Raw genomic sequence first — 288358 nt, 5'->3', positions numbered from 1 at the left:
TGTATGTGGGATGCCTCCACAGCATGGCTGACGAGTGGAGTAGGTTCACACAGGGATCCGAACCCACGAACCCTGGGCTGCCAAAGCGGAGCACATGGAAATTGAACCACTTGGCCATGGGGCTGGCCCTCTGTTGTTTTAAGCTGCCAAGTTTGTGGTAATTTCTTACAGCAGCCATAGGAAGCTAATACTGTAGATTTATTTCTTTTTCCAAATTTGAGAAGTTCTCAGACCTTAGTTTTTTGAATACTTTTCAGTCTCACTCTCTCTCCTCTTCTTCTGGGACTTTGATAATTTGAATGTTAGCTCTTTTTATTATTGCCTCACAATTCCCTGGGTGTCCGTTCTTTCTTTCTTTTTCTTCCAATCTATTTTCTTTCTTTTGTTCAGATTGGGTTAATTCTACTGATCTGTCCTCCAGTTCATTGATTCTATACTTTGTTGTCTCCACTGTACTATTAAGCTTATCCAGTTAGTTTTCATTTCAGTTGTTATATTTTTCAGTTCTGTAATTTGCATCTGGTTCTTTTTTCATTTGTTCTGAGGAAGTCAGTAACTGCCTGTTGAAGCATCTTTATGATGCCTGCTTTAAAATCCTTGTCAGATTATTCCAACAGTTCTTGGTTTGGAGGCCTGTATCCTAGCCTTTTTGGATATTATATTAAGAAACTCTGGATTCTATTTAATCATCCTTTTGTAGCAGGCATCCCCCTGTGGACGTGCAGCACAAGGGCCTAGTGGGTGTGTGTATCTGTCTTCCCACTGAGCCCCGCCAACACCACACCACGAAGTGTAGCACACTGACTCACCTGCCTCCTTGTGGAGGGGTGGGTGAAGGTTCAGCTTTCCCCTTGGCCATTGACCGCTTCTGGGTGAAAATCAGATACTAACTCATACCACCTTATTACCTCCAAGTTGTGGAGTGTAAGCTCATCTCCCGGCTATGCCCTGCTGACCCCAGGGAGGGGAAGCAGAGGGCTGACTCACACCGTTGGGGTGGAGACTCAGTTTGTCCTGATGAGACTATGACGGGGGAAATTGGTGTCCCAGCAGCACCCATGGGCAAGGGGTGGACGATGAGCTCACCGCTCAGCCCCATGACAGAAGGGCCACGATCTGCTCCCTGGTGCAAGGGGTTGGCGGAAAATCAACTCCCCACTAGGCCACTGAAACTGGGTGAGAGCATTTTTTTTCTTTGGCATTTGGGTGGAGTAGGGTGGACACTACCAAAAGGTTTTCTGTCCTTAGCTCAGCCTTCCTGGCCCTTGGCTTGAGAGCCGGGGGTATCTGCATCTGTGCCTGCAGCATTTTGGATGGAGGCTTTGTGGCCCCACTGGGGTTCTGAGAGGTGACACCACATGTGGGTCCCAGGTGCCTAGTCAGGCCAAGCTCCTTCTCCCTCCTGCCAGTTCTCCCAGGTGCATTTGTTGGGTTATATTCAGAGATTTTCAGCTGCGAGGGGAAGGACCTGGGAGGAACGGGCCTGCTCTGTCTTGGTGGGATCAGAAGTAATCACGTACTGACATTTTTGTATATTTTACTGGGGGGAGGGTCCTATAAAAAGTTGAAAACTGTTCTAAAAGTCCTCCTGGGGCTAAAATTCTCAGTTTTTGACATTTCAACTAGGTTGGAAACAAACCCTTCTCTTTGTTCATTGCATCTCAGGGCTGTTGGTGTTCACTATGCTATCCCAGACAGGGACACAGTGGGTGGTTTAGATTAGAACACCTGGCTTTACCTCCCGACCCGTCCACTGACCTGCTCATGACTTTAGCAAGTTATTTCACCTGTCTTGACCTCAGTCTCTTCATCTGTAAGAAGGGGATAGTAATAGTATTACAAAGTGCCTGGCCTCAACTGCTATTATTATTATTGTTTCTTGACCTCCTTGCAAATTTTACACCCGTGAATACCCTCCTCCTTTGGAATTCTCTTCTTTTAATTCCATGACCCTCTAGTCTCTCATTCTGCTATCGCTCTGACTCTTTTCTATCTAAATTAACACAAATTCTGAAGTGGGAAGGATCAGGCATGGAAAAGGCATGGAATTAGGGACACTTTTCTGTGTGGCAGGAGCAGGAGACACTCAAGGACAGCCTGGAAGAGGTATGTTGATGGTGAGTCTCCACCTTTTCCCACTTGGATGTTTCTAGAGAACTCTAATGAGGAACCTCATGAAGACATTTGATATAAACAAATAAGTTTTACGTCTTTATAGTGAGTCTTGGTTCAAGTAATAGTCTCTCAACAGATCTTCAAAAACGTCTTTCAACTTTCTTGTGCACTCAGCAAAACCCAGCCTTCGGGAAATAAGCAGCTGGCTGAGAATTCATCATTTTCCACGAAACTTCCTACATGACTGCTCAGAGGAAGGAATGGGTGTTCAGAAGGTCTAGTGACTTCCCTCCATCTGCTCTATCAGGAGTGATCTACAGGAGGCTTTTAGCCCAAAGGATTTTTGCTTAGTTATTTTAAAGGTATTAAAAGTAAACCATTTACATAATTCTTTCATATGCTTATTATAAGAGCCAGTATTTGCTGAAGGATTATTCTTAAACCAAATTCTCATTCTTGTGTTTTTGATTATGAGAAAAGCAATGGTCCAGGCACTTTTTAAAGCAAAATAGCTTTCTGTATATTATTGAAGAAAACTGTAGGAAGAAAATGTCCAAAGCAAAGCATGTGTGAAGTCTTGGGGCTTTTTGTATCAGTATAAACAAAATGCAGCAGGGTATTTCAGAGTCCATTTTTGACCTATTGGGTGAAAGACTAGAGACTATACAGCAAGTTATGTTGTTCTTTTCAGGGGTAAGCATCAGAATATCCCAGTGTGAATGCACCCATGTTATCTCCTACTATCAACTTATTGAAAAATTGCTACCATCAGAACAACCAGTTTGGAGGTAGAAGAAAGTCACTTCCGGAAACTTCGAGGTAGGAGTGAGGTTATGAGGAAGGCCACACCCCAGGCTTCCTTGCTTCCACTCATATTGACGGTTTTATCTCTCTATTCTTGCCACCTTCTTATAATAGCTATAAACAATTCATGCTTCACCCACTGTGAAAGATGACATGAGAGGAGCCATATTAAAGTAGGACTGACACATCCATCTCAAAGGAATTGCCTTGCACATCTTGTTTTCTTTGTCTTCCAAACTGGACCAAACCACCAACATTCCAAGAAGTCAGAAAGGACAAGAATATCTTGTTGTTAAGGACTGATGTAACTGGACTTTGCTGATGATGACTGCTAACCAATCAATGAAGTACAAGTCTAGCCTTTTGCCTGATGACCAAATCTCAAGCCAATCTATGAAGTACAAACATAGTCTTACCTCATCTAGTACAAATGAACTGTTCTTTAATACAATTTATCTCTTCCTCCCTTTTTCCCATAAAAACCCTGAGCCCCTCTTCTGTAATTGGGACACTATTTGGGTTTCCACCTGAATCTGTGCTCCCCTAATTGCAATTCTGTGATCCAAATAAACACTTTGCCTCTTAAACTGGTTTCTGTTTTGCTAGGTTGATACCACTGTATTACCGGATAGAAACTGACCAAGGGCTAGAGGTAGAAGGACATTATCCCAGAGCACGGGCTTATTGTCAACCTGTCCTTTTTGGGTGGATGCATCCCCCAAAAGGACTAGTCTACCTAGAGCTACTAGGTAGGAAGACAGCTGATGTTGCCCTACACGGACATCTCAGCAGAACCACATTTACCTGATGAACATACTTTGAGACAAACTTTCTTACTTTCCTTGTTCCCCTCTGCAGCTGCTAGAATATTCCCTGAATAGAATTGCTTCCTGCTACCTGTTATGGCACTCAGCACACACTCTGGTGTACTCCACAGCTTAACAAGCTGACTTCACAGGCTGTGACCTGGGCACAGGACCCCTCCCCTTGGTTTCAGGCTTTGCTGTCGCCATCTTGAAATTCTTAATAATTTTTGATAGAGAGGTCTTGCATTTTGCACTTGGCCCCACAAATTATGTAGCCAGGCTTGGGTGAATGCTTTACAGTCTGTTTTTTTCATCCATAAATGTCCGTCTCTCATTAACAGAACACTGCCCATGCACTCCCGGCACCCACCCCTCTGGGTAACACTGATCCCTCACTCAGTCTTTCCTTTTACTCCTTAAACTTCTGGAGAACAGAAGATGGGGCTGGTTTACCATTTTATCTTCAAATTCTGGCCAGAGCCTTTCACACAGCCTGGCCTCAGTGAATAGGTGAATGTATGAATAAGTTTCCTTGGCATCTTCATCTGTAAACTCTTACCCAGCTTGGATTCCATAACTGCTTACACACACACACACACACGCACGCGCGCACACACACACGCACACACACATATTCCTCTGCCTTCTAGGTCCTTAGATCTATTGATTGAAAGTAAAAGCTAACTTGTTGGAAATACAATATAAAACCCTTCAATTGGTAGACCATCTCAATCTACGCCCCCAAAGAATCACAGGTTAGATAATGCAAAATGGTAACAAATTCACTAAACATTTCCAAGTGACTTTAGAGTACATTACACAACTTGGTTTCATTTGCCTAATTATATTTGACTTGGATTGCTAATAAACTTGAGTTTCGACAGCAGAGCCTATCCCCAAAGGTGGTGTGTGGCAGAACCACGGTTGTACTGGGGCAGAGGGTGCCTGCTGATCTGAGTCATGGGAGGTTGCCCCACAGAGAGTGGAGCTGGAGCACCAGGCAGGTAGGGGGTGCTGTTCCCAACACATCAAGAGACTCAAGGGCGCCTCCAGGTGAGTCTAAGTAACCCCCATTTTATGAATGATGCTGGTAGAATCCTGGAAAAAATGCTGTCCCCTATCTGGGGAGGGAGAGCCCCCCAGAGCTGAGCCTTGTGGAAATGCCTGGCCCTGGCGAACTGCAGAGCAGGGTGGACATGACCCGGACTCCCACCGGGGGAGCCCTTCCTCTCCCTGGCACCCCTCCCTCTTATTCTAATAAAACCACTTTAAGGTAGAATGACGATACTGTTGACTTTCTTAGGCACACTTGCATTTTCACAAGGGCCCAAAGATTGCCTCAAGTGCGGTTTCAGGAGGGCAAGACGGGACAGCGGGAAGAACGTTCCCCGCGCAGGGACAGGTCCCTGTGGGGTTGGCGGGATGCCCCCGGAGATAGGCTCTGCGTCACGGGCGCATCTGCCCTCACTGGGCACAGGCAGCACCGCGGCTCCCGCGCGCCACGGAGGCTAAAAATAGCAGCACGGCGGGGGCGGAGCTGCAGAGGCTGCGCCTGGCCAGCTGGCTCCGCGCCTGAGAGGATCACGCGGCCGCCAGCCCAGGATGCAGGGACCCAGCCGCCAAGGAGGGGTACAGGGCATTAGGTCCTGAGCCCGCTGGTGCACGGCGAGGAGGGCTGTGGGCGGTGCACGCGTCCCACTCTTTGTTTCTGGGCTCTTAGTTGAGGAACAAGCCTGGTCAGTTAACAGAATCCGGAGCCGTGTACCACATTAGTGATTCCAAACCGAGAGACTGAATATACACAGGGACAGTGACCTATAAAAATAAAACTTGGGCCCACAACCTGCACCAACCTACCTAACCAGACCCCTTATCTACAATCAACAGCCAGGAAGCCAGCCTGCTGTGGTTCAGACTTGCAGAAAGCCAGACTGCGATCGGTAGTGCCTATGACAATCCAGGAAGCTAAACAATAACTTCTGTAACAATCAGCTAAAATTGACCAGAACTTGATTAATAACTGACAGCTTCTCTAATTTTTGGCCCTGCTTCCAATTTAGAACCAACCAGAGAAAAATAAAATATGCACCCCCTAACCAATCATGTAAGACACTCCACTTCTAGTTAGCTCACCTCCAGCCTCCCCAGGCCAACTGCCTCCAATCAGGGCACCCCTGAAGCTGTCCCTTTTTTCCATTATAAACCTCTCCCACTCCTCTGCCTGCCTTTGAGTCTCTGCCAAACTCAAGTGATGCTGGCTGACTCCCTTGCTTTAGCAAGCTCTGAAAAAAAAGCCTTTGTTTTTCATATTTGGTTGATCTTATTTATTTCCACAAAGCCCATAGCTGAAAGGCTGGGACACAGCCATCACCCGATGTTCTGGCCCACGGCCCATGAAGTCAATCCTTGTGCACCTCCATCCTGCTTTTTGGAGCTGGAGGGCTCTCATCTCAGCCCAAGATGTTCAGTGAGAAAGGATCTTCTCCCAATATGTAATTGCTTAGAAAGCTTGTGTCTATTTTCCGGTTTTACTTGGCATAACCTGTGGGTGTGTGTGGTATGAAACCACATATTTCCCTTATTGATTTGTCCTGAAGGACATAATTCTGATGGGGACTTAAAAGGCAACAAAAATTTACTTCTCCACCAACATTATTTAGAGCCTCCTGCTGTATGCCAAACACAAGAATGAAAACAAAGATGAATGACACTGCTCTACCCCACCACTGCATTTAGGGTGTTCGCAGTCTTGAGGGGCTGCAGCCATGTGAACAAAGTGTTATATCTCAGCCTCAAGCTGTCCCAGCAATGTGGACAGAGGGCGTGGAGGAATCTGGGGGAGTCACTGAAGGCCTCTCTAAGGAAGTGACATTTGTGTGAGATCTCAGAGGATGTGTGGGAATGTGCCAGGTGGAGAAAGACGAGTAGGCTGTCAGGAATGAAATCTGGCATTCATAAAACCCAGTGCCTTTTTCGATTTGTCTTGACTTTAAATAAGATTACAAGTAAATACTCCAAACTTGAGGGGCTCAGGGAGACAGGGGTAATGATCTGTGGCCTAGGGAAGCCCAGGGCAGAGGACCTTTCTCTACCAGGACAGATCCTCTTCTGGAGACCCTTGATGGAAAGGCAGCGGTGGGCTCAGAGATTCCAGGAGATTTGACTGCTTCCCTGGATGAAGAGTCTTCATGGAGGTGAGAAGATCAGTGATGGGCTTCCTGGGCTTCCCCGTGTGTCAGTTTCAGATAGAGCAGATAAGGGAGAGATTTGGAAGACTGAGGAAGCAGAGTCCAGCTGCAAGGTAGGACCCAGGATCCAAAGGAAAGAGACGTGAAAACAGTGGTGGTGGCAGGCCTGCAGATATCCACCACCTCAGGCCCCCCGAGAACCCCACAAACACGGTCCGTGTTGTTGTCAGGTGCAGCAGTTTCTGGTCTTTTATTTCTTGGGCTGTGCAAGTGTGGGGTGCCTCCTTCAATATTTTATTCTCATACTGGAACCTCCCAATTTCTCTAGGCAATTTAGCTCTTAGTCTGGGTGATCCTCAAGGCCTTGGAGAAGTGGAGCAACTTGGCATGAGCAGGCAAAGATGGCCAAGAACCAGAAGACTATGCAGTACTGGATACTTGGGGAGGGGATCATGGTTCCCTTAGAGATGTCTATGCCCCAGCCCACAGCTGTTTGGAGGCACCTGGTGCCTCGAAAGCTGGGTAGATTGCCCTTGGATTGCATCTAAAATTTTATATTTATTCATCCATCAATTTATTGGATAACTGTTTTGCTCATCTATCACTTAAATCAATTCAGCAAACATTTATTGAGCACCTACTGTGTATACAATACTGTGTGCTAAGCGCTGGGCATACCAATGAGACACATGTTCTAGTATTGTTCGGATTAGGGATTTGTGAATTGAATAAAACGTGCTCAGATTAGTGATTTTCAGTAGCAGTTAGGGGAAGGGATAGGTGTGCAAATCACAGATGAGGCATTTCCACTGGCTGTCCCCACCAGGTAGGACTTTCTGCTATTGACTATGGGAATATATCACATTCTTCAAGCAGATTGGAGCAGAAAAAGAGTTGAGAACCACCGATTTAGGTGACAAGGCCAAGAAAATAAATATCTATCAGGAGCCATAAGGACAAGAAACACGTCCAGTGACATGTTACAAGGAGGCTGAGGCAGAACTTCCCAAAGTCCTGGAAAACAAGGATCTTTCCAAGGACTGCTTGTACAGGGGTGGGCTCAGAGATCTGGGCAAGGACCGTGTGAATCAGGGGCATGAGGCTTAGTCAGGGGACATCACTTCTGCTTAGAGTTCAAGAACGATTTCACCAAAGAGCTGGAGTGAGCGGGTCCCAAAGTGAGGCAGCTTGGAGAGGGCCTAGACTCAGGACTGGGATGGAGTCTGACCTGCCCAACACTGGCTGGCGTGGGTCCCTTGGGCTGTTTCTGTGCCCTCCTGGGCTCAGCCTCCTCAACTATAAATGAAGGGCTTGAGGAAGTGATACCAAGGCCCCTTCCAGCTCCACGAGCCAATGATCCCAGCTGCCTGGGTCCTGGAATTGCCAGCTGTCCCCCTCACAAGCCCACATCCCTCTACTGTTGCTACCAACGCTCCTGTGAATCACATGGGTGCTGGCTGGATCCCCACTGTCCTGGCTGAGTCCAGCCTCTACCACGGGGTCAGATCCACCCTCCCACTGCCACTTCATGTTTTTGGTCATGGTCAGCAGTTTGGGCTTCCTATTCTTCCCTGTCCTCTCCTTATGGGCTGGGCAGGCTGGTGGAAAACCAGCCATGCTTTGAAGAAAGAATACTAATGGCAGAGGGACTTGAGAACAGAGCGTCTTCCCATCTAACCATCACTGGCACCCTTTCCCTGAATCATTTCAGATTTCCTTCCAACTGGAAGTGTGTGCTGCCAAAGGCAGTGGCGGGTTCTGCTTCACACCCGCAAGAAGGATGCTGGGAACACAATGATCCTGCTGTCTTAGGAGTTGCTGTGCGAGCACTGGGAGGCTGCCCAGTCTGCAGAAAAGGCTCTGTCTAACTGCTGCATTTGCACGTCTAGGTAAGAATGTGCCTCTATGGCACAGGAACATAGAGGTGTGTGGTGCTGCCACCCAAGTATGTATTAGAGACACAGCATACTCCACAGTGGGCATGCAAAATGTACGGTGTATACAGTAGTGTGCTGAGGTCCAGGACACTGCCAATAGATAGAATTTGGCATGAGCAAGGAAACCTACTTTTGATCCTTGGTCCTTTTACTGTCACCTGACCTGAAGATAGCTGTTTACATTTTTTTTATTTTAAAAAATCTCCAAAGCAATAGTCTCCAGGTGCCAGTCCCTGCACGGTAAAGTTTTCACTGGCCTCCAGCAAAACAGAGGAAGCAGGACAATGAGTTTTCAGAAAACAAAAATATAAGCAGTTTGAGATTATGTTCTTACTTTTTTCATGTTAAAATATCCCTCCTCTAATCAAATGACTGTGACAATAAATGGTATTTTTTGAAAATTTTAAGTTTTTATTGGCAAAATCAAAAGGTCCTCCCTCCCTTTAATTTGCTGCTTTGTGAAAGTCTGGGAACCACTAATCTAATGGGTAAAATTCAATTTGGGGTAATGTATTTGGGTTTTCTTTTGTATAGTTATTGAGACCAGGGAAGTTTTGATAATGTTTTATCAGCATAGAGAGGCAGCTTTTTCACAGAAACCCACCTATGTGCCCCACTAGACCTTTCTTTGTCAACCTGTGATCCTTTTATTTTGTTGTTGGCAAGATGTTGTCTAATTTCATATATGTATGTATGTATTTTTGCTACATCAGCCTGCCACTTCCTCCCCCTCAGATACACCCGTGTCTCAAATTACACAAATTTTCAGTGGCTGGGAAGACAGTAACCTAGTAACTGAGACTAGGGTCTATGGCACAGGTGCATTCCCCAGAGCAAGGCCAAAGACAGGAAGGGGAGAGATGGAGGGAGGGGCCACTCACTCATGCTGCCTGAGAACGTCCTCCTCCTCGAGCATTTACAAGAAAAGCCCCGGGGTCTGGCCGCGAAGCGGCCCAGGGACATGGGGGCCCCACCAGCATCTAGCACACTAGGTTTTGCTTAGATGAGTCTCAGAGGCTCAGGGAGGGCCCACCCTCACTGAACAGAAGAGTGTCAAAGGAAATCGAGGTTCTATAAACCAAGGAGGAAGAGGGCAAAGATGTCTGCCCCGGGTACTGGGGAAGCAGTGGCTTCAAGCACTCTGTCCTGCAAGGGTTGTTCAGATATGAGATTCTGACACTAGTCCCTTCAGGTACCACAGGAGGCCAGGGGAAGTCAGAGCTGTGGGCTGGCCAACCCACCTTGTGCAGAACTCAGAAAACCACAGTGATCCTGATAAGCAGCTCCTGAAAAGAATTGGAAACAATATTTGCTATTCCTAAGAAGCCAAACGTCTTGAAAAGACGGGCTTTTGCCTGAGAGGTGGTGTGAGGGTGTAAGAACCCAGTCCGCGACAGTGGATGACCCGTCGCTTCTCCTGGGTGGCCTCTGGCGTGGGGACTGATGTGTGCACTCCGTGGACAGCAGTACACAGGATGGTTAAGGTGAAACAGAATATTTTCAATTTGCCAAACAATCACATTGAAGAAGAGAAGAATTTCGTCTGGGGAACCTTGACATGCTATTAACTTTTAAAAAAAGAAAAACAAAATACTACCATTTTAGTTGATAGTAACTTGTCTTTTGCATTTTGGATTTTGTTGCAGTGTTATCTTTAGATTCTAGTCAAATTAGGATACTAATTCTTTATATTTGTAGGGAGTCTTACGTTGTAACTTACCCTAAGCTGTCCAACTTGATTCTCCGAGGGCCAGCCCCTCTCTGTCTATGCAGCCTTGGGCCAATCTTCCTGCCACTCGGAGCTCCTGTTTTCCAGCTACACAAATGGGCTAATAGTACTCATCTGATGACTTTATTTTGATGATTGGATGAAACAATATATCTGAGAAATCTTTATGCGTTAAAAATGCTAATAAATGGGCATGCAAAGTGGTACAATCACTTTGGACGGCTGTTTGACAGTTTTTTGCAAAACTAAACATACTCTTACCATACGATCCAACAATCCTGCTCCTTGGTATTTACCCAAAGGAATTGAAAACTTACGTCCGCAGAAAAACCCACATCTGGACGTTTATAGCAGCTTTATTCGTAATTTGCCAAAACTTGGAAGCAACCAAAATGTCCTTCAGTAGGTGAATGGATAAACAAACTGTGGTACATCCAGACAAGGGAACATTACTCAGCACTAAAAAGAAATGAGCTATCAAGCAATGAAAAGACATGGAGGAAACTTAAATGCATATTACTAAGTGAAAGAAGCCAATCTGAAAAGGCTACGTACTGTATGATTCCAAATATATGACATTCTGGAAAAGGCAAAACTATGGAGACAGTAAAAAGATCAATGGTTGCTAGGGGTTAGGGGGAGGGAGAGATGAATAGGTGAAGCACAGAGGATTATTAGGGCAGTGAAACTACTCTGTATGATACTATAATGGTGGATATATGTCATTGTATATTTGTCAAACCCATAGAATGTACAACACCAAGAGTGAACCCTAATGTAAATCAGGAACTTTGGGTGATAATAGTGTGTCAATGTAGGTTCATGGATTGTAACAAATGTACACTCTGGTGGGGGATGTTGATAGTGGGGGACATCATGCATGTGTGGAGGCAGGGGGTATACGGGAAATCTCTGTACCTTCCACTCTGTTATACTGTGAACCTAAAACCTCTCTAAAAAATTAAATCTATGGGCCGGCCCCGTGGCGTAGTGGTTGAGTTTGGCATGCTCCACTTTGGCAGCCCTAGTTTGCAGGTTCAGATCTTGGGCAGGGACCTATACCACTCATCGGCCATGCTGTGGTGGCAATCCACATACAAAGTAGAGGAAGATTGGCACAGATCTTAGCTCAGAAATAATGTTCCTCAGCCAAAAAATAAATAAATAAAGTCTATTAATTTAAAAAGTGCTCATAACGTATTGTATTGATTGATTATTGCTGTTTCATTTCTGAGGTGAGGGAATGGACTCAGGGACATGGAGTGACTGCATGTTGCCAGAAAGGCGTCCATCATGGGGGTGTGCTCTTTGCCTGTGTGGCCTCATGTGACCCCAACCCTAGTCCTGGGGAGCCGCTGGCATTAGAGACATTTAATCAGGTTCAGCCTCGGATCTAATAAGTAATAAAACTAGATGGCCTGCCTGACTCCAGAGTAGCCCTGGAACCATTATGCTGTGCTCCTTGAATGGATCCTTCGCATTCCTGGGATCGTGGCTCTGCCCACACCAGGACCCAGGCAAACGCTCCTGCATACCCCTCCTGCCCTGGGGACAGCAGCACCCTGGCAGGAGGCTGCCCATCAGGTTTCCCACGTTACTTTTAGGCTGGCGCTGTCGTTCCTTTAGGCACCCTCCCCCTAACCCAGTAGGACCCCACTAGTTTGGCACAGGTAACAATCCCATTGGAGCTTTTACCAGGAACAAAGAGCTGCATGTTTTCTAGGCAACACCAGCTGGCTCAGCTTAATGTCTCCGGTCTGTAGTTTATCCACAATAAATTGGATTATTAATCACAGAACCAATTTAATTTTTAAAAGGCCTTTTAAAAATCTCTTTTAAAAAGATTAATATGAAGGCAGGTAAGAAGCAGACATCAGAAACTCCATATCTATAATACTAAGATATAACCAAATTGACCCACGTGGATTGAGCAAGGAAATCATGGAGGCAGGAAAGTCCGTTTACTGAATACTCACCCTCTGCCCTATGACTCTATACTTAGCAGTAAAATAAAAAAGGAGGAAAAAAAAGTGCCTCTCCTGAAAGGTTTCTTTTAATGTCATTTTCTAGTGTTTAAGGGAATTTTTGAGAATTGCAACTAAGACAACTGGTTTGCTGGTAATCCAGAATAACAGATATTTATTGTGATTTTTTTTCCTTGATTTACTTTTCTTTTGCTGACGTTAAAATTTATTGTGAATTCTTGAACTACAACCTGTGATGGCATAGAAGATATTGTGTGTGAATAAACCACTACATGTCTCTTTTAAAAGCTGTATGTGCTTTGTTTAAGATATTTAAATAAAAACAAAATGTGCAATACACCCTTTAGGAAATATTCTGTGTGCAATACAGTAGACTAAATATCAGAACCAATGAGATGTAGCTGAAGTAGCACTCAGAGGAAAAAGTCTGCCCCTAAATAGTTATATCAACATAAAGAGAGAATAACAATTAATAAATTAAGCAAGCAACTCAAGAAAATAATGTAGCACCGTGAAATATCTGTATGTCAATTCAAAGACAGTGTCGTGTTTAGCAGGGAACCTGGAAAGCAACTAGGAATATTAAAGTCAGGAATAGAACAAGTGCATCTCTTATCATCACTATTAACTTTGTTCTAGGAATAGTAAGCCAAGCAATTACACAAAAGGGAAAAAAAAAGGAGGCAAGAGTTATAAAAATTGGAAATAAGAGGTTATACATATTATTTGCACGTGATATGATTCTTTACTTAAAAAACTCAAGAGAATTAAATAAAAACAATTTTTCAAATAATATGAGCATTGAGTTGGGTGTCTGGGCAAAAGAATTAACATGCAGAAATTTAAATATTTCATATATAACAGGAATAAGTTAGATGATACAAAAAATAAAAATATCCCATTTACAATAGTTTTAAAAAGAATAAGACAAGTGGGAATAATATTAACCAGAAAACTGAAGCAAATGTACAAAGGAAACTTTCAAATGTTGCTATGAAAGAATAAGGAAGCCTTTAAATGTGGAAAGATATAACATTTCACTGCATGGGAGCACACAACAGTATAAAAAGAGCCAATTTTTCTACGTTATCATCCTAATTTAGTTATTCCTGAGTTAATATCAGTAGGGTCTTTTTGGGAATTAGGATAAATGTGGTTCTATAGTTTATATGGCAAAACAGGGAAGAATAGTGAGGAAAATATGTAAAAGAAAAATAATGAAGAAGGAATGACCTTACTCAACAGTCATTTTAACAAAGTTTAACTTAAAGCTACAGTAATTAACATTGTGGCCTGTTGGAACATGAATAAATAAGCAGATCAATGGAATCAAGTGGAACATCCTGAGTATATAATTAAGACGATGTTAATGGAGGAGAAATATGAATTTTTTATAAATAAAGTTGGAATTACTGGGGAGAAATCTGGAAAAAAAGTTTGGATTGTTACTTTACACTTTACAGCAAAAGAAACTGAAGCTTTACAAATAAAAAGGCAAACCATAAATGTACCGAAAGAAAACATAAGTGAACTTATTTACCGTCTCAACTCAGAGAATACCTTTCTGAGAATAACTCAAAACCAAGATGCCGAAACGCACACACACACACACACACACACCTGACATGTATCACTCACATACCACAAACGCACAGGAGAGAAGAGAGGAAGGAAGGAAGGGAGGGAGGAAGCAATATTGGCAGATAAATACAAACAAGTAGTAAAAGCCCACATAGCACGCCTTTTTGAATCCTCCTCTTTGGAACGCTTTTCAGTAACCCTCTCCTCTCCTTCCTTCAGTGAACATTATATTATTTTTGAGGTTTGCTCTGCAGCTAAAAGCAAGGAAAAATCCCTCAGATGCTGCAGTCCCTTGTTTGGGATTCCACAGATATTGTGCACGTGTCTTGTTGCATGAGGTACCTGCTGGTGTCAGGCAAGGACACCGTTGTCTGTTCTGTGACTAAAGACAGATGTTTCTGCCCCAGGAATCACTGCTCATGTTTTCCTTGAGGAAGGGCCATGGAAAATCATGTCCTGTGGCTGACAGGAGGCTCCATTAATGAGCTTTAAAGCCACTGTGAAAATAATAGCCCCAACCAGGACATTGAGTTATTGGTGACAGTGGGAGTGAGAAGAAAAATCCTGGGGTCTGTGGTGAATGCTGGTCTGAAATCTGTTTAGATTGGTCTACAGAGCAAGGCTTTAGAACTCAGTATCAATTCACTTAAAAAGCATTCCCCTTTGACTGCCTGCTGACTACCAGATACTGAAATAAGGTCTTGATGAAACAGCAGAGATTACGACAGATTGAGTTTTGTTCTTATGGAACTTTTAATCCAGTGGGAAGACAGACATGAAACAGGTGTGCTGAGTTCAAATCGAGCATATAACTCTACTTTTTGAAAACTCAGTTTCTGCTTCAAGCTCCTCCTCCCTGCTAAGGCCCCACACAGTGCAATGTCTCAGGGTACAGGTGGTCAGATGTCCGCATGGCCCTCTGCCGAGATGCTCTCATGCCTGAGGACCTGCCAATGGCTCCTGTGGGCGCTGCTGGTTGTCCAGGTCTTCCAGGGCCCCTCAGGGTGAGGCACATCCCTCGATCATGTCAGTGCTTTTCTCAGGGGCGCTGCAGGCACGGGTCATTTCCCACGTGGTTATTGTTGCCTCTGGGAAGGTGAGAGGGTGGCATCTATCTGGAGGCCTTTCTCCACCACAGTCATTCCCACACAGAAAATAGTTCTGGCCCTGTGAAGGACATTCCCCTCCAGCCCTCCACAATTGGGTATTTGAGCCAGTTATGAGGTCAAAGTGTCAGCTCCATCAACCAGGATTGCTCAGTGTTCTCCAAAAGGCTCTTCCTGAGCCCCAATAAGCTCCTGATGGCCCCACATACCAGAAGCTTTGCCTACAGGAGCAGCAGTGTGGGCTGGCACCCCTCCTGCAGCTCCAGGGCACTTTCTTCTCCTACTTTTCACCCTGTCTTCGCCTGCTGCCACACAGCCACTGGCCTCTGCATTGCCATAGGAGCTCACTGTAGAGTCTGCGGGAGTTCCTGTGAGTTCTTTCAGTGGTAGTCTATGGAGCAATAACTGGTCCTCCTACAACAAAGCAAAAAGGAGGCGGCTTGTAGGACCTTCAATACGAAGGAGCCCTTTTTGCAACGCCCCTCTCTGGGGCTCTGCTTTTCCCATTCTAGCCTGGCTCTGAGTGCCTGGAGCAGGTGGTGTCCTCTTGTGGCATGCTTCCTTGCATATTTTCCCACTGTCGTAATAGTCATGATATTTCAATGAAGTCAAGCGTCCAGGGAAGATATCCGAGGAACAAGCAGGAATCTGAGAGAGAGAGAGGAATCTGGTAGCTAGAGTATGCAAAGGAGGGGGCATGTTCCGGGTAGAGTAGCAGGTCCTGCAGAACATGTGTCATTATCTGACAATATTTTACATAATTATTTGTTAAAGGGTTTGTTGTCTGACTCTCCCAGCTAAACCGTTGGCCCATGAGGAGAAAGACCTAGTTTTGTTCACTGTTGACTCTGCAGTGCCTACAACTGTGCCCAGCACAGCTCAGATGTGTCAATAAATATGCACGGGAAGGTTACTCACCCAGATCAAATTGACAGGCATTTTCTCAGCTGTGTTGCCTAAGAACACCTGCAGGTACCAATTGTCCTAGACAGAGGCAGCACCTCCAGGGTATGGGGTGGCTTGTCACTACACTCAGGGCTGCACTTTCCCCTCTCTCACTTTGGGCCGGGCTGTGACAGCAACTGACAGCCTTCTGGCTCCAGGAGTCTGGAGAGGGGAGTTCTGACCTCTGCTCCTGTCGTGGTCTTGGGTCTTGGGAAATCCCTGCCTGGACAAGCAGCCCGGGATTCTCATTAGGAAAGGAGCTTTGCTGGACTGCAGGCTGGTGGGAATTATTCACTCATTTTGTGTGTTTGTATGAAGATGCAAGTTTATTTTTTAAAATCTTTACTTTCCTGGGCTTCATTTTATTTTATTTTCTTAAGAAAGAGTTAGAAATCTTTTGCAGCTAAAAGATCTTCCCTTTCCATTTTAGGATAATTACGGCAAGGAACTCTGACTGTGCTTCATCAGTTTGTGTTTTCTGCATCCTCACTTTAGGCTTGCGATTTCCTTGTTTTTCATTGTATTTTCTCCTTGAAATCACTGAAAAGTGGATGAATAGACTGTCTGTGATGAATCCCAAGTCAATGAAGGTACTCTACTACCTATTGAGAATTCACATGTTCGGGACATCAAAGACTGCCCCAAATTCTGTTTTTGTTTTTTTGCTAATAGCAACCAACGGAATTTTTAAAAATTGAAGTTAAAACTTATAGAGTCAGTTACAATTTACAGGAAGTTTCTGAGATGGTATTGGGGTGGGGACATTGGCAATGGACAACCTGAAATTTGGTCATCCCTTCCCCAGTGGGTGTTAAGAGAGGCACTGTCATCTGTTGGAGGTCTAGGTATCTCAATAGAGACTTGAACTTGAACCTGAGGAGATAGAAGGCAGACCGATGCTTTTTGATGTGGAAATGGATCCATTTGATCTAATGGGGGTTTCAACTTGTAATGATGTATAGGAATTAAGAGGCATCAGAGGTGAACTGAGGAGGACCAGCAGAAGCCCCTACGGGTAATGTCCTGTGTGTTCCTGCGTGGTGTGTCAGCTCCACGGAGAAAGCTGGACCTTGCAGGCTCATCCCCCAATCAGTGTCCTGGAGAGCTGTCCAGATTACAGGGAGCAGGAGGGTATTCAACATGCCTCCTGCATGAGAAAGCGCCGACGACAGCCAGTGTGGGGACAGCTGAGCTTGTAGGGGAATTAAATGGGCAGTGTTGGAGATATGGGAATCATTTTCATGGTCCTAAATTCCATACAAACCCACTACTTCATATGCCATCTGGAGAGCATGTCACAGAATCTCGCTCCTTTTAAGCCAGGTTTGCAAGTATGTACATATATTTCTGAAGCTAGATGGGAAGAAAAGACATATTGGAGAATTCTAAAAGGCACTTTTGTGTGCTTCCTGTTGCATATTCCCTTGGCAGCATTGTGAAGACAGTGTCCCAGTTGGAACCAAAGTCATTGCTAGGAAGGCAGCGCCTGGACTCTTGGGCCCTTGGACAGAACTGAACACCGGCATGCACATGTAGAAGGTGGACAAGGTGTCCAGGTGCCTTTTAGGACAGCAGAGACACTCAACCTAGCCAGCAGACGTTTCACCTTTACCTGGAGGGGCACCTTTTAAATCTTTATTTAGAAAGTTAAATTCCTTGGCTGCTCACACAAGGGATAATTTGAAGAATTGAACTGCTGAGAACACCCGGATGTGACAGCATTCAGAGAGATGGGTGAGTGACTGATTGGAGGAGCCAGCATATATTTCTGAAGCTCAGGGGCCTGCTGCCAGGACTCTTATTTAAAACATGCCTCAGAATAGGCCAATGTGGGCGCCAGCAAGACCCATCTCAGATTACTTTGGAATAACCCCATACTTCTATAGCCAAAGCTATACATTTCTGATGCCAGGTTTCTGCTCGAAGCTTGTTACTGCGACATGCAGAATGAGCTGGCTTGTGGCCACTACAAATCCCACAGTAGCTAAGTTTTTCTCTCTGCTTGAAAATCCAGAAATGCATGCCCAGCTGAGCTCTCAGCATATTGAAAAATTTCCTCACCCCTTGAATGAAAATGTTAGCAACTGCTTCAGTTCAGATGTAAGATATTTTTGGTTGAAAGTAACAACACAAATCCAAATTCTAGCTACCTAAACCATGAAGGGGAATATTGGCTTGAGAAATAGTCTGGAGGTAAAGTTGAGTGATAGACATTGCTAGCACTTATCAAAATCTCCTTTCCAGGGATGTGCCCTTTTACAGTTAGACACGTCACATGAGTGACAGCAAAAATAATATGTGTCACTTCTGGGAACATTTAAGAACCAGTGTGTGAGTCTCCATGCTCTCTTCACGTGCCAGCGTGATTATGGGATCACGTGTTGATATGGGAGTGCCACGAGATCTATGCAGCCTGGAATACTGACCCACCACTGGAGAACCACTGTCCTGGAGCATCACCTAGGCCCACAGCCAACTGTGTAAGTGAGAAATAAACTTCTGCAAATTGACACTGGGGTCATGGTTTAGGATGACCACATATTCTTGCCCAGCCTGGTGAGTACAGACAGTTTTGAGGGGGAATTTGATTTAGTGACTCAACATTGTCATCACGGCAAAATTCCTACTGTAGTCCCAGATTTTAAATCCCACCATCCAAAAGGTCCCCAACAACTCTCTTTCCACCACATTGGCCCAAATTGGGTTATACGCTCATTCCTGAACCAAACTTGTTGTCCAGGGAATGCCATGGACTGGATAAAGGGCCAACCACTGGGAAAGACTGGAGCATGGTCTCACACCAATTGTGTTAGACTAATCAAAGCCAGCCCCTGAAACTGGGGATGGGTATGCCCTGAAGCATATGGGAGAGGGGAGAGGGGAGGTGAGGAGGATTAGTGGTGAGTCCGAGTCACCTGTCCAGTCAGTAAATGCCTAGTTAGGATTTATCCTGAGGTCTTCCTGACTCCCCTGTAGCATGGTGGAGGTTTCATCCTGTCAATATCACTGAAGCAGAGAACTTCTGAGTTCACAGAAAAGAATGGAAGCTCTCCTGAGTCCATTAAGAAAATGAGAAAAAAATTTGGGCTATGCATATTTTTGAAGGGGTAGCATATTTAAATCAGGTGTACTATTATAAAGTCTTATCAATGATACCTGCTTTTGTGAGACTGGGGGTATAAATATGGGAGGTATGGGGAGTAGCGTAAAGGTGGCAAACATGAATGATTCATGTAAAAATATTAAACTCACTTGACTGCCTCGGCGTAAAATGGAAGATACTTGCTTTTAGAATATTACCATGGATACCTAAATACCAATAGTAATTTCTCAGCTTTAGTCCTTCCTTAGGTTCTCTCTCTTTAACTATGCCCTTCCTCTGTGTATATTTCATATAATGAGTTGCAAAGTTTTCTTTTACCCAAAATTTACTATCCACTTTGAAATTCCTATAAAATGAATCCTATAAAATGAGTTTAGTTTGAGAACAGGTGTGAGAAAGTGGAGTGCTCTGCTGGGTGTCTCAGCTGTTCTTCCGCCAGGATGGTGTCTCGAGCTTGTTTAAACGTGCTGTGCATTACTGCTATCACCTTCCCCACATTATGAAGTGAAAATGTCTTCTATGTTATTGAAAGAGTTTATGAAGAAAGTAAGTGAGCCTAAGAAGCCTCAGAAGGCCCAAGCATTAGAAGAAAAGTAGGAAGTGATAAGGAAGAGAAAAAAAGAGGAAGAGAAGTCACAAACACTGGTATCAAATCTTTAAAAGAAATATCGAATCATGCAGACAAAATGACTATTGTGGCAAATGAGCGTGATCATTATATTGAAGAAGTGTCACATGCACAGTAAAGTTACATTACATCTCATGGTACCAGCAGCTGTGCAATACAAGCAAAAGGAACGCAAGCATGTACTAGTTGAGGGTTGGTTTTTTGCACCCAGTGCTGTGTCTCTGACTTCAGACAGGGGATCAAGGCCATCTTTTGGAGTCTCAAGAAGTGAGAGCCAAGAAGTGGAGGCAGCTCACCAATTCCTTGTATTCAAATGTGTAAACCTCAGGCCTTTACTCTCTCATGCCCTCCTTCAAACCCACTCCCCCCACTGCCTTCACCTGCCAGTTCATCAGACACCACAGCTCTTTCCCCTTCTCTTGCCATCAAACCTTACTCAGGGAAGTTTTCAATTAAGAAAGAGTGTGGTTGGCAAAATAATGGTCGCTCAAAGATGCCCATGCCCTAATTTCCAGAACCTGTATATATGTTACCTTCAGTGTTGAAAGGGATTTTGCAGATGTGATTAATGTTTGGACTTTGAGATGGGGAGATTATCATGTTGTCCAGGTGGGTCCACTCTCGTTACATGTGTCCTTACAAGTGGAGACACCTTCCTGTCTGTGGTTAGAGATATGCCTTTGGAAGGCAGGGTCAGAGAAGGTGGTGTGCCTGGCTTTGAAGATGAAGGAAGGAGGCCATGAGCCAAGGAATGCAGGTGGCCATGGGAAGATGGAAAAGGCAAGGAAATGAACTTTCCTCAGAACCTCCAAAAGGGATGAGGTACCATGTACCTCATGGTACATCTTTGGTACCATGAGATGTAATGTACTCTGATTTTAGTCCAGTGAAACCCCTGTTAGACTTCTAACCTATAGAACTGCAAGATAAAAGTTCTATTGTTTTAAGCCCCAATTTTGTGGTAATTTTTTACAGCAGCAACAGAAAACTAATACTGAAAGCAGTTTAATTTTTACTTTCTATTAAGGTATAAATTATCTACAGTAAATTGCACATATCTTAAATGTACAGCTGGGTGAACTTTTATGTATGCATACACCTGTGTAACCACTGCATGGATCAAGAGATAGAAGCTCCCATCACTCCAGAAGCTTCTTTCCTTCTCCTTCCCAGTCAATACCATCCAACTGCTATTCTGACTACTGTAACAATAGATTAGTTTTGCCTGTCCTTGAACTTCACATAAATGGAATTATACAGATATATTCATTTTTGTGTTTGGCTTCTTTTACTCAATGTTATATTTTTGAGATTCTTCCACCTTGTTCTACGTATCAGCAATGCGTTCTTCTTTAGTGCTGTGTAGTTTTCCACTGTATGAATATATCTCTATTTATTCATCCATTATGCTTTAATGAACATTTGGGTTACTTCTAGCTTTTGGCTATTATGAATAAAGGTACTATAGACATTCTTGGACACATCTTTTCTCTTAGACATAAATTTAGAGGTGCATTCGTATCTCTTGGGCATATATCTAGAGGTGGAATTTCTGGGTTTCAGAGTAGGCAATATCAAATTTAAGTAGTACTTGCAAAGTTTTCCAAAGTGATTGAGCCAATTTACACATCTCCATCAAAATATGAACGTGTAAGTTGCCTCAAATTCTCACCAATACTTGATATTGCCAGATTTTGCATTTCACTGGTGAGTAATGATGGTGAACATCAATTTATATGATTATTTGCCATTTGGATGTTTTCTTTTGTGAATTGTATGCTCAAGTCTTTTGCCTATTTTTACTCGGATTATTTATAATTTTATTATTTATTTGTAGGCATTCTGTATCTATTCTAGATATAAGTCTTCTGTCATATTTATGTATTGTGAATATATTCTCCCATTTTGTTTCTTAACTATTCACTTTCTTAAGATGTCTTTTGTTGAACAGAAGGTCTTAATTTTAACAGAGTCCAAATTATCAATATTTTTTTGCTATTAGTGCTTTCTATATTCTGTTTTTAAAGAGTCTTATTCTATCACAAGATCAGGAAGACATTCTACTAGGTTTTCTTCTAGAATCTTGATTTTTTTAGCTTTCACATTTAGATGTGTGATCACCTTAAATTAATTTTTGTTTGTAGTGTGATATAGGAGTTAAGGTTTCTTTCTCTCTCAGATAGATATCCAAATTGCTCCATTTATTAGAAAGACCATCTGTTCCTGAGTGGGTAGCAGCAGCACCTTTGACATAAATCATGTAGGGTTCTATTTTTAGACCCTCTGTTTTGTTTCACTGTTCTTTTTTTTTGTGTGTGTGTGTGAGGAAGATCAGCCCTGAGCTAACATCTGCCAATCCTCCTCTTTTTGCCGAGGAAGACTGGCCCTGGGCTAACATCCGTGCCCATCTTCCTCCACTTTATATGGGATGCAGCCACAGCATGGCTTGCCAAGTGGTGCGTCGGTGTGCGCCCGGGATCCAAGCCGGTGAACCCCGGGCCGCCGCAGTGGAGCGCGCACACCTAACCACTTGTGCCAGGGGGCCGGCCCCCTGTTTCACTGTTCTTTTTGTTCATCCTTCCTCCAATACTACTCCATTAAAATTACTGTAGCTTTAAAATAAGTCTTGAAATCTTTGAACTTTGCTTTCTTTCTTTAAGTGTTCTGTCTCTTTTAGATCCTTTGCATTACCGTATACATTTGAGAATAGGCTTGCCAACTTCCTCCCTCCAAAAAAAAATATATATATCTACCTGCTAGTATTTATTTGAATTTTTCAAGCAATACAGAGAGAATTAACATCATAACAACATGAGGTTTTCTATCCATGCACTTGGACTATCTCTCCGTTTATTTTCACCTTCTTTCGTTTCTTTCAGTAAGATTTTCTAGTGTATTAGTCAGGGTTCTCCAGAGAAACAGAACCAACAAGATGTGTAAATGTATATAAAGAAAAAAACCTATTTTAAGGAATTGGCTCATGCAATGATGAAGCTTGGTGAGTCCAAAATCTGTATGGTAGGCCAGCAGGCTGGAGACCCAGGGAAGAGTTGCAGATCTAGTTTGAAGGCAGTCAGCTGGCAGAATTCCTTCTTGCTCCAGGGAGCAGTCTTTGTTCCGTGAAGGTCTTCATCAATTGGATGAGGCCCACCCACATTATAGAGGATAATCTGCTTTACTCAAAGTCCACCAATTTAAATGTTAATCTCATCCAAAAACACTTTCACAGAAACGTCCAGAATAATATTTGACCAAATATCTGGGCACTGTGGCCCAGCCAAGTTGATACATAAAATCATCATCACAAGTCCACCCCTTGTCAACTTGGCACCCATATACATCTCCTTAAACCACACTTAAACTCCAAATAAAGACAGTAACAAGATCGCACTTCCACCTAACATGATGCTACTATTTTGCATCCAACGAAAAATGCACTAACCCTTTCCCCAAAAAGCGACGCAAAGTCCTTGGGCAATGTTTACTCTTCTCCTTGATATCCTGTAGCCGAATCCTATGATGTAAAGTTAACAATACTTAAAAACTATGATATAAAGTCAATACATCTTGTATTAAATGATAAGAGAATAAGAGAGGTACTAAAACAAAGATATTTGCTATATATACACACATGAACATATTCATAACAAAATAAGGAAGAAATACTCATGACAATTACAGTCCTCATTTTGATAGCTAGTCACATGGCTGTAGCTAGTATTTATAACTACCTTCTCTCGCTATCCCTTCTATATTCCCTCTGCCCTTAGCAACTACCTCAGCTAGTCATGGTTCTTTAGCAGAAGTGACCTGAACCTTCATTCCTGAAGTGTCTGAGCCATTAGTAGTCCTACCTGAATTGGATTGTTGTAGTTTTCCATAGGCTTTAATCACAGTCCATGGTAATACTAAGAGATATCCTAAGGGATCTCCTGTGTTTCAGACATACTTTTTCTTACCTTCCTTGTAGAGTAGTGGTCCAATTTCCCCTTGGTGCTCAGGACCAATCACCCTAGCCAGCACAGTAACTCTATTCTTTGTCTGTTGATTCAGAGGCATGAGGAACCTAAAGTGGCCAGTGGTAGTTCTAACTTCCAGTTTAATGGAATCATTGTTGTGTCTCTTGGCAGAAGCATTCCTCCATCTGGAACTAAGACCTCTAGGCCAGCAGAGTGTAAAGTCATGGGAACAGGAAGCAAAAATTTTGCTAGTGGGTCACTAGGGGTAATAGTGAGTGGTGCCAACCCTATTTCCACCCTTTGATGTCTGGACCTGTGAATCCTGACTATGGGAGAAACAGCACCATGTATGGAACACTGATTCAGAGCATATACAGCCTCCTGGAAAACCTTACCACAGCTCTGCAAGGTACTGCCACCTAGCTAACACTGTAACTGAGTCTTTGAAAGGCCATTCCATCATTCTTTCAAGCCAGCTGCTTCAAGATGGTGGGGATCATGGTAAGACCAGTGAATTCCATGAGCATGAGCCCATTGCCACACTTCTTTTGATTGGAAGCAATGCTGTGTGAAATACCATGATGATGGATAAGGCATTCTGTAAGTCCACAGATGGTAGTTTTGCATGCAGGTAAGGGAATCTGTATCCAGAATGTCTATTCCAGTAAGAACAAAATAATGCCTCTTTGAGGATGGAAGCAGTCCAATGTAATCAACCTGCCACTGTAGCTGGCTTAACATCATGGAAATGGTGCCATATCAGGGACTCAGTGTTGCTGTGTGCTGCTGGTCGGTTGGGTTCTCAGCAGTGGCTGTAGCCAAGTCAGCCTTGGTGAGTGGAAGTCCACGTTGCTGAGCCCACATACAACCTCCATCCTTGGCACTATGGCCACTATATCCGTGAGCCCAGTGGGCAATGACAGGGGTGGCTTAAAAAAAGAAGCTAACTGCTTTTATTTTATGTTTGTTTCATTAGATACTGAGGGATGGGAGTTAATACATCAACTATGATGTGGATTCATCTATCTCTCTCTTTAGTTTTGTCAACTTTTGCTTCATACTTTGAAACTATGATATTAGGTGCATAAAATTTGAGATTGTTATGACTTCCTTTTGAATTGACCCCTTTACCATTATGAAATGTCACTGTTTATCTCTTAGAATGTCTCTTACGTTAAAGTTTAATTAATATTAATTTCATCAAGGCAGGTTTCTTTTGATTCACATGTCTTATCATCCTTTTACTTTCATCCTACCTGTAAACTTATAATACATTTATTGTAAATAGAATATAGTTTTAGCTTTTCACAAAAAACAATCTGATTCAATTTGTATTTTAATTAGTCTATTTAGTCCATTCATATATAATATAATATTATGACTAATATGTTAGGTTTAAGTTTATCATTTGCTATTTGTTTTTTATTTGTGCTGATATTTCTTTTCTTTGTCCTCCTTTTCTGCTTTCCATTATATTAATCAAGCATTTTTAAAACATTCCATTTTATATCATCTATGAGCATTTTTTTAAAATTTTATTATCAGTATCTTGGTGGTTACACTAGAAACTACAAAATGCATTCTTAACTTATTACAGTCTACCTTAAATTAGTATTTTAACACTTCCCAAATGATGTAACAACCATGCAACAATTTAACTCTGTTTACCATCCCTTCCTTTTTTGCTACTATTGTCATGTATTTTACCTCTACATAAATTATGAACTTCACAAAACATGCTTATTATTCTTTTTAAACATATAAGTCTTTTATATTTATATATATATTTACCTTTTCTAGTGCTGCTCACTTCTATATTTCCATCTGAGATCACTTTTCTTCAGCACGAAAAATTTCCTTTAGTATTTCTTAAAGTGTGGGTCTGCTGGAGATGAATTCTCATAGCTTTTGTTTGTAAGTGGCATCTTTAATTCATCTTTATTTTTTAAGAGTATTTACACTGGTATGGAATTCTAGGTTGATATTTTTTTCTTATAACACTTTAAAGATGTTCTAAGAAATTGAAGAGGCGTGGAAGCTTCCTAACTCATTCTGTGAGGCCAACATTACCCTGATACCAAAAGCAGACAAGGACAACACAAAAGAAGAAAATTACAGGCCAATATCACTGATGAACATCGATGCAAAAATCCTCAACAAAATACTAACAAATCAAATACAACAATACATTAAAAAGATCATACACCGTGATCAAGTGGGATTTATTCCAGGGATGTAGGGATAGATTAACATCTGCAAATCAATCAACATGGTACACCACATTAACAAAATGAAGAATAAAAATCACACGATCATCTCAATAGATGCAGAGAAAGCATTTGACAAGATACAGCATCCATTTATGATAAAAACTTTGAATAAAACAGGCATAGAAGGAAAGTGCCTCAACATAATAAAGGCCATATATGATAAACTCAGAGCTAATGTCATGCTCAGTGGAGAAAAACTGCAACCTGTCCCTTTAAAAACAGGAAATAGGCAAGGATGCCCACTTTCACCACTCCTGTTTACTGACAGGCAGGTGGTGTGGCTCTGCGCCGGAAACCAAACCCGGGCTGCCGAAGCAGTAAGAGTGCCAAACTTTAACCACTAGGCCATCAGGGCTGGCTCACATATATCTTTTTGAATTAGTGCTTTCATGTTCTTAGATAAATACCCAGCTGTGGAATACCTGGATCATATGGTAGTTTTATTTTTATTCTTTTGAAGAATCTCCATACCGTTTTCTATAGTGGCTGCACCAATTTACATTCCCATGAGCAGTGTATGAGGGTTTTCTTTTCTCCACATCCTCTCCAACACTTGCTATTTTAATAATAGCCATTCTGATGGATGTGAGGTGATATCTCATTGTAGTTTTGATTTGCATTTCCCTAATAATTAGTGATGTTGTACATATTTTCATGTGCCTGTTGGCCATCTGTATATCTTCTTTGGAAAAATGTCTGTTCAGATCCTCTGTACATTTTTTGATCAGGTTTTTTGTTGTTGTTGTTGTTGTTGTTGTGAGGAAGATTAGCCCTGAGCTAACATTCATGCCCATCTTCCTCTACTTTATATATGGGACGCCTGCCACAGCATGGCTTGATAAGCGGTGTGCATGTCCACGCCCCAGCTCCAAACTTATGAACCCTGAGCCACTGAAGTGGAGTGCATGAACTTAACCACTACGCCACCGGGCCTGCCTGGGTTATTTGTTTTTTTGTTGTCAAGTTGTACAATATGGTGATATTCTAATGTCTCTTGCTTCCATTGTTATTGTTTCTCTCCAATGATGTCTTTTTTTTTATGGTGTTTTAAGATTTTCTTTTTGTTTTTCAGCATTTTTGACTATAGTATGCCTAGGGATGTGTGCAAATGTGTGTGTTTGTGTTTTGTGTTAATCCTGCTTGGGGTCGTCTGTGATTCTTAAATTTGTGAGTTGCATTTCACCAAATTTGAAAAATTCCCAACCATTGTTTCTTCCAATTTCTCTTCTGTCTCCTCTCTTCTCTTTCTGGAACCCTGATTACTCCTATTTTAGACCTACATCTCTCATTCTGAGTTTTTGTTTTGTTTTGTTTTCTGTTTTTATCTTTTTTTCTTTGAACTTCAGTTTGGGTATTTTTTGCTAATATATCTTTGTATTTACTAATGCTGTCTTCTTCCATGTCCAGTATGCTATTAAAGCTATTTAATGAGTTCTTAATTTCAGATATTGTACTTTGAAGTCCTAGAATGACCATTTAATTTTTCTTAGATTCTAATTCTCTTTTGAAATACATCTTTTCATCAATTCTCTATCTTTTCTTCTATTTTTTAATTTAATTAATTTATTTTTATTGTAGTATAATTTACATCAACATTATATTAGTTTCAGGTGTACAATATAATGATTCAATATTTGTATACTGTCACATGCCACATAATGACATTTTGGTCAATGACAAACAGCATATACAATGGTAGTCCTAGAAGATTATAATGGAGCTAAAGAATTACTATAGCCTAGTGATATTGTAGCTGTCATAACATCAGGGTGTAACACATTACTCATATGTTTGTAGTGATGCTAGTTTAAGCAAACCTACCATGCTGCCAGTTGTATAAAAGTATAGCATCTACAATTATGTACAGTACATAATACTTTATAATGATGATAAATGACTATGTGACTGGTTTATGTATTTATAATACTATGCTTTTTGTCATTATTTTAAAGTGTACTCTTTCTATTTATAAAAAAAGTTTCTTGTAAAACGGTTTGCCATGTCACGCTGGCCTCAGTCTCCTACATCTCATGTTTACCGCATCTCTTGATTGCACCATTTTCTCTTGTGCTTGATTTAATCTTGTGTTGTTTTGTCCATCATGGCCCCTAAGCATACAAAATCCACTGCTAATGTTGCCAGTAAGAGGCCATGTCAATAAAATTAAAAGTGATTAAGAACTATGAGGGTGTAAAATCAGTGAAGGTTATTGCTCATCCGTCAGGCATGTCCCCTTCTGCCGTAGCTCCGATTTCAAAGAACAAGAACAAAGTGACAGAAGCTGTTAAAAGATCTACACCATTGAAGGAAATGAGACAACAAAAATTTGAGAGGGCTTATATCACATGGAGAATATTCTTATAACCTGAATTGAAGACCGGACACAAAAGCATATCCCTCTCAGTAGCATGACAATCACAGCCAAAGCAAAAAATTTGTTTGCCATGTTGAAAGAAAAGACTGGACTCAACTACAATGTTGGATTTACTGCTAGCTTTGGTTGGTTTAAAAGATTCAAGAACCATTATTCATTACATAAAGTGAAGGTGAGTGGTGAGTCTGTGATGTGAAGGCAGCTGAAGAATTTTTGGAAACCCTAGATAAGCTGATTGTGGAGAAAAATTACTTGCCAGAGCAAATATTTAATATAGGTGAAACCTCTATTCTGGAAATGGATGCCTAAAAGAACTTTCATCCATAAGGAGCTCAAGTAAATGCCCGATTTCAAAGCTTTTAAGCATAGAAACAGTCTTGTTTGGGGGCAATGTTGAAGGTTACCAACTGAAACCTTTTGTGATCTGGCACAGTGAGAACACTAGTGCCTTCTAGTACACCAATAAGCACACACTGCCAGTGTACTGTAGTAGCAATAAGATGTCATAGATGACCCAGCTCCTCTTCCAAGATACCCTCCTGAATTGCTCTGCCAGTGAAATGGAGAAATACTGTTTGGAGAATAACTTGCTTTTCAAGATTTTGCTTATTGTTGGTAATGCTCCCAGACATTCTCCTTTCATTGATTATATTTATCATAATATCAAAGCAGAGTTTCTCCCTACAAACACCACCTCCTTGATCCAACCAATGAATCAAGGAGTTATAGCAGCTTTTAAGGCCTACTACCTGAGGAGGACTTTTGCCCAGGCTATTGCTGCAACTGAGGAAGACACTGATGCAATTCTAGAAGGATTATAACATCTACGACTGTATAAAGAACCTTGCTTGGGCTTGGGGTGATGTCACCAAGGAGTGTATGAATGGCATCTGGAAGAAGACACTCAAGAGGTTCGTCCATGACTTCAAAGGATTTACCAAGGATGAGGAGGTTGCAAAAATCAACAAATCAAATTGATTTCAAACTTCTTAAATTTGTTAAGACTTGTTTTTTGGCCTAACATATGATCTATCCTGGGGAATGTTCCATGTGTAGTTGAGAAGAATGTGTATTCTGTTGCTTTTGAATAGAATTCTCTGTATATATCTGTACAGACCATCTGGTCTAACATAAGGCTGATGTTTCCTTATTGATTTTCTGTCTGAATGATGTATCCATTGATGTAAGTGGGATATTAAAGTCCCCTACTATTATTATGTTGCTGGCTATTCCTCCGTTTAGGTCTGTTAAAATTTGCTTTATATATTTAGATGCTCCTATGTTGAGTACATAAATATTCAAATGTTGTATCTTCTTGTTGGATTGACCCCTTTATCGTTATGTAATGCCCTTCTTTGTCTCCTGTTACAGTCTTTGTTTTAAAGTCTATTTTTTCTGATATAAGTATAGCTACTCCAGCTTTCTTTTGGTTTTCATTTGCATGAAATATCTTTTTCCATCCCTTCCTGTGTCCTTATGTTTGAAGTGAGTCTTTTGTGGGCAACATACAGATCGGTCTTGTTTTTTTATCCATTCAGCCATTTTATGTCCTTTGAGTGAAGAATTTAGTTCATTTACATTTAAAGTAATTATTGATAAGCAGGTACTTATTGCCATTTTGTTAATTGTTTTCTGGCTGTTTTGTAGTTCCTCTGTTCCTTTCTTCCTCTCTTGCTCTCTTCCTTTGTGGTTTGATGACTTTATTTTGTGGTATGCTTAGATTCCTTTCTCATTATGTTTTGTGTATCTACTATAGGTTTTTGCTTTGTGATTACCATGAAGCTTACATATTACAATTTATATTTATAACAGTCTATTTTAAGTTGATAACTTAAGTTTGAATGCATTCTAAAGCTCTACATTTTTACCCCCCCACATTTTATGTTTTTGATGTCATATTTTATATATTTTTATCTTGTATATTCCTTAACTAACTATTGTAGTTATAGTTATTTTTACTACTTTTGTCTTTTAAGCTTCATACTAGCTTTATAATTGATTAATCCACTACCTTTACTGTATATTTACCTTTACCAGTGAGATCTATACTTTCATATGTTTTCTTGTTACTAATTATTACTCTTTCTTTTCAGCTTAAAGAATTTCCTTTAACGTTTCTCATAAGGCTGGTTTAGTGCTGATGAACTCCTTTAGCTTCTGCTCGTCTAGAAAACTCTTTGTCTCTCTTTCAACTCTGAATGATAACTTTACCAGGTAGAGTATTCTTGTTTGGAGGTTTTTTTCTTTAGCACTTTGAATATATTATGCCACTCCCTTCTGCCCTGTAAAGTTTCTGCTGAAAAATCTGCTTATAGTCTTATGGTGGTTCCCCTGTACATAACAAGTTGTTTTTCTCTTGCTACTTTTGTGATTTTCTTCTTGTGTTTATCTTTTCACATTTTAATTATAATGCGTCTTGGCATTGGTCTCTTTGGGTTTATCTTGTTTGGAACTCTCTGGGCTTCCTGGATCTGGATGTCTTTTTCCTTCCCTAGCTTAGGGAAGTTTTCAGCCCTTATTTCTTCAAAAATTTTTTCTGCCCCTTTCTTGCTTTCTTCTCCTTCTGGAACTCCTATAACATGAATGTTAGTCTGCTTGATGTCATCCCCTAAGTCTCTTAAGCTATATTCACTTTTCTTCATTCTTTTTTATTTTTGCTGTTCTGATTGGGTAAGTTCCACTGCTCTGTCTTCGAATTCACTGATCTTTTCTTCTGCTTCATCTAGTCTGCTGTTGAACCCCTCTAGTGTATTTTTCAATTCAGTTATTGTATTCTTCAGCTCTGTAGCTTCTGCTTGGCATTTTCTTATATTTTCTGTCTCTTTGTTGAAGTTCTCAGTGTATTCACTCATTCTTCTCCTGAGTTTGGTGAGCATCTTTATGAACATTACTTTGAACTCTTTCTTATGTAAATTACTTATATCTGTTTCATTAGGTTTGTTTCCTTAAGTTTTATCTTATTCTTTTGTTTGGAACATATTTCTCTATTTTTTCATTTAGCTTGACTCTCTGTGTTGGTTTCTATGCATTAGATGAAACAGCCACCCTTCCCAATCTTGAAGTGTTGGCCTTGTGTAGGAGATGAAATTTATCATTTAACCCTGCCCTAGCTCTTGGTTGTCTCTCAAGCCTTTGGGATTCTCCAAGCAGCTTATTTTATTTTTAATAACTCCCAGTATTTGAAGGTGTGCCAAGACCTCTCAGTGTCCCAAAGGGGAGGATTTCAGTAGATTTAGGCTTATCAGAAGCCACACCCTCAGACAGCAGTTTTTAATGAATGCAAAAATACACAGTTCTGTGGGATTACAGGTGTAAGCCCCACTGGCCACCAGAGCCAGGCAATCTAGGGGTGTCCCTTGAGTGGCAGTTGCAAAGATCAGGGCTCTAGATGAGTATATAAGCTCCTTTATGGGAGATACCAGAGAGCTATAGCTATGCAGAGGGAGAGCACAAAGATGGCATCCCCGGGCCTACATTCCTAGAGAGCACCTCATAACCCCTATATGTGTGCCAAATATGAAGCCTTCACCTAAGGCCAAAGCTCCAGGACAGGCAAGTAGGCCTCTTTCCCAGAAAGGGTGGAGATGTGTTTCAGTGTGCTGTCTGTGCAGTCTCCTGGGGATGGTAGCCTGCCAAGAACTGTCTCTACAGTTGTTGCAGTCCCGTGGTTCCCAGGAATGCAAGCACCTTTGGTAACCACAGTCAGGTAATATAAGGTTATTTCCTGGGCGGCAGCCGCAAAAACCGGGGCACCCGATTTAAAAACTGGGGCCCCAGACATGTATAAGAGCTCCCTTCTAATGGGTGCCATTGCTCTGGAGCATAGCAGAGGGAGAGTGTGAAGATAGCACCTGCCCTACGAGGTCTCAGGAAAGGTTTACCGTCAGCCTTTAGATGTGTGTTTAATTAGAAGCCTGCCCTTCAGCCTTTCCGAGAAAGACTGAGCTCCTGGGTCTATTGCCTCTTGCTGTGCCCTGGGGGTGGTAGCTGTTTAAGAACTCTTTCCCCATTGGTTATAGTCCTGAGGGACCCAAGAACATAAGCTCCACTGGCAACCAGAGCCAGGTGATGTAGAGGTGCACCCTGGCAGCAGCTGCAAAAAATCAGGGCACCAGATAAAGGTAAAAGCTCCTTTCTGGAAGATACCAGAAAGCTGGAGAGAGGCAGAGGGAGAGCACAAAGATCATGTCCACCAGCCTCCATTCCCTGAGAACACCTCCATAGCCCCTAGATATGTGCCAAACCAGAAGACTGTCCCTCAGGCCAAAGCTCCTGGATAAGCAAATTGGCCTCTTTCTCAGAAAGACTGGGAGTATGTTTCAATCTGCTATCTGTGCAGTGTCCTCCTGGACATGATGCTCTGCCAAGAACTGTCCCAATTGTTACAGTCCCAAGGGATCCAGTAATGCAAGCCCTTCTATCCTTTATAACCAGGTGATCAACTGTCATCCCTTGGTGGCAACCACAAAAACTGCGTCACCAGATGTAAATACCGGGGCACCAGGCTTTTGTAGAAACTCCCCTCCAGGAGATACTGGCACTCTGGAGTGCAACAGAGGGAAAGCACAAAGGTGACACCCACTGGCTGGAGTGAAGCAGAGAGAGAGCACATAGATGGCGCCCTTCAAAAAAAGGAAAAGAAATAAAAAGAATAAAAAATGATGGCAGCCTCTGGCTTTGGCAAGGCAGAGGGAGAGCATAAAGATGGTGCCCACCAGCGTCTGTCCCCAAAGAGTATCCCAGCAGGCCCCAGCCCCTCAGACCAAGGCTTTAGAATTAGCAAATAAGTCTCTTTCACATAAAGTCTGGGCACCTTTCAAAGGGCTGCTTCTGCACTGGGCCTTGAGGCAGGTGAGTCTATGTGTAAGCCCTTGAAGAGCCATTTCTCGTTCACCACAGCCCCGCAGGTCTTGTGGGCATGAGCCTCATTGGTCTTCAAAGCTAGATATTTGGGGGGCTCATCTCTCAGATGCTGGTCTTAATACCTGGGGTGCCTGATGTGGGGTACAAACCCTTCGCTCCTCAGGGAAGGGGTTCCCTTCTAATTGTGGGTCACCATGATGGGGTAGGCTTTATGGCAAGATTGTGTTTTGAGTTCCCTCCTAATTGTGGGTCACCATGATGGGGTAGGCTTTATGGCAAGATTGTGTCTCAGCCTTTTCTACCTGCTTTGATGTGTTTTCCCTCTCATTTGCCTTATGTGAAGGAGTCGCTCTAGCAGATAATGTTTTTCTCAGAGGAAATTTTTTTTCTATATATAGCTATAGATTTGGTGTGTCCATGGGATGAGGTGAGTTCAGGATCTTCCCACGTCACCGTCTTGAACCGGAACCCTCTTCTAATTTTTTTTTACATATTAATCATGGTTATTTTGACATCCTTGTCTGTTAATTTAAATATGAATGAGTCCTGTCTGTGAAGACCCAATATGAATGTGTCTCTTCATTCACTTTATAATTTTATTTATTTATTTTTTCCCCCAAAGCCCCAGTAGATAGTTGTATGTCATAGCTGCACATCCTTCTAGTTGCTGTATGTGGGACACGGCCTCAACATGGCCGGAGAAGTGATGTGTCGGTGCGCGCCTGGGATCCGAACCCGGGCCGCCAGCAGCGGAACAAGCACACTTAACCGCTAAGCCACTGGGCCGGCCCCATTCACTTTATATTTATTGATGCACTGGTCCTGTAAGGCTTAGTTTTAGGCTTTGTTAGGTTGATCTATTTCAGTTTTGTTTTTAGTCCTCGAATGTAGCCCTTATTCCTAGGATATGGTCCTCACTCCTAAGCATGGCCGTTCTGAAGTCCCCACTGAATGCTCAGTATTTTCACCAAAGTATCTCAACTCTGGCTGAGTTGGAATTCCCATGTCTCTCCAGCAGTCTAGGATCTCTGAAATCTCTGCCTCACATTCTTTTTCCAGCAGCTGGTCTCCGCCAGGTCTCCTGGAATCTCACCCTGCACCTGTGCTGCTTCAGATTAGGACAAGGACCCAAAAATATATTGATCCAGACTTTTGGATATTCTTTCTCAGAGGGTCCTTCCTCTCCAGTACTCTTTCTTATCATCCTAGCTGCCTTAGAAGCTCAAGTTTTGGTTTCTGTTTCCTCCACCCACTGAGATTCTTGCTCTCTGCTTCAGTTCTATTTCTCTGTGCCTCCAATGGAAAATGAACCCAGGGTAAAACAGGTGAATGTAGGCTCATCTCATGTGCTCCCCTTCTTTCAAAGATTATAGCTTTGCATTGGCTGATGCCCAAGGCTACCATCCGATGTCTAATTGTTTTATATATTTCTTCCAGCTTTTATAGTTATTTAAAACAGGAGGATATTGACTATCAGCTATTTTGGAAGTGGATTAAGAGATCAGAAAGTAAATGACTTTTAAAAATTGCCTTGTTTGTTATTTTATTCTGCCAGGTGTTATTGCATTCACTGTGTATATTTAATATATTACTTCATTATTTATTTACATTAAGTGCATGTGTAGGAAGCAAATGTAATATATACTTTATACGGACAGGATTAATGCACAGTGTTCACAAACATACTCGTTAGTGAGTCTATAAGTGTTAAATTATTTACTACTTGGTCTTTTAAATGCCACACATTATGCAGAAATACATAATGAGTTACTATGTATGTGTTAAAAGGTGTTGTAGTAATATTTGGGGAAATAAGTTGGAGTTTTGGGATAGGGTTAGGAATGCATTATTATTTTTTACATTTAAAATAATGTTTTCTACTTTCTGAAAAGTCCTGTCAAAAATATTTTTAGGAGTGGATTGGATTTAGATAACAACAACAACTACAATTTCTGTCTACCACTGTTTTCTTGATTTTTTACTTTATAAATTCATTACCAGCCCATTACCAGCCTAACTATAAGAATCCACAAAGTTCTGCAATTCATGGAATAGAAATTGCACGTGTTTCCTGTCTGCCCTGCATGCACGCCTTACGGGCTCCTGAACCCTTAGCACTTGCTCCTTCTTCATCTTCTTCGGTTCCAGATCACACATTGTCCCCTTGATGACATATATATCTCTCTTACAAGTCTAAGAAAACAAAGGCTATTCTTTCAGAATGCTGTTGTCTCATTTCTGTCTTGCACATCCAGATATTGCTGGTTTACCTCCTTCAGGTTTATTACCTGGCTTAGCAGAAGGGTTGGTCTGATTAGCCAGGTCACTCTTTCTTCAGGGCAGAACTTTATTCTCTTCCTCTCATACTACTCCTGCTGACTTTTCTTCCTTTGCCTTCAACTGTGTGTCATCCTCCTTTTCCCTGAAAAAGTCTATACTTGTCATTTCTCCAATTAGCCTCTTCTTTCCCCATATTTATTCACTGTTCAAAATTCTGATATCTAGGCTATATTTAATGCATTCTGTCATAAACACTCATGCCCTCCACAGTCCTCTGCAATCAGATTTCCCCTCACCGCAAAGCTAAGCTTTGCTCTTGAAGGTGGATGGTGACTTCCTGATATGAGCGCTAACATCTTTCTTGTAGCACTTGACACCATTTACTGCCTGTACTTCAAAATCCTCTTGAGGCCTCCATTTCAATACACTATACTGGTTGTCTGCCTTCTTCCCTGCCTCCTCTGCTGATTACCCTTTCTTCACAATCTCTTTACAACTTTGGCTCTGTTGTTTCCTCTTTCATTTTTCCCCATTGGGTTCACCTTCTCTTTTCCTCAGATGCCTGCCAAATATGCAGCCCTAGTGTGGATTTTTTTTTGAAGAAGAAGATCAGCCCTGAGCTAACATCCACGCCAATCCTCCCCTTTTTGCTGAGGAAGACTGGCCCTGGGCTAACATCCATGCCTATATTCCTCCACTTTATATGGGACGTCAACAGAGCATGGCCTGACAAGCAGTTCGTTGGTGCGTTCCCCGGGATCTGAACCCGGGCCGCCAGCAGCGGAGCGCACGCACTTAACCACTACGCCATGGGGCCAGCCCCCTTAGTATGGATTTTAATTAGAACTCTCATGAATTCCCTCAGGTAATTTTTCTTGGGTACTAGTCTTCCCACTCTTCAGAAGAATTGACCATTTCAACTGCCTAATGAGCACTCTCTCTTAACTGCCGTGTTTCTCCCTCTCTTCCTTGCTAACAAAAGCCCAGTTTTGTTCTGGCAGCATCTACCCTGCTTCACTGGATGGACAGTGATTAGTGTTTGCCAGAATGGCAGTCTTGGAAGTCTTGGAGGACCTGCACCCCCTCTGCTACTGACTGCCTGGAGTGTGCATATGACCCAATTTTGGCCAGTGAGATATAAGAGGGACTGTGATGTGCACTTTGGGAATTTTTTTCGATCTAATAAGAGCATATGGAGAGAGCTATTTCTGCACTGCCCCTTGCTTCTGCTTTGGATGCAGTCTATGAATATGTAGATGCTTAAAGCAGTGGCAGCCATCTAAGACAATGAGGAAAGAGAAGTGGCCAATTGAAGTGTCCTGCACAAGTAATAACTTTGTGGACCTGTAGAACCAGGTCTGCAGGGAGCATCCTGGGACTGCCTGCATCCAGGCATCTCATCAACTAAATGGGCCTACTCCTTTATGCATGCTCACTTCAAATATAATGATACAGGCAAATTGAAAGTAAGAAGATGGAAAACATATACCTTGCAAATATTTTAAAAAGAAGGCAGGATTGGCTATGTTAATATCAGATAAATCAGATTTCAGGGCAAAGAAAATTATCAAGGACAGAGAAGGACATTGCATAATGATAAAAGGGTTAGTGCACCAAGAAGACATAGAAATCCTAAATATATATGCATCAAACAACAGAGCTACAAAATATGTGAAGCAACAAGTGAGAGATCTCAAAGGAAAGGCTGATAAATCCATGTATACATTTGGAGATTTCAACATCACTTTTTCAACAACTGATAGAACAACAAGGCAGAAAATCAGGAAAGATGTATAAGAACTAAACAAACCATCAGGATCTAGTCAACATTTATAGAACATTTCAACAAACTATAGCAGAATACACATTCTTTCCAAGTGCTTCCAGAACATATACCAAGATAGATCATATCTTGTGTGATAAAACAACCTAATGAATTTATAAGAATTGAAATCATACAGTATATATTTTATGGCCACAATGGAAATAAACTAGAAATCAATAACAGAGAGATAATGGGGAAATCTTCTCAAACTTGGAAACTAAATAATGATCTATGGGTCAAAAAGGAAGTCTCAAGGAAAATCAAATAATTGATTTGGAAGTCTTCACTCCCTCTTTAAACAAGAAAAAAGGCTGAAGAAACTGAAAATCAATGTTATCCCAGACTAATTAGAGATTGAGGTCACAGGGCAAACTATTGCCCTGAAATCTAGAGAGAGAGATGAATACAGGGAATCACACCTGAAATCAGCTTACCTATAGCAGAAGCTGCTGGAGTCATAAACTAATAGAAACTCTTAAACTAATAGGAACACTTAAATGGCCATTTTGATGAATTGCTGAAGGCTGAGTATGGACTAGTGAGAGAGTTAAGAAGTTTCTGGCGCTGTAGTCTTGTCAGACCCCACATTTCATGGGTTTTTACCTCCAGGAACCCCCAGTTTCTGACCATAAAGAGCCAAGGAAAATCCTCCCATGTTTCTAGCAGGAGGAGGGAGAAAATAACTATCGTGAAACATGCCCAGAGCATTCTCCATAACAAATACATAGTCTTTATGGGAAAAATCTTTACCAGAGACTTATGCTATCTAGGGGGAAAAGGTAATTAACCAAATCCAGGCTATTTTACCTAAGGGAGGAGAACATTCAAGGCATGCTAACAGCAAGAAAAAATAGTCTGAAGAGACAAAGCAAGCTTTAAAACAAGACTATGACATAGATATTGGAATTGTCAGATGAGGAATTTAAAATAACTATGATTAATATGTTAATGGAAAAGTAGACATACACAAGAACAGATGAGTAATGTAAGCAGAATGATGGAAATTCTAAGAAAGAATCAAAAGAAAATACTAGAAATCAAAAATGAGAAATGAAGAATGCCTTTGGAGTCATCAATAGACTGACCACTACTGAAGAAAGAATTGGTGAGCTTGAAGATATGCCCATAGAAACTTCCCAAACTAAAATGCAAAGAAAGAAAAACACAGAATATTCAAAAACTATGGGAAAATTTCAAAAGATATAACATATGCATAATTATACCAGAGGGAGAAGAAAGAGAGAATAGAGCAGAAGAAATATTTGCAGTAATAATGTCTGATATTTTTCCAAAATTAACTATAGACAGCAAACCATAGACCCAAGAAACTCAGAGAATTCCAAGCAGACTAAACATAAAGAAAACCACACCCAAGCATCTCATATCCGAATTTCAGAAAACCAAAGACAAAGAGAAAATCTTGAAAGTAGCCAGAGAGGGGAAATCTGAAATACTTAAGTGTAACTCTAACAAAGCATGTATAGAACTTGTATGTTGAAAGCTACAAAATACTGATCAAAGAAAATCTAAATAATGGGAAATATATTTTGTGTTCATGGATTAGAAGATTCAGTATAGTAGAGATGTCTTCTTTCCAAATTAATAAACAGATTTAACTCAATTCCTATCAAAATTGCAACAAGATTGTAGATATAGATATAATTATTCTGAAATGTATATATAAAGGCAAAGGAACTAAACAATTCTGAAAAGAAAAGTGAGAGAAATCACGGTTATCCAATATTAAGACCTACTATAGAGCTACAGTAATCAAGACAGTGTGGTATTGACACATAGGGATAGACACATAGATTATTGAAACAGAATAGAGAACTTGGAAATAGTCCCATATAAGTAAAGACGACTCATTTTTGACAAATATGAGAAACAATTCAAAGGAAGAAGGATAGTCCTTTCAACAAATAGTCCCAGAACAACTGGATATTTATAGGCAAAAAAAGTGAAATTTGACCTAATCCTCACACTTGAGGCATTAGGTCAAAGACAAAAATTAACTCAAAAAAGGATAGTAAATTTAGTGTAGATTGCAAAACTATGTAACTTTAAGAAGATAACACAGGAGAAAATCATTGAAACCTGGGTCTAAGTGAAGTGTTCTTAGATATAACCTCAAGCACAATCCATAAAAGGAAAAATCAATAAATCGAACTTCATCAAATTTGATATCTTTTGCTCTGCAAAAGACTCTGACAAGAGAATGAAAACTACAGACTGAGAGAAAATATTTGCAAACTGGATATCTGACAAAGGAATCACATCTAGCATATGTGAAAATTCCCAATGGTCAACATTTTTTAAAAAACAAACAATCCAATTAGAAAATGGGAAAAGACACGAAGAGACATTTCACTGAAGAGGATATATATGTGGCAGGTAAGCACTTGAAAAGATGTTCAGTATCACAAGCCATTGGAGAAATGCAAATTAAGATGATGAAGTATCATCATACACTTATCAGAACAACTAAAATAAAAAATAATGACAACACCAAATGCTGAAGGGGATGTGGAGAAACTGGATCTCTCATATATTACTTGCTGGGAATGTAAGATGGTATAGTCACTCTGAAAATAATTTGGCAGTTTCTTTAAAAACTACATATACACTTACCATAAAATTCGGCAATTGCACTCCTGGGCATCTATCCCGGAGAAATGAAAACCTATATCTGCACAAATACCTGCAGATGATTGCTCATCACAGCTTTACTTGTAATAGCTAAAACTTGGAAACAACCAAACTATCCCTCAACAGGTGAAGGGTTAAATAAAGTGTGGCGCATCTGTCATCCAAACCATGGGATACAAGGAATGAACTATTGATACACACAACAACTTTGATGGATCTCAAGGGCATTTTGCTGAGTGATAACAAAACAGTCTCGAAAGATCATATATTATATGATTCCATTGATGTAACCTTGTTGAAACAACAAAATTATAGAGATGGAGAGCACAGATTAGTGGTTTCCTGGGGTTAGGGATGGTGAGGGAGGGGGGAATGTGTGACCACCCAGGGGTAGCACAGAGGAATGTTCATGGTGATGAAATAGTTCTTGTGGTGATCACACAAATCTACACATGTGAAAAAATGACAGAACTATACAGTTACATTGTACCAACGTCAAATCCCTGGTTTGGATAGTGTTACATAAGCTGTAACCATTGGAGGAATCCCCGCAAAGGGCACGTGAGATCTTTATACCATCTTTCAAGGTCCTCTGTGTCTGTAATTATTTCCAAATAAAAAGTCTGAAAGAGAGAGAATGGACTAAAAACCCTGGAGGAGTTGGAAAGGTTTAGTTGTGGAGGCGACTTATAAGCTGAGTTCCAAAGCTTGAGCAAGTGCTTTCAGGGATGGCAGGAAACTTTCAGGCAGATATCAGAGCTGCCTTTCCAGAAGCACAAAGATGGGAAAGGGCAATGCATTATTCAGGACACTTTTGGCCAAAAATAGCACAACACTCATCTAAAAGGGGCTTGATGGAGAGGGGTTTGTTATAAGTGTTGGCTGTTCTTTGATCACCCTTCCAGACCCATTCACTGCACTTCTCTGTGTCCTGGGAAGCTAAGCTCACCATCATCTGGGCCCCCTTTGGGATTCAGCCAGTGGTAGGCATTGGCAGGAGATCAGAGGGCACCACATGAGAGAGATTGGAATATTTGTTCCACTCTTTTCACACTGGGCTGTGGTTTTAAAAGTAGCTGAGTTACTCTACCCCTAGCCTCATCCCCTGACAGGTAGCCCCTTACCAGGTTCCCAACACCACCCGTCCCCTCCCCTTGCAGTCCTAGGCTAGTAATGGCCTCCTGCTGTTGCCAGTTCCTGGATGCTTCAGCAACCTTTGCTAGTTCCTTTCATTCTGTCCACACTTCTGCCACCAACCCTTTTACTAATCTCTTCAGTGAACCTTTGAGGGTGGTCTATGTTCTGCAAGGATCTTAAATTATATATTAACTCACTAAGAGTTCTGGAGGTGGATGGTTTCAGGGTTGGTGCAGCTGCAAATTCAAATATAGTCACAACCATATTCTGTCTAAGAGAGACACTGGGGTGCTGTGTGTGTAGGTGTGTGTGTTTGTGCATGTAAGTCCATCACACTTCTGTTCAGATCGTATGGACCAGAGTTGGATTCCATGCCCATGTTCTGCTGCAGGGGTTGGGGGAGTAAAGACTTGGTATTTTTATCCTCTCTGGTGGAAGGTGGGCTCTGACAGCAGGAAAGAAGGAAATGGAGAGATTGACTGAAGGTGGGCAATGGAAGATGTCTTCCCCACTCAGGGGACTATCACTTGGCTGTATTCTGGTATGAGAGGTGGAAAGAGTGGAGCCTTTGTGAAATCAGAGAACTTTGTGTGTCAAAGAAGGAATCCAAGAGTCATTTAGGTTCACATAAGGACCAGGAAAGAGTACGGAGACAGAGAGACCAAGTATTTTGCCTCTGTGACTGGCAATGAATCAATTTCGAGAACCTGTACTGGGGATAAGATGGGATATTCTAGACTAGAGAGGGGCCAGGAGGTGGTTCAGCTGTACAGGCATTTTGCACAAGTCTAATCAGTTTGGGGGCTCTGTGTTGTATTCCACTGGTCTTTTTGTCTCCCTCTGTACCGACACCACACTGTTATAATTACTATGGCTTTATAATAAGTTGATAATAAGCCCAACTTGCATTTATTCTTCCAGAGGGTCTTGGAGAGTCTTTGCATTTTGCAGATGGATATAAATTTTAGAATCAACGCTTGTTATATTCCACAAAACCCCTTTGGGGACTTTGACTGGGTTTGCCTTTAATTTATAAATTAGTTTGGAGGAGAACTGAGATCTTTACAACAGTCTCTTCCAATTCACGAACATGGTTTTTCTCTATTTGTTTAAATAATTTTTAATGTCTCTCAATAAAGCTTTATAATTTCCCATAGTATTTTTAAACATAATTCAGTAAATTTATTACGAGGTACTTGCTATTTTATGATTTGTGGTTAATGATATATTTTGAAAAGTTTTTTTTTTTTTTTTGGTGGGGAAGATTGGCCCTGAGCTAACATCTGTGCCAGTCTTCCTCTATTTTGTATATGGGACACCTCCACAGCATGGCTTAATGAGCAGTGAGTAGGTCCATGCCCGGGATCCAAACCTGTGAACCCTTGTCTGCTGAAGTGGAGCACATGAACTTTACCACTACACCACCAGGCCAGCCCCTGAAAAGTATTTTTAAAGCAATTGTTGCTGATAAATAGAAATACTACTGATTTTTATATTTTTACTTAGTGACCAATGACCTTACTGAACTCTTTTATGAATTCTAATATTTTACTTACAGATTTTCTCTATACATAATCATATTGTTTATGAATAATGAAAGTTCTGTCTATGTCTAATTTTTATATCTTTGATATGTTTTTCTTGTTGGCTAGCACCGTCAATAAAATGTGGCATAGAAGTGGTAATAGACAATGTCCTTATTTTATTTTTAATTTCAAAGGGAAAATTTTCAATGTATCACCAACAAATATAATGTTTGTTATAGTAGTTTTTAATATACATTTTTATCAAGTTAAGAAATTCCTTTCTATTCCTCATTTGCTAGGGGTTTTAAATCGTGAATGGATGTTTAATTTTAACAATTACTTTTTCTATATACATTGAGATGATTAGATATTTTCATAATTTTATCTGTTAAATGATAACAATAACAAGTAAATTATATGGATTAATTTTCTAATAATTAAAGCAATCTTGCATTTCTGACATAAACCCAACTTGGTAATGATCTGTTATCCTTTTTACGTACTTCTGAATTTTTTGGCTACTATTTTGTATAGTTGTTTACATATACATGATCTCAAATGAGATTGACAAGTAATTTCCCTTTCGGGCACTGCAGTTGTCAGGTTTTGGTATCAAGATTGTGTTATCAACTTAAAATGACTTCCAAAGCATACACTTTCTTACTAGTCTCTGTAGTATTTTGTATAAGATTAGAAGAATAATTCCAATTGATGTCTGAAGTTTTCATTATGGGGTGATTTTTATTTCTGATTTGACTTCTTTAATGGTTATAAGATAGTTCAAATTTAACATATTCCTCTATTTTTGCATTTCCTATAAATTGGTAGTTAAATCTATAATCTTGATCAGACTCGGATTCAGATTTTTGGCAAGAACGCTTCATGAGTGGAGTTGTACGCTTCCATCAGGAGGCACAGAATGGCTGTTTAGTCTCTTTTGTGATGGTAGCAGTCATTGATGATGACTGCCCAGCAATTCATTAGGGAATGCAAAATGATGATGATCTAGTTATATCTTTGTTTCTTCCCTCTAGATGGAATAGTCTATGAAGAAACACTTCTCATTTACTATTTGGTTACCCTTATGTTCCATTTGAATAGGAAAGGCAGAATAAAAGATTCTTTCTTTCTCTTTATCCCAAAACAATCAATTGGCCTCCCAGCATCAATGAAATGAGACCAGAGTTTTGTTACTGCTGCTGCTGCTATTATTGTTATCTTTATGTATTTATGGATTTGACATATTAGATGTGTTTTAGCTTCTTGCATCATTACCTTTATTAATGCTACAATTCTCCCATCTTGTCCATTGGTGGCCAATTCAGATTAACTCCTGAGTCCTCTTGGTATGACCCCAGGAAACTTTGATAGCTTCCTTGCTTTCTGCTTGTCTAATACATTTCCTTCTCCACAACTATGAAAGCCATTTCTCTAATGAGCTCTGGTTCCTTTTATTGGGAAATGGTATTTAGAGACCACAATCTGGGCACAAAGAGTGCTCACGCCTATTGGTTTGTCATGGTTTTTGTGGCATTTCAGTGGACAGAAGTAGAAATATGTTTTTTTCCTAAAGATATGCCTCATGGATACACACAGTCTTAGAATATCAGTGCCAATAAATCCTCAATTATCTAATTACCTATCTCTGTGGTTCATTTGTTTGGCTTTTGGTTTTTAGAAACTGATTTTTATTAAATTGTATCTTATAATTATAGAAAATATATGGATCCAAAGTCAAATTTGTAAAACACACTAAATTGAAAGAAATCTATTGTTTATTTTTCAATTTTAAAATATAAAGCACACACGTACATACATATTTATATTAGTCTTCCCTTTACCAGATTAAATGATGGCATGCTACAATGCTACAAACAGTTTCCATCTTTCTTTTTCCCTTAACAATATATCTTGTAGCTCACTCCCTAGTAGTATTCCTTTTAATAGCAGCATAGTACTATAGTTTCTAGATGTGCCATAATTTATGCGTCAGGAGCTGGGTGCACCACTTAGCTAGGACTACTCAGTCCAAGTTCAAAGCCTGCAGCTCCCTGGATCACACAGATGACTCAAAGGCAGGTTGCAAGTCTAGGCACAGGCTGGTTTATGTCCACTTCTCTCTCATCCTAAGGGTGTTGGCCTTTAGGGTCCTAAAGCTTCACACGAGTGTAGTTTACCTGCAGCTCCCATTTCAGAAGGCCTGGAGATTTGACTTTGATTCCTTCTAACCTAACATCAGTTTTCCTGCTGTTTCTTGGTTTATGGAGGAAATCTTCAGAGCAAAATTACCTCTGAGCCTTCAGACTACCTTTTCTGGTTCTTCTCTTTTTTCAAAGTTTGGTCTGATGATTCTTCACTCTCTTGTTAGCTCTTGGATGCTTTTAAGATGCAATATTTTAACATCATGCAGATACTTTAGTTTATCTCAGAGCAAGAGTTGGTCTGAATTACTCAGTCTGCCATTACTAGAACCATTTGTTACTTTCATAGTTGGGAAAAAAATTCAAAAGAAATATCCGTGCTTATTTGGGCTATCAGTGTCAGTTTTGACTTATGGTTACTGAACCAAAAAAAATCACGTTAGCATTTTTTCCCCCTTTTTACACAATGTTTTTCCAATAACAGAAGCCTAAGCATCTTTGAAGATAAAGCTCTATGTATAGTGTCTGAGAATGTTCCAAAAGCAGTAACAGGTTAATGGGCCATGATTTGTAGGGAAGTATTGTGGATCTTTTTAAAGACACCCTTCCAGCACATCTCAATCTCATTATTCTGGGCTAAGGGGGAGACTGCAGAAGTGGTGTAGACTCCCAGAGCCTGGCCACCATCTCTCTAACAGAGATGTGATGTGTGATAAAGCAGAGAGGGCATTAACAGATAAATGAAAGAATGAACAAACCAAAGATCACTTGTTGCTAAGCCTGAGCTTGATAAGGAGTACAGTGCTATATTTCCAAAGAGTTGTGACCTGAGTGGCCCCTGAGATAATATCAAAGACAATTCAAATCAGACTAGGATGCAACTACCAGGTGGCCAATTACGTGCCTCATTTTCTACACTAAGACCCTTTTCAGGAGATGCTGTAACTCTAGATTAAAAAAATCAGATAGATCACCTCTGCAGAAAGGCCTTTTGTCAGTTCATTTGTGGCTAGGACTGTAAAGGGGTGAGAAGAGTCAGTCCTGCAGTGTAGACAGGCTGCTTCCCAGCAGAGCTGAAAGTAGTCAGAAGTAGTCGCTGAGCGGGGAAGGAAGAAGGATAGAACAGAACTGACGGGAGCCCCATCTGTCCCCACCAGCACCCTCAGCACCATGCATCCCGGCAGCAGACGCGCTGCCTCGTCTTCTGGACCTGAACTTCCGTGCTGTGATGGTTAGCAAGGCCGAACGGGAACCTGGGCAGCTGGGGGTCCAGAGGAGTAGGAACGGTTAGGCAAAAACATGTCTAATTTTGTTGAAAAGAGATGCAGAGACCCATCTGGCTCTCTGTCGCTGATTCCATGTGGCAGAAAGGGTGGTGTGAGAATGGGCCTGCTGGCTGTGCAGCGTGTGTGTGAACAGCAGCTCCCCTGCACGACTCCAGCTGCCGTCCACATGGCGGGCATTGGAACGTCAATTAAAACAGCAGAGGAAGGCGACGCTGATGTTTGTGATCTGATCTCACCTCAGGAAGAAGATCTTCTGGTGCTCAGGTGACTTTCGTTGCCTGCCCCCTTCTTAGCCACTGGCAGGGTGATTCTCGCTGTGAATCGGGAATCAGTGCTTTGCTGAGATGGTGTTTGGAGGAACAGCTCTGCTGAGCACTTACAGGCAGTCTGGATATTCTGTCACAGAATCCCAGATTCTCAGATGGGGTCCTGAGCTGGGGGAGCCCTATATCTCTGGATGGCTCTAGTTTCCAGAGTGAATAATTTATCTCCTATTGGCAGAGACAGGCTGCTGGCCTTTCCTGGGCTGTCCTCAGGCTCCAGGGCCTCAGCCAGACCACTGCAGGCACTGGCTACCTGGGCCCTATCTTCCTGCTCCATCTTTCAACTACCACTTTTGAAGCATCTAGTGGCATGGAGACCGCACTGATCCCAGATGGGACAGGTGTATATAAATGAATTACTCATTTACTCATTAGCTACTGGTTCTACTCCATTTCTTCTTTTTTTCCCCTCCTTCAGATTTCAGCTTTTTCTCCTTCTTAGAAATCATTTTATCACCAACATCAAAGGTCAAACTCTCCTCAGACTTCTGGTTTGACTTTGGAAAGGCATACAAACTGAAACAGGAATTAAAAAAACACAACAAAAAAGGCTAACCCAGTTTCTGACACATTGTGCTCGCTGTTGCCTTGATTAACAAAAGATGTCCCATACAACATACAGACTTGCATCCGACCTCCTCAGAGCCGGAGTGAGTTCTTCCTGAGTTAGCATGTCTGGGCCAGTGTCTAAAACTTACCTCCTTTCTTCCTATTAATAAAATCTCTCTGGAATTTGTACCTTGCTGGATCTGGCAGCTTTGATTAATGTTTTTGTCATCTGTTGTATTTGTTCTTATAATTCGCTGTCTCTGCTTGGACTGTTCCCTGCAGACTGGCCCACTTGGGAACTGTTTACATGGGCCCTAATGAGGATTATGCATGGGTTCACTAGATGATGGTCTTGGAAACTGAGAGCAAGGAGCTGCTCCATAGGCTCTGTTGACTTGAAGAAAAAGATGACCTCAACTGAAATGTATAAATTGTCCTTGTGGTTTCTTTATTATCACATACAGAAATTTCACCATACTTTATATTTAATGTAAATAAAAGTTATTAATTGAAAGTTATTATTATCCTCAAAACAATATATATAGAATTACCATATGATCCAGCAATTCCACTTCTGGGTATATATCCAAAAGGAATGAAAGCAGGACTCAAACAGATATGTGCACACCAGTGTTCATAGCAGCATTATTCACAACAGCCAAAGCAGGAAAACAATGCAAATGTCCATCCACAGATGAATGGATAAACAAAGTGTGGTATAAACATCCAGTGGAATAGTACTCAGCCTTAAAAAGGAAGGAAATTCTGACAAGCACTACAACATGAAGGAACCTTGAGGATACTATGCTGAGTGAAATGAGCGAGACACAAAAAGACAAATATTGTATACTTCCACTTATATGAGGTACCTGGAGGAGTTAAAATCATAGAGACAGAAAGTAGAGTGGTGGTGGGCTGGGGGGAGGTGGGAATGGGCAGTTGTAGTTTAATGGGTACATAACAAATGCCACTGAACTGTACACTTAAGGATGGTTAAAATGGTAAATTTCATGTTATGTATTTCTTACCACAATAAAAAGTTCTGATTAATTTGGCTTACACATATTAAACCATGCTTTACCTACAGTACAAAAGTTTGCTTTAGAAGGGAAAGGCACAGGTGTGCAGGGAGATATATTGGGCTGCCTGCAGTCACTCTGGGTTACATTTGTCCATAGATTTGCATTTGTATACAAGCATGAGGCGTACCTGTATCATCTTGGAAGAGCTGCTCTATCATTTTGCCGCTGTTACAAATCAGTCCAATGTGCCACTGCTGAAACTCCCTTGCCCTGATTGTTTTTTATAGTTTGGAAGAAATTAATTTTCATATGCCTGTAGTATTTAACGCAACATCAGAAGAAAAGGATGAGTTTTGTATTGACTTTGATTTTACTTCTTCAGGTAACCTTAGAAGTTATCAATGTGGAAAGAAAGTAAAAGGGAGAGGTCTTTGAGAAAACTTCAGTTTAGGGTTTGTTGCTAAAAAAAACTCAAGGAACCAGCTAAACTGAAGTTCCTGGGTTATTTTGATCCAAAAGCATCTTTGAATCCATATCAGCAACATGATTAACAGGGCCGACATTCACGGATTTCTTAGCAAAGTAACTTCTCAAATTGCTGACACCCAGAATGAAGGAATAAGGAAAACCCTTCAAGAGAGTTACAATGTGACTTGATGGTATTCCTATCAAACCCAATTTGGTATGGTTAAAGCTTGGGAAATAATTTAGTCAAGTTAAAGTACTCTTTTTTTAAAAAATTTTTTGTGTATTGCAGTAACATTTGTATATAACGTTATATAAATTTCAGGTGTACATCATTATACTTCTATTTCTGCATAGATTACATCATGTGCACCTCCCAAATAGTAATTAAACCCATCACCACACACATGTGCCGAATTATCCCTTTCGCCCTCCTCCCTCCCCCCTTCCCCTCTGGTAACCACCAATCCAATCTCTGTCTCTATGTGTTTGTTTATTGTTGTTATTATCTACTACTTAATGAAGGAAATCATACGGAGTTTGACCTTCTCCCTCTGACTTATTTCACTTTGCATAATACCCTCAATGTCCATCCATGTTGTCACAAATGGCTGGATTTCATCGTTTCTTATGGCTGAGTAGTATTCCATCGTGTATATATACCACATCTTCTTTATCCATTCGTCCCTTGATGGGCACTTAGGTTGCTTCCAAGTTTTGGCTATTGTGAATAACGCTGCAATGAACACAGGGGTGCATGTATCTTTACGCATTGGTGTTTTCAAGTTCTTTGGATAAATACCCAGTAGTGGAATAGCTGGATCATATGGTAGTTCTATCTTTGATTTTTTGAGGAATCTCCATACTGTTTTCCATAGTGGCTGCACCAGTTTGCACTCCCACCAGCAGTGTACGACAGTTCCCTTCTCTCCACATCCTCTCCAACACATGTTGTTTCCTGTGTTGTTAATTATAGCCATTCATGATCATCTCAATAGATGCAGAGAAAGCATTTGACAAGATACAGCATCCATTTATGATAAAAACTCTGAATAAAATGGGTATAGAAGGAAAGTACCTCAACATAATAAAGACCATATATGAGAAACCCACAGCTAATATCATCCTCAATGGTGAAAAACTGAAAGCTATCCCTCTAAGAACAGGAACCAGACAAGGATGCCCACTGTCACCACTCCTATTTAACATAGTACTGGAAGTCCTAGCCAGAGCATTCAGGCAAGAGAAAGAAATAAAAGGGATCCAAATTGGAAAGGAAAAAGTGAAACTGTCACTATTTGCAGATGACATAATTTTATATATAGAAAACCCTAAAGAATCCACCAGAAAACTTTTAGAAGTAATAAACGAATACAGTAAAGTTGCAGGATACAAAATCAACATACAAAAATCAGTTGCATTTCTGTACACTAACAACGAAGTAGCAGAAAGAGAAATTAAGAATACCATCCCATTTACAATTGCAACAAAAAGAATAAAATACCTAGGAATAAACTTAACCAAAGAAGTGAAAGAGCTGTACCCGGAAAACTATAAAACATTTCTGAAAGAAATTGAAGAAGACACAAAGAAATGGAAAGATATTCCGTGCTCTTGGATTGGAAGAATTAACATAGTTAAGTTAAAGTACTCTTAATAATATTTATTTATTTATTTATTTTTCCCCAAAGCCCCAGTAGATAGTTGTATGTCATAGCTGCACATCCTTCTGGTTGCTGTATGTGGGACATGGCAGCATGGCCGGAGAAGTGATGCGTCGGTGCGCGCCCGGGATCCGAACCCGGGCCGCCAGCAGCGGAGCGCGCGCACTTAACCTCTAAGCCACGGGGCTGGCCCAGTTAAAGTACTCTTGATGGAAATATTTACACTAAATCTAACTGAACCTTTTATTCTGACTTCTACTTTATAGGAAATACAGGGGAGAGAACACCAAGTCAGGCGATGCCACAAATGAAATCACCATACATGTCCAGAACTTGGACATTTCATGAGACAATTGTCCTAGTCTCATCAAGGTGTCATGATCAAAAGGGACTAAGAAGATGCAACAACCAAACGAAATACCTTAATCTTGGTTGTATCCATGTTTTAAAAAAATTGAGCTATAAAAACATTTTGGAGACAACTGGGAAAATGTTAATGCATATTGGATATTATATGATATCAGGGAATAAAGGATAATTTTCTTAAGTGTGATTATGCTATTGTGCTCATTGAGGAGAATGTTCTTTTTTCTAGGAGATACATGCTGACAAGGTAAAGTATCGTAATATACTTTCTAATGGTTCAAAAAAAGTACAGATAAATTAAGTAGATGGAGAACACACAACAAAATGTGGAATATTGAATACTGTTGGTGGGTATGAGTGTTCACTGTAGTATTCTTTCAATTCTTCTTTATGTTTAAATTTTTCATAATAAAAAGTTGGGAGGAAAATTGATCATCAAGTTACAATCATGTAGTCAGCCTAAGCTACAAACTCCTTGCTGGGTAGACAAATCTGGGTTTGTTCCCTGGCTTCCTGAAGAATCTGTTTACTGAAATAAAAAGGAACATTCTGAAAAGAAATTCAATTTGAGCAAGAGAGGTGAAGCTCACAAGCAAGCTTCCATGTTAAGAACTGAACCTCAAAGCGAAAGAGAGAATTTGGAGTGTGGAAAGGTGGGTGCTACTCTCTTTCTCCTACCACTCTGAGTCTGGGTAGGAGGAGACTCTAACTGAAAGAGCCCTGTCACTAAAATCCATAGAGGACTAAGCATACACCATTCTGAGAACAGGAAGAGACATGCCTGTGGGCAGTGCCTGGGAGGGAGGACGTGGGGCAGAGGGTAGGCTGGGTCTCTGCAACCTTGTACAAGGCTGAACTAATGCAGTCCCACTACTGCTGTTGGGGTCCTTTTGTACATGCCAAGTTGGTGTCTCAACTTAGATTAATTTCTAACCTGAAAAAATGTAACTGGGAGAGTGCCAATAAGGATGAATAAAAAAGTATTTTCGAAGTTCAGTCTTGATTCTTGAAGAAACACAATGCATCTGTAGGCAACATGGCGCGCTTTCTTTCTGCCCTGCTTTCCTCCCATCCCTGCTTCCTTGGCCAGGCCACCTTCCTCAACGCTCCCATTCTATTCAAGCTCTCCCTAGTTTTTTATCCTGGTCTGCAGTTTCATCCCTTGTCCTCTCAGTCCATTCAGCCTACCACCTGGAGAGCAATCTTTCTAAGATGCAAAGCCAACTGTGTGTAATCTCTTTCTTAAAATACTCTGAGATTCCCCATCGTTCCTTCAGGATGAAGCCCAAACTCCTCACTACGTCAGATGAGGCTCTTTGCCTTTGGCCTCTACTAAATTTCTAATTTCATCTCTTTCCTTGGCTTCTCCGCCTCAGCTCTGCTAGACCAACCAGTCTCCAAACTGAAGGGTCTTTCCTTCCTTTCTTCCTCACAGTAAGTATTTACCTAGAACTGGCTGTGTCCTTATTCCTTAGGGACTAAGGAGGGGTGAGTAAACCAAATGGAGACCTTGCTCCCGGGGAGCTATCCATCTGCTGGCAGTCAGACAAGAACAGAGAAAGGTTTCAAGTGTTTCTTCTACTAGGATCTCCTTCTCTCCCTTGTCCACCTGATGACCACTTGTCTTTCCAGGGTGGTTCCAGAGGTACTCCCCTGTAATGCTTTCCTTGACCTTCCTCCCTTGCACACACCCTTCCACCCACTCCAGAACATTCTGCTGTCTCATCCCTTACTCCCTTGTTTGGGACCATTTGTGTCTTTCCCCCACAGACATAGCTCCTTGGGGCTCAGGAATTGTGTCTTGTTCACAAAGGAAGGGAGTACATTCCCACAGTGACTTGGTGACAGCTGTAGGAACTTGATGAATAGCATTTTCTCCTTTCTCATGACTATTTATGATGGTACATTTTGACCTGTGTCATTGGAACCTTCCCATAAATCCCTGAGAGAGGACTTGCTTTCCAAAGCAGTGAGACTCAGATGCACGTAGGAGCGTGAAGGTGGACTTAGAGAGGATCTGGAGGGCTCTGTACTGGAGATTGATTAGACCAAGGCATCAGTTCATAAACTATGTGACTGACTGATGGGAAGTGCACCAAAATTGAGGGAGAGTCTAGATTCTGCTCCCTGGTGCCCCTACCAGACATTGCAGCCATGGCTAATTTTTCACTTGTAAAGGATTTAAAAACCAAGACAAATTTCAACCTTCCCATCAAGTAGTCCCAGTTCTCCTTGCCCTGCTCCGTTATCTTTCAAAGCATGGACCACCTTCAACACACTACATCATTTACCATCTGTCTTTTCCTCAACAGAAATAGACCCTCGAAGGCAGGGATTTTTTATCTATGTTTTGTTGTTGCTGTTTGTTGGTGTATCCCGAACCCTAGAGCAGTGCTTAGCACTTAGTGGGGGCTTAATCAAGATTTCACAAGTGAAGGAATGTGTGTGTCCTAGTCCATTTGGTCTGCTATAATAAAGTGCCACAGAGTGGATGGCTTATATACAACAGGAATTTATCTCTCATGGTTCTGAGGCTAGAAGTCTGGGAACAAGGTCGGCAGGGTCACCTTCTGGTGTGGGCCCGCTTCCTGGTTCACAGCAGGCACCTTCTCCCTGTGTTCTCACATGGAGGAGGGGGCGAGGGGCCCCTCTGGAGCCTCTTTTATAAGGTCACTAATCCCATTCCTGAGAGCTCCACCCTCATGGCTTAATCACCTTCCAAAGGCCCACCTCCTGATCCCATCATCATCTTTGGAGATTAGGATTTAACATGTGAATTTTGAATTAACATTCAAACCACAGCAGTATGAAAATATAAACTTCAGATACTTTGGCGGCACTCAGCAGGATCCCCCATCCAGGCACACCCTGCTCATAGCTGAGGCTGTGGGATGCTGCTGGTGTTACACTTGGTGACTTCGGCTCAGGGGCAGGAGCCAATGGGGCCTGGCACCACCGACTGTGAGGACTGCCGACAAAGACAGACACATGGTCACTTTGGACGGTGAAGTTTGTCAACAACTTCACCCCCTGATTTCCATCCATCGAGCTCAGGGAACAAGAAGGCCCAGTGCTCCCTACAGCTTTCCTCTCCTTTGCGAGTCCTGCTGGTTCTCTCTGTCAGATCCTCATTTCCTCTCATGGAGACTGTGAAACAGCCTCCTAATGTGTCTGTCTGTCCCACACCAGTCCCTGTTCTTATCCTGTTCAGTGTTGGAAGGCTGGAGGAACAGGAGCACTCAAGAAATCAGAGGGTAGGGCTCCAGTGGGGAGGGGAGCTCCTGCTGGCAGCTAGAGAGGCCAGAGCGCAGAGGCATCTCCTCTGTGAGGGGTGGTGGGAACCCCCTGCCTGCCTGCCCAGATGCAGGGATGGCCCTCTTCAGACACAGTGGCCCAGTGGGTGTCAGACTCCCTCCTCCAACACAGAGAAGAAAATCGTGCAAACAAAGACAACCACCCCTGTCTTCCTGGAGTCCTTACCCACAGAGAGGTGTGCTGAGTCTGCTTGGATGGCTTGGGAGAGCCGATTGTGCTCATCTCAGCCCAAATCTGCCTTCAAGTGCCTCATGTTGTGGTTTGAATTCAACCATAGTGGGAAGATTTACACCATGGAAATTAGCAGATGCCACAAATCAGAGCCTGTGTCCCAGAGAACCAATGGTTAAACACGCAGCATCCCACCACCACTTTATACAGCATCTAGGGTGCCACAGTCAGCTTTGTCCAGTTACTACATTATGGATGGAGCTACCAGAAACTTTGGATGGTGAAAGGAAACACCATCAATTATTATCCCAGAACCATGGTCACAGACCAGCACTCTAATGGGCAAATGGGGCCTTATAGTCACTCTAATTTTGAACTCCTTGCCAGATTTGTAATTATTATTCCAAAGCGTAATTTTCTTTTAGCTGCACAGCATTCTTTCATCTGGAAATTTGGAAGATTTTTCTATTATTGAGCTGTTTAAAATTTTCCCATTGTAATTTCCCATTACAATTCCCATTGTAATGATATTTCAATAAACGTGTATTAGAATACACTCCTAAGAGTGTAGTTCCAAGACAGGGGGTATAAACATTACTAAAACTCTAAATACATATCGGCAAATTGCTTACCCAGAAGGTTATAGACATTCACGCTCTCCCCACAGTCCGCCCAATTCACCAAAGCCTTTCCAGTCCTTGGAATTAGAACAGAGAGAACATTTTCTGGCCACCTCCACTCCTCCCTGTGCAGACTCTGCTCCCCAATTAAGCTGAGTATATTCCAGGAACCCCACAAGCTCTGGTCTCTCTCTGGCCTTCATCTGTTCATTTGCTTCTGTGTTCCCTACACAGAAAGGCTGTCCCCTGTTCCTCTTCTGCTCGATCAAGTGCTGCAGGAACCTCACAAGCATCCTGTCAGCCTGCGACAGTCCTGAATGTACACAACAGGCTGCAAAAAAAAGAAAGCAGGGGCTGGCTCCTTGGCATAGTAGTTAACTTCACGTGCTCCGCTTTGGGGGCCCAGGGTTTGTGATTTCGGATCCTGGACATGGACTTATGCATCACTTATCAAGCCATGCTGTGGCGGCGTCCCATATAAAGTAGAGGAAGATGGGCACAGATGTTAGCCCAGGGCCAATCTTTCTCAGCAAAAAGAGGAGGATTGGCAATAGATGTTAGCTCAGGGCAAATCTTCCTCACAAAAAAAAAAAAAAGAAAGAAAGCAATTACAAAGTAAGTATGTCACATCTGTGACTGAGTAAAGGGGCACAGATACCCTAAGAGGTCACACTTTCCCTTCATGCCAGAACTTACTTCACACGCAGAAAGAAGACTCGGAAAAGGAAGCCTATCACATCCTTTCTTACTCATGTTCCTCCCCTGTATTAGCCAACCACTTGGGCTGAAAGAGAAGAGATAGAAGGAAAGCAAAGGATAGGGCAACCCACACCTCTTCCCTCTCAGCCCTTCCTTTCTCATGTGTGAGCCCAAGGCAGACGGTGTTGGTGGAATGGACTCCCACGAAGTGAAATGAAACCAGATGAGTTAGCTTTGTTTAGCCACCATTCTAGTAAAAGATATAGATGCATCGTGAACTACCAAATACAAATTGTATGAATTCAATGATTCTGATACGAATATGGTATGAATATGAGTGAAATGCTGATATTTGCATTTAAAACCGGCATTGCATAATATAAAGATGAACGTTGAAATTTATGCTAATACTTTAAATTCTTCCTTGTCCCTTGGTTGGAATAACTTGGAGGAGTGTTCTCCATTGTGGGATTGAGCTCCAGCTGTCCTGCGAGTGCTTGCTTAATGACACCCCACCCTTACCAATTGCCCTTCTTCCCCCATCTGACCTCCTCACCCCGCTGGCAGTCTTCCCCCAATCACGTTCCCAAACACTGTCTGCACTCAGCTCAGGGCCTCGCCCACGGAATCCACGGCCGACACCTCTCTCTTCACCAGGCACTGGCAGGTATGTCTCCTTTGTGACTCTGCTCTGAGAGGATAAATCATTGACAAGCCAATAGAGAGTCTGATGTGAATCTTATCAGCCCACTCCGGAGCTTCCTGTAGCTCAGCCAGGTCAGGAAACTGCAGTGTTTTTTGAAGGTTTGCTGATATTTCTAAGGAATATGTTAAGTTGCTAGTTTTAGAAATACTGAAGTCAACAATCAAAATATTTTTTGCTAACATCAGGATATCCCAAAATAAATACCCTTTCATCATTTCATCACCTTTTAGAATTTGTTTCATAGACACCCAGGGATATTGTTAGGCTCACGAGGCCCGTGAACGTCAAGAAGTGTAGACAAAGTGAAACCGGGAGCCTGTCTTGAATGTGGGTCTGTCATGCTGCGATGCACACAGGCCACAGAGAGCCCCCTATCTCTGTCATAATTCTTTTCTGAATTGCAGGGCCTTCCCAACATGATCACGTGACATGGAGGGATGGCACGATCAAGTGAGATGGGAGGAGTTGGCACCTTTTGTCCTTAGCTCAGGGCAGCCCTCCCACCAGCACTGAGTCACTGAATGGCCACAGTACAAGTAATTCCCAGGAAAAAGTTACAAGATACACCCCTCATGTCTGGAACCAGAAGACTCTGAGCACCAGGATCGTACTGAACTCTCACATTCTAATTCTTATTGAAGGGAGTTGCTAATTGTCACTGGTGGTTCTGCTTAACAGATACAAAATGACAGAGGCTCTGTCCTTGCTCTCTCTCTGGCGAGCAAAGGAACCCATTTTAATCAGAGCAGATTTCACTCCAAACTCTCACTATGGACATGGGAAGTCCAGGCTAATTCTAAAAATTCCAATTCTTTATTCCCTCTTTTGAGCCTCCCTTACAGAACAAACACTCCAAACATCAAGGCTTTGAGGTGGGCATCATGCAGAATGCCACTTTGTGGGATTAACAACTGTGGAGTCACGTTTTTCCTGCTCTATCCTCACCCACCCTCTCTCAAGTCTTCCTGAAATCCCCCAGGAGGCATCCTCATGGCACAAGAACCCCCAATCTGGAATCCCATTGGGTGTCAGCATTGTCCTTTCTCCTGATCTGGTTCACACTGATGGGTCCCATTGTCATTACTCCCCCACTGACCCACTGGCACTTCCAACTGTAAAGATAGAGATCACCTTTTCAGCAAAGGTCTGAGGCATCCTTTGTCAATGCAAAATAACCAATAACCATTCTATAGATAAGAGAAATAAGGTGAGTTTTACTTGAGCCAGAGTGAGGATTATAACGTGGGGAGGCTTTAGAAAGCATTCTGGAGAAATGTGGTTTTCAGTACATTCTTATATCTTTTTAGAACAAAGAACATACATTAAACATACCCAGGACACATTTTCATCGAAGTTTTAAAGAGGTATTTAGTTGCAAATTAGCAGGTCAACATGACCCTGACGTCCTGAAAGGGACTAATCCTGGCTTTACCAATAGGGCATTCCAATAGGGCTTAGGAGGGGAAGTATGCATTCTTATTTTAAGAGAGTACATTCTTTACCTTAATGGTTAAGCAGACGTACAATGTTTGATAGGCCATAAATCAGCTTTTTAGTTCAAGTCAAATCAGTTTTGAACCCAAATAGTTACCCCATATACCTCAATATATGAAAATCTCTTGTCACTTTCTTCAGATAAGTTTTTTCCTTTGCTTCCTTTTGTGAGAAGAGTCTTATGCCTCTCTGTAGAAGGAAGAGTCCCAGTCCTCTGCTGGTGGGAGCTGCCTAGGAAAGGCTTACAATGGGAAAGGCCACATATCATTGCAACTTCCCTGGAGGCTCAGGACAGAGCTGGGTCAACAGTACCCGGGCAGTGCTTTCTGAGCTAATGTGATGGACAGCCTCAGGGAAGCCACCAGGGTCATTGTTAAAATAATTTCCAAATGGAGAGACAAGCAGGAAGAACTCACCATCACAAAAGACAGAGCAACCTGGTCTCTTTGTGTGGAATGAGGATTTTGTTTTCTGATTTGAAGGCTAAAGATCTCAGAATAAGAGACAATCACAATAAGAGCTCAGTTCTAAAAGAAAATACACATTTGTCGAATTTCCAGGCAATCTGTCTTTCTTTCAGGAGTGTCACAGGGTGCCTTTCTCTCTTTCCCTTGTAAAGTAGCTCCGTTATCTTCCACATGGGTGACCACCTTTTGATGGAGACTCACTGGATTGTCAAGGGATAAGAGATAGAAGAGACAGATAATGTGAATTCCATATTCAAGGGTCACCTTGCTTGGTTCATATTTTTTCTTTCAGGTTGGCAAATTTTCATAAATCACCTGAAAACATTAGCATTGCTGCAATTGCAGGTTTTTGTTACTTATCTGAAACTATGCATTTTTTATATGTATGCATAGTTTTTGAATAACCTATCCTGGGAAACACAAATTTTCTTAAAGACACTTCTTTTATTCATGTTCCTATAATATTGTATTAGTTATCTATTGCTTTATAAATTACCCCAAATTTAGTGGCTTAAATAGCAATAAAAATTTATTATCTCACAATGTCTGTGGTTCAGGAATTTGCGGATGCTTTGGCTGAGTGGTTCTGGCTTGGGGTCTGTCATAAGGATGCAGTGAGGTGTGGGGCAGGGCTGCGGTCATCTGAAGGCTAGACTGGGGCCGGGGTGGCCACTTCCAAGCTGGCCACTCACATGGCTGGAGGTTGGTGCTGACCATTGATGGGAGACCTCACTGCCCCTCCTCACTGCCCCCCACAGGCCGTGTCTTGAGTGTCTTCCCAGCAAGGCACTAGCTTCCCCAGAGCAAGTGATTCAAGAGACTAAGGCAGAAGCTGCAAGGCTTTTTATCAAACAAGCTTCAATGTTACACACTGATGTGGTTCAGGGCAGGCTGCCCCAAGATGCACCACTCTGGTATGTGGGTTATTTCGAGCTGAAGACAATAAAGGCTCAGAAGACTCAGGAAGAACGTTTGACCTTCCCCCAAACTGCCTAAAAGAATTTAACATATAAGACCTGTTCCAGGAAGGAGCTAATATCATAAGATTGCTACAGTATAATGTGAAATAGGTGTGATAGAAAGGCACCCACAAGCCCACTTTTGGCCCAGCAAAATTTTTTTAACAAACATTTGCATTTCCATCTCCATGTAAATTGTCTTCCTCCCCTCTGAAATCCCGAACCACTACCCCCAACATCCTCCTCTGCCTTTACTGAAGATGATATTTAATAACATCATCAGTATCATCTTAAATACCATCTTTAGCTAAAGACAAAGGAGGATGTTGGGGGTATGGGGCATCAGCTATGGGCAATTACCAGAAAAGCACAGTAAACAAGAGTAAGGTTAATATGCAGATTTAAGTCCTTGCCTTCTGCATTGATAAAAGTTTCTAGAGATAAGATCATCCCCTCTCTTCCCGGTACAGAGAGGGAGATACCTTTACAAATGGAGATTTCCCTTATGAATGTAAATGTCTCTTACAAATGGTAACTTTCACTTTTACTTGGTTTTCAGAGCTTTGATAAGAATCGGCTTAGCAAGCACTCTTCCAGTCTATCCATACCCAGAGTTATCTATGGTGATGGCCTGTCCTGGGGACAGGCCTTCTTCTATCTTAAATCCTTTAAGTCAGTTAGTGGTGGGGGGGAGGTCAAAGTTTCTTTCAGAGTCTTCTGAGCCTTTATTGTCTTCAGCTCAAAATAATCCACATACCAGAGTGGCACATCTTGGGGCAGCCTGCCCTGAACCCCCTCAAACACCATCACTGCTGCCATATTTTATGGGTCACGCAGATCAGCCCTAATTCAGGATGAGAAGAGGCTACACAAGGGCACAAATGGATCCGGGAAGCAAGGATCCTTGTGAAGGTGGAAGAGAACCTCAGAAGCTGGCTACCAAAATGTAACTGTCAGATTTGTACATTCTACTTTCTAATTATTCATATAAAGATGAGGCTTATAAAGATGCAAGTAATTTGGCTGTCATGATTTGGGAGCTGTCCTAAGATAAAGTGTCTTAAATCATCCTAAAGTGCCACAGACCTTCAAACCCCAGCTCTTTAATTCAGGCCAGCCTCCACACTTCTCCCTGTGCCCCATACACAAATGTACATACACACTCACACAGGCTCACACCCACTCATGTACACATTCACAAACTCATATACATGCACATACACACTCATACATGATACTCATACAAACTCACATGTGTACTCATACACTCATTCACACACACACACTTCCGATGCTCCAGCCCACCCATTGTACTTAGAATGTTCCCAGATATTCCAACCTATTGCTCAGTAGCCCCCATCTCCTTCTCATCATTCTCCTCCAACCCTCTACACAACACAACATACACCTCTTTCATCGTGGTTTGCTCACTTTTGCTTCATTCCATACTCGAGGCTCTTGGCCTCACACCTGCTTTAGATGCCTACCTCTGGTTTACATATGCCCACGGTCCTACACTTTTCTTAGCTTTCAGAACTTGGCCTTCATGTGTGGTTTTGCACTTGCCCTTCTCCAAATTTACTCTTTCCTTTTGTATCAAGTGGAGACCCCCGATCTGACCACAGCCCCTCTGACCTGCTCCTCTGCACTCCAGCCCCAAGACCAGGGCCCTGCTGGGAGCAGCACCAGCTCCTTCCTTGCAGAAATGAGAGGATTTAGACATCTCAGCCATAAGGACCATCTCAAGTGGAAACAGACGCAATTTGAGCTGACACTCTATTCCAGGCATTTTCCTGAACCTCTTTAGCCTTGATTTGAAAATTATCCCTGAAAGCCCAGACTAATACCTCCTAGTTATGTTCACAGTGAGACGTAGATTTCCCTGTCACTGTTAAGACGTGCTCCCTGCATTCTCCAACACTCATTATTCCACACTGGGTTTTATTCTCTTAGTACACATTTCTGCCTTTCGCTAACCTGCCTGTGAGGCTTTGGAAACATTCCATCTTAATAGGGGACTTATATGTCCATGTGGGAATTAGGGCAGACACGGAGCTGGTCACCAGGAATGAGAAACAGGTCGTCCAGTAGTCCACAGCCAATCTCACAGGGCAATGTAGCAAGAGAGATAAAGGTTTTTCTGCTCTGTGTGGAAAGCCAGTGTGTGATTGGGAAGGGCTTGGATAACTTGCTGATTCCTAGGTGGTGGATGGTTATGTCTGGGGAAAGCAGGTCTGGGATCAAGAGCTCTAGGAAACATGCCGTTCCCAGTGTCCCCTGCTATGTGCCCAGCTCTTTGTTAGGACCTCAGAATAGAAAGATCACATGGACGAGGGCTGAGGCTCATAGGCTTCTCAGTCTGGAACAGAGTCAAACATGCAGATACATAGGAGCAAGCATGTGTCTTAAGAGCATGAACTGCTGTTCCTGCTGTGCCAAGAAATGGACTGATCTTCTGAGCTCTTTGGCCCTAAATATAAGCACTTCCTTACTTTCTTTAATTTAGGGATTTAAAAAAATATACATTATTCACACCTATTAGGATGGCTACTACTAAAAGAAAACCAGAAAATAGCAAGTGTAGACGAGGATGTGGAGAAATTGGAACTGTTGTGATTGCTTGTGGGAATGTAAAATTGTACAGTGACTGTGAAAAACACTATGGAAGTTTCTCAAAACTTAAACATAGAATTACCATATGATCCAGCAATTCCATTTCTGGGTGTATACCCAAAGAATTGAAAGCAGAGACTTGAAGAGATATTTGTACACCAATGTTCATAGCAGCATTATTCACAATAGCCAAAAGGAGGAAACAATCCAAGTGTCCATCGACACATGAATCGATAAACAAAGTGTAGTTTGCATTGTAAAGTGTAGTTATACATTCAATGGAATATTATTCAGCCTTAAAAAGGAAGGGAATTCTGACACTGCTACAACATGGATGAACCTTGTGGACTTTATGCTAAGGGAAATAAGCAGTCACAAAAAGACAAATACTGTGTGATTCCACTCGTATGAGGTACCTAGAGTAGTCAAATTCATAGAGACAGAAAGTAGAGTCATGGGTGCCAGGGACTGGGGGCAGGGGGTCATGGGGACTTAGTGTCCAATGGGGATAGGGTTTCAGTTTGAGAAGATGAAACAGCTCTGGAAATGGATGGTGTCATGGTTGAACAATAATGTGAATGTACTTAATGCCACTGAAATGTACACTTAAAATGGTTAAGATGGTAAATTTTATGTTATATGTATTTTACCACAATTTTAAAAAATTAAAAATACATTGTTAAAAAACTAGGGGAAAAACAAAGCAATTCTTAGGAGTTAAGGAGGAAAGAGTGATTTTCTGAGGTAGTCAATCTGTCAAGACTTGCCCAGACTAGTCCCTTCCTCGGGCCACGTGGCTGGAAGCAAGGCCAAGCCGCCAATGGCTGAATATAGACCCATCAGAGTGAATACCAGGCAGGTCACTCATGTCAGCATCTGCCTTCTCATCTCCCCAGAGGGGCCCCTGGCCACAGCCAGCTTCCCCTCGCAGGCACCGCTGGCCCTCATGAGTTCTGCCTGCACTCAGGTGTGAGGAAGATGCTTCTATATCGGGGCCCCGAGAGTCTTTCTCTGGCTGCAGGCTGCCCTTCGGCAACCCTGGAGATGATATCCAGTTCCTCGAGGTCCCTCCCTATCAGCTGGCTTCTCTCAATCCTGGGCCACATGTCAGCAGCAGACTCTCTAGCCAGCTATTGGGGCAGAAAAGCTTCCTGTCCTGTCCTGCTAACCCAGTGGCCACTGGTCTCGGAGAACCAGCCCCTGCTCAAGGGCCTAGTTCTTCAAGTTGCCCCTACCTTCTGCTTCAAGCCTCGTGGTGCATCTGGTAAAGCCCTCTTATTCAAGTGTCTACTGCCCTGACTCAATGGGCCATTGGACAAGAAGACGGTATGGCATTCCTGGTCATGTGTTTGGAAGCAAGAAATATGACATCGAGCTTGGCTTCTGCATGCCCTGGCCTTTTGGTTTCCTTGTAGGTAAAGCGGAGTTGTTGGAGGGACCATATGAAAACGTGATGTGTGAACATCCCACAGTGCGGGGCACACGGTAGAAATGCCATCAGTGGTAGCTCTGAGTTGTATTGTTTGCAGTTCAGTGTAGACCTCTGGTTCTTAATCAATCATCGAGGCTTGCTCCTGGGCCCTCAACAGCACCCCATGGATTCCCTAAGGGAAGGTGGGGCAGGGAGAACCCAGCAGGATGGTTCAGTGAGGGCTGCTATGGGGGCTTCTACTGAATGAGCTTAACTACGAGGTTTGGGGTAACCATCCACTGCAATATCGTGTGTGTTTTAAATAGATACACATAATCACTCCTCTCGCTCAACATACCTTGCTTGGTTCCTACTCTGTGATGGGTACTGAAAACACAGTCCCCCAAAATGCAAAGTTCTTGCCCAAGAAGGACTCACAGGTGCATGAGGGGCAAGCCAAAAACAGCTCATTTCAAACATGATAGGTGTTATAATGTGCAGGTAGGAGACACTAACTGTGCAGACAGTGACGAGTTCACAGGAATGTGGCATCTATTCTCAGTGAGACTTACAGAATCAGTAGGAATTTGCTAGGTGAATAATAGAGAGAGGCATCTTCCCAGCAGAGGCACATGGGCAAAGCCGCTAATGTGTGGAAGGACTCAGTATTTCCAGGGATGGTCAACAGTCCTGTATACCTGGAGTCCAGAGCATACCACAGATCCCAGAGGAAAGACAGGAGGAGCCTGGAATGCAGATGGAAAAGTCAGTGAGGATTGGGACACTCATACATTTACATATTTATGTTCTCTTCCCATATCCGAGTATTTTTGCTATGGAACAAACCGTAACAGTTTTTAACTGAGATATTTTAAAAACACAGCTCTAATTCACCTGGAGTTTATTTTGTGTGTTAGAAGGTAGGCATCAAATGGCTCATCAGATTTTTCAGCACCATTTATTGCGTTGTTCTGGCTTCCCTCATTAATTAGCAGAGGGAGGTCTGTCAATTATCCTGTGTCCCTGGTTCCACAGAGTCTCTGTGTTACAAGGCTCTGGCGCATTGCTCACGTCATAGTCTATGGGCTGAGTAGTGAGACACCACTGCACACATATGAGAATGGCAATAATGAAAAAGGCTGATCATGCAAGTGTGGGTGAGGGTGTGGAGCAACTGGAACTCACACACCACTGGTGGGAGTGTAACAGGGTACAGCCGCTTTGGAATGTCCTCTGGAAATCTCTCAAAAAGTTAAATGTACACCTACCATGTGATCCAGGCATTCCACTCCTAGGTATTTACCCACGAGAGAAGAAAGCATATGTCTGTGCAAAGACTTATACAAAATGTTCACAGCAGCGTGTTTGTAATAGCCAAAAATTGGAAACATTCCAAATGTGTGTCAAGAGGTAAATGGATAAACACACTGTTATATCCACGTAATAGACTACTACTCAGCAATCAACAGGAATGAATTATCAATAGATGCAACCACATGAGAGAAGAAAATTTCAAAATAATTATGCTGAATGAAGCAAGACAAATTAAAGAAAAATGACACGCTGTATGATTCCATTTACATAAAATTCTAGAAAAGATAGAAAGCAGATCACTGGTTCCCTGGGGATGGGGATTGAGAGGGGGAGGCAGACAGGTGGATGGGAGCTGGATTGCAGAGGGGATGGAGGAAACTTCTGGAAGCAATGGATATGTTCACTATCCCAGTTATGCTGAAGGTTTCACATGTGTATAGATATGGCAAAACTTATCAAATTGTATACTTTACATATGTTCAATTTATTGTACACTAATTATACCTGAATAAACCATTGAAAGAGAGAATGTGTCTAATCCATTGCTACATGGAGTCAATCAGAATAAAGCTTCTCAATCACGAGGTGTTTTGGAGTGAAATTTATTTTCATTTTAGGTTATATGATAGAAATGGATCCTCAGGTCACTGTGTGAAAGGCAAAACTTTTTCTATTTGTTTTCTGTTTTAAATTAAAAAAATTTTTTTCTTTCTATATAGCATAGAGAGTTTACATGAAGCTTATATTAGTTTCCCGGGTCTGCCATAGCAAAGTACCACAGACTGGGTGCCTTAAACAACGGAAACTTATTGTCTCACAGTTCTGGAGGCTGGAGGTCCAAGATGAACAGGGTTAGCTCCTTCTGAGGCCTCTTTCTTTGGCCTGCAGACAGCCACCTTCTCCCTGTATCTCTTTACATCTTCTTCCTTCTCTATGTGTTGTCTCTTTCTCTTCACATGGCGTTCTTTTTTATAAGGACATCAGTCATATTTGGTGAGGGGCCCACCCTACTCAAGTAGGACCTCATCTTAACTAATCACACCTGTGTGACCCTGTTTCCAGATAAGGTCACATTCTGAGGTACTGGCAGGAGGACTTCAATGTATGAATTTGGAGGGGCAGGCACATTTCAACTCATAACAAAGCCCCACGTTATATTTTCGTTCTTAAAAAAAGAAGGGAAGAGGGCCGGCCCGTGGCTTAGCGGTTGCGTGTGCGCGCTCTGCTACTGGCGGTCCCGGTTCGGATCCCTGGCGCACACTGATGCACTGCTTCTCCAGCCATGCGGAGGCCGCGTCCCACATACAGCAACTAGAAGGATGTGCAACTATGACATACAACTATCTACTGGGGCTTTGGGGAAAAAAAAGGAGGAGGATTGGCAATAGATGTTAGCTCAGAGCTGGTCTTCCTCAGCGAAAAAGAGGAGGATTAGCATGGATGTTAGCTCAGGACTGATCTTCCTCACCAAAATAAATAAATAAATAAATAAATAAATAAATAAATAAATAAATAAATAAATAAATAAATAGCATCCTTGCGCCCTGAAGGGACTCTCTTCCTGCACCTCTGAACAGCATTCTCTAACCACGGGGCCCAGGTTTCCATCAGGTTGGTCCTTCAGGTTACCTGCTTAGCTACTTTGAGTTGGACCTTTGTAACTATTTGCACCTGCACCTGTGCATGGCAAGGTGTGTGTGGGTCTCTGGGGATATTACTGCTTTTGTTATTTTTGTCCGTTTTAATCCTTTTTCTGGCTTTACTTTCTTCCAACCAGCATCAAGTTGTCCACATGAATGAAATCCACGGGAATCATTGTTGGAGATCCGCATTCAAACTTTGAATTGCTTGGAAGGCTACACCTCCTTCAGTGTAAGGAAAAGTGAATCTCCTGCAGTGATCAAAACTCCAAGACGGAATCCTGGATTTCAAAGCCTGGCGATGGTGCAAATGGTGCATCTTTTGGGAGAGAGAGAAATTTTTCTTTGTGTGGCCCTGCACATGGGAGCATGGGAATGAACTACTTGCTCCCACTGGAGGGAAGACAGCTCCAAGGGCTTGCAGGCTCTGAGCCCCTCCTGGTCTGTGGGAGCAGGGGGTCTCAGGTTCAGGTGCTGGGAGGTGAATAATTGGCAGAACTGTCTCAGGGCTTTTCTTTACTGCCACTGTCCTCATGGTGGCCTCGGATACCTCACACCTGATGATTGGTAATGGATTTATTTTACTAATTCTTCCTTTGTTGGCAACCTGATTGCCTGACGCAGCACAGTGTCAGGTTGGACAAACGTCCTTCACTGCTGCAATTAGCACTTGTCAAAAAAGTGCTGAGCCATTTACCTGCCAGCCTTTTCTTTATATCAACTCGCTTTTCTACATGAATATTCTTTAAAAAACAAAAAACCAATTAATGCCACTGACACAAATGAAGATAACACATTTAAATAAAAAATGTTGTCCGTGTAGCCCCTAAAATTACCCCAGGTACTAGCAGCAGGATGCACACCCCACTTTGGGGAATGGTGATAGGTAAGTGTGTGGCCCTTCTCTGGGATTCTTAACCCTTTATAAGGAGCCCTTTTGAATGAAAAGAAAACAAATTCTGTGGACCTCCCCTAGGTGGTGATTGTTCTTTCAGTATCTGCCAATTGAGAAAATATATAACAACAAGCTACTATTAATTCAGATGAACTGGCGTTACGTTAGTGACCACAGCAGTGCCTGAGAAACAGCGGTGCACGCAGAGGGGTGCCACCTCCTCCATCTGCAGAGAACCTGGCACACTAACTATGCAAAGTCCCTTAGAAACCCTGTGGCTTCCTGGGATCTACAGCTATGGTTTCTTCCCTGATTTAGAAGAAAGAGCCAAGGCTCTTTCTCATTGTGTGGACGTGAACATTTTTCCTTCTAGCTGGTTTTAGGGTCCTCAGTCTGTGAAATGGGGGTCAGAGTCCCTGCTTGCTTCTTACCTCACAGATGTTGCTTTTGTGAGGATAAAATTAAATACTATTATCAAGAGGAGAAAAAAAAATCTTACTAAATGCAAAATATGTAAGTATAACTCTTTCTGTAAAATATCAGAAGAGAACTGGGACTCTGGGGAGAGGAAGGAGAGAGAAAACATGGACGGGGCAAGAATGGAAAGGCCAGTCATGACGGTGACACCGACCACAAAGGCCCTGCGTAGCCTGCAGCCCTGGACTCAGATGGGAGTTGTGGCTAAACCTGCTCAGGTCATTTATAGTCACAGGGCAAGAGACATGAAGAGTAAAGAGACCATGTGACTGGGTGTGGCTTCAGGAAATTTAGCAGCTTTGGCCTTGGGGCCTTGGCTGGTGCACTGAAGAGAGGGGCGTGGAGATAATGGGTGGGGGAGAAGGAGCTTCTCCCCAGGTCTGTCTGTGTTACGGGGGAAACGGGCCAGGCTGCACTTTGGGTCCCTTTTCCTCCTTTATGAAAACCTGCCAGGCCTGGCCTCACTGCAGTTGGCGGGAGAGAGATGGAAAAGAAGGTCCTGGATGAGAAAGGGGAGAGAGCCCTGCCAGCCAGGAGGTGGGGAGGGGGTTTGAGGGGGGCGTCATCACTCTCCCTCCCAGCAACCAAGAACAAAGGAAGCCACCGTGTTGTCACCCTCCCTTTGTGTCTTCTGGTCCATTTAAATTGTGCAGTCCTTTGGAAGGCTGAATTCTACTGGTGTGATCTTTCATTTCATGAAAGTCCCCCTTGCACGGCTGGGATAATATCGAGAACTAAATAACTGTGGGTGAGCAGTTCTTGGTATTATACAAACTGGGACCAAAGATGACTTTTAATAATAGGAAGAGACAATCAGGCAGGCAGGGAGGACCTTATAAATAGATTATAAGGCCCCAGTGAGCTTGTTTTAACTTTTAAACCCCCCTGAGCTTTTCTGTTCCATAATAGTGACAATGTAACAGTGTCCAGATGCTCCAATGCAAAAAACAATATCCTTTCTTTCTTGATTTTTTTCTTTTTAGTTCAAAAGCTCAAGTTTAAGTAAAACCTAAACTTTCTGAGTTTCCACATTGGGGACAAAACTCCTTTTAGAAAAATTCAAAACTGGGACAATAGTGAGACCCTGATTAAAATGGTAGCTGTGTTGGGAAAATGCAGAAAACAGCACGTTGCTCTCTTGATGTCATCATCACTAGCAAGCATTTGCGAGCTTCTGCTCCACACAGAGTGGATGCGTTGAGCCGGGGGCCTGGAGATGAAGAAGGAGCTTTGCAGCCCAGGAGGAGGACAGACTATGTATCCACAGCCATGCAATGAGCCAACAGGGCAGCAGGCTGTGGGGTCACATTAGTGCCATTAATGTGTTTTATAGGCTTTTGGGGTCGGCCAAAAAGGCAGCAGGGCATTTTTTAAGCCACCACGTTTCCCTAAACCTACAATCTAGGTGTCAAGCTGAGAAGGACAGAAGGTTTGGTGCAGGGTTGCCCCGGGGAGGGCCTTCAAGGGAGCTGTGCTGCACCTTGAAAGGGGCAGGAGTCTGATTGCTCACAGTCCTGGCTGGTCCCACATTTTCTTCACAGCTGATCAATTGTTGTGAATTTGCAGTTGGGCCTCTCGTGGGTCATCCGGGAGGACTGGCTCTAGGAAAGAGGGTTGCGTGGATTTTTTTTTCTGCAATAGGAATCTGACAGATACATACCTTTCACATTCCTGCTGAGTGTGCCAAGTACCCTTGAGGAGCCGAGGAAGTTGAGTGGCTGCTGTTTTCAGAATCTGTCCACCGCTGGATAAGACTCTTAAGACCCAGGAGCCACTTTTTACAAAGCTGAGTTCTGGGTCTTCCCATGAAGCAGGCTCCCGGCCCCCACGTGGCACCCTCAGCCCAGCACTGTCCCGGGACTCAGCACCCAGTGAGCAGGGCCTGAGGGAGCTTCTAGATTGCCCAAGCTGAGCTGCTGTGGCTGAGCCTCCTATGTGTGAGCTGTGAGCCAGCCCTTCAGGGCAGAACCACCCTCTTCATCAGAGGCCTCGGTTCCCTGGTCTAATATGGGGTTAGTGCAGGGCCTCTGGAAACCTGCAGCAGCGTCTTTGTGTTACCGAGCACCAAGGGACCAGTGACCTGTAAGTGGGCCCTTTTGCCCAGAGCCACCCGCGCCAATAGAACGAGACTGGGCTCGGAATAGCAGAGCAGAAACGTTATTCACTGATCAGTGAATGGAGGAGGCAGAACTTGTGCTTTAAAACACTGTCTCCCAAAGGGAAGGTGAGCAGGGTTCTTACGGGATACGAGGAGGGAGGGGTCTCCACATCATCGCTCAGGGTGAGGGCATTTAGGGCATGCACAGATCTTCCCTTGTTGCACACAGCAGCTTTTGCACACGTTTCCTTTTGTGCATTTCACCCCATCGCCATCTTGGACCTTTCTGGTTTGGACTGGTTCTGCTGTTTGGCCACCTGGAATTGTTCTACCTTGGTTCCTGTAAGCAAGCGCAACTTAAAGACAAAGCATTAGACGTGGAAAATGTTTTAGGGACTTCGCTGGGTGACATTTGCATTCTTCCAAGAGTCCAGTTTACTGTCCACTTGGCCACTGGTGTCCTCAAAAAGTGTGCACAGGTTGGATAACACATGATTTCTCAAGGTAGTGATCTGGGTGACGTGTGGTGTGTGTAAATGTGGGTGCGGGTGAGCACATGTGGGAGTGTGGTTGTGTGTGCATGTAAGAGGGCTGTGGCTGAGATAGTGGGTGCATCAAAATGTACTTTTATTTTTCTTCTTTGAGCTATTCATAAAGCCTGAATTCTCCTGCCACTGTTGGTTGGGGTTGTCTCCCACAGACAGTCTGGCATCCCTGAACTGACCATGGGGAGGTGAGGAGAGGTCCCAGGGTGAATAGCCTTTCTTCCTGCACATCTTTCTTGGCCTCTGAGTCCCCAGCCCAACAGTGGGCACGTTCTCCTGTGTCTGGCTCAGAGCAGCAGTGCTGCCCGGCCCTGACTCTGGTGAGGCTGGCATCTGTGGTCGAGTGCATCGGATGGGCCTCATCCCACTGAATGGACCTCAGGACAAGGCACTTGCTGCCTCTTTCCTGTAGCCCTAGACAAGTGTTCCAGGGAGTCCACCAAATCTGGGAGGTAGGTGTGGTCCTTGGAATATTGTCCTCCCTTTTGAAAGTCCTATCTGTCCTCCTGCAGGATAATTTGTACCCCCAGGGAGCTGAGCTTCAGGCTCACAAAGCCACAGGTCCTTTCATCAGCCAGGAATAATTCCCAGCGGGACATGGGAGAGCCATTCCATTAGGATCTGGAGACTGAAAAGCCGTCCCGCTGGTGGGGCCGAATGTGCAGACTCTGTGCTCAACAGCCGGTGCTGTCCCCATGCTGGCTGCCTGGAGGCACCTGGTGTTCTCTTTCTAGTGGTTTCTGAGGAGGCAGACTTGGAGAGTGGGGAGGGGGTCAGACAGGGAGGGCTCAGTTACACCCCGCCATTGCTTCTGCCCCCTCAGAGCCACTGGAAGGAGAGCAGAGTCCTAGCCCTACCCCATGAGTTACCCTATCCCCTGCATCCCACATCTGTAGCCAGGCTGGTTGACAGTGCAGAGCCCTCTTCTCCACCAGCATTGCTTTTTAAACAAATAAAATCACAACAGAACACAAGCCAACAGCCATTCCTGACCCCACCTTTCCCAATCTTTACCTAAGTCCCTCTAAGAACACGCCAGATTCAAGCCATGCTGCTATAGTCATTTAACTAATCATCAGGTCTGGATAATGACTGGAGAGGTAAGGCATGGCAGCAGCACATTTAGAAACAGGCATTCAGTAGGTATGATAATTTAAAAATTAATAAAAATGCATCCTAAACCAAAAGGAGGGGAAGAGCTGAGGGAGAAGATGGGGATGCTGTGTGCACCCCAGAGCTCCTGCCTGCTCCAGACCCACCCGGAGCACCCAAGTCCTGGGCCCATCACTCTCCCATGGGAGAAGGAAACTGGCTCTGTGATTGGTGCTCTGCACACATGTCACATTCGTGTCACACGGCTGAAGTGGGAGGAGATTTTGCTGTATTGCTGTTGCTCGCTGGCATTCTGAAATCTACTTGTGGCACCTGATTTGGGCTCCACACATCACTGCCTGTCTCTGGAGCAGCACCAGGGTTGTTCTAGACCACAGCCATATTTCTCAAACTCCGTGCGCAAACTCGTCACCTTATCAAAATGCAGGAGCTGACTCACCAGGTCTGGGGTGGGGGGCGAGTGGGATTTTGCATAACCCACAAGCTCCAGGGCTGGGCGATGCTGCAGGTCCACAGAGCTCACTGTGTAGGGATCCCCTGTGCAGACGAGCTCTCCTCAGGTGGGCTGCACCTAGAACCATCTGAGGGCCTTTCCAAAACCCTGGTGACCAGGCTGCACCCCTCTCCTGCAGTTATATCTGAATCTCAGGCTGCGAAGGACCAGGAGACTTTAGAGCTCTCTAGCGGATTCCAACGTGCCGCTCAACCCTAGAGTTTGGTTACGGGACTTTCTATTACTCATACGAAAACCGAAAAAAACAAAAGAGCCCTCCTATTTGGAGAATCATGGGACACCCAGTTTTGAACGTCTGCTGATTCTCATCCAAGTGTGTGGGTCAGAGATGGTCCTGGCATCAGAGTCGTGGCTCTTAGGCTCTGACTGTAGTTTTTCCGACCGTGAGCTGTCATCCTTGGAAAAACCTTTAATTTCTGGTTTTCTGCCTTTTAAACAAGTGATGTTGGACAAGAAGAACTTGAAGCCACTCCCAGCTCTAATAATTCCCAGTTTCTATATTATTGGCAGGTCTGCACTCTTGTGCCCTCGACCAGACCTCCCTCGGAGGAACACACACAGCTGAAGTTTTCATTGCACTTGGAGACTTGGGGTCCTTCAGGGCCACATGAGCTCTAGAAGACCTGGCGTTCTAGCCTGTCTCACCACCCACCTGCCAGCTCTCATCCCCATACACATACCAGGCTGTGTCTAACCAACCTCACTAGGAAAATGTCACATGATGTCAGTCTCTGATGATGCAAGGAGCTGTTTTGATGCTGACACCTATTGTCTACCCTTGTTTCTGATCTATCCCTTCTGTATGCAACTACAGGAGGCAGACTGTTTAGAATCAGAGATTTCAGGCTGTAGGGTTGAGCTGGTTCAAACTCGGATGTTTTAGGCGAGGTTCCCAGAGGTCCCATGGCTCCCAATGGCAGGGCCTGGGCAGGTCTGGGCACCGGGTTTTCTGCCATGGCTCTTTCCACGGCACCAGGTTGCCTGTGTGCCCAGCCAACCATGAGATCCCGCCAGCCACACCTCCTGAGGGACCTATCTTAGGACCTGGTGAGTGTAAATCCCTGCAGACAAATGGAGGATGCCTGGAGTCTGGGCCTGGAGGGGAACTGAGGGGGCGGTGGAAGGTGAGAAGGGATCTAGGAATTAAAATTCAGTTGTATCCACCCTGCCGCACTGCAGGCTTGGTCACTGGACCCCGGCAGCCGGGCTTGCTGAATGGAGAGAGTCTGGGTCCCAGCGCTGGGAAGTCTGTGGGAAATGAATCAGCCATAGAGTTCTCACATATTTAACCACCTGTGGTGTGCCAGCTTGTGTTGAGCAGGCACCGAGCAGGGGCAGGCCATGTTCTAAGAACTTCACAGGCATTCATTCCTCAGTCCTCTCAACAATGCTCTTAGGTCTGTGCTATTTTTTCCCAGTTTTACTGAGATATCATTGACATATAGCACTGTATGAGGTGTTCAGCATAACGATTGACTTACATATATTGTGATGCTGGTGCTATTTTTAAGCTCCATTTCATACAGATGAGGAATCTGAGGCTCAGAGGGGTTCAGAAATTAGTCCAGGGTTGCAGGGCTAGGAGTGACCCTGAATAGACCAAAACTCCAGGCCCCTGCTTCATGGCAACATTCGGGACAAGTGAGTAATGGAGTGGCTCTCCTCAGAGTTTGGGCCCAGAGGGACAAGACTGGGCACAAGAAGACTACGTGAATTCCAACATGGCTTTGTGTGAGCACCAGCTTGAGTGGAAAATTTCTCTCTATTGATGCAGGTCTGTGGATGTTGAGGGCAGTACCGGGGCTGCTAACTCCACAGCAGCCCCTGAGCAAATACAGAACAGGTAGGTCACTTAAGCCCAAGGGCGTTTCCCGGTCTTCTCCTGGCAATTAGGAGTTGCGGAGAAGCCGCACTGCTGAGGACACACATATCTCATCTCCATGAGTCTCAAGGGGTGGGGAGGCCTCCCCTTGGCTTACTGCCACCAGGCATGTTCTACCCAAGTATATGCATGCAGGTGACATGGGGCAATCAGGTGTCCAGGGAATGAACTTTTTGCCAAATATGGAGAACCAGAAATGTAGCTCTGCAAGAAAGAGAAACCACTGCTGGAGGATTTCCAGTAATGGGGAACCCTTTAGTATGGAGGAAACAGAATTACTCTTTCCACAATAAATTTTGGTAAGTCAAGAAAATTATTCAACATCTCAATTCAGTAGGTGTGACAATACACCATTGGAGGGTCCTTCACCTACTCATGGTTTTGGACTGTTTTCTTAGTAGCTATGTACACTCCAGCTCCATGAGAGACATTCAATAAATAACATCATCCACTTATTAACTCCTTCACTTGACAAAAGCCGGGTGCTTAGTGAGCTGTAGATATGCCCTGTTCCCAAAGTGTTTTTCACCATCTTAATTTAGGAAGCAATTAATTCATGCCAGACAGGATTCAACTGAGTGGCAAACATGATTGAAACAATAAAACTATAGGGTTTCAGTAGAAAAAACTTTTAATTATGAATTTGGACTTGAAAAATGGAGAAGGGTGAAAAATGAGAGATGGGGAACAGCCGCAGCAAAGGCCTGTGGGTGCATGAGTGGGTATGTCCCAGAGGGAGTGAGACCCTCCACTCAGCACTGACCAGAAGCCAAGTTTCATGAGAGAGTGAGATGCTGAGGTTAGGACTCAGTGAATATCTGTTACTGACGCTGACGGGGAGCTGGGAGAACAGATGCAGACCAAGAAGATGCCAGAGCAGTGGAAGAATTTGGAGTCACACTTGCAACACTGGCAAGCCTGCCAAGGCTTTGAGCAGGGGGAGTCGTGCAGAAATGGCTGTTTGGGAAGGCGGTCAGGCAGCAGCGAGGAGCGCTGGGTGCCAATCTTGTTACTTGTGTTTTGGAGGATACACAACAGACTCAGCTAAAAAAATGAGTACATACTTGTGCTGAGAACCTATACAAATAGCACACAATGAAAATGGATAGTGAAGTACTGAGCAACCCGCCATCAGAACGACCAATATGGGGCAGGGCTCTTGGGAGCAGACTCAGCAAAGGCTTCTCTGTCAGGTGACTGGATTCTCCAATGTGTTGAGGAAGCCTCCAGAGCACTGCAAACACACAGCCTTTGAGTGAGAGGGATCCACGTGCACTTGCATGAGTGTGTTTACTTCTTTGAGCCTCAGCAAGTTCATCTGTGAGATGGGGATGAAAATAACAATAATAACACGCATGGGATGAGTGATGGTGCATGCAGAGGGGCTGGGCACCCAGTGTCCAGGAGCTGCCTTCACTCACCTGGGAGACACCTCACAGCCCCACCTTCTGTGGGTAGGAAGGCAGCTTTCAGCACACCCGAGTGCTCCTCCAAGGCAGGGCTGCAGCACCTCCGACAGCAACTTCCCAACTCCCCTGGTCTCTCACGGGCTCCACAGGTTATGATGCAGATTGCACACACTTTCCCTTCTCTTCCTCCTTAAAGGCAGTTGCTCAGGGTGTCATGTAAGAGACAAACTGTTTCCTTACCTTGTATGTTCTATCTGTGATGGTTAATATTTCATGCATCAACTTGGCTGGGCCACAGTACCCAGATATTTGATCAAACACCAGTCTAGATGTTGCTGTGAATGTGTTTTTTGGGGATGAGGTTAGCATTTAAACCAGTATAATTTGAGTAAAGCAGATTACCCTCCGTAATGTGAGTGGGCCTCATCCAACCAGTTGAAGGCCTTAAGAGAAAAAGCCTGATCTCCTCTGAGAAGAAGGAATTCTCCCTCCAGGCTGCCTTTGGACAGCAGCCGCAACATCTGATCTTCCCAGCTCTCCAGCCTGCTGCCCCACTCTGCAGATTTTGGACTTGCCAGCCTCCACAATAACGTGAGCCAATTCCTTAAAATAAATCTCTGTCAATCTCTGTCTCTGTATCTCTCTCTCTCTCCCTCCACCCTATTGGTTCTGTTTCTCTAGAGAACCCTGACTAATATACCATCCCAGGAGCAAGTGTCAGCATCTTTCCAAATGTGTTCAGCAGGCAGAGCACAGGGGGTTCTGTCCTAACATCATGAATTTTTATTATATTTTATATAAAATAATAAAATGTAGTGTGGGCTAAATCAGACACAATATGTTTGGCTATATTTTAATTCACATAAGCAATATTAGACCCCACAGGTTTAAGAAAACTTACAGGCGAAATTTTAAATTTAAGAAAAATTTATCCATTAGCTTTATTTTTTTTCTGCTTAATTTGACCAAAAAAAGGAATATAACCCCATTTTAGTGGCAGACATTTCTGTCTTGTTCTCAGAAACCAAGATTTGCTGGCAGCAGACTGAGAAGGGCTGAACTAGAACAGAGGATCTCAAACTCACTCCCATCCCCCCAGCCCCCCCAGAAGGTCTGCAGGGCACCTGGGCTGGAGGATGGTTTTAAGTTCTCAGGTGATTGTGCCAGGCAATCAGGATCAAGAATCACTAGTTTCCAGGGCAGCATCTGACCTTGCCTGGTCATGCAAGCCCTTTGCATGGAGCACTTCACAAGATGCCAGAATTCTACAGGATAGTTCAGCAGATGGAATGGGGTAAGAGGTGGGCCGTGGAAAGAATACGCTTTCCTTCCCGTGAGGAGAGGAGGGAGAGGTAAAGAGCTTTCTCCACAGGAACGACACACAGCTCCACTGGGGCCAGGTGTGGGCAGAAGACAAGCTCACACTGCACAGGTGAGGGGACGGGTGTGGACAGAGTGATCAAGGAGATGAGAGCCTCAGATCTTCCGGTCCCCGCAGTAACGTCACTGTCACACCGATGGGAACAGTTAACTATTAAGCAACTTTGTCCCTAAGTAAGTGCTCTCTCTTTGAGGATTTATTTATTTTTTTAGCGTACATTCTGAAAATATTACAGAAAAGTTGTGATATTTAGTGATTTTAATGTGCCTTTTTCACCTTTAAAAAGGAGGTTAATAAGGCCTCCTTCTAAGTGGTTCTCACAAATTCAACATTGGGTAGAGAATCGTTGCCTTTGCCTATACAGACACATTTCCTGCTCCTTCCACAGCCCAGGGTGAACTCACCCACACAGGGCAGTGCTGTGTCTCCCCGAGAGCTTCCTGGAGGAAGCGCAACAAGCGGATTTGTGGACAAGCAGACACACTGAAAAACGGTGCTTCAGCAATATGACAAATCCCCCAGAGCAACTAAACATGTTCAAGTTCCGATAAAAATTAAGGCAGCTTTTTCCTTGATACTTGCAAAACGGTTTATTAATCATATTGTTTCCACTTTTAGTAATTCCTCTGACCATGGGTGACAGGTTTATGCCGTTAGACAACTGATACGTCACCCCTGGAATCTGCTGTCTTTCTGATGGTTGAGAGAGGGCTAAATGGCTGGTGAGTAGAGAGATGGAGAGACAGACAGATGGACAGATAGATAGATAAATAGATGATAAATAGACAGATATATAGATTGATAGACACACACACATAAAAAGAAAGGGATAGATTGATAGGTGAGTAGGTAGATAGGTGAATGGATAGATAGTAATTGAATGACCCACAAAGCACTCCATCTCCACATGATTTCTTTCAATCCTTGCAATGATCCTCTTGAACAGGTAGCATTATAATTATTTCTAATTTATAGATGAGAATGATGACATCTGGGTTAAGTAACTCGCACAACATCACACCACTTGCAAGAAGCAAAGCCAAGACTCAGACAAAGGAGTTGTTCTTTCTCAGTGCCTCTCAGGAAAGGAGTACCTGTCCTAAAACATCCCTCCATCTCTTCCCAGATGATGTCAGCTACCAAGGAACCACACAGTCCACCATCAGTGATGAGGTTTTCAATGAAATACACCTGTAAGAGGTCACACGTCTGCCAATACCAACACCAAAGGATCCATGACTCCAAGTGAAGATTTTTCCTAGTGGATGGTTGGTAAAGGCAGTTGAGCGAGGAGGGATCCCCAGACTTCCCAGGCTGGCTGTGTAGGGAGAGGAAGAGGGTCTTCAGGGGCAGAGGGGAGGGAAGGCCCCACCTGGAAAAAACCAAAGCGGGGAGTAGTGAGTGGCCTTTTCTTGAGTCATAAGGTCATCTACACCAGCCCTAGTAGGAATAAGGAGGAAGTGTGTATCCATCCTTGCTTTTTCCTTCCTATCCTGGTGCAAGTCCTGGAGAAAGTAAAGCTGGAAACCAGGATGAAGGTGCTATGATTATGTGGGAAGTTCAAGCCCAGGGCAGCGAGGATGAGGAAAATGGATGGTGAGGCAAGAGAAGATGCCATTTGATTTCACGCTTTGCGGTGAAGACACTGCAGTCCTCAGCAGCCTCCTTCATTCGGCCCACGGACCTTCTCCCGAAGGTTTGTGAGATGGACACACAGTGTAGAGCAGGCCTTTGGAGAACTGTACTAAGGTCTGTCTCTCTCCGGTTTCCACTGGACAAGTTTTATCCCCCAGGGACCTAGCTCCTCCTCTTTGGCATGCCTCTCACCTCATCCTCTGAGGCTCCCTGAAGTCCAGGGCTGGGTGGTAGTGAGCAAGAGAGAAAAAGAAGGAGGCAATGAAGGCATCCAAGCCTAACCCAAAGGTGGGTCTCAATCCACTGCTCTGTGGGTTTTATTCCTGTGAAATTCTCTCTCTGCTTCCACACCAGAAGAAAAAACATGCGTATTTCACTACCCTCAATTTCAATAACCTTTTGGGGACTTATTTGTTTATTTAACACTTTAATTCACCAAATGTGAGGACTCAAGAGAAGTTGTGCCCAACATCTACAGCAGACAATTGATGTAAAATAGGCTCCCTCTTCCTTCTGGGATTCTGTCTCGTTTCTAGAGTTTTGTTTAGCTTCTAAACGCTTCAGATCTTTTCATCTCTGCATGCCAGAAACGCAGGGTAGGAGATGCATTTCCTTGCCCATATTTCAACAGTGATCTGCAATATAATACCTTTTGTAAAAAATTGACCTTGTATTTGCCTCTCTTATTCTCCATTCTCACTTTCCTGGGACAGAGTAAGACCCAGGTGGCTGTCATAGAATGCATGCTTGTGAAGCCTTGTGTCATGCACAACTTTCCCTGGCTCCTTGTGCAGCAGAGCAAGTCCAACCACTGTGACCTAGCACACAAGCCCTCCACATGCTGCACTGGCCTGGCTTCCCACCTGCCTCCACCACTCTCCGCCCCCTGCTCAGCCTCCCTGCCTCCCTCCCGGGTTGTAGCTCACCATACCTACACTCCTCTTGGGCTTCCTGGTACGATGCCCAGGACCATGTTCTGTCTACCTCAGTGCCTTCTCTCCCCTCCACCCCTTCTCCTCCTGGGGAAATCCTTCACATCTAACTCCAGACCACCCCAGTCTACTAAGTACACTGTGAAGACTCTGGATTGTGGAGGCTGATGGCCTGGCTTCAAGTCCATGGCCCCAGTGTGTTTCTGTGTAAGATCCTAACCTCTCTGCACTCTAGTTTCCTCGTCTATGTATGGGAATCATAATGCCATCACATTTTGATAGAAGACAATTTTTCATATATTTTTGCACATCTTATATCACCTTTTGTTCTGGACTATCTTTTCAAAGATGTTTGTATAGCAAATAGCTTTGGGAGATAGAGATAACATCTCCCTCTGGGCAGAACAATAAAGGCAAGACAATAATTGTCTTGTTTCCCAACCAAGACAATAAAGATATTATTGCCCTGTAAAGCAAATTTGGGCAAGTTTGTTAGCAACCCCCTTGTAATATTGGGGACTTCCTAAGCTCAGGGTGCCTCAGCTGTGATACAGACCCTCCGTCTATGCAGCATCTTCCTGGGCCTATCTCCATATCACCCTCATGAGACTTTGGAGGCAAGGAGAACAGATGCTGTGAGTAATGAAGTCCTTTGTCTCTGACCTAGAAGTCTCACGTCTTCTTCCAGCTTCCATGAACAGTGGCAGGCTGACTAGACAGCTTGCAAGGAAGGTAAACTCTCAGACCTTTCACAGTTCTTGACACCTTTCCTCTGGCCTGAGAGAAAACTTTCCCACTGCCAGACAGTGAACACAGAACCTCAGGGAGCTCCTTTCCTAGTGTCCCCCTAACTTAAAGACACACACACTTTTCTATTACAGTATAGATCACGGTCAGGTCTGCATCCAGGCATAGTGCCTGGTTCATGGACCTGTGAAGTAACTTTTTATGGAATAAATTAACATGCCTCAAAGATTGTTCTGCATTGAACTCTACTGCTAACCTGCATCTTGCCGTCATTTCATCTCTGTTAAAAATATCATGTTTAGGGCTGGTCCAGTGATGTAGTGGTTAAGTTCATGTGCTCCACTTCCACGGGCCGGAGTTCACAGGTTCAGACCCCGGGTACAGACCTATGCACTGCTTATCAAGCCATACTGTGGCAGGTGTCCCACAGGTAAAGTAGAGGAAGATGTGCACGAATGTTAACCCAGGGCCAATCTTCCCCAGCAAAAAGAGGAGGATTGGCAATAGATGTTAGCTCAAGGCTAATCTTCCTTACCAAAAAAGGTAAAAATAAAAAAATAAAAGCTGTGTGCATGTGTGTATTTTCCTAGGGACGGGGATTATTGCTTTTACTGAATTCACGAAAGCTGAGCTATAGCCCCCGAGATGAATAAAACACATGTTAGTCATAACCAGGAGGGCTTTGCTGCGCTTCCCCTGAGGCTGTGCAGAGAGTGAGCCAGGCGGTAGGAACTCCAGGCTGCATTGTGGGAAGCTATGAAACGAAATCAGCACATATAAAGAAACCTGACTATTGAGAGGGCACAGTGAGAGAGAAGATCAGGTAAGGAAGGAAAGAACCCCCCCACCCCCGACCAGAGAAATTGCTAATGAAGATGGGGGAGTGGGGACTCTACCAAAAAGATGATTTTTTCCAGAAAAATGTCTCTTGAAGAAAGGTAGGGATTCTGCTGGTGGATATGGGAAATGCAAGACAATTTGGTGTGCCCTACTGTCTGCTTGGCTACAACCACAAAATACCATAGCCTGGGGGGCTGAAACAACAGAAATTTATTTTCTCACAATTCTGGAGGCTGGAAGTCCAAGATCATGGTGCCATCGTGGTCAGGTTACTGGTGAAGGCCCTCTTCCAGCTTGTAGATGGCCAACTTTTTGCTGTGTCTTCACATGGTGGAAGGGGCTAGGGAGCTCTGTGGGATCTCTTTTAATAAGAGCACTAATCCCATTCATGAGGGCTCCATCCTCATGACCTAATCATCTCTCCCAAAGACCCCACCTACTAATACCAACATCTCAAGCATTAAGATTTCAACATACAAATTTCGGGGGGACACAAACATTCAAACGATAGCATATATGTATAATATATATCTTATATACATCATAGATAGTATATATAGGCCATAATATATTGGCATAATTATACGGCATAAACACTCTTTTGTATGCATACTTCAAATTAGTTAGGGTGGCATTTACTTTGAAGATGAGCATTTGTTTCTTCTTTGCTGCCAGCAGCATCAGCATGGGGAGCCTCAGCTCACATACCCTGGCCTTTGACCTGGGTGATGTCCCGAGAAGCCGGTGGACATCACTCCCCCTTGGGGCAGACATGCACGAGAGCTGCCATGGTCCTGCTTCCCGGCTGAGTACGCGTGGTGTGGAGCTAGGCAGCCCAGCTCCAGGGCTCCTGCCTGCAGGCACGCCTAGCACTGTGCATATCCATGCTGCTCTCCAGGTAAGTAGCCGCCCTGGGCGTGCTGCAGTGGTCTGAGAGCTCCACAGAAGTTACCAAAACTTGATGAATTGGTGTATCAGAGGATAGTGTTGAATGCGCTCAGGGATTCAAAACTTTGAGGGGCGATCACTTAAGCCCCCCACTCTGTGCTCTGCTGTCAAGCCTTTTAGGCAACTTTGTTTTCTAAGGACTGAAGTGCTGCGTGAAGTGTGTCTGTATAACCCACAGACAGGCTCTAGGTCTCTGCTGTCCACGTTGGTGGCAGTGCAGCTGACAATGAGACATGTTCTTCTAGTTCGTGCCTGGCCCTCTCAGGAACTAGATCCAGGCACAGGTGGCCTCCAAAATAAAGCCAGCCCTTAAAGAACAGCTCCCGTTCCTCTCGGACACAATTAAATCTTTCCGAGGGTAAACCGTCTCATAATCCACCTCTGAATTGTCCAACGATACTCTTGCATAGGACGATGGGGTCCTGAGTGATATGGGATTATAGCATGTACAGTTGAGAGAAATGTCACAGGTGACAAATGTTGCAAGGCCTCAGAGTATAAATGCAGAATATAAATATAAACACATTTCAGAGACTCAGAAACAGGACTGTTCAGACTTTGCCAGGGGATTTCTGCAGTCCTGTGGGGTGAGTCTCCTGCGACAGCATTTCAGGTAACTTCATTTTACACCTATTTTTGCAGATTTTTTGACCCACCAATTTCCAGCCATTCATCATATACTGTGTAGCTTTATGGTTTTTGTCTTTTTCTCTGTTTTCTTTTTTTAAAAAAAAAGTAAACCAGGAGTACAGAGTCTTGAGTTTAGACCTGATTCTGCCATTTGCAAAGCTGTGTGACTTCAGGCAAGGCACTTAACCTCTCTGAATTTCAATCTCTCCTTTGTAAAATTAAGGCACTGGTCTATATAATCATAATGCCCTTTGTGTTAAATCAATGATTCTGTGGTAAATACAGGTGCCAAATTTCTTCTGTCTTGCTGGAAATGACAATATGTCACGAATACAAACCTCACCTAAGATTCTGAGAGACAATAAGTGCCAACTATGTTTAGCAAACCTGGAAAGATTTGTAAAATGACACTCCATCCAACAGCTCAGAATTGAGCTGGGCTGAGGTACTGATAATCTCACCTATGACCACTCCATTCCCTGTGGTAAAAGCCCTACCCCACGTCATACACAAAAATTAATTCAACATGGATCATAGACCTAAACATAAAAGCCAAAATTACAAAGCTTCTAGAAATAACCTGAAAGACTATCTTGTGACCATGGGGTAGGCAAATAAATCTTGGACAGGACACAAAAAGTACTAACCATAAAAGAAAAACAGTGATAAATTCAAGTTCACCAAAATTAAAAAATGGTGCTCATCAAAAGACATATTTGAGGGGCCGGCCCAGTGGCGCAAGCGGTTAAGTGCACGCGCTCTGCTGCAGCAGCCCAAGGTTCGCTGGTTTGGATCCCAGGCGTGCACCGACACACTGCTTGTTGAGCCGTGCTGTGGCAGCGTCCCATATAAAGTAGAGGAAGATGGGCATGGATGTTAGCCCAGGGCCAGTCTTCCTCAGAGAAAAGAGGAGGATTGACATCAGATGTTAGCTCAGGGCTGATCTTCCACACGGAAAAAAAAAAAAAAAGACATATTTGAGAAAAAGATGCAAACTGAGGTGAAATATTTACAACACCTATAACTGACAAGAACTTACACCTAGAATAGATAAAGAACTGCTAAAACTCAATAAAAGACAAAGAACCTAATTTCTTTTTTGAAAATTGAGCAAAAGACTTGAATAAACACAGTACATATAAATAGATAGTTAATATCATTTTATTAGTAAAATGTCAATGAAAACACAAAAAGACACCACTTAACACCCACTAGAATGGCTAAAATTAAAAAGACTGGTAACTCCAAAAGTTGACAAGGATTTGGAGCAGCCTGGAACCTTACACACTGCTGGTGGGAGTGTGAGATGGTGCAACCATCTTGGAAAAGAATTTGGGAGTCTCTTAAAAAGTTAAATACACACCTCAATGACTCAGCAGTTTCACTTCCAAGTATTGACCCAAAAGAAATAAAAGTGTTTATTCACAATGTGAGTTGTACATGAATATTTATAGCAATGTTATTCATAGTATCCCCAAACTGGAAAAATCCTAAATGTCCATCAACCAGGGAATCGATAAACACATGTTAGCATAGTCATGTAATGGAATCCGTATAGAATTGCTGATACACATGAACCACACGGATGAGTCTCAAATGATCATGTTGAGAAGAAGCCAGACACCAAACAACATGGGCTGTACCATTCCCATTCAGGAACAGACAAAACTAACTTATAGTGACAGAAATCAGATCAGCGATAAGGGTGGGGAGTGGAATTGATGAAATGGACAGGTGGGATCCTTCTGGGCTGATGCATATGTTCTGTATCTTGATTAGAGTGGTTATATGACATATTTTTATTAAAAAATTAATGAACGGTGTATTTAAAATCTGTGCATTTTACTATATGAAAATTAAACCTTAGTAAAAATAAAAGTTGAGAATTCAGCTCCTTGCTGATTCCACGGACATCTGCAGGCCTCGGGCCACCCTAGGCTCAGAGGAGGAGTCTCCACTCCGGGCCCAGCGGGAGGCGAAGGGGCAGGACTGTGGGCAGTTTGGCTGAGCAGGGCAGCCACCCGTGCGGAGGTCAAAAAGGGGTGTCTGCCAGTGATTTCTTCCACAGTCAGAAGCAAGCCAGGTAGGTGAGCCAACTTTCACCCTGAATGAGACTTCAGAGCAGCCTCTCTACTCCAAAACAGACTCCCACTCAGGAGCCAGACCCGGCAGTTATAGCTCAGCCCCAGGTTCAGAGGAAACCTCAGAGCAGAGGAGTGCAGGCCCTGGGGTCAGGTGGCCCTGGCTCCTGCTCTGTGCCTCAGCCCTGGACCAGCTGCCCTGGATGCGGCCTCCTGACCGTCCCCCCTCACCCCACAGTGGGAACACTTGCCTCCTAGGGCTGGTGTAGGGCTATGGATAACAAGGTGACGTGCCCCACAGATTTGGAGCTTAGGGCATTATAGCTTTTATTAGTACTGGGCAGCGCGTTTTGCACACTTTTCCCTCAGTTTTCTGCTGTGTGGTATTTGTCATCATTGTCTTCTTTCCCTCCTCCTCCCCCTCCCCTCTTCTCCCCCACCTCGTCCTCTTTCATCTTTCTCCTTTAACTGTAGCTCCCAGAGGCATTCAGTACACCATTTTTATTAAAAAAATAAGCAAATAGTGCTCTCCCTGTATTTGGTTCCAAAAGTAGAAGAGTGAAAAAGACTTTGTACAAGGCCCAACAATTAAGAGGGAAAAGGAAGAAGGACTTATCTTCTACTTTCATAGGCATTTTTTTTTTCCTATTCATTTAATTCAATTCAGAAAACGTCAACTGAGCACCTACTCTATCTTGGGCACTGTGCTAGCTTCTGGAAACAAAAAGGAATAAAATATATTGCATTCCCTCGTAGAGCTGTCGGGCTGATGTGTCATAATAGCCTTCAAAACTTCTAGAATAAACTGTCATTGACGAAAATGATTGTATTTTCATCAAGTCCCCTGCCCCCCCCCCATAGATCCATTGTATAAACTCAGATTTTTATATCTCTAATTTGTTTAAAAGTGGGAACAATCCAGTTGGTGGCAAGTTTTAGACTGACTGCTGATTTCTGGAAGTAATTTAGAGAGGCTTCAGAAGTTGATCAGCAAAATTGGGTCGAATAAAAACTTTTGAAAAGAGCCTTCAAGATGGTGCCTACTAGGGAGTCTTATTGCGCTTGGCAGTTCTTTGTGCTCTGATGGTGAAAAAGACACTGTTCTTGGGGAAGTCACAGCTGAGAAGAGAACACAGTCGAAACCATTCACGGTGATACAAAATGAAAAGTGCCAATTAGTTGTGGACAGGAGCTGTAGGAGTATGAAGGAGGGACTGCCTGTCCATGGGAAGGAACTTCAGGGGAGAGGAGATGTGGAGAATGAGAAGCACTTTGCTAGAGGAGAAGAGGAGGAGGCTAACATGCATTCCAGACAGAGGCAGCAAGATCAGAGATGTGAATGATCTACTGACAAAGATTCTCTCCTTGCCAAACTCTAGCCAGGCAACTCTGAGCAATTTTTCAACTAGGCCCCTTCCTTGGGCGTGTCCTTAAGAGCCCAATTTTAGTAAGAATCCTGCTAAGTCAGTTTAGCCAGAATCTTCCACCCTCGACATCTGATCACCCTGGATATCTGACCAAATTCCTCATCCCCTACCTTCCCCCAGGTGATGTCTGATCTCCCTGACTTGCCTCCAGCAAGAATCCTGTGAGGTCAGTTTAGCCAGAATCCCCCCTGAGCCCTGATGTTTCCTCCTAGTAATTCTCCATCCACTGCCCCACCAGGTTCCTTGGTTGTAAATTCCCGCTTGCCCAGGCTGTCCTCAGAATTGAACCTGGTTCTATACTGAGGTCTCACTCTCCCTATTGCAATAGTTTCTGAGTAAAATCTGTTTTTACCACTTTAACTACTGTCCAGCTCTGGTTTTTCTTTGATATTGTCTGTAGGGACAGGCTGGGCTATGCTGAGTAACGACTGACCCTAAGATTGCAAGGGCTTAAAACAACAAGGATTACTTATCCTTCAGGTTAATGTCCATCTTTCTTGGCAGTGGGCTCTATTGCATGGTGTCTCTTTAATGGTCTCAGGATGACACAGCCTCCGTCTACAGCATTGTGGTCACCATCCCTGAAGAGAAGGATATGGTGATCACATACTGGTCTTAAAGGCTTCTTTGCAGAGGTGACACATGTCCCTTTCACTCACGTTTCATTATCCAAAGCAGTCACATGGTCACACCTATCTTCAAGGGAAAGAGGTCATGCAGTCCAACTATATAGCCAGGAGGAAGTCCTGAAGTTTACTGACCCTTCACATACATTTGATGTAACAAGGATGACTTGAAACAGATGGGGGTGAGATTATGAAGTGCCTCATCAGCCACAATAAGAAGTCTAGACTCTGAGCTGTGCAATGCCTCTTTTAAGCAGGGAAGAGACACAGGCATTTTGAGTTTCAGAAAGATAATTTTGGGCAGTGTGGAGAAGGTCTCAGTGACAGCAGATAGGGGAAGAACTTACTGTGTCAACTGTGGTGCGAAGTGGAGGTGGAGAAGTGACGAGGAGTTTGAGAAGTATTTCTGAGGTGAAATGAATGGAATCTGGCCAAAGACTTTCTCTGTGAGTTGAGAAAGAGAGAGGACTCTAGGACAGTGTGGAGCTTCTTAAGCCGAGAGTTGAAGTGATTGATTTCATGAGTAAGTAGTGAGTAACTAACTCCACCAATTTCATGACTAGCAGTGGAGTAGAGATGAGCAGGTTCAAGAGGAGACAAGTGCTATCTGGGACATGTTGGGTTTAAGATGTCTGAGGGCATCTGGTATATCATGTCCCTCCTGACATGCAAGGCTGTGGCTCCAGACTGAGCAATAGGTCAAGAGTTATCTTATGAAGGTGCTGCAGAGTTGGCAACAGATGAGAAGCCCTAAGAGGAGGGTACAGAGTGAGAGAAAGCTCAAGAAGGAAGCTGGCAAAGAGGGATGGAGACGCAATGGGCGGTCAGGGGCAGGGGCTTGCCAGGACGCCGAGGGGGACAAGACCCCTAAGAAGTAGGATTCAGCCACCCCTCGAAACCACTAGAGACTCAGGTAAGATATGGGCCTGAGAAGGAGACATTCGTTTGGACAATTAGAAATTGTTGGTGCTATTTGCCAGAGCAATTTCTTTGCGGAGATGGGGACAGACATTGACAAAGGTTGAAGATTCTTCTTCAAAGAACTTTGTACAAGCTTTTCTCTCTCCTCAGAAATTCCCCTGATTCCTTATTCTCTAGCTCAAAGAGCATCGCTCTCTAAAATTTGCCTTGATGTTCTCTTTATCTCCAGGCCAATTCCACCCCCTCTCCCTCAGCTAGCCTCTGCTTCTAGAGTCCTGTATCCATGGTCTACACCATGCACTTTCACACAACTCTGGAATCGGTCCCTGATGTTGGGCTTCTCCGCTGGGCTGTGATTAGGGATTTTGTTGTCTTTGTCTTTGGAAACTTAGTGTCTGTCTTATAGGAAGATTTTAGAAATTTAATGTAATGAAGAGAAAGAGGGGGATCCACTGAAAAGGGGGGAGGGGGATGAGCACATTTACAGGAGGAAGAGAAGGAGTCAGTAAAGGAAGAGGGAGTGAACATAAACAAGAGAAAAAAGTACAGCACCGGGGAAAGGATGGGGCAAGAGTCCGGGAGGAGAAGGGACACACTTTTCAGGGGCAGAATGGAAGACGAAAAAGCAGAAAGAGCAAGGGATAAATCCGCCTCCAGTTGAAGACGGCAGCTTGAACACATGCGTTTATCTCAGCTCGCTCTTGAGCCCCAGTCAAATCATAGTAAAGGAATAAAAAATGTATAGACCTGTAAGGACAAGGAGGAAAAGGAAAAGTTCAGCAGCTGATCAGAGAGTTCAGTGAATGTTCAGAGGAAGGGAAGGCAGCCAGAAGTCAGAAGTGAGAGACAGCTGCCACTGAGAGGGGACACAGGCCCAGAGCCTCGCTGCAGGACCTGGAAGCTGGGGTCAGGGCCCCAAGGACTGGGAGGGGTGCTGCGACCACAGGAGGCACATCCCCTCTGCCCCCAACAGCAGATCCAGGAGGCTGTGGACTCTGGTAAAGTGAGGGTGGGGCAAGCAACTGGTGTGAAAATAGAGTAAGTGGATGAAAGTGCCCACTGTGGATGGAGAAAGCCTTGTCCCCCTAATAGCTGCAAAACACAGTTATCCACAGACACCAGCCCCAGGCTACAGATGGGAGACACCAGCCCCAGGCTACAGACGGGACTCTTCTTTTCCATAGAAACTAAGCAGCCCTGAGGTGAAGCCCTACAGCTTCTCTAATTTGGGACCCCCACTGAGACAGCTGAGTCCCCAATCTAAGGAGAACCTTGTTACCTCCGATTAGGCTTCCAGCACTTTGCTTCTAAGTAAGTACAAAGAATCATCAAACACTTGAGAAAGTCTCTAACCGGAAAGCTAGAGCTCGAAGCACACAGACAAAAGCATACTATCCTCAGAGAGGGTCCATCTAGGAAAAATAACAGGATATCATAAAAAGTAAAAATCAAGAACCAGAAAGTACCTTAGAAATGAAAAATATAACAAATAAAAAAATCAATACGTAGGTAAAACCAATGAAGTCTCCTAGAAAGTATTTATAGGTTTACAAGACAAAGATGAAAATGGGAGAGAAAAAAGGAGAAAACCAGAGTATAGATGCAGGGGGTAAAATATGGGAGCAGTAGGTGTTTCTTAAAGAAGGAATTGAGAGCATGGAGGAGAGGAATTTCAGTATGGATAGAGTAAGTTAAGAAAGGAAAGAACATGAGCTTTCAGACTGAAAGTGTTAATTATGTTTCTTAGAAAAATACAGAAAACTTACCAACACAAGGCACATCACTGTGAAACTTTTCAACACAGCTATAAAGGAAAGGGCATCAACACGCCCAGAGAGAAAAGCATGAGTCGCATGCAAAGGCTTGGGAACAACGATGGCCTCACACTTCTAAATACCAACGTTGAAATCTAGAAGGCAATGAGGCAGAGCCTTCAAAATTCCAAGGGAAAATTAGTTTCAACCTTGAATTTCATGTTTAGTCAAACTATCAATCAATTATGAGTGAGAATAAAAGTGTGCAAAAGATCAAGTGACTTACCACCCATACACCTTTGCTAGGGAAGCTACTGGGAAAATTCCACCCATAAAGGGAGTAAATAACAAAGAAAGAGACACTTGATCCATCAAATGGAGAACAATGCCGGCAGGAGGTGACGGGGAGTCCTCGCCCTCAGGGCAGTCAAGGAAAGCCAGGCAGGCAGCTGTGCAACCTATGGCAGCAGAGTGGATGTTCTAGAAGAGTTGCTTCCAGGGACAAAAACAGAACTGATAGCATGGTGTGCAGGGAAACAGGCTCTCTGGAAAAAACAACCAATCAATAACGTAAAATTTCCCTTTATGCTGATGTCAAGCTCCTAACACCTAAGGACCCCTTAAGGATTACAAAATTCCTGAATATTCAACAGTGAGCTCTCCCAGGCTGGTCAGAGCTGGCTCCAGCACATCGCTGAGCTGACAAGTTACTTATATGCTTGTGAGGAAAATGGCATTGAGAGGTATTTTACTGTCCTGTCAGATAGGACAGGATGAATTCGGGATAGAGCTATAAAAAATGAGGTCAAGTGAAAAATAAGCAATTATTAATTCCAAGAAAATATTTAAAAAGTTATATAAGAAAAGAAATGTAATTAGCCCAGTAGCATATTGGGCTCAGTGTTAGAAATAGAAGACAAACAATGTAAAGTGATTTAACAGAAATGGCAGTAGATTGAAAGAAAGGGGGCCAGAGGACAAGAGGCATGTACGCGCTAAGTACACATTTCATATCCGACAGTCGATGGATAATGCTTAAAGGAATAAATCAATACATTGCAGTGTGGCATTTTTATTTGAAGTTTGGAAGAAACTGTTGAAAGTAGCCCCCTTTGAGGAACCCAACCTCTGGTTGCAGGGTGGTGGGCGGTGCCGGGGACTGCCTTTTAAAAATTGCATGCTTTTAGTACTCTGGCTTTTTAGTTGGTGAACATGGAGTCCTTGGTAGACATGAAGATTGATTTTTGAAGGTGATGCACACCTTAGGAGTCAGGGGTGTGCAGGAGTGGGGAGGAGACGTGGAGGCAGTCTGCCCCACGTGGACTGTGGCAGCTCTCCACTCTGAGAAAGTTTCCACGTGCTCCCTCCATGCCTCCTCAAGTTTTGTCATCACTCTGATGACTTACACATTCTTTTTTTCTTTTCTTTTATACATATTTTTTTATCATGATAAAATATACATAACATAAAATTTACCTTTTTATCCACATTTAAGTGTACAATTCAGTGGTACTAAGTATATTCACACTGTTGTGCAACCATCACCACCATCCACTCACAGAACTTTTTCATCATCCCAAACAGAAGCTCTACCCATTAAACACTAACTCCCCATTCCCTCTCCCCCTATCCCTGGCAACGACCATTCTACTCTCTGTCTCTGTGAATTTGACAACTCTAGGTACCACATATAAGTGGAATCCCACGCTATTTGTCCTTTTGTGACAGGCTAACTTCACTTAGCATAATGTCTTCAAGGTTCATCCACGTTATAGCATGTGTCAGAATTTCTTCCTTTTTAAGGCTGAAAAATATTTCATTGTATTAGTCAGAGTTCTCCAGAGAAGCAGAACCAATAGGATACATATTGATATATTTAGGAGATCTATTACGGGAACTGTCTCATGCAATTATGGAGGCCAAGAAGTCCCACAATCTGCTACCTGCAGCTGAAGAACAAGGAAACTTGGTGGCATAGTTTAATTCAAACCCAAAGGCCTGAGAATTTGGGGGCTGCTGGTATAAGTCCCAGAGCCCAAAGGTCCAAGAACCAGAAGCTCTGATGTCTGAAGACGGAAGAAGATGGATGTCCCAGCTCAAAAAGAGAGAGAATTCACCCTTCCTTGGTCTTTTCATTCCATTCAGGCCCTCAAGGAATTGGATGATGCCCACAAGCATGTATGAGGGTGGATCTTTTTACTCAGTCTACTGATTCCAGTGTTAATCTCTTCCAGAAACATCCTTACAGACACATCCAGAAACACAGTCATGTGCCGCACAAAATACAGTCATACACCACATAACAATGTTTCGGTCAACAATGGACCGCATATGCGATGGTGGTCCCATAAGATTAGTACCATAGAGCCTAGGTGTGTAGTAGGCTATACTATCTAGGTCTGTGGAAGTACACTCTATGATGTTTGCACAATGACAACATTGCCCAGCAGCACATTTCTTAGAATGTATCCCCATCATTATAAGTAATGTTTTACCAGCTATCCTGGCATTCTTTAGCCCAGTCAAATTGACACGTAAAATTAACCATCACATACATGGTGTGTGTATATATATACATATGTATACACCACATTTTGTGTATCCATTCATCCACTGTGGACATTGGGTTGTTTCCACCTTTTGACTATTGTGAATAATGCTACTATGAACATGGGTGTACAAATATCTGTTCAAGTCCCTGCTTTTAGTTATTTTGGGTGTAGTGGGATTGCTGGATCATATGGTAATTCTGTGTTTAATTTTGTGAGGAAATACCATACTGTTTTCCACAGCAGCTGCACCATTTTACATTCCCATCAGCAGTGCACAAGGGTCCCAATTTCTCCACACCCAACAATTGTTATTTTCTGTTTGGTTTTTTTTTTTTTTTTTGATAGTAGCCCTTCTAATGGGTTTGAAGTGGTACTCAGAGACTCTTAATACTGTGCTCAAGTTATTTTTCACCAGCCACTTTTTCTTGTTTGGGTCCTGAGAGAGGTCCTAATAATAACTGTCACCTAGGAAACACCTATTGGGTGGCAAGTATTTTAAATAAATTAACTGTCTTCCTCAAACAAAACCCCAACTCAGCATATTCGTGTGTATTTCATACATAAACATGTGCGTGCATCTTCTGTGGGCCTAGAGAGCAGAGGATCCTGATCATAACCCATGTTTCCCTGCTTCCTACCCAACCCATGTTGGCCTTTCACCTCCCAAAAGTGTGCATCTGACAAGCTCCAGGCATGGGCATCCCTCTGTGTACTGGGGGCTTCCAGGTGCCCAGGTGTTGATGGTCTCCGGGGAAAAATGCCTCGCTTCCCCTGAGTGCAAGACATTTTGACATGACCTGCCTTGAAGCAAATCTAATAACTTTTGAGGAGATACTGCTTCCCCACCCACAGCCTCACCTCATCTTAAGGCTCCATCCATCCTCAAACCTGCCTCTTTCTCTGTCTTCACTGCAGACTCCCAGCCTTTCCCTTCTGAATAGACCAAGGACAGTAATGACTGCTTCACCAGCCTAACACAGCAACAGAGTGTGCCCACACTCTGTATCCCTGCAGAGGACGCACTGCCCTGCCAGAGCTGATACACCCAGGGCTCTGGGGAGCAGAGGAGATGCACCCGCTGCTCCCTGCTTTGATTCAGCCCGACTCGGCCTTTCCACTGTTTGTGCTGTGACAGAGATTGATGCGACCTATGACTGCAAAGCTGCAGATAACTGCACTAGAGGCAGTGCTGGGGCCTGGGGGTGCGGGTGGAAATCCCTCACGTGTGGCACAGCAGACACTTCCACCTGCCTAACCTCGGAGCCTCCATCAGTTGAGGGATAGACCAGGGGTGATGTGCAACTCGAGGACAGGGCAGGCATGCCGCATTATGATGAGAGAGCAAGTCATGGTTTTTTGTATTTTTACTTTTTCTTTAGCTTGACTGAAAATGTTCACCTAACACTTTTGCTTCAGATAAAGTGCATAAACCAAGCTGTTTGTTCCCTAATGTTTTACAGAGTGTTTTAGAATAACATTCCATAACATGCAAGAGTGGCAGGAGGGCAGCCAGGCTGGGGGACACTGCCCCTCTGTGCTGGGCGGCAACCGGCCTCTAGGCCCCTGTGGAGGGGTTTGCCCCAGCCAGACTCCTGGGGCCTCTGAGCGGGCTCCCTCCCGCCAGGCCTGGCGCCAATAGCCCCCCACCTTCCCACCCACTAGGGCCTTCTCCCCAGATCTCCCGAGACTCGGCATGTTGCAGGCTGCTGTGCTTTTCTCTGGAGGTGCTTCTGTTTGCATCCCTGGGACCCCTCTTTCCTTCAGCCTCTCTCGCTACTCCAAGTCAGGTTCAAGGCCTGGAAATGGGCACTGACCAAACGCAAGAGGAGTTGGTGGCTCATTTTGAGCAAAACTATTGCATAAAAAACTGAGGTTTGTGACATAGATAAATCAGGATCTAATCAACCACTTGACAAAAGATTCCTGGCTTATCAGAAGCCTTTGAACTTAAGCTGACCGTGGATAGATCCCAAGCCCCACACTTTATTAGCAGGTTTCTAGGAAGCTTTCTATCACTTAACACTAGGCAAGGTGGCCGTGGCCCAACCACATGCAGGAGAGAGACACAGAAGAGCCTAATTGTGCAGGTGGGAACCCCGTCTATGATAATGGGCAGACCTTGGCTTGTGTGCCCCAGCCCAGAGGGACAGTACTTCCTCTGACTGGTCAACCTCACCTGTGCAAGAGGCCTTGCCTGGAACGCAGGAGCTCCTTTGTGGGAAGGAAGGAATGTTTGCAGCCCAAGGTTTTACTCTGACCTTGGGTATGTCTTTATGCTTCCTGTCTGCTGGTTTGGGAGTCAACCAGAGTGAAACAGCTTGAAACAAGACTGAGTCACCTGTCTTGCCAACCTTTGAATTCATTCGTTCATTCATTTCCTCATTCATTCCACAAATAACTATTGCGTGCCCTAGATGAGCCAGGCACAGCTCTAGGCACTTGGGATACTGAAGTGCTGTGTGGGTCCCAGCCTATCAATAGTGATGCTATGGGCCAGGAATGCACCAGGCACTTACCCGGGCCCCTCTTTCTCCTAGCAGTCCCCACAGACATTGAGCCTCCCAAGGCCAGTGGCTCTTATGATCAAAGGACGCACTTCAGCAAAAACCCTCAAAGAACGTTGAGGAACAAGATTTATGGAGGGTACACGGAACATGCGAGGTCCACACAGGGAGGTCTCGGGTAGAGAGAGAGGGAGTGAGCGCAGACCTGGGGCTCTGCCTCCATTGGGATTCCAGGGTAGGGCGTCTAGAGTTTTGGATTCACTCTTTATTGTCTAATTTAAAGCATGAGAGCAGGAATTAGGGTGTGGGAAGGGAAAGCAAGGTCACTCAAATGGTCATTTATCTAGGTCACCCAGGGCTTTCTGACAGCAGGAAATTCATGGGTGGGGGAGGCCTATGAGCGTTGTTATGAAAGTGAAGTGTAGAGTTTACCAGAAGGTGATGGCAGCTCTGGGAGAAAAGTAAAAGTTGAGCAGGGTAGGGAAGGTGGGTGACAGAATGTTACCCAGAGTGCACGGGCCTCGTGAAGCACAGAGGAAATCAGCCAAGTGGACATGTGAGACCTAATATCCCGGCAGAGGGAGCAGCCCCCTGATGCAGGAGCCTGCCTCATCATTTGAGGAAAGGCAAGGAGGCCCGTGTCTTCGGGAGGACAGAGCGAGGGGTTGATGAGGTGGGGGAAGGTAGCAGTGCAGATCATGTAAGACCCTGTGGGTCCTGCAAGGACTGTGGTTCTTGGAAAGAAACAGAAGCTACTGCAGGCCTTGGAGGAGAGCAGGGACTTATTCTGATTTAAATTTTCATTGGACCTCTCTGTTGGGAAGAGATGATGGAGCATGAGCGCAATCCCAGGGAGACGATTCAGGGCTCAGGGAGGTGGTAGCATCTGGATACTGTGAAGTTGAACGAACAGGACTTCATGAAGGATTGGATGGGGTTGCGGGGAGGAAAGAGGTCGAGGTTGACTCAGGGTGTGGGGTCTGCAAGCTCAGGAACTATCTGAGTGTCATGGGAAGGTAATTTCTCACTTCTCCAACCCACAGTTTGCTGCTACACCCAAGTTTACTGTCATGCCCACTTTAGATTCAGCTGGGCCCTTTGATGCTTTCAGAGTTGGTTTTCCTGCCATGCTCAGTAGTTAAAGTTCCCTTCTGTATTAGGCTCAGATAAGTTGAATCTCTTAAACTAATTGAGAGTTTGAAAAATGAAAAGAAAACTGGACCAGAAAGGCAATGCTAGTCAAATATTACGGCCTTTCCAATCTTGGCTTTCTCCAGCACAGTGGCAGGTTTTCATTTTAATGTGAAACATCAGCCGTCAGCCATAGTCTTGGAGGGGGTGGACTTTTCATCTTCTAGATTTGAGGAGGAAAGTTATATTGAGCATTAGTGAAGCCACTTCAGATGTAGATTTTAGGAAGACTCGTGAAATGAAAGTAAGTATCCATGACATCGTTTCTGTATGGAAGGGAGCCTGGAACAGATTTCCATAGACAGTGTGGAATAGGGACTGGCAGCTAGGCTGGGGCTTCAATAATGAGAAGGTGTCAGCTCCACAGTCTCTAGGGAATTTCTATGTTCTCCATGGGAATAATGGTAAAAATGGTAAAAATATCATTTCTGATTATGCTATGGATCCATATGACCATAATCTTCATCTTCCATCACAGCTAACTGTGCTTCATTATAATAAATTTGTGAACCTCATGGGGAGATAGTGAATAGTAAGCACATTCTTAGTATACACCTTAAATTCTCTTCCTTTTTAACTTGTGGTGCTAAGGGTGATGGGGTTATTGTTTACACTGAATTCCATAATTCACAAGACCTGAGGTGGTGGGAGAAAGAGACAGAGAGGAAGGCAGGAAGGCAGAAAAAAAAGACCTTTTCCATTAAAATAGCCTTCCTTTAATTCAGTACAAATATTGACCCCCTCTCCCATCCTCCTCCCCATTTTTCTCTGGTTTCATGCATATGTAATGAAAACAACACTTTGCAAATCTTAAATATTAAGTCTTTTGATTTACCTTAAAGTTCTGCATCCTTGTAGCCTCTCCCACCTGAAGTCAGAGCCCCCAGGAGAATGTACCTCTTGATCTTAGCAAAGGTGGTATGGACATGTCCCCAAGATTCCTGTAGCTCCCTTCACATGGCCAGGTCTAGTTTTGGGGCACTGGGAGAGTTTTATGCCAGAGAGAGCCAGACTGGAAGAGAAAGAGAAGAGATTCCCCTTGTAGGCCACTGGGGACTGTAGGGAGGAGGGAGAGAGGGAGGGAAGAGAGCTCAAGTCAGATTTGCCTCTCTCTGTCCCTTGCCCAGGTTTCAGTGGGAGAGGAAGGCATACATTAGGTGAGTGACGGGTCAAAGAGCAAAGGCCGCCAGTGGCAGACAGGACAAGGGCTCGTCAAATCCACCTGGAGATGCAGTCTGGTTGAGCAGAAGAGACCCTGAGGTTCAGCTTTCCTGGGGCTGCCTTCATTCCCAGCGCATGGATGGGGTACGAGGTTCCAGAAGACACTGAAGGCAGCAGAGGGGAGCAGAGCCAGTGGGTCTGCCAAGGGGCCAGCCCAAGGCAAAGGTGAGGACCTGGCAGGGTCCCCTGGGGTCGCTGTAACAAAGCACCACAAACTAGTGGGCTTGAAACAACAGAAATTTATTCTCTCACAGTTCTGGAAGCTAGAAATCCAAAATCAAGCTGTCAGCAGTGCTGTGCTTCCTATGAAACTCTGGGTAGATAGAATCTCTTCTTGCCCCTTCCTAGCATCTGGTGGTGGCCTTTAATTGCTTGGCCTTCCTTCGATTGCATTGCTCCAATCTCTGCCTCCTTAGACACATGGCTGTCTCCTCTCTGTGTCTCTCCTCTTCTTATAAGGACACCAGTCATTTGGATTAAGGGCCCACCCTACATCAGTATGACTTCATCTTAATATTACGTCTACAATGGCCCTATTTCCATACAAGGTCATGATCTGAGGTGCCAGGGGATAAAACTTCAACATATCTTTTTGGGTGACACGATTCAACCCATAACAAGGAGCAATCACACTGCTCAGGGGACCAGCAGATACTCAGGGGTCTAGGGCACTAGCAGGACCACAGGTGAGGCCAAGCCAGCAGGTAGACAGGGCCCAGCGCTGATGAGATGGCTTCGTGAGAAGTGGAAACAGGCACCCCCCAGTGGGCTGATGCCCTCCACCCAAATGTCTTGCCAAGTGATGGTGCTGGGCCAGGGCTTCTCTTCCTAGGGGTCCATGAACTTGGATGAGAAGAAAAAAATTTTCAGTTTCACTACTCTTTCACTAAAATTTAGTATTTCTTTCAGTTATAAATGTGGGCAATAAACTACTGTAGTGTTAACGGTACTGGTAGAGTTGCCAAATTTAGCAAATAAAAATAAAGGATGCCCGTTTAAATCAAAATTTAAGATAAACAATGATTTTTTTTTAAGTATAAATATGTTCCATGCAATATTTGGGACATAGTTACAATGAAACATTATCTGTTATTTGTCTGAAATTCAAATTTAACTGGGCATTCTGTATTTTATTTGGCAAATCTAAGTAGTCTCTGTCCCCAGTAGCAATCAACTATTTCCATTCACATTGTAATCGGTGCAGTTATCACGAAATAGTGAATACTCTCATCACTACTCCAGGATTTCCACAGTTACTAAAACAGGTGCCAGATTATTTAATGCCTTAATAAGACACATATATTGTCATATAGTGAGTTAGGAAAACACCCAGATCTTTCCCTCCTGTGTGTCTCCTTTACTACTCACATAGAACACTTCACTTCTGACACTTCTGTCACCAGATGTGTGGGATTTTTTCCCACAAACCAAGCAATTCTGCGACACGAGCTGGCTGTCTTATTGTTTAAATCAAGTCTGACACTATCTACCTGGAGATAGCTAGTGTCAGATCCCACAGGTTAAGGGCTCAGTCACACGAGACCACTCTCCTACTTCAAATACCAATCACAGGTGGTGCACCCCCAAGTTACTCACAACTTCTATCCGACTTGACTACATGTCAGAGGTACCCATGACCCCCTCCTCGTTTGATTAATTTGCTAGAGCAGCTCACAGAACTCAGGGAAACACATTTACCAGTTTATTAAAGAATGTGATAAAGGATACAGATGAACATCCAGATGAAGAAATACAGAGGGTGAAGTCTGGGTGGGTCCTGAGTGTAGAAGCTTCTGTACTAGTGGAGTTGGGGTGTGTCACCCTCCTGGTGTGAATGCATTCACCAACCTGGAAACTCTCCAAACCCCTTACTTTTGGAACTTATGGAGGTTTCCTCACGTAGGCATAATCAATCATTAAGTCCATTTCTAGCCCCTCTCCCTTCTCTGGAGAATGGGGAGCAGGCCTGAAATTTTCAGGTCTGGTTGTGGCTTGGTCTTTCTGGTAACCAGCCCCCATCCAGGAGCCATCCAGGAGCCATCCAGGAGTCACTCAGAGTCACCTCAATAGAACAGAAGATGCTCCTCATGCTCTTATCACTTAGGAATTTACAAGGGTTATAGGAGCTCTGTGCCAGGAATCTGGGGCAGAGACCAACATATATATTTTCTATTATCTCACGTAGAGCAAAATTATTTTGCTATTTCAGTATAATTGGTTTCCTTCGTCATTAATGTATTTCATTTTATAGGCTTAGAAATATGAGTCTGAGAAGGAGTCCGTAGTCTTGGCCAGATGGCCTAGGGGATCCGTGGCGTGAAGGTTGAAGTCCCAGCAGTGCAGCAGCCCCATCGCCCCCACTAAGCGCAGCCCTCACGGCAGCTCCCACATGCCCCCGAAGCTGGGACCACTGTGCACCTCGATGACCCTGCTATCAGGACCCATCCAAGCACAGGGAACGCAGAGCACAATCTGACAGCTTGACTTCCACAGCGGTGCAAACAGAGGAGTCCCAGCTCGCCTCCCCCAAGCCTGAGAGACCTCCCACCTGAGGCAGGAGGCTACCTGAGAGGCCGGGGTGGGGGGAGGGAATGAGACTGAGGAGCAAGCACCCTAAAGACTGAGCAGCTCCCAAGTGACTGCTTTGATGACACAAGATAAAAGCTAATTTGTTCCTACTGTAACTGGACTGAAGAGTCCGATCGCCCAGGTTGTTGGTCAGTGTAAGAGAGGAATTCAGACACCGACACGATGGCAACAGCAAGCAAAGATTTATTAGAGGAAAGATCAGATACTCTCCAAGCGAGGAGCGGACAGTGCCAGAGAACGCATCTGCCCCTTGTCTTGGGTTAGTTTTATTTGTATTTGGGCTATTTAGAAGGGAATTAGCATTATCTGGTTGTCCATCAATAATGGTCTTTCCTCCACCCACATGTCAGAAGGGGGAGTTCTTCACCTTCTAGGGGAATCTCCCGAACTGTCATAGCATGTCTTCATCCCCCGAGGAAGGGGGACTAATGCATATGGAATTTGTATGTAAATTAAAGAAAGGTCAATGTCCTCTAGAGGTGTATAGCAGAAGGCTTTGTATGTGCTGTTTGTGCACTCGTTATTTTTATCGTCATGGTTGATGGCCTCAGACACCGGTGGTGGCACCAGGCGGGTCTCAGTTCCCCTTTATCTGCATCCTGTAGGATGCTGGCATGACGCTTCACTGATGCAGCAAGGTCTCCAGCCATGATCCCCCGCTCATGTCTACCTAGCTACCTATCTCACTGTCACCCAGTGTGGGGAGAATGGATGTGGAGGAAGGCCAAATTATTCCAGAGAAAGTCACCCCATTTGCTGTTTGCCATGCATATTTGTGTATAGTGGTGTATATCCTGTGTCCAGCTGCACATGGAGGTCTGGAGTCCCGTGGCAAATCACTCCTTTGCTCTCCAACTCCAACCTGCCACACCCCTTCCTATTCCTGCTTTGGGTCAAAGCTAGGAACCATCTTCGCCCATCACATCCGTCTGCCTGTGCACCCCCTCTGGTTGAACTTCCCCTGCCCTTCAACCTGTCTCCAGTCTGGCTCCTTAAGGGCTGTTGGTGACATGGGTGACACATCTGGCACCAATCATATTCCCACCCTGATTCTCTGACACTTGGGGTCTCCAGTAACCCCCTAAACTTTTCTAGGACAGGGCCCAAGGAAGAAATCATGTGCTGACTGAGAACCTGCCAGGGAGCCCCTCAGCCTGGCACATCCTGGGTGCTCAATGGACACTTATTGAATGAGTGAAGGAATGAGTGAGGGCATTGAATTAAACAGGAGGTGCCCCAGGAAAGATTTAGAAATAGCATGTATCCTACCAGAATTACCTTTAAATATTAAATTTATTTTAATTTACTTTACCCACAATTGAGAATGACAATTGATATGTCTATGAACAAATAAAATTAATATTCTTAACTTATATGTGGAAATTAATTAATATTTGTTGAGCCTTTCCTCAACCAAGATACTATGGTGTGAGCTAAGACTCACCTGCCAAACTGCCTAGGCTCAAATCCAGCTCTATCACATACTGCTTTGTGACTTGGGCTTGTTAATAACGCTTACTGGGACTCAGTTTTCCCCATCTGCAAAATGGGCAAAATTAGAATATACCTCAAGGTCTTTTGTGAGGGGTAAGGGGGTCCATCTATAGAAATCACTTAGATGTATGCCTGGTTCATAATGAGCGTATTCTCAGATATTACTTCATTTTGTTTTAAAATGTGTGGGTGTCACATTAAGTGACTCATCTAATGGCCCTAGTGGAGGGGCCTGGATCCTTATCCCCTCCCCCTAGTCGGCTAACTCCAAAGTTTAGAGATTTTGATAGAGATAAAAAATGTATGTAAAATACATTTAGATCTGGGAATATGGTATGGTGCTTCTCACTTACACCTGACTGTAAGAACCAGATTGTTTCACAGACAAACTTTTATGCCTCTGTTTCCAGAGAACCAAATTAATGTCATCTCCATTTAAGACTATTTAATTAAGGCCACACTACAGAGCACTTACTGTCCTCTGTGTGTGTGCTGGGGAGCATGTGTAAAAGCCTTCCCAGAGGTGACTTATATGTACCTTCTCGCAGGGGACACCCTCTCCCCATGACTTTCCTGGAATGTGCTTAATACTTTGCTGTGCTTAATAAGTAAAGAATGTATGGAAATGCTTTTGTAAAAGGTGATTATGACATCTGTAACATCGTATATATATTCAGGGAAATATGGGACTATTGTCTTAAGGACTACATCCTAATTTAAAGAGATCTCTCTGTAGCCCTGGTTGGGGTCTCTGTGTTTGATTCCTATACCTCTTCAGGTTTTGGGAATCCCTGTCAGAGCTGAGAGACGGAGAGAGGGGACCACCAGACAGAGGGGCAGGTTACCCTGATTCCTTTCGCAGCATCACCAGCAGGGAAGCTGCACACAGCAGCAGACCCACGCGGCCAGTCCGCGTGAGAAATCCAAGCTGAAAAGAGCTCAGAGCCTCACCCTCTGAGAGGCGCCGTTTTTCATCCAGGGTTCTGAGTGGCCTTAGAAGTGCCCTGTGCACAGCACAGAAGAGACTGCAAACACCAGAGGCTTTGCTTTACTTTGATCCACACACTGGAAAACATCGAATGCCTGGGTTTTGTTTTAACACCATTGCCTTCGATGCAATCAGGAGTGTGCAAGTGAGGAATTCCAGGCTGTCCAGGGGTTCAGGGGCAGGGTGTGAGGCTGCGAGGACCGCTCCCCCAAGCCCCGGAAGGTGATCAGGCTCTGTGTCCACAGGTGCCTCCAGCAGTAGGGTCACATGTCTTAGAATGTCACATGGGCTCCTTTTAAGCTATAACTGTGCAGCTGCAACTTCAGGTGTAGCCAAGAATCCCATTCCTTTTTCACACAGTGGAACATAATATTACACTTCCTTTTTAAAAAAATATATATTATCTTTAACAGTAGAATTGCATGGTTTGCTCCCAGGGCATGATTAAATAAGAAGAAACTAAAAAAAGGGAGTTTTGGGTAATCTCTGAAAACATTGGAGTTTTCAAAGTACACATCATATGGAACGTCCTTTTATTGTATCTGCTTATAAATACTCCATTGAATTGCATGTGTTTGGAAAAGCTAGCATTTTCAACATCAGGAAGCTGTGGAATTTGTGCCCTTATTTCTAAAAAAAGGTAAAAACCTAAGGAACATATCTGTGCTTTCTGGTGTGAGTGGGTGCTGATGTTCTAATATCAAAATGATGTTTGCCAGTTATAAAAATCCTCCTCAATTAACTATGAAAAATAGCCTCACCTATCAGATAATTTCTCTCTCTCCCCCCTTCCCTTTCTCCCTCTCTTTTTCCTTCTCTCTCTCCCTCCATTCCTCTCTCTCTCCCTGTTGCTCTCTCTCTCTCCCTCCCCCTCCCTCTCCCTCTGCTTCTTTTCTCTCTCTCTCTCTCCCTCCCCCTCTCCTTCTCTCTCAATCTCTCTTTGTATGGGATTTTTAGGAACAAAACCTCCCCCCTCAGTGGGAAAGGAGGAGAAGGGGGAAATGGATAACGAGCGAATCAAAAATGGACAAGATAATATCATGAAATGATAATTGCTACAAAGCAAATGACCCGTGTGTCTGGCAGACAGAGGATGTCTGCTTTGGGGTCTGGGAGGCCCTTTTGGGAGGACACTCTGCAGAGGCTGGGTGCACTACGGGAGCTGTCCTGAAAAGGTGGGCAGAGCACTCCAGCTGAGACTGCAGGCACATGTGACCCCCACTCTCGGAGTGGGCAGCCCCTTGTTTCCTCTGACAAGAGGTGGGAGTGAAAAATAGGAGAAGGGCTCTTGACTGGATCTCCAAGGCCAACGTGTTTCCTGCTTCCACGGGTCATAACTCACGACAGAGACATGGGGCCACCTGGTTCCAGCCAGTTATTTAGAGCTTCTGACAAGGAGTAAACACATTTGCCATCATGCTTATTTTATAAGCAGTTAAACTCTCAGACCATCCAAAAATGAAGCAGGATTTGGGCAGGCCCAGCTGCCGAGCCAGCAGGCAAGCCGGCCAGCACAGGCGCAGTCTTTCTGGACTCAGTCTCGTAATCTCATGCTTTGAAAATATTTTAATCTAAAATTGTATCCTCCAAGGTGCTCTTGACTGTTTTTAAAAATGTTTTTAACCTTTTGTTATTGTGGTAAAATACACATAGCATAAAATTTACCATCTTAACCATTTTAAGTGTACAGTTCAGTGGCATTAAGTACATTGTTGTGCAACCATCGCCACCATCCATCCACAGAACTTTTTCATCATCCCAAATAGAAATTCTGTCCCCATCAAATTATAACTGCTCCTTCTCCCCTCCCCTCAGCTCCTGGCAACCATTATTCTACTTTCTCTCTCTATGAATGTGACTACTCCAGGCACCTCATATTCGTGAAATCATACAGTATTTGTCTTTTTGTGTCTGGCTTATTTCACTTAGCATAATGTCTTCAAAGTTCAACCATGTAGTAGCATGTGTCAGAATTTCGTTCCTTTTTAAGGCTGAATAATATCCCATTGTGTGGCTAGACCACATTTTGTTTATCCATTCGTCTGTTGATGAACACTCGAGTTGTTTCCACCTTTTGACTATTGTGAATAATGCTGCTATAAACGTGAGTGTACAGATATCTGTTTGAGTTCCTGTGTTCAATCCTTTTGGATATATACCCAGAAGTGGAATTGTTGGATCATATATTACTTCTAAGTTTAGGTTTTTTTTGTGGAATCTCATACTCTTTTCCACAGTGGCTTCACCATTTTATCCTCCCAATAGTAGTGCACAAGGGTCCCAGTTTCTCCACATCCTTGCCAAAACTTGTTGTTTTATGTTTTTGTTGATAATAACCTTCTTAGTGGGTGTGAAGTAGTATCTCAGTGTGGTTTTGATTTGCATTTCCCTAGTGATTAGTGATGTTGAGCATGCCTTGACTATTGATATAATGAGGTTTTAATATGAGTGATTATCAAAACAATGAAAAGAACTCTCATAGGTTATGCTTTGAAGTGTAGGTTGAGAGTAAGGGAAACCATGGTGTTTGGGTGGCAGAAGATGTCCTTGGGGCAGGACAAGTGCCTCTGGAGATTTTGCGCAGAGGGATAACAGTTTAAGAACTAATCTATGTCGTCACCTCCACATGCACGTGTAGGAACGCATGCTCAGTCACACCCCAAGTATCACACCTGTGGGGTGAGGAGGACAAAAGGAGCGTCCACAGGGACAGGTGCCAGTTAGCAGAACACAAGGCCCATACCCAGGACCTGATTGGTGGTTCTGTGGATGTTAAGGGTTGGCCATCTGCCCCCAGCAGTCAACCATGAGAAGGACACCATAATCTCAGTTCCAATACAGAAGGTGGGTTTCAGAGGGACAGCCCGCTCCCCTGAGTGAGGCAGGTACGGGCAAATCATGCCCCTGCCCTACTATGGCACGGGGCAGTGGCAGAGGGCTGACCCTGCCTCACATTTTAACAGAAACTGGGGAAATCGAAAACAAGAACGAAGGAGGGGTAGAGCTTCCTGGGTGTCTGTATTGCCAGACACCCACTCCTGGGCAACGCCAGTGGGTCATGGCTACATGTCAGCAGGAAAAGAGGTAAATTCCTATCAGAATTGCCCTCCTTCTGCACTTGATGCCCTCTTCGGTTTCAAACAACTCTAATGTCTCCTCAGATCTCGGTTCCCCGAGACCTTCAGAACCACACATGCCCTGGGCTCCACAGTGAGGGCCGACTTCAGAGCGTGCTAGTGGGTTTTCGTCGTCCTGCTTTGCCCTTTGTGAATGTGGCCCACAGAAGGGATGGCACACCCTGACTTGGCTGCCTTGGCTCATATACGAGGTCACCACATTTAAAAGTCTTAAGAATACTAAGTGCTTAAAATGTTGAGATCTCTCTTTTTTTTTCTTTTTTTGTATTTAAAGAAGGGAGGTGAGAGGCGATGCTTCTCTCTGTGTGTCCTTGTGTGAAATGCACCATTTCCTTTGGGATCCTCAGCCCTTTCTTGGCAGCCTGGCTGCTTCGTCTGATTGGAGATGCCCTGAAGTCCCCTGCACGTGCCGGGTGCTGAGGGAGACAGCTGCTGTGTGATGGTCTACATGGGCATCTTGGGTATTCACTTGACAGATATTTCACAGCTCCAGCAAAACTGTTCTTTTTGACCTCGGAAGTGTCATGCAAGACAGGGAGATCACGTGCCCCCCAGGTGGTCACTTTCAATAGACTGATGAAAAGAATGCAATGACAAGCCTCAGCACGTGTCCCCACCCTGGGGCGCTCTCCATGGACGCTGATGAGTTAGTGCACCTGGGCCCAAGCCTCGTGGCTCCCTGACCCCTCAGCAAGTCTGGAGCAGAAAGAGGAGGCTGACTGGTGTCTCCTCAAGGCTGCTGGGGTGCAGAGCCGTCCCATGCACCATGGCTGGATGCTGTCCCTGACATGCGGTCAGTGAATGTTTTCCAAATAGAAACCACTGCAGCCACTTACACCCCAAAAGCCCAGGAGTGGGTTCTTCATTACAGATGCTGAGCTCATGTACAAAGTTGAATTCAAGAAGAGAAAGAAGCTGGTAAAACATCTCTACATACTTTGGCTGCCCACCCAATGTGTGGGCTTGTGTTTATAATAAATGATTGATGAACTCAAAGCAGAGTCATGCTAACCGATGTCCTCCTCTGTTTTATTAGTGGCCATGTCCCTGGCCAGGTCTTCTTAAAATTCATGGCTTCATCCCAGCAGTGTAACAGATCAGCCCCAACCACCTAGAACATTTTGGCATTTCTCTGTATGTGGATTATTTGCTGGAACTACTGCGACCAGCGTATCTTGTGTCATTTATTATTTTTTTATCATTAGGTTTGAAAGGCGAGATGCAGAGTCAAAAATATCTAAAATTAAAAGCAACCTCTTCTAAAATGATTGAATTATGGGCTAGGAAATATTAATTTCTGTGGTAACAAACGAGTTTGCCTGGGGTGTCACAGAAGGCAGCCTCCCTGAAAGTACGGAAGGCCAAGTAGAGGAGGGACCATTGCTTTCTGAACAGGGCCATTTTCTGGGCCTCCTCTTAGCCAGAGTTGACCCCACCCTCCAGCCAGAAAAGGTAGAAGAGGGTGAGAACCAGAAAGGTATTCACTTCAGTGAACAATATGAGGCTTGTATACTGGTTTAAGGAAGAGCTAAGGATGACAGATGGTTCTGGACCTTAATTTACCTAAATGTTGATTTAAAAGACTTGACATATAAACACATACATGGAACAGCAGTGCAAGGCCAAAAAAAAAAAATACCTGAAGAAGCTGAAAATCCTAATTATAAAGAAAACATGAGTCGCCTGAAATCGACCCTGGGTTGAGATGGCAACTAAACTGTCATGTCCCAGGGCTGGCCCGATGGCATAATGGTTAAGTTCGCGCACTCTGCTTTGATGGCCCAAGGTTCACAGGTTCGGATCCTGGGTGCAGACACACACACCACTCATCAAGCCATGCTGTGGCAGCGTCCCATATACAAAATAGAGGCAGATTGGCACAGATGTTAGCTCAGGGACAATCTTCCTCACCAAAAAAAAACCCCAAAAAACTGTCATGTCCCAATGTGTGTGGGATGCACACACAGCTCAGGCAACTTGTAAAAGCAGCAAACTGTCCTCCTGGCAGAGTAGGTGGACCACCATGTACTAGTCAGGACTGGGCTTGGTTAAGTTATCCAAGGAAAACCTTGGATAAGGTTTTCCTTATGCCAAGCAGTCTCTGAACTATGTCATAAACTTTCCATGGAAGGCCTCCAGCTGTGGTTTTATTAATGAGAACAGGAGGAAAGCAAGACCATTATAAAAGTCTTGAAAACATTTTGTCATTATTGAAGCAAGTTGCCAAAAGACTTGCTCCAAGTTAGGTGTAAACTAAGCTCAAATTGATCAAAAGAGTTTTAGTGCTTTTAAATACAAACACAAGAAAGAAACCAGGTTGTGATTTTGTTAAAACTGCAGAGTTGAGATCAAAAAGGAATCGTAACATGCAGATCCTTCTGGGAAAGATGCTAGGGACTTGAGTAATGGTCCATGTGACAGAGAGGCCAACTTGGGCAGGACAGAGGCAGCGCTCATGGAGATGGTTTTCATTCTGAGTAAGATCAAAGTACAGAGGTTGGGAGGGAGGTGAGCAATCACTGTTGTCTTCCTTGTGGCTTGCTCAGACAACCAAAGGCCATTATTTAATTAAAGAAAAAAAAACTGATGGAGACAGGGGGCCGGCCCCATGGCTTAGCGGTTAAGTGCATGCGCTCTGCTATTGGCGGCCCAGGTTCGGATCCCGGGCGCACACCGACGCACCGCTTGTCCAGCCATGCTGAGGCAGCATCCCACATACAGCAACTAGAAGGATGTGCAACTACGACATACAACTATTTACTGGGGCTTTGGGGAGAAAAAGGGAAAAGAAGGAGGAGGATTGGCAATAGATGTTAGTTCAGGGCCGGTCTTACTCAGCAAAAAGAGGAGGATTGGCATGGATATTAGCTCAGGGCTGATCTTCCTCACACTCACACAAAAAAAACCTGATGGAGACAAAGTTGATTTCACAATCCATGAATGAGCCCCAACCCACACATGAGAAGCACTACCCTAGACATGGGTTTTGCTGAAGGAGCAGAGTGAACATTCAAGGAAAGTCTCTGTATGTTTGAGAACAAGTCTGGATACAGAGAATATTCAGTAGAGATGCAAGAAATGCAGGACGAGGATGAACTTGACTTGCAGTGCTGGGGCCAGCACACTGTGTGAAGGGCTTGAGCAAGGGGCCCGGAGCCCTCCCTCCTTAGAGGCACAGACAAGGGAGTGAGGGCATGGCAGAGCCAGGTGGGTGGGGAGGGCTTGCCTCCTTGGCGAATGAGTGTCAGGGACACCAGTATCTTCTCTGTCCTCACTCCTCTCTCCAGAGTCTCCTTCCCTGCCTCTCTCTCTACTCACTGTCCACATCCCCCAACCCCAACTCCTCCCTGGCCCTGCTTGGCCTAATCCACTTCTAGCTGAAGCAGAGGTGCTCCATCTATAGGACATGTGGCCACTGCAGACTTACACTTGGACTAACATTTTCTACTCACTTCATGGTCACAAGTACAGAAACAAGTTGCTTATGATCTTCTACTCTTACAATCACTTTTTTTTCTCAATCTGTTCTATTAACTTCTGAGAGAGGGGCAGGCTATATTTGTGATTTTTCTATTTCTCCCTTCTGCCAATATTTGTTGTATGAATTTCGAAGCTCTGTTATTAGGTGCACATCATTCAAGATTGTTATATCCTCCTGAGAAAATGACCTTTTATCATTATGAAATCCCCCTTTATGCCTCAAAGTATATTGCATCTGGTAGTAAGCTGTCACTTTTCCTTTCTTGTTAATTCTTTTTCTTTTTCATATTTGTACTTTCAACCTGTCTATACTTCAAATGCATATAATTGGATCTTATTTTTTATCAAGGCTGAAAATCTTTGTCTTTTAATTGAAGTTTTTAGTTCACTTACATTTAATGTAATTATTGATATGGTTGATTGAATTCTATCATCTTGCTATTTACTTTTTATTTGTCCATCTGTTCTTTGTTCCTTTTTCCCCCTGCCTCTGTGGGGAGGGGAGTATGAGTCAAATAATTTTTAGATTTCCAATTTATTTTCTACTTTTTTTTTTAAAGCTATACTTCTTTGTATTATAATTATTTTATTTTTAATGTACTATAGATCCATGATTTTCTATAGAATTCTCATTTCAAATATTATATTTTTCTAGGAACTGTCAGAGTGGGGATCTTGATTTCTAGTTAGGAAAATACGGTCATAGGGCCAAGGAAGTTCAACACAAAGTGAGCATGAAACTAGGGATGTCCATCTCTAATGTAGAGAGACATCAAGACATTATAATGACAGCTAGAATACACGAAAGGCTCAAATAGAGTTTACAAAGACAAAGTAAAGTCAAGAAGAGTGACTTTATTCTTTTACTGATGCATGACATGGACAGCTCAGCTGATTTGGGATAAAAATGATTTAGTAGATAATTACTGAACAAGTCACTCCAGAGAATTACAGATGCCACCCTCAAGGAGCTAATAACCTGGGAAAGGGGATCCAGACATTTATGAGAATGTTGGAGCACAGGGAAGAAAGTGACGCAAACCATAAACAAAGTGAGACTGTGGGTCTCTGGGAGTGAGAGCACTTCTAGCTGAGATGAAACATAAGGAAAGGCCTCCTGGAGAGGAGACATCAGCAGACATAGATCAGTGGTGATGGACTGCTGCAAGCCCAGAAGCCATAATGTCGCTGCTTGGGGGATTGGCAGACCACAGTGCCTGTCTACTTTCAAAAAATTGCTATGAGAAACTTGGTTCTACTTGAAGAAAATAAATTCAAGACAACAGGGGACAATTATGATACAGAAGCATACTGAGACACTTGTTCTTTAATGTGCAGCTATATCTTTTTTTTTTTTTTTTTTTTTTTGGTTAGGAAGATTGGCCCTGAGCTAACATCTGTGTCCATCTTCCTCTAATTTTGTATATGGGATGCCACCACAGCATGGCTTGATGGGCAGTGCGTAGGTCCATGCCTGGGATCCGAACCTGCAAACCCTGGGCTGCTGAAGTGGAGCACATGAACTTAACCACTACACCACCAGGCCAGCCCCAAAATTCAGCTATATCTTAATAAAATAATAATATTTCTTATTAAACTCTTCGATTTCAGTTGTGATTTCATATAAATATCTTGATGTTTACTTAAGAATGGTTTAAGTCAACTCTTTATGGAAATCGGTTCTTAATTTGGGAGCTGTTTTAGTTTGGGATCCTCTGAGACTGAGATCAATGAGTAGCAAGTCTCCTGGGAAATGCTCTCAGAACATCACCTGCAGGAGCATGAAGGAAGCAGGATTGCTGAGGAATCAATGAACAGTGATGAAGTCATAACAAAGGCCTTGGCTGGTCCCACAGGGAGCTTTGGAGATGGGTTGACCCTTCAAAGCTGTTCAGAATTGAGGCAGGAGGCCAGGCCTTGGTACATCTACATAAACCATGATGCGGGTTGAAGCCAGAAGAAAATGTGAGCCTGAGAAGGCAGTTTCTTTAGCTGAAGGCAATTTCTAGAGAGGAACTTAGCAGAGAGCTATTAGGTCCTGACACTGCAGAAGCTGGGGAGTAATCGCTGCTGTCCTAAGAGGACCTCGGGGGTCTGGATGGCATCCTGCAGCATCTATGACAGCAGCTCAAACTGTACCCTTTTTTTTTTTAACCTAGGATGGCCTATCCTGTAAAAGTAGAATTCTTGAACTAAAAGGACTTCATTAATCATTTACTTGTACTAATGATCTGTAGTGTTAAGCCCTGACAGTCATTTTTTTTCGTTTTTGTAATGCCAGTGCCTGACTTAAGCTTTGATTGTGAGGCATCCACTTCATAGACAGCTATCTAGAATAAACACATTGCCAGCCACATGACTATACAAAGAGCCAGGCCACCTCCCCCACTTAGCCTCCTCTGTTTTAGAGATCCTGGTTGATTTCAATAACTGATCTTTTGGGCTATATTTTTTCTCATCCTGCGCTTTAAATTCCTGCTCTTATGTTTTAAATTCACCAATAAAGAATGGGCCCATGAAACCCTAGGCCCCCACCCTCCACCCCAATAAAAGCCAAACCCTGGGCCTGTGTATGTGTGTGCTCTCTCTCTCTACCCACAACCTCGCTGTGTGACCCCAGATGTGCTGTGTAATTTCCAGATCCTCTGAGTAATAAAGGTTTATGTTTTCAAAGTTTCCTGATGGTTACTGCTAAAGGGCATCCTACAATCATAATAAGAACCACAAAGGCTGGTCCAATGACAACATTGGTTATTGACAGGCAAAAAGCATGTTCCAACTAGGAAAAGGATCCCAAAGAGGAGGCAACATTTGGGGGTTCACAGTTACTCTGTGGCTCAGCCAAGACTGGAATTTCAATTTGGTGACACTCTATCTAGTTTTCACCTCTACACCAGGCTATTTTTCAATGATTAAGGTCCAAAAACAAACGGAGATGGAGATATGTATCCAGTAGGTCCAATGAATCCAATAGACAGGTCCAGAAGGTGTCAGATTAAGTTAGAGTGTCCTTTAGGGCAGTTTTAATAGCACCACCTACCCATTACCCACAAGGCAGGTATATACTGTGTGATGGGGCTAGTGTCTTGGTTCAGAAGATATGTATTTAGAGCATAATATGTGCCAGGCCTTGTACTAGGCCCTTGATAACATGTAATTAAACATATAGTGAATGGTTTCTAACCTTTCCATCACGAGGGAGCTCTTTTATCATGTTTCCCTCAAGGGACCCCATATTTTAAAATCTGTCACTTTTAAAATAAAAGCTTTTAAAAAACAACAATTTTGTTTTCCATTGTTACTAATAAAATCCATACAGAGCATTCTCTTATAAACTCAAGTCAAAAGTAAATATATTTAATGTGACACTTGATTTTGCAGCTTTACCCTGGGGAAGTATACATTTTCTAATAGGCTTTTTGAAATATTAGAAATAACTTGATTCTCCTCTTGTTCTGTTCCCAGGTTGGGCACTACTGCCATAGGGTGTAGCAGAATCAATATGCTACATAAACACCCCCTCCATACAGAGGGCCTCAAGAAGAAGTTATTATAAGTTATTATTAAACAGAATTTAGGTAATAGAAGCAAGTTGAAGAAATTTGGAAATTTAAAGGGAAATCACCCACAATTTCAATCCTCATAGTCTCTTTACCAATCCAAGTTTTACTTTTTACATATTTCTAATCCTGCTTTTTTCAATATCATTGTTTCATATACATTTTCCCATAACATTCATAAACATTGTTTTTGGAAACATGATAATCTCTGCAGCAGATTTCCCAAAATTATTTAGTCATACCCCCACTGATATTCACTCAAGTTGTTTCCAAATTTTCACCACTTAAATGTAACAGATAATGAACACATTAAATGCAAATAATTGATTATTTTCTTTAGATTTAATCCCCAAAGTGAAATTATTGGGTGAAAGAGAATGAGTATGTTCAAGGTATTTTATTGCACATTGACAAGTTTCTTTCCAGAAGGACTGTCCCCACTCAAAAATATGAGTGCCCAATTCATCAGTCTTTGGTCAAATACTGTCTTGATATTTGTTTTATTGATTCATAGCAGTCATTTGTCTCACAAAGATCTTCTTTTCTTATTACAATTTTCCCCTATGGGGTTGGTCTTTCCATTTTGATTATCATTTAATATACTGAATGTTGAAATACCTTTTAGTCCAATTGACTGATTTTTTCTTTGGGTGTTTTATCTATCATTTCTCAGGGGGAATACCATCCTTCCTGTTAGATTTCTTCAACAAATCTAACAGGATTTGTTGTTCCAAGACTGACTATTGGGGTTCCAGGGACTGGGTAGGGTCATAGTCATGGCCCCTCATGCTCCCTGGGAGTATTGGTGTATGAGTAGGATTCTGACACCATTTCTGCTGTGAGGGTTTTTCCATACCACCCAGCAATTCTTGGACAACCAGCTGGGTGTCCTACAATTCATCTCAATTCTGACACCATCTACCTGGAGATAGCATCAGATCCCAAAGGTTAAGGGCTCAGTCCCACAAGACTGCTCTTATTTCAGGCACCAATCACAAGTACAGGTTGTCACTTGTGTTTCTGACTAACAGCTATAGATTGGAGGTTCCAACAACCCCTCCTTGGGTTACAGGTCAAGGGCTCAGTCCTACAAGGCTGTCTCCTCTCCCTGACCCTACTTCGGATGCCAATCACAAGTCCAGGTAGTCGCCTGTGCTTCTGACCAACAGGCTATAGATTGAGAGTTCCCACGATCCCCTCCTTGGCTTTGATTAACTTGCTAGAGCAACTCACAGAACCCAGAGAACTGTTTTAGTTACTAGATCACCAGTTTGTTATAAAAGAATATAACTCAGGAACAGCCAGATGGAAGAGATGCAAAGAGCAAGGTATGGGGAAAGGGCCCAGAGCTTCCACGCCTTCTCCAGGTACCACTCTCCCAGCATCTCCACATGTTCACCAACCTGGAAGCTCTCGGATCACTGTCCTTTTGGGTTTTTAGGGAGGCTTCCTTACAGAGGCACGATTGATTAAATCATTGGCCTTTGGTGACTGAATGCATTCTCCAGCCCCTCTCCCCTCCTCACAGGTCGGAGTGGAGGGTAGGCAGGTGGGGATGGTGGTAGGGCTGAAAGTTCCAACCCGCTAATCACATGGTTGGCTCCACTGGCAACCAGTGCCCATCCTTAGGTGCTTTCCAAAAGTCACCTCATTAACATAAACTCACAAGTGGTTTAAAGGGGCTTGTTATGAATATCAAGACACATTTATTACTCATCACAGGAAATTCCAAGGGTTTTAGGAGCTCTGTGCCAGGAACAGGGATGAAGACCGAATATATATTCATTATAAATCACAACTTTACAGTGGGCCTAAGGGAGGTTTATAGGAGCAGCATCCTAGATGGTCCAGACAATAACATAGAACAGGGTTGCCAAACCCCAAATGGGCATATGAGAAGCCAAGAAGGTTGAAAAAGGAACTGTGTAGGGCATGTGGTGCTCAGCGGGGCCATGGGAAGCAGAGCCTGGGGAATGCCTGGACCCAAAAGGCAGGCAAGATCCCAGGACCTGCCCCAAGTGCCTACAGGGCCACCCTCTCCAGAAGTTTGATATTTTATTTCAATTTCTTCTAGTTTTACCAAGGTTTGAACTCTTAAACATTTTAATTTATTTGGAATTTATTGGTAAGGACATAAGATAATGAATTATTTTTCCATGTTGTTGATCAATGCCAATGAGATTTAGTAAATTTCTCTTTCAGATTCTTGATCATTTTTTAAAGTATAAATTCTTGTATGTAATAGGATACAGTCCTATCATTTATAGTTAGTTCTGTGTATGTATCTCTTCCTGAATTATTATATCATTATTTTAAGTATCAGGACTTTATAAGATATTTCACAATTTGGTCTCTCCATTACTTTCATTTTTTAGAATATTCTTTGATGTTTTTTCCTGTATACCTTGCCAGATAAACTCCAGAACCATTCTATTAATTTCAAAAATACCTAAACAAGGAAAAGGAATAAAAAAGAACTAAAAATTTTAAAAGGCTAGAGACCGTGTTCGGAATGCAGCACCTTTACAATACTTAGCTTTCTAACCTAGAGATGAGGCAGGTCTTTGTAGCTAAGACTTTGGCTAATATCTTCCTAAACTCTGGAGAAGCTGTCTTTATACTTTTTGAGATTATTCTGCATTTACCTTTTTGTTAGTGTTGATGTTGTATTGGTGAATGAGATCTTTTCTTTCCCCTCATTATGCTCTGTAGGAAAGCTACAGTTTGTTTTCCTTATAGTCAATTTATTGCTTCCTCTTTAGTTCTAAGAGCCTTTTAATTTATTCATTTGGATTTTTCAGATACACAACCACATCGTGTGTAAGTAATGATAATTTGGTCTGTAATTACAATATTCATCCTTTTAAAAAATTCATGTCATTGCATTAGTCAGAAATTCCAGAAAATATCAAATAATAGTGGGTTATAACAAGTAGCTTTCCTTTATCTCTGATTTTAACAGGGATGCTGTTAGTGTTTCACTATTAACATTTATTCTTGGATTCATCAAACATATACTGAGTGCATTCTAAGAGCTGGGTTCTATGCGGGTGCTGGGAATGTAAGGTGAAGAGGATACAAGATCCAGCCTCCAAGAACTTAAAAGTGGTTTGAGGTTTGAAACAGGTATTCTGTACAATGTCAAATATTTAGTCCAGCCATTTTGTCACCAAGAGCAAAGGCAGTCTTAGGGAACCAGCCGTCTCATCTATTTTAGATTTGTAATTAGGATTCGGTAACATATATTACCCAGAGCTTTTTTGAGATAATCATGAAATTCATCTCTGTAGGATGTTCCTTTTGAGATCAAACTTAGTTGCTTGCAATGGATTAGTATTGTAGGCTTCCATGAATATTCTTCATCCTAAGGAGCAGCTAACTGCCAATGCCCTTTATGTTGTTTATTTCTCTGAAATGGCTTTAGTATGTGTATTCCCAAAGCCACTTCCTGGATCATTCCACTTCCCAAGAGGCAGTATCTACGTAGGGAAGATGTTCTTTGGAAAGAAGGTAGGTTGTGAGTGCAGGAAAATCTGGAAGCTGGGGCATTTTGAACTCTCAGATACTCAGGTCAATATGCATATAGTTCTTGTACTTTGTGCTAACAGCCATTATCTTAATTCATGAAACTGCAACGTTGTGCATCTTCCCAAGGAAATTCTTTTCACACATGTTGCTCCAAGCACTGACGAGGTAGCCTCAGGCATCCGGGGGACAGGGTTGGGACAGCATCACCTTCACTGGGCACTGCTGGCTGCTGAAGCCTCCTCCACTCCCTCTTCTTTCTCCTTCCTCTAACAGAACCCAGATATTCATCTGAACATCCACTCATGCAGCCCAGGGACATGGAGGGAAGCTGACCTTTCTCCCAGCTCCAGCTGGGAGCCCCAGTCAGGACAGTCCCCTCAGTTTGGCAGTAACTGTTTAAGGCTGTCATGCAACCCACACAGTGTGAGGTGAAGGAAATCATGACTCTGCTTAGAATGTGGAGAGTGGTGCCCTCTCTCTCCTCTGGACAGTGTGATGTAAGCCTATGTCTTGGGATGGTTCCAGCCATGTCATCACCAAGAACAGAGCCAGCCTTAGGACAAAACTGACCCCAGAAAGCTGAGGGCAGGAAGAAGGGGGAAAAGCCCCAGGTCTGAGTTACTGAGTTTAATTGCACTGAAGCCCACCCTCTCTCTGGCCTTGTAGACAGTGAGCCCTGCCTTCCTTTCTGCCTGACCAGATGAGGTGCATCTTCTGTCAAGTGCAGTGAGCCACCCACACTGGATAACTAGCTATTCTTCCTGTATGCTGTGCTCAGGAACTGCTCAATCCTGAGATCCTCCACTCTCTATATCTTGCTGTTCTCAGGGACAGGCAGCCACAGGAGCCCTAAGCAGGGCTTAGGGCACCCTGCTCACTTGACATCCCCAGCTGAGCGGATCAGGTGACTCACCACTTGGCAAAGTGCAAAGAGAGGGCTCTGAAGAGGAAATGCTGTGTAATTGCCTTGGATTTTTATAATTTTTCCCTCTCTTTTTCTCTGTTTAGAGGGACAGAAATAATGACTCATAAGACAAATGTTTAAAGATACACAGGTAAAAAGCCTAGCCTCTTGGCAGGAAGGGTCTGGTGGGTGCTGATGGCTGGTGCAGGGAGCTGTGGTGTAACCCAGTGTCACAGTGTGCAGCTACCACATCACCCAGCTGCCTCCTTCACGGTGTCTGAAAGGACTTGCCATGAAGAAGTGCCCCGCGGGACTCAGAAGACAGTCTGTTAGGTCACATATTAATAACTTCACACAACCGTGGCAACCGGACACACTCTCTTTGCAAAGTGAAGGTTGTTTATTGTTGGTTATGATTTTGACAAGTAAGACCATACACAGGGACTGTAATACTCACAAGGTGATCTTTACAAAATGCCTGTGTAGAATTGAACGCTGGAATGAACTTCACGCACGTGTTCGAGTTCTCACTTTCAATTTTCTGGGGGAAACTGAGCCCCCGCCCTCCCAAGGTGGTGGAATCGGGAGATAGATGGTGGGGCATCTGCTGTTGAGGGCGCACGCTCGCCCCTCCATCATCTCCCCACACTGCTGTCCACATCCGCCCAGGTTCCTGGTGCTCACACTCACATTTACACGTGGGGGAAGCAAAGATCACACAGGTTGAAGAAAACCAATCATACCGCATTTTCTTATAAAATGAGATGAAAAAATAAATCTGAACACAGTATTCAAGTGTCACTCTTCTTTAAACTTTATATACTTTAAAGCTCTTATTTTTCTTTTCAATATACTCTACTTAGAACTTTTAAAAAGTATACTTTCTTTTTTGGTACCTTTCATTTCCTCTGTTAGCCATGGAGACACATAAAATACATCTCATTAGAACTCTTCTGTGCAAATAATAAACCATCTATGTTATTTAAAAAAGGCCATTTCAAGGCTTCCACAGCAGCTGCCGTCAGCTGCAGTCCCTGGAAGATGCTCCTAGAAGTAGTCCATGGTCTGCCCGTTTAAGGTCCTGGTCGGGCTGAGGCGGGCTGGGCAAGAACTCGCCATCCTGCTTGTCCATCTGTAAACTACCTCGGGAGAACTGTAAGACACTTCCCAGCCTGCTGACCAGTGAGAGGGAGGAAATCCAGTTGAGCGAGCTGAAGGTGGGCAGGTTGAAGATGGATGACAGGAGGGCTGTCCTGCTGGTGTTGGTGGGTTTCACCTTGGAGTCCCCAGGACACCCTTCCAAGATAGCCTCTTCTTGGCTGGAGCACCCCAGGGCCTGACTGCTCAGTCCCTCCAGCAGGGGGTCCTCCCTCAAAGGCATGCTCACGTCCACCGTGCTGGGCTCCCCTCTGGCCTCTGGGGAGCAGGCCGGCTGTTGTGCATGCCAAGACACCTGCAAGGTGCAGTCCCGGGAGAGGGATCCAGAGGTGCTGACGCTCCTCTGTTCTGATGGTTCTGTTCTCGTTTCTCCTGGGAGGGGTCCCTGAGCAAAGGGAGCACTGAGTTTCTTGGGGGACTTCTTGGCCAACTGGCGTCCCAGCTGAAGTTGGGTGGGGAAAAGGCTCCCCTGCAGGGCTTTGAAAAACAATCTGGAAAGAGCATATAAAAACCAGTCAGCTCTTGCTACTGTGGTGCCTTTGAGCTTTCTGAGACCCATACAGGGCAAAAACACAGATTTGAAAATGCTCTGAGAGCTCACTTAGGACTTGAGGGACAACATCCCTGATACCCACCTGGGCAGCAGCGCGGTGACAGACGTTAGGAGACAAGTCAAGTAAAACATGGGGTCGCCCATTAATGTTTGCATTGTCCAATAAGGGTTGGACGGAGGATAACAAGTTGCACAAGAAGCATTGTAAATCAAAGCCACAGTGAAAAATAAAAGGATACTGAGGCCACAGGCTATCCAGTTGAGCCAGGTCTGAGGGGGAAAGAGAAAGACACGGCTTTTATTTCAACAAAAATGCACTGGTCATCTATGAATGGGTGTGAGGTTCTAAGGGCTTAGTGAAAACAGGGGTCTCGGCACGGGTGACCGGTGGGGCTTGGGGAAGCCTCAGGAACCTGTGGACCAGCCCGGACACAGGTGAGGAGACGGAAGTCACTGGTGTGAGGGAAAGGAGAGAGGGAAAGGGGAGCATGTGGTGGAGGAGGAGGGAAAGAGGACGGGAAGGAACTAAGTCCTTCCAGCAGAAGCGTGGGCCATGGGCTGCAGCAGCTCCCACACCAGGGGCTCGAGCACATGTGACCGGCCCGTGGATCTGTGTTCCTTCCCATTACAGTGAGGCTGGCTTTGCAGTCCCCTGTCTGCTTAAAAGCCTTCTAGATCTCATGGACTCTACACAGAAGGGTGGGGCCTGCAGCATCACCACCCTCTGGACCACGCCCGCCATGCTTACCCAGGTCTTGGTTTCAATACCCAGGTGCAGTAGGAAGGTGAACAGCGCAATGGCCGTGATGAGGGTCCCCCAGGTGAACATGTCTGTGTCTGAGTCGTAGTAGGCCTGAAAGACAGCGGTGCTCTGTGTCTGTGGACCGCTGGACGAAGCGGACGGGAAAGGCTGTGCCAGGAGCCAACTTACCAGGTAAGGAACGAAAAAGCACACCAGGCTCTGGAAGGCGGCATCAGCCATGTTCAACCAGAACGTACGCGGCCGGTATTCCTGAGACACAAAAACCAGCACAGAGATTACAGAGAAGTGCTCATCTCTTCAAATATGTTTTCCATCATGCTACAGGCCAGCGACGCACAAGTCAAGCACCCCAGGGAAACCTGCTAATTCAGGACTTTGGAGAAGGAGGTCGCAGAGGGCTGCTGAGAAAACACTACACAGATGCCTGCCGAGGCACCTGTAGCTGAGTCACCACTGAGAGCATCTGTACCACAAAACAGCCACGGCAGTTCTAGGTCCACAGTGGGAAGATGAAACCGCTTCCTAAGTCCTATGAGGGAACGTCTCCCTAGAGGAGGCACGGAGCCTGAAAGCCAGGGCATCCTCCCCCAATTTGAGTCCTTCTCCTCCTACTTGGTCAGGGTTTTGCCTCCCTTTGTTGGTGGATCCCCTAGAATGTTTCTTAAAAGTGAGGCTTTTAAAATTAGATCATGGATGTGATTTAATGTTAAAATCAAAAAGCCGTATACCAAGGGCAAAAACGACCTTGATAGGGACTAACTGAGTCTTCATTATCGGGGTGACCAAATTTGTATTGACCCTGCTGAGTTCCTGAGCAGCTGGCCGGTACTGGCCTGCAGAAAATGCGAAGCAGACAGACAGAAGGAGCATTTACTGAGTGCCTGTGAAAGTGCTGGCTAGGCCCTTCCTGTCGGTCACCTAACCACAGGACAAACGCCCTGTGTCTTGGTCCCACAGCCAGCCGAAGAGACAAGGTCTGGCTGAGTAGAGGTGACAGTAACAAGCAGAGGCCTTCCTCATCTGCCTGACATTCAGTCACCTGCACCCGTGCTGCTTGCTTTGTGGGAACCCAATGTCAACAGAGGTGACCAGGGGAAGGCAACTCATAGGTAAACGAATTCTGAATTAGAGACTATTGTAGGAGGTATGGGGCTCCATTCCCTTCGCACACATATAATAATTCCAGCTAGCTGAAGAGAAGCGCTTAGACTGCTTACTTTAATGGCTGACTGAGAACAACTGGTAACCGGCATGTCAATCTATGCCATGCATTGATGCAAACATGTATTTACTCTGTTTGTATTTACTTGTTCTTTCAATGGTTTCCCTATGGGTTTATCTTTTCATTAATTCCGTCCAAAATAAATCACACTTCTTGGGGGTTCTTTTAGAAACACCCCTGCTGGACCACAGAGATCCCATGTGACCTTGACTTGGATTCCAAGTGGGCTATCCTTGGGCTCCTGGAGACTCTTGGTGTGGCTACAGTTTTCACCTTACTATACATTTTTTTAAAATCCTTCTCTTCTTTTTTTTTTTTTTTTTTTTTAGCTTTATTGAGGTAAATTGATACACAAAAACTGCACACATTGAATATATACATCTTGTTGGGTTTGGACATATGCATACACCTGTGATACCCTCACCACAACCAATCACCTCACTCTACTTAACGCATTGCATAGGCAAGTACACAGAATTCATTTTTTTCCTCTCGCTGGTCAGATTCTAGAATTTTAACAATCTGTCCCAGGGTGTCCATTTAAAGAGAGGCGTGGGGACTTGCATTTTCCAGCATGTGGACATGGAGGGTGGAAGGGCCAGGAGACAGGAGGTGGGGGCAGGAGGAAGCCTCACCTCCATGTGCTGGCCACTCTTGTAGAGCTGCGGCTCAGTCAGCAGCACACAGGCTGGCACGTCCTTGTCCAGCACCCCAGTCACGAGCTGGGGAAGCGATGAGAAGAGCAGATTAAAGAGGATCAGATACCACTGGTCAATCATGGCGGATGCAGAGAAGCCACAGTAAAACTGGAACCAAAACAGGAGGCCCACGAACATCTGAAATGAAGCAAGGAAGAGGGGAGCAAGCAATTCTTAGTTGCCCTTGCAGATTTGCATCCAAGAGATCTAAGGGTTTTGCAGAGTTTGACTGTAAAGACTGAATTTATACACAGCAATTTCCTCCAAAGACAATGCTAACTTTGTTGCCCTCTGTCTCTCCCTCCTTCTCCTCCTCCCTGTGCTCTTCTCGTTCCCCTCAGCTTGAAGGACCAGCAGTGGGAGCTGGGAATTCCCAGGAACGGCCCTTGGAGGGGTGAGGCCTTGTGCCTGAAGAGCTGCAGACCATTAATGGAAAACAAAATAAAGGTCCAGCAAAGTCTAAGGCTACCCACATTTCAAGAGGACCAGCTGAGTATGTCACCCATCATAGCTTCTTCCCTAGTACCCCTCCTTTGTGACCCTAAACCAACTTACCTGTGCTACATTCCACATCCTGCCTCCCTCTTTAGTTACCTACCCTTCTTGATGAGGAGCAGTGGGCAATTATTGACTCCCATGGTGGGGAGGACACAAGCATGGCAGCAGTCAACGATGATACCAACATTGCTGCCTTGACTGAGCCCTGGTGTCTGCTGGGCACTCTGCTGGTGGGTGAGTTATAGGTATCATTGCTGGTCCTTACAGCTACCCCCACTTTGCCAAACAGGAAAGTGAGGTTCAGGGAGTTGAACAGCCTCCTCAAGCCCATGCTCCACAGGAGGAGGAGTTGGGTGGATCTCTTCCCACTATTACTAGATCACTGAGTATTAGTGGCCAGAGTGCATTTATATGAGGGGCATGGCAGTTTAGCAATTGCAAAGCATTCTTTCACTTACTGGCTGTGCAACTTGGCATGGACCATTTAACTCCTTTCTGCCTCAGCTCCTTGTCCATGAAATGGGCATATCAATGATACTTAGCTATGGGGTTGTCATGAGGAGCAAATGAACTAATGCATTTAAAGTACTCACAAGAGCTCCTTGCACACTGTAGGTGCTCACCTGTGGTTTGCTGTTGCTACTGTTAGCAGTACAGTTATTTCCTTTGTTTGAGGCTCAAGCAGCCAGTGTGCTTACTCCATTTGGAGAAAAGGAAATTAGGTCCAAGATGTTAAATGACTTGACTATGGTCATTGCATGAGTAATAAACCCAACTTGTTCAACCACTCATGGATCTTAGCCTCACAGGCATGGACAGTCCCAAGAGAAAACATAGTAGAAGAACATTCTCTGCTGGGCTCCACAGACACTGGCCTGGGTTTTGGTTCTGGAGCTTCCACTGTCTACCTTTCTGACCTTGATTCAATCACTTAACCTCTCTGAGCTTTGGTTTCTTGATCTGGAAATGGCTCAATATAACCTATAATGATATAACTTTTATATAATCCATAACCTATAATGACATATATCCTCCGTGTCCTATTTCAATCTATGATTTAATGCAACTTTTCCTCTCCACATTGAAAACTAACAAACTTGGATTTTTCATTGACTTTCTTCCCTTTCTCACTCCCACGGCTGACTTTCTCTCACCCACCCCCACAGGCTCGGCCTAATGAGTCATCAGTGAGCAACTGCAGTCAAGAGAAAGAGGAGGAAAAGTACTTGGATAATGGAGATTTTTTTTTTCTGTAGTACCAAAAAGCCTTCTTCCCAAACCACTGTTGCTATGGAAACTTTTCTTCTCTGTTCTTTATTGGAACGGAAGGTCAACTTACTCCTAAAACTAATGACTTTCTCACTTTGGGAGGCAGAGTGATTATCCTTGAACTTCTCAAGTGATTAACTGCTTGTTAACAGATGCCCTGCATCTTATAAGGAATAAAAATAGGCACCTCCTTTCTGTCCCCTCCATGAGCACAGATTCTTCTGGTGGGCAGGAGGCTGTGCCCATTCCAGGTGGCCACTCTGGCCCTTGTTTGCAACTGAAATGTTGAATGCCTTCCCCTCAGTCTGAGAAATTTTCATTAGGAATTATGGAGAGCAGAGCTCAACTCCCAAGTTTTATTTTGTTTTGTTGTTTCAGATAAAGCAAAATCCATAGAAAGCAAATAACTTGCTCAAGACTGCACAGCTAACGAATGACAGAAACAGGGCTAGGATTCCACCTCACCCAGCCCCACTCACCTTTACTCAAAGCACCCATCCACCCCTTTGGGAGCTGGGAACCTCTAGGTTTGCAACTGCGTGCACAGGGCCTCGGTGCTGGGGATGCGATGCCAGGTGGTCGGAAGGAAGGAGGAGTGACCAGCAAGGACAGGGGCAGCGAGGCCCCGCCCTCCTTGGATACAGTCCCAGGCAGAACCTAATCTGAATTAATTTCTAGGACCCAAGCTATCAAATTAGACAGACCCTGATTGGTCCTGAGCATCTGTATTCATTTGCCAGAAGACATTTCGAAAAATGGTTGAGAGTGAGGGGGCAGGAGGGAATGGAAAAAGCAAGATAGGTCTAAATCTCTGGAGCAAACAGCTAAGAACATGAACAAGAGGTGTACCGATGGCAGTTGAGAGTTAGCATGGAGATTTTTTAATGGAATTACAAAAACTAAAATAAAATAAAAAATATACCTTTTAACGTATTTTATTCTTTTTCAGAAGAGTATGGGATGATCTTCACGTTGGAGCTGTGGTATCCAATGCCATAGATTTATGGGACTACTCTGGAAGGTCACTGATCCCAAGAGTTTATTTATTTTGTCTCCTTGTTTGTATATTCAACCACAAGCCATCAGAGGCAAGAGCAACAAGGAGCAACCCAGCACCTTCTCAGCAGAACGTCTGCACCTCATTTATAAGCAGGGCAAGTTCTGAAGTGGCCATGGTGTCCATCCTGGAGGGCTATCGAGAAAGACTCCTATCTTCCAAGTACTCAGTAATGAAGGAACTAAGAGTTAAACGTGAGGATCCACATGAAATGGACCAGAGCACTGGATCAGGGCCCCTGGAGGGACAGAACTGTCCTCAGCCAACCAGGCCTGGACCTGACCTAACTGAAGGGTCAACTGCAGACGGAGCTGGCCAGAAGGGGGTGCACATGCCCTGTGAGCACAGGAGACAGTGTGGCCAGGCCTTGTTGGTGGCTCCCCTTCTGGTGGGTCCAAGCCCACACCCTGACCCGGAAGTCACTCACCCACACAGTGTGGGTGTGTCCAGAGAGAGGCTGTTCGATAGAGAGATCATAGTGTGACAACGTCCTCCTATTCTGATTCCGGGGCTGCCAATCACTCTGCTGCTTATCATTTGATTTCCCTGTCCACTCTAGAGAAAGTGCTGACTGGAGGTCTCCTATCTGTGGACACCTCAGCAGTCTGCTCCGGAGAAACACATTAACACAGTGGTTGAGAGCTTACGGGTAGGATTGGATGGACTGGGGTTGAATGTGGCCTTGACTGCTGACTAGCTGTGTGACCTTGTGCAAACCACTGGACTTCATGATTACTACACTTTTCGTTATAAAGCACTAAGTGGACATTCTTGTTTGATTTACCTGTTTCCATAACCTTCTCCCTTAGAGGAGCAGCTACCCTTCTGTGCCCGTGAGTTAGACCTCGGAGCCAGGGTGCAAGGCCAGGCCAGGCCTGGGGGAAATGCACAAAGGCCAATGAGGATGGAACCAAGGGGAAGCCTTGAGGTGGCCCACTGGCCACATTCAGGTGATAGTCCTATGAATCTCAGGTTAGGACTTTCGAGACAAAAACTCTAAACACTGGTGGTGTCAAATACCTACTGTGTTTTTATAGAAGAAGTACAGCACCATGTTGGCAAGCCGGGAATAGCACCAATGCCCGTGAACAAGTAAGAGTCGCTGGAGGTATCGGAATCTCGGCACTGCAAAGTCGCTGGCCATCACTGCCTTGAAAGGGAGAGGAGTTCCCATTATTGGTGACACCTCACTCCACCTCAGGTCTGTCATATCTCCCCCGAATTCTAGGCAGAACATGGACGGAGAAATCTGGTTTGGAACATGGCTTGCGAGTGACTGCCAAGCCTCGCTTTACTACTCTTTCCCTTATTTTCCCTTATATCGCCTTCTAAGGACGAGCCACAAACAGCCAGAGAAAAGGCGATGACTCACCTTGCCTTTCTCTGCTCCACTTATGTCACAAAAATATACTTAAAGACATAGGCAGACATATTTACTGCACACTGCTTCATAAATATGAAGACTCGCCTTGCACCTTATCTTCTAGTATTGGCTTAGCACAAGGCAGGCATCAGTTGTATTGAAGGCCAACCCTTTAGCTTTGTCATACAGAGCCCGCAAGAAGGCCAGGACAGATTGTGGCATGACAGGACAAGGGGCCAGTAAGGGCCACTTGGCCACACAGGACACAGGACAGGATTGGTCTTTACCTGCATGCCCTCCTGGCCCGAGATTCCCACACCTACATCTGCCACCTGGATCATGCTGACATCATTGGCTCCGTCTCCTAGAAACAGCACAGGCAGGAAGAATCATTTGAGTTGCGATGCACAGAATCAAATCGGTTGACGGGTCTTCACGGGGTCTCCACTGGACTGAGTCCTGTGAAAGGGTCATGGTCAGAGTGAGGAAAAGGTAGTGCAGCGTCTGCCCTGGGAGAACTGAGTGGAGCAGTCAGAACAGACACGGTGTGAGGTTTGGAACTACCAGCCACACCAGGAGATGCTGGAAAGCAGGCTGGAGTGGCACCTTTCTCTACACCACATTATTGGCTTTATTCACTCTACCTTATTGGCTCATCCACCAATAGAGCCCTTAACATGGTGTCTGGGACAATGAAAGATGCTATCATCACCTTCATCATTATTACTTACTGAACTACTCCAGGTTTTACCACACGTGCAGCACATCAGTCACGGCTATTCCAATTCATACTTACATGAGCTGTTTTCTAAACTGAGAGAGAAGGTTCAATTCTGCCCAGCAAACAGCAGACCTCTTTCTGCACTTTGATTACCAGCTAGCTTATCAGCTACTGTGCTCACTTTTGGGCCCTCTGAGGGTGTGATAAAGGACAACTTCTATTTATTCAGTCAAACTGCCGACAGAAAATGTTAAGGAACAAAGGGCATAGGTCAGAGCTCTTGACACCTTTGGGGAATGGCAAGCAGACGTAAGGTCACTGTCACTGAGTGACAGTGACCATTTTTGGAACGGGGAAGCAGAATGGCCCACAGAGAACCTCACAAGTTACAAAAATGCAAAAGTGCAGATACACAAAGTCAGAGGAGCTCATAACGTGGCTACAAGATATGTCTCCTCTGTGATTCTTCTGTTCTTTATTGCACTGGGTCCAACACTGGTTATCAGTTTATTTGTTGAACTGAAATTCTGTGAAGCAGTAGCAGTCTCTGCAGCTTTTCCCATAATGTCCCATTCACAATGAGACATGGCAGGCACCTGTTCTCTGTATCATAAACGACTAGACGCCTGGGACTGGGTCACATCGATGTTCTAACTCATGGTCAAAGAAATCAGCTAAAGTTCTGATGGGTCATTTCTTTCACTTTCCCTTTTGAGATTCTATTTTGTTTTTTCTTTTCTTTGTAACCAGCCAAAGCTTCATCTCCATTTTCACCGATGATTCAGTGGCTGAGCCGGGCACTGACCAGGCTGTGACAACGTGCTTTATCAGTCACGTCTTAAACCAGCCTTACTGGGGGATATCATCCTCATGTCACCACTGAAGACAGGAGCTCAGAGGAGCAAGGTTGGAGGCGAGGGTGCAGACCCAGCCTGCAGACTCCTCAGCTCCTGCCTCCAACACTTGCCAAGGAGACCTGAACGCCCTCTAGGCACATGAGGGCAAAGGTAGTCCTGAGACAGCTTCCCATGGGAGGGATCCACCTCCGGAAGAGCTGCCTGTCTTCCCTCAGCCTGGACCAGGGGGCCACAGCTGAACACGTGCTCACATCTGCACCCATCTCACTCCCCTCAGCAGTTACCACAGCCCTCAGAATGTGCAGGGCTGTCTCCATGACGACCAAACTGAGGCCACCCCACCTCAGACCCAGGCTCTACATTGGTCTCAACTCTGTCCTGATGAGGTGTCCCATGTGCCAGGGCGATACTCCCGATGTCAACAAGGAGGGGCTGTCATAGACCTTTCGCAGAAAATACTGTAATTATTATTGATTGGTGGGGATGCTTTATTTCAGAGCCAACTCTCACCTAGATGTGGATTCTATATGCAGGGGGACCAAAGTGTTTGATATCTGGGAATCATGGGGATTATCCTTTCCCTAGGCTACCTGCAGTCTTTCCCGGCCCTCACCTGCAGGTGACACTGCTGAGTCCCTGAACCTGGCTGGAGAAAACTTGACCCAGATGTGGGTGGGATGATGCTCTGGGGAGGCAGCTGAGCACCATGTAGCACTGGAGAGGAGTCCAGAAGGCTCTCCAGGCCAACAGTCTGCATGGAAAAACCACCATTAGATGCACAGTCCTTAAGGAAATGGTGTAAAATTTAGCAACGATTCATATCTTAGGATGGATTTATTTAATTAGATGCTTGTCTTGGAACAATCAGTAAAGTAAAGCTGACAAGAGGCAACGGGAATTCTGATCACCAATCAAATCTCTGAATCCTTCCAGCATTATGAAACCTTGGACTCCAGGTGGCTCACAGCAACCAGAAGAACCTGCAAAGGGCCTTCTTTCTACACTGGCCTGGGATAACACTTCGTGTGCAGGACTCTGCTGTGGTTGTGGCTGCTTAGGATGGGCAGATCTCTAGTCTCCTGTCTCCCAGGAAACAGTATAAGCTCTGTCTTCTGAAACCACCATTGTATTACCGACCTCTTAATAAGTAGCTATAACTGTTGTTACTCTATTTTGTGGCTTTGAAATCTAAGCTTTTTATTTGGAACACATTGCCTGCTTTATTGCATTGGGTGTGATTTTATAAATAGAAAAATGAGCAAGGAATCGTTTTCCCATCTTATGGTACAGCATGGAAGGGGCAGGAAATTCAGGAGGCATCGAGAGGAAGCAGCTGCAGGAGACAGGGGCTGCTCATTCACGCAGGGCCCCGCCGAGTCAGCCTCGATACTTGCCTATGGCCAGGGTCATGGCCTTGAGCTTGCTTCTGACCAGCTTCACCACCATGCTCTTCTGCAGGGGTGTCGACCGACAGCAAAGGACTGACCGGCACTGCTTAGCGAGGAAGAGAAATTTGTCCTCCAGGTTTTTCTCAAGGGCATAGGCCAGACTTCTCCCATCGATCACGAGGCTCGGGCTGGGGTCAGAGGTGGTGGACGCGGAGGCGGAGCAGAGAGGGGAGAACCTCACGCTCATGTTGCCCGTGGTCTTCTCAGGGGTGCTGCGGGGCCTCGTGGACTGTACGTAGCGTAGGCACTGGTCCAGTAGGGCTGCACACGCCTCCTGAAACGGACACAAGAGGACGGTGCCGTTCACTTGGCTGCACAGACCAGGTTACCCTCCCCATACATCTGGGTCTGCCACTCTCCAGGGCCTCAGGCTGCAGGCTCTCTCCAGAAGGCCTCCTTCCTGAAACTGGGAAGTTAGTTGAAGAGGACTACTAACCACACTGAAGAGAATGAGCTGGTCTAGGGTTTCTATAAGATTCTCCTTTATTGCCCTTTATACCCTGTAGAGGTTGGAAGAGAATGTCTTCAGTTTGGGAGGCATAACCATATTGTGGCTAAGTTGATGGCTGGTTAGGCTGAAGGGGCTTCACATGCACTTCTCCATGGTTCTCTGAGGCCCTCACTCAGCCCCTGAAGAAGTGTAATTATCAATGTCTCTCTCAGCTCTCCAGCTGACCAGGAAAATGAGGTTAAAACAAAAGCATAATTACTGAGGCTTTTAATTGGCAATGCCCTTCCAAACCTGTATCTGAATTCCAGAAAGAATAGGAAAACTTACTGGGGAACCTGCAGGTCAGGGGACAGAGGCATAGGAGGGACGACTGTTTCCAGGAACAAACACACTCCAGGGAACTCAACTAGTTCCTGGTCCTCTATGGGCAGTGAGCCCACTGCGTTAGTGACCATGCAGTGTACCATGGAAATCTAGCTGTATTCAACAACCGCTTACTGAGGATCTTTTATATTTAGGAAAGTGAGTGAGACTAGAGAAAAGAAGAGTGGAGAAGATAGTTAGTGGCCTTGGGGCAACAGGCAGGCAGCTGGACATACAAGCACACACACTCATGACCACAGCAAGTCACAGACCAGAAAGTGCAAAAGTGTTACTGGATATGGACAGGGAAAGATTTGCTTCCAGGGCGGGGCTTGGAGTGGTAGTAAGTGGGGAAGGCTTTGAAGAGAATGTGGGACCTCATCATAGCAACCCCTGAGTTGCCTGGTCCTAGCACAGAGCACTGACGAGGTAAGATGGAGCAAGCACACTCCACTGATGCAGTGATGGCATCTGGACAGAATTCATAGAGCAACTATTCAAGGTCTCTGGAAGGAAGTAGTCGCTGTTGGATTGGGGAAGAAGACCAGCATTTCAAGCACACCGACCAGGTGGGTGAGTTTTCCATTTTCACTCTGGCAGCCCCCGATCTGGACCCAAAGCATCACAGAACCCGGGAGTGGGTGCCAAAGCAGGGACAGAGGGAGCTCCAGGAGAAGCCCTGCAAGGTCTGGTTGAGGAGTGAGAAAGAGAACGCCCCGTGCTCAGAGAGTTGGAGGAAATCCCATTTTAATTTATTTTATCTCTATTCTCTTGACCCCAATCCCAGGCAATGTTGCTATGGTGGCAGCAGCAAGAACAGCAGTGGCAGCAGGACCGTCTGCACCAAAGACTCTGAGGGAGACGGACCTTCCCTTCTATCAGAGAAGCTGTGGTCCCATGATGGCAGAATAACTGTTGCCTTTTTTCTTTCTGTTCTGCCCTCACTTGGCCTTGGAGGTAGGTGTCAGTGCAGAGGCACAAAGCAGAGCAAGGTAACTCAAACTCCAGCTTTCTTGCCAGAGGATTGAAAAAGGGAGCCCGAGAGAACCAGAAAGTACTGGAAAGATTGTGAAGAGGGAGGAGCTTGGCTAACTGACCCCATAATGTAGTTTATTAATTCTCGGGCTCACCCACAAGCTGTGCCTGCATGGACATGACCCTAAACAGTGTAACAGTTTCAGAATTGAACTCTGGGATACACTGTCACTCAAGTTCCAAACTGACCTCAGGGTGGCAAAAATGTGAGACAGGTTCTAACAGCTGGGCAAAGGCTGAACAAAACTGACACTGCAACCAACACCCAGAGGCTGTTCAGAGCAGGCAGCCTGAACCCAAGAGGGTTGATTACCTGCCTAAAAAAATATCCACATTCTCCATGGAATTCAAAAATGACCAGAATGTCAATCAAAATGCCCACAATACAACCCAAAATTTATCAGCATACAAAGAACCAGGAAATTCTCAATGCACGTGGAAAAAGATAATGAACAGAAGCCAAAGCCAAGATGATACAGATACTGGAATTACCTGACAAAGACTCTGAAGAAGTCTTTATAAAAATCCTCCAAGAAGTAAGAGTGGACATTCTGGAAATGAATAGAAAGGAAGTCTCAGGAAAAAAATAGAAGATATAAAGAAGAACCAAATAGAAATTTTAAAAACAAAAAACAACATTAAGCAAAATAAGAAACTCACTGGATTCTAAATAATTTATGTAGATACTCTGCCTTCAGGGAGGGGGACTATAACTCCACACTCCTTAAGTGTGAGCTGTACACAGTGACCTTCTTCCAAAGAGTACAGTATGGAAAGGGTTAAAAGAATTAGTTTACAATGGAGAAACCTGACAAACGTAACAGTGATAATTCATGTTGATAGGACGTACCCTTGACATGATGTGACGAAACGATGAAAATGGCACTTTATGCTTGTGGTCTTCTTCCCCAAAACCCACAGCCCTACTCATGAGAAAAAAATCAGACAAATTCCCATATCAGGGCATTCTACAAAATACCTGACCAGTACTCCTCAAAACTGTCAAGGTCATCAAAAACAAAGAAAGTTGAGAAACTGTTAAAGCCAGTAAGAGCCTAAGGAGACACAATGACTAAATGCAATGTGGCATTTTGGATGAGATCCTGGAACACAGAAAGAACATTAAGTAAAAATTAAGGCAATCTGAATATAGTATGGATTTTAGTAAGTAATAATTCAAAGATGTTAATAATAGGAAACATTGGGTATGGATTATACAGGAACGCTCAGTGCTATCTTCACAATTTTTCTGTAAATCTAAAACCGTTCTATATATAAAGTTTATTTTTAAAAATCTCACTAAATGGGCTCAATAGCAGAATGAAGGTAACAAAAGAAAAAGTTAGTGACTTCAAAGATAGATCAATTATCCAATTTGAACAAGAGAGAAAAAAATTGAAAAAATGAAGAGAGCAATAAGGGACCTCTCAGACAATACCAGAAGGGCTAACATTCATGTCATCAGTCTTACAGAAGAGCGAGTGCAATGCAGAAAACATGTTTGAAGAAATGATGGCTGAAAACTTACCAAATTTGGTGAAAGACATAACCCCACAGATTCAAGAAGCTTAGCAAATCCCAGAGTATAAACCTAAAGAAATCCATGCCCAAACACATCATAATCAAACTGATCAAAACTAAAGACAGAAAAAAGTTCAAAAACAGCCAGATAAAAACGATTCATTAGTCATAGGGTAACAATGACTCAGATAACTGTTGATTTCTCACTAGAAACCTGGTGAAATACAGACATTCTCTGATGAAAAGTAAGACAATTTGTTGCCAGTAGGTCTTCTCTAAGGGAATTGCTAAACAAAGCTCTTTCGACAAAAGGAAAATTATGCCGCAAGGCAACTTGGAAATCAGGAATGAAAGAAGAAGAACAGAAATTGTAAATATTTATGTAAATATAATGCACTGTTCTTTTGCTCTTGAGTTCTTTAAAATAGGCTTTTTGATTGAAAGCAAAAATTATAATATTATCTGATGAGGATTTCAATGTTTGTAGCCATAATATATAAGACACCTATCTCATAAGTGGGAAGAGTAAACAGACATATGCAGTGACAAGATTTCTTCATTCCACTGGAAGTGACAAAAGAATGATCCTAAGTAGACTGAGAATTTAAGTATGCATACTATAATCTCTAGAAAAAACACTAAAAAAGTTAAGTAAAGTGATGCTGTCAAAACATAATAGACAAATTAAAATAAAATACTAAAAAATGTTCAAATAACCCAAAAGAAGATAGGAAAGGGAATGGAGGAACCAAAAACAGAGAGAAGAAAACAAAAAATAAAATGCTAGACCTGAATCCAAACATATTGATAACTACACTAAATGTAAATGATCTAAGCAAATCAATTAAAAGGGACTGTCAGAATGCACAAAAACATGATCTACTTACCAAAAAACCTCATTTTGAATATAATGCTATTAGGTAGATTAAAAACTAAAGGATGGAAAAAGATACACTATGCAAACACAAATCAAAATAACTAGAGTGACTGTGTTGGGCCAGAGAGCAAGTATTTTAGGTTTTTCAAGTCATTTGGTCTCTGTTCCAACTTCTCAACACTGCCATTATAGCATGAAAATAGCCAATTATTGTACCTAAAAACAAGGCCAAGGCTGTGTTCAAATAAAACTTTATTTATAGAAATAGGTGATGGGTTGGATTTGGCCCATAGGCCACAGTTTGCAGACCCCCATTATATAAGAATTGAACCATACCATCTACCAACTGGATCTAACTGATCCACCAGCCAACAACACAGCAGAATACACCTTCTTTTCAGGTGCATAGGGACATTCACCAAGATAGACCACACCCTGGGTCATTAAAAAAAAATTAACAAATTTAAGAGAATTAAAATCATAAAAAGCATATTCTATGACCATAATGGAATTAAAATAGAAATCAATAACAGAAAAACAACAGGAAAATCTCCAAATACTTGGAAATTAAACAAAACACTACCAATTTTAAGACTTTAAAAAAAAAAAACACAGGACAACAGAGTATTGGCGAAGGGACAGACATATCGATCAATGGAACAGAATAGAAAGTCTAGACATAGATCCACACAAATATGACCAACTGATTTTCAACAATGGTGTAAAGACAATTCAATGGAAAAAAGACAGACTTTCAACAAAAGGTGCTGGATTAATTGGACAGCTACATGCAGAAAAATGAAGTTTGACATAAATCTCACACCTTACAAAATTCTACACAAAATAGATTATGTCTAAAGGTGAGACATTAAACTATAAAAATTTTAGGAGAAAATACAGGAAAAATATTTGTGGTTAGACTCATCTTAGATGTGACAGGTAAAGCATGATCCATAAAAGAAAAAGATGATGAATCAGACTTCATCACCTAGCTTGAGGAGATGCTTCAAGTGGGAACTCACTAGAGGAATGAGAGCGTAGACCAGGGCCTTGTGAGAAGTAGGTACTCCCTACATGCTGGGGGATTTAAATTGATAAATGTGACTGGATGAAAACCCTCAGTGCCCACTGGGGCATCCATGAGACAGCCCATGCCATCCTGAGGACTTCAGTGTGTCCTAAGGCTCCACGTCACCTCATGAAAAAATTTTCTGATACTGTTGACATTGATAGTTTGTCAGGAAAACGGAGGTTAAACTTTGCATTAATAAAGCCCAGATGTGTGTTCCTTTTAAACTAAGAAACCCCAGCAAATTCCACGCCTTCCAAGGCAATGAAGAGCATGTTCTAAGTGCCAGAAACATAAGACAGGTGCAAACAGAGAGGCAGAGGGCAAAGGCCCACCTCAAAGCAGCTGCCAGAAATGGAGGTTCCCTGGTGGCCTTCCCACAGAGCTCTGCTGTGGGGGCTAGTCTGGCATATGGCTACCCCAGGCAGAGCAGGGCCTCTGCACAATCCACCTACCTGGGATTCGGCATTCAGGGTGATGACTTCCTCGTCGTGGTCCAGCAGTTTGCAGGCGTACGCAATGTTAATGGCTGTTTCTTGTTTGTCACCAGTGAGGACCCAAATCTGCAGGCCTGCTTCACGTAATTTAGTAATGGTTTCGGGGACTCCATCCTGCAGGCGGTCTTCAATCCCAGTGGCACCTGGTCAACGTACAACAGTGCATGTGAGCCCCCCTTCACATGCCCCCAGACCCTGATGGGGCATGAATGCCATGTACCAACACACCAAAGATGCCGACATGGCCCTGTAGACTGGGATCTGCTTGAGGTCTGTCTTATTTGGAAGCACTCTTTGATGATTCATCATTTCAGGACAGTGGTGGACACTTATAATAGCTCTCTTGACTCAGCACAGTCAAGGATGCATAGGAATAACTGTGAGGCACTGAACATAAATTCTTGTACCTACAACAAAGCACCTCCAATGCTTTCTAACACACAGCTAACTTTGAACTTTATAGACAACTTGGAAACAAAGCTTGTGGGGAGACAGTGGGCATGATCATATTCTGAGGGATGGAAAACTTTTAAAAATGACCTATCCCATATAAAGCTTCTGGTGAATGACATCCACAATGTTTGCTCTCAGCAATGCTCGAAACAGACCATTATTGCTTGAAAGCAACAATATCTTGAATGTACTTTTTCCACAAATATAATGAATAAGAGGTGAATTTTCCCATGTAGGTCTCAGTATATTGGGAAAAATACACCATTCAGTGCAGAAATGTGCTCTCTAGGCCAGCATCAGTGTTTTCATCTGTTTCCAACTTAGTGAGATGGTCTCTACTTTCCCTCTAGAAGTGCAGCATTGACTGAAGGCTCTTCGTCAGCCCTGCTTTTCTCTCTCTTTTTTTTTTGTGTGAGGAAGATGAGCCCTGAGCTAACATCTATGCTAATCCTCCTCTTTTTGCTGAGGAAGACCGTCTCTGAGCTAACATCTATTGCCAATCCTCCTCCTTTTTTTCCCCAAAGCCCTAGTAGATAGTTGTATGTCGTAGTTGCACATCCTTCTCATTGCTGTATGTGGGACGTGGCCGCAGCATGGCTGGAGAAGCGGTGCGTCGGTGCGCGCCTGGGATCCGAACCCGGGCTGCCAGTAGCGGAGTACGCACACTTAACCGCTAAGCCACAGGGCCGGCCCCTGCTTTTCTCTTTTATGCCACATGGTTCCCTGTGCTGGGACACGGCCATGGACTGAATGTGTTCCCCCAAAATACATATATTGAAGCTCTAATTCCCAATGGTATTAGGAGGTGGGGCCTTTGGGAAGTGATTAGGTCATGAGGGTGGAGCCCTCATGAATGGGATTAGTGCCCTTATAAGAAGAGATACAAGAGAGATGATCTTTCTCCACTATGCGAGGATACAGAACAAAGGCAGGCATCTGCAAACCAGGAAGAGGCTCCACACCAGGAACCAAATTGGCAGGCGCCTTGATTTGAGACTTCCAGCCTCCAGAACTGTTAGAAACGAAAGTCCCATGTTTAAGCCATCCTGTCTGTATATTTTGTTATAGCAGCCTGAAATGACTAAGAGAGACACCAATTCCCTTTGTCCTCCTAGAACGGACAAGATGGCAGGTGCAGGGAGGATGGAGTCAAGGTATAATACACGTACAAAAAGTGCCCATTTCCTAAATGATACCCTTCGATGGGCCTTCACAAATCACACACTTGTGTAACAGCCCTGAGGTCAGGGAACAGCATCACCAGCTCCCCAGAAGCCCCTCCTCAGGGGCAAGTGTCTTTTCCTTTCCATCTCATGCAGCCTGTGCGGTGTGTTGGACCTGGGCCTACCTCCCACTTGAGGAATGTACTGGAAAGCTAAGTAGGAACTTGGGAAGGGCCCAGAAAGGAGGAGGGGATACCGTACCCTCTGCTCTGAACCATGGAGTCACCACAAGAAGGACCAGGCAGGGGTGTGGGGCTCAAGGTCTGCTTAGGAATGAAACCACATTACGCTTCATGCTCACTGTGGGCACGTCCCTGACCGCCCAGGCACCGGGAGGCTGTCTGGCCTTGGCCTCTCCCCTCCCGCAGCCCTCTGGCTCTAGCACGGGGAGAGAGTGTGTGCCTGGTCTCTGACTCCTTATCCTCACCATCCAACAGAGTTGACATCGTTCACGGCGTCCTAAGTGTCACTTCTGTTGTGACATGTTCCCTGACATCTGGGGAAAGAGGGAGGGGTGATCAGGCCTGCCTCCGTGTGTTCATAGGGGCCTTGTTCATACTTAATGCTAACAATAATGATTATGGAATAATCACAATGATGGCTAACTTTGATGGATTACTTTTTGCCAGGCAAAAATATGGGCAGCATCCCTAAGATGTGAGCACTACAATTACCCCCATCACACAGATGTGGAAAGCAAAGGCGAGGGAGGTGAGTTCACAAGGGAAGGGCCAGCGTTCCACGCACGGTGTGTCTCATGCTCCAAACCTCTGAGCTGCATGTCTGCTCCGGGATACGGTTTCTACGAAGGTGTTTCATGTATAACTCAACCAGCTGCCACCCTTCACTAGACGGCAACTTCCTTCAGAAGGGACTGTGTCTCCCGTCTCTGTATCCCAGCCACTCAGCCAGGGCTCCTTGGTAAATGTCCACCAAGAAAGAAAGCAGGGAAGCCCTCACAGATAAATTCCAGTCCAGAGGGAGTTTGCCTCTTTTCAGGGAAGACCTAACACCTTGAAAATATAGCTTTTTTATTTCAGGAGCTAATTGGCCAAAGTAACAGGCCCCCTACTTGGTCACTTGACTGACCCTCACCTATATAATGTGCAGGTTTCAATCAAACACAGCATATTATTGAAATTAGAAATAGAGTTATGGAAAGTGTGCCTGTCTCAGTACGAAATACAGCTGAGGATAAAGAGTAAATTCGAGGGAATAGTCCTTTTAAAATGATCTAGAGGCACAGCATCTTTCTCCAGCTCTCCAAGGTAGCTCGCTTGTAATATAATTTATGTGACTTTGAGTAAAAGCCACCTTCTTTATAATCTGATCCTTGGGGAGCCTGGCACTTTGGGTATTACAACAGGGGTAGGTGGTAGGGTTTAAGCTAAAGCCACCAGGCTTCACTGTGCTCACACGTCAGGCAGCTTCTAATGGAAGGGGAAAGATTTCACCAACCAAAGAGTTTCAGACGACACTTGGAGAAACCAGCAAGAATGAGGAGGAAAGTGAGCAGAATATTGTCCTTTGAATTTAGGTTCTTGGCCAGAACATTATGGAAAAGAAAATTTCAAGGACACAGTGTGAATGGCGGTCCTTCCTTTGTGGTTCTCTGATATTATTTAACATAAGAACCCAAGCGAAAAGATTTAGAAAGGGGTATTTGGGTTTGGGATATTAAAAATATAAACAGTTTACTTCACATTTCTCAGAAACGAATCTGAGGAGTTGGGATATGTGCCCATGGATAAAGCTGTGCTGAGCACCACGGTCGTGGCTCTCCTGTTCCCTAGCTCAGGCCTCGCCTCTGAACCATAACTATCCCAGGCTCCAGGAAATGGTATGTGTTTAACAACCAGCTTGCAGGAGGGAGGCTGTTTGCTGAATTTGCCCATTCCTGTGGTGTAAATACTCTCACCTTGGCTTGGATTTCAAGCTATCAACATAGCATCAAAGGCTATGCAAAATTCCTGAAAATTCATGCAAAACAGCAAACGGTGATTGCAACATTCCCCAAAATTTATCAACAGGGTCTCACCAACAGGCATGAGCAGGCTCCAGCACACTGCTGGTGCCCACTATGGACAATCCAGTGGTTCCTTAACTGACCCATCTCAGAGCCATTCTAACACACTCCTGGAGGGAAGCATCAGCCTCAGGATGACAGTGGAATGGGGCTGAATCAGAATTCTGAAAAACTTTACTAGCCAGGACACTGACCTGACCCCAAAAGAAAGAAATGGAACAGGGATAAGTAGAAAATTCTACTTTTAGATGTTTACATAGTTGCCTAAGTAAGAATTACAAAATCCAAGCTAGAAAGCAATTCCCGTGAAAAAGACCTAGGAAGGAGGATTGATCTCAAGTTCAGTAGGAGCCTAGGGTGTACTAGGGCTATCAAAAACTTAGGACATGTTAACAGAGATATAGCATGGGGGCCAAGGGAGGTGATGGATGTCCAACCACCAGAGAGAGTCTGTACAGAAGAGGCCAGCCAGGCTGTAACAGATGTGAGAGCAGTAAGCTGAGACTCATCACCACACTGCTACTGAGGGCTGGACTCTGCCTGCACCTCGCTCAGCACTTCACTGCACCCCCTCTGCTCACCTCCACAGGATTATTACCCTGCAGAAAGGAAAGTGGGATGCAAAAAAGACCTCATGGCTAGTAAGTGGCAGAGCCAGGACTGGACAATCAAACCAGGGCTCCTAGACTCAGAAAGAAGGTAAGGTAGGCGTGCCTGAAAATACAGGTGAAGAAAGGACAGCTCAGGGGCTCACAACTGTGTCCTCAAACAGCTGAGGTCTCATCCTGTGGAAAGGGGAAGAGATTCTGTCTGCATTGCTCCAGGGGGTGGGACCAGTGCCCACTAGAAGGCGGCAGATTTCACTCCATTCAAGAAGTCAGAGCTGTCGGGGGAGACGAGCTGCCCACCGGGGGAGAGCACGCCACAGTGAAGGGTCGGGCGGGTGTGTACTGTGCTGCGGGCCAGGAGAACCAGCGGGACCCCCTGCCTATCCCACAGGTCTGATCAACAGTGTTTTTCAGAGAAGCATGCTCTAGATGTAAACAGCCTTAGTTCAGTAAATCAAAACCAGGCCGTCCAGCAAAGGCACAGCTGTTTTCCAAGTGTTTCACTGAATTCACCCCCAGGGATACTGCTCAGGATGCCTCTGGGCCTCTGGACCCTGGGGCTAGTCTGAGTAGTGCAAGGCCTCTTACAGGACACCGTAGGCAAAACAGAATACTATATAGTGTCGTGTGTGTATACATTATATTACATACATGAATTAATATGAATTAGATATTATATTAGATATGCATATATAGATAACCCAACTTGTTTGGCCAGGGAACAAGGCCAAATGAATTACAGCCTTTCTGTGTGAAATGAAAGAGGAACCTGTTTCTTCGTGCTCCCGGAGCACCATCTGACCATCAGACCACAGGATGTAGTGTGTGTATACACAGCAGGTTACAACTAGTTCCTGGGGAGGACACGTAGAGCACACATACAGAGACTCAGCTAATTTAAGAATGCTTCAATAAATACTATTTTAAAATATTAAAATAAATATTAAAGTAATAAATACTTTTATGAGTACTAATATGAACATAGTAGCAAATATGGGCACATTTTAGTAAAAATGTCTTCTTTTCATCCAAACTGAATCTGTGAAACACTCATAAGATGTAAATTAAATTGCAGCCATTTCTGGGGTCCAACAGTTTCTTTTTGTTTCGGGGCTGGGGGGCATCAATTGTCGAGAAGCCTCCCTCCTCATCTCTATTTTCGGTAGGAAAGCAGGGTTTAAGGGGAGGTAAGTCAGGTGCCGTTGCAGGGTGCCTGGCGGAGGACAAAAGGAATTCCACAGAAACGGACAGTGGTGAGAAACGATGCAGAGAAAGCATTTGACAAGATACAGTATCCATTTATGATAAAAACTCTGAATAAAATGGGTATAGAAGGAAAGTACCTCAACATAATAAAGACCATATATGAGAAACCCACAGCTAATATCCTCCTCAATGGTGAAAAACTGAAAGCTATGCCTCTAAGAACAGGAACCAGACAAGGATGCCCACTGTCACCACTCCTATTTAACATAGTACTGGAAGTCCTAGCCAGAGCAATCAGGCAAAGAAATCAAAGTGATCCAAATTGGAAAGGAAGAAGTGAAACTGTCACTATTTGCAGATGACATGATTTTATATATAGAAAACCCTAAAGAATCCACCAGAAAACTTTTAGAAGTAATAAACAAATATGGGAAAGTTGCAGGATACAAAATCAACATACAAAAATCAGTTGCATTTCTGTACACTAACAACGAAGTAGCAGAAAGAGAAATTAAGAATACCATCCCATTTACAATTGCAACAAAAAGAATAAAATACCTAGGAATAAACTTAACCAAAGAGGTGAAAGATCTGTACACCGAAAACTATAAAACATTTCTGAAAGAAATTGAAGAAGACACAAAGAAATGGAAAGATATTCCGTGCTCTTGGATTGGAAGAATTAACATAGTTAAGATGTCCATACTTCCCAAAGCCATCTATAGATTCAATGCAATCCCTATCAAAGTTCCAACAACATTTTTCACAGAAATAGAACAAAGAATCCTAAAATTTATATGGAACAACAAAAGACCCCGAATAGCTAAAGGAATCCTGAGAAAAAAGAACAAAGCTGGAGGTATCACACTCCCCGATTTCAAAATATACTACAAAGTTATAGTAACCAAAACAGCATGGTACTGGCACAAAAACAGACACACAGATCAATGGAATAGAATCGAAAGCCCAGAAATAAACCCTCACATCTATGGACAGCTAATCTTTGACAAAGGAGCCAAGAACATACAATGGGGAAAAGAAAGTCTCTTCAACAAATGGTGTTAGGAAAACTGGATAGCCATATGCAAAAAAATGAAAGTAGACCCTTACCTTACACCATGCACAAAAATTAACTCCAAATGGATTAAAGACTTGAATGTAAGACCTGAAACTATGAAACTTCTAGAAGAAAACATAGGCAGTACGCTCTTCCACATCGGTCTTAGCAACATCTTTTCAAACACCACATCTGATCGGGCAAGAGAAACAATAGAAAAAATAAACAAATGGGACTACATCAAACTAAAAAGCTTCTGCACAGCGAAGGAAACCACCAACAAAACGAAAAGACAACCTAACAATTGGGAGAAGATATTTGCAAACCATACATCTGATAACGGCTTAATCTCCAAAATATATAAAGAACTCATGCATCTCAACAACAAAAAAACTACCAACCCAATTAAAAAATGGGCAAAAGACCTGAACAGACATTTCTCCAAAGAAGATATACAGATGGCCAACAGACACATGAAAAGATGTTCAAAATCACTAACTATCAGGGAAATGCAAATCAAAACTACAATGAGATATCACCTCACGCCCGTCAGAATGGCTATAATTAACAAGACAGGAAACAATATGTGTTGGAGAGGATGTGGAGAGAAGGGAACTCTCATACACTGCTGGTGGGAGTGCAAACTGGTGCAGCCACTATGGAAAACAGTATGGAGATTCCTCAAAAAATCAAGGATAGAACTACCATATGATCCAGCTATTCCACTGTTGGGTATTTATCCAAAGAACTTGAAAACACCAATTTGCAAAGGTACATACACCCCTGTGTTCATTGCAGCGTTATTCACAATAGCCAAGACTTGGAAGCAACCTAAGTGCCCATCAAGGGACGAATGGATAAAGAAGATGTGGTATATATACACAATGGAATACTACTCAGCCATAAGAAACGATGAAATCCAGCCATTTGTGACAACATGGATGGACATTGAGGGTATAATGCAAAGTGAAATAAGTCAGAGGGAGAAGGTCAAATACCGTATGATTTCCTTCATTAAGTAGTAGATAATAACAACAATAAACAAACACATAGGGACAGAGATTGGATTGGTGGTTACCAGAGGGGAAGGGGGGAGGGAGGAGGGTGAAAGGGATAATTCGGTACATGTGTGTGGTGATGGGTTGTAATTAGTATTTTGGTGGTGAACATGATGTAGTCCATGCAGAAATAGAAGTACAATGATGTACACCTGAAATTTTTATAATGTTGTAAACCAATGTTACTGCAATAAACAAAAAATTAAAAAAAAAATCAATTTCAAAGCTCATACTAAAAAAAAAAAAAAAAAAAATGGGAGGCAAGTCAGGTGCCCTTGCAGGGTGCCTGGTGGAGGACAAAAGGTATTCCACAGAAACGGAGAGTGGTGAGAAACGTTCAGTCAGGGAAAGTCCCAGCTGAAGGCCATGCTAGCCTCACGGCAGGCGGCTCCTTAAATCAAGCCCGGCCCGTGCAGAGCTGCCAGTGGCTAGAGCCATGTCACCTCCGGTCAAGGACCATCTCTAAACTCCACAATGCGTCACAAGTGTAATTACCTAACAGATGCAGATTCGTCTCCAGGCGGATGGCAGACTGAAAGAGGAGCTCCTCGCGGTTTTCCAGGGAGGATTCTGCTTCTAAGTGGCTTTGCAACCAACAGGCATACTCTTCCTTACTCAGAACCTATGTGAGACACACTGATGAGTGCCCGCAGGCGCTGAGCACTGCTGGGGCGCTGTCAGCACGCCCCTGGCAGAGCGGCCCCCACTCACCCTCTTGGCAATGCATAAGGTGCGCAGGCCTTCTACCGCGTACAGGTTCAGGTAGTTCTGAGTCGTGCTTCGGATTTTCTTTTGATGCCTTCCTCTGGCGTCATCTAGATTGGGGTAGAAGCAGAAACACGGATGAGTAAGAACAAGAGTCTAGCGGAATGCCCTGGACCACTACAGTAACCTCTGGGAGCTCTGCATGGTGTTGAAATGACTGCATATGCCGCAGTTTACGCCGCTGAGAGCTCAGCGCCATCCCAGAGGTTCTACTAGGAAGCTCTTTCCACCCAGCTTCCAGGCTGGCTTCCCACGGAAAACAGTCACACTATAAGGTCTCTATAGTCACACTGAGAGAGACAGAAAGTCAGATGGTGGTTGGAGGGCTGGGGGAGGGGAGAAAAGAAGAGTGTTCAATGGGTACAGAGTTTCAGTTTGGAAAGATGAAGAAGTTCTGGAGATCTCTTGCACAGCAATGTGAATATACTTAACGCTACTGAATCGTATGCTTAAAAATGGTTAAGACGGCAAATTTTATGTTACGTGTTTTTTTAATCACAATTAAAAAAAAAAAAAGCTAAGAAATTAGCTCTCAGCTAGAAAGAGTTCTCCAAACATCCACCTTTTTCTGTTTTCTGTAGACACAGAGGAGGAGCAGACTTGGTGCTTTGCTTACTACCCAACTGCACAAGTGCTGGCTGTGAGCCTCACCCAACCGCGGAATCCACGCCAATGTGACACACACCTTCTTAACCCCACCATGTTCTTGGGCCGACAATTATGAGCGGGAAGGCAGAAGGCACTTTAGTTTATGCATGACAAAACTGGGGTATGAGTGTGTTTCAGGGCCAGTGAGGAATAAGTGGCCCTCGCCTTTCTGCCTTGCTCTAGGTGGCTGCAATTGCAACGCTAGGTCAGAATTTTGTTGCAATTCATTTAGCAGGAAATGTCACAAGAGCATCCTTTCCCAGAGATTTACTCCAGCAACCTCCAATAAGGGACATGTGGGAAACCTCTGTACCACTAGATTTATTCCATGTTTATTTCATCACTTGTAGAAAGTACACACTTTTCATATAAAATTTAAAGTAAAAGTTAGCTGTTATTTTAAAAAGAACCTCCTCATATTTTTGACTGTTTCTAATATCCCTGAGAAGTTAATATAAACAAAACCTCATTAAGAGTGATCTGGCATCTTTTTATGCAGGAGCTGGACACAAATAGAGGTGCACATTCTTTCCCTGTTTATGAAAAATCATACTTAATAGAAAGTGCAGTTTCTATCCCCAGAACACCAGTAGTCTTGCCAGATAGAATATAAGATACTCAAACATTGCATAGGACATACTTTTACTGAATATATTATTTGTTGTTTATCTGAAATTCAAATTGAACTGGACATTCAATATATTTTGTTTGCTAAATCTGGCAACCCTACTTATCAGTGGCGAGGTCCCTGGGCTGAGGAAGGCCGTCTCCTACACCTGTTGGCCCTTTTATACACTTGACCTGGGAGGAACACTCTTACCTCCTGGACATGTGTTCTCCACAGAGAAGACAGCACCCCCAAGGGACCAAAGATTGGTTCTTGGGAGCAAAAAATCTTTTTTATGCATAAAGCACAGATTATGTACATAAACAGATATACAGCATATTCGTGGCATTACAATGTCATAGGGGGACAATTAGGAAAAAAATGTCTAAAAAGGCTCCTTAAGGGGGCAATAATGAAAAAAAAGAGAGAGTTGGGAAACACTGCCCTAGATTACTTTGCTTTAGGAATTTAAATTTCCTGAAAACAAGTCCAAGTCATCTTAATTTTGGCTACCATTTACTCCTGATATTGTGATAACATTCTTAGAAGGTTATGGTAACATTATTCCAGATTCTGATTATTCCTGAGCAAAGAGATGTCTGTCTGAGAAACTTTGGAATTCAAATAATAATCATAAAGTACTTTGGTTGTCCCGAGATGGGAGGAGAAGGCTGTGCTCCAGGGAAGGAGCAGCATGTAGGGTGTGCGATGCTGCGATTAACCACGCTGGTCAGAACAAAACTAATGGAGCAAGAGGCAGCCCGGGCCACTCGGGACCCTGGGTGCCCTGGGCGAGGGTAAGGTCACACAGGAGGCCACACTGAGGTGTTTCTGTGCAGGGCCATCTGCAGCAGGGCCTGGGGACAGAGCCCACCCAGCCCTGCAGGGAAAGAAGCAGTGATTGCCCCACTGCCTCTACTCTCCTCCAGACTCGAGGACACACAGCTCCTCCGCCACTTCTGGCAAGACCTTGCTCCTCATGCTTAGGTCAGTCACTTCTCCCTTACAGATCCCCACTGCACCAATGGCTGGACGGTCACTGGGAAAAACCAGTGTCAGGGTTTGCAGGATCGGCTCTTTGTGAATGCTGTGAACCCTCTACATTCTGAGGGAGGGGTCAGGAGGGTGCAAAGAACTCAAGCTCAAAGCAGATGACCACCGAGTTGCTGAGGGGACCTAAGAAGGAGACTGTATTGAGCACTGTCCTAGGGAGCAGGAGGGTGGACGCCCAGAGGGATTCAGTGAGCCTGGCTCTCCTGCCCAAACCTCAGACTATAGGCCTTTTACATTCACATTGCATTTTAAGTGGTATTCATGCAATACTAACCTCTTCTTCCTGATATTCTACAAGGCAGCCCAGACCCCCTGTGGTTTTTCTGCCTATGGTCCTAGGAGGAATTCTGTGTCCAGAACACAGCTGATTGGGTAATGGAGCAACATCTCTTGCAGAGGTAGAATCAATGCTACCTAGCGTCTCTGCTGCTCGGTAGGTGGCGGTGGCCTTAGGGGCCTATGCAGAAGGTCCCTGAGGCCACATCTGGGTCCTGGAGGGGCTGGGGGCACAGTACCAGACAGTGACAGTTCCTGTTAATCTGTAAAGATGACTCTCGTGTCCACTGACCTCAAGACACAGCAGGACTGAGAGGAGCCCCGCTCGGGCTGAGCAGTGCAGAAGGACACTGCAGCCGAGCGCAGGCTGCTGAGCCTGTGTCCCCACCACACACTGCTGGCAACGCTCAGGACCCAGTGAAGGGCCCGCAGGGGAAGATGCCCATTCCTACTCATGATTTTAACGTGTGTTTTTAAATTGCTTGAAGTGATATTTCCATTTCTTCTATACTTTAGAAAAATTTACTTGTCCAATAAGTAGTTTCATCTCAGTAAGATGGTAAATTAAGAAGGTGAATTCCCTCCTTCGTTCATGCATGCATTTATTGATTTACTGAACAGCAGCAATGTGTGACGCCCATGCGAGTTGGCGGCATACTCTCTATCCTCACTCTTGCAGGAGGGTGGAGCAGTGTAGGGGTTTGTGCCTTAAAGACCACAAAGACTTAAAGACTGAACCACAGGCGAGTGAATCTTAAGTGGGAGGGGCCAGAGAAAAGGGAAAGGAACCTAGCTTATGCTTTATGCCTGTATCACACCAGGCACTGTGCTAGGGCCTTGGGCAGGAGTTTCCTGTGAGGTTGGCATCCTGATTTCCTTTGTATAGATGGGAAACTGAGGCACAGAGAGAGTGAGTGACTTGTCCAGGGTCACCCCTGCCCATAAATGTAGACCTGGAATTTGAACAAAAGTCTGTAGATACTGCAGTGGGTAGAGTCCCTGCGTTCTATCTGATGCCACAGAGCTTCCTGCCAGGGCAGGCAAGACACAGCCATGTCTCGCAAATCTGACACATTCTGTCTAACATGGTCACGTCCACCATTAGCTTAATGTCCTTGTGCCTTATTTGATAAATGTGTCGTGAGCTCTTTGAAGAATGATGTTGGATTAAATGCAGAGGGTGACACTCGTGTGTCCTCCTCACTTTATCACCTGCACAGGTAGAGCAGCTTGCCCATAGCACTGCTTCCAGAGCACAGGTCGCCATTTGCAGGTCTGCTCCTCTCCACATCCCACAGTAAAAGTTGAATGATTTATGCGTAACGCCAGGGTGTTACCGGTGGACACTTCAAGATGACCCCAGAGCCATCATACAGTCCCTATCCTGGGAAACCACTGGTGTCTCTGATCGTCATGAATATTAGCTTGCCTGGTGCCTACATGTAGACCTTCCTTATCCAAACCTGTCTGAACCACACACTGCTTAGAAATTCCCAGAGGAAGGTGGAGATCTGCACAAACTGCTTATTTTTAATTTGCCCTGTCAATGTCACGATTTGGGCAATGTGAGTGTTATGGCAGTGTCATTCTTTTACCTGTCCCTTCCATGGTGCAACAGATGGGAGCCTTTGCTCCTTCTCATCTGCAGTTACCTAGACGTGGAAGGTAATTTCCTCCCAGGGACCCACAGTAAGAAATGGACAGCAGGGCCGGCCCCGTGGCTTAGCGGTTAAGTGCGCGCGCTCTGATGCTGGCGGCCCGGGTTCGGATCCCGGGAGCGCCCTGAGGCACCACTTCTCCGTCCAACGCGAGGCCGAGTCCCACGTACAGCAACTAGAAGGATGTGAACCTATGACGTACAACTATCTACTGGGGCTTTGGGGGGAAAAACTGAATAAATAAAATCTTTAAAAAAAAAAAAAAAAAGAAATGGACAGCAGCAGAGGAGGTGGGCGCAATAGCAAAGCTACACCAGGGCTGCAGGATCGGTGGAGGGGGCTGCGTGGCTCCAGCCTGCATATGAGCTCCCTGCACCCCTGACCTTCAGGTTGACTGAGTGATAAGAGTTCTGTTTGTTTGTGCTTTGTCTAGAAATTTGAGACTTTCTACTCCATTTAAAAAAGTGCACTGCCAGCTAAGTGCAAGTGTGCCAACCGCAGCAGCCTTCTTGGTTGCTCTGTGTCCCTCAAACAGCTCAGCAGGGCTCCCTGCCCCCCCCAGGCCTCTCCTGCACCCCCATCCTACCCTTGCTTGCTAGTGCTGGTCCAGGCCTTTTACCTTATCGCTGACCTGCTGTACATGGTAAAGTCTGAAACACAGCAGTCCATTAAACTGTCTTTACTGCAAGGCTGTGGAATAGGACAAAGGTGATTTTTTTACAGTAGAAGGAAATCCGCTCAGATAATTGTCTATTTATCTGCTTTTCTTCATTGTGTATGAAAAATCAAATTTCAGAATGAAGAAGGTTCTTGGAATGCAAACTCAACCTGTGAACTGGATTCTCTGTCCACCCTAGGGCAGAACCACTGCAGGAGTGGAAAGGCAAAACCCTGCCCTCCAAGAGGTTATCTCCACCAAAGGCCATCCAAACTGTTTTTAGAGACGCATTTGCAAATTTAGCTCAGCTGCCTTTGGGAGGCAACAGCTCTGTGATGGGAAAACGGATTTCCTGTCTGCAGAGATCCCCCAGGGCACTTTCCCACAACGGGGTGGTCCTGGCCTTCGGAGACAGGAGTCCTGTTCCAAGGCACTGAGAACATGTCCTGTTCTGAGGCACTGCAATTATGGAGAACCATGGGAAGTAAGGCATTCCCTAGCTCCATCCCAGAGCTCCAGAAGGGCGTAGCCAGGGTACAGGGTTTCCCAGCAGGTTGTACCTAGAGCTGTTTCCAGGATACAGCAGATAGAGAGGCTGTAGGGGTCAGACAGCACAGCCACCAGCCACGGCAGGTCCGCCTCCATCTGCCAGCAGCATCCTCACTTCCACCCTGCTTCTCTCCCTAGAGGTCACATGTGCACTCCTTTGTCTTCCGAGTGCACAGGGGGGGTGACCAGGTTTACAGTGGGGACCCAGGTCCTTCCCATCCAAGGCCCAGAACTGTATCTGGAAAGAGGCGAAGCCCTTCTGCTCGGTAAAGTTCCACCCTCTACACCAGTGGTTTTTGAGCTCCTCTTTTCCAACCCAAAAGTTATATGGAACTCTAGTACACAAAAGAGACTAGGAAAGGGCTGCACTGCCCTAGCAGAGACAGAGGGTGGCCAGCGAGAGGCCAGCAGCCCCCACTACCTGGGCCCCTATTGTGGCCTGAGGCAGTTCCACAAATGGGCTAAAAGCTGCGACCTAGACCTCACAGGTTCCAGGTCTGGTCAATCACAGGACAGAAGGAACTTTCTGGAACTTTTAGTCTAAAAGTTCTGATAAATAAATGGCAAGCAATAGGATTTATTGGTGCATATGAGGAAGCCATTTGGTGTAAAACTAATTTGGCCTGACCTTGTTTTTCCAAAAGGGCCTGTCACCTTTGAACATGCATTGTATATCTGCTTTACCATGTCCCAGAGACAAGAACAAATGCCTTTAAGATAAGGATGCAACTTCCCCCACATTGGCATTGCCTTAAGGATAAGCATTTCTCTCTAGGCTAGGATTTGATTGCTGTACTCATCCTGTGACCACCAAGCTTGAGACAACAGACCTGCTACCTGCTGTGTCCATCAATTCCCGTGCCGGCAGGGCAATCTTGTGACCACTGTAAAAGGGACATTGTAATCATATGTGATACATGCCCTTTGACAGTATATAAGCTCTGTACACCCCACTTCTTTGGTGCCCTTCCTTCCTTGGGGGAGGAAGGCCCTGGGCTACACGGTCCTCAAATATGGCTCATAATAAACTCACCCCAATTTTGATTTACAGATTGATTATGGATTATTTGTGTCGACAGTTCTTAACCTTCATTGTCTAGATTTAAAACCTGATGCCTGGCCTCACCCCCATTGTTGTGAGAGGAGTTCAGGCACTGAAGCCTTCCATCCCCCGCCTCCCCTAGTGCATTCTACTCCAACCCTTCAAAGGAGGAAAGGGTGATCCAGAGAGGCAGATCTCGGATGGGCACTGCTTAAAAAAGGATTAATGAAAATCGCTTTATCCATGGGAAGGGACTAGGGGAGGGGCTGATTTCTTGGGACTTCCACCTGGGGCTAGGAGTGTAGCTGAGCGAGGGAGCTGGATACCTGAGGAGCAGGGCAGCAGCAGGTCCATAATCACCGAGTCGGCCCCCTTGGTGTAGACGTTGATCTCATCGGTGAGCGGGTGCCGGATCACCACCGACATCCTCTTGCGGATGGAGTCGAAGCCCAGTGTATGCAGGAGCTCGAAGGTGAGCCTGCCCAGGTGGGGCAGCTCCACCGACACCTGGTCGTGCAGCCGGTCAGCAAGCGCACAGTTGTAGGCCCGGGCGGCGTAGACGAGCGCAGCCTCGTCAGGGCTCTCGGCCTCGTAGCGCAGCTCCTGCTCCTGCACCTGCTCCAATTCCCGCCCCTGCTCCCGGGTGGCACGCTCCGGGGCCCAGCTGTCAGCCCCGCTGCTGTAGCCATTGCTGGTGATGGCTGGGGCCGGCTGGCCCAGCCTCTCCTCCAGTCTGAGCAGCGTGCTGTTGTTGGACAGGGTGGACAGAAAGCTGGACCCCGACTTATGGGTGGACTTGGTGGCCAGGCTCCCAATGCTGCTGCAGCCTGAGGTCAGGCGGCTGGGCGTGAACCTCCGGAGGAAGTCTTCTATCGTCTTCACGGGGGACTTCAGCTCACACCTCCCCCTCACCTGCCAGAGAAGTGTCAGAAAACAGGTGAGGAGTGTCCCCTAGAGGCCTCACCCCGACTATCACAGGGCACTCCTCAACTTCCCCAGTGGGGGCTCCAAGCACAGACCCCCCATTCTCCAGATTTCAGGGCATGCAATGAAAATTGCAGCCAGAGCCAGCATCGCTTCCTGGAGACCATCCTTTGGCCTTTCCACTTCACTTAAACAAAGGTCATCCAGTATTCGTTCTTTTAGGATGTGATCACCAGGGTAGCCACAACTGAGGCTCCAGACTGACTCAGTGGAGTGTGCGGCTGGTGGTCCCTGCAGGCTTTGAGACTGCCTCCTCTGCTGGCTGTTCACTCACTGCAGTGTCCCACTGCTTTTCAGAAAAAGTTCATAGGAGTGGGCTTGTCATTGCCTGGCATTGCCTGGCACAAAAGCCAACTTTTTTTTTTTTTGCTTGAGGAAGATTAGCCTTGAACTAACATCTGTGCCAATCTTCCTCTATTTTGTATGTGGGACACTGCCACAGCATGGCTGATGAGTAGTGTAGGTCTGCGCCCAGGATCCGAACCCATGAACCCCAGGCCGCCGAAGCGGAGTGTGCCAAACTTAACCACTGCGTCATGGGGCCGGCCCCCAGCTTTTTTTTTTTTTTTTTAAATAAAAAACCATTTAACAAAAGGCCAGTTTATACATTCTTTTGAATTATGTCCATAAAAAATTTAAATATACAAATAACATTCCCAAACCCAAAAGAATCTTTCTCAACAAAGGAAATACATAGACAAATTCAAGATCCAAATCATTAAACACAATTTTTAAATCACAAATTATATATCTTCTAATCAGAAATGAAAATAACAAAATTACAGTTACATACAGTTGTTAAAGTTTCCAAAAGCTCAATGACGGAGCAACAGAGCAACACTTTGCGTACTGTTAAATAATGCTGGTATAATATATCTATTTTAATTTTTTGCTAGAAAATGGAATTACAGCAAATGTTGAACCAATAAAAACACTGAATTATAGTTATCTTAAATTTTCATAATTTTGCCCATGTGTCCAAAGTTGTGAATTACAGTAATAGCCTCCAGAAAAGTCAAGTATTTGGTAAAGCAAGGTACACAGAACCAATTTTGATAAAGGGGCTTTTATTTGTTCCTATAATGACTTAAATATGCTACATATCCAGGCAGGAGATTCAGGTAGCCACGTGGAGCTCCTGTGGCTCCAAATACCCTCAAAGGTGGCACTCACTAAAGTGTGGGAACAGAAATGCATGCAGAGACACATTCATTTACAGTCTGAGGTGGGTGATCGAATAGTCTGCTCCTCACGTGGAACTCACTGCATGTGTGAGGCAGGCTTCAGTTATGTTGGGGTCTCTCTCACATATTCAGTAATTGCAATGATGCCTAGGTCTGTCAGACAGGGTCTAACCTAGAAACCAAATACCCCACCAAATGCACGCCAGAAGGATTGAAAACAGGGTGGTGGAAGAAGCCAGGTGAGATGCTGAGGCAGCTCTCGCCCAGGCTGGCAGCACAAGCTTCCTGTCTCTGAGTTCTTTCCGCCGGGATCTTCTGGGCCCACATGCTCCTGCTGCAGAGAGGGCCGGGAACCCCTTGTTCACCCCACAACCTCCACCAGGGGCTCCATCAGTGGAACCTGCTGGAAGGGCTGACCCAGGAGGTGGGGAAGGGGCTGGGAGAGCAGGGGGCTTAGGGGCCAGGTCTACGCATGCGTCCGGCCCTAGAACACTTTTGTTTTGACCCATTTTAAGTTGTCTCGCTGTATTATGCACATCCGCACTTAGGTGGCTCCCACACCACCTGGCCCACCTGGAGACTTTCTGAGGAGCACCTGGGTTATAGAGGATCCTTTCGCACATAAAACTTTACTCTCTTTAGAGAGAACCTTAATGTTAACCCAAACAAAAACCAACTTGGGTACCGCTATGCTTCTACCCCCTTAGGTAACCTCCGATTAATTCTCGACCACTTCTTGAATGAAAATGTTACAGGGCTTTACTAAGGTCAAATACATTTACTGTGTGCCAAACCCTACTCTGAGCCCCTTCTGTAAATCTGCACCACAACCCTCCTGTCCCAGATGAGAGTTGTGAGGCATAGGAGGGGAACAGCTCATCTAAAGCCACTCAGCTGAGTAGTGAAATCAGGATTCAAGTCCAGGCAGCTCATCCCAGAGCCTGTCCTGTCCTCTCTCCTGTGAGAATCTGGGACCCTGAGGCTCTGCATAGGTCGTATAGGGCAGCCTCACTCCTGCCCCTGTCCCCCCAGGCCAGGCCAGCAGCTCTGTGCCCCTCCTATCTTGGGGTCGGAGGATGTCTGTCCTCTCTCACTTGGCCCAATCCTGGCACCCATCCACTGCAGCCTGGGAAGGCAGTGAAGAACCAAAGAGCTTATTCGCCCCTATGAAGAAGCCCTCTGCTGCCTCCCCTTAAACCCGTTGAGGTGGTGCTTAGCACCTCCTGCAGGAAAGGAAAGAGCATTACCCTCAGGAAGACTGACAACAGTGGGGCTGTGCCGATGGTCAGGGGCCTGTTAGGCTCGAAAGAATACTCCAGAACTTGCCTTTTGTCGTGGCTGATCTGGGGATGTGACAACCACTGTGTTGCAGATGGTGAGTGCAATGAAGAAGTCGAAAACATCAGACAGCTCCGGTGAGAGGTGGGCCAGTGGGTGCTCCTGGTGCCTTGCGACGGCCAGACACCTGTCACACTCGCTCACCTTCTCAAACAGCTTTGGGTCGGGTGCAATGTCCTTCTCCTGGGAAGAAAACAGAGCCTGAGGGGTGAGTCTGACACAGTGACCTGCCAAGCATCTTGGCAGCCATTAAAAGCACCTTGATTTTATTATCAGCTATAAACACACCTTCATCTCACACATACACATATGCCATTTACATAACGATAAATTAGGTGTAGTTTTAATTGTATAAGAATATATCTTACATGTGAAATGAAATGCATATATTCTTACACATAATATGATATACATGTTCTTATTATAAAGTAATACATCTAAAAGTATATATTAATTTAAAATATCTTACTCAGGAAGACTTGAAAATTAGAAAATAATAGGGAAAATTTAACAAATCTGTATCACACCACCTCCAAGTAACATATACTTTTTGAAAAACATGCTTCTGCCTTTCCTTCCAATTGTTTTTCTATACATTTATATTTTACGTAATCAAAATATTTTATACATAAATTGGCAGTTTCCATTTTCCCCAAAATATTATATTGTCTGAACTTTCGCTGGCCTTTAAGATTTATTTGACAACGCAATTTTTAGCAACTTCAAAAAAAATGTAGCATAATTTATTTGACCATTCCTTTATCACTGGATACATTTTTTTCACTGTTTTGCTGATGTAAATAACACACTATCAACTTCTGTGTAAAGAAATCTTTGACTGAATCACTAAATTCTTAGGTCAGAAAGTTTGAGCATTTCAAATATTCTTGACTCATATTGCTAATCTTGACTCATATTGCTAAATCAATGTCAGGAAAACTTGTTTCAGCGCAGTGTCCCCCCTGCCAAGTGTGAGAGGCCCCTCCCATGTGCCCCGTATAAACCCACCAGTCAGCGACCACAATTCTCAATCACCTCTATTTAAACGGCAGCGTCTATGTGGGTTCAGAAGAACATAAAAGAAGGAGGCCACCACAGAGTGAATAAAATGGATTCAGACGTCTCTGTTCTTGAAACATTGTAGAAGTGAAAAGATGTTTTAAAGGTTGTCACTCACACACTCACTCCTGGAAATTTCCCTGCCTGACGAGAATAGTCCATAAATGTTTGGGCAGCTGACAAGGCAAGGGAGAGAGAAGGCTTACTGGATTTGAGCTCATCTAATTAAAACTATTTTTTTTTTCATTTGGCTTTTCTTTTTCACAGTTGTCCTTCTGCTCTGATGTTTTATTCATTTCATTTGGCAGGGCAGACTTCCTCTCTGTCACCCATTTGGGTGGCTCACCAGCAATCCTCCAGCCTTAGAAGCTTTGGTGAAGGGGCTGTAGGTACAGTGGTGTTGGAAAAGATACAGTGGTGTGGGGAGAAGGTGTTGGCCAGAAACACTTCCGCTCACTGAGCAGAGCCAACCCTCCAGCAAGAGCTTGTTTGTATTAATAGACATAGACACATCCGATGAACCGGGGAAATGACAGTGGCAAGGAAAGGTGGTGATGCCCTGGCTCAGGGCGGCCGTCGTCCTCTGAGCTGGACTCACCATGGGGCTACTGAAGGCCGTGTGTTTGGACAGCATGCTGGCCCGCTTGGTCTCGGCCCGACTGCCCGTGCGCCGGTGTGACTTGGTGCTCTGGCTCCTGTGCATGATGCGGATGCTCTGGTGGCTCCCAATGCTGCCTCGCTGGGGCAGTGAGCCCCCTCTGGGCACCGCCTCTTCCTCCTCTGAGTCTGCCTCCTGGTACTTGGCCAGACGCCGGGCTGTGGGGAGAGGGACATGGAGTGATATGTCATAGTGAGGCTGGGCAGACGGATCTGATTCAGAGCACTCACTACCCTCGCTCTGTAATGGCAAGGCCCCATTTAAAGAAGGTTTCCACTGAGGGACAGAGGAGGTTCTCATTTATCTGCACCTTCAGTCAACCTCATGAGGTTGATATTCTCAACCCTATTTCACAGATGAGAAGGCTGAGTCTCGGAGAACTTAAGGAGCTTGCTAAGGTCACAGGATGCAGAGGCAGGGGTGGAGACGGCACCCAGGCCTGTGGGACACCAGAGTTCGGGTCCTGTCCATTATGGCACAGTGGCCATCCCACTCCACAAACAAGTCAAGTGTGGGCAGAGATGACTTCACACAAGGCTCGTCCCTTCAGGTGGAGCCTCGGTGTAAATGGGGGCGGGGTGGGCTGGTGGCTGGGAGGAAGGCAAGGCAGATGGTGAAGGCCTGGCCCACAGCGTAGCCAGGCTCCAGGCTTTGCCCTTCATCCTGGGGTCATGGGGCCATCTGGCTCACTGGGAACATCAGGACAGATTACGTTGAGCATCTGCCTTGTAGTCACACAGAAATAACAGTTCTCAGGCTGTATTGATGGTGCTCACCTGTGGGGGTTCCTTGCTCAGGGCTGGGTGGGTGGTGAGTACTGTCTGCACTCACCCTGTATGGATGAAGCGCTATGCAACAGGTGGGCTCACAGTCCTCCTTGGGTTAGGGTTGCCAAGCATGGACTAATGCCGCTGGGGTTTAGAACCAGCAAGCAAAGCTCTACTGAAGAGGACCTTGACTGCAATGCTACACTTGAGCCCTTAGGGGTCGCTGCTGAGCAGAAGTCCCTGTGGCTGCTCAGTGAATCACAGACAGTGCATCTGTGGTGCTGTTTCTTGCTAACAATAGCTCTGAACACGTTTTCCTGGCTCTGCCTAGTTAGTTCAGCTTGTTCCATCATGGGCGGGCCACAAGGAGACTATTCATGAGGATTACTCATTCAAAACAAGTGATTACGCAGAACTTCAAGGGCAGGTCCAGTGCTGGGCAGGGGTGCAAGGTATCCTCACACAAGGAGGCCTGTGTGGGGCCAAGGGAAGGGGCCTCCAACTGGGGATGCTCATGGCATTGGTTTGTCCTGTGGGCCAGGCCTTATATTCAGCATCTTTCTTTAGAAAGACTTTTCTTTAGAGATGAGAAAAATGGAGATAAAGAAAGAGAAGTCACCTGCCCATGGTCACAAGGTCAAGTAATCGCCACTGCCAGGATTCCAACCCAGGGAGCTCCTAATTCCAGGAGCAAAACTCCTCCCACATGCCCCACGGCTCCTGGCTGATATAAGTCCCAGTTTGGTGTCAAGTAGATGACAAGGAAGAACGAAGCCAGGACATGGGATTGTCCAGCTTCTAGGCCTGTGTGTTAGGAGCTTGGCCTTCAGCCTCCTGAAGGGCACACCTGCCTGTCCCACCCTCCCGCAGCAGTTGTCAGATGTTAGCCTAAAAGTAGCCATCTCTCAGGCCATTGCTGGTGTCTCTGTGGTCTGCGACTGTACAGCGGCTTCTGACCAGCAGTGGTCTCAGTGATGCCCTTGATGTCCTTGAGGAAGATGAGGGCAAGGAGGAGGTGATGCCTGTCCCTGCACATGCACTGTCACCAGGACACTAGGTCAGAGACAGCTACACCCATGGTCTCCATGGCCAGTTCAGGTATCTGTGAGCTGGGCTCAGTGCTCAGAGCCAAACCCATCAGGATTCATTTTACTAATGAGACCTGAGAGGTCAGATCACGGCAGTAACTGCTGAAGATGCTCTTGGCCCCAGCTGCACATCAATGACCGACGGCAGCACTTCTTCAAAACATGCTGCAGAGATGCCTGGTGGTTTGTCTTCACCAGAAATGCTTTCCTGTGTCTTCCAGAGGCGATGGAACCATTTGGTATTATGGCAAGCATCTGACAACAGTCAAAATCTGAACCTTAGTTGGGATTCTGCTCACGGAGCCTTTGGTCCAGCTTTCAAAGGCTGCCGCTGACCTGTCTTCCTGGTCTCTGACTCCTTCACAACTAGGCTGAGTCCTGCTTTTAGGTAAATAAGCTCTTCTGCTCAAGGTTGAGGAGTTACAGAAAAGGGAGGGTGAGAGAGGGTGGACAGGTGGATGGATGGGATACTGTCGATGACCATTTATTTGGATGGTTTAATGGAAATCATTAAACAAAGTAGATAAGTTCCTATGCCTTCTGTTTAATATGACAGCTTTAATTTTACATGGATGTTAGTGGATATCATGATAATTCTCAGTTTTATAAAACTCACAAAAAATCTCATGCTTCCAATAGAACCTTGCCACCAAATCCTCCACCAAATCCTCAATAGGAAGTACAGCTTCCTATTGACACCCACACGCTGTCCCCTTGTTCTATATTTGCTTCTGTTTCCATGGCAAGGTCTCTTTGATGTTCTCAGATGCCGTTTTAGGAAGCAAAGGGAAGGCTGCAGAGCAAGTGCCCCCTCTCAGAGGTGTGATGGCCCCAGAAACATGACTGTGGTGCAGGGACCCTTATCATGGTGCCCTCTCCTGGCTTGGGCGCTAGCTGGTTCTAGTCACACACTCAGCTTATGAAGCGGATGGCTCCTGTGCATTCAGAGAGGAGAGAGGCAGCAAAGGGTAAGGAAAGAAGAGATGGGAGGAGGGACTGCTTAAAAGATCCAAAGTGAGTGACATTTCTCTCCAGCTCCCATGGACATCGTATTCCAAGGGAAAGAATGCAGCATAAATTGCTCAATGCCCTTCTGAGAATTTTCAGCTGAGAACAAGACGACCGATGGGTGACAACAGAAACATATCTTTTTCTCTTGGTGTGGTAGAGAGACTGGGTGCCTCAGAAGTTCCACAAGGATGCCCTCCTTAGTTCCCCTTGTCTGGCAGAAAATGAGTGTTTAGGCAGATGCCCACCACACGGAGACCCTGTAGTGAGTGGGTGCTGTCAGCCACGTGGAAGTGCCATTTCCATAAGTGCTGCCAGGCTTCAGGCTCCCGAGTTCTCTGACAGCCCTTCTATGTTGTATTCTCCCTCAGAAATCAGCACTCCCTGAAGCCTGTGTGTATGTGTGTCTGTGTGTGTGTGTGTGTGTGCGGGCACACGTGCATGTGTGCATGCAGCTTTGACAGAGGAGCTCTCTGGTCCAGCCCCTGCCCCCACACTCACCATTTGCATCATGAGCATATTCTATGCCAGACACAGTGCATCTTCGGAAAACCATCTTATTCTCAGTTAAAGTGCCCGTTTTATCTGAGAAGATGTACTGTATCTGCCCTAAGTCTTCCGTGATGTTCAGAGCTCGACACTGCAGCTGCGAGTCTGTTTCTTCATCGTACAACTCTATATCCTGGTTAATGAAGTACACTTGGCAGACTTTCACAATTTCAATGGAAACATATAAGGAAATTGGGATCAAAACCTAGAAGACACAAGATACAGAATGAACAGCCGGCTGTGAGGACCAGGGAGCTGCAGAATTAGTCCAATCTATTCAAATGACAAATGACTACAACCACAAGTAGGTAAGGACTATACTGTACCTTTCTGAGTTTAAACAGGTTGGTTTAGAGTCAGTATTGGAAAAGTATTAGGATATTGGCAAAGAGTTTAAACTAGGACAGCCTACGGTGCCACTGCAGAGCGGAAATCCACTACCGTGTTTGAAAGTATGGTAACCACGGCTTGGATAGAGGCAAGCGTTTTCGTATTAATAAGTTGTGCTTGACAGAAGCTAGGAAAGAAAAGAGAGAGAAGAGAAAAAAACACATGGCACAGTCAGAGTCCTCATAAGCAAAGTCTCCTCGCACCACAGCGGCACTCAGCCCCCGGGCCGTCCCAGGGCTCCCAGCGACAGCAGTGCCCGTCCCCCAGACACAACCCCACAGTTGAGAAGAGAGTCTTTTCAGAGGCTGGTTTTGTGTTGAAGGACAATTTCTGTGATCTTGTACAATACACAGCAAAGAGAAGAAGGCTTTGAGAAGAATATTCACAGTTATGCTTTGACAATTTAAGAATAACCTCCATGAAATCAACGCTTAAATTTTTCTTTTTTTGTGGAGTAACAGTATTGAACTGATGTTTACGGGCTCAGAATACCATATCCAGACTATCAGGGTTCTCCCGGTAACTTAAGCAAGTTAATGCAACACCTAATACACTACTAACTCCAAGGCTAGAACAAAATTTGCATTTACAAAAAAAGACTAACTGAAATAAGTCAAACAGAAAAACATAAATACTGTATGATCTCACTTATATGTTGCATCTGAAAAAACAAACTCATAGATACAGAGAACTGATTGGTGGTTGCCAGAGGTGGGAAGGTGGGCAAAATGGGTGAAGGGGGTCAAAAGGTACAAACTTCCAGCAATAGAATAAATAAGTCATGGGATGTAATGTACATGGTGACTACAGTTAACAATACTGTATCGTATATTTGAAAGTGGTTAAGAGAATAAATTTTAAAAGTTCTCAACACACGGAAAAAAACATTTGTAACTATGTGTGGCAATGGGCCTTAACTAAATTTATTGTGGTGATCATTTTGCAATATATACATATACCAAATCATGTTGTACACCGAAAACTAATGCAATGTTATACATCAATTATAGCTCAATAAAACTGGAAAAAAGTTACAGGAAAAAAAAGAATAATTAATAAAATAATAAATGAATTCCTTGAATAATTCAAAACCCCATATGAGTAACCATAATAGTTTCAATCTCTTTTTCTATCAAACCTTTTACGAGAACAATTAGGAAATAAATTACTACATTGAGTTAAAAAAAAAAAAAACTGCTATTTTGGAAAGTTAAATAAGGCTTTTTCCTGCTGTATGAAGCACAAGACAGCAGAGCTCCCCTCCAAGGTAAAGGCTAAGCAAATGTCCGTTGGTCACTCTGTGCTCCCAAAGAGGTTGGCGGTGACGCTTACAGCCCCTTCTCCACTCTTTAATAGCTCTTTTGGGCATAGATTCTCAGTCAGTGACTGGGAGTCTTTGGGTAGGCATGTGAATTAATAATAATAATAGACAATGCCACTAAATGCAGCCTGGAGCTTAATTCATGGCAAAGGACCAAAGTTGGTTTCTTAGTTTTGACAATGTTCCATGGTAATAGGATACATTCGCACCTGGGGATCCTGGGTGAGGACATATGGGAACTCTCTGAACTATTTTTTGCAACTTGTCTGTAAATCCTAAAATTATTTCAAAATAATATTTTTTTAGAAGTAATTGAAAGGAAAAACAAAACAAAACAAACGATCAAAACCAACCCCTCAAAACATAAGAATCTTAAGAACAGCAAAAGAGAATTTTACCTTGAAAATCACCCAAGAAAAGACTCTATAGATAAATTAAGTGGAAAAATAACATGCAGCACGTTAGGCAGGTACATTCGTGGTCCTCCAGATGCAGAGTTTATAGGAAATTCCTGGCACAGTATGATGACTTGAAGTTCTCGTCAGAGAAGTAAAGCAATTATTGTACGGTACTTAGTACTGTTACCTGCAGAACTATTATCATGGTCAAAAACGAGTACACTGCAGCTGTGACTGGGGACAAAGAGCTGCCGTCAGACTCGGGGACATCAAACAATGACTTCTTCTCTTCGTACCGCCGCACCCACAGTCCGTGTCCTGTAGTAACATTCAAAGAGAAACGTCATTCATCCAATGGAAAAATAAGAACGCTGCTAGTGCAAATTAAAGCAAAACTTTAAGACCGCTACTCGACTCAGGCACATGCGGGTTTATCAGCCACCTTGCCACGTCAGACTGCTGTATGGCAGTGGAACTTGGGCCCTTCCTCACACTGGGCGTTGCCCATTTGGGCACTGAATGGCACCACTGGTCATAATGCAGGAATTGAATTGCTGGCAGCTGCCATGGGAAACCCCCAGAAAGGAATTTCCCAACGTGTGCCTCACAAAACACCAGTCTTGTCAGTAGGCTCTGGATACCGCCCATTATTGTCCATTCTTGGAGATTCAAAATGCACATATCACAGACTCTGAGATGCCAATGGCAATGCCCATGATTTCATCACCCAGGACCCAGACCTATCTGACAACAAAAACCCTTTTTATGTTCTGTATGCCTACGTCTCCCAGATCACATCACGCCCACCTGGTGCGTGATGGCAGCTGAGCAGGGTAAGTGGTGAAGGTTATTAACCTGGGGGCTCATCACACTTCCCTGCAAGGTGCTCCCAAGGCAGCGTGCTGGGTTTGGGGGCTCGAAGGCTGGAGAGCACCAGAGCCTGCATGCAACCCAACTGCCAGCCCCTTCTGAGGATCCCAATAATTTTTTTCCTCTTTTCAGGAGTTCTCATTAGTAGCATTTGTGCCTCTGCTGCTGTTACTCTCACTTCATCACCAGGTTACTTCTTCCACTGGAATCATTACTACTGGTGTGATTAAACTATTCTTCCATCCAAGAAGTTGCCAATTCAAAAAACAACATTACTTTGCCAAGCCCATTCATCTAGGCATCTCAAAATGGCCTGTGCTGATGCAAATATCCCTTGCGTCCAAGTCGGTGACAAACATGCATTTTAACTTGAGAGCACTGGGTCAGAACGAGTCATGGGCAGCCCGAGAGGCTCACCTGGAGGCTGTCCAGCAGTGCCCACTCATTTGTGACCCATTGAGGAGACTTACCGACCGCTGAGAACAGAGACATACAAACGAGGAGGAGGACACACCAGAGCACGTCGCAGTTCATCTGCCTCTCAAGCTGGCTGCGCTTGTAGCGGGGCCCGCTGTTGTTCAGCAGAGCCTTGGTTTCGTGTCCTGTGGGGGAGAACGAAGGGTCGCAGTGACTCAATGCCCACCAGTTAAGGGATGTATTACGCTGACTCCATGGATTGAGGTATGATGCTGCTGTCCATTCATACTTATGGGATAAGCTCAGTTGAAAAAGCAGGGTATAAAATTAATTTAATGTAACAACCATGGAGAAATGCATGGGAAGAAACAGGCTAAAACGCTCAGAGAGAACACTTTCAGTTGAAGTATTATTATTAGAAGTTTTGCTTCTTTCTATTTTACTGGTTTTCCAACTTTTCTACAACTGGTATATGCTACTATTTTTTTTGGTGAGGAAGATTGCCCTGAGCTAACATCTGTGGCCAATCCTCCTCTTTTTGCTCAGGAAGACTGGCCCTGGGCTAACATCCGTGCCCATCTTCCTCTACTTTATATGGGACGCCGCTACAGCATGGCTTGACAAGCGGTGTGTCGGTGCACGCCGGGCATCCGAACCCTGGGCCGCCGCAGCGAAGCACATGCAATTAACCGCTACACCACCACGCCGGCCCAGGTATATGCTACTTTTATAATCAGAAAAAAATAACAGGGGAGCAACGTACAAGAACAAGGAGCACAATATGGCGAGCCAGCGCCATCACAGACCACGTGTGACACGGCCATGCCTACCGGCGTAGATGACAATGCCAACGACGGCTTCTGTGTTTCGGATGGTACAGCCTCGCAGCAACAGGTTTTCTTTGTATAGCCCAGCCTTCTTCCCGTTGTCATGTACGCTGTCGAGGAAGAGTTGGCACACGTCACTCTGATGCTTACAAGCGCCTCATGGCTCAAGTAGCACTGCCTTGGGGAAGGAAGGCCTGGACGCTGAGCTGGGATGGGGAACGGGAAAACTCAAGAGTGGGTGGCCTGTCTCAGTGGACGTCCCCAAAAGCTGAGGAGGAGCTGGTACTCCCCAGTAACTGGGCTTCTAGAAGCATCTCGGGATCCCGATGTTTGTTTGTTTACTTTGCCCAGGGGCTTTGTGAAATAGTAAGAAATATATATATTGGTCTCTGCCCGCAGTTCCTGACACCGGGCCCCTGAAACCCTGTAAATAGGGGTTCTAGGAGAATCTTTTGTTCTAATATTTAGTCTCTGCCCCCAGTTCCCGGCACAGGGCTCCTAAAACTCTTGTAAATTCCTAAGTGATAAGAGCACTAGGAGAATCTTCTGTTCTAATATTTTGTCTCTGATCAGTTATTCCTGACACAAGATACTAAAGCCCCTGTAATTTCCTGGGCAACAGTAGTGTCTTCTGTTCTCATGAGGCAACTGGGTGGGCTCCTGGATGGCTCTGCATGGGGGCTGGTCAGCAGAAAGAACAAGCCATGATAAGAAGGTTGGAATTTTCAGCCCCACTCCCCATTCTCTAGAGAGAGGAGGAGTTGAAAATGGAATTAAAAGTCAATCATGCCTCCATAAAAATCCCAAAAGTATGGAGTTTGGAGAGCTTCCGGGTTGGTGAACAGATGGAGGTGCAAGGAGAGTGATGCCCAGAGAAGGCACAGAAGCTACACACCCAGCCCCACACACTTGCCCTATGCATCTCTTCCATCTGGGTGTTCATCTGTATCCTTTATCATATCCTTTTATAATAGACTGGTAAATAGTAAGTAAACTGTTTTCCTGAGTTCTGTGTGCCACTCAAGCAAATTAATTGAATCTAAGGAGGGGGTCGTGGGAACTTCTGATTTATAACCAGGTCAGATGACAACCTGGACTTGTGATTGGCATCTGAAGTGAGCATGTGGGGCAATCTTGTGGGACTGAGCCCTTAACCTGTGGGCTCTGATGCCATCTCCAGGTAGACAGTGTCAGAATTGAGTTCAATTGTAGGACACTCAGCTGGTGTCACAGATTTGCTTGGTGTGGGAAAAACCCACACATCAGAACTGGTGTCAAGATGGTCGTAGGCTTGTTTTCACCACAGGGATTGACCACTGCTAGAGAGGGCAGACAGGGAATGCCCGTTGCAAAGTTGCAAAGTTGGCCAAGGAAAGCCCTGCTAGGTGGTCGCTCACCCATCTCCTCATAGAGAACACTGTTCCTCATCAGTACCTCACGTGTCACAAAGATACAAGTATTTCTCCAGAAAAGGGGATGATATTGGTTTCAGGAACATTTTCTATATTCTTTTTTTCTTATAAAAACTCATAAAGTTATTAGAAATGTTAATATATTAAATTAGAAATGTGGTAAATTCCATGAGACAATTGTATAAATTCGGTTTCACTTCTATTTAGATTCAGAGGGACAGTCCAAGTTTAAGCCAGTGGTTTTCAAGCTCATCCTCGTGGTGCACTAAAGATGGCTGTGTCCTCACCCACCCTGTCCAGGATCCCCCTGTGCTAGGACCACAGTGGGACAGACGTGGTCCCAGGAGCATGACCAACAGTCACTAGGAGAGGCCCTGGAAGCTTCTGGAACTAGAGCAGGGGCCCAGCTTAACCTACCTCAGGCAGGGCCACCCAGCTGGGGGCCTTCCAAGAAGTCACCTTCCCACACCCTCAAAGGACAGCACTCCCCACACCTCCCACGCAGACCCACAGCCCAAACCCCTTCTCTCTGGTTCTTGAAGCTCACCAAGGACCCCTGCAAATGTGTTCCCTCCCACCAGCTCCTAGCATACTGCCACTGACATGGGAGCAGAGCTGCTGTGGAGAGGTGCAAGGTCAGAGTAAGCCCACAAGGTTTCCAGGGAAACAGCACTTCCTGCCACATCTGGACCCTGGTCTCTGGCATGAAGGGCAGGGCCACCGCTCAACCTGAGACACACCCCTGCTCTTCACAACCAGGGAAATGAATATATTTTCTGGTGAAGAAGAGCAGCTAAACCATAAAGTCAAGGCCAAACTGCACGTAGAGGGACACAGTTGCTTCCAGCCTGTTATTTACAGTGCAGCGTCCGGTCTCCTGCAGCAGCCCTGCAGAGGAGCACACAGGGGGATGCTCAGTCAGCACTGTGTCCACAGCCCCCTTGCAGCAATTCCAGGACAGAGTCACGTTTTGCTTTAAAAAGAGATTCAAGCCTAAAAACCTCATTGTCGGCTAAAGCATTGAGAGACTAGCGTGTATGAGACACGACACTCAAAACCCCACTCCCGAGGCTGGAATGAGAGGGTGCCTGTGGCCACAGTTCTCTCTGTAATGGCCAGATGTGGAAAGTATTTCTCAGGGACAGGAGTAAAGAACGCATCACCTCAATCAAAGTTCCAGTCATGCTTATTCAGGACAAGAGAAGAACTCAACAGAAACAAGAAAAATATTTCACACTAAGCTTTCTTTGACACAACCAACACTTTTTAGCAACTACTGTGCTTTCTAATCAGACCAAGCCAGACCAGACCTCGTCCCCAGCAGGTGCAATGACCACAGCTGCAGGGACAGGCAGCGGACAAGGGGACAGGGGTCGCACTCCTAAGTGAAGGCCCCAGTGTCAGAAGCCAGAGGACATCAGAAGCGGTAGGAAGGGAGGCCAAGCTCCAGCAGGAAGGCAGAAAAACAGCATCACCCAGCAGGCTCGGCACTTGAAGCGCTGCCTGGGATTCTGAGCAAGAAAGTCCCTCCCGAGGGCAGAGCAGGCCCAGGGCCAAGCAGGCATGAGGCCTGATTCCAGAAAGACGCACATCAGAACGTGAACCCATCAAGCTGCCCTCAGCGTCTACCTCTTTCTTATCGGTTGACGTGTGTCCTCCCCAGCATTTGTATGTTGAAGTCCTAATCCCTAGTATCTCAGAAGGTGACTGTATTTGGAGTTAGGACTTTAAAGAGGTAATTAAGTTAAAATAAGGTTATATGAATGAGCCCTAATCCCATACGATGGTGTCTTTATAAGAAGAAGAAATTCAGACGCGGACACAGACGAGCGTAGAGATTAGGACGATGTGAAGACACGGAAGAAGACGGCCGTCTGCAAGCCAAGGAGAGAGGCCTCCGGAGAAACCAGTCCTGCTGACACTTGATCTCAGACTTCAGCCTCCAAAACCGGGAGACAATAAATTCCTGCTGTTTAAGCCGCCCAGTCTGTGGTCAGTCTCAGCAAACTGATACACACTTTAATGTTTAATCTGAGCTCTTAGAAGAGCTCCTCTAGTTCAAGTCTCCAGGCCTCCTGACTCATCAAACCAATCATTTCTAAATCAAAACTGTCTAAAAGTAAAACGTGATGAGATAGCTGTCTGGTGACATGTCCTGTCCACTGGCAAGTGCCACATTTAGGCTCCTTGGGAAATGGCAGAGTTCAGCTAACAAGCGTCCTGCCTGTCTGTTCTTCCTCAGAAGATGTGTCTCCCTAACAGCACTTGCTATTAGTGATGGATCCCACATGTCAGTACCCATACGTCTGAGTCTCAGTACGTGAAGGTGCTGACAAGATCCTGCAACCCTGTCTCCCCCAGGGCCACAGGCCATGGTTCAAAAGTCCAGGGACCTTGGACAATAGTCTGCAGCTGACTCCTTCCCCAGGTCACACCGCCTTCAGCACCCAGAGACCTGGGACCTCCTCTCTGCTCCAGTCCAAGTAGTGGCTCCACTGTCAACTGGTCACCTGGACCAGCATCCTTGGATGTCCCTTTTGACCCTTCCTCCCTCATTTTTCATCCACTCAAACATCAGTCCTCAGTTCCACCCTCCTTGATGGCTATTTCTTTAACCCACCTCCTTCTTGCTCTCTGTGCATCACTGCCCTCATTCTCATGCCAGCCTCTCTGCCTGATGGAACTGGGCCTGCTAGCTTGGGCTCACATTTTACAGCCTTGAGGAAGATACTCTTTGCTAAGTGGCCCCAGCCCTGCAGCCAGGAGACTGCAGTATTCTTCTGTGCTTCTTCGTCTCTACTTCTAAATATGGGCTCCTCATACATTATGCCATTTTGTGCCTCTGATGCCTACCTCAGTGCCCAGGAAATGATGAAGACTGCCTTGCCCTTGGCTTCAGGGTGGGTCCATCCACTGGGGATGTCAGAAGGACACTGGAGGAGTGGACAGAGGTGAAAGAGGATGGGGGCTTATTCCCTAGCTCTCTCTGGAGAGACAGCACTGGGCTGCCTGTGCTGTGAGCCTCCCCAGATGGGGCCCTTGGCATGAGTCCCTGGTGGCCACTTCTCCCCTGGGACCATCAGGCCTCATAGTGGTGACAACTCAGCTGCTACTAACCTTTGTAGTTCCCCTAAGCCCCACTCACTCCTGTAGAAAGAGACCTTTAGCAAATAGACCTCTCTACTTATGCAAATCTGAGTGCCCAATCCTAAGGGGACCCTAACCGACACAGGCAGGGAGGAAGGAACGATAGATAATTCCTTCCACTGCAGAACTCTGGGCAGAACTTTCTTTAAAATTATAGTTGTTTAAAATTATTAGGTTTTAGCTTATCTACGCAAGTACAGAAATGACCCAACCTTGTGTTTTGTGCCGATGTTGGATTTTTTTGAGACGTAAATATGTTAGTTAAAGGTACCAAGGTAAAATGAAAATATTCCAATTTTAAAGAGTCTAGTTGATGAGGCTACAGTTCATCTTAATGCCTGGTCATTGGTAGTGAGGATATGTGAGACTTAAGCCCACACAAAGCTCCATCCAGATGCTGGGCAGGAGGGATGCGGGACATGAAGGCTCTGCTGTTAGTAATGGCCCTGATGCTGTCTCCTGCGGGGTGGGGTGACAATGGTCTTGGAGCATGTCATCTCCTGGGGCAGAGAGGCAGCCCCAACAAGCAAGCCCTGGGCTCTAGATGGCAGCCGGTGCTCATGCCAGCCCTGTGTGGTGGCATTAGGCTCTGTGGCACTCAGGGGAGCTCAGAACCTGCTTTGTGGAGGACTTTGGGGTAAGAAATGGGACATAACTTTAAGTGTGGAATGGAATTTTGCATCAGAGACTAAATCAACCAACTTCTTTGCTATATTCTTTAGGGGTAAGTGGAAATGTTTGATTGACTGCTGGCTTCAAAGGCCACCCACGGTGTGCCATGAAGGTCGCTGAGCATAGCCAAGCAGGGAGCCCTGAGCTGCTGGGTGAGCGGGCCACTCTGGGCTGCGGTGGGCCAGGGGCTGAGGGCAGCTGAAAGGGTAGAGTGCTGTTCCTTCCAGCTCCTAACTCGGAGGATTTCACTAGCGCTTAGCTACAGGGACTGTATTAAAGAACGAGCATTAAACTGCACCTGAATAATGAAGCTCTTGACACTTTTTTCTAACAGCTTGAGTTATGTTTCATATACCACAAAATTCACCTACTTAAAGTATACAGTTGAGTGAATTTTTTTTTATATTTACAGAGTTGTGCAGCTCTCACTAACAGCTAATTTGAGAACATTTTCGTCACCAGAAAGAAACTGGGTACCCACTGGCAGTCACTCCGCATTCCCACCCCACCTCCATCTTCTGGCAACCACTAATCCACTCCTGTCTCTGAAGATACTCCTATTCGGGACATTTCATACCAATGCACTCATACACTACAGCTAACACCCATTCTCCTGCAGAAAGCATTCAAATTCATGATGCGCTTCACATATATTCCTTCACTCTGTTCTCAGGTCAGCCATTGTTGTTTCTAGAATTAGGAGGAAGCCTGGGCTCAGAAATGCAGGATGACTTTCCTCAGGCCACCTTCCACGGGGAAGGAGGAGAGCTGGAATTCAGACTTGGGTCTTCTTGCTACAAACCCAAGCTTAGTTCTCCAAGTGCAAATGACCAAGGTTTGAAGTTCGGACTGGCTGGTCCAAATAAGAGTGAAACCAATTGGCACGCCTGTCAGCCGAGCTTGGCCTACAGTCCAGGGCTCCCTGGCATGACTGAGGTGACAGGGCAGCAGCTGTGTCAAGGCTGAAAGGAGACCGCCCTGGGCAGATAACAAGAGCAAGCAAACCAGCAATCAGGGAACTGGCTCGGCTGCTGCTCAGCTCCCCGGTCTGAACTACAGGTCTGCTGTCCAGGTTAGCCCCAGCCCTGACCAGAATGGGGCTGAAGCCTCCCTTCTCTCTCCCCACAGGATTCAGGGGAGTGGCCAGGCCACTCCCCTCTCCTCTGCACTCTTCCTGCAGCACTTGAGCCCAACTTTCTGCGGGCAGAGGGCTGCTCACTCTGGTTGCACCCTGGAGTCACTGAAGGAGGAAGTTTTAACACCCTGACACTCCTATAGCAAATCCAAATTCCCTGCCTGGTAGAGGTGGCAAGTCACAATGACATGGGGGTCTAGGCATGCAGATGGCCTGGACTTGAGCCTGGGCTCAGAGGCGAGACTCAGAGCAGCCAATTTGTTGGGAAAAGTAAGGAGAAAGCCCAGCAAGATTGGAGAGCAGAGCAAGAAAAGATTTCATGCAGGGGACAGTTGCCTTCTTTACATTTCTTTCTCGGGAGACATGCCAAGGAGGACACTCGTGCCGGGAACGCTTGCCCAAGTCGGCCTGGCTGGCCACAGTGTCTATCTGCAGGGCCGCCTTCTGAAGAAGGAGGTGGCAGGGGTGCTGAGCCAGCTGAGGGCGGGGCGTGGGGTGTGACGTGGGCACCGGGGCTGAGTGAGGAGCCACAGGACACTGCCCCTCATTGGTCACTACCTCCCCACGCACGGAAGTCGCCACGCCCCCTCGCATGCCCCCGAGAGCTCCACCAGCCTGGCCTTCTGTATCGTCTCTCTTCCTAACAAAAGTCCCTGCTCTTTTTTCGAGCCTTTCATTTCTGGCCGTGTCCCTCCTTTTTAAGCCACATTTCTGGAAAGAGTAGTTAAGCAATATAATTCCTCTGCCATCTCCTGCAACGTGGACTCTGGCCTTTCAGGCTACCCTGACAGCGTGGCCCTCCCTCTTCCTAGGCTCCCTGTGAACTTCTGCAGACCTCTTTCCTAAACCTCCCTGCTGTGCCTCCACCGCTGGGCTCGCCCTTGGAACTGCATCCCTGTCACATCAAGACTGCCTGCTTCTAATCACTGGACTACTGTGTCTTCATTCCTTCCCTCCCTTTCCTGACCCTCTGTCCCACCTTGGCCTGGTCTCATCCCTGATTTCAAACATGACCTCTATGCAGAGGGGTCTCAAATCTCTACCTCCAGCTCCTACTCCCCTGATTTCCTGACCCACATTTTTTTTTCTGTCAGCTGGACCACTCCACCTGATGCATCTGCCAGTTCCTCAAATTCAGGAAACCTCAAAACCCTATCTTTTTTCCTCCTATAGCTCCTCTGATACATACACTGAAGACAAACCATCCTCCTAGCCATCTCTTCAACTAGATCTCCCTCCTTGGGCACATTCAATCACCTACCTCTCTCCTGACGCTTCTCTCTCCCTGTTCTACAGTATTATCTGTAACAGTAATATTAACAATAGCAGCAGCAACCATAACATGGCCAATATTTATTAAGCATCCACCCTTCTGAAAGCTTTCTGTGGACTCAATCGACTAAACTTTGCACTGATGACACGAGGGGTTCCTGTGATTCTACCCATCACAGGGATGAGTCAAGTTAAGTAGTTTACCTGAGGTTATCTAGCTGGACAGTGTGGGCTCCAGAGTCCGCCAGCCTCAGCATTGAGCTGGACTGTTGAATCTCCTAGCACAAAGGTAGTTCCCTGAGGGCGGGACCCAGAGCTGCTGACTTAGGGTAGAATCCCCTTCAGTGTTAACCCAGCTCTAGTGCAGGTGGCGAGGGGTGAGCAGTCGTCAGAGCACAGGAGCGCTGCACCTTCCAGGGCTCCAAGGGGACCCCACAAACGAGGAGGAGACTGACAACAAGCGAGGAGTATAGTCTTGGAGAAGGACGTCTACCCCTTTTCTTCGGTAGTGTTGGCCCCCAAAAATTAGCCCACAAGCAACAATGTCCACAGAACATTCTCCCTAGAGGTTGACATCACCCCCTTCACAATAACTATTTCAGGGTCTTTGGAAACTCAGCACCTGCTCTGTTGAGATTCATGGTGGTTCTGAGAATGGTGTCATGTGTGTGAAGTCCTGGGGACACTGGGTCAAGGGGGCCTGGAGAAGATGGCCTAGGGACCATAGAGGCAGAAAGTCCATGGCAGACCAGTTACGTGTGGGTAGTTGAGTATTCTCCCCCAAACTGTAAATGTTACATTTTAACATTTCCTTAGGCATTTCGCCCTCCTCTAATTGGTTCCTTTAAGGGGTGATCTGACATTTTCCAAGTTGTGATCCTCAGGCAAGAATCAGGGCAATTCCAGCACGACTGGGCCATCACTCAGCAGCAGACAAATTTCACCCTTTACTGTTAACACTTTTCATTCATTGATTCAGCCCACAGCATGACCGAGAGCCTGCTGTGTGCTGGGCACAAGCAACAATGCTGGAGGTGTCCGTAAATCCAAAGATTCGAACTTACACCAAAAGCCCTGGGAAGTGGAGCCCACTTTCAGAAGTAGAAAGCGGGTGTGTGTGTGTGTGTGTGCGTGTGTGTGTGTGTGTGTGTCTCTGGGGGGCCACTCTGCAGCTGGACCACTAAGCAGCAGACTAGTCAGCTTGCACCTTGAGTAGGACAGCCAGCCGGGGGAAGGCCCTGAATTTTCCAGACAAGAAATCTAAGCCCGCGAGAACTGACTGATGCACAAAAGGTCAAGCAGCGTATCAGGGCAGGTCAAAGCTGTGCCTTTAGGTTCTGGCTCACACACTTCATTGGTTCTCTGTGAGGCCACCTCCGACGGCCCTGATGTACAACTCCATCCTCATTCTCCCTATGCCCTCCCATTTCATTTTTCCCCACACCAACTGACTACACACACACATACACATTATTATTATTATTAGTGAAATTTCCAAACGTACATGAAAGTAGAGAGACTAGTATAATTATCTCTCATATACCCACAGCCCAGCTTTAGTAAGGACCAACACATGGCCAACCCTGTGTCGTTTAGCCATCTTTTTTGTCTTTCTGTTTTGGAGCAAGGGGCTGGACTATTTGACACACTATGTATTGTACTTATTGTTTTGCTTATTGACTCCCCTTTCCTGTAACTAAATGAAATGAACAAGGAGGCAGGGATTTTGTCAATTCAGTTCACGCTATGATCCCCAGGGCCTTGAACAGGGCTCAGTACTTTGTAGGTGCTCAACAAACATCTGTTCAATGGCTAAGTGCATAAAGGAATGAATGAATGAACTCCACCCAGGCTCCTCGTGTCTGGCCCCTGCGCTTCCATTAATGGGGCCACATGTAGTCAGCCACCCTTCCCTTGTCACTCCCTCACCTTCCCAGGGACCAAGAGAGGAAGGAAAGGCAGTTGCTCCTCATCACAGGTGGCTCTGATGAGTTCTACCACTGACAGGATCTTACCAACTAGTCCCATAAGCAACCAAGAAGGCTCAGGTGCAGGGCAACATCCTCAAAGGCTGCACAATGTGGCAAAGAATACAAATGCGTACTTTAGAACTGGTGTGTGAGTGTATATAGAGTGTATATCGAGGCATATTTACATATACAGTTTGTCACACAGAAGGACAAGCTCAGGCGGATGTACGATACTCACATGCAGCCACGAAACCTAGTCAGGTCGTTGTTGGGCTTCTCACACTCGATTACACTCGTGAACGTCAAAGGATTGAATTCGGAGACCTAAAATAATAGCACGTAGACATTAGAGAAATCTGGGCTCAGACTGTTCTGTTCTAAAAGGCACTGGTTTTCTATCTGGCATCCATGGCAGAGAAATGTTATGGAAGGAGGACTCCGCCTAGTAACCTCTGCAGAATGCCAACGCCCATGGTACTTAGCCCATGCTCCTTCATTTTTACAATGAATGATAACTAATCACTGTACATCGAAGAGCAATTAAGAGAATAGTGAGTGAGTGAACTGAACGGATTATAGCTCTAACGCAAAATAAGAGAATATGAGATAATAGCAAAGGAAGCCACTAATGATGGAAAGGGATGAATGAGTTTCTTGAGATAGACTTGCATCTTCTAGTTTTCTATACAGATTTAGAGAAGTAAATTCCATCTGGAAAATAGAAAATTATAATAAAATATCATTTCCTCAATGAGCACTAAAAATTTTTCAGATATTTGAAGAAAAACATTTAAATAACCAACGTGTAAGGCAATAATTTCTTTATTATTCTCTTTGATGAAAAAATGGTAGCTCACCCCAAAGAAGGTATTTCATTTAGAATTTTGCCATTGATGGATGTAACAGTGCCATAGACCATATGAAGTGATCAGGAGTAGAGAGAGGGAAGGAGAGGGAGGAGGGAGAAAGGAAGGAAATACAGAAAAGAAGCTTTTAGTATAAATAACGAACTACAATTCATGGATTTTTTAAAAATCAGCTCTCTCTGATTAGGCTGGTCATTCTCCTTTCTCTATAAAGTGTCACAACGTGGTAAAAAATTAAACTGTCTTTGCTCACACAAGCATATCATCACACAAAAAGTGCAAGTGGTTAAAAAACCACAGAAATGGCAGAAACATTGTTGACCCCACCCCAGGTAACTATTACTCCATCACAACAATGCAGTCCCCGGCACAGAACACTGCCATAAAGGTAACCACTGCAAAGGCAGTTCTGACTGTTTCCAGTGCATCCTGTATGTTAAAAAGAGGACTCACTATATGATAGTAGCTCAATTCAATAGCTAAAATTAAAATGTCATTTAAAAAAGCTCTTCTTGAAGTTTAATTAGCCATCAGCCCCTCTCGTTGGACTGGAATGGCCTCTAGTTCTATTTCCAGATTGAGGCTATGTTTCCGGAGCCCTGTGTGTATTTAAAGCCATGTCGATTATCTTAAAGCCCGTTGGTTGCTTTTTCCAGGGAAGACATCTGCAGATACAGCATCTAGGATGGCCATGAAGGGAGTGAGTTCCAGAACACGCCAGGATTATTCTTGGCAGACAAGGAGGGTAGACTTAAAATACTCTGTCTCTGTTTATTATTCTTTCTCTCTAAGAAAAATGTACTGTGCATGGCTCAGAACGGTAGGACATTCTGTCTCTGGGACTCCAGAGCTGCATTCATTACATTCTACCAATGATCATGTGCCTTGGGGAATGTGCATGCCCATGGCAATGGATGCCTGGCTTCATCTGCTTCATTTGGAATTGGGGAGGATTTTGAGGATTTTTACAACTGGAGAGATCTTTAGAGATTGTTATGAGTTGAACTGTGTTCCCCACCCCCACCCCTGGAATTCACATGTTGAAGTCCTAACCCCGAATACTTCATAATGTGACCATCTTTGGACTTACGGTCTTTAAAGAGATAATTAAGGTAAAATGAGGTCATTAGTGTGAGCCCTAATACAATCAGACTGGTGTCCTTATAAGAGGAGATTTGGACACAGACATGCACAGAGGGATGATCATGAAAAGAAAAAGGGAGAAGATGGCCATCTACAAGCCAAGGAGAGAGGCCTCAGAAGAAACCAACCCTGTGGACACTGTGCTCTTGGACTCCCAGCCCTCAGCACCGCGAGAAAATACATTTCTGTTGTTGAAGCCACTCAGTCTGTCGTATTTTGTTACGGCAGCCCTAACAGACTAATACAGAGACCATCTTTGAGTTTCTCCCCTTAAAACGGTTTCACTTCCGGAGCACACCTTTTGGATAAGAAAATTCTACTTAACATTGATTGTTTCTAACTTAACTGGCAATACAATAATACCCCCATTTAAGAAATATATTTATTTATCCCTCTATCTACTTATCTACCCATCTGCTTCAATCCAAACTGGCTTCAAGGTCATGCCTTAGTCATCTGTCAGCTAAGTTTTTGTTAACCCTCCCCCTGGAGCATGCACAGAGTTAGAGGCCCCAGTTCACCCTTCCCTTTGGAGTACACTGACTGTACTTTTTTAAAAAAGCAGACATACAGTTAGGGAAGATGAAAAAGTTCTGCAGATAGACGGTGGTGATGGTTGCATAACAATCTGAATAAAATTAATGCCACAGAACAGTACACTTAAAAATGGTTAAAATGGTAAACTTTGTGTTATGTATATTTTACCACAATAAAAAAAAAGTTTAAGAAGGCACATATAAACAAACATTGAGAAGTGACTATAAAGAAACGAATTAATCATCAAGTAGAACATATAGCTCAGAAATCCAGGAATGTCAGTACAAATATGGAAAACCTCAAACCTAAGTCATTCTTGAGGGCGCCACCGTACTGCTTCATCTGCATCATCTGCATCACCATCATTACCATCATCAACGTCATCAATTACAGGTACAATTCTGTGACAGCTTGCTAAATGCCAGGCTTTATGCTAAGTGCTGCTTACTATCACTTACGACACTACTAAGAGGTTGTTTTTCATACTACCTTTAACTTAAGGTGATTAAGGACCATGTCCAAGGTCATGCCCAAAGTCAAGAGGCCTTGGAGTGACTCATGGAAGTTCCTTGGCCTCTCAGACAATCAGCTCAGCCACGGACACTGACTAAGCCTATCTTGTATTAAGAGGAAAAGATGACACTACGTTTAATAAGCCAGAAAGTGTATAATCGATTCTACACAAATTTCCAAAGAAACTTAAAGGTGTCAAAGTTTAATGTCTTCCAAAACAAGTAAATGTACCCTAGTCTGACGGTCGATACCCCTTCCCATCTTTAGCAATATCCGTAGATGTGAGTTAGAGACTTCACCCAAAAATGGAGTAAAAAATCAGGAGCCCTTGGATTTAGTTCAAGTTGTTCTGATTACCAAGTATGAGACTTTTGCAAGTGAAGAGAGGGCTTTGGACTTGGATCCCCGAGGTCTCTGGAGCCCTATGAATCTACAATTCCATGCAATGCAGAGGTGATTCTAATTCACCCCAGCGCTTGTGATGGCCTCAGTATGGAGAGGAGCTGCAGAAAGAAGCAGCATTACCTAGGACAGTGTTCTCACTCGTGCGGGCCCTGAAGCCGAAGCTGCCAGCCCTCTGCAGTGTGGCCACCGCAAGCCGAGCATCCGGGGCCAAGTGCAGCTGATGACACCAAGCTGATGACATCACTCACTGCAGAGAATGCATGTCCAAACAAGCACCTTACTGGCAATAAAATGCTGGTAGTTTCTTCTGCTATACGCCAAAGACTTCTCAAGCTTCTTTGAACAAAGTGGTTTGACCTTATTAGATGGAAAGGAAGAGGCAGGGCGGTGACGCAGAGTAGAGGCCTCAGTCCTGTCCTTCAACTCGCATTTCTGCTAGAAACTGCAGCAGCCGAGAGCCCTGTGAGCTGAGTGACCCCAGCAGGTGGTCCCTCCCTCATTCCCTCCACAGATTCCCAGTGCCCACCTCTTTCTGATGCTCGGCATCCCCTCTAGGTAGAACAGGTATCTGTGCAGGTGCTGTGTCCCCCTGTTCAACCACATCGGGGAGGTATGGTGTCTAATTCAACGGTGCCCAGACCACTCGCTGAATGAATGCTTGATTCATCTGGAAGATTCTGTTACCAATCTTGTATTTCACATTTGCATTAAATGATTTACTAATAAGTATTCAATGAAAGCAAAAGTGGACTTCCTCCATCCTAAAACAGAAGCAGTGATGTCTGAAAGGAATTTACAGTCCATCAAAACAGACACCATTTTTTTTATCATAAAAGAAGTGAAATAAATGAGTTTACATTGCTTCACCGATAGGATATGCAAGTGCTTCCAGCAGGGACCCTGCCTAGCTCTCCACCTGGAGATTTCAGAACAAGGCCCTCTGTCTTGGTCTTTAGACGACATGGTCACAGAAGAGCCTGATGAGAGAATGCACAGAGCCCAGCAATACCACTTCCTGCACCAGCGACACGACACGGAAAACATATGCTCCTTGTGTTCTCTGTATCTGGGACCCTGTCCTGAAAATACCTTTGTGTCACTTGTCATGATGCTCCTGGTCACAGGGACTCAGGGTTTCCATTCCACCCCCAGCCTCAAGGTCACTGCCCCACATTGGCCTTCAAAGGCTGATTGCCCTACATCAGCTGCTGCCCTACAGGATGAAATCTGCACCCCAACGCAGCGGCCAGGCTCTGCCCAGGGAGCCCTGAGCTGACTTTGTTAGCTGCCACCCCTCCCAGCACCTGTTCCTGCCACTTGAGGTATCCTGGAGAGGCCCAAACCTTTCTGCACAGCTTCCTTTGCCCTCCTACTCGACTCTACCCGAAATGCCCCCTGCATTTCAGGATGTGACGGCGCCCCACCCTCTGAGCTTGCACAGCCCCTACATACACGTGCCTGGCTGGAGCCGGCTCCATTGCTCCTTCACTAGACCTCAAGTCCCCTGAGAACAGGAGCTCTGTTCCCTTGAGACCAGCACAGAGGCTGGTGCACACACGGCCCAGGGGTGACCAATGATTATTCCACAAGGATCTCATATACCACAAGTTTCCAAAACATCTCAGTGCTCCCTGCTGTGCCCCTGGGGGCCTAGAGCCCCTGCCTGCCAGGCGCCCCCTCACCCACCACCGGGGAACAGGGAACTGCCAAGGGGGACTGGTAGGGCTTCTCTATGTTCCAGAAAGCACAGTCTTTCTTTTACAAGTTTTTTTTCACTTAGTAGCAACATAAAACGATTTCTTCAGAGCCTCTAATCTAGCTGTATATTTACTGACAAAGGGTGAACAATACCTGAAGTAATTTAGGCAAAGCATTTAACCCAAATTAATGAAAAAATTACCCCAACTCTCATTTTGCTATTTCAATCCAATTTGTATTTACTATATGCCTGTCAGTGCTGTGGGAATTCAAAGGAAGGCAGATGGCCCAATACCGAATGGGCGAATGAATGAATGAATTTACTTATTTACTGCAAAGACTGTATTGCCAAACCAATATTTTCAATTAGTTAATCTGAAATGGGAAAGAAACTCTCTTGTCTACCACAGTGTCGCCTGGCACACTGTGCTCAATCAGTATTTATTAATACATAAAAACCTGAATGGAACCGTACGCATTCTGGTCCTGGTGGCAGCAGACGTCAACCTATGAGGAGCCTTAAATCAAAGTAATCTTTTCTCCAACGAGTTTCATAGATTCAGTGTTACTGGGAGCTTATGCCCCAACAGAAATAGAAATAGAATAGAAATAATCACAAAACACATTTAAGTAACTATTTCATCTACCATTGCAATAGTTGTGACTATATTATTCAATGTGTCCTAAATACGTCAGTGCATAAGTAGGTTGGCACAGCAGCCCATGACAAAGCACTGGACTGCACGTAATACAGCTCTCAATAGTTTTTGTGCCGTCATTATCTCCAGGGAAACAAAGCTGACAAGGACCATGGGAGAGGCGTCAGGGCCTCAGCGGGCCGTACAGGACGCTTCCAGAAGCTCAATGCCTTTGACAGCTCATAGGGGAAAGTGATCAAGGGGTGTCTGGGTTGCTGCCTTCTTTTTCTAATGGCAAATATTCCTGCCCTAAGTCCAAGCATTAGCGATCAAGCGCACCTCTCATGTTTGAAAGTAGAAAGCCAGCCTTTCACTCCTGCGATCTGCCTTGAACACGCAGGCGCCAGGCCTCCCTTCCCTCCCTGCCTTTTCATCCTTTGTTGCCTTGCTTCCCTGCTGTTTCACCATTAGAAAGCCTCCCAGCTTTAGTTTAGATGGTGGCAAAATTCAAAGGCTCAGAGTGCTGGGTTTGAGACTGAATTCTCAAAATCAAAAGCCTTTCTCTCCCTCTCGGCTACAAATGCTTCGTGCTGCCTTCGTGGGCTCTGACTGCCAGCAGAGCTTCATTTTCTCTTTTATCAAATGTGTTAAGAGTATCCAAGGACTGGCTAAGCATTCAGACTGTAAGGAATAAGAGTTGTTTTATAGAAAGCCAACTTCAAAACCTAAATGAGGGCTGTCTTTAATACAGCCTTCTCAGAAGAATCTGTACTTAAGCCAACATGGTGCCACTGCAGAAGCCACATCTAGAGCAACGCTGCTGAGCTGCTCTGCCTTGCCCGGTTACAAGTCAGCCTGTCTGCTTCACAGTCATGGGCCTCTCGTCCCTCTTCCATCACTACCGGTGGGCGTGATGGCATGAGCAAAGACAGGGCTGCGGGGTATGAACCTGCCACATTCCGGAGATCACTGAGCAGAGAGCCCAGCTGGAGAAAAGGCGCTCTCCTCTCACCAGGTGGCGGAGAAGGGAACTAGAGCCTCGGGTTCATTTATAATGAAGTGGACCTGAGGCCAGCTCCCGATGGTAACCATGTTGGAGAAAGTCATACTGCTGGTGTGAGAAGAAAATCAGGATGGAGGATATAGACAGAAGAGGTCAGATAAGAAGCTCTTGCACTAATCTGGGAAATGACTCAGAGACTAACATGGCAGCAGGAACATGAAATTCTAAAGCACAACCAGACTAGCTCAATCATCGGGATTGAGAAGAAAAACTGTCCAGCATTAAAGACAGGCAATTTGGACCACATGTCCAGTTGAGGGCAAATAGAAACACTGGACAAAATATTAAAAACACCAGCCTGAAGGTATCCGAGATTTAACAAGAAAGTAAAGAATAATCAAACCAAAATCCAGAGAGTCAAGACTGGTCTCTGGGGCCTCCCTTCCCTCAGGAAAGTCTACAGTTTCTGAAAGAGGTGGTTGAGAAATTGAGTGGAGCTGCTGAGACAAATCTTGGAGTATAGGACCTGAATCAGTTTCCCACTTCTGCTGTAAAAGTAACCACAAACTTGGTGGCTTAAAACAACACAAATGTGTTATCTTACAGTTCTGAGAGTCGGAAGTTGGAGATGGGTCTCACTGAGCTAAAATCGAGGTGTGAGCAGAGCTGTGTTCCTTCTGGAGACTCTAGGAGAGAATCTATTGCTTGCTCTTTCCAGCTTCTAGATGTCACTGACATTCCTTCACTCATGGCTCCCTTCCATTTTCAAAGTCAGCAACTGGGGATTAAATCTTTCTCCCACTGCATCACTCTGACACTCATTCTCCTGCCTCCTTCTTGCACTTACGAGGCCTCTTGTGATTATATTGACACCACCTCAATAATTAAGGATAAACAGATCATCTTCCCACGTCAAGGGCAGCTGATTAACCACCTTAATTCCATTTGCAATCTTAATTTCTCTTTACCAAGAAACATAACATGTTCTCAGGTTCAGGGGATTAAGACATGGGAATCTTTGGGGGGCTATTATTCTGCCTACCACAGAACTCACCAACAGAGAGGCCTGATAAACAGCTATGCTTTTTTATGGGTCCATGAAGAACTGAACCCCAAAGAGTGAACTGGAACAAAGAATGAGCTTTTGTGCAAACTGCTAGAGTCAACTGGGTGGCCCAGAAAAATCTCAACCCCTAAAATTGAGTTAAGGTGATTCCAGATTGCTAGAACCCCCAGATAATGAACAAAACAAAAGTCTCCTTTTAAGGAAAAGACCATAATCCCAGGCCTCAAATTATTTATAAATCACAAATTTCCAAGTACAATGTCAGACACATACTCAAAGATAACTAGGCATAAGAGGAGATTAGGCAGCATGCAACAAGAACCAACAAAAACGAGAATAGGAACAGGCTCACAGGGACTTTAAATTACCACGCTTGCTATGATTATGAAGCTAAAGCCAAGACTGACATTTTAGAAGAGCTAGAAACTACAAAACGTGACCTAACAGATTTGAAAAAAAAAAACTAGACCTTGGAAAAAACCTCAAGTAAAAGCTCAACAGAAGATTTGGCAAACCTGAAAAGAAAATTAGTAAACTAGAAGACAGATCAGAAAAATTGTTTATAATAAAGCAAGGCAAGACTAAAGGGTGGGAAATAACAGAAGAGGGTAAGAGACACAGAGGATAGAGAGAGAGGGACCGACTTATACGCAATTAGAGCCCCAGAAGAAAAGGAGAGAAAGAATTATACAGGAACAATATTTGAAGAAATAATAGCTGAGAATTTAGTAAATCTGAAAAAAAAGCACCCATTCATAGATCCAAAAACCTTAAATAGGACAAAAAAGGGAGATTATACCTAGGCACTTGACTCTAAAATCTAAAAACCGAAGAAGATAAAATCTTAAAAGGAAATTGAGAATATTTGTTACTAGTAGACCAGAACTTAAGAAAATACTAAACAGTGTTCTTCAAAAAGAAGCAAAAATGGCCCTACTGATGAAAGGGTTAAAATGCAGGAAAGAATGAACAGCAACAAAAATGGTTACTATGAGGGTAAACATAAATGCATGTTAACTGTATTAAATAATAATTATGATGTGTTAGGGGATTTATAAACAAATATAATTATAACACACTACTACAAGAGGATGTAAGTTAGGAGGGAATAAAAAGCTGTTTAAAAAAAAAGGGTCCTTGCATTTCCAGGAAGAGGACAAAAATCAGTTCATACTAAATACTGATAGGTCCAAGATGCATGTTGTAATCTCTAACCACTAATATAAGAGTAAATGAACGTATAACTTCCAACCCAACTGAAGAAAGAATAACAAAACTCTCAATTAATTTAAAAGAAGGCTAAAATGGAGGGAAAAAGGAAAACAGATCAGGCAGAACAAATAAAAATAAAAGATGGAAGCTTCAGACTCAAATGTATCCATAATAACATCAAAAGTAAATCAAGGGGCCGGCCCAGTGGCGCAAGCAGTTAAGTGCGCGCGCTCCGCTACGGCGGCCCGGGGTTCGCCAGTTTGGATCCCAGGCGCGCACCAACGTGCCACTTGTCAAGTCATGCTGTGGCGGCATCCCATATAAAGTGGAGGAAGATGGGCATGGATGTTAGCCCAAGGGCCAGTCTTCCTCAGCAAAAAGAGGAGGATTGGGAGATGTTAGCTCAGGGCCAATCTTCCTCACAAAAAAAAAAAAAAGAAAAGAAAAGCAAATTAAGTAAAAGCGTTTAATGAAAATATAAAGATTGTCATAATGAATAAAACAAAACTCAACAATATGATGTTTATAAAAAATATACCTAAAACATTACAGATATCAGAAAACAATGTGAACGGATGAAAAAGATACCTGGCAAAGAGTAACAAAGAGAAAGCTAGTGTAACTGTATTAATATTAGAGAAAATAACTTTGAATCAAAAAGCATTTCTCTATATAAAAAAGGTTAATTTGAAATGACAAAAAGTTTAGTTCATTAGGAAAATAAAAATAATTCTAAATTTACATACTTCTAATAACGTAACCTCAAATTACAGACTGCAAAAATTAATGGAAACAAAGAAGACATAAACAAAATCACAATCTTTCTTGGGAGACTTTAACATTCGTTTCTCAGTATTTGATAGAACAAACAGTCAAAAAACCAGGAAGGTATAGAATTTTGAACAACACTATTAACAAACTTATCTTAATGGACATATATAAACCACCACTCAACAAATGCAGAAAACAGTCTCTTCAAGTGCACTCACAACATTTACAAATAGTGACCATATTCTGAGCCATAAAGCAAGCAATAAATTTCAGAAAATAGAATTCATATAGAATTCAACTAAACCAGAATTAATAATAAGAAGAAAATTATTTTTAAAAACCCTCCATCTGCTTTGAAATTATGGAATACAATTCTAAATGACCAATTGGTCAAACACAAAAAGTCACAAGAGAAATTAGGACATGTATTTACGTAAACGATACTAAATATACTATGTATCAAAACTTGTGGGATATTGCCTGCTTTCTGAGAAATTAATATTAAAAATATTAAAAGCTGCAATTAATGAGCTAAGTATCCATCTCAAATATTAGAAAACAGTAAATGCAGTCTAAAGAAAGTTAAAGGAAGGCTATATTAAACATAATAGCAGAAAAAAATACAAATATACTAACTCACCACAGAAAGACTGAGCTTGGAAAAATGAGTATAAAATATGAACAACAGAAATAAAAAAGAGGACATCTCTGCAGACCCTATATACATCAAAAAGTTAAAAGTATTATATGAATAATGATATGCCAATAAGTTTGAAAATTTAAATGAAAAGGACAGATTACTAGAAAAATACAAATTACTAATATGTATAAAAGAAAAATACACGTTCTAAATAGTTATTTAACGTTAAATAAATTAAAAGCTAATTTAAATCATTCCACAAAGGAAATTTTAGATTCAGATGGTTTCACCAGTGAATTTTACCAAATATTTGAGGAAGAAATAACACTCACAAAAACACTTCTAGTGATGAGAACAAACACTTCCCGACTTATTTTATGAAGCCAATATCAACTTGATACCAAAACACAACAAACACATTATGATAATGGAAAATCACAAATCTATGTTATTTATGCAAACATTCTTAACAAACATTAGCAAACTAAGCCCAACAATATATATTAAAAAATAATACATCAGCAAAGTGGATATAGCCCAAGAACTCAAGGCTAGTATAGCATTAGAAAAATCAATGTAATTAGCCACATTGCACAAAAGGAGAAAAATCATGCCATCATCTCAATTGAAGCAGAAAACACATTTGATACAATTCAAAATCTGTTCATGATAATGTCTTCTAGCAGAATAAGAATCCTTAGTCTGTAAAAAGTATTCAGCAATAGCCTAACGAAATGTCATATATAATGATGAAATGTCCAAATTTTTCCCTTTAAGATTGGTATTACTGAAAAAATGTCTGATTATCACCAGTTTTATTCAAGACTGTATTGGAGGCCCTTTTCACTGCAACTGGGCAAGGAAAAGAACCAAAAGTATAACAACTGAGAAGGTAGAAATAATGATATCATCATTTGCAAATGAAGTGATTATATGTGTAGTAAATCTAAAGTAATCTTCAGAAAACCTGTTAGAATTAATAAGTGGGTTTAGCAGGGTTTCTGGATACAAGATCATCCATTGTATTTTTACAGATTGTATACACACATGTATGTATATTGCATTTACTATTTTGTAAATGCACACACATTGCATTCATATACACATTATGACAAGATAACAAAATCATCGTACATGAATAAATCTAACAAGAATGTGCAAGGTCTCCACGTTGACAACCACAAAGCATTAGTGACAGAGATTAAAGAAGACATAATTAAGCAGAGAAATATATAATACTTATGAATTAGAGAATTCAAAATTGTAACTATTAAATTCTCTTCTCTCCTTATTTATCTATATATTCAATGTAATCACAACCTAAATTCCAACATCTTTGGGAACTTGACAAGTTAGTTCTAAAAGAATGGAAATGTAAACGGTCAAGAAGAGTAGACACTCTGGAAAAGAAGAACAAAGTGAGAGGAAGATCTCCACCATGTATTAAGACTTATCAGAAAGCTAGAGTAACTAAAACAGTGTAGTGTTGGTGCAAGGACAGACAACAAACTGAGAGGACAGAATAGAGAGGCCTCCAAACAGAGCCTGTATACATGGTCATCTGATTTATGACATGCTGGCACTGCTCTGGGAAAAGGGTGTCTTTTCAATAAATGATTTTGGGATAACTGGGCATTCACAGGGGAAAAGGACATGAAACTTGATCTCACTGCTCATCTACAAAAATCAATTCCAGATGGACTGTGGCCCTAAATGTGAAAGGCAGAACAATAAAGCTTTTAGAAAATTATAGAAGAATATCTGTATGATACCAGGATAAGGAAAGATTTATTAAATAGGACTCCAGAGGGATTAGTGATAAAGCAAAAGACTAATAATTTATCTTATAGAAATATCAATAACTTCCTTTCATCAAAAGACACCATAAAAGGGTGGAGAGGCAAGCCACAGAATGGGAGAAAATATCCGCACAGGGCTTTTATAAGAGAATATATAAAGAATTCCTAGAAAATGATTATAAAAGACAGAAAATCTGGTGAAAATTAGACAAACGATTTGAATAGGGACATTACAAAAGATAGTATCTATGTGAGAAAAAAAATGGAAAAGAAAAGGTGTTCAATATCCCTGGTAATCAGAAAAGTGCAAATTAAACCGCAATGAGATGCCTCTACACACCCATCAGAATGACCACAATGAAAAAGAAGGAACCACGTGTCAGTGAGGAACTGGAGCAAAGTGAACTCGCACACGCTGCTAGTGAGCACAGCCACTCTGGATGACTGTTTGGCATTATCTATTAAAGTTAAGAAGGTGTGGAAGTAGAGGCCGGCCTGGTGGTGTAGCAGTGAAGTCTGTGCGCTCCTGCGATGGCCTGGGGTTCACAGGTTCGGATCTCGGGTGCAGACAGACTTGTCAAGCCATGCTGTGGCAGTGTCCCATATAAAGTAGAGGAAGATGGGCACGGATGTTAGCCCAGGGCCAATCTTCCTCAGCAAAAGAGTATTGGCAATGGATGTTAGCTCAGGGCTAATCTTCCTCACACACACACACACAAAAGGTGTGGAAGTAGAATGGCCCCTCTCCTTATCGCTCCCAGTGACCCTCATGAGGAATTTGTACTTTAGGCTCTGCTAGACTAGCAGTCCTAGTTCCTGGGCGGGAAGATGGAGGTAGGGGGAGATGATTTTCTACCAGGAAACTGTCCCCTTAACCTAAACCTATGTCTGCTACCTGTCACAGGCTCCTCATGCCAGAACTCAAACAGGAAAAGAATGACCCAAATTATTATGAGTAAAGAGAGTTACTGCTACATCAGGGGGGCAGGGAAGAGCACGTCTGAAATCTAGAGAATTTGCTATGGCATCCTTGATGCTTCCATGACTGGGAACAGGCAACTGCAGAAACTATGGCCGACAAGTGCACAGTGACCAGGTGCTCTTGAGGGATGCAGGTCAGTATCACCCCACCAAGCAGACCTACACAAGCAGACGAGCTGGCTGAGGTGAGGGGAATCTGGAATGGGTGGCAGAGGAGAGCAACAAAGTATATTAATTATGGTCTCAGGACCAACAACTGTCTTCTTATTTTACTTTTTTAAAAGAAATTGTAATGGCCACCACTTTGAAGAACTGACATAAGCGCAGCATGCACTGGACATGAAGAATGAGTGGATTTGGGCGGTGTGTGGAGAGGAGCCACGTATATGCCCTGAGTCATTGCCTTTCCAGCACGTGCTGCCTGCCTTCCACAGCTAGCACCTGTGTCTCTCCACCATTGCAGGGCAGAGTGGAAATGCTGGGAATTAATGTCTCCTGGGAGTGTCCCTCAACCAGGGAATGGCAGGTGTCGGTGTATAAACATCCCAGTTCCCTTGCCTCTCAGGCTGAGCGAATCTGAGGTGGCTGTCTACACTGCCGCCTAGAGTTTAATAAATGGCTGCAATGCAGCTCCAATTGTCTACAGTGGTAACTTGCTTGACAACGTGCCCTTTATCAGCTGCCTTCCTCCCCAGTCTTCTTCCCTACTCCCCCATTTGTGTTTCCTAGAATCATCTCCCCTAAAACCGCTTACACTCAAATCCTTTTTTCAGTGTCTGTTTCAAGACAACATGATGACAAGGGTTCAAAAAGAAAATTCAAGCAGAGGGAAGAATCGGGAAGAGGTAGCATTTGAAACATCCTTTGGTTTCCTCACCTTTATTCTCTCTGCACTCTCATCCTGACCATACCCTAGTTCTAAGTTAATTTCAAAACACATGGCTTCCATCATCTTGGTCCCATGCTCCCCTCAATGGCTCCTGCTGCCTAAGAAATTAAGTATAAATGCTTTGACAAAATGGCCTCCAACGGCCCTTTTCTCCAGAATTTTGGCCTGCTGCCATCTTACACCTGTACTCCAATCCAGCTGAAGAACTCACTCTTTTCTGAACACAGTCTAGGATTTCTTGACAACGTGTCTTTATTCAAGCTGTATCTTATGCCAAGGGAGGTTCCTTCAATTATTCCAATGTCCATAGTATCTCATTAAGAGAAATAGGGGCAGGCTCGGCGGCGTAGCAGTTAGGTTCACGTGCTCTGCTTTGGCAGCCCAGGGTTAGCAGGTTCAGATCCCCGGTGCGCACCGACGCACTGCTTGTCAAGCCATGCTATGGCTGTGTCCCATATAAAATAGAGGAAGATGGGCACGGATGTTAGCCCCGGGCCAGTCTTCCTCAGCAAAAAGAGGAGGATTGGCATCGGATATTAGCTCAGGGCTAATCTTCCTCACAAAAAAAAAAAAGAGAGAGAGAGAAAGAGTGAGAAATAATGAGTGTGAAATTCTGCCAATTTTAAAGTACTACTCAAATGTGAAGTTTTTCTATACTAATGTAAGGGTCTACCAACTCATCCTTCAAGATTCTTTTTAAATCTCATCTTCTGTATGAAGCCATTTTCTTCTATCCTCAGCTTCTGAGTTCTCTTCCACCAAACTTCTAAGAGCTTCACTAACTCTTGCTTGGATGAAAGCAGTCCATGTACTTGTCTTAACACTCCCCCATGACTGTAAACGTCCTGAGGGCAGGGGCCATTCTCCTCATGGGCATTCTCCTTGCAGAAGTAAGTGGCTTGCTCAGGGGAAGAGGTCGAGCATGTGTAACTGAGTAAATTAAAAGACAAGTACAACCTCTACGGGAAAGGCATCCTCAACAGGGAGAGAGATTTTAAAATGTAAAGTTCAGGACTCCTGCTACTGGTCAATTTAGTAACAGAAACTAGACTTAATTTATAGTTAGAAATAATAAACAAGAGACAAAATATGTAAAACAAAGACCTTCAAGACACTGAACATTTGGAAAGCGGCATCTGACATGGAAAACAAAGGAAATGAGCCCTACATTTGCCCCAGATTACTGCTTTGAAAGACTTTACAGTCAATGACAGATGGAGGGGTAACCTAATGGTTGATTTCCTCAGTCGAGGAGCTGGACCTCAGAGTCCAAGGAAACTAAGAGAGCTAGAGTTTGCAGAATAGAGTACCTGAGAGGAAAAAAGTGCACAAAGAAGCCTGGAGATCTGCAGAGGGTCCCCCTCAAGAACCCAGCAAGGATGACGGACACATGCACGTGACGGAACTACTTGAGAATGGGAAAGAACAATCCAAAAGGATTAGAGGGAGCTGTGCTCTGGGATCACAATGATCCTGGACCAGTGCCTACGCCCACCAGGCAGACTAGAAAAACTCATAATCCAAGGGCACTGGTAGAGTATTCGGAAGTAGAGAATAATTAGCTCTAGATAAGCACTGCTTCAGACTCGCCTAACAAATCAAACTATTTCCAGTTATTTAACTGCAATCCAGAGTGAAGGTCAACAATATTTATAGGAATATGAAAATAGGCAGCACCCAATAATGTAAGATCCAAATATCTGGCAGGAAAAGAAGACTCATAATGAGGAGAATAAATAAATCAGTTGAAACTGGTCCAGAAGAGACACAGATGTTAGAAGGAAAGGACACTAAAACAGTAATTATACCTGGATTTCCTATGATCAAAAACTTAGAGACATGGAAGGTATAAAAAAAGAACTGAATTTCTAGAGATAAAAACTACAATGTCTGAGATGAAAAATAAACTGAACAAGATTAACAGCGGATTAGAAATTGCAAAAGAAAAGACAGTGAGCTTGAAAGACAGTAACAGAAACTTTCCAAACTGAAATACAAAGAGAAAAAAGAATCAAAAAGGAAAAGAGCATCAGTAAATTATGGGACAACTTCAAGAAGCCTAATATTTGAGTACTTGGAGTCCTCAAAGGAAGGGGAGGATATGAAAAATATTTCAATAAGTAATGGCCAAAAAGTTTCCAAACTTGATGAAAACCATAAATTGACAGATCCAAGAATTTCAAGCCCAAAAATAACAAAGAAAACTACAAAGGCACATCATAGTCAATTTGCTCAAAGCCAACAACAACAACAAAATCTTAAGAGCAGCTATGTTATGTACAAAGGAACAAAAATAAAGATTACAGCAGATTTCTCACTGGAAACAATGTAAGCAAGAAGACAGTTGAGCAGCACCTTTAAAGCACTGAAAGAAAAGATACTGTCAACCTAGAATTCTACACTCAGTAAAGTTACCTTTCAAAAAGAAAGGCAAAACAAAGATGTTTTCACCTATACAAAAGCTGAAAAAAATTCATCACCAGCAGATCTACACTACAAGAAGTGTTAACTGTTCAGGCAGAAGGAAAATGATACCACTTGGAAACATGGCTCCACACAAAAGAATGAACTACACAGGAAATGGTAACTACATGGGTGAGTATAATTAAAAGATTTTCTTTTTATTATATAAATCTCTTTAATATATGTGTATAAACAAAAAATAATAGCAAGGTGTTGTGGTGTCTATAACACATATAAAAGTAAAATGTATGATGATGATATGATAAAGGCTGCAAGAAGAGAAATGGAAGTAAACCATTGCAAGGTTCTTTTTTTCTCTATTTGAAGTGTGATAATATCATTTGGGATAGACTGTGATGAGTTAAAGATGTATCCTATAAACCCTGAAGTAACTTCCAAAAGAACAAAACAAAGAGTTACAGCTAATAAGACAAGAGAGAGTACAGACAAAGAAGAAAAAGGGAACAAAGAAAACAAATATCAAGATCATAGGCTAACCATGTCAGCAATCACACTAAATCACACTAGATGCAAAACCTTAAAAGGCAGAGATTGTCAGAAAGGATTTTAAACAAAGGCAAGAAACAACTCCATGCTGCTTACAAAAAACACACTTTAAAAACAAAGACACATAAGTTAAAAACAAAAGGTTGGCATGTTAATACCAGTTGAAAGAAAGCTGGAGTGGCTATATTACTGTCAGACTAAGTAAACTTCAGAGCAAAGAACAGTGCCAGGGATAAACAAGGTCATTTCATAGTGATAAAGGGGTCAAAATTCCCCAAACAATGAATCTTGAAAATAAATAAAGCAAAATTGATAAATCTGCAAAGAAAAATAGACAGATCTACAATTATACTCAGAGGTTTCCTTAGCCCTTTTCAATAATTCATAGAACAAGTGGGCATACCATTAGCAAGGACATAGAGGATTTGAACACCACCACCAACCAGAATGACTTGTTTGACAATTATAGAACATTCCACCCAAAAACAGCAGAATTCACACTATTCTCAAAAGAGCACATGGAGCATTTACCAAGATAGACCATATTCTAGGTAATAAAACAAGTATCAATAAATTTAATATAGTTCAAGTCATACAAAATATGTTCTCTGACCACTATGCAATTAAGTTAAAAATCAATAACAAAGAACAAATAACAAATGCCCACATGTTCAGAAATAAAATAACATATTTCTAAATAACCTATGGGTCAGAAAGGAAATTAGAAAGTGTTTTGAACTGAATGAAAATGAGAACACAAATACGTGGTATTCCATTAAAGCAAAACATAGGGGGGAAATTTATAGCACTAAATTCCTGATTAGAAATGAAAAATGATCTCAAGTCAGTGACCTCAGATTTAATCTGAAGAAACTAGAAAAAGAAGAATAAATTAAATTCAAAGTAAGCAAAAGAGTGATAAAAATCAAGTTGGAAATCAATGACATAGAAAACAGAAAAGCGGTAGACAAAATCAACGAAATCAAAAGCTTTCTCTTTGAGAACATCAATAAAATTGATAAACCTCTAGCCAGACTGATAAAGAAAAAAAAAGAGACAAGACACAAATTACCTATATTAAGATTGAGCAAGTATGAACAAACATTGCCAATAAATTCAACAAATTAGACACAAAGGGGAAAACTCCTTAAAAGACAAACTACTAAAACCCACTGAAGAAGAAATAGGTAACCTGAACAACCATGTATCTATTAGAAAATTGAGATATGATACGATCCTCTATATAGAAAGTCTCAAGGAATCCTCAAGAAACATACTACAGTTAATAAATTCAGCAAAGTTGCAGGGTACAAGATGAACACACAAAAATCAGCCGTTTCTATACACTAGAAACAAACATTCTGAAAATGAAATTAATAATGTTATTCCATTATAATAGCATCTAAAAGAATAAAATATCTGGGAATAAATTTAACCAAGGAGGTTAAAGACTTAAGTACTGAAAACTACAAAATATTGCTGAAATAAATTAAAGAATACCTAAGTAAATGAAAAGACATCCTGTGTTCATGGATAGGAAGACTTAACATCATTAAGATGCCAGTACTACCCAAAATGATCTACAGATACAATTCAAACCTCTGTCAAAATGCCAACAGCATTTTTCACAGAAATGGAAAAGTCAAACTTCAAATTCAGGTGGAATTGCAAGGGACCCCAAACAGCCAAAACAATCCTGAAAAAGAAGAATGAAGTTTGAGGACTCACACGTCCTGATTTCAAAACTTACTGCAAAGCTACAGTAATCAAAGTAGCGTGGTACTGGCATAAGGACAGACATGTAGACCAATGAAATAGAATACAGAGCCCAGAAATAAATCTTCACATATATAAGTCAAATGATTCTTGAAATAGATGCCAAGACTGCTCAATGGGGAAAAAACAGTCTCTTCAACAGACAGTGCTGTGACAACTGGATATCCTTACGCGAAGAATAAAGCTGGACCCCTACCTCACACCATATACAAAACTTAACTCAAAATGGATCAATGATCTAAATATAAGAGCTAAGACCATAAAATTCTTAGAAGGAAACATGGGCATAAATCTTCCTGACCTTGGATTTAGCAATGGATTCTTAAATATGATAACAAAAGCACAAGCAACAACAAAAAAATTGATAAAATGGATGTCATCAAAATTTTAAAAATTTGTGAATGAAAGGATATTATCATTAAATTGAAAAGAAAACCTACAGAATGAAAGAAAGTACCTGCAATCACATACCTGATAAAGGTTTAGTGCCCGGGATATATAAAGAACTCTTACAACTCAAAAACAAAAGACAACCACCTATTCAAAAACTGGGCAAAGAACTTGCACAGACAACCATCCAAAAAATATATACAAATGGCCAATAAACACATGAAAAGATGCTTAATATTATTAGTCATTAGGAAAGTGGAAATAAAAAGCACAATGAGATACCACTTCACATCTACTAGGATGGCTACCTTTTTTTTTTTAAGGAAAATAACAAGTGTTGGCAAAGATCTGGAGAACCTGAAACCTTTATACATTGCTGGTGGGAATGTAAAATGTGCAGTTGCTGTGGAAAAGAGTTTGGTGGTTCCTCAAAAAGCTAAACATAGAATTACCATATGACCCAGCAATTCTACTCCTAATTATAAACCCAAAAGAACTGAAAACAGAGACTCAAAGAGAATTTGTACACCAATGTTGATTGAAGCATCATTCACAATAGCCAAAAGGTGGACACAACCCAAGTGTGCATCAACAGATAAATGGATAAACAGAATGTGGTACATACATACAATGGAATACTATTCAGCCATAAAAAGGAATAAAGCTCTGATACATGCTACAACATGGATGGAACTTGAAACATAACAGTAAGTGAAATAAGTGACACAAAAGGACAAATATTGTACTATTGCCTTTAATGAAATATCTAGAATAGGCAAATTCACAGAGACAGAAAGTAGATCAAACGTTGCCAGGGGCTGGGGGAATAAGGAGTTATAGCTTAATAGTTACAGAGTTCTGTTTAGAGAGATGAAAAGTTTTGGAAATAAATAGTGGTGATGGTTGTATAACATTGTGAATGAAATTAATGTCATTAAATGGTACATTTAAAAATAGTAAGAAGGCTAATTTTATATTATATGTATTTTACCACAATTAAAATAAAAATACTGGCTGACCACTCACGATACCAAATGTTGTTCAGGATATGGAGGAATCAGAACTCTCACACAAGCTGGTGGGAATGTGAAACGGTGCAGCCAGTTTGGAAAGCAGTTAGCAGTTCTTAGAAAGTAAAACGTACACCTACCATACATTGCAGCTATTCTACTCCTGGGTATTTTATTTATGTAAGAGAGATAAAAGCCCATTTCCATACAAAGACCTATACATGAATTTTCATGGCACCTTTATTTGTAACAGCCAAAAACTGTAAACAACCCAAATGTCTACCAACAGATGAATGCATTGAGATAGATAAACGAGATATATCAATATGAAGGAATACTACTGGCAGTGAAAAGAAACAAATTATTGATATTACTGTACTGAGAGAAAAAGTACATACTATACGATTCCATTTATATAAATCTCTAGAAAATCCAAAATAATCTATAGTGACTGAAAGAAGATCACTGGTTGTCCACAGGCTCAGGGAGGGGTGGGAGAGAGGGATCACAAACTCTTAGGGACGATGGATATGTTCACCGACTTGACTGTGGTGCTGGTTTCCCTGGAGTACACATATGTCAAAACTCATCAAACTGTCCACTTGAAATATGTGCCATTTACTGTATGTCAATGACACCCCAATGAAGCAGTTTTAAAAATGAAAACGCAGCTGAAGTTTGCAAGCGATAATTAGCTAGCAAAAGTTTTTTATTTTCTCCCGTGGCACACAAATTTCCCCTAACTTTTTATTTTTGGAATGAGTCTTACAGAGCAGCTAAAAACGGCCACTTAATGAAGACTACCCTTTAGGAGGCACAGTCATTTGACTTCTCCGAGGCTATGTCCACCTTAGGAAAAGAGAAACTTACTTCTGTAAGAAAATAATGGTTCTTCCACCTGCCCTTAGTTCATTCTCCAGCAAAACCAACCTGCCCAGAGTGGGGGCTTTACTTTTACAAGCCTAAGTTCCTTGCACGTGGAATTCCTAAAATAAATTATTTTCACTGGGACTCGGCATCCTTTTAATTTTAGATCATTAATTTAACATCTGCTTATTTGTTTGTCTCCTGAATAGTATCAACTGGTGAGCAGGACTCAGCCCAGATGACAGCAGACGGGTCGGGCTCCTGTTGTGGCAGCAGCTCACTCTCCCTGGGTCCCAGGACTCGCTTCCTCCCGCCGACTGGCTCCCCAGCCTCTCTTCAAGCACTATACTCCCTGAGCCTCCATCACCAGCTCAATAGGCTCTCAGTGCCCCTCCTGTCTAAACCTTTCCATTACCTGAGGCTCAGCTCGGCTCCCACTCACAACCCTTCTGATCCCGGCCCCCAGGAACATCCACAGTATACCTGGTCCACTGCAGACCCACCTAGCAACTAAATACCGCACTGTCTTTTACTGAGCACATGCCATGTGCCAGGAACCATGTCTTAATTGGCCTCCAATCTTTACAACAGCACTACAAGGAAAGTATTTTCTCATCCACTTGACACAGATCAAGAAACTGGGACCCAGAGGGGATGTAACTGGTCCCAGGCAGAGTTTGATAGGAAGTCTTCCCCCTTTGGAGGCATCACTGTTCTTCTTTGTGCTCCTTCATGCCCCCAGGGTCAGTGTCCAGCTTGGTGGGAGTGGAGGAAGGGGGCTCCCGCTCACGGAGAACTGTGCTGTGTCTGCTGCTCTCATGCATGCTTCCTTTGCTCCTCCACTGTTGGCACCACAGGGTTAAAAACCTGAGTAAATAAACCCCTTTGTTATCCAAGGATCTGAAGTCAGACAGCAATTCTCCTCCTGGCCAAACAGCCTTGCCTCCCTGCTCCCTCTGCAGCCTTCAGTGCACCTCCTGGGGCAGCCGGCAGTTGTGGTTCTGTCCTTCTAGGGCAGAGGGCAGGAGACTCTCGGCTCCTGCTGGACACAGAGTCAGCTGGTGGTGCAGTTTACCTAATCCCCGCCAGGCTCACCCTTACACGCTCTTAGGCAACTGCCCTGGTTCATCCAGATCAAAGCAGAGGAAAAGTGAGAAACAGAAGAGCACAGAGAGGGGTGCCCTAGCTCTGTCTCTAAGGCTCCCCTTGTCATATACATGTGTGATCCACCCGTGACCAGCAGACAGCGATGCCCACACCCCCGTCCACCCGTGCTGGCCTCTGACGAGATCCACCACGCAGCAGCAAGCGAGGAACAGAACTTCTGTTGATACTCATTTTCAATCTCATCCAGAAATGTTTCTCTTGTATGATATACTTCATGATGTACCTAAAGTAGAGTATAGTAGTAATTTGACCCACAAAAACAGCAATGGTTCAACCTAATACCCAGAATTTAACTTACAAGGAAATAAGCACATACCGCAGGGAGGATATGCGTTCGGGCACTGGTTACCAGTTAGGGTGCGTGAACAAGTTTGGGAACCGGTGACCTCGCTGGGAATCCCAGGTCTCCCCCGCACCGGCCATGTGCCTGCCAGCAAATCGCTGCATCTTTTGATTACCTGCAGGGAGTTTGATTCCCGCATGTGGATGTAAAGTGGGCACCATGGTAGTCCTGTCTCATGGAGTGAGGATTAACAGGACACAGATACGAAATGATTAGCCTGGTTAAAGGTGGCAGTGAAGACAGGCCCCTTGTGGGGGATCCAGCCCAGGCTGAGCACTTGGAGGTGACAGAGCAGGAGATGGGGTGAGTGGGGCCACAGGGAACCCAGAGGAAGCCCTAGAGAGACTCTCAGGCCTTCCTTCCCTGGGGGAGGCTCCTGACACATCCAAATTGCCCACATTTTGTCCAAACTGATGACGGCCAATCATTCTCTGGGGCACAAACCCTTCTAGGCCACAGGGCCCTCTGTGTTATCATGAGCACACTCTCATCTCACAGCTGCTGGCTGACAACGAAGCCTGGAGCTTCCTCCCAGGAAGGAATTCTGCCCCCAGCTCCCTCCCCCGCTCCCCCACCAGGGTAGGACATATTACCATCTTGATCATGCAGGAGAGTCTAATTTAAATCTTCCCTGCCCAAGTCCACCCTCCTGAGTTCTACTCTTCACAAAGCTGGACCTCTGACGGCAGTGTGAGGAGGCAGACAAGACCGGCCTCAGCTGAAGCCCAAATCCAGCACTTCTTGCCACGCATCTCACTCTGAGAAGCTGATTTCCCTTCCCTGCTTCTTGGCTGCTGCATTTGTAAAACGGGAATATCGACAGAAGCAAAACCATCAGGTTGTTGAGGGTTAAACCCTGGGGGCCTGGCACACCGTGAGGCCACAGCGGGGTGCTATGGTTGGATGCTGTGGTGACTGGGCACAGCTGCCCGTGTAGCTCTGTTGTCTCCCCACCCCACACCATTGCAACGCCCTTGCCCTCTTTCATAAAAAGTAGTCACAGAGCGGGGGCAGGAGGGGCCTCAAGACCTTAGGGTCCAATGACATCCATTTCTAGACAGGAAACAACTTTTGGTCTGGGAGAGCAGAGACCTGGTCAAGGTCTCATGGCTGTGTCACAGCCGGTCTCCCCACTCACTGCCTCCTGAAACCACAGCTCCATTCCCTCCCACTTCCGCTCCCTCAGGAGACCTTGGGATTGCATCATCCCTCTCTAGCCATTAGTCAGCCTCAGAAGCAGAACAGTCCCTGCTCAAAGGGCTGTCAGGCCTAAGCAGAAGTTCCAGAACTGCCTCCCCTCCTTTTTACTTTTCACATTATCTCCAGGGAAAACCCCAAAAGATCCCAAGTAAACGCATGTGATGTTAATTTTATGTGTCAACTTGCCTGGCCACAGGGGTGCCCAGATTAAACATTGTTTCTGGGTGTGTCTGTGGGGATGTTTCCGGATGAGATTAACACTGGAATCGGTGGACTCCGTGAAGGAGATTTCCCTCCCACACTCCAGTAGGCATCATCCAATCCCTTGGGGGCCTGAACAGAACAAAAGGCAGAGGAAGGAGGAATTTGCCCGTTTTTCCTGCCTCACTGATTGAGCTGGACATCCTCTCATCCTCTGCCCTGAGCCTGGGATTTACACCACTGGATCCCACGGTTCTCAGGCCTTCAGACTCAGACTGAATTACACCACTGGCTTTCCTGGGCCTCCAGCTTGCAGACGCCAGATCACGGGATTTCTCAACCTCCACAATCAAGTGAGCCAATTTCTATAATAAATCTTTCTCTCTAGATATAGATAGCTAGATAGATCTCCACATATATACATATCTATATATCTCTATTTCTCTCTAGAGATCCATCTATCTATAATAGAGACAGAGATTTACTATAGATATTGGTTTACATATATATATATATAGAGAGAGAGCGAGCTAGCAAGATATCTATATGAGAGAGAATTTCTCTCTCTCTCTCTCTCACTGGTTCTGTTCCTCTGGAGAACTCTTATACAATGCACAACAACCTTTTAGAGTCTGTCACCCTTTCTGAGTACTCCCAGAGACCTAAGTACATCTTCTTCCCAAAACAGCCTCCTGGGCCTGAGATCAGTGGGTATGAACCAGGCAGAGGCTGGGAAGAACAGAGTTTCTATAAGTAGTTCCACCCTTGGTGCTTTCTGCCAAAGATAGCCGCCCAAGTTTCAGCTGACCAAGGGGGCAAAAATCATCATTCTCAGGGCAGGCACCTCCTAATGGGAAAGCTGCAAGTCTCTATGTAAGTATCTATGCTCGCACACATACATGCACAGGTGAACACTCATGTCAGTCACATGGGTGTGCTGTGTGTCTGCAGCTTATCCTTACATTTTAAACATTAACAACCAAGTATACTTGTTATATATTTTAATCTTGTGTGTAATATTTCTGGAGGCCTTAGAGTGTGGAATTTTAAAAAACAGGCAGTTCCTGAGAAGAGGCTAGACTGCAGGCACAGAGGAAGTCCCCGAGGCTGCCCAAGTTCACACCTAGAGGAGAACCGGGACCCTGAGCAAAGGAGGTCTAAGGCAGGCTACGGATGATATTCCAAAATGCTGGTGTCTCCTAAAGCTGTGCCCACTCTAGGAGGTGGTGGACTGAAGGAATTTCACCAAGGCAGACACAATGAATGAAGAGCCAGCTGTATGAAGCAAGACAGTTCAGACGTGGAGCAGCATTTGGGGGCGCAGAGGGGCTTCCTTAGGAGGCCAGCTGACAGCGGTCCTCATTTGGGAAAGCTGGAGGGAACAGAGGCTGCCGGTTCAATGAAGTCCAAGACACAGCACCCGCTGTAGAAGGATTCACCCCAGGAAGCACTGAGGATAATTAACTACTGTGCAGATCTGAGCCGGCCAGCACAGGCTCCTCCCCCACGCATCAATCCATCAGTAATGCGAATAAGCAGTCCTGAAATTACATCCATGAGAGAATATCACTCAACTTTATTTTATCCAGAGTTGTTGAAAGCACATGTTTTGTAGAAGGTGATCTATGTTTGTGATTTTTCTTAAAAAAGAAGTATCTTAATTAGTGAATTATGGAAATATCAACTCTGTCACGAGGGCAAGAACAACAAAGAGACTGATTCTTATCCTACTTGTGTCTGGAAAACAGATGAAATAATTACAGAAGAATAAGTATTTATGTCCATGTGTAAATCCTACACTGCATGGCTTCTCAAACACGAATCCCCTGCAGACCTTGTCAAAACGCAGATCCTGCCTCTGCAGGGCTGGGTGAGGCCTGGGACTCTGCATTTCTCACTGGCCCAGGTGAGGGCAAAGTTGTTGCTCTGCTCATCAACCTCTGGAACCAGGACCTAGGAACACATGGAATTACGTGCAAATAGTTTTTCAATCTAAGATCCGTGATGCAGTATGGGTTTCCAGGACCAAAGATGTTCCCTTTCTGGCAATCTCAGCCATCCGTAACTTTCCCTTGCTGAAACACAAGGGTTGTCACCAAGGACGGCTCTATCTGTGATACCAGAAATTGTACAGGCTCCACCCTCAGACGCAAGGGTGCCAAGAGCTAATGGCTCTAGCCTGCCAATTGCAGAGGGTAGTCCTGCAGTGTGCCTGGTGAACACTTGTGAGGAGGCAGGAGAAACACTGGACATCAATTAGGGCTTGCTTCTAGATTATTTTCCTTTGTAAGAGCAGCCTTTCTAACAGTCCTCTGGTTTGAGGTGGGCATCTCTGAAGAGGCCCGGCGGCCCCATGGACCCTCATAATGAAGTCAGCCCTGCCCTGTGGGGCGGTGCATCTGCTGAGCTCAGCCACGGCCCAGGCTCCTGGGCTGCAGTAGAGATTGGTCTGACAGCCACTGTCACATCAAGTCAATGTCTTCCTTTCTTCTGTGGAATATCTGCTAATAACCACAATAGGTAACAAAAGAATTCCCTCTAAAACCAGAACTTTCCTTAGAGGCGTGTGGTCCTGACCCTGCAGTTGAGTCAACCAGCAGCCCCCAGGTGTTGGTTTTGTCCTACTTTCTCCCGTGCTCTTGCACCAAGGAGGCTTGGGTTAAAGCCACAGACTCGGTAGGTATTCCACAACCCACAGGCCACAACCCATAGGTCGGCACTCTGCCTGTGGGGAACTTGCTCTCGCCACAGTGTTAAAGCTGCCCTCCTCTTGGGCACAGCTGGGTGGTGACTCCCGCAGCCCCAGGGAAGGGGTCAATGATGCAGTCTCTTCTTTCCCAGAACCTTGGACAATCCAACTGGCAATGGAACCCTCCAGCCTGTGTGGACTCACTGAGCCCAAGGCAGTGTGTCCCAATTCAGACAGACCTATCGTGTTTATTAACCGGCTTTTCTGCACAGAGAGGTGAACCCTTCTCCCTGTAACCTGGTCTGCAGGGGCCACTCCCACTCTTCCTCCAGAGGCCCTTCAAGGACAGCGGCAGGGGCAGGGGCAGAGCCAGTGATAAGAACAGCCACCCCCGCTGAGCAATGGCCCGCCAGGAGAGAAGGACCTCTGACACTGCTCCCATTTTGCATATGTTGAAACTGAGGCCCAGAGAGGTCATATGACTCTCCTGGGTCACAAGCTACCCAGTGCAAGGACCCAAAGCCTGCTGTCCATGCTGCTCTGCCGCCAGCCTGTCTTTAAGTGCCGTGTGCTGTGACCAAGCTTGCCCAGGCTCCTCCTTATCAAACCCTCCACTGTCCAGCCACTTCTTCCTCCCCAGGCCCTTGCTCCTCCTAAAATAGAGCATTCCTCTGATTCGGCAAGAAGGGGTGAAAGGAGCTGGCCTCACTGAGGCAGATGGGGAAGCTGAGAAGACAGGAAGCCGCACACCACTCCACAGGCCAGGGGAGGCACGGCTTTATTTCTACTTCGCATGAACTGAAGGGCTGCAACATTGAGTCAGCTTCCCCATCTCTGCTAGCCTCTACTATAATTGGGTTTTTCTCCTAGAAATTCGTGGAAGGGGTGGGCCAGGCAGCACTGACACGCACAGAGGATTCCCCTCCATGATTACCAAGTAACAGGCAGAGCGTGGGGGTGGTGACCGGGGAGCCTAGGAGGCTGGGCCTATTCCTTCCCTGCTGATTTAGGCAGCCTTCAGCAGAATCCAGCTCTGCTCCACTCAATAGCTCAAATGACTTAACCAGTGGTTCCTTGAGGGAAGAGATTTTTTTCTGTTTTAATTACAGTGCCGGGCACACATAAGTGCTTAAAAAATCTGTGAGCAATAAATGAGCCTTTCAGAGCCTCCCATTTGCTTCCTCAATCACACCCCGTGGATACTGCCACCCTCTGAGGGGTGGGGGGGCAAGGCGGCACCCCCAGCACTGCCTCCCCTCTCCACTCTGGCTGCTCCTCACACGAGGAGGGTAGAAAGCAAAGACACGGCGAGGGCTCAGTTCTCTCTCCACATCTTGGCTAGATCTCTAAAGGTGATAGGTTGCCATGTAATTTAAAAGCCCCAATGCAGCATCACTGTGGCCATACATGATCCAAGATGCTCCAGTGCGGTACCCACACCAAGATGCAACTACTTCCTGTCCTTGCTATCTGGTAACAGCAGCGAGCACTAAGCACGCACAGCAGGCCTAGACAGGTCATCTCATCTCCCTGCCAACAGCCCCAGGAGGGTCCCTCATCACCCCCATCTTACCAGCCGGGAGGCATAAAGAGAGGTCCTCACCCAAGCCCCCATCAGCAACAGAGCCAACTGCAGCCCAGGCCTTTCTATCCCAGATAGAAAGTGTCTTGCTTGACTACAGGGTGTCCACCAAGCCTCAGCAAAGCCTCCTGGAATGAAGCCAGGACTAGAGCTACAGCTTGGTAAGGCACAGTCGGAATGCACCCTAGAAATAATCTAGTCAGGGTTTTGTCACACTTTAAACCAGTGGAACTCTCTCATCAACAAAATCTTAAGAGGAACCCATAAAAATGTGTATGTCTATGTATATCCATATCTACTATATCTACATCTATGTGTATGTATGTATCTATATATGTGTGTATGCATATACAACATACATAGACACACACTTATATATGCATTTTGCCTGCCCGGTCTCTTGGCATCAGCAGTTTCTTTAGACCCAGCTGTTTTGCCTGGTAGCACATTATAGTCAGATTTTTGGACAGTAATCAATTTACTTTCTGCCCGTTCTGGACTAGGGAGGTGTTCCTTAACTTTACGACAGTGCTCGAAAACGCCCCCTGCCACTGCAGGCTTTGGAACCAGAGAGCGCCAAGATGAGAAGTGCGACTTGGGTCGATGATTCTGGTGGTCACTGCAGCAGATGCAGGGCTGACTGTAGTGAGAAGACGCAGTGTGACACAAGGTAGCACCCTTGAGAAGGTGCGAGGAGGAGCCTAGTCAGGCTGCTGTCGTTGGGAAGCAAAGTGTGGACACGAGGACCCCTTAAGGGTGACCCCAATGAGCTGAAGCAAGCAAAGGGCAGGAGGAGAGCCGTTGGGAGAATGGGCTCTGCAGCCACAATGCCTGGTTTGCAGTGGCCCCTCCTCTGATGAGCTGCATGACTCTCCGCAAGCCACCCAACCACTCTAGACCTGGGTCACCTATTTGTAAAATAGGGAAGAAACTGTGCTCATCTTAGGGCAGCGGTCCTCAGCCCTGGGGAGCTTGGAACATGTCAGTGCCTACCCACCCCACACCAAGGGAGCTAGGCGTGCTGGTGGGCCTGGCCCCTGGGATAGCTAAGGCCTCTCCAGGGGATCTCGTGCGCCCCCCAGGGCGGGTTTAGATCAACCATACCAGCAATGTGCTAAGTGGTAAGTGCTGGCAAATGTTAGCTGTGGAGACCACTCCTACTGGCAAGCCACCCGGCAGCTTTCAAAGATCTGAAGAGCTCTCCCTCAGAGGGTAAATGAGACGTTCTCCATGTGGTCCCAAGAGGGGACCTTTCAGAGTCATGTATTTGAGATGAATATCATGTGCCAGCCTAGATGGGTGCATAGGAGGGCCCTGGGTGTCTCTGACTGAGGTGACACCTGATGAAGGTGGGGCCAAGGGGGGCTGCCCCCTAAATGCCCCTCATCCCTGTGAGTCTGGTTCTCAGGCCTTGTGCTGGCACAATCCACAGGACTGGGGACTGGCTGTCTGCACTCAGCGAGGAAGGGTCAGGTCAGCGGTAACTCCAAGACCTAGGCCTGGGTGGCTAGGAAATGACCAGAGCATTAATAGGGCGCAGTGAGAGGAGTGGCCATGACAAAGGGGAGGGTCAGGTCAGCGGGGCCTCCTGAGCCATGGGGTGAGTGGTAGACGGAAGGGGAGCCTGGGCCACCTGCTTTTGCCACGGCACCTCAATGCCATCAATTGCAGACTTTTTTGTGAAAGGTGTAATCATGGGGAAAATGGCTTCCTCTGCTTAGGACACAAGCAAATGTTTCCTACTCCCCTCATGTCACAGGTGTGGAATAAGAAAGCCTGGCTGGGCCAGGCATGGCAGTGAGGCAGGGGACCTGGACTCCTACCTGTCCACCCCAAGGAGAGCCACTCTCTGGCCCCCCAGGACCAGGCCTTGTTTTTCCAAATTGTCTCTCCGAAGAGCTCTCGTTTTACTGCTGGTGTGAAACCAAGTCCTGAGATTCCTTTTATAATGTTAAATGAACAGGTGGATGGGAAAAACACGAGATAATCACATCCAATGGAAATAAGACTTTCCTTGAAGATCAAAAGAAGATCAAAAGGAGATTTTAGTCAAGGATTGAGAGGTGTTTCCCTCACTATTTCTAAGGGAAATTATTAGGAGAAAGGGTTTCTGTCCTAGGAGGGCATTAACTATTAATACCTTGACTTACAGACACATGTGCACACACACAAATACTTAAAAGAACTCTAACTAAATTTTTGAAATCTGCCCCACAGTAAAATTCATGTTCTTTTTGATCCACTGTCACTCACAGAGTTTTTAATATAAAATGTATGCATATACGAATGTGCAGCCTGCTGGCAGGCTGCAGCCAGCCAGAGAAAGCCATCCTGCCTAGGCCTTCGGCAAACGTACGAGGGCTCAAGTTTCTAGCAATAAGTTCATCAAGAGAAAGCACGTTCCTCCTCCTGGCAGTGGAAGAAAAGGGATGTGGAATGCAACAGCGGGTTGATTCGAGATGATCAGCAGGCTAATGCCACCTTCAGGAATGGTAGTCACTTTCACTCTGAAAACTGCACTGTTATGGGTTGAATTGTGTCCACTCTCCAAATTCATATGTTAGAGTCCTAACTCCCAGCACCTCAGAATGTGTCCTTATTTGGAGATGTGGTCTTGACAGAGGTAATCAAGTTAAAAGGAGATCATTAGGGTGGCCCTAATCCAACCTGACCAGTGTCCTCATAAGAAGAGGAGGTTAGGACACAGACTCACACAGAAGGATGACCACATGAAGACTCAGAGAGAAGACAGCCATCCACACGCCAAGGAGGGAGGCCTTAGAAGAGACGAACCCTGCTGACACCTTGGTCTCAGCCTTCTGGCCTCCAGACCTGTGAGACAATAAATTTCTGTTACTTAAGCCGCCCAGTCTGTGGTACCTTGTTGGTTGTGGCAGCCCTAGTAAACAAATACATGCACATTTAGAACGTGATCCACGCAGAAGCTGAGAATCACCCCGGCAAGGCCTGCAGCCTTCCCTGCCTGAGGATTTCAGCTGGGAGACCCCCAGAGCTTGAAGCTGACACCTCAGCTGGTGTCTATACTTACTGACTCCTGCAGACTAAAACTGAAATAAGCAGGAACCATGATGCAGTGCTGGGCCCCGAGGCCTCAGAGCTGAGGTTTGGGAGCTAGAGCACCATGAAGCTGACGCGAGGCCATCCCTTCCTTCCTTTGGCCCTGACACTAGTCTGCATTTCTCCCAATTCCTCAGGAGGATTCCTTGTCAAGGCTGGGAGAGGGAGCTCCCTGAGCTCGCACTCCAGAAGGGCACCCTCTGGCACCCTCGTCGTGCCATTTGAGGTCTTGGGACACCTGGGCTTACCACAGCAGCAAGGGGGTACTTCTTGGTGAGTGCACCAAGATGCCACCAATGCAGGCCCGTGTGTCCTTACTGTAGGAGAGACAGATGCCCTCTAACGACCTAAAGGACTCAGGGACTTAGGAATTCCATTCCCCACAATGCGGGCAGGCCAGGGAGCACAGGGTGGTAACCAACCACTGCGTTTACAAAGTAACTTTCAAAACCCTCCAGTCCACCCAACTGACCTACACATGTTGCTGCCCCAGTGTCAGACGTGCCCAAATCCATGTTTTGGGAGCATCTGAAACTACTGTTAATTGCAGGAGTTAACCCTTTGATTTGCAGAAATACTCTCAGTTGCTCATGATTTCTTCTAGACTTTACCATGGCTGTGGATTAGCCCAAACTGGCCCACATCAACCCAAAGATTCAACAGCGATGGTAATGGTGCTCCCTGGAGGTGGCCCTAAGTGGGCCTCACAACCAGGCACTGAGCCCCACCAGTCTGCCTGGAACCTGGCCCACCACTCTCTCTGCCCCATGCTGGGTCAAGGGGCTGAGTCCCTCTGTGTCTCGGTTGCTCATCTGTTACATGGGAATAATAATAGCACCTCTCTCACAGAGGCCTCCAGAGAATTAGAGGAAGCAACAACACGAGAAGGCTCGGAAGAAGGCCTGGCACAGTGAGCAGTGAATGAATATTAGCCGGTACTATCACCCAGGGTGTAGGAATGGAGGGGGGGCGGTCTTAAGCTTTCTGAACACTGACACAGAGCTCCCCCAATTCCAGGTTCTAGGTGGTGCCAGCCCTAGATCTCCTGTCAACAGGTGATTTGCAGGCAGCTTATCACAAAGACCTCAGTCTCCCGACGGTACACAGTGTCCAGAAACACTCAGAACAGGCAGAAGGGCTCCTGCCTGGCTGACATCCAACTGCCCCCAAGACTCCAGTCTTTGATGCTTGAGATGAACAGTCTGAACTCAGCTACAAAACACAACCCTGCAGGCACACCTTTCCCTGCCTGTTGTTGGCCCTGAAAGGCCAACTCAGAATACCAGAGAAGGGTTTCCACAGCCAACGCCAGTCTCACTGGGCCGAGGTGGAGACGTCAGCCTCACAAAGTCCGTCCTCACAAAATTTCCTGTCTGGTGGTCAAGGTTCCAAAATGCTTGATAAAGGCCGGATGAGCAAACCAACTATTTGAAGTTCCATCCAAAACAAACCTAAATCCATAATACTTTGAAGTCAGCCTTCTTTACCACTCAAATGAAAGGGCTCGTTTTTAGCCAAAGGCAGGTGCAACTACTGAAAAGTCAGCCATTACAGGTGAGTGAGAACTATTTTTTTTCCTTTTTTCTCAAAGACACAAGAGTCACATGTAGACATTTTTATTTGGGTAGGTTGTGTGCGTGTGTGTGTGTGTGTGTGACAAAGAATGATTTTTAAGCTTTGGCCCAATTCTTAACTTATAAAACCCCATCCAGACGTACCCAAGCACCTGCTCTCTGGAACCCAAGGGGAAGACTTGTCCTCACTGGCAATGACACCCTTTTTATGGTGGGAGCAGGAGTGTCAGGAATTCTGACAGATAGACCACTGAAAATGGTTTCACTGAAAACCGACAAACTAAACAAGTTCACATTGGGCCTGATCTCAGATTGGTTAAAACTCCCATTGGGGCCCATTAAGTCATGTCCTTGGCACCTTTCACAACATGGATTATTCATCAGCAATGGTGAAAAGCCCCGAATTTATTTCAACATGGTTTAAACCCAATTTATATGTCAGGAAGCACGGTGTCATCCACATGCAAGTAGGTAATAGTGTTTTCTTAGGTATAGTTCTTGCTTCCCTTAAAGACAGAGTCCCCTCTAAGGTCTGGTTTCCATTAATATCACTATCAAAGTGCAAACAGACAGATCTCTCTGCCTCAGTGTCTCTCACTCGTGGAGAGGTGAAACTCTAAGAAGCACTAATACCAAAATGAGAGCAAAGTATTGCCTTCCCCTGGAGGAACATGGAAGCATTACATAACTTTGCCAGCAATTCTTGGTGAAATGGGGAAATAGACTCTTACACGTTTAGAAACAAAATTAGAATAACTCAAAGAATTCAAAAGGTGTGGCGATCATGGTGTGGTGACTGGTCTCAGGCTGTGGAAACAGGGAACTTCCTCTTGTTGGGGGTTCTGCTCACAAAACAAGTGCAAGGGACACGACACCAGGCACAGAGGCCCATCAAGGAAGAAGGTGTTCACAGCCTGCTGAGCAGAGACTGGACTGTCTGGGCACCTGTCACCTAGAGCACACGGTACACAGTAGGAGCTCAATCACCAGACTGGAAATTCCAGATTCTCCAGGAATGTGCCCTTGAAGATCAATCTGCTTCTAGAACATTACATCCTAGCCCGGGAAAGAATATGTATCCTCTCCTCAAAAGTAACAGAAAGTGATAACTTAAGCACTCTCACCTCATTTCACTTTCTGCTTTGGAACATACACACTCACACTTGCACACACACTCTCACATACATGCTTGTGTGCACTCACACTCACATTCACATGTGTGCACAGACATGCACACACACTCACACACAAACACACCCATTTTTGAGGAGGAACTCACTATCAACCGGACAGATGACACATTGTCACCTCTTCTTACTGGTAAAGAAATTCCTGCACCAGAAACACACACACACAAACACACACACACACACACACACACAGAGCCCTAAACCTTTGCAATTGCTGATGCAGTTCAACTACATTTAGGAAAGTTGGAATTTGATTAAATTTCCTTTTTTTAACAGTGAAAATACAGTCAAAGAGAAAAATAGCATTTCCCACTGTTTACCACCATAAAGAGAACAAAAACTTCTTACTGCTTTGCTTGTCCTTTTCTTAGAATAAAAAATGACCACTTCCAACCACACGAAAAATGGTTAAATGCACACAGAGAATGTTCAAGTTTTCATATATTGTAATAAGATATTTTTGGATTAATACTCAGGTTAGCCCAATATTATCAACTTCACGGCACTGAGTTGTTCTCACTAAGATCACAGTGGCTCACCCGCTGTAGGCACTGACTTGCTAGACCACAGGATCAAGGCAAAGAATCCCTGGCAAAGTCACCAGGACTAGAAACAACAAGATATTACTATAGAACCAAACTTACACTGTCCATGAAGTAAACACAGTTGATATTATAAAACATGGTATGTCTCAGATAATTATATCACCTACCTAACCAGATTGCTTAGAATATCCACACTTGCTGGAATTAAAATTTTAGTCGAAATACAGTTGTGTTCTCAAAGTAATTTTCTTTCTCATAGTCTTTCCTGTTACATATTTAATATACTTCAACAAAATTATGTGATTGCTAAATTTGAGAATGCAAATGTCCCACAGTACAAATTATAAGCTTAGAAACATACTTTGTATGTAAAAGAAAACCATGCATCTTCCTGTAAAGGCTTCATATTGACCGATCCAATGAACACACCCAGCCAGCTGTCTTTGTCCTCCACTTAGATGATGGATTGTTTCCTCCTCCAATTCCACAGCCGAGAATGTAGCTAATTTAATTAAAGACTAACAACCTGAAAAGCTTAAGGAAAAAGCAGCTCCGGTACAAGAACTATTTTGCAAACTATACTTTTTCACCTCTCGTTTTCCTGTGGTACAGATGATTGGGGGAGCATGTGCAGGTAGAAACAAAAAATAATAATAATTGTGTCTCCTACATATTTGGAATTTTTAAGTCATTTTTCTAAGTTCCTTGAATTCTTTCAAGTGACTTAGGGGAGGACTGAGTCTCCCTCATAAAGGAAACCGTGCACTGTTACTGCCTGAGAGCCCCTGGCACCCAAGAACGTTGGTGGGAATTTGGTAAAATGTATGTGCGAAGTGGAGGTAAAGCCACACCACCATCTTAGGCTCAGTGCAGGTCTAGACATTCAGTACATCTTTTCGAGTAGCTTCTCGGACTCCTTTCAGCCTAGGAGAGTTTCCATACTGGTTTCATCTTTCCTCTTGATCGGGAGCACACACCAGGTACTAACACACATGCACACACCCACACACGCCTGGGACGAGCTGGCTACGGCAGCTTTTGATGTCAGCTCTGTCTGCAAGCCTCACAGTCACTGCTCCAGACGGCAAGAGACAGATGGTCCCATGGATGTGGCCAGGGGAGTGGGCGATAATCCACTGGTCCATCCAAGAGACAAACTGGAGGAAGATGCTTTCTCAGTAAATTAACCAACACAGATGTCACCTCCTGGATGGCTCCTCCCAGACAGTGACGTGGCTCTTCCGGCAAGGCCTCAGGTCTGGTTCTCCCACTGCTCTCGCCCCACCACCACCTGAAATTCCAGCACCCACCTGACATTTCATGTCCTATTTCTGCTTTATCATTTAATCCTCAGCACCAATGCTATTCCACCATCTGCCTAACTTACTTACTTACACAGGTGGCGTCAGCGTTGTGAGGGGAAAGACACTGGCCTGCTTTGATCAATGCAGAGCCCAGAACTGCCTTTGAAGCACAGTGAGTGCTCAATAAATATATGCTGAAAGAATGAAAAATCAAAAAAATTAGTCTCTGAAAAAAATAATTTTTATATAAAATTATCAGCCTAGGGAACTCCTAATTCTGCAGAAATGACTGTGCCTATGTTATAGATGAACTAGAAACTTCCAACTGTACAGAGGCTAAGTGCATGCAGCTTCATGAGCAGGGCTGCAGGTCTGAAGGAATGTGTGTGAAGCGACAGCAGATGCCCAGTGCAAAAGGGGAGGCCTGGGTGCTGGAGAGCCCCGCTCCATGCCAACTCAGGAGGTGACAGAACCCAGAACTGGCTCCCGGCTCTGCCCTGACTTGGGCGGAGGGGGCCTTGGGAGAACCTCCTGACTTCACACTTTCTGTTTCTCGTCTATAAAAGGGTGTGATAATCATTACCTCACAAGGTTTATATTTAAAAACATGTGAAGTTGTTTCTAAAATGTTTGTGCTACTACAAATGTGAGAGGCATGACGAGGTCTGGCGCCTGGGAAGTCTGAACAAACGTGAGTTGTTACTGTGAGAGGTTCGTGTGCAACACCGGGGTCCCTCTCTTACTTCTGGGATAATGCCAATCTGACTCAACCTTTAAATCACATGTTTATTTTGAAGTCTCGATATCTATGTTTCCTTTGCCAGAGCCCAGACAGCTGGGTGGTTTAAGGTCCCAGAGCCATTGCCCATGTCTGGGGGTCTTGTCCTTGGATTCGGGGTTCTGGGCGGGCCACGCATGCCACCTTCCTGCTTCTAGCCCCTCAATTCTGTACAATTTGTCCAACATCCTTCATTAAATACAACCCTATTTCCACCTCTAAGACACCTTCCGACCTGTGTCATTGCCTAAAATACCTGGCACCCAACCCTCCCCACCCTAGCCTTCAGAATACGTTTCAAGCCCCTCTTTCTGGAAGCCTCCCTTGACCTCTTTCCACCCCTAATCCCCTAAGAGGAGACCCCAGGATTCTTCTCACTGCTCAATACTGGAAGTCTGCTGGTGAACAGGCCTGAGTCTCCAAGGTAAATTATTAGACCCTGCAGCACATGGACCACGTCCCTCTTTCTCAGCATCCTTCTCAAAGCAAATAAGCACTTCGTAAATAACTTCTGGAAAGGGAGAGTGGAAAGAGGAGCTAAGCTTTTGCCTTCTTGGTAGAGGGCACTGGAGGGACGCTGCAGGAAGAAAGGGCTAGCCTTGGGGTGGAGGGGAGTGTGGGTTTATTCTCCATTGCCAGGCCCCTCCAGGAATCTCTAAGACTGGAGCCTGCAGGGCACAGTTTTCTCTGGGACTTGGCCTGTGCATGCTTTCTTCAGCTCTCAGCTCAAGGTAACCAGAGTCCCTGAGGGCTTGGGCCTGGTACCCAAACTGGGCTGCTGCTCCCTGCACCCTTTACTGGGCCCCCTGTGCACGCAGGCCTGGGCTCCATGGGACCAGCTGTCTAGAGAGCTGCCACCCGGCCTTTGTCCACTGCAGCGGTGGGAGCCACAAGCAGAGGGTGGCATCCCTAGTGCCCAGTGGCCAGCAACTGCCCCTGGCATCTCCCAAGTTCCCTGGCTCGGCACTTCCCCGTGGATGGTTCCCCTGTACCCTGAGGGCCGACTTCCAGCTGGCACAGCCCCTCAGAAGCTTTTCTACCATCACCTGGGCGATGGTCGTCCCCCTGGCTGTGAGAACAAGACTCAGCCTGGGAGGCCCTCTTCCCTGTGCTCTGTCTCAGCCCCAGGGTCAGTGCTTGCTCCTTGTATCAGCCACGTCTGTATTCTTGCAAGTCTTTACTTCTTTCAACAAAGTCCTCCACTGGAATTCTTGACATCAAACTTTCCCTGCCTAAATCGTGTGTGGTTTCTGCCTCCTCCATGGAACCTGACAGATACACCTAGCCCCTGCATTAATGCCAAGGTCCTCTCTTATTCTTCACCTAAGTTTTGCAAATTGCTTCTAATTTAAGTTTTCCGAGGGGCCACCACTTTCAAGTGACCAGTCAGCAAAGTGGCAGCACATCACTTTGTATTGGACAGGAGTCAGTCTTCACTTGTCTGTCTGAGACACTAGCTGACTCCATTCTATGAAAAAATCAATTAAATACAGAGAACTGAAATATTCTTGGCATTGTAAAATTGAGGTCAGAACCTTGGTTTTCCAGTTGTCAGGTCTGTAAAAGTCAGAGACTTCCTATCTTTATTTTCCATGACACGGTTCGTATATTTCAGAATAATAATGTATGAATGGAAATTCAGGTAGCAGAAAAATGTCTTCGGACATTTAGGGAAAGAGGAAAAAAAACAAAACAGAAAGTGAAAAAATATACCAATAACAAGGACTAGAATGTGCATGCATATTGAAGATTTTGGGTGCTGATAAAGAAACTTTTTTTAAATCAGAATTGTTTGGGTTGCTAATTTTGGCCATTTTGACTAAATTATGGCTCAACTTCATTACTGCTTCGGACATTCACAGGGCCCTACGGAGGGTGATATAGGATGTGTCTGTCTGCAGCCATCCTTAAATTATAAACATCTGACTTACAAACAGCTCATTTATAGAAAGCACCATGGAGCTACGAAGTGTTTCAGTTGTTGTTTGGGAAAAAAGTGGGCAGGGGAGCCTTTAGATATTACTGGGTTCAGTCGTCAAATAAAATTGGAAGATATGAAACAAGGAAGTTATTCTTGAGAGTTGACCAAAGAGATACACCTGTGGCTTTCCTTCACCCACTACCCCAAACACGTACACTCTGCTCTCCAGTTTTCAAATTTCACTGTCTTCCGTATTGTCTGAGGTTTCACCCATTAGCTATTGACACGCACTCATCTATGTTACAGTCCTCTGTGCTCACTGGCTGCTCCTCTGGATGGTTAAGGTTCTAGCCTGTGCAGCCAGTGCCTCCTCCTATCCCCGTGTGGGCTGAGATCACAAGAACTGGGAGGAAGACACAGTACTCTGCTGATTTCAGGGTTAGTCCACACGACGATCTGTGCCCTGAAGAGGCCTGAGGAACTTTGGGTTCTGGGACCCTCCCAGGCATGGTTGAGACAGGCAGCCTAGGACAGGGCAGGTGTTAGCAGAACAAGCTCAGGCAAGCCCATTTCCCTTCCATACACTTCCTGATCCCGGCAGCTCGTGCTACTTTAATGTCACCTGGAGTTTACACCCCTGCATCCTCTGCACAGGCCTAGAGGTGGGAGCACGAACAGAAGGTTAGAAACCCCTGACAGGGGTTTGAATTTTCCGGCCACAAGGCTGCTGGTGAATGCAGGTGGTCAGACCCCACTTCCCTTCCTACGTCTCACTCTCACGGCTGTGCATTTCTGAGCTGTGGCTGATGCTCCTCTAGGCAGAATTCAGTTACAGAAGACTGACGCTGAACTCAGAAACACCCCTGAGGAGAGCGACATACTGGGAACAGGCCATTACTTCTGCTGTGTTGCCGAGCAACAGCTGGGTGAATGTCGACAGTCAGCTGGTCAAATATGTCCCTCATAACATTAAAGGGACTCCTGTCCCAAATATTGTTTTGAGAATCTCAAAAGTGTACAGTGGAAATCAGAGTACTAAAAACTGGGTCCTGTTCCCCTCAGCTGCAGGCCGGTCATGAGCTCAGGTAGGTCAGAGATCCTGTCTACAAGAAAAAGCGGCCTGGCCTGATGGAGGGGCAATGCAGGTGCTCTGAAGCCCAGAGGGCCGGCGTGGGCGATACTATATGGACATGGTGTCTGGAATGCTCTGGAAGTGTGGGGGCACTTACGAGGTCGGAGAAGCCACGGACCACCTGCCGCCGCTTCAGGTTGGTCTCTCCGTCCAGGTTGGCGGTCTCGATGTGGCACAGCCCGTCAGGGTCGCTGGAGGAGAGCAGCAGAATGTCCGCAGGGATGATCTCGTTGCAGCGAAGACGCACAAAGTCTCCCACGCGGATTTCTTTCCAGAATCGGTTCACGTACTGCTTTTCTTCCCTGGTAAAGAGACTGTCATTAACAAGACTGGCAGGAGGCTGATGGTGGCCGAATCTGGGTGATGGGCACACCTAACAATTCTTTCTACTTTCTAGTATGTTGAAAATTTCCATAATAGAAAGTGTTTTAAAAAGAACATTCATAAAGGCCACATACAGTATGACTCCTTATACATGAAATATCCAGAAGAGGCAAATCCATGGAGATAGAAGGTATATTAGTGGTTTCCAGGGGCTAGGGGAATGGGAAGTGGGTAGAAATTATTGACTGGGTACAGGTTTCAGTTTGGGGTGGTTAAATTGTTCTGGAACTAGGTAGTGGCCATGGTTGCACAACATTGAGAATGCACTAAATGCCACTGAATTGTACACTTTAAAATGGTTAAAATGTCCACTCCTAGGTATATACCCCAAAGAATTAAAAGCAGGGACTCAGATAGATACTCATAGCAGCATTACGCACAACAGCCAAAAGGTAGAAAAAACTCAAATGCCTAACAACAGATGAATAGATAAGCAAAATGTAGTATATCCATACAACGGAATATTGTTCAGCTGTGAAAAGGAAGGAAATTCTGAAACATGTTACAATATGGATGAACCTTGAGGACATTATGCTAAGTGAAATAAGCCAGTCACAAAAGGACAAATACAGTCTGACTACACTTCTATGAGGTACCTACAATAGGCAAATTCATAGAGACAGAAAGTAGAACCTCTCTACATCTCACTGTCCTCATCTATAGAATGGAGATAAACCAGATGTGTCCCCTCCGCATCATTCAAGATGAAGTAGATAACATAGCCAGTCACTCAGAACAATGCCCAACATAGTCAGCTTTCAACACCTGTTAGTTACTATGGTTTTTTTTTGGTGAGCAAGATTGCCCCTGAGCCAACATCTGTTGCCAACCCTCTTTTTGCTTGAGGAAGACTGGCCCTGAGCTACCATCTGTGCCCATCTTCCTCTATTTTGTATGTGGGTCACCACCACAGCATGGCTTGATGAGTGGTGTAGGTCTGCGCTCAGGATCCAAACCCGCAAACCCTGGGCCGCCTCAGCAGGGCAGGTGAACGTAACCACTACGCCACTGGGCTGGCCCCCTGTTAGTTACTGTTAATAGATATTTAGATGAAAACATTATTTGTAGATTTTTTTCTTTAGATTTTTTTTTACTCTGGAAAAATAGGCTAATTAATCCACAAAGGGCATTTTTAAGAGTTCCTTGAGGCAGTTTTGTCCATTTTTATAACTAAATAGAGGAACATGACTTTATCTCAACATGATATGCTATATGAGTAAATCTTATCAAGAAATCCTCTGGGTGATATTGTTGAGGGAAAAAAAGCACTAACATACATTTCACTTTAACTGTCACCTTCTTACTGGTTCTTGCCCCAGAAAACGCCACTCCTTGCCTGAGTTCTCAGAGAACCCAAATTAGGGCAGTGAATTTGGATCTCAAGGTGGACTGAGTCAGCTATGTCTATCTGACTCCTGAGCTGCAGGTGAGAAGTATCGAGAGGTTTACACATCTATTTTTTCCATACTGTGAATCTGAGGGAAGCCGTGGCAAACTTCCAGGGGCTCCTAGCCATCAGTTGCTCCAGACACTGAAGAGAGAAGTATCCCCTTCCATTTTAAGCCTCTATTTTCTTGTATTCTTCTAATTCAAGATCTACCAAGCTTATTATGTGCAAAGCATAGTTTGGTCATTACAGGGCCAACAAAGATAAATTAGATATAGCTCTGTCCTCAAAAAAAAAAAAAATGCAAGGCAAGATCAAATCACTAGATAGCAGCCCCTGGGGGCTGCAGAATCAAGACCCCAATGTGAGCACAAGGGTATTCTTCCTTGGCCAACCTGTACTCCCTACAAGGCCAGGGCATTCTTGAAGGCTGCTTCTCCAGCTGTGACAGGTCCCACAGGCTCCAGCCTGAGGTCTGGCTCTGAGATAAGGCACAGAGGCAGCGCTCAATCACCTAGCCATCCTGCTGGCTCACTGCCCGTCTGACCTCCTCCCAGTGGACAGACAGACAGCCTTGACATCTGATAGATGAAACAACAGTTCACCACATTCCTATTTCCTTTTCTAAAGGTCAGACCTTGACTTTCTACCACTGCAAGCATTAGCTCCTCAGTCTTTCTTCCTTACCGTGACTATTTAGTAGGTTCACACAGAAAGTACAAAGGAACTTGAAAGGGCCCGTCCTCTTCCAGAAGAAAGTTTCCAAAAGCTAGGTCACCATTTAGTCACAGAGGACGGCAGCGCACGCTCTGAGAGTGAGCTGGACAGGTTTGGTGTGACGGGAGTTGCAAGGAGACTGGTGGTCCGGACTTGCCCCAGGACAGGCAGAGGGAGGTGACAACGGAGTGGTGGAGGAGGAGAGGTGGGGAGCTGTCTGTGCTCAGTTTATCATAACTACATTCCACTTACAGAACTCATGGAAAAGAAAGTCGGTTTCCATCTGCCTTGTAATCTTAAAACATTAGCTTGCCTGCCCTTTCAGAGCACGTTTTTCAAACAGTAACTTTGGTGGAGGCATTTGAGCCCCAAAAGATATTTCCCCATGGCCCCCACTCAGCCCCCAGATGAGTCTGGAAACAGCCCCCAAAAGATATTTCCCCATGGCCCCCACTCAGCGCCTAGATGAGTCTGGAAACAGTGGCCGACTGGCGAGGAGGCCTCTAGTGACAGTGCTGGGGAGAGGACCCACATGAGCCACGGGAGGCAGAGGGAGCAGGAGGCAGAGCGGCTCCAGGATGCCTGAGAGAGCGCTGGTTTCTGTGAAGGGGCTCTGCAGCTCACAGGAATTCCTACAGCAGCAGGACCCTGGAACATCCAGAATCAGGAAACAACAGCAGCATAACGGAACCCTTTCATCACCTCCATAGACCAAAGCTCCCCCATCAAAGCCCCACGGTCCCTCAACTGTGCCAGCAGGAGCACCCAGCACTGAGGCTGGACCCTGCACCAACCCTGAAATGTCCCTGCCTGCTTTTCTCTTATTCATTCTTATTATACATATATATATAAAATATATTATATATCATATATTTCTATATATATTATAAATACACTATATTATATAGTACATTTCATGTTACATAGGTACATATATTCATATACACTCATAATATATACATTACACATAACATCTATAAGTAGCCCTCCTTTTCATGGGAAGGATATAATATTTATTTTTTCCCAGCAACTGTGTTTGGACATGGGGTCTTTAAAGAGATAACTAAATTGAAATGAGGTCACAGGGTGGGGCCCTAATCCGATGTGACTAGTGTCCTCATAAGAAGAAGAAGAGACTCTAGGGGTGGGTGCATGCAGAAGAAAGACCGTGTGAGGTCACAGGAGAAGACCATAGTCTGCATGCCAAAGAGAAAGGCCTCAGGAGACACCAATCCTGCCAACACCTTGATCTTGGACCTCCAGCCTCCAGAACTGTGAGACAATAAACTTCTGTTGTTTAAGCTGCCCAGCCTGTGGTGCTCTGTTTTGGCAGCCCAAGCAGACTAACACCTAATAACTTCCATTCCCATGACTCCTGCTGGAAGGAGTGGCTCCCAGGCTGCAGAAACAGAACAGGAGGGGCAGCAGAAGACGTGGGTGGTGGAAGGGCATGGCGCCAGGCGATTTCCCACATGCATGTGTCGCACACTCCCCCACCCATCTGTGCATGGGAAAAGCACCACAGAGAAGACAGAAACAAATCCCACTGACACAATACTGGAACACTGGCCTCCTAACGACATTCTTCTTAGACTTCTGTAAGGAGCAGGTAAACGATTTGGGACTGCCTTCTATTTCCTGAGGTCACTGTGGATGCAGTCCAGGGTGGACAGATGTGGGGCCCTTCCTCTGCATGGGCAAAGTCTCAGCAGTGCACACCACCCCACGACCTCTCTGCAAATTCCTGAATTCTAACCCCAACCGGGCAGATGCCTGCATCCCTCCAGGAACCACAAGATGCTCCTGAGATGCACGGGCTGTATTTTTTAAAGTGGCAAGGTTAAAATCATCCCAGTGGTCAATGCTATGGACTGGTTTAGAGCAATTTTAGGAAGTGGCACTGTTTAGTTTGTCCACACGCTATTCCCTCTAAGGACAGGTGCCACCCCATGTGGCAGCAGGACTCTGAGATGGCCCCGAGATCCCCAGCCCAGCCCTGAGGTACAGGTCCCTGCCAGCCCCCCGGATGAGGCTGGGGCTGTGAAAGTGGTGGGAGTCACTCCTGCAGATGTAACTAGAGTGACCAGTCGGTGGACTATGAGCCAATCAGCAGGGAGACCGCCTGGGCCTGACAGAGCCATAGAAGCCTTATAAATCTGGGCCTAAGGGAAAAGACAAGAAGTCAGACACTGGAAGGGTCAGGCAGCAACGGAGGAGCTACATGGCCAGGAGCTGAGAGTGGTCCCCAGCCATCAGCCACCAAGAGCACGGGTGTCAGTCCTGCCACTGCTGGAGCTGATTTACACCAAGATCTTGAAGGAGCCTGGAAGAGGACTCGAGCCTCAGACAGGACCACAGCCTCAGCTGACACCTCCACTGCAGCCTGGCGAGACCCTGGGCAGAAGACCCGGCTACCCCGTGCCTGGACTGCTGACCCCTGAAACTGTGCGATAACACGTCTGTGTTGTTTCAGCTGCTGAGTTTGTGGTGATTTGTCATACAGCAATAGAAAACTAATACACACCATTTCCTTTCTCTGCTCAGAAGTAGGAGCTACGTGCTGCTCCCTCCCTGGCAGCTCGATCTTCTACAGTGTGCAGCCAGCTGACAATTCTACCCACACTCAGCTTTATAACAGGCTTACCTGAGAAAAACAGCTTCACAAGAAAAGAAGGCAGAGCAACGCCGGTTAAAATCCAAACGTGCTTCTCTCTCCCCACAAAGTGGAAGCCCATCAGAGAGTATGAGTAACACATTAAAATGTGCGGAAACCCTGAAAATGTGCAGTCTTGAAATACAGGCTGTGTCATAAATATTACAAACATGGGGCATGGTTATTCCACAGGAATGACACTGGCTCTTCGATTAGCCACAATTCCCTGCTCAGGATTCTTGATGGGTCTGAACTTGTTGTTGATCCAAGAGTTCAAAAGTCATTAGTGAAAAAAGTGTGATTCTCCTCAGATGGGGGAAAAAACAAGCTGAAAAGGAGTAGTGATAAAAATGTCTTATGTATAAAAGATCCAGTTATGAGGCCACAGGCAAAAGCGAGTCTTTTCTAGAAAAGCCCTGCCACTGGTTTGTCTGCACCAACCACCTCACCTCTCAGCCTGCTCAAGGGAGAGAGTTAAATAGATGATCTCGAGGGTCTGTTCTGAGGCTAACGTGAGCCTTCTATGATTAGTTTTCCTCTTCTGGGAAAATCTATTAACAACATTTTATAATTAGTCACGCTGAGCTTTGCAATTCTTATCTGAGCCTTTTTGGTCCAAAACAACACGATACAGGGGTGAAAGGATAAGGACACGTTAGGATGACGAGTGACAAATTTTACTTAAAGACAAGCAGTAAACAAAATTTTAAGATCCCTTAATTCATCATTTGTGGTACCCTGTTTAGGCTGAGTTAGACTATTTATTTGTACTAGTTATGTTTTTAAGGTTATTAAGTAAACAACTTCATAAGAGGAGGTAGCTGACTTACGGAATACACAGGCGTAACTTTAAGTAGCTGAAAAGCACGTTTTGATCAGAGATCACTATGTTACTTTTACGGAGCTCTTCATGAATGCAGGGTCAAGGACTACTGTTCAGAAGTGTTTTGCTCATGTTTTATTTTTTGAAATGCATCAGAATCTTCACCATTTTAGCCTCACTAACCCCACCGGTGTTTAACGTGTCTCTGCAATGGCTAAGCATTTTCAACAATGTATTTATAAATCTTTCCAATGTGGTTCATGAAGGTGGGATCTATTTCATAAAACCAAACAAACAGAAATTTTTAAAAAAGGCATGTGTAGGAAATGAGGGAACACAGCTTCAACACATTATTTTCAAGTGGATTTGCATTTAGGTTATTGGCTACAATTCTCCTTAATAGTAAAGGAACATGTTTTTCTTAAGTTGACAACAGATTCCACATTTGCCAACGACCAGTTAACACCCCTGGTGACCCACTGCCACTCCCGTACAAGGACAGTCACAATTATTATTGGATCCTCACTGTCCCTGGTCCCACCTGGGCTGTTCCGTTTGTAAGAGTCCTCCTGGGCTGGAAGAAGAGGAAGAGGAAGAGGCATGCTCATTTCTGATACCACACACAGCACATTACTTCTCACTTGTACTATGACATGATCACTCAAGTTTAGTGGCACTGGAGTCAACACAAAGCAGTGGCAGGCGTTTGCAGTGGCATGCTGCCCACACTTCTGACCATATCCACAAAATACTGCATGCCACACATACAGAGTTGCCACCTGCCGGCTTCCCAGGGCCTCTTACAGTTGAAGACGCTTGCCTCTTCTATTTTTTTGGTAATTTAGGAGATGAATGAGAAGTTTGAAATGCTTCTAACATGCATACACAGTTGATTTTCTTACCGTTACATTATCCAACAACTTTATGTGGCCATATTTTATTGTATACTTTCCCACATTCCAAAAATGTCAGCTTTAATTCAGTTTCGCATTATTTTCACGACTACACATGGGAACTCTGCCTCCTTCCCCGCCCTCCCACCATTCACCACGCCCACACCCTGCTCAGGTGCTCACGATGGGGGCGTGAGGGTAACGAAAGCACATCTCACTGTCTCCCTTGCTTTCTCTCCCACTTTAAACTTGTCTCTCCTCCAACAAGACCAACCAACAAAGGAGTATATCTTGAGGTAGGATGGGCAGGAAAGAGAGTGAGGAAGAGAAAGAAGAGATGGAGGTTTTTAAGGTTTGAGCACTACAATTTTTTAAGTACAATTTAATGCTGAGAGGAAGGACACTTGTTTTGATTAGGCAATCAAGGACTGCTTCCTGGAAGAGTGGGCATCTGAATTTAGATCCTAAAGGATGAAAAGAATCTTAACCCAAGCCATACCCCACACCACCCCATGGGGACCACTTATACTACAGAGTGGAATTTAGGGAGACGCTGGAAGGGCAGTGCTCAAATCAAAGATAAGGCAGCATCAGATCAAAAGAGATCATGAGACTCAGAAACAGACACAGCAAAGAAAGGATCAGCCTGGAAGTTTGTACAATCTATGTGATTAGACACTACGGAAGAGTAGATGAGGATGGGCATGCCAGTGTCCAAGCCTCTAGCCCTGGTGGCTGGAATGTGGCTGCCACGAACCTCACCCAGGAGTGGGTCTGCTGTAGGAAGGAACAGAGTCCAAATGTGAGCAATGCTGAGTTCAAGGTGCTGGTGGGGTGTGTGGGGTGGGCTTGTGGGAGGTGTCCCCAGCTTTGAAGACAAAGACAGATAAAGACAGGAATTTGGAGCCCACAGCATAGAGGTGACAGGACCCTACTGTGGACACTATCACTGAGATTACCAGGCAGAGAGTGTGGTTGGAAGGAAAACAGTCAATGAGAGCTGTGCAGGAGTGGGGTACAACGAAGAGTAGGGAAGTGTTGAGGTGGGGAAGCCAGCTCAGAGATGGCTGGGCAGGCAGGACAGGGCACAGAGTACACAAGATGAAGGTGTGCCCAAGGCTCCATGGTGCCCACCCCCCACTGAGGGTAGCCAGGAGTAGGAGTCCAGGGAGCCTCCATGCCTCTCCCTTGGTCCTTCCATGGCCAAGTGAACATATCTGGAAAAACAGTCATGGAGCATGTGCACACAATCACCATATTTTTATTTTCTTTTCTGAAACTGCTACTTTCAGTGGCACACACCTGAAAACGGCACACCCATTAAGATCAAAGGTCACCTTTCCAAACATTCCTGGTACTTTGTCTCCCTCCAGACCTGTTCACCGCTCAAGCACATTTCGTGCCCAGCTCAAGGGAGAGTTCAGTCTTTTGAAAGACTGACAAATGTTTCCCAGAAGTGGACCTCCTGTGCAAGGTTCATGATGGCTTAAAGTCTCAGGACAAGTCTTTCAGCCACCACCAGCTGGAGGTCTAGACACCAAACCCCTGTCAGTATGACACATCATCATCATCTTAACAAGAAGAACAGAACAGTAAGTGCAGCTTCCCTCCACACCACTCATTAGGAACCAGGCACTGTGCGCAGCATTTCGTGTCCTTTATCTCAGGGAGTTCTCACACAATCCTAATACCGTATTCTCATTTACAGGTTAGAAGCCGACACAGAGAGACTGACCTGTCCAAAGTCACACACCAGAAAGTGGCAGAATAGGACCAAACCTGTTGTGACTCCAAGGCCCACGAAGCCTCAGGGCGATCTGGTTTTGAAAGTACATCTGATCTGGCAGCCTAAAGGAGGAATATCTAGTGACAACTTTGCAAAATTCTAAGCCAAAAACTCTCCATATTTTTCTTTTAAGTTATGCAGCCCAGAGACCAACGTGGTCTGAAAATAAAATATCACTATGCCTGATAAAGGGTGAAAAGGCAGACAGTTCCAGCCCTGTGCAGTGTTGGACACAGACACGGAATAACAAATTTTGGTCCATTTGCCAAAAGGTCTGCCTATCTGCAAACAACCAGAGGGGCCACGTCCAAGATTAGAGGTCACCAAATTGCCGTCTTTGCAACAAACTGGGAAGTGGGCCCTAAATTGGCCTTGGAAGATTGAGGGATGAGCTCATGGTTCACTGAGACCACCTGCAGCCAGGACCTTGGGAGCCAAGGCAACAGAGGGACGCGCCTGCCTCCAGCCTCTTGCCCTGGAGCCTCCCTCTGGGCTGAAGGGTGGCTGGTGGGCTGTCACTGGGGCAGGAGAGCAGTTTATTCTCATGGCATCGGGACGACTTGGTACCTTTGGGAAGTGCTCCACACACCTGACACTGTCGGAAGCAGGGCTTCGGACCAACCTGTCTGTTTTCAGATACAGCAGCTCCCCACTCAGGCATCTTACAGGACACTTCTGCAACAAGCTGCCCCGTCCTTTCTCAAAAATCTCTCCCCTGGAAAATATTTACTAACAGTACTAAGCAGCTAGTTCTGGAATGATGGTTCATTAATGATGATGCCTCACATCTGGCCAGTGCGGCGTTGAGGGTCACAAGCACTGGCACACGCACTGTCTCTCCAAGTTAACGACTCACGCACGCGCAATAAGAGGCGCGGCGGGAGGAGAGGCCTCGGGGCTGGGGGCCTGGATTCCAGCACTTTGGGTTCCTGGGCTGCAAGTAGGAGTCTGAGCAGCCTCTCCAGGCTCTTCCAGCAGAAACTGTTCTCAGCTAACCCCCAGCAGCCCTCCGCTCCAGTCCCAGGCGCTTCCCGCTCTCCAGGTGGGCACCAGACCATCCACACAGGCCCTGGACTGAGTGATGCCATGGCCTCTATTTTGACTCCCCTTTCTGTTTTTTTGTGCATGATTTTTTCCTCACTGTTATTGTTTAAGTGAGTTTGATTTTGCCCGGTAAAATGAGAAATACTACCAATAAACAGCAATTTACTTCTTACACCACGAGCCGCCATTGTGTTTTCTTAACTTAGAGAGACGGTGTGACTGATCTCAGCAGCCAAGGGAAATAGGGCGCCTGGATGGGTAGTGCTGACCATAGAGTGACACAGAATACACGGTTACCTGGTGAGTGTCCTTCTGTACTACTTCACTGATACGGAACAATTAATCCTTGTGAAGAGAAAGCTCTTTTCCAAACTTCAAATTGCTTCTGGCCTCCCTGTCAGTTTATCCCATTTCCAGTTGGTAAAACACCCCCTGGATGAGTCAGGCATGTTACAACTCAAGTTGTGTTTCATTTACTAAACCAAAAGAAACAGAGTTGGCCAGAAATATCTGGATGCTTCGTGCCTTATAGACAAGACAGTTGAATGCATGTTCTTTTCCTCCAAATGGTTCAAGGTCAAGGTAGGTTCAAATGTAAAGCATCTAGCAAGATCCACAGAACACATTTTTAAGAAAAAGGGAAGAGCATGGAAGTAACCAAATCTGCAGACCGACTAGACCCAGGCCTCCCAAGCACCGTCACGCCACAGAACTCCTCTGGCTCACGAAGGGCAGAGCTGCACGAGACTCTTCTAAGCAAACAGAACACAGACAAACAAGAAACCAGGACGCAAGGAGGCAAGCCCTATATGGGACGTTCATAGCAAGAGCTCCAAGAATCTTGTGGAATAATCCTTAGCGCCAAGACCCAGTGTCTTGGGGATAAGAAAACACTTCATGGAATTTATTATTTTTCAGATGGTGGACAAACGAAGGAGTGTGTGTGGAGCAAAGAGAGAGACAGACAGACAGAGATAGAGACGGAAAATTTTCACAGCACTTTAAAAAGGTCCATGGAGACTCTAAAATTACCGCAAATTTAATATACATGTATTACACAACAGGCAGAGAAGTGGAAAGCCCAGAATGAGAGAGACAATGGCTTTAAAGCAGGGTTTCTCAACCTGAGCACAACAGACATTTGGGGCCACGTAATTCTTCACTGTGAGGGCTGTGCTGCATTGTAGGTCATTGAGCAGCAACCCTGGCCTCCACCCAGGAGGTGCCAGCCCCTCCCCACAAGTTGTAACAGCCAAAAATGGCTCTGGATGTTGCCAAATTCCTCCTGGGGGGCAAAATCGCCTCTGGTTGAGAACCACTGCTTTGAAGCATGCGGGACAAACATTCTGGAAAATGGATTATTAAGTAAAGGCTTACAGAAACAATATATTTTAAAAATCCTGTAGGTGAGAACTCAGCACTGAAACAGAAATGGTAAAATCTGCAGCAGGAACTTGACCCAAATATGTTGCGTAACCTCCAGAATGGGTCTTCTTCCTACTCTAAACTGAACCATCTGTTCCTTGGGTGAGACACGCTAATGGATTCTGAATGTAATACTAAAAGGCAGAGGCAGTGAGAGAGGACACTAGGAGTGATTTTTCTGGAGTGAATCTTGCGATAGCAAAATTACCAAAAATACAGTAGTTTAAACACTAGGGATAAAAGGTATTTTCTAAAATATTTTCTATTCCAGATGTCGCCTAAAAGCTATAGGCGCTGTAAGAAATGCCCCAGATGTGGGTGGAAGTACATGTGTGCATGGAGGAGACTGCTCAAATGAGTCAAGATGAGTGGAAAATCCTGGCCCCTCTGCGGGAAGTCAGAAAGGCCTGAACACTGTCCTGGCAGAACTCTCCCTCAGATGACAAGAGCCTCTGGCTTTTTGGAAGGAAGAACGGGTGCCCAGTTTCTCAGCCCACACTGTACTATGCTGGGAACACACAATTATTCACTACAGTGCAACACTGCATCCCCAGAAGAATAGATTTTTCCCAGGAAATGTACTAGCTTGTACTAGCAAAATGATACCTAAAACAAGACAACTTAGAAACCTCTTAGTAAGTTTGAACATAAACTTTTTTTCTGACAAATCATTTCTACTGCAGACTTTTCTGAATTTCATGGAACGTTCTCAAAATATCTCAGTAGACATCAAGACAAGGGGATCAGATTCATCATCTCAATAATAATACTGCCCATTTGTAAAGCACATAAACCACTTTGGGGGCTATTCTAGAGTTTTCAAGGTAACTTCTGTATGAGTTCACTCGTTGGTATGACATCCTCACAAAACGGAGAGAAGTAATATGATCCACATTCTTACAGGCGATGCCCTAAAGCTAGGAGCGGTCCCGAGTTTTTAATAATTTTTCTTAAGAGGCTGTAACAATTCACATTTCTCCATTGGTATGTATCTAAGAGTACCGGCCCCCGCATTCCTGCAAGCAATAGCTGCTTCTTTCTCTCTTTGTAAAACCTCCCTGCCAGTCTGACAGGCAGGACACCACGCTTTACCCTTTTATCTGCATCTCCCTGACTCCCAGCCCATCTGACTTGTTCTTCTGGGAATTAAATGTATATTTTCCCCTCATTTTTTCTATTGTACTGTTTGCTTCATTCCTGACAAGTGAATTTGTGAGATCTTTTATATTAAAAATACTAACCCCTTTTCTGTCTTTTGCCTTGAAAATATTTTTGTCTAAAGAATTATGGTTTGTTTTTTCAATTTTTACTCGTGGTGTATTTCGTCACATAACAGTTTAAAACGTTTATATAGTTAAATATGTCTGACTTTTTTAGGCCTGGCTAAGAAAGTCCCCTGTGCCCCTGGACTGTACATGTTGCTTCTTTGTTTTTTGTAGGGGGAGTGCAGAGTTCTTTTCTTTTTAATATTTAAATGTTCAAACCAACTGATATTCATTTTTATATGGTACAATCTAAGAGTCTAATGCTGTTTCCTCCAGAGAGCCAACTGCATAAACACTATTTATTAAATAATCTTTTTCCCATTGAACTTAAACACCCAATCTAAAATTCTCACATATAATATCATTTATTTGGGGTTTACCCTTTGTGTTCAACCAGTCGACTTGCCTTTTTTCACATCCACACTATCCTGGTCTGACTGCACGGTGTGTCGGATCAGCTCCACCAGGAGGCGCCCCGTCTGGGTGAAGAAGCCTCCAGGCCGAGCCCTGGCTCAGCACGTGGGGTGAATGCTGGATGAGCTCCCACTCCCTTGCTGCAGGGCATTCGTGGGTCACATACAACTGTAGGCTGCAGCCCTGGTTCCATTAACTGATACGAAAAGTCCCTCCTTTTTTCATCTTTTTAAAAATATCTGGGCTATATTGGGCATGATAAGCCCATTTTATTCAATTCCAAGAGAACCTCCAGGCAGAACTGCGCCACACGCAGGCATATTCTTGGAAGAACCAGCATCACGCTAACACTCTCTCTCCCACCAGGGCCATGGGAAGCTTTCCATGGCCTAGTGTGTACATCCTTCAAATCCTTGCCTACATCCTTGCTTACGTCCTTCAAAAAGACATTGCCATTTTTTTCATGAAGGTTTGAGCCCTTCTTGTTAAATTTATTCCTGGGTGTTTTACAGTTTTTGTTCCTATTTTCAGTGGACCGTCTTCCCCACTTCCTCTCCCAGGTGCTCACTGCTCCCTGAAACACTGTAAGTAGTTCTTCTCTGTGTGGTCACAAAGCTTCCTCAGCAGCTCTATTTCTCTGGGTATGAGTTCCCTTTGCTCAAATCACCTTCCTTTCCTTGGCAGCCAGGCCCCTTTGGAGGAACGGTTACTATTCTTGATTAGCACACTCGGACTCTGCTCTGCTTTTTAAAGTGATGGCAGCTCCCCTCCTGTGGATGATGAAGTGGCTTCCAGGAGAGCAGGGAGCACAGAGCTTTACCCAGGCCTTCCTGGCAGCCTCTCCGAGCCTCAGGGGCAAGCGAAAATCACCAGGTGTCCAGTCACCTTTGCATGCACTGACAGCCACCACTGATGGCACCCTTGCATGCATCGACGGCCACCTTCCCCACTGGAGGCCCACAGACCTCTGCAGGCCCAGGCTCTTTCTAAGATGTTCTGCTTTGTGGAACCCACCCACAAAGGGCTCTGCGATGCTGTTCTCCAAGTGCCTGTGGCCCATGGGGGACACACGAGGGGAGCCTGCACTGGTGCTCACTAGGGACCTGGATGGAACCCAAGGCCGCCTCCAGATGCCCAGAGACCCTGGAGCCACTCCACTCAGGCTTTTGGGTTGGAAGGGAGAAGGATTTGTGTTCAGGCCACATTTCCCCACAGCCCCCGATCCTCTGAAACTGAAGTTTGAAGGTGAAAAGTCTCCACTGGTGACAAGGTCCCTCCCTCTCATTTGACATTATGAGGGGACTAAGAGCCAGAAAAGCAAAACAATCTTCTCCCTCACTGGGGGGCGAGGTGGAGGGTGCAGCCTGGGTCAGTGCAGCCCCATTTGCCTTTTACTGCGCTGTTGGGAAGTCCTCCTGAGGCTTACTGAGAAGCACTTACCTCCAGATCAGTCCCTGACCAACGCCACCCTGGGTTTCTCCCTACCATGCAGAATTAGAAATCAAGCCAGCAACCTCTTCTCTACATAAAGCCTTTCTAAAAATATTGCCACAATGACATTTCTCTGCAACATATTTATTGCAAATGTCCCTAATTGTGACAGGCTATGAAGAAGCATGATCACTGAAGGGCCTCAAACAAGCACCGCCCCTCTCAGAAGACTTGCCCCTGGAATAGAAGAAATGTCGAAATATGATTGGACTATGCTATGGTGACACGATTTCTTCTGATACGGTTTGTGTGGTGACGTAAGACACCTCTGTATTCACAGCTTGGGGGTTAAATCCCAATTTTCTCCAATAAAGCAGTAACAGCAGCAGTAACCTCGGGAAATTGACTTCAACCAATAATTTTCTGAGAACGAGCGACAATGCTGGAATTCAGAACAAACAATGAACTCTGTTTTCCTCCTTGGGGAAAAATATGGCGAGACCGGCCATGCTGACAGTCACCTTCTCCTGTGTGCCATGGGTGCCAAACCCCACAAGGCCACTGCAGGGTCACTGTCACCATTCTCTCTTTGCAGTGCCCCAGTTAGGCGGTGCCATTCTCATCTTAAGGATGAAGATACTGAGGGTCAGAGGGGGTTAAGTTAATTCCCCAAGACTCACAGCTGGAAGTCAGGAAAGCTGTTCTAAAACCATGCTTAGAAGGAAGGCCTGAAACTAAAGTAGCTCATGCTTCCAATTTTAGATAATTGGGGGGGAAATGCTGACAAATGGAAATTGCTAAATTACAGATGTTCTCACCTGTCTTTATTTAGGGAAAAAAAACAATATTTTTTTTCTTCTTTGGGAAATTGAGCAGGTTACAACTGGTTACACACAAAATGTTTTTTGTCGCCATACAAACGTAATTGTCGCCATACAAACGTACAGAGATAAGAAGAGCGCCCCTTCTGAGGAAGTGAATCAGCCAGGGGCTTCCCACCACCTCAGCACCGAATCGCCTCACACAGCTGAGCCCACCCCACGAGGCCTGGGTGCCAGAGACGTGACTGCCACACACGGTCCCACCGGGGGAAGGCCTGTGCCAACCTGTCACCGCTGGTCCAATCTTAAACCCATAATAATGACAACTCTGGGCCTTCACTGTAGCCTTCTGAGATGAGGGAGTCACAGGCTCTTCCCTCAATCCTCCTCAGTGATTTGGGATTGAAAGGGCTTGTAAACAGAAACAGAAATTGTTTCAATGTTTTGGATTTCTGTTTATGTTTCTAACAATTTAAATGCCATTGAATTAGATTTCTGATTTTGGTTTTAGTAATGAGTTATTATCCTGATCATTATTCTTAGTAGTACTTATTCTCCCAAAGTGTACCAGGTAGGTACTAGCACTAAAATTACTGCCTGGAAATATTTCTTTAGACATTTTATTCCTTAATTCTGAAGTGGTGTGTCACGAAATCCACTGGGAAAAATTTGGCCTGTGAAAATAGTTTGTTTCAGAGCTAATGAACATGAGCTGAGGGTCAATCCACCTCCGTCATCTATACCACCACGCTTCGTCAGGACCCGCGTGCACACACAGCAATGCCCGGGCACCTGGACGGTCCTGCATCAGGACGCTGGCAAGGAGTTTACAGACGCCTTTTCATGCACACACTCCGTGCTGACAGTCATCAGGGAACAGTCACCTCTCTTCATGCCACCCTGGTGCTTCCCATGGGGGACATGCCCCCATAGTCATGGATCCAATCACAGGTGACCCCATGGCCAGGCAGGCATCCTGGGCATGGCCGGAGTCACATGTGGCCTGACAGGTGTTCTCTGCCTGGAACTTGCCTCGCATCCCCCTGAGATGGGCCAACTGGGCTGCACGACAACGCACCCCTGGGTAGAAGGAGGCGGCAGCAGTAATTTGAACTCGCTTTGGAGAGGGCTCTCACTCCTTCAGTGGCTTTGGAAACTTTAGTAAGTTGGAAATGTTATTTTTTCAGAAAAGAATTCACAAAGCACAAGTCTTTGTAAATTAGGACTCCTCAGTGGCATGAGGAAAGGCTGCCCCCCAGGCAAGGAAGGATCCGAGGCCAGCGCTGCGGTGGCTCCCTGCTCCCTTGTCCCTGTCTTTCCTGGACGCCTTCCAGGGGCTCTGTGCTCCCTTGAACTCAGGTCTCTCTCTGACTTCTCTATTTTCCGCTAGTTTTACCTTTTATATCACAGACTTTCTCCCGACTGGTGGCTCTCTGAAGGGTGAGCAGATTGTCAGGCCCCTTCCCTTGGGCGGCCGCCCCACAGCCACAATCTTCCCTCCCTTGGGGTCGGGGCCGGGCCTCCCCACCCTTCTGGGGCAGAAGGTCATAACAAGAGATGATTGTCCTCTGGGGCAGGGGACAGAAACTGCAGGACACACCAGACGCACCGCCCTGCTCTCACCCTTGGCTGGGGTTCCACATCTAGGTCAAGTCCTCCAGGGAAGTCCACGGAGGAGACTGAGCATGTGTCACACACAGAAATCTTGCTCACCACTGTAAGAAGTTTTCTGAGAACAGGGTTAAATATGAGACTTCCCTGGCTATTACAAACTTATTCTTAAGCTTCTTAAAAACATAACCTTTGCAAAGTTTATCAGGGCCACACATAGGGACTTCATTGGCTGGCAGAGGCCCCCAAGTGCCTCCCGTCTGCCTTCTCCCTCTCTCTTGTAGTTAATAACTTCCAAGCACACTCCTCTGTTTCCCTGACATCAGACACTCTTCTGTGGCCGACAGCCCTGCCCTAGTTGGGGGGACCGGACGTGAAAGCCAACAAAATCAAAGTATCTTGGAGGCAAATAAACACTCTTGAGGCACCAGGTGCAGCACGTGCTTCATGTTTCAAGGGCCTCATGTTTCAAGCCCTCCCCAAGGCTGGTGCTGCCAGGTGAGGGGCGCACGCCCACCCTGTCTGTCCCTCCTGCAGTCCCCTGGTGCCAGGAGAGCTGGGACAGGTGCCCCTAAGGCCCGGGAGACACTGCTACGCCGGTCATTTGTCATAAAAAAGGGGGCCAACTCCGCACACTCATGTGGGTGACAGGACATGCACGGGAAATCACAACGACCCTCAGAATGCGCTTCAGGGGGTCAGATAGCCCACCGCAGTCTGTCTGTGGACGTCCTACAGAACAGCCGAGGGCACATCGGAAGGCAGCACAAAACAATGAGAAGATTCAAATCAGCAGGAGAAAAAAGGGCTTTTCTCCCGCCTGCAAAGTACCAGACTCTAATGCGGTGAAACAGCCTCCAGGTCTCCACTGCCACCGCGGACTGGATGACGCTCAAACACTGAACAGAAGAACACGCTCTCTCCAGACCGTGGGGGCAAAACCCAACTCTGTGGAGGCTTCCTGATGCTCTGGCCTGCCAACCCCTGCCCCCGCCAGAAACACACAGCGTGCCTCCCACACACGGACAAGCTGACAAAGCGACTGCACTGGGAGCCCCGATAACGCAAACTAAGCCTAGTTTAGCATGGACAGGTTAGTCCCTGTAGCCCACTCTGGAACATTCCCTGAGGCTTCCCACCTGTCCCAAAAAAATCTGCTCTACTTCAAACACCAACATTCATGGTAACTATTTTAACCATCTATTTCTCATCCTATTTAATTTTTTACCTTTCAGTTTATTCTATTACTAGTATTTCAACAACATCAGAGACTGTGTTTTTAGAGAAGTAAAATCCACACATTTCATCTATGCCGGGTGTCTGAATAACTCTAGCTGACCGCACTACCCTCATGCTGTCCCCCTTTGGAGCTTCAGCCACAGGGCATAGGATTTGGTGAGTCACTCTGTGTGAAGGGAAAATGTGTTTCCTTTTAGGTAACTAACTTGAAAAATGAAAGCCCTTTGGAGTGACAGCCTCCCCTCAGATGAGGAGGGCAGTCTGGTGCACACGGTGTCCCCAGGGAGATGGGGACTCATCCCACATGCACGAGCCTACATGCTGTCATGTGTGCACTGGGATTTGAGGAGGCTTCTCAGCCAGCAGCTCCCCAGACCACGGAGGGAGGAGCCCATGCACAGCATACGGGGGCATCTGGGTGCCCCTCAGCGGCACCTGGGTGCATGGTGTGAGACAGGTGAGCTGAGAAGAGGAGCCTGAGACAGGGGCCAGACCCCCGGGATAAACCCCCAGAGTCAGCACTTACAAGCTGTGCAGCCAGTTATGTCTCTGACCCCAGTGTCCCCATCTGAAAAGTGGGCTAACAGTGACAGTGCCTGCACCGTGGGCGGTGGGCAGTGGGTGTATTAATGGGGTAGGTGCAGTGCCGAGCTCGGTTCCGCACTCAGGGCCGCTGAGGGGGATGGTGATCGGAATGCTGACTTGCATTCACCTCCCGGGCAGCCAACACCTACCACCCTTAGTTTTCCATGCATCAGGCCTCAATTTGCTCATGTTGGTAAAATTGTTCAATCTGGCGTGGAACAGCTTGCTTTTAAGGAAAACACACCTTCCAGCTCTAGAAAGTACCCTGACCCTGAGGCCACTGCACCTAAGGCTCACTTGGCCTGCTGTCCTTTCGCACCATTGGGCAGGAGGGGCATCACTGTCCCCCATGGGGAATCCCCCGTACTAATCTCTGAATCCCAACGTGTACTGGTTCATCACTCTTCTAACCAATCCAGGTTGGTGAGCAGCTAGCCACGTGCCCTGGGCCAAAGGCTGAAAACCTCCCCATATTTCAAAGGGAAGGATCTCATCTAAATTTTTATACCAACCCATGCTCCACATGACGAGGGCACGTGGCCTACTTAGGTTCAGTACCACATACAAAGCTGTCTTTGTTCACCAGAGAAACTTTCAAAATTATTTTCCTGTTTTAAGTCAGTAAAACGTTGATTTTGGGCCAAGATTTTATTTGGGAGCTCTCTGTCTATATGCTTTTCTTCTTAGAACAGAACAGAAATTGGGAAAACTGCACAATGGAAACACTGGCCTGTGCCCATCCCCCCAGGACAGATTGCATTGTCTTAACATTGCAAACACAGAGCTGGGCTTTCCTCTTTGAAAACCGAGAAGATGACCACGTGGATAAACGTCGAGGCAGATGCTCTCAGGCCCATGAGCCTCCCTCGCTGCAGTCTGCAGGCCGGGGCTAAGTGGACAGTCTGCTGAACCAGATCACTAGAATCATGAACCTGTTTCCTATGGCTGCTGTAACAGATTACCACAAACTCAGGGGCTTAAAACCACACAAATTTATGACCTTCTAGTTCTGGAGGTCAGAGTCCTGAAATAGGTCTCACTGAGCCAAAATCAAGGTATTGGAGGCTCTCGGGGAGAACCCATTTCCTTGTCTCTTCCCCTCTTCCAGAGGCACCCACATTCCCTGGCTCATGGCCCCTTCCTCCATTTTCAAAGCCAACATTGGTGTCCAAGTCTTTCTCACTGAACTGCCTTCTGTCTAGTTCTCTCTTCTGATTCTTTCTTCCACCTTAATGATCCCTGTGATTACACTGGACCCACCCAGATAATTCAAGATAACCTCTTTATTTCAAGGTCATCTGATTAGCCACCTTAATTCCATTTTACTATGTAACCTAAAATATTCACACGTTCTAAGGATTAAGACGTGGACATCTTTGGGGAGGCCATTATTCTGCTTAAAACAAATCATAAACAGAGGTTAGGTAAAACTGTATTTTATATATGACGAAGATGTGGCCAATATTCAGTGGGGTGTGCTGTCTTAGCGGTTTCACCAAGAACTCAGTTTCCACCTGGTGCCCTCATGATCAAGGGGTCTTTGTGAGGTGGGATAATTCCTGACATAAGGCAAGGCCAGGTCACAGGAAGACATCCTCATCTGACCCTTTGGACATTGCAATCTCGGGAGTCTGCGTGGACAAATCATTACAGGTAGGTAGTGGGGTAGCGACACTGTGGCCTGTGCTGGGGTCCTCCTTCCTGGTTTCTCGGGCACTTCCACCACACTGTCCCCTCTGACCCCTGAACTACACACTACCAGCTAGGCTCCTTTCATTCATTCATTCATTCATTAGCTCATCTAGCAAGTGTCTGTTCATTCTGCTAGGCCCATGCTAGGTGCTAAGGATACACCAGGGAGCAAGGTGTCCTCATGCCCTCTGGGCTTCTGCACATTTTCTCTCTGCTTCTCAGGCACAAGGACCATGACTGTAGAGCGACTCGCCCACTATCAAGAGTTCTTCAGAGAGTGACAGAACCAAAATAAACAGCCCAAGCTGCTCTGTCTTTGTTAGTCCGTATGAACTAGGGTTTGGCCACAATGAAGTTGCCATTTTATCTTCAGGCGGGCTAAATCCAGTCCCCATCCACAAATGCCTTCACCATCAGCACTTGTTCCATAAGGATATGCATTCTCAAGGCTCCAAGGCGTGCTGCCATCCCGTCTGTACTCCCAAGACAGCCCACAGTGGACATGCCAGCAGTGGCTGGTGAACCGAACAGTTAATTCAGAAAGCCCGAGAATGAAGCTCACTCAGTCTTGACCACACTGGGCAATTCCCAAACCTCCACGGGCCTTGGGCTTCTCCGAGTGTAGAATGGGAGCAGCAGCTCTCTTCTCAGACATGGGCACACACGTGCCTCTAATACCACTCATGTCAGCTAGTCTGTTTTCACATTGTTCTGCCTCAAGACGTGTGTATGTGAGGTGTATGCATGTGAGTGTGTGGTGTGAGTGTGCGGGGTGTCCGTGTGTGGTGTATGCACGTCGAGTGTGGGAGAGTGTGAGTGTGTGTATGTGAGTGTGTGTGTGGTGTATGCATGTGAGTGTGTGTGGTATATGCATGTGTGTGAGTGTGTGGTGTGTGAGTGTGTACGTTGTATGCATGTGAGTGTGTGGGATGTGAGTGTGTAGGGTGTGTGTGTGTGTAGTGTATGCATGTGTGTGTGCATCTGTGTGTGTCTGTATGTGTGTGCACATGCACACACCAAATAGGTGCACATGGATATATACATAAAGGACAACGGACAGGGAGAAAACAAAGTAGAAAGAGCGTGAGACCTAAAATAGAGCCCAAGTGTTCAAGTCCATCTCTGTCATCCATGCCTGTGTGCCTGGATAAGCCATCTAACTTCTACAAACGTGGACATTAGTCATATTACCTGTAAAATAAGGCTAATGACACAAGGTGAGTCATCTCTCAGAAGCATCCTTGAGAATCAAATCAGAAGTTTTCCCGAGCATATTAGGTATTTGTTGAATAATTAATATATATATTCAAATAAATGTTTGCTGACTAGTTGAATGAATAATATACGTGAAATTTCTTTTAGAAGTATAGACATATCATGAATTTTAAGTACTGGCTTTTTGGATTTGCTTAAATAGTAATGAATCCTGGGTAGGTGGATGCTCTTGGTTTGGAAAATAGAAAGGTAGGAATGGAGGAAAAGCAAAAACTCTCTTTTGAAATATAAAGCACAGTGCCAAAACAGTACACACAGAGAGTGTGGTGAGCTGACAGTGATACTCAGGGATGTTCTGAGAGAAGCCAGCCCCAACATCCACACGTGGGCCCACGGGAGCCTGCTGGACACTCACTCAATGATACTTCTCAAGCTTGTTTCTGAACGTCTAGTTGAGTCCCTCTGACCCACAGCGCAGATGGAATCTGTCCCTCCCAGCCACACAATGGCCTTGGAGCCGGTACCTCACAAGGATTGGAATCACGCCACCAATGGCAGGACTTCGAGTTCATCCTGCAGCACCTAAGGGTCATGATCCAGGAAAAGACATGTTGCCTTCATTAAAAAAACAAAAAGTCCTTTGTCATAATCAATTTTTCAATGGTAGCATTTACCAAAGAATGTACCCCCAGCTGCCTTGCAGTTCACACTTATTTTGTGCTCTCTCCAAGTTAGAACAGTAACAAATAGGCTACTTATAGATTCTGATGGGGAAAATAATGATTAACATATAAGTAAGTCCCAGATAAAAGTCAGAGTCTTGCAGCCCAACAAAGGTGGATGCATTCCTCTCTAGCACCTCCTGGGCCCACAGATTGGAGGGTCGAGCTTCTCCTCTAGGAGCAGAACACAGGGAAATTCTAAACCCCTATGTAAAAAATGAAGGCTGAGCGGTTTTCCTTCCCCAAACTCACCTAACTCTAGAGACTGCCAAACATTTCACAATTTGCTTCATGAAAACAAGTTTCTACCTTTACTAAAAATAAAAAAGAAGAAGAAAACCTGTAATCCCCATAATTCCCAAACAGACTAGAAGAAAAGGTATTTTAGAATCAAAGAAGGAAGGCACATCTGCTGTTTATTTCCAATGGTCTTCCCAAGGCGTTTACCTTAATTATTACAAAGCCCCTTACTGCTTTGAGAAGAAGCAACTGAAAACTACTGAACATGATGGTTTTCTAATAGAGAAGATTAACGTCCCCTTGGCCATGCAGATTCATTCCACATACTACACGAAGTGGCTGCCCTAATTCATTTTCTTCTCTCCTCCCTACCATGACTGTTCCCTTACCCCAAACCATGATTCATTCTTTCTCCAGGAATAACTGCAGGGTAGGCACATATTTTTCTCTAGTGCTAAGAGTTTTAAGTCGCACAGTTCTGACCACGGCTGACGCCTCCACACACGCTTCCATCACACGGATGGGCCTCCACCATGGCTGAGAGTAGCTTTTTAGTGGCAACAAGAACAAAACGGGAGAGATAGGAAGCTCTCAGGACTTCCAAAGAATGACTCAGAGTTTTGAGACTAAGAAACACCTTCACTCACTTCTTCACTTGGCGGACTCGTCACACTTTTCAAGAATAGGCTAAAATACCACCTTCTCTCTTCCTCCAGAGTTCAGCGCCTCTGAACTCTGGGGGTCACCAGATTCGGGTCTCTGAGCACCTTCATTCCAGGCAGGAAGGGGTGGGCAGTGGGGTAGCGCCCTAGCCTGGCCACATGCCTCCTCGCTCACTCCATGGTGGCCACATGCGCAGGGCCGTGGGCTGGTCTTCAGGCCACCATCCCTGCACCCAGCCCACAGTGGGTCTCCCAGAGATGCTCAAGGGAGCTTTGCTGGCTGAATGAATGAATGCTGTCAAAGTCCTTGCTACAGTCAAGTACTCCTTCATGTGGGATGACAGTTTTAAATGAAATCCTAATTAATCAAATATTTTTAAGAGAAAAATGCATTTATCGGTGCCAATTAGAACTCTGAGACGACCTTCTTAGGGATTTTGTAGCTGTCTTTATAGTGAAGGTGAAGGTAAAAAGTTAGATTGAATGATTTCTTTGAAGAAGACCACAGTAGAACATTCTAGTAAGAAAATAGGCAATCATCAAATAATATTTAAAGTTAAATATGTCATATTTACTTTTCAAATGTGCCCAATATATCAGCAGGCTGAGAGAAGACACCCCGTGATTTAACCCTTTGTTCCCATGCTGTGCTACGTGAACAAGGCCCTAGTTTTGCAATATGAAAATAACATCACCATGAACTGCCCCGGATATCAAGGTTGCTCCCTAGTATCCAGAAGGTTACGTCCCAGTTCTAAGGCTTGTTCTCGGGATTGCGTTTGCTTTTCGTCAAGGCCTCACTATGGCCTTACTGCCCTGCAGGGTGTTTTGGATTAAGCAGCTAGCCATAAATTAATGGTCAAATGAGCAACAAAGGATTACCTCAACTGATCAACAATCTCATTGAAACAGTCTCCAGTTTGTCTCTTGTTTCTCAAGTGGGAAAACAGTTTGCATAAGTAACTACTGATTCCCAACTCATGTATTTTTATGCCAATATTTTTCCCACATTCGGTGACCAGCCTGGATCTACGGTATTTTTATGACAAATGCTGTCCATTCTTTGCGGGAACCTGGAGAAGTTTCTTGGATGAGGTGGGGTTTGGGTTTCAGGGTAAAGGGTGGGGGGATTCACAAGTGCTAACGGTCTACAGGCTTTCCTGGGCTTTGGGGAAGACTGAAGTCATTGGGAGGACATGATGTCTCATGAAATGAGGATGCGTGGAGAGGCCAGAAGCAGGCAATCAGGTCCTTATAGACGATGGAGCAGAGACATGATGGGGACCCAATGAGAGGGTCCCTACCGTGTTCTCTAAGGTTGGAGACCTGCAGTTGCTTCCCGAGCATTGCAATGGTCTGCACTCTAAGTAAGAACACCCCAAGTGGCCATAGATAGGATGGTAGGAGGCGGAGAGGAGGGACCACGACCCAAAAGAGCCCAATGAGTGTGGATGGCAGAGGCCCTGAGAGATGTCACGGTGGAGGAGTGCCCAAGGGGTGGGGTACAGGAGGAAGCCTGTAATTTCCATAATTCCCAAACTGAGTCTAGGGGTGAGCAGGTGGGGAGAGGTGAGTCATGAACTGAGGGCATTCACTGCTCAACATTTCAGGGACAATGATTGCATGGCAGAGTTATGGAGGACATACATTTTACTATGATTTTCTCAAAGGAATGGATTTCCTTTTAAAACCAAAGACAAGAAAAAAATAAAATGAAGCAACAAACTTTAATTTAAGAACTTCATCATAAATTTGCTGTGAGCTAAAATAAAAAAAAGGGCACATTTACTTTATATAAGAATGGCTTTTTTTTTGTAAACTCTATGATTAAATTTCTGTTTTAAATGTTTCATTTGTACTCATTTCCTTTTCTCTTGGAGCAACCTCAAAGTCACTCATAGTTCCATAGATGTACAATGTGCTTGAGAACAGCGCTCATCATCTGGACTTGCTGGGAAGGTGGGAACATATTGCTATTACCGCAGTTCATCTTTGGTCTCTGGCAGCACATTGTGATTTAACATGGGACTTGTTGCTAAAAATCCTGAAATAGAAATGAGAAAGGGATCACAGGAACTCGGCCCTCTTTCCCACGACCTTCGTTCTCAGTTCCACCTCCAGACTTCTACCTCCTGGGTGGTTAGATCCAGGCTGGTCACCCAGTGGGGAAGTGGCCTGTCTTGGAGTCGCCCAACCTGGAGGCTGTGTGATCTTCAGGTAGATCTAGGACATGTATGATAAACTATCTGAACACAAGAAATTAATCACAAGAATTTTTCTTCCTGAACAAATGGTCATGTGTATTTTAGAGCCTAGTCCTAAATGTCAGGGTCCTCACCCAGAGATGAAGGCTCGTTGGCAGTTTCCCCCATCACTTACAGCTAATTCCCGATGATCTGTAGCAGTGATGGGGGCAAGGCATGAGGAAGCCAGAGCAGGAAAACTATTCTCAAGCTGCTCATCTCCTGCAAACCTTCTAATAAGATCTGCTGTCAGAAAGCCCAAGGGCCTGGTTGAAGTTTCCCTAACTTTCCTGTCCGTGGTCACCCGAGAGGACAGCTGCTACACAAGCAGTGGGGCTGTCAGGAGAGGGAGCGCAGGGAGGAAGGCTCGCGTGAGTTACCAACTGGATGAGTAGAGCCTGACATGCCTGCACGGCCTAGAATTCACAGCCCTCGTAGGCAGCTCAAGAGCAGACCAGTCCTCTTGCCTGCATATTTTATGGTTCTGTTAAATCTGAGGATGTTCTAGGAAATGCAAATCTACGCATTTAATTGTTCGTTTTCAAGGTGCAGTAATACCAACAGGGCTCTGCGCACACAGGCTGTTTTGCAAAAGTTAAAAATACATGATGAAAGATGGCCAAAGAAAACAGTAGCCAAACTAAACTCAGATTATATGTCCAACAGGGCTTTACTTCATACCTGCCTACGAAGAGCAACAAGGCATGCTTGTACTACAGTCTGAAAACTGAACCAACAGTCCTGGGCAGGACTTAGGAGGCAAGGGCTGCCCAGGGTCTGATGTAAAAGCCTTCCACAGAAAATACCACTCCTGAGATTCCAGTGGGCGACCACTGGGTGGTCAGCAATTGTGCTCAAAGCCAGGACGGTGAGGTGCTGCAAAGACCCAAACACCATAAAATATGTCTAAAAGCTAAGTGGAGGGCATCCTATGGCCTTCCCTTTGACCATAACCTTACAAAAACAGAGAGAAAGTAATGATGCCCTGATCCAAGATTCAGCAGAAGTCTTCCATTTACAAGTGTTTTAATGAGGTGGAGGAATCGTGGTATTCCATGTATACCACATGGTACCATCGTGGTAACCCCAACAGGGGTTACAGATGACCTGGGAGCACCTTGGCAGGAATTTTATTTTACTGGATTAATTACAACCCATTAACACCCTTAAGCTACCAGACAACGGGGTCCAGCAAAAACAGGTCCTAGATGCGTCAGTATGAGTGAGACCAGGGGCAAGGTCAGCAACAGCGGACACTGCACAGGCCCAGAAGGGAGCTGCCGGGGTGTCTCAGGCAGACACGGACAGCCCGGGGCTCCTGCAGGCTCTTCACAGATCCCGGAGGTGGGTGATTAAGGGGAAGAAGAAGGTCAGAGGCAAATTTTGCTGACTGGCCAGTTCTTGGCCACCAAGAGAGCGAAGCATCCCACAAGAAATAAGGCAGATTTGAGAGAAGAAAGGAGAGGGAGAAAATAAGAAAAGATCAGGAGATGAAGATGAAGAGGGAAGACAGAGGAGAAAGACAAAATGAGTAGGGTGGGTCATGCCAGCAGCCCTCCAATAACTGCCCCACGTGGACACTGTACCCCCGAGGGTCCACTCCAGCTTTAAACAGATGAAGACAGTGCATACTGCCAGCTCTACTATTTTTCAAGTGTTTGTGGCAAGACCAATGCATAAGTGGAAAGGCGATCTGAAAATTTACAAGAAAGGAAAAAGCACTTGTAAGACTGTGGGGAGGAAAATATTCAGGGCACCAAAAACACCACAAGTGTCAGGAATGCAGGGACAGCACACATGGGCTATGTGACACACAGGGACCAATCTCAGCCTCCATCCAACTGGGCTATGGCTCGTCCCCACCAGCCACTATGTGTCTGTCTGTGCTGGCTGCATTCCACTGCTCTGCACACTACAAAACCAACCCCAGAGGCCACAGGAAACTGAGGCATGTGGCTGGAAGCTGCTAGCAGGCAGAGTGCCACAGCCCTAGGTGGTGCATAGTGTCACACAGGAACCGCAGTGATGATGACTCTCACTCAGCGCGTGTTCCATGTTTCTCCCAACACGGCTCCTCTGAAAGGGACCAAAACACGACTGATTAGGAGACAGAGCCAACACTTACAGGAGCAAAGATGACAGCTGTGGTCCCTGCTGGGCCCTCTAAGAAACTGAAGCATAGCAGTTAAGACCAAAAACGACTTTGAGTTCTCATCGTTGTTGTTTGAACAGTTTCCTTAATTTTTGACTATTCTCTGGTGAAGAGCATGGTATCAATCACACTTAAAAACAAGTCAGGAAACAGGAACCTCATTGGGATTCTTACCACCCTAAGAACACTTTTGTAGTTGGATACCATGCCCTGTCTCAAGTACAAAGCCCTATTTGTTTCTGCTGTAATGCAGAGTGTTATGTTCCATGGTTGCTACACAATCACTTTGAAGAAACACTACTATAAAAATAAATAAGTTTCTTTTTTCATTCAAAGTGAGGGAAAATAACAAGGACGCCCTAACACACCCACAAACCTTTTCCAAGAACACTTGCATTTGTCCCTGGCTGGCAAGAATGCTTTGCTGATGATATCAAAGCCCTTCAATTTATCTACAATCAACCTGACTTCAACACAGAGGAAAAAATACTCATTTTGATCCACTTAAAATTAAAACAAGCTATTTTTTTGGTTCTGGGCTGTCTTTATTTTTCTTTAAACACCGGGGAATATGCTATTCTGAAACCTTGCACTATTATTCTCTCTTAGCTATGGAAGGGCAGCAAAACACAGTATTAATCTCTGAGTTGGATTTTTTGAAAACACAAAGTATAATTACATTTTCAAAAATGATTGCAAATTTCCCCTTCTGACCAAGATGAAAGAAAGGTGCGGATTTACCTTCCTCTATGAAACAAGTAAGAAACTGGAACAAAATACATTTTAAAAAACTGGTTTTCAGACATTGGACAGCAGGAAGCTAAGGCCAATGTAACAAGGTGAGCCCTACGCTTGCCCCACTTCTGGAAAAAGTTGCCTGGCTGCAGACAGGACAGGCAGAAGCCTTGGTCTCCCTAAACAGAGGGACAGGGCTGAGGGTCCAGGGAGACCAAAGCAGCTGCAGTTTGCAGGGCAGAGTGCCAGAAAGGGGAGAGTTGCCGAAAGGGCAACTGCATTGAGAACAAGGCTCAAGAATATTTATAGGAACACAAACATGTCCGATGTCTTATAAGGTAAAATTCACAAAGCTTGACCTCTAATAAAAAATTACCAGGCATGCAAAGAAGCAGGAAAATACAACCAATAATGAGGATAAAAATCAATCAATACAAACAGATCCAGAAATGATACAGAAGACAGACTGAGTAGGACATTAACACAGTTGTGATCATTGTAATCCATGTGTTCAAGAAGCTCGAGGAAAAATTAAACTAAGTAGAGACAGGAGATGGATTAAAAAAATAAAGACCCAAATCAAACTTCTAGAGCTGGAAACTACAAAGTCTGAGATGAAAAACCCACTGGATTAATGGCAGATTAGACATTGTAAAAGAAAAAAATTAGTGGACTTGAAGACATAGCAACAGAAACTATTCAACATAAAACACAGATTTTAAAGAAAGATGTCAGAGTGGGGTTATGAGAAGAGCATCAGTAAGCTGGGGGACAACTTCTCGTAGCCTAATGTATCTGTAATTAGAGGCTGGGCAGAGAAAAATAGACAAAGAAGTGAAGACTAAAAATTTTCCAAATTTGTTGAAAACTATATAGCCACAGATTCAAAACACTCAATAAACCCCAAGCACAAGAAACAAGAAGAAAACAACACCCAGACTCATCCTATTCAAATTGCTTAAAATCAATGACAGAGAAGCATAAAAACAGAGAAAAAAGACACATTATGTACAGAATTATAAACTCACTGGAAACAATGACACAAAAAGACTATGGAGCAACACCTTTAAATTAGTGGGAAAAAAAATCCGTTCATCCTATAACTCTGCACCTAGTGAAAACACATTTTGAAAACAAAGGAAAAATAAAGACTTTTTCAGATTTAGAAAAATGGGTAGAATTCATCCTGGGCAGACCTGCACTCTGGGAAAGTAAATGGAAAGCATTCAGGCAGAAGGAAAATGATGTCAGATGGAAATCTGCACGTAGCAAAGCAACAGGAGGCACCAGAAACAGAGATTGTGCCCATCTGCCTTGTGTCACCAACGATGTCTGCAGATCAATACCTGCAAATCCTCGTTTGCCCTCTCCTCAGCACTGTCTGTGCTGACTCATTTTCCTGCGTTTCTTTAAAGTTGCTCTGGAAAATACATGTTTCCTTGTGATCCCTGGAGGTTTCTACAGTCTTAAAGCTGGGCGGATGGGAGTCTGTTACTGCTAAAGATAAATGAATAAACCTTCTTAAATTTAAAGTAGGCTACTTTGGATTCCCCCTTGGAACTATTTCTGGCTTGGGAACTCATTTTGTATATAAAAAGAGGAAAATCTTTTACATTTCCAAATTTGAGGACAGACAGAAAAAGATAAAGGCAGAGCCAGCCATGAAATCTGGAATTGTAAAGTTTGTCAGAGTCTGGGACCAATGTTTAAAAATTAATGGGAAAACACACAAATATTTGCACTTTTTGTGTACAGTGTATACCTTCTAAACACGAAATGTCCATCTGGCTTATAAAGAAAATGTATGCACAAAAGTTCTCTCAAGAGACCAGAACGTCCTTTTGAGAAAAAAAGATATCACAGTCGAGTTTCCTGCTGTTTGTTAAAATCAACCTGATTAAATTGAACTCCCTCCACCCGCTGCACCCTTTACCAAGTTTACATCAAACCACTGGGCACTCAGAAGTTAATTCCATAAAACACACACTGCTGAGCTCCATTAAACCAAAACAAAAGTTGAAAAAGATGCTTACTCACTTAATCCAATTAGTTGAAGTTACTGATCCGTTGAGATTATCAATGCTCAAAATGATTAACACAACCTCAAGTTCCAAAACAGGAGAAATCTGTGTGACGTTCTAGGGAGGGGACACAGGGAGATGACAGGGAGCCAGAACACTGTGGCCACAGACTGGCCACTCACACACTCTAGGCCTGTTTTCTCATTTTATAAGTGCACTGATTTCTCGTTGCCTAAAGGAGGGATTGTGGCTCTCCAAACTGTCTCAAGGTTCTATTTCTAACACTTCTAAAATAGTGTCTACAGAGCCGAGAGAAGGTCTGTTCCACGGGAGTGTCTCGGTCCCAAACCAGTGGTCCACAATCACCTCTGCCCTCAGAGTCGAAAAAAAGAGACTTATAAAAAGACATTTATAAAAATCTCCATGTCTAGCTTGTCGTGAAACTGCAACTCCATGGGAATGAGGAGCTTTCTCGGGCCGAGCTGGCTCCTGCAGCCACAGGGCGCTGTCCATCGCAGAGTGCCTTGGTGCCTGCATGACCTGGGCCGAACCTCCGTGTGGACACACCCCTCTCCTGGCCCCTCACTTCTCTCGGCTCCCCCCACCAGCTCTTCCCATTCCCCATGCCAGGAGTCGCCAGGCAGCAAGAAGATGGAAAACTTAAATGCATCAACATTAGCAGATGTTCTTCAAATTGCAGAACCTCAGAGGGCAAAGAACCTTAGCACTAACCCCTTCCGACTCTCACTGAAAAAAAACTGGTGAACCTGAAGACATAGCAATAGGAACTATTCAATATGAAATACAGATTTTTAAAAAAAGATGTTGTTGGGGCCAGCCCGGTGGCGTAGCGGTTAAGTTCGCCACCGGGCCAAACTTACCTCTCCTGGTTATTACAGGACACTCGCTAAAACCAAACTCAGGAATGGATTCTGCAAAAACATTTTATTAAGCTTATTGCAATGATTAGATTTTCTTCACATGTGAAAAGTGGCTTTTCCCAAGAAAATGATATTGCATTGGAAATGTTAAAACAAAAGACTGGTTTAATTTATCAGCCATTTTAGAGGAAATGTTAACTTTACCAAGCAATTAGCTTTCCTACTTAGGATAATACATTTTTGCTTTAAATAGGATAATACATTTGCACTTTAAACTGACTTCTTTTCTTAGTTCTAACTCTTGCAAATGTAAGGAAATTTTACGTTTCTCATTCTAGGCTGATAATCTGAGGGTTAATCTGCCAATTGTGTCTAATGAAAAGAGTTTTAAGAAACGGAGGAAAATTACTTATATCTTTTTCAACCAGAAATTTCCATGGTAGGGGATGTAGAATGCCTATAATAATTAACTTACAGGGAAATTAAAAATATTTCTAAAAGTGAGATATTCCCATTCATTTACTACCAATAATATTCACAATTTGGAATTCAAAATGTTTCAAGGTGGTTAATAGAACGTGCAGAATGATAAAAATTATGATGAATAAAATGACAAACTTATGTTGCTTTTCTGACTTTGCTTTTAAAACAAAAGTGGAAAAATACAGAAATGAACTCAAAGTTTTTCCTTTCTAACTGTGCCTAAAGAATAAAATTGGTTTTATGTAAGGTAAAAATTCAGATTTCTTTTAAGTGATAGGCATAGTAAAAATCTATGAAATACAGAATTCTGTGCAAGTTTTTCCAGGGTATAAGTTAATTTAATATTTTCAAAAATACTGTCCTGCCTTTAACCTCTCTTTAAACCGTAAACATCAACCATGCTAAAGATTAGGCTATTTCTCTCCCTAAACCTGCATTATCAGCCATCATACTACATAGTTTTCAGATAGTATGGTATTGAAAGGAATTAACAATTGAGAAAAAAACTGGTTTTTTTGTCTTACCTATATGAATTTTTGAAGTGTGACCTATCTGCAAAGTGAAAAGATCTAAGGTCTCCGTGTTTAAAGTATTATTCTCCTCATTAGAGAGAAGAGAGGCTTACAAAGAAAAGCCTGCTGTAAGAAGGGTGTGAGAATTCCTGTTGTGGGTTACACTCTTGGCTGCAAATGGTTTGGGTCCCTTCCCTAGAATTTGATAATGTTTAGGAAAAAATTCTGCTCGAATTTTATAATTTAGCTAGTCTATGTAATCTACTATTTACAATGTAACTTCTCCTCTCTTTCTCTCAACAAACAATGCAGTCCGTATCCCACTGTAAAGTAAAACCCTTATTGAAATAGATCAATTTCCAATTTTGATAATACGAAGACTATTAAAATGAAAATACTATTCAAAATAAAATTTCACTTAACATACTTAATCTTACAAAAGTGTCTAAAAATGATTGATAACATAATTTACTTAGTGAGTACAACAACTGCAAAAACGCACATCAACTGCTTGCTCTTTCTTTTCTCCGAACTCTCTAGTCCACTTGCATTATAGCTGGGATGATACTGGTCACCTCCATGGGTAAGAAGTGATCATGAGGTTCAACTATCAGTTTAACTCTCAACAGACGGATATCCAGCTGGGTCCACATTATCTAACCATTTCTGGGGTCCGATTCCTTATCTCTAAAACGGGAACAATATCAAACAGGGCTCTTTCGAAGGTGAAGAGTACTAAAGAATTTGGAGGATTATACGTAATCCAATGTAGAACGCTGTGATGATGATGATAAAGTAAACTTCTACTGGTAATATACATTCCTTTAGACAGAATACATAACACACTCATATTTATTTTTCACTAGAAATTAGTTTTAATATTTTAGTAAATTGAACTTTCATGGAATTTGTCTGAAACAACTAGGAAATAAATTCATAAGTATAAAAAGCCATCTAGAAAAACATTATTAACCCATATCATTATTTATGTGATCTTTCTTTCTTTTTTTTGTGAGGAAGATCAGCCCTGAGCTAACATCCATGCCAATCCTCCTCTTTCTGCTGAGGAAGACCGGCCCTGAGCTAACATCTATTGCCAATCCTCCTCCTTTTTTTCCCTTTTTCTACCCAAAGCCCCAGTAGATAGTTGTATGTCATAGTTGCACATCCTTCTAGTTGCTGTATCTAAGCTCATCCATGCCGCCTCAGCATGGCCAGACAAGCAGTGCGTTGGTGCGTGCCCGGGATCCAAACCCGGGCCACCAGTAGCAGAGCATGTGCACTTAACTGCTAAGCCACGGGGCTGGGCCTATTTATGTGATCTTAAATACCACTAAAATGAACCTTAGGGATAATTTTAAATTGCTAATTTAACTTTATTTTTATGCAAACAATATATAAAAATAAAAATACTTGCTCTTCATAGGAGACAAACTTAAAGCAAATTAAAACCAAAAAAAAAATTGTAATGTGGAAAAATATATTATAGGACAAATATATGAGAAAATAATTTTTTAAAAAGACAGTAAATTAACATTAAACAAATATTTTAAACAAAATATATTGAAGAAATAGATATTATAGTAATAAATATAATATGTATAGGTGAATATAAATATGATAGAACTATCATGATCATAATCAAAAACATCAATAAAACAGTCAGATACAAGTGAACAACATACTTAAGCATCAGCAGTCACTCGCTCAACAATCTGGGGAGGGAGCTTGTGCAAGGAAGACAGTCCACTCACAGTAGCACAAAAATTGCAAATGGAAAGAAATAAATTTAAAAATTAATGTGCAGAATCTATATGTTAAAAAATGGCAGTGCTTTCTGAATGACTTAAAAGGAAAATTTGGCTAATACATAGACTCACCACGGCCCTAAATGGAAACGCTCCACACCATACAGATGTTGATTCTCCCCATATAAGAGCAATCCCAAACAAAACTCCAAAGGAACTTTTTCGGGGAGAGGGTGGCTTGAAATACTTCTAATATTTATACAGAAAAGAAAATAGGTGAAAATACGAAAGAAAACAATTTAAGTGGAGTAATTTTTCACCACCATGTGTTAAAATCTTTATAAATGTGCAATGTAATGTGGAAGGAAAGATCAGTGGTCTGGAGTAAGAAGATTAAAAAAATGAATACATAAAAGTAGGATTTTAAATTGGGGAGGAAGAGAGAATTTGATAAATTCTTCTTGAAAGAATGCATCATAGGAAGGTGAGAAAGCCCAAACGGGTGTTGGATGACATATTCAAAGTGTTAAAAGAAAGACTGTCAGCCATTAAATCTATATCCAGCAGAAACTATCCTTCAAAAATAAAGGAGGAATTGACATTCCCAGATAAACAAAAACTGGGAGAATTCATCACTAGCAGATTTCCCCTATAAGAAATACTAAATAGAGTCCTTCAGGGTAAAATGAAAGCACACTAGACTGTAATTTGAATCCATCTGAAGAAATAAAGAGCACCAGTAAAAGTATCTACTAAGTAAACATAAAAGACAGTATAAATGTAATTTTTGTAACTCTTTTTTCCCCTCGATTTAACAGACAAATGCATAAAGCAATACTTACAAATCTATTTTGATAGGCATAGAGGGTATAAATATGTAATCTGTACAACAACAGCATAACGGAGAGGGGAGCAAATAAAGCTATATAGGAAGGAGCAAAGTTTTCATAGTACTGTAATTAAGGTGGTATTAAACTAAACTAGATTGCAATAAATTATTAATTATAATACCCAAGGCAACCACAAGGAAAATAACTTAAAAAAAAAAGAAAGAAAACAAATGACAAGGAGACTAAAATGGTACACTAAGAAATATCTATTTAACAAAAAAGAAGGCAGTGATGGAGGAATAGAGGAACAAAAAATACATGAGACATAGTGAAAACAAATAGCAAAATGGAAGACTTAAATCCTACCTTTCTCAGTAAGTACATTAAATGTAAACAGATCAAAATCTCCAATTAAAAGGCAGAGATTGACAGAATGGAGTTTTTAAAAAACATGATCCGTCTATTTGCTGTGTATAAGAGATATACTTTAGATTTAAAAAAACAAATAGCTTGGGCCGACCCCATGGTGTAGTGGTTAAGTTCAGCATGCTCCACTTCGGCATCCCAGGTTTGCGCATTCAGATCACAGGCGCAGACCTACACCCCTCATCAGCCATGCTGTGGCAGTGACCCACATACAAAATACAGGATTGGCACAGATGTTAGCTCAGGATGAATCTTCCTCAGCAAAAAACAAAACAAAACTAAGCAAACAGGTTGAAAGTAAAAGGATAGAAAAAGATATAACATGCAATTGGTAACCAAAAGAGAGCTGGATTGGCTATATTAATATTAGAAAAAAATAGATTTAAAATAAAAACCGGTACTAGAGATAAAAAAACAATATTTTATAATGACAAAATGGTCAATCTGTCAGGAAGCCTTACAATTATAAACATAAATGCACCTAAAATAGAGTCCCAACACACATGAAGCAAAAACTGACAGAATTGAAAGATGAAACAGACAATTCAACAATAATAGTTGGAGATTCCAATATCCCTTTCAATAGTGAACAGAACAACTATCAGAAAATCAAAAGCAAATATAAGACTTGAACAATAGTGCAAATGAACTAGATCTATCAGACAACTATAGAATATGTCACCCAACAAGAGCAGAATACACATTCTTCCTAAGTGCACATGGAACACTCTGCAGCAAAGACCACATGCTAGGCCATAAAACAAGCCTCAATAAGTTTAAAGGATTGATGTCGTACCAAATGTGTTCCCCAACCACAATGGAATGAATTTTGAAATAAATAATAGAAGCAAACTTAGAAAATACAAAAATATATGGACATTAAACAATACATTCATGAGTAACCAATGGATCAAAGAAGAAATCACAAGGGAAATCAAAAAATACTTTGAGATGAATGCAAACAACACAACACACCAAAACTTAGCAGATGCAGCTAAAACTGTGCATAGAGAAAAATTTAACATCCTGTATTTAATATCATTTGTATTTTTTTCAAATATAAGCATTTCCATGTAATTAAAAGTATTTCTAAATACAATTTAATAAATATATAATATTCCAACAAACGAATGTACCATAATCTCTAACTATTATGCTAATTTGGCAGCATTTAAGTTGTGTTCTATTTTTGTTGTTGTAAAAATTGGATCTCTTTGGGCACTTGAATCTTTAACTGCATTTAAGATTATTTCCCCAGAATAGATTTATAGAAATGAAATGTTCACTTAAAAGACAGGTGTTTCTACGGCTGGTGATATCTGGCAACCTTATTTGTAAAGCTATGTTCAACGTCATACACAATGCTAGAGATGTGTGGGAGAAAGGATGGGTGGGAGAGATCATAATTCCAACATGCTTGCAAGAACCAACATGGTAAGGAGGGAGAAGTGGAAGCCAGTTGTATTCCCTCCTTTCCCATTTTGCTTGTAATAATGCAAATATATAAAAAGTGATTTTTTATAAAAGAATTTTTATAAAGCTTGGTCACCCTGGCCTGGGGGAAGGGAGTGGGGTCTCAGTTTACATGCCTTTGTGGCTGGGTAGTGATGTCACCAGTGATGATGACACCCAATGAACAACAACTATCAGAGCTTTGCATTTATTTAACCTAACTTATACCAAGGACGTAATATCAGTTCCATATTAAAGACAAGTTAAAATGGGGTACCCAGTAAAAACATTTCTTAAATAAGTGAGTCAAAGAGTATTGAGTGTGTTGATGTTGTTATTTGTTCTTTAAAATATATATATACATATATCTTGAGCATCTTTTAGGAGGCAAGCATCGCTCTACTCTAGGAGCCAGGTGTTCTTGCTCCACTGGAGTTTACATTCTAATGGGGAGGGAGGGTTGCAAAACTGCCAAAAGCACAAATAGGTAAAAGGTCAGAAGTGGGTAAGTGCTGTCAAAATCAACAGAGCAGTGTAAGGACAAAGACAAGGTGGTCAGGGAAGGGATCCCGGAGGAAGTGACACTGTAGCCAGGGAGTGCTGGGAGAAGGTTCCGGAAAGAATGAGAAGGTTCCAGAAAGGCCCTGAGGCAGGGCACAGCCAGGAGGCCAGTGTGGCACATGGTGGGACTCAAGGTGGTGAGTGAGGACATGAGGGAGGCAGGTAGCAGTCAGCTAGGTACAGAGCCGTGTAGCCCCAGCAAAGAGCTTAGGGTCTGACTGCAAGGGGAGTGGCAAGGTGGAGCAGGGAGGCTTCTGAGTAGAGGTGTGTGTGATCTGCTTTATATTTAAAGGCACCACTCTGGTTGCTGGGTAGAGGGTACACGGTGTATGCTGGGGGCAGGGGTGGAGGTAGGAACTGGCAAGAGTAAAGGTAGGGAGGCCAGCTGGGCAGCATGGTCAGTTGGAGTGATAAGTGAGCACACGCAGCTAGGACCCGAGGGAAAACCAGCAGGAGCTGCCTGCAGATCCATCTGGGAAGGGGATGAGGCATGAAGAGGGGCCACCCCACAGCACAGTCACGGCAGAGGTTAACTGAAGGAAAGAGGGTGCCACCAGGCAGTGCCTGGCCCTGAGCCCACATCTTCACCTTCACCTCCCTGAGAATGTGTCCCCCAGATGCCACGCCTCTGCTCTACTAAAGGACTACTCTCCCCTCCTTCTTATCTCACTGTTGGTTTGGGGTCTTTAGTCCACAACTCTAAGATTATAACTAATTTTCCTACATCTGAGCTGTCCCAGGAAGGCATGACACTTTAAGACTATCTTCTTCCATCTTAACTATTAGAACTTTTAAGAAAAAGTAGCTTTAGGAAACTTGTCACTTGATGAGAACTTCTATATCTAACAGTTTATGGGAACTGGTATTTCAAATCTAAGGAATTCATTTCCTCAGACTTACAAAAGACACCAAAAAACAATTAGCTGAGCTAACAGTGCTCTCAGAGGGAGACAACAATACTTCTCTGGCTTCACAGCTTCATGATGTGGCAGACTTTCCCTCATGTGACTGCCCATCCACATGATGCAAAGCCAAAATTATATTTGGGGTGAATGACGAGTCTGCAATGAAACGCAAACCAAGTTCCCAGCCACCCACCCACCTTCCCCACCACACCCTGTCCTACACCCTCAGCAGACAGGCTGGACCCTGGGCCTGACCCAGCATCCCCTGCACTTTGTCTGGACGTCTGGAATCCCTGCCCACGCCCTCTCCCTTCTAAGGAAGCCTGGCTCATTCCAAAGCTATGTGAGGCTTGGGGCCTCCGGGGACTCCTCCCATACAGGGTACACACACAGCAATGACACGTGTCGCCATGACAATGTTGCTGGGCAGTTACTGTAATTCTAACGGGTTCTGAGTGTTTATGCTCCCTCAGAAAATGCCAGATTTATTCATGGACACAGTTAATCTCCTTGATAACATTTTCCAGGGGAATGCTGTGGGCAGGCAATTCCTAATAGGAGATGGAAGCACATTTGGGAGTTCTCCAAAAATACACATTCAGTGTGTAGAAATGTGAAAGTAAAGCTGACCCAGCAATATCCTGGAAATACTTGGCAATCAATCATAATGTCTTCAAGGATTTTTTCCAAATACCACAGGGATTAATGTACCATGTTTTCTGAGGTTCTATTTATCCGCAAACTCTAACTGAGCTCATATGACATGTCAGGCATTGTGCCAGGTGTGGAGAGCTGTGTACCGATGAGGGAGACGCTCTCCCTGCACTTACAGAGGCTCCTGCATGCACCACCTCACTGCTTGATCCAGGTAAAGTCATCTAGATGACAAACATTGTCACGGATTTCCAAAGAGCCATACAGCCTTCTGCTTTTAATAACTCTTCATTAGTCACCGCCGAAAGGGAATCCTTAAAAAAAAACCTCCCTACAGAGACTTCCAAGTGTCAAGAAGTGATGATGGCAATTACACTGTGATGAATAGCGTCACTCAAAAAGTCATGTCCACCCAGAACCTCAGAACGTGACCTTATTTGGAAATAGGGTCTTCGCAGATATAATTAGTCAAGTTAAAATGATCCAATCCTAATCCAGTGATCTAGTCCTTAAAAGAAAAGAAAACAAAGGTAGAGACTCACACAGAGAGAAGACGGCTGTGTGAAGATGGAGACGGAAAGTGCTGGAAGCCCAGCAACACTAGGGATTGCTGGCAACCACCAGAAGCCAGAAGAGGCAAGGAAGGATTCTTCCCTAGAGCCTTCAGAGGGAGCATGGCCTCGCTGACAGCTTGATTTCAGACTTCTGGCCTCCAGAACCGTGAGAGAATAAACTTCTGTTGTTTTAAGCCACGCAGTTTGTGGTACTCTGTTACGGCAGCCCTAAGAGACTAGAACAGGACTGGTGGAGAGCTGACACTATTTCCTATGCAGACACAAGGCCTCATTTTAGCAAGGACGGTTACGCTGAGTGTGCTGAGCCAGGCACAGACATGATCAAGACTGGTGACACTCTACCCATCAGTGGAATTCCAAATTGGCATCTTTACATCCCAGGCTGCTGATGGGCAGCTTCCATTTTTTGCATTATGATCGTGGGTCCTATTTAAAATGGGTTCCAGGTTGTTTTCAAACACATTTCCTTTGCATCAGTCACTCTACTTTCATATACTACATGTAAAGCAGAAAAATAAAACAAAAATGGGCAACAGCTAGCCTTCTGCCTGAAGAAAGGATATTAAAAGAGCACAAAGCACACGTGCATGTTGGCCATGCTCCCTGAAGACACAATGAAGTGGAATATTGACATCTCCGTGGAACCAGTCGGTGAAACCCAGCTCTACAGCACGAAAGCGGATTGGTTAGAGCCCAGGTCATGCTGACTTTTTTGTTATAACTCTCAATTTTATTTTTTAAAGAGTCATTTGACAGTAGAGTACTGCTACCAAACATTTCTCTTCACTGTGGAGCTGGAAAAAAAAAAAATTCATGATCCATGGCCCTCCTGATTCCCACAGGAGCAATACCCCTCGGAAGTGGCTCCCCTACTTGTCACAGTGAGTGTGTGGACACGGCATTCATTCTACAGCATCTGCAGCTGCGTTCTGGGCTGCAGGAGTCAGCGTCGCCTTTACTGCGTGGACATGATCCAGGAGCTCTGTCACTGGGCTCAGGGCATCCCACCCAAACTCCCATCTCTTTCCACTGTTTCTTCCCTTCACTATTCCCTTCCTTACACTATTCCTGCTCCACCTTTCCCAGATATAGCTGTTCTTTCTTTCTCTCTTTCCGTACCCTTTTCTCTCTGTTAATTCTCTTCACTTTCTAACTTCCTTTCTGTGAGTTGTCTGAACCAACGAACGACCCCACAAGTCTGGTGTGGCAAAGGAAACACTCCCTGACCACAAAGGTGGCAGCGCCGACATCAAAGTGAGAAGCATTTAAGATCTGTGGTGTGGGCTGACCTCCTATAGCCAACACCGAAGCAAGGCCATCAAGTACAGACATATTTTATTAAACTCGTGTCCACCTACTCAATCACTAAGACATCCCCAAGGCCCTGTGCAAACCCCACCTTCTCCAGGAAGTCTTCCCAGGGAAGAGCACCATCTTCCTTGCTCCCTCAGACAGCTGGACCTCCACCTCTACTTTTACTTAATGCCAATGAGGTGCAGGAACCATCCTAAGAATGTTGCAGGTATTGGGTCATGTGCACTGCTCCCCACAGCAACCCTGGGAAGTGGGTACCACCGTCACCCTTAACTCACAGAGGAGGAGAGCGAGGGCAGAAGCCACTTGGGAAGAGCCACACATCTAGCAACACCATCTATGTGCACGTCTGCCCCCCTTACAGCTAGGCTGTAAGTCCCTTAAAGCCAAAACTCAATGTTTTTACCCTCATGTCCCCACAGCACCTGGAAAGGGGCCTTCTCTGTGAGGATGATGAGGCTGACTTGAAGAACAAAGCAGAATGGTATAAAGTGCAATGCTCTTTAAGCTCTAAGAACTTACTATTTAACACAAATGGGCATCGATGGGCAAGGGGCCAGAAAACATGCACATTCACAAACAGCAAATTTGGTCAAAATCACCTGCCTGCGTCTGGTTAGCAGGAGGACCCTAGGAAATAGCTGAGGACAGGCAGCAGGCTTTGGGCAAACTGAAGGAGGAAAACACTGCAGACTTGGTTAAGAGCTGGGCGGGGGGAATACGGGCCAGGGGAGGGCTGAACTAGGTGACAATGCTCTTGGAAGGAAGATCCTAGCTGGGAGGCACTGCTCCTCAGGGGTGTGGAGGACAAGAGAAGGGAGAGAGCTGATGGCGCCAATGTTTGGGGGCAGGATGCTCCAACTTCAGCAAGTGGCAGCATCAAACATGGATTACGGCGCCCACCCCACACTCTGAGGCAGCCGGTAGGGGACAGGGCATTAGAACGTGCACCTCTAACAAGTTCCCAGGTGATGCTGATGATGCTGGTCCAGGGATCACATTTTGAAACCCACCGCTCTTGGGGGTTCTAGCCAAAACTCCAGCAGAGGTTGTTCCAGTGTTTCCGTGAAACTCCACACAGGTGTCTACTGTTACACCCCAAACTTAGCCAAGTTAACACTGTATCTGCTTAGGCTGTGAGTGCAAACAGTACAGATCCAACTGCTTTTCCAAAGATGTACACTTCCTGATGCTGTCTGCCTTCCTTAACAGACCTCATTCTACTCTGCTGGCAGAAGAATAAACCAGCAGGAAGCAAGCAAGCTTTCCATTGCAAATCCTTCAAGAAGACCAATCCTTGCACTGGTGACTAAGCAAGGCAGTAAAGGGGGTGGGGAGTGGATAAGAAAACTATTCAGCTACAAGAACAAATACACCTTGAAAAAGCACCCCTCCAGGTGATCCTGATGTGGTTTCCTGGGGAGGGCCCACTCACCCTGTCCTTTCAGTTGAGAAGCTAATTTGAATAGACCAATGTATATGACTGTAAGATTCACTGTTTTATTAAAAACTCAGGCATACTGAGATTTTAACTTTAATACATTTCGTTCAATATGAAACAGTCTTCAACTTTTAGAGAAATAGTGATTATAGAGAGGGATTATTTTGTCACAAGGTTACCCTGAAGTTAAGTAAAAATTTGAGTGTACGAAAATGTGTAAAAAGTACTAAGATGCTGTGTTTCGGAGGTGAGGGAGATAACCAGTGAAAGAAAAGACATATGAGGGTATCAACGGCCAGAGAGCGAGGCATTTAATTCTGACTGGTAGTCGTGAGAGAGGCATCAGACATACTGTGCTCTACACCTGGGTCTACCAGGAATCTCCATCACAGAGCACCAAGCAGCTGGTCACACAGGAAGGCCCTCTCGGGAAGCGTGTACCCCGTCTGGGTACAGTCCTCCTGAGGTTCAGCAGGTGCTCTTTTGACCTGATTCAGACATACCAGAAACTGAGATACTTGGATTTTTCAGCGTGAAACCAACACACTCAAAGTAAAGTGCTTATTACTCAGCAATGAGAGTCTCGGAGGACTGACACTTTGGAATGTACTCCTCCTCCCATCTCGGTTACTTGCCTGCAGCATACAGGCACAGGACACCAAGCAAGCTAAGCTCCTGCACAAACCTCAGTGTCCCTCAGGGAAGCCAGAGGGAAGGCCCTGGGATTGTCAGTCCCAGAGGAGACTGTGAGGAAACATGCCCTACGCCCAGCGAGGTGCTGGTGACAAATTCACATCCCCAGAGAAGCCACGCTTGGGTACCGCCTTCCAGCCACACTGTTAATGTGACAGCCCAAGGGACGCCCCCAGCTTAGACTGCATTATATGGCATCCCAATTACAGCCTCAGGGCTTGGCTTTGCGCTCAAAGTCGCCCTGTAATCTCTGTTCTGGCATAGATAATATTTTATTAATCCAACAACTGGGTGTTGTTACTCAAATGCAGATCAAGTTTCGATTTTCTGCATCTTTAAACTCACTCTGCAATGGGATCCCTTGCTGCTTTTTATGGGAAGCACCCGTTGAGAGTTATGATTCTTGATAATAATACTGCAAGTGGCATTTCCTTAAAATCTATTTCCCTTGCGCCAACAAGGAAAGGTCAGGCATTACTCCAGGATAATAACTCAGTTCTAGAAGCGGCCTTTCTTTACAGTTAGCAATCAGTGTGTTTTCAGAAGCAGTTTCTGTTGAGTCTTCCTCACCTTTCCACATGATTGCAAGACACCTGCCCCATGTTCAGTCTGACTTGTCTCCTGGGAGTGAATGTCACTGACTGCAAGCTTGTCTATTTTAGGAACATCCCATGCAGTGTAGTATTTCTCTGCAGTCTCCGTTTCTTATAAATATGTTAAAAATGCATATTTATCTAGGTTTCAACTGTGACATAACAATGTGCTTTTATCCAATACCCATTCTTTCCAGAAGACATTGGCTGTTCCTCAGCACCCAGTCACAATTCTGATTTCAAAGGCAAAGGACTATACCACTCCCAGGATTGAGACAGGGATAATAAATGACTCCAGGGTGTGTGCATTAGTGCACCCTTTCTGACTATAATTATCTGAATTACTCATAACAATAAGAAAAAAAGTACATTAAGATAAAATACTAATGGATATTTCCAGGCATTAATTTAAGCTAATACTCTCGAGCGTTTTATATATCCCTTATAACCAGAGAGCCAAGTCTCCTTAAAGTCAGGTCTGGTATAATAGTGAGAATCCTCTATTTGCCCTTAATTACAGTTATTCATAAGTCTTATATGCTTACGCCCACACCCATGAGAAATGTTGTCCCCCAAGTGCTTCATCATCTCTGCTGGAAAGTGTAAATCTCTGATGCCACCTCTCCCTAAAAAACGTGGCAGGCATATCTTTTCTCCCCCTCTTATTTGCAGTGACAGAGCATCCCAAGGGACCACGGCCTCCTCCTGAGGCCATGGTCCTGGAAGCCTCATATTCCCACTCTCTGGGTGCTAGGCACACTGAATTTCTGTGTCTCCTTTTCATATTTAATAATTACATAATTAATAATGAAGTGATCATTTTTAAACTTATTTTGAAATAATTATAGATTCACAGGAAGTTGCAAAGAAATGTACAGGGAGGTCTCATGCACCCTTCACCCAGCCTCCCCCAATGTTAACATCCTGCATAACCAGAACACAATACCAAAATCAGGAAACTGACATTGGTACAATCCACAGAGCTAATTCAGCCTTCACCAGCTTCAAGTACACTGGTGTGTGTAGGTACTTCTGTGCAATTTTCCACAGGTGTAGCCTCTTGTAACCACGACCACATCAAGATACAAGGCCCCCTCATGCGACCTCTTTGTAGCCATACCCACCCTCCCCCATCCCTAATGCCTGGCAACCACTAATCTGTTCCCCATCTCCATAATTACATTATTTCACAAATGTTACATAAACGGGATCACGCAGTATGTTTCCTTTTGAAATCGGCTTCTTGCACTCCGCAAAATTTCCTTGAGGCCCATCCAAGTAGTTTTGTATATCAATAATTCATTCCTTTTTATTGCTGAGTAGTATTCCATGGTGTGGATGTACCACAGTTTGTTTAACCATTCACCTGTTGACAAACATCTGGGTTGTTTCCAGCTTTGAGCTACTATAAATAAAGCTGCTGTGAACATCTGTGCACGGGTTTCTGTGTGAAAATAAGTTTTCAATTCCCTGGTGTAAATGCCCGAGAGTGCAATTGGATCATATAGCAATTCTCTTTTTAGTTGTAGAAGGACTATTTCTCAGAGTGGGTATATTATACATTCCCACCAGCAATGTATGAGTGATCCAGTTTCTCGGCATTCTTAGCATCATTTGGTGTTATCACTATTTTTATTTTTGCTATTCTAGTAGATGTGCAGTGATATCTCCTCACGGTTTTAATTTGCATTTACCTGTTATCTAAGGATGTTGAACATCTTTTCACATGCTTACTGCCATCTGTATTTCTTCCTCAGTGAAATGTCTCCTCATGTCTTGCCCATTTTCAAGCTGAATTTTTTTTAATGTTCAATTTTAGAGTTCTTTATATACTCTGAATACAAGTGCTTTGTTGGATACGTGATTCACAAATATTCTCTCCCAGTCTCTAATTTGTCTTTTCTTTTTTTAATAGGGTCTTTCCCACAGCAAATGTTTTTAATTTTGATGAGGTCCAATTTATAAAATTTCCTTGTATGGATCATGCTTTTGGTATCAAGTTTAAGATGATTTTGCCTAGTCCTAGGTCCTGAAAATTTTTTACATTTTCCTCTAGAAGTTTTATAGTTTTACATTTAAATCTATGATCCTTTGGGAATTAATTTTTGTATGAGGTTTAGGGGTTTTTTTCCTTTTTTTCTTTCTTTTTTTTTTTTTTTTGGCCTATGGATGTCCACTTGCTCCTGCACCAATTATTAAAGGCTATGTGATTTGCTCTTGCTTCTTTGTCAACAATTAATTTCGTATATTTGTGTGGGTTTATTTCTGAGGTCTCTATTCTGGTCCATTGATCTATCCCTTTGCTAATACCACACTGTCTTGAATTCTGTAGCTCTATACTAAGCACTGATATTGGGAAGAGTGATTCCTCCCACTTCTTCTTTTTCAAAATTACTTTGGCTATTCTAGGACCTGTGCTTTTCCACATAAATATTAGAATAAGCCTGCCCATGTCTACAGAAAACTTTGCTGCGATTTTGAGAGGAACTGTATAAACTTATAGACAATTTTAGGGATAACTGACATCTCTATTACGTTGATTCTTCCAATCCATGAGCATGGCATGTCTCCACATTTATTCAAATCCTCTTTAATTTCTTTCATCAGCATTTTGTAATTTTCATCCTACAGATCTTGAATGAGCTTTGTTAAACTTATACCTGAGTATTTCATTTTCTTTGGAGTAATTGTAAATGGTATTGTGTTTATGATTTCAGGTTCCACTTGCCCACTGTCAGTACAGCTATGTGCTGCGTAACAACGTTTCAATCAAGAACAGACCAAATATGCCACAGAGGTCCCATAAAATCAGTACCACAGAGCCTAGGCATGTAGTAGGCTATATCACCTAGGTTTGTATAAGTACACCGTATGATGTTCGCACAATGATGAAGTAGCCTAACAACGCATTTCTCAGAATGCATTCCTGTCATTAAGAAATGCATGACTGTATACAGAAATGCAACTGATTTGCATACTTTGATTTTATATGCTGTAATCTTAATGAGATCATTTATTACTTCTAGGAAGGCTTTTTTTCAGTAGATTCCTTAGAATTTTCTTTATAAGTAATCATGTTGTCTACAAACTGAATTTTATTTTTTCTTTCTAACCTGTATGCATTTTCTTTCTTTTTTTTTACCTTATTGCAGTGATGAGAACTTCTAGAACTGTATCAAATAAGAGTGATGAGAGTGGATATCCTTGTCTTGTTCTGATTCTTACAGGGGAAGCATCAGTCTTTCACTGTGAAGTATGAAGTTAATTCTAGGTTTTTTGTACATGACTTTTCATAAAGGAGTGGACAGCACTTCTCTGGGCCACCTTCCGTCATGGTGTGTGTGGGTGGGCAGAAGCCCCTGGGCCTGGGTCTCTTTATGCCACCAGGTAGAGAGCAGGGAGATGCTGACGCTGCCTCGCTGGTGCCCTGGGTGTGGCGTGGGACTTGGGCTCTCATAGGTCTACGCTGGGCTTCCCCTTTGGCCAGACAGAGTCTTTTTTGTTTTGTTTTTGTCTACACATGTTGGCAGTTCTGGCTACAGGCCTCTCCATGCCCAGTCTGGGCACATATGGGAGATAAAAAGGAGACCCAGAGGCTGGCCTGGTGGTGTAGTGGTTAAGTTCGCACACTCTGCTTCGGTGGCCCTAGGTTCGCAGGCTCGGATCCCAGGCGTGCAGACCTACGCACCACTCATCAAGCCGCGCTGTCCCACATACAAAGTAGAGGAAGAGGGGCATGGATGCTAGCCCAGGACCAATCTTCCTCAGCAAAAAGAGGAGGATTGGCAACGGATGTTAGCTCAGGGCTAATCTTTCTTACAAAAAAGGAGACCCAGAGAATTCACTGTGCAATCATCCTCATGTTCTGAGGTCCCCAGCCAGTCTCCCATCTTCTTCCAGCTGCCAGCGTCCTCTTACTGTTGTCTGTTGAATTATTTCCAGGATTTGGTTGTACTTACAAGGGATGAGCTGGGCAAAGGGAACCTATACCACCCTATTCTGGAACCAGAAGTCTCTGTTTTTCAATTTTTCTACCATGTTTCAATGAACTGCTAGAAACTGAGGCATTAATTTAATGCTTGTATTTTTAAGATATTTCTATAAGAACTATCATAGAAATAGTTCATGCATCATTTTCACACTTTGATAAACAGAATTTACATAATCTATATATATGATTAATGTCAACAGTCTTTTAGATCTCAGTCATAAATATCATCTCTGATTTTATAAGGTCTCTTTTACTGCTAACATTCTAACTCTATAATCAAGCAGTTTTATTTAAATATTAAAATTACCTTCCTCTCTCATCCAGAACTTCAAAACCTAGTGTTCTAAACAGCTGCAAGAGGTGCCGGCTGGACCCTCTACAAAAGGAGGATCAACAAACTGCAACCTCAAGTTAAATTACAATGCAAATGAAAGGAATTTTTACAGGCCTTCCTACACGGAGGATCCTGTCTAGGCTCATGAAGTTTAAAAGAGATTTTACTACCTATCACCATGTTCCTAATATATTTTTATGATGTCCTATTTTTAAAGAGATATATTAAGTTCTCAGGTAATCAAAAGAGAATTAAACAAGTGAAATTTTTTTCCTTCAAAAACAATTCCTGTGCTCCTGCAAGCTCTTAAAGTGTACGTAGAGCAAACACTCACTCGTTAGTAAAAGAGGGTTTAAAACAGGCCTCTTTCGGAGAGGCCTTTACAGTCACACAGTGAGAGTGACGGTTGAAGCAGAGAAACAGCTGCTGGGTGCTAGCTGCACCTGTGCCCTCACCGTCCGTACCCCTCCCGCCCCACCCTAGGCACCCTGGGTGGCAAAGAGCCAAGGAGGGTTCCCAGCCTGTCCATGCCTTGACCATCCCACAGGGCTGTGGGCATGCTGGGGGCCGGGCAGACCTGGCTCTGCTCCCCAGCTGCAACATAGCTGGAACTGTGGACCACAGACTTGCCCTCTGAGGACAGGCTTAGCCCCACCTGCAAAATGAGACAAGGAATGGGACTGGGGCTATGGGGGCTGGGAGCTGGTGTGACAACCTCAGGGACACATGAGATGATCTCAACTCCTCCCTGTCACTTAATGATAGATGTTGAGGTCCGGCCGGTCCCCCGTTCCTCTAATTGTCAATCACCACGTGCCTTGGAGTTGACCAAGAGGGGCACAGCCCTGAACCAGTAAGGGTTGAAATGACCCAGGAGAAACCCGCAAATGCAGGGAGAAAGTGGCACCTTCAGTGACGTGGTGGACACTCATCAAGCGAGACCTCGGCTCCCATACCCCTTGGCCGGCGAGTCTCACGAGCTCTGATATTCACTAGCGGGCAACCTCTCACTCTATTTGACCGCCAGGAACCACAGCGTGAACAAAAGACATAGACTATGAATAACAGCAAAGGAAGACGGAGGTGAAAGTCAACAGAAGACAACAAGGCAGGCCTTCAAAATCAAGAAGCCAGCAGGGCCCATTCTCCTGTGTGTGCGTCAGGGGCCACATGGGAGGCGAGACTGGTGGTGATGATGCCCAGTGTCCTCCCCCTGCGGGCGAGCGCTGAGCTCTAGACACTCCTCCTCACTCTGCAACGAGCCCACAGCTGTGCCCACGTGGCCAGCAAGCAGGGCTGCCTCTGGACTCAAAAGGAATCTCAAACTCAAAGATAAAGGGGGGACAATACCTGGGCGACAAGACCACTAAGGAGCACTTGACCCAGTCTAAGTTGACAGCAACTCCACCAAGCTCGCTGCGTGTACCCACCCATGGGGTGACAAGTGAGGTGAGCAAACATCTGGCTGAGACCCCTGCACGCCTCTCCATTGGCAGTGCCACCTCAAGTTAAGGGAGTGATGCAGCCTTCTTAGAGTTCGTGAGAGCAACAGAAAAACTAATGGTGCGAAAAGACCCCATGGTGCACGCTGTCCTGGTCGCCGTCCTGGATACAACCCCTGGAACAGGCATCCCAATGAAATCTGTGCAAAACATCCCCATATACGTAAAGCACAGACACTCAAGCAGATATGTGCACACCTGTGTTCACAGCAGCATTAATCACAATAGCCAAAAGGTGGAAGCAACCCCTGTCTATCGGCATACGAATGGATAAACAAAATGGAGTCTATCCAGAGAACAGAATATTATCCAACTTTCAAAAGGAAGGGAATTCTGACACATGTTACAACATGGATGAACCCTGAAGACATACTAAGTGAAATAAGCCAGACACAAAAGGACAAATATAGTATGACTCCACTTTTACGAGGTTCCTAGAGTAGTCAAATTTATAGAGACAGAAAGTAGGATGGTGGGTGCCAGGGGCTAGGGGAGGGGGGAATGGGAGTTGTTTTTTAATGGGAACAGAGTTTCAGTTTCGGACACTGAAGAAGTTCTGCAGATGGATGGTAGTGATGCTTGTACAACAATGTGAATGTACTTAATGCCACTAAACCGTGCACTTAAAAATGGTTAAAATAGTAAATATTATTTTCTGTATATTTTACCATGATACAATTTTTTTTAAAGTAAAGCACAAGAAAGAGCACACTGGAGGGCAGGAGGCCAGTGCACCTGTGCAGCACAGCTCAGACTGCCCAGTGTGAAGTGACCAGCCCAGGTAAGCACGCTATCTATGCCATCGGCCACCCAGCCGGGCCTGGAAGTGGACGCTGTCAGACACCCAGCACCTCCCGGGCTTCGACCACCAGAACCGATCCCACAGCACACGAGGCAGGACCATCCCTCTGTGCACAGGGTGGGCATCAGTGGTGCCCGAGGTTCTTTAAAACTTCATCAAGTAGCCCTGGATAAAAGAGAAATCACGAGAATGAACTGGACTGATGTGCGATTGACATATGCAGTGTCATCTCAGTGGTCTAGGACGATATCACCACGTAGAGCTACTTGAGGGAGCTTCCCTCTGGAGGCTCCAGGAGACATTCGTGTCCCTGCCTTTTCCAGCTTTTGGAGGCAGCCACATTCCTTGGGTTGTGGTCCCTTCCTCCATCTTCAAAGCCAGCGACAGGAAACTGAGTCCTTCTCACACAGCATCTCTCTGCCCTCTCTTCTTCCTCTTCTTCCACTCCTAAGAACTCATGATTAGATTGGGTTTACTCAAGTAATCCAGGATAATCTCCCATCTCAAGGTCATTGATTAGCAAACTTAATTACATCTGCCACCGACCGACCTTAATCCCCCTGTGCCACATAACCTAACGGAATCACAGGTTCTGGAGATGGGGACGTGGGCATGTCTGGGGGTGCCATTATTTATTGTTCTATGACTCAGATATCACAAGGATTAATTCACTCATTCGTCTGTTCATTCAATCAAAGATGCTGACGCCCTGCTCCGGGGTAAAACCATAGGGACAGCGAAGACTGGCTGGTCCCAGAGAGTAGGATGGAGCACTCTGCCCATGGAAACAGCTGGAGCAAAGGAGAGCACTAATATCAGGGTACAGAGAAGGGACTCCTGCTCCCAGCACAAACAGCAGCAGGAGGGGCCTCAGAGAAAAGAGCTGGAGATGGGGGGAGGGTGAAGGGGACTCCAAGCGTGTGAAGAGCAGTGGAGAGAATGTGCCTGGGACCCTGTGATGGAGGTCCAGCACTGCAACTCAGCACGCAGGGTGGGGATGACATCTGGATTCACCAGAAGGTTCCAAGATTCAAAGAAAAAGCTCTGGTGGCGATGAGGAAGGTGGACTAGAGGTGAGGCCCTGACAAAGACAGGAGTAGATAAATCAGGAAGTGAAGTCAGACACACAAGGAGGGGAAGTGGGCCTGAGGGGACTAGCTCGGGGGCATGTCTTAAAATGTAGGGTTTATTGCTATTCAGGGCTGGTAAGGCCAACAGATCCACAGACAACTGCGATTGAAGACAGTTACTCAAGGTTCCCAAGAGGAAGGGGCACACCACACCACAGGTGGCCACATGAGGAAGCACAGGGGGTCAGCCAGGGGGCAAAGAGAACAAGGGGAAAATGTGGGCAACAGCCTTTACTGTGGTTCACACAGGAAATAATGGGAGAAGCAGGGTAAGAAAATTTAGGAATAATTTCAGGACTTTGGGGAATAGGGGCTGTCCCTAGCTGTCTCGTCCTGGGGCGATTAGGCCAGGTGGACAGAGTGGCCCAGAGTGAGGGAGCCTAATAAAGGGGTGTCAGGCATGTGGGTTCTGGATTGGTTGGTTTGCATATGAAAGGTGCACTCACACACACATGAGTCTTCCGCTATCTCTAGGAACTGGCCAGTCCTGGAAGAGGCCATCCCTCCATCCGTCCAGAGTCCACAAGGCCCCAGATGTCAAAGCACCAGAATATAGACAATAAAAAGACAAGGTTAACACCGGACTGAAGAAGCGGGAACTGATTTAAGACATCACTGCATGTACTGGTTAGGAACAGAGCCAAGAATTACAGACACAATGCTCCCTCTGCCCGTGCAAACCCCCTTCTCCCCACCCCGCCCACGAACTGTGAAGGAATTCCCATTAAGTCCCATGAGGCACTTCACAGAGGAATTAACAGGATGGAAAATCAGAAGAGTGAAAGGAAGAAAGTAAGAGCAGAAGTAGGGAGGTTTACAGTGATCCACAGTATCTCCAGAACCTATGAAGTTGTCCCTGCCCATGGAGCAGCCTCCGGCTGGGGCTCAACTCTGATTCTCAACTCCACGTGAAAGAACCCCAGGGGCCTCCGCAAGTGTGGCATCCCGGCCACAGCACGCTCACCATGGTGTCAAAGATGGCAACCAGATTTCGATGTAACGAATCAAACTTTCCAGCCCACTTAAAAGCAACAATTTCCTTTCCAAAAAAAAAGAACATTATAAATGGAAAATGTTACAATGCAAGTCACAATGCCAGTTAAGTGCCAGGAAAAGTCGCACACATCTGACTTGACTAAAGTCTGTTATGGCAAAATGAATAAAGAAAAGAATGCCGATGATAACAATTACAATATGAATGTTATTGCCTAGGTTTCTACCAACTAATCTTGAGGAACAAAGCATATCTAATAAAATATCATGCAGTTTAATAAAGGTACTCTTTTTTAGAAAATAAATACCAAGTGTATCTTGAGCCTTGAATGGAGACGGGACATCTGTGGCCCTTATTTGTCTACAGGAGAATGTTTCGACTCTGAAACAAATCACTTGGATTTATGTTTAAAAATGGCTTGTTCAGAGACAGTCACAAGCTGAGAGCATCCCAGGAGGAACTGCTGCCTCCCTCCCGATAACTCACTCTCTTCCTGCAGTGTCTTTTTGCCTCATGTTCTGAGTTTTCTGAGTTAACAGATTTCTTGAGCCACTGCCCATCGAACATGACTGAGATATAGAGGACGGATAGGTTTTGTAACTGAAACAAAAATAATTTCCAACTTGGCAGAAGGCCATGGGAGTGGCCCCATCTGTGTCCCTGCCCCAGGCACTAGAGAGAAAAGCCCAGAAAAAGGACTGTGGCCGTACTCTCGCCCAGGGCATACTCCTCCACCCACTCACCCATTGGGAGAACTAAAACTGCTGGGTGAGACCCAGCATCTGGGAGCCACTCGCAAGAGGCTGGTGGGACAAGGAGCCTCAGCCACAGACGGGATGCCACCGAGCATCGGCCACACTCGCCTCCCCATCCACAGCTCACACATTCTGCATATACCACCAAGAGTCCCAAGGTCTCATTTTGACAAAGGACAGAACTTAGAACCAAAATTCAATCACCTGAACTTAATATTTTGTCACTGTTAATTAGAAGTGCACAAAAACAAACAGTGAGCTAGAAGAACAGCAAGAAGGGTCTAAACCCCACAGAGGACTCAGCTCAAATGTCTGGTCACAGCCTGGATTTCCTTCCATTTCACCAACCCCTCAGGTACTGGATCCCTCTGGGGGCAGACATTTCGTTCAGAAAGTGCTGACGGGGAAATGACTGGGGATTCGTGACGTAGGCAAGGGGAGTCCACGTGCCGTTTTCAATATTTCAAAACGCTTTTCAAAAACTGTACGTTCACCCATGATAAATCTACACAGGCTAAATGACCCTTAAAGTTCTTTGTTTTGGCTGGAAGTACACGTACTTCAGTGTAATAACAATGTTTAGAAACATTTTGACCAAAAGATCTTGGAAACACTAATAATCAGGAGTGGTAGTAACAGTCATAATAATGAGCTGCAGCTAACGTTTTCACACACTTACCCGCCTCCCGGCTTGGCTCTACCCTTCCTGTGCATTATCTCACTTACTCCTCATAGCGCCCAGAGGCCGAATCCTCCCTCCTATTTAAAGAAGGAGACTGGGCCAAAGAGAAACACAGCCTGCTCAGCATCTAACTGCTGGCACACGTTCCACTTCATTGAGGGGGGTTTAATTGTCTCTGATTGACTGAAAATGGGCAAAAGAATTCATTATTTCCTAATGAAAATAGTTTGGTAGGCAAAGTATTTCAAAATACAATGCCCCAAAGGAAAAATAACCAGAGGGTATGTCAGGGCAATGCATGCAAACTGTACTCTGGGAAAAGACAAAACAAGTAAACACAGAAAGCCAAGCAAAGACTATTCTAAAAAAGCAGAAAGCAAAATAGCCTCTCCATTTCTCCTGTGAGTTCTTTCAACGTGCTATATATAGCAAGGTCAGTCATGTACAAATAAGTACATTGGGCTCCCCTGTTAGGGGAATTCAACAAAAGGCTGGACCACTCTGCTAGGAAGGGCAAAACCCTAACAGCCACACAGCATCTTCTCAATCCTCACAAGTCAAGGAATCCAGAAACATGGACAAGCTTTGTCTTTAAAATGGTCTTGCGAAAGTGCTTTTCAATGAAAGCGTGAATGGTTGGGACAGGGGAGTTCTTATGGAGTGGATTGTCCTGAGCAAGACAAGGGCATCCCATACCATTCAGGAGCCTGGCCCAGGAGCAAGAAGTCCTAGGAAGATCAGCAGGCACTCTGATAACTAAATATTTGCAAACACTCCTGGAGGCAGCACTACCTCCGGATGAGACAAGTGACCCCTTCCAGGAAAGATGGAACCTGCAGAGTTGATGATCACCATAAAAAAGGACCATCAGATGAGGATCCACCTAGGCCACAGCATGGCAAACCAAGAACAGGTACACTGGGCTTCTTAGGCCACTGAAAGCTACAAAAGAACTGCATTAAATAACAAGACCTCTTTTGGTTCCAGAAGTGAAGTAGGAAATGTATAAGATGAGCCTAGAATATGGACCCAAAAAAATAACTGGAGGTTATGTCAAAAGGACTCAGCCACCCACTTGATTGGCTCCTGCTGACCAAAGAACATCAACCACAGTATTAACTACAATGAACTAAAACTAGTGAATTATATTTAAATCTATGAATTCCATAATAAATCCATGAAATCCATAATAAGTTTTAAAAAGCTAAATACCACCTAGGAGAAGCGGTTGATTCCAGAACCAGGGCAAGGAAAAGAGAAGATGAGCCTGGAGTGTCTTGTAGAGTCAGAGAGTAAGGAAGGTTGGGGGCACGTTCAAGGACACAAGAGTCAGCCCGCAAGAGTGCCCATTGTCGAAGCTGGAACACTGTGAGCAACAAGAAGAATTACAATAGCATTCGACTACAACCCATAGAATGAAATAAATATCTATTAGTCTGCACTGATATAAATAAATGAGTAAATAAATCAATGAAGAAGGAAAAAAGTGTCTTCATAAATACAGAAGGAATGAGGGAAAAGAAAATCACCATTCGAACACCACCATAATAATTACTGCACGTGAGACACACCAATGGATCCTAATGTTGGAGGGCAAAAGTTTGAGGAGAAATAAAAGACCAACATAGTCTCAAAGTATCTACCTCAGGATATTTATTTTTTACAAAAGGAAAAATAACAAATTTACAATGGAAAAACCCAGCAGACACCATCCTAACCAAGTGATCAAGGTTAGTGTCATCAATAATAAGAAATATTGGCATCATATACTCCTGACATCATGTGCCAAGAAGGGCATTGCTTTGGTGGTACACCTGCCAAAAGTCCAAATCTCAAATATAATCATGAGAACCAAGAGACCCATCCAAATTGAGGGAAATTCTATAAAATAACTGACCAGGAGGTGGGACTGCCAGAATGGTGAAGTGAGAATCTCTGAAATTAGAAATCAATGACAGAAAGAAATTTGTAAAACTCACAAATATGTGGAAATTAAACAACATACTCCTAAATACCAATGGGTCAAAGAAGAAAATCACAAGGAAAATTAGAAAATACTTTGGGATGAATAAAAATGAAAACATAATAGACCTAACCTAATGGATGCAACTAAAATAGTTTTTACAGAAAAATTTAGAGCTATAAACACCTATAATAACAAAGAAAAAAGCTCTCAAATCAATAAGCTAATCTTCCAACCTGAGTAACTATAAAAAGAAGAGCAAACTACACCAAAGTCAAACAGAAGGAAGGAAATAACAAAGATTAGAGAAGAAATAAATGAAATATAGAAAAACAACAGAGAAAAATCAACAACACAAAAAACTGGTCCTTTGACAAGATCAAAAAAATTGGGAAACGTTTAGCTAGAGTGACCAAGCAAAAAAGAGAGAAAGCTCAAATTATTAAAATCAGTAATAAAAGAGGATACCTCACTACCAACCTTATAGAAAGAGCAAGGATTATAAGGGAATATTACAAACAAATGTATGCAACAAATAGATAACTTAGATGAAATGGACAATTTCCTAGAAAGATATAAAACTGTCACAACTGACTCAAGAAGAAATAGAAAATCTGAATGGACAAGTAAATAACAAGTAAAGAGACTAAACCAGGAATTTTAAAGCTTCCCACAAAGAAAAGCTGAGGCCCAGACTGAAGTTATCGTCAATGTTAAATTCTTCCAAACATTTAACGAAGAATTAATACCAATTCTTCACAAACTCTTCCAAAAAAGAGAATAGTAGGAATACTCCCCAGCTCATTCTATGAGGTCAGTATAGTATGTCCCTTACAGCAAAACGAGACAAAGATACACCCCCCCCCCAATATCCCATAGGAATACAGATGCAAAAATCTTCAACAAATTCTACTAAATTGAATCCAGCAAAATATACAAAGGATTATACAGCATGACCAAGTAGGATTTATCCCAGGAAGGCAAGATTGTTTTAACATTTGAAAAATCAACCAATATAATATATTATAGTAATTGAATGAAGGACAAAAGGCACGTGACCATGTCAACAGATGAAGAAAAAGCATTTAACAAAATCCAACACTCCTTCTCGATTGGAAAAAAAAAAAAAAACCAACAAAGGTGAGAACAGAAGGGAACTTCCTCACCCTGATAAGGGCATCTAGAGAAAAGCCCAGCTAGCACCATACTCAGTGGTCAAAGACTGAATGTTTTCCCCTCGGACCAGGAACAGATATGATTGTCCACGGAAGATCCTAAGGAATCCACAAAGCAAGAATGAGAACTAATAAATGAGTTAGCCAGGGGGCAGGATACAAGATCAACATGCAAAATGACTGACCAATACTTATTAATGCAGTAATGGAAAAACTGTTTACATCTGAATAAAGAAAGTAATTTGATTAATAGTTTTGTACTAATGTTAATTTCTTAGTTTTGACCATTGTAGTATGGTTAAGTAAAATGTTAAAATTAGAGGAAGGTGGGTGAGAGGTATACAGGAATTCTGTACTCTTTCTGCAACTTTTCAGTCAGTCTAAAATTATTTCAAAATAAAAAGTCTAAAAATTTTACAAAGCTAATTGGTTGCCATTAGGAGATGCTAGTGATCCAAATCATGCATTTAACTCTCCCTTCTTATACGAGACCTGGAGAAACCAGGTGGCAGAGGAAAAGTGCCTCCTTATAGAAGTATTCCTGATAATAATGAAAGAATTAGAACACCACCATTCTGCAACCTCTAACAAATTAACAGATGTAGGCAATGACCACCAATGGCTGCTCACACTACATAAAGAGGGACAAGGGAACATTACGTTCCTTTTTTTTTCCTCACGTAGAGTTTACAGGTAACTAATTCTCTCGCCTTTTCATCTGACTGTAGATATTTGCTTTTACTTTTTCTAAACATTATATTCCTCTTGCGGAAGTGCAGAACACTACCTATGAATGTGGTTTTGACAATAAAAAATCAAATTGAACCTGATGAAGCTCTGATAAAGTATCCAGACCCCCCACTACTTCACAGGAATTACAGTAGAAAGGAATAGGTTACATGATACTACAGGAAAGTAATCGGCATATTCAGACCATGCGAAACCCTACAGGACAAATTACTCAGTTTCTTCTAAATAAATTGCAAGGGAAAAAGAGAGAGAGAAAGGAAGTATCAGAGGGAGAAATCTAAAGATAACATAAAGAAGACCTAAGAGACACATCCACCAATCGCAATGAGGAGACCTTATTTGGATCTAATTCAAACACATGAATTGAAAAAAAATATATGGCGGGGCCGGCCCCATGGCTTAGCGGTTAAGTGAGCGCGCTCTGCTGCTGGTGGCCCGGGTTCAGATCCCAGGCGCGCACTGACGCACTGCTTCTCCGGCCATGCTGAGGCCGCGTCCCACATACAGCAACTAGAAGGACGTGTAGCTATGACATACAACTATCTACTGGGGCTTTGGGGGAAAAAATAAATAAATAAGCTTATTAAAAAAAAGAAGAAGAAAAAAACATATGGCATTTATGAGACAAGTGGAAATTTGAATACAGACTGGATATTTAATAATATTAAGGAACTAATATTATTTTTTTAGGTATGATAATGGTATCGCAGTTCAGTTGTAAAGAGTCACTGCTTTTCTGAAGATAAATACCAAGACATTACAGAAGAAATGTCGTGATACCTGGGATGTGCTTCAAAATAAAAGGGGAAGAGGGAGTGAGTGGGATAAAACAACACTGGCTCTGAGCTGCTCACTGTTGAGACTGGGTGATGGACACACAGAGGTTCGTTTTATGTGCCCTTCTCTACATGAGTGAATAGAATGAAATGAGAAATCAATAACAGAAAGACATTTGGAAAATTCACAAATATGTGGAAATTAAACAAGTCATTCCTAAATAACCAATGGGTCAAAGAAGAAATCACAAGAGAATTAGAAAATACTTTGAGATGAATAAAATTTAAAAAAAACTTTTTTAAATGAGGCCTATTGCTCTTGGGGCTGGAGTGGCAAGTCCAGGAATAACTACAAACATGGAGCCAGTGCAGGACGACTCTGGGCACAAGCCACGGTGCTGCTGTCTCCTGACAGGGGGACCTTAGGCAAACTATCAACTATCTTGAACCTCAGTTCCCTCACCTGTGAAATGGGACTGTTGCGAGGATAAGATGGAATTGTGCATATAAAACACTTGGCTCCTATTAACGAGTAAAAAAAGAACCGCCCCATGAACAAGACTGCCCTCTGACAGCAACCAAGTTTGTTCTTTTTGTGAGGAAGATTAGCCCTGAGCTAACATCTGTTGCCAATCCTCCTCTTTTTGCTGAGGAAGATTGGCCCTGGGCTAACACCCGTGCCCATCTTCCTCTACTTTATATGGGACGCCGCCACAGCATGGCTTGAAAAGCGGTGCGTCGGTGCGCGCCCAGGATCCGAACCTGTGAACCCCAGGCGGCCGAAGTGAAGTGCTCGAACTTAACTGCTACGCCACCGGGCCGGCACAGCAAGCAAGTTTTTAGGGACACAAGGGTTCTTCTTCTACAGCTTGACCCCATGAGCCCTGTCATATATGACACATAACAGGTATCAAAAGAAAAACTATTTCTAAAAGACATGTGAATGGCAATGTCCAAATATGATTCCTCAAGTGTCCCCAGCCTGGCACCCCTGAGGGACGTCCCTGCTTAAAGAGAACTCGCATTATCCTGGTGAGTTCCCATCTCCTGGGTCTCTGCTTCTGCAAATTTTTTACTCCTAATAAGACAAAGATGCTATGCTTCCAGAAAGGTGTTTCTGCTGCTGGCAAGGCTAGCAAGGAAGAGACGTGGCTCTGCAGGAAAGAGAAGGAAGGGGAGTGGAGATAAGATAAAGAAACAGAAAACAAAAGGAGGACTTTGTTGGGTCTCACTTCAGGATCTTCTGAAAAAACAAATCATGAAGCCAGGGCAGCAGGTTAGACAGATAAGCCCAGTGAGCTGGGGAATGAAGTGCGAATCAAAGGAATGGGAAAAGACAACAATGAGAGCACTTCCCAGATAAGCACAGAGCACCCCTAACTGCCTGGTCCCAAAAGGTGATGGAAAGACACCGAGACACCACACTCAAATCCAAGTCCGGGGACAAAAGATTCAGGGAAAGTCACCACGGGTGATTTCATGCAGAAACGTTCCTGGTTCCATCATCCTAGAGACAGACGCTGAAAGCTGTCAATAAGACAATATTTGAGTCATCACAAAGCGTATAGAAGCAAAAGGGAAAAAATTCCACAATAACTGGGGTGGGGTTTGGGGCAGAGGGAGGGAGGCCTACAGGACAAGAGCGCCAGCTTCTCCCCAGCCAAGGGACCAGGGCCAGAAAAGGCACATGGTCCTGGGGCCAGCATCCTCCTTTACAAGTTAGGAAACCAAGTGCAGGCGAGGGAGGGGACTTGTACAGGATCCGGGGCCCCCACCTCAGGCTGCGCCCTTCCCCTCCATTTCTGGAAGCAGGGGGTCAGGTCTGCTTGTTTGAATGTGCTACCCACTCGCCCTGTGATCGGGGAGGCTTTCTAGGATCACATTCCTGCTTCCTCCCTTCGCCTCTCTCTGGCAACAGCCCCCTCTAGGAATGTTTCTTCTTCAGTTTCCTCACAATGTCCTCCTCTGATAAGTACTCTCTGCTTTTCCACCACCAGAACCACCACTCTCCAGGCTGACTCTGTTCCTGTCATCTCTCCTCCTCCAGCCCCACCAGCCTTGGCCCTGTGGTCATTAGCTGCCCCCTCAGCCTGGCCCCTGGTGGCACCAGCCTTGTCCCAGCTGGACACTTCATGCTGGAGGCCGATGCCCATCAGCTAAAGTGAAGTCCAAGTTCCCCACCAACAGAAACCTGAGGCCACATCACCCTAGACTCCTGCCAGGGTGCATGGCGGGGGGGGACTGGACTCAGAGGCCCCCTTTCTTCCCACCTGTGGCCAGGAGGGAGGTGGCTTCCCCAGCCAGCCTTTGCCAGCACCAAGGAGGTCTATGTGACCAAGAAGGGCTTTCCGCGCTCGCCCCACCCCACTAGACCACAGCCCAGTGACGCTGAGACTGACTTTTCCCACCCAGCAGAGGCAGGACCTGACCTCCCAGGATCCCCCACTGCTCTCTCGTCCCACTAAAGATGGCTCAGGAGGACTTTTCCAAAAACAGTCTGAAATCCGGGAGAGGATACAATGGGCTCAGGACTTGGAAACAGAGGACTGCTTCTCAAACTTCTGTGTGCAAAACAGATTCGTGATGAAGTCGCCAGCTCTCCCACCTCCAGAGGCTCGGGGGTGGAGAGGGGGTGCCTGGGAAGCTGCATTTCTAACAAGCCTCAGCAGAGATTCTCATAGAGAGGGGACCTAAGGACTACGTTATTGAGAAACACCACATAAATACTGGTATAGGTAACTGATGCTCTGCAGGCTGCAGTCAGAACACAAAGGGACATCTCAGAGAAGCCACCTTCCAGAGACAGTGTCAGCAGGCAGGGCTTCCCCAGCTAATCTTGGCTCTCGCTCTTCATTTACATGCGCTTTGACTGAACACCTCTCTGCACATCAACCAGAGCAATGACAGGACACCGAATCAACCCAGCCAGTTCACAACTGTGCTCCCCGTTGTCTCTGCAGTAATCAAAGGCACTGAACAAGCCTTGGCCTGACACAAAATAAGTCATTTCCCGGGCTTCTCTGGCCAGTCTCCGCAAGATCCTGGATCAGCTCCACAAGATCCTGGGCTTCAAGCCCGCACTTTGCCCCCCACACAGGTTATGACCCGGCTGCAGTCTCAGGGGGCCCTGACCCTGCCACATGGGCCCCCATCATTACCACCCTGCGTTCCCTCACCTGCCACATCCGCCCTTCCCACCCCTTGTCTGGCCACATCCTCCCTGATCCTCAGACTTAGGCCCTCCTCTGAGAGGCCTCTCCTGACCTGCATCCTGCATCCCTGGGCTAGGAGCCCCACCCAGGGCCCCCTCGTGGACACGCCCCACAGGGAGATGGGTCCCCACAGTAAGCTCAGGTGAGTCCCAGCCTCCTCCTCTTTCCATCTCCAGGGCCTGGCTGGGGCCCAGCTCAGTGAGGACTAGCTCAGGGCACTGGTTTGAGCAGATGGGCAGGAACTGAGGCAGCTACGTGCAGTCTGGAATGCAGTGGGTGCACAAGTCACCCACCCTTCACAGAGGACAGGGGAGGGCTCAGAAATCCACACCACTCACAGCCCAGGCCTAAAAACACCAACCCCAGACTTTCTGGGCCTGGAGGAGTTTGGCTGGCTTCTGAACGGAGATGACTGTCCTCCAGATAATCCTCCCCTCCACACACAGCTGCCACCCCTCCCACACCCAGGCAGACGTACCCATGGACCCTCCCAGGCAGAAGCCCCATTCTCTCCCCAGGAAAGCTTTCAAGGAATTCGACTTGGGAGCTGGGAAGTGCTGGGGAACGTCTCCTGAAAGCACCATTATCCTCCAGGACCCATCCCCAAAGACTGTTCTGATCGTTTGAGAATCCAGGTCCCATCAGGGGAAGAGGGGAGGAGAACACGGATGGGTGTGGTCCAAGGAGAAGATGAAGGTTTCAAAATCCCATGCAGCCTTTCAAGGTCACGGAGTCAAGATAACTGCTTGTGGGTCCCACTCTCAGTTTTCTCATCTGCAAGTTGGGGGTGACAGTTGCTACAAGGGTCAGACAACATAATGGGTAGAAAGCACTTTGTCAAGCAAAAATAAACTGTATTTCCTGAGGCCTAAGTACTTCTAAAAGAAGGCTACAGGGGCCACTGGCTCAGTAATAACAGGAAGTGCTACGTATGCAAAGACTTAAACCTGCTAGACACCCACCAGGGTTATGCGGTGCAGAAGGCAGACAGACGGCTGCCTGGAGTCCTCGCGCTTGGGACACCGAGGGCGTTTGTGTGAGGAGGGCCCCCTCCCCTCTCTGCCTCAGAGTTCTCGTGAACAGGAGCCAGGAATTCCCACAGCCCTTTCCATCAACATCACACTTGCTGACTGGGACAACGGGCACCCCTTGAGAGCAAGAGGGGCAGCTTACTCAAAGTGTGGGCCATAAGCATCATCTCTGTGCTAATTAAACACTCGGATTCCTGGGCCCAATCCCAGATGAGCTTGGTCAGAAACGTTGGGGATGGAGCCTGAGAACTGTTATTTTCAATAAGCTCCTCAAGTGATTCCCACATAAATTTAAGAAGCACAAGTACTGGAATACTGGAAAAGCTGTGCTGTCAGAAAGACCTGGGTCAAATTCCAGTACTATTACATAGCAGCTATGTGGCCTTGGGCAAGTCACTGAACCTCTCGGAACCTCTGTTTACTCATTTGTAAAATAAGTATGAAGCACAACCAGTGTTGCTGGTAGGGTCAAACGTACTCAAAGGCCGGAAGGGGCATTCATGGTCTTCATCTGAGCTATCCTGAAAGGCAAGAACAATCGTGACTGCTATCTTTTAGGGGAACAATGTGCCACTGAGAGCACAAGGGGTTTCCTAAAGGCCCTTCACAGGTGATAGAGACTGGGCAAGGCTAATGTCCTCCAACTCGGGGCCCATATCAACCCGCAGACCAGGAGTCAAGCGAGGCAAACAGGAGGGAAAGATGGGCTAGGCTTGGGATGGTGGCCAAGACCACCTGCCTTCCTGAGAGGTGCAACCTTGAGGTGAGCTCCGAGACTAGACACAGCCCCAGATGGATCTGCAGCCAAGCAGCTCTCTTGGGGTGGGAAGTATAAAGAGAGACGAGATGGCAGGCACCCTGGACAGGCCCAGTCTGAGGGTCCAAAACTCTGGGGAGATGCAGAGAGAGAGAAGGAGCAGGAGAGTCCCAATGGAACGACCTCCCTGGTACTAACTGTGGGCAGGGCTCAAAAAGCCCTCAAAGCCTCAGTCTTTCCACCTGGAAACTCGGGGCAACGTTAAGAAAATTAAACAGTCAGCTATGGGGTGGTGCCCAGCTGGGTGGCCTGCTGATAGCTCTCATCAACGGATGCACACTGCTGATGCTGCTCCTGCCCTGGTATCTGATCTTTGCTGGGCACATGGGAACTTGGTGGCAGTTTCCCTCAGTCGTCCCATGACTAGCTGTTCTCCGAGACGGAGCTTTACACTCCTGTGCTGGCTGTTAAAGTGGTTCAACACCCTGGCCCACGGAGGCTGGCCAAACACTGAAGCAGGGACTTCAGGCGAGAGTGCCAGGGAATAATTTCCCTCCTTTTTGCTTATAAGGCGGGAGCGGCTGGGAATGAGGACGCCCAGCGGCAGCTGAATTCCAGCCCTGGGATCACTCTGGTCGGGACGTGGGGTCTGAATGACAGACAATCAGGGACAGGGTACGTCCGCCCGCCGCGCGCCCCGGCATCTAGAGTTTCCTGCTGTCTGCGCCCTGGGCGCAATGCCCTCGCTCAGGCCCCGGCCCCTCGAGGTCCGCCAGGCTCTCCGTTCCGAGTCCACCGCTCTCCCGCCACTCCGGACTCGTGCCACTCACACCGCGCCCAACGCTAAGTTCCCGGAGCGCCGGGCCCTGCGCGGACTCCGCGCTCCCCCGCCTGGCCCGCCCGGCTCACCTGCTGAAGACGAGGCAGCCCAAGTGGTTGATCTCGTGGTCCGAGCGGTGGCGGCTATAGTCCTCCCACAGGTCTTTGAAGGCCGTGACGGCCAGGATGAACAGCACGGGCGCCAGCGTCAGGCCAGGCTGGAAGGCGTTCACCGCTGGCACGAAGTTGAGCATCGCGATGAAGACGAAGTACACGTTGGCCACGCGGTGGAACTGCTCGAACAGGTTCTTGGGCAGGAAGGATAACAGAGTGTACTTGGTGGTCTTGAGCTGGTTGTCGGCCAGGTGCTGGGCGCCCCCGCACTGCCGCCGCAGCGCGCCAGCCGCGGGGTCCTCCGCGCCCGGGGGCGGCATCAGGTTGGAGCGCACCGTGCGCTTCCTGCCCTCCCGGCGCCGCCGCCGCCGCCACCGCCGCCCCGGGGGCGCGGGCTCCTCGGCCGTCGCCGGCTCCCGCTCCATAGCCGCGTGTCCCTGCGCCGGCTCCTCCGCCACTCGCGCCGGCCCGCGCCAGCCTCCTAGAGGATCATCGCCCGCGGCAGGGCGCGGCGGCTCGGGCTCCCCGCCTGCGGGTCGCACGGAGACGGCGGTCAGCGCGCGCCCGCCCGGGCCGCTCCGCCCTGCCCAGCTGCCCGTCCGCAGTCGGGGCAGGGCGCAGGCGGGCCGCCGCACCGAGCCCACGGTACTCGCGCCCGCCCAGGCCGTTTCCGCCGCGGCCCAGCCCCGCCCCGCGCCGCGCCTGGCGTGGACTCCGCGGAGAGCGGGAAGCAGAAAGAGCCGTGGCTGGAAACTTCAGAGCAGTTTAGTTTCGTTTCCCTGAAGCATCAGTTCGGTCCCAGAACAGGGCAGAGGCACCCTGTTCCCGGTGGGAGAGAAGACGCTGCAGGGTGTGAGAGAAGAGGCCCCACCGTCCGTGGGCAGCCCTGCCTCCCGCGCCCTGGAGGGGGAATGGTCTCGGGGGACCCCGAGTCAGGAGCCTCCTCCGGGAATCAACCAGCATCAAAACCCAAATGAGGCGTGGCACACCAGTGCTCCGCTTTTTCAATCTTAGTTACCGAGGACAGCTGCTTCTGGGGAGACTCAGAAGTCGCGACTCCGAGTCGGCTCTCCCCCCTTCCCTCCTCTGCCCAGACTCCACCCACTTTCAGATTCACTTCTTGGGTGAACTAGACTTTTTCCTTTCCATGACCATCGCTGCCTTTCCTTACTTCCCTAAATAGGATTTTTTTTCTTAACTGAAGGGAGGCATTTCGCTGTAGTAAAGGCAGGCTCTGATTTGCAGGTATTTCGGTCTCTTTTCCTCTCTGGTCAACAGTGAGGGCCAGAATGTTCTGTGTGCCGTGGTTCTGAATTGGCCTCTATGGTGCAGGCAGTGACAGGGAACTGAGGATGGTTGTGGGGAGGGGAGGACCAGGAGGGTGTCGCGGAAGTGGCAGAAGTGTCTGTTGAGGCGGGGGCTCCCGTCAGGATTCAGGGGAATCAGAGAGGACATTGTGTGAAAGGTGGGCAATGGGAGATCGCTATGCTGGTATTGGGGAGAAGGTACTGGGGAGTCCCCCCCAGAAGTACCACAGCTGTGACCGTGTGTCCTCCCACTGGAGAAGCACAGAGACGACATGCAGAGATTTCCTGCCCGGGAGTCCATGGCTGGGGATCTGGGTGAGAGGTGGCCTTTTGGGTCCTGCCTGTCTGGTTTTGGGGAGCTGTTGGCCTCCTCCTCCTGCAGGCCAGCCATCGTTTCTCTTCCTGCTTTAGGACACTCTATCATCTCCCAAGAGACCACTTCAGCAGCCTATACTAGCCTTGGGTTCCTCCCTCTGGTGCCTGCTGACAAGTCACTGCCCTAGCTTTGCTCCAGTCACTTATCCCTTCCCCATGACCCTCTCTCAGGATGATCCTCACCTCCTGTACTCTGGCTTACACCTCATCCAGCCATGCCAGGGTCTTGCATCTCTACAGGGAGCGTTGCCACACACCACAGTATTTCCCAGAATCCAGCATAAGGAGGGTAGAGAAGGTAATAAGAGTAGTAGAGGTACTAAGAAAAGAATCCATGCCACACATCAGGTCTCCCCCTTCCCCCGCTGCCATTCCTAGGACAATATTGATGTGTGGAGGCCCAGATCAGAGAAAAGTTTGGCTGGAGTACCTACATTTTCAAAGAAAGAAATCAGATCTCACAGTGGACCAATGACATCCAAAACTAAGTATTAACAACGAATGAAGGACCATAACTTCTCTGGTTTCCAGTGACCCTAAGACCTCATGGATCCATGTGTGCCTCCATCAGCCAACCCGGGGAGGCCTCGGGGTCTGCTGGTTCCCTCCATTTCCACGATGCCTCCCATCCCTACCGGTATCCCCAGGGTTGACCTAAAGCCTCTCGGTGGGTCTTCCTGCTTCCCAGTCTCCTCACTTCAGCCAGTCCACATGTTGCCAGAGTGGTCACTTGACCTACTTGGCCGCTTCCTTTCATTTCCTTACCCTGGAGTTTACAGGAGTCTGCTGCTTACAAAGTCAAGGGCTAAGTCCTCAGGCAGAGGTCCTTTGAGGCCCGCAGGGGAACTGGCATCCACTTGTTGATTTAACTCTGCCCCTCCCGACCCCCGCCCAGCCACAGGGCGGGAGGACAGGCCTTCTCAGAAGGGCCTTGTTCGTTCCCATCTACATTCCGCTCTAAGATTCCAAGGCTCCGTGAGTCACACTGCTCCTTAAGTCTGGAATCTTTCCCCTCCTGCTCTTCACCAATCCAAATTCAGTATTTCCACTAGGGCCCTCGCTTAGCTTGACTCCTGGAAGGTTTCCACACTGCGGGATCTGTTGAACCTCATGGAATTGCTTCTGTTCTGACAGATGTGCAGTGGTGTGTAAACCTCCTTTGGACTGCACCTCGGGGGTTTTGAGCTTGAACGTCTTCTGCCAGCTAAACTCTCATCTGCCCAGGCCAGGTCGAGGCTTGGATGGACTCTGGGCTGGCCGTCTGGACCACTGAGCCCTAATGAGGCCTTGCTGCTGGGCCCTGGGCAAGACACTTTGCCCTCATTCGGGGAATATTTTTTCATCACCTACTGTGTGCCTGGCACTGTTCTAGGCACTGGAAATACAGTGGAGAATTGTCAATGACAACAGTTATTTTCACAGATCTAACATTCTGGTAGGAAGAGGCAGTGTGATGTTGTGATTTATAATAAGAATATCTATTTGGTCTTCGTCCTGTTCCTGGCACAGAGCTCCTAAAACCTTTGGAATTTCCTAAGTGATGAGAGCAATAAAGGTGTCTTGATATTCATAACAAATCCCTTTAAACCACAGCTGAGTTTATGTCAATGAGGTGACTTTAGGAAAACACCTAATGATGGAAGCTGGTTACCAGGGGAACCAACCATGTGATTAGAAGGTTGAAACTTTTTATTTTACCCCTTGACCTTCTGGGAGGGGAGAGGGGCTGGAGGTTGAATCAATCTCCAATGGCCAATTATTTAATCAATCATGCCTATGTAATGAAGCCTCCATAAAAACCCAAAAGGACGGGGTTCAGAGAGGTTCCAACATGTGGAGATGCTGGGAGAGTGGTGCCTGGAGAGGGCATGGAAGCTTCGTGCCCTTTCCCTATACCTTGCCCTATGCATCTCTTCCATCTGGCTGTTCCTGTGTTATGTCCTTTTATAATAAACTGGTGGTCTAGTAATTAAAATGGTTCTCTGAGTTCTGTGATTTGCTCTAGAAAATTAATCCAACCTGAAGAGGGGGTCGTGGGAATGTTGATCTATAGCCAGTTGGTCAGAAGCACAGGTGACAACCTGGACTTGTGGTTGGCACCTGAAGTGGGAGCAGTCTTGTGGGACTGAGCCCTTAACCTGTGGAATCTGACACTATCTCCAGGTAGATGGTGTCTGAGTTGAGTTGAATTGTAGGACACTCAGCTGGTGTCGGAGAATTGCTTGGTGTGGGAAACCCACCCCCTATACACGTTGGAATTGGGGTCCAATAACACAGGCAGCAACTAAAGAAGACAGCTGGGAACATGCCCAGTCCCTGCTCTCAGGAATGCTGTTCTCCTGAGGGATTCCCACAAGGAGGGCACAAGAAGTGGAGGGGTACAGGGAACCTGTGGGGAAGAGTGTGCTCACTGATTGTAGCAAGGGCTGTGAGAGGAGCCTTCCCTGGCAGCCCTGAGCAGAGGCCTAGGGAAACCAGCCTTGCAGACCAGACATCTGGAGGAAGAAACAGCAAGTGCAGGAAAGTGTGGGGTTCCAGGCACAGCCAGATGGGCTGGTGACTAGAGCCAAGTGGGTGAACAGAGACGTAGCCAAGAGTGGGCTCGTGAAGGGCCTGGAGGATCACAGTGAGGATTTTGGCTTTTAGCTGAGTGAGAAAGAGAGCCTTGGAGGGTTTTGAGCTGAGGATCCATGTGAGTGGACTCAGGTTTTCAAAGATCATCTGGCTGCTGTGTGCACAGAATGTAGACGGGCGGGGTCAGCAGCAGGGAGACAGTAAGGGGACATTGTGATGATCCTGGAGAGAGGGGATGGCGGCTCAGGGCAGGATGGCCACGGTGAAAGGTGGGATCTGGCCTACTTAAAGCAAGTAGGATCTGCTGTTGGACTGGGTGTAGGATATAAAAGAATCAAAAGAGTCGAGGCTGGTCTGAGCAGATGAAAACTTGAGTTGCTGAGGCAGGAAGATAGTGGGAGGGGCAGGCCTGGAGGTGGTCACCAGGCCTCAGGAATGGAGGTCCAGAAGGCAGGGGTGCACATGTCCGAGCTCAGCGGAGAGGCCCGGCTGGGGTCTCCCAGTCTGGGGTCAAAGAGCATGTCTGGGTGGAGGAGAGCACGGCTGGGAGTGGGAGGCGGGCAGAGGGGCCAGCATTCAGGTCTTCCCCCACTTGTAGAAGCGACAGGCCTCTGGATTTGCTCCAAGTGCAACAGGAAGCTGTGAACTGCCTCAAGCAGAGGCATGAGATGAGAGGATCTGATTTTCTTTTTAAAAGGTGGAAGGTGGATTTGGGGCCCAGTGGGAGCAGGCAAGGCAATGAATTAGGAGATGACTTAGACCCCGGCGGTGGTTAGACAGAGTGAAAAAATTGGAAGTATGTCTTCCAGGTGGAGTCAACATGATTGGCCAACAGGCTGGATGTTTGGATGAGGAAAAGAGGTGAATCAAGAGTAACACTCAAGAGTTTAGTTAAGGGGAGCAGAATATGCCACCCCAAAATATACCACTTTGTCATATTGATTATTTTGAATTAAAATTACTTGAGAAATAGCCAGTGCAAGAAGGACACTCTGGCCCTTCTTTGTCCCCCTGAATAAAGGGAATACGTCTCCCATGTGAAAGGTACTTTACCTGTACCAAGAGGGTAGAAGACATCCTTAACATCAGGAGTAGAGAATTTAGGGCCAACAAGGCTGAATAAACAAACCTTGTTATTTCTTCACTAATTTACTACCCAAGCCCAAACCCCTTTGTCATGTCAATTCTTCACAAATTTATTGTTTCTTTGTCTCAAAGGTATAAAAGCTTCCTGCTTTGGTCACTTCTTTGAGTCTTATATTTTTATGGGACTCCCTGTAAGTATGAAATTAAATCTGTTTTACTCCTATTAGTCTGTCTTGTGTCAATTTAATTATTGGGCTGGCCAAAGAACCTAGAAGGGAAGAGGGAAAATTTCGCCACCCCTACAGGGAAGAATAGGATTGGGGAAGAAAATACAAAGCTAGTATAAGTCGTGTTAAGTTTGAGGTGCCTGTTCAACATCAAACTGATGTCAAGTAGGCAGTGGGATAGTGAAGTCTTCACATTATAGGAGGGGCCAGCACCAGAAATACAGATCTGGGCAACGTCGGGAAAGACCTGTGACATAGACTATGTGATGAGAAGATCGTACCTACAGATAGAGCTTAAATAGAGTGCGTAGAAGAGACTCTGGACATTACTTTCTCACTGAAAAATGTAGGGAATTGGATGAGGCAGTCATGAGGACTGCTTCCAGCTTTCATGTACCAAGAATCAGCACCTTTGATGGTGTGATGCTTGCTTAATAAATACTTATGGGGTCAGTAAGAATCACATTCCATAACGTTTTAACCTGGCAGCATCTGTTCAATATTTACTCTTAGGATTGTCTCTAATTGAGAGAAAAAGGCATAGGAGATTCTGAAATTTGTAATGCGTAAAATTAGACACAGAAGCTGTCCATTAATTGACAAAGCCTTAACATTCATCCAGAAATTATCGAAGTATAGAGTTGTGAAAAATTAGATTAATTGGCAATTAGATTAATTGCCTAGTGATCCGATAAGCTGAATCCATGATAATGTCCCAAATCCCAGAAATGCCAAATCTCAAAGACTTAAATAAAGATTTCTATTTTAGCAAGCCTATCTGAGCACAATTGTTCTCCTTTACTCCAAACTAAATTCCTTTTAAAAAGACAGATGAGAGGTCGGCCCCGTGGCGTAGCGGTTAAGTGTGCACACTCCACTGCTGGTGACCCGGGTTCAGATCCCGGGTGCGCACTGAGGCACCGCTTGTCAGGCCACGCTGTGGAGGCATCCCGTATAAAGTGGAGGAAGATGGGCATGGGTGTTAGCCCAGGCCCAGTCTTCCTCAGCAAAAAAAGAGGAGGATAGGCATGGATGTTAGCTCAGGGCTGATCTTCCTCACACATACACACACACACAAAAAGACTGATGATATATTTTTTTAAAAAGATACATGTATAGTTGTGCTGGGAAACTGGGGAAAGTGTCTTCAGAAGATGAAATAAGATTCTTCAGAAGATGGAGAGGGACATCTGAGAGATCTAAAGCAGATGAAAATGGATTAATGAGGAAGTCTAACACATATAAGGACACACGTTTTAGAGTTAAGTAGGCAAGGATGCGTTACAAAAAAAAGTGAGTTTTCCAAACAGATCCCCTGAGAAAGCCCCAAATGTGAGACAGCAGGTCTGGGAGCATGAACCATTCTGGAGCATCCAGGGAGATAACGATGTCAATAATTCGCTGCATCCAGGAAAGTGCGGCACGGGAGTCTAACCTGTAGACCCCATGCCGGTTACTTTAAGTCTCTCTCACTGCTGGCTGCACATTACGGTTCACTGGTGAGCTTCAAAGTCCTCACCAGAGAAGTGGCTCCAGACCAGCTAGACGTGGGTGACTCTAATGTGCAGGCAGGGTTAGGAAACTCTGGTCTACATCTGCAGTTGTGGGTATTAATCTATAATACAGTCAGGAGCCACCAGGTTTTTGAGAAGAACTAGTAGCAAGAAAGCAAACTCCAAAGAGGTAAGCCGTTCCTCTCTGAGAATACAGAGCTAATGTAGAACACAGAAAATAACAATAAAACTACTATTATCCTTAAAAAGATCCACAGACCAGCCCATCCATAAGATTAATATGGAAAAGAAGCAGATGAGGAATAGTGAAGAAGTCTTAAGAGTAAGAGACAGAGCAGGTTACATATTTTTTAAAAACACAATACACAACAATGTGAATGTACTTGCTGTCACTAAACTGTACACCCAAAAATAGTTAAGATGGTAAATTTTATATTATTGGTATTTCATCATAATTTAAAAAAACATAATAGAGGGGCAAAATTCGTGATCTGGATGATTAAATTGGGGAATTCTTTCAGAATGCAGGGCATAAAGATGAAGAAATGAAAACAGCAGAGAAGAGACTAGAAATGTGGATGATAGATCCAGAAAATGTCCTCACGTGTCTGTGGGTCTGTGCTAATGGGAGGTAAAGTAAATTGGATCAACACTTCAGAGGACATCTAGAAAAGATGGACAAAACATTAACAAAAAAACTATTTGAAAGCATCAGAGAGCTAACAGAGAGCAAAGCTAATGAGGCAAGACCCAGAAGAAGGAAACCAGAGAGCAGAGTCCAGCACTTGAGACAGGACTCTCCACGCCCCTCTTCCTACGCGGCCCATCCTCTGTCCTCCCTGCTCTGTCTGACTTCGCATCTGATGTGCCATATGCTTGTTTGTGGGCCTTCCCGTCTCCTGCACTGCTGGACCTGAGCTCCATCAGGCTGGGCTCAGCGTCTGCAGGTTCAAACCTGTGACCACTCCCTGGGGCCTGGGAAAGCACAGTACAGGGTGGCCTCTTACTGAGTACTCAATGGATAAATATTCACCTTTGTTACGTGATGGAAAAATATCAGCACCATTCCGTGGGAAGCAGATTTTGAATATAGGTTTCTATATTAGTCGAATTGACATTCAACTCTCTTGGCAGTTAAATGCATGTGCAGACATGCAAAAGTTCAGAGAGACAACCACACATGCTGGTTTTCTGAAAGAAAAAAATTTACCTTACTATTTGTGGTAGTATATTTACATAGTGAACATAAAATGCCTATATAGTCTAGTGTTCTTTTCCTACTTTCTATGATCAGGAAAATATAAATTAGTATAAGTGACTCAGGAATAAGAAAACATTTTGAATAAATTAATAAGTCCCAGAAGATCTTGGAAGGGTCTTCAGAAATTCATCCTCCAAAAGTATCCAATGGAGAACATTTGACAAACAAATTCTGTTGAAATTTCAAAATATTTTATTCCTTTATTTTATTTATTATATAGTATGGAAAGAGACTAAGACCTTCTCAATTAATCCTACAAGGCTAGCAAAACCTGTATTAAAACCAGAGGGTGGAATTGTAGAGGAACCATCCATAGTTTATTGATAGTTTATTACCCTATAGTAATATTTATAGGCATAAATATTAGAAAAGAAAAAGGCACAATTTATCACTGTTTGCAACATCACAGTTTTTATTAAGGAAAGTGGTTGATTATACAGCTAACTTCAAGATAAAGATGTACAAGGAAGAGCCAGTTAGAAAATGTAATGGATCAACAAAAGAATTTAATTTTTAGAGTAATATAAAATACCTAACGAAATGCAATAAAAAATTGGTTCAGGATGTATGTAAATAATCATCACAAAACCCAACAATGGCAGCAGTAACATTTAACCTTTGCAGAGCATGCAACACCTGCCAGGCATGTGCTGCTCGTTTTATAGGCATCATCTCCATCCTCTTAGCCCTTCCATGATGTGGAAGATGTTTTATCTCAATATTACAGATGAGGAATATGTGATCTCATGGCTAGTCAACATTTTACTGAAGGTGATAAAGGAAGATCTGAGTAAGTATAGAAATATGCCATGTCCCTGGGTGGGCTTCTCAAATTAACCTGTTGATTGTGTGCATTTTCCAAACTAATTCCAACTGGATTTATTTTTTTCAACTTGACAAATTGAATATAAGTAACTGAAAAATAAATGAAGATAAATAAGTTAAAAAAATTTGGAGAGAGGAAATTAATATCCTGCTATATTGACAAAAATTAAGTCATACAATACTTAAGGCTTTTGATGATGCAGATTAGAAGAGACGTTTAACCACTGCTGATGGAAGTGTGAATCGGTGCAACCACTTTGGTTAGCCATTTGTTGTTTCATCTGAAAGCTGAACATTTGAAGTCCTTAAAACTCAGCCCCCCATCCCTAAGAATATACCCAAAGAAACTTTGCATGTGAACACTTCATTAATAAATGATGTGCTTGTTCACGAATGGAGCAACTTCTTCCACCATCGACTGTGTACAGTAATATGGTAATAAAATGAAAAATTTATATGGCTATGAAAATGAATGAATTACAGCTACATGCAACAACATGGAGAAATCTTGGAAACCCACAGTTAGGTGAAAAAGTAAGACTTTTTACTTGGAAGACTACATACAGAATAATACTGTTTTTATAGAGCACAGATAATAGAAAGACTGAGCAAAATATCATTCAGCATACTTTTGTATCGGATAAGCAGTTTCTTACAAAACTAAACATGCTTGTAATACAGCTCAGCCATTGCACTCTTAGGCATTTATCCCAGATAAATTAAAACTTCCATTCACACAAAACTTGCATGCAAATGTTCATAGTGGATTTATTCATAATAGCTAGAAACTGAAAACAAATCAAATGTCTCTAACAGATGAATGGATAAACAAAGCATGGTGCATCCATACTATGGAATTAACTACTCAGCAATAAAAGGAAATGAGCTGTTGATGCACACAACAGCTTGGAAGGATCTCAAGAGAATTATACTTAGTGGAAAAAAGCCAGTCTGAAAAGGTTACATACTGCACGATTCCATTCCATTCTCGAAAGGATGAAATAACAGAGATAGAGAACAAAGTAGTAGATGCCAGTGGTTAGGGAAGGGGGAGGAATTGTTTTAATTAATGGAATTAATTAAACAATTAAAGGAATTAATGTTGTAAAACAACATTAATTGTTTTAATGTTCATTTTCTGGTTGTAATATTATATTAAATTCTACAAGATGTTAACATTGAAGAAAACTCGGTGAAGGGTATACTGGATCTCTAACTGTATTATTTCCTACAATTGCTTATGACTCTACGATTATCTCAAAGTAAAATTTTTGAAAAAGCAGATATTAAAAAAGAGGATGGGATGATAAATAGCAAAGGGAAGCAGGGGCTGTGATAAGGAAAGGACACAGGGTAGATGCAAGTTATTAGTAGTGACTATTTCTTGGTCTTGGTGGTGGGTTTGTGGGTATTTGATACTGTGGCCCCCAATGATCTCCATCTCGTGGTATTCATGCCCTTGAGTAGTCCCCTCCCATACCGAATAGAGATGGTCTGTGTGAGCAATGGGATACGCGGAAACGTGTGGCCTCCAAGTCTTGGTCATACGACATTGCAGTTCCTGCCTCCTATCTTCTTGGAACACTTACTCCGGGGGAAGCCAGCTGCCATGTTGGAGGACACTCAAGGAGCCCCATGTAAGATCCACCCAGTGAGGAGCTGAGGCCTCTTGCCCACCGTCAGTCAAGTGGTTCCTCCAGCCCTGTGAAGCGTTTACATGATTGTAGCCTTGGCCAATGTCTTGGTGGATCTTGGGGTCATAAAAGAACTCAAGCCAGAACCACTAGCTAAGCTGCTCCTGAATTCCTGACCCAAGAGATAATAAATGATTGTTGTTGTTTTAAGCCACTAAGTTTTGGGGTAGTTTGTTTTGCAGTAATAGATAACTATTATTCAAGTATATTATTGTGCTTAATAACTAACATATCTAACATATAATGTTTGTATATCAAATGATATATTGGAAAGTTGGGACACACACACACAAAAGAAACACTATACATTCCACTGTCAAAATGTAATCATGAGAGGGATATATCCTACTACATATCAATTAAAGCTATTATTTCTGGTGGTTTTCATGCAGGACTGTATAACTGGGGCAAAAATAAAGAGCCCAATAACAACTTTCTGTATCTATGGAAATGTAGTCTGTGATGAACGTGGAGTTTCAAATCAATGGAGGAAAGGAAGAACTCTTCAATACATGGTATTGGAAAAATATTTGGGGGAAAAATTCAAATCCTAATCTCATATGATCAACTAAAATAAGTCTACGTGGATGAATTATTTAAACTTTGAAAAAAGGAAAAATATCACAGAACTATAAACTATCTATGATGTTGGAGTGGGAAGATCTTTCTAAACAAGAACAAAAAACAGAATCCATAAGGACAAGATCAACCCCATAATTGAATACTTCTGTACCATGAAAGCCTACCGTACTAATATATTAACGATAAATAGCATTTTAACAGAGAAAAGATACGTCCATACTCTGCAGCTATTTTTAAAAAATGAGGTAGAATTGAATGTGCTGGCGAAGAAGGATATCCATACATTACTGAATAAAAAAAAAGAAGGTGGAAAATGGTATGTGTAGTAATAAAATCTGTTATATCTCATGTGTGGGATGTGAACAAAGCAAATAGCAAATTATCCCTGTATTAGTTTGTTAGCGCTGCTGTGACAAACTATCACAAACCTAGTGCTTACACAACAGAAATGTATTGTCTCATAGTTCTGAAGGCTGGAATCTGACATCAAGATGTCAGCAGGGTTGGTTCCATCTGAGGGCCGAAAGCGAGAATCTGTTCCTAGCCTCTCCCCTAGCTTCTAGTGGTTTACTGGCAATATTTGGCATTCCTTGGCTTGTAGATCTCTGCCTTCATCTTCACATGGCATTCTCCCTATGTGCATGCATTTTTGTCTGCAAATTTCCCCTTTTTATAAAGATACCGATCATATTGGATTAGCGCCCACCCTACTTCAGTATGACCGCATCCTAACTTAATGAATTACACCTGCAAAAAATCTATTTCCAAATAAGGTCACATTCTGAAGTACTGGGGGTTAGGACTGCAACATATGAAATTGGGCAGGGGAGGGAACGACACAATACAACCCATAGCAATCCCTATGAAGCGAGATTAATTAATAATTTATTGAGTAAATGCTTGCTATGACCAGACTGTTGAAGACTGGGCAGGCAAGTAGGGAAGAAAGGATATCCAATTTTATCTCTTTTCTTTTTTTAAAAGCAAAAATATTTTTATTAATAACATGAACATTTTATATCCTTGTAGAAGTTCAGAAAACACAAATAAAACAATCTAAGTAAGATAATGGCTGTATGAGGATCAAGTGAAGATAAAGTGAAAAAAACTCAGTTGTGATAAGCATTTACCGTGGGAAAGGTGATATGCTGGGGGTTTTTTCTGTATTTTTAAAATATTTTTATTATTGAGGTAACATTGGTTTATAACATTATATAAATTTCCGGCATACATCATTATATTTTGATTTCTGTGTAAACTACATCATGTTCACCACCCAAAGACTAATTACCATCCATCACCATACACATGTGCCCAGTCACTCTTTTCACTCTCCTCCCTCCCCCCTTCTCCTCTGGTAACCACAGATCTAATCTCTGTATCTATGTGTTTGTTTGTTGTTGTTGTTATTTTTATCTTCTATTTATGAGCGAAATCATACTCACTTTCTCCCTTTAACTTCTTTTGCTTAGCATAATACCTTCAAGGTTCATCCGTGTTGTCACAAATAGCAAGATTTCATCTTTTTTATGGCTGAGTATATATATACCACATCTTCCTTATCCATTCATCAGGTGATAGGCACTTGGGTTGTTTCCAAGTCTTGGCCATTGTGAATAATGCCTCAATGAACATAGGGGTGCATATATCTTTACACATCCATGTTTTCGTGTTCTTTGGACAAATACCCAGCAGTGGAATAGATGGATCATATGGTAGTTTTATTCTTAATTTTTTTAGGAATCTCCATACTGTTTTCCGTAGTGACTGCACCAGTTTGCATTCCCACAAGCCATGTATGAAAGTTCCTTTTTGTCCACATCTTCTCCAACACTTATTTCCTGTCTTGTTAATTATAGCCATTCTGACGGGCATGAGGTGATATCTCATTGTAGTTTTGATTTGCATTTCACTAATAATTAGTGATGTTGAACATCTTTTCATGTGCCTCTTGGCCATCTGTATATCTTCTTTGGGAAAATATCTGTTCAGATCTTTTGCTCATTTTTTAACTGGGTTGCTTGTTTTTTGTTGTTGAGATGTATGATGAGTTCTTTATATATTTTGGCTATTAACCCCTTATCAGAAGTATGGTTTGCGAATATCTTCTCCCAATTGTTAGGTTGTCTTTCTGTTTTGTTGATGGTTTCCTTTGCTGTGCAGAAGCTTTTTAGTTTGATGTAGTCCCATTTGTTTATTTTTTCTATTG

General features: G+C 44.6%; 1 protein-coding gene across 1 annotated transcript; it reads right to left on the bottom strand.

Annotated features, from left to right (window-relative positions):
- Positions 1 to 116427: 116427 nt before the first annotated feature.
- ATP10A (ATPase phospholipid transporting 10A (putative)) lies at positions 116428 to 275300 on the bottom strand. The gene is made up of 21 exons (XM_014781027.2): positions 274681 to 275300; positions 210787 to 210991; positions 171050 to 171135; positions 161207 to 161313; positions 160430 to 160561; positions 159277 to 159407; positions 156933 to 157185; positions 153509 to 153726; positions 151840 to 152034; positions 148672 to 149257; positions 141801 to 141904; positions 141585 to 141711; positions 133417 to 133601; positions 127592 to 127919; positions 124907 to 124983; positions 124281 to 124406; positions 120370 to 120570; positions 118681 to 118761; positions 118498 to 118602; positions 117832 to 118019; positions 116428 to 117687 (listed from the first exon to the last, which is right to left on the bottom strand). The coding sequence occupies exons 1-21, from the start codon at positions 275127 to 275129 to the stop codon at positions 117060 to 117062; spliced, it is 4512 nt and encodes a 1503-aa protein (XP_014636513.2). The 5' UTR covers positions 275130 to 275300; the 3' UTR covers positions 116428 to 117059.
- Positions 275301 to 288358: the final 13058 nt, after the last annotated feature.

The sequence above is a fragment of the Ceratotherium simum genome, chromosome 3, assembly GCF_057802395.1.
Source record: "Ceratotherium simum simum isolate JZ-2026a chromosome 3, ASM5780239v1, whole genome shotgun sequence".
NCBI classification, from domain to species: domain Eukaryota; kingdom Metazoa; phylum Chordata; class Mammalia; order Perissodactyla; family Rhinocerotidae; genus Ceratotherium; species Ceratotherium simum.
Note: the sequence above shows the minus strand (reverse complement) of the source record. Positions and strands in the feature narration are given on the sequence as shown.

Excerpts from the sequence above, each read along its gene's own strand:
- ATP10A (XM_014781027.2), bottom strand. The coding sequence starts at position 275,129 with ATGGAGCGGGAGCCGGCGACGGCCGAGGAGCCCGCGCCCCCGGGGCGG. Across the intron at positions 152,035-153,508 it reads CGGCCTTCAGTAGCCCCATG|GAGAAGGACATTGCACCCGA; the intron begins GTGAGTCCAGCT and ends TTTTCTTCCCAG. Across the intron at positions 124,984-127,591 it reads GGCCATGACCCTGGCCATAG|GAGACGGAGCCAATGATGTC; the intron begins GCAAGTATCGAG and ends TGCTGTTTCTAG.